At 41.7% G+C, this 288,358-nt stretch overlaps 1 protein-coding gene across 2 annotated transcripts; it reads left to right on the plus strand.

Moving 5' to 3' along the window:
- The first annotated feature begins 14,027 nt into the window (after window positions 1-14,027).
- efna5b (ephrin-A5b) lies at window positions 14,028-127,951 on the plus strand. Of its 2 annotated transcripts, XM_033619855.2 has the most exons (5): window positions 14,028-15,218; window positions 99,458-99,750; window positions 119,821-119,886; window positions 120,289-120,369; window positions 123,392-127,951. In XM_033619855.2, exons 1-5 carry the CDS (start codon window positions 15,094-15,096, stop codon window positions 123,517-123,519), a joined length of 693 nt encoding a protein of 230 aa, XP_033475746.1. In that variant the 5' UTR covers window positions 14,028-15,093; the 3' UTR covers window positions 123,520-127,951. The 2 variants fall into 2 exon arrangements, with proteins under 2 accessions (XP_033475746.1, XP_033475747.1); XM_033619856.2 differs by lacking the exon at window positions 120,289-120,369.
- The last annotated feature ends 160,407 nt before the right edge of the window (window positions 127,952-288,358 follow it).

The following is a 288,358-nucleotide window of genomic DNA, read 5'->3' on the forward strand; positions in this document are numbered from 1 at the left end:
TGGTTAAAAGTTTAGTGTGTAGGATTTAGGGGGATATATTGGCATAAATATAAAATAATAAGTGTGTTTCTGAAGTGTATAATAACCTGAAAATAAGAATCGTTGTGTTTTCGTTTACCTTAGAATAAGCCATTTATATCTACATTGAGAGCTGGTCCTCATCCATGGAGTTTGCCATGTGGCACTGCCATGTTTCTACAGTAGCCCAGAATGGACAAACCAAACACTGGCTCTAAATAGGGCCATTTGCCTTTATGTTGGCCACCATAGTTAGCGGCCCTTTCACGATAAGACTGAACAGCATCGGAAAAACACTGATTTTTAATGTGTAACTTCTTAATTTGGTGTTTTTACCAGTTTTAATCACCAGGTCCATTTGTTTTGGAGAGGAGGAGACCTCTGTGGATGATTCGGCTCCCACTGAAAACCTCCTTGAACATCTGGATCTTACATTAGCAGAGAAAAAAGGTGAGCACACATTAGCAGATGCTGAGCTAGCAGCCTGTCCATACTGGGCTGAGCAGTGTTTTTTTGTTTACTGGTTTAAATAAGCTGCTTCGTTTGTGTTAGAGAGGAGGAGACCTCTGTGGATAATTTGGTAAAAACCTCCTGAAGGAAGACTGAACACTGAAGGAATTCTAACTGGGAGTTGATGCTTGGCACATCGGAGATGTTTCAAGTGGTTGCAATCTGCAATCCTCACCATTAGATACCATAAATCCTACATAGTGCTCCTTTAGTGTTTGGCTTGGGTATGGTGACAAATGCTGTTTTTTGATTGGGGTGGGGATAACTGTGCAGAGCTGAGCCGCAGGCAACTGCAACCACTCAAGCTATGCTGGCATGCTGCAAACGTTTCTCCACAGGGCAGCACAGAAATGTAAAAGACATTCTCTTTTAGTCCAATGACCAGATAGCTCCAAATATGTCCACTCCTTGTTGTGTAAGTAAAGGTTTTATTGGCGTTTAACAAAGTTCCGCTAAGGCTTCACAATAAAAGCCTCAAAGTGGAAGCCTTTTCATTTCTCTGGAGGGGACGCTCTCTTTAATACAAAAGCATCATTTACACTGTAAATGACAAAAAAATTTATCTTTGTAATAGCAGCAGTTGATGTCCATGGGTATGTGACCCAGCTGAAGTCAATTACAACCCCATTACTTTATCATATATGTTGCTCTAAATTATCAATTACTGAGCAGCATGTACCCCTGCCATATGCTAAAAAGTCACCGTGTGATTTGGATAATTAATTGGCTCGTTCCCAGGGTTCGCAGTGGAACAGCTTCTCTAACCTCTTTTCTCTTGCTCTGCCGCTCCCTCTCTCTCCCTCTCCCCTTCACCACAGGGCCTCGAGGCCTGCAGTAGTGTACAAATCCATAGGAGAGCTGTCATTGCTGCCTTGTGTTCCTGCCTCACCACTGGCAGGTGGTCCCATGTCCCGCCTGAGGGCAAGGAAGTGAGAGACAGAGGGAGAAAGAAAGAAAGGCCAGCGAGACATTGCTACAGGTGAGAAAGTGAACATACTTCATGGGTGGCGGACAGCGAGCAAATCAGGACACGCTCGCGCTCATTTTATCTTTGAAAAATGCCTCATCCGTCCCCTTTCATCACCACATCTCCTTCAGATGTGAGAATGATTGACATGAGGGGGGATCTGTTTTATTTTACTGTCATGACACATGCCAGACAAACGGCTGATGTGAGGCTCCTTTACTTAACATATATTTAGTGTAATGCATGTTACAGTTCTGCCTCGAGGCAAACACAATGGGATACAAAAATGTTCACTATTTGGTCGTGCATGAACTTGTAAACTACATGAGAAACTTGGGTGAGGAAATGAATCATCTGGACTGTGACAATGTTATGTTTCATGGTATTAAAAATGATTACTGTCATTTTTCTTCTGGATCACAAGAGACAAGAGTAATACAAGTAATTTAATGAGCGTACGTCCCTGTCCAAGACATTACCTTGTCATCTGGATTCTTTGATGGAAATTTTAAATATCCCGTGGCCCCCTGACCTCAGAAAAAGTTTCTGATGGACACCAGATGTGATTTTATGGACGCATGTTAGCTGTCATATGCATGCAGTATTCAGCAGTGCAAACTGTACCATACAGCACATGGAGACGTCCACATTTCCTTTAGCAGCCTGTGCCTTTCTTCTGCTCTCATCCTTCCCTCCCTGGTGTTTCTGGTGGTGTGAATGGGTCCCATGCAGAGAAACACAGGGCTAACAATACCAACACGCTCATCAGTGCATTATCAGTCAGACACCACTGAGCTTCCTCTTACACACTGCTCTCATACTGGTCCACCCATGGAGATGGTACTGTTTGACGAGGCAGGGGAGAAAGGTAAAGATTCATAACAGAGAAGGGCGTTATTATCGCTGTTCCCCTGGGGGCTGATAATAAGCATGCACCACAACTGTTGATAACTGTCGCTGGAGTTGCCAGCTGCAGCAGCACTTGAATAAACTCTTTTATGTACTGTTAAAGGAGTCAGAAGGGCAAAAAGGGGGAAAAGGACTCATATTGTTTTTAATGGATTTAAATGAATTAGACAATCAGCAGTTATTTTTAAATAAAACTTTGGGAAGCAGAACTTTCAGGGGCTTTTAAGTAGGCTTTTGGACCCTGTAATCATAACATGAATGTCTGATTTGAATCATTTTTGTTACAAACTCTTTAAACTTTTTTTCATTCCTGTGTTTAACTGAACAACAAATTAATTCACAGCACATCATGAGAGACTGTTTATGATGCAAATGATTTGGTTGGAAAGTTGCTGATTGGCACAATGGCCCCTTAGGCAACAGCATCCATTTGAGAGGCGGGTGAAAGACCTCTCTCTATCTGATAGATCTCTCTCTCTCTTTCTCTATGCTAAAACATCTCAGTGGAGGCCAGGCCTGCTTGGCCTCTCTGTCAGCAAATGTCACTGCTAATTATGACAGGCTCCTTGTTCCCTAACAAGTCAGCGTTGGCGCTGTTAGGTCTGTTTGACTGGGTCCTACAGATGAATTGGGCTCCAACGACCCCTGTGCTCCTAGGGGGTGCTGCATGAAGGTAATTGCTCCAATATCCTGAGCTGCAGGGATACATAGTGCTGACAAGTTGGTATTAGTCAAACATGTCGGTTCAGAGGGCGGCTCTGTGTTCCACTGGCCCGCTGGTCAGCAGGTGTGAGAGTCGGGTGGGTGGATGTGTAATACTGATACTTATCACACAGGGATGGCTGGGTTTTGTAATGTGAACACTGTTTTATGTGCTTTACTCCCCTTTGGGAGAGAATCTTGTCCAAAATTCTGAATCGGTCAGTGATCCCAAATCAAGAGTACTCCTAAAAGGCTCGCCAAAAACCATATTATCTGACTTACCTCCGGTATCTAACCATGCAGACACGTATGGTTTTATTTCCCCAGGTTTTATGTCATATACAGTCAAACCTGTCTCCCAGAAATTATGTTTGTATGTTACTAAACTGCTCTCGTAATTAAGTTGTTGTGACAATGTAATCACTGCCTGGATTATGTTTAGAGACAATGTTTCTTTAAGGAATAGAAACACTATATTCATGTACTGCCTAGGCTTCAGAAGGAGGTGGCTGCAGAGGATGGTGGCTGTACAAAGTGCAGAACCTTGACACCGGACCTTCAGGTTAAGGTTATGCAATGAAAGCAATTTGGTTAAGGTTGGGGAGAGATCGTGAGCCAGCCAAAAATTGTATGTGGGGCCCATATGGGTAGTAAACAAGCTGAAAAATGGGCCCTATATGGGATTTTTCATGGGTTCCATTTTGGCCCCATTCCAACAGCCCACGTGTGAGTTTACCTAGGTGGGCCCCAGGTGAGATGCCCATTTTGGGCCCATACCCACTTGGTACCCAGGCAGCCCTAGCATAACCATGTGGGGCCCACTTGGGTACAGCCATCAATGTGGGCAATTAAAATGGGGCCAATATGGAACCCAATGACAATCCACTATAGGGTCCATTTTTCAACCCATTTAATACCCACATGGGCCCCACATACAGATGACGTCTGGGGATTTCAGTTAAATGTTAATATTAAGGTAATAAAAAAATCTGTAGTCACTATGGGGGGATATATATTGGAAGATTGCCTATTTTGGCAACTTTTTTGCAACTTGCCAGGTATGTTAATTAGCAGTATTTCCTCATTATCTTAACAGAAAACACAATTTGCTTCGCATTACGCTTTCCTCAAAATGTAATTGCTGTTTCAAATAATTCGTATTTAAAAGCACTTTCTAGGAGACAAGGCTGATACAGTATATGGCACTGAGAGTTCTGCTGCCAACCAAATACAGCGGAGGTGAATACAAATTTGTTTGTGGTGATAACATTTAAAAAATTCAACAGCAGCATCTCTGCAGAGACAATGTCCTTGATGCTGTAATCCGCAGAGTTCACTGACACTTTTCTATAGGCACTGTTTCCTCGACAAAAAAGTGTTTTCAAAGGACTCATTTTTTCAGTACTATAGACACACACAAAAAAAGAATCCATTCATTTCTATTTTATTTGTATTGTATAACAAAAGCTGGAGCTAAGTGAAACACGTTTTTTTTTTTTTTTTGCAGTCTGGTCGATGACCCTGAAGAGTGTCACATTTTGAACAGATGTTTTCAGTGAATGTGTGAGATGCTCTGTTCGAGCACAACAAATACTGTGCGTACGTTGCCCTGGTACTAATCATAGTAATTAAAATGTCAAACTGCGGCAGTTTAAGGCCAACGCCATATTAAATCAAAACAGCAGAGACATTATTTTCCTGATCCATGTGTTTAGGAGGTGCTGATCCACTCTGAGCGCAGCCCTGCCTTGGGCTGCACTCTGATATTTCTGGAAGTCGTTGTGATTGATGTTACATTTGGGGAAAGTGGAGTGACCTCACATTTCCCTGGATCCTATCATCGGACGGGGCGCTGAATGATGACATCATATTTCATAAAGAGCTGAGAAAGAAAATGGATGACATTACAGCACAGGTGCAATGGGCATCGCTCCTGAAACAGAAAGTCATAAGTCACAGCAACGCTTTGTGTATATAGTATAAAGCTGAATGGAGCTGAATTGAGTCATATTTGCTCGTAACGCTGTATCTTCATTATTCTGAACCATTTGCCAACACCAAATAATGTGGTTTCTCACTTTCCTTTCAGTTGTGATTACACTAAACATTTTCTCTGAGGAAAAACACATCCTGAAGGTTTCCACCCCATAATTTCCAGAGGCTGTATTTTCATGTCTCTGTGCCTATGATTATGCATGTGAGAATGTGAGCCCCTCTTCTTCTTCTACACGTGTTTCGGTGTGCACAAGCAGTCAAACATGAATCTGCGCTGCATGTCGTCATAATGACTTTGCGTGTGCTTGTGTGGAAATCAGATTCGAGTTTACCCTGAGCTCTTGCGTGTCCTTCATTCCCTCCACTAAAAAAGACAAATTAAGAACACGAGAGGGAAATGGTCTATCTCTGTGACTGAGTGATATCTGGAGAGGGAGGATTACTGTGGCGTCGGGGGGATATGAAACATTCTCACATTCATACAGTCAGGAATGCATGACTGACACAATGAGGCCAAGATTCATTAATAAATACACATAAAGTGACGTTATTTTGTTGAAGTTTGATGTTTGTAATAACACCTCTGGAAAGAAAAAGGCACTGTATATGAAAATGGATGGCCCCGCCGCTGGAAACAGTCCTGCATATGCAATGTGCATAACAAATACCTACTCATAAATACCGCAGGGCAAATCTCTTTGTCAATAGCCTGTCAGCGATACTCTCTGTGGCAATTGTATTTCTCATTATCAGGTATTCCTGTTGGGAGAAAATGATCTTAATTTGATCAGCGTCATAAGCCCTCTTGCAAGCTCCGATCTCAGCTTATCCTTTTATGTACGGAATTACAAATGGCCCGATTAGAAAACTTTCCATAATGGCAGCGAGAATTAGCAGGCTAAGCATACACTAATGCTATTGTACCCTCATCAATGATGTATAGCTGAGCTCGTCAATGGTGGCCTTTTCCACAGAGCAACACCCACCAGAGGATGAGAGCGAAGCAAAGACAGAAGAAGAGAAAGTACAGTTTGAAAAAAGAATCAACTGGTATTAATAAGAGATTAATGTTTTTGGCTTGAACTGACACACTGCACTATTATTCTGCTCCTTTGCTTTGAACAAGTCTGGCTATTAGCTTTGTCCTGGGCCTATGAATCTATATTTCCTTTCGACGGAAGAGTCATAAAGGGACAGTGGAACATCAATTTCTTCCTGGGACTTCAAAGAGAGACGTGAGGCCCCGTAGAACCGAATGACTGCTGCGTTGCACACTGTAGCCAGGGATATCAAAGGCTTTTTTACATTCATTGCTATAATGAAAGAGCAGCGAGAGTACAAAAGAGGACTCAATAGTTGCCCACCCTCTCTCCTCCCAGCTTTTTGGTCGTGATTGTATGTAAGTATTACTCAGAGTTGAGGATAGCCTCTCCAAATTGAGACCCTTATTGCAGAAGCCTGCTGAAGCACCGTTCACATTAGGGAAGGGACAATGTGCTCATAATATCTATATCAGCGGTGTCCTGTCTTAATTCACTTTTATTACATCCATTCATAATGCTCTCATAATGATGAGATGGATCCCAGCCAAGGGATTTTCACAGTGTCACCTTTATTATCGCATACTGTGATTTGTCATTTGCTCCTCTACAGGTCCCTATAATGAGGATAAGTTAGACTTCTCTGAATTAGATCTAAGGATAAAATGCCACCATGCACTGTACTCTTTATCATTAACCCTGCATTTACCCACTGGAAGTAATACACTTAAGGGTAATAAATGGAAAGTGTTTGCTTTAAAACAACAACAGGAAAAAAAGGTAACTCAATACAGTTGTAGGTAATATAACCCTTAAATCTTAAGCACACACGCAGACACATAGTGTGTGTGCTCCACGCATGTGCACACGCACAGAGTGATATAGTTTGCTTCTCATTGAAGTTGGGAACACACACAGCACACAGCTGGAGCTGATGTTGTTAGTGCGCGGTGTGATAAAATATCACACAACACAATGCATCAAACATAAACATTAAGAAACAAACGCTTTGTTGCAGGCCAAATAAACATTTATACTACTGGGGCATAGGGCTGTGTGTGGTTTGTGTCCACGTGTGTGTGTGTGTATGTGTGGGAGAGTGAGCCTTCGTTCATTTAACCGTGGACGAAATGGGAGGAGAAAAAGCAGACAGCCTTACTGTGAAGCTGCTGAAAAACTGGGTGTGGGTCAGGACATAAAACAACTGTTTTCACACCAGCGTCGGCTGATAACGTCCAGCTGAAGGATGAAGAATGTTCTTATTAATTCTTTATCGGCTGATGGTATGTCCTGAACCCCTGGAGAAACAAGCCTGTGTGGACATTCTCATTCATCCAAGAAAGTAAAACTGCTTTTCGGAATATTTGCTTTGTGATGTAAGATAAGGCTCAAGACTTTAAAAGCAAAACTCTCTCTGAGACACATATGATTGATCTTAACTACACAGATATGTGGTATGTACGTACGTAGAGGCTCCCACATACATCACACACATGCACTCTTGTTCCCTATAATTGTGAGGACCTGTGAGCGACCTTTCTTTAGTGAGGGCAAACAAACTGAGGGAGGGAATTCATCACAGGAATAGTTAGACATTTTGGGAAATACTATTCTTACATTTCAGCAGAGAGTTAGCCAGATATATACTTGCTTTTAACTACATGTTTGCATGCACATGATGGCTGCCTCATATCCTGTGTCTGTTTGGAGCCCTGATAGTGCACATCCTCAGAAATCAACACTATGCTTTCGCAAGATGCAGGAATGTACAGGCAGTGTGATGATGTGACAGGGTCAGGGGTCAGTAAGCAGCAACACCAAAAGTTTTGCAGACAAGCTAACAAACCAAGTCTGCAGCTTCCTATATCTGTACGTGCGTCACTGCTGCTGCAAAGTGACAAATACGCTTGTCAAAATTGCAGGTGACCATGTACGATGGAGCTGCTGTCACTTTTTCTGCCGTCATCTCAGAGTTAACAACCTCCTTGAGAGTCACCATTGTTGCCTGTTTATTGTTTACTGGCTTTGAGGCTTATGTAACCACTGTGAAAGGATGTTTTGCTGCCTTTCGCAGCAGCTGTAGTCTGAGAAAAAAATAACTTAATTCACTGGGCCGACTGCCGGCAACTTTTAAGGTGGAACCTTTACTTGTAATGTTATTCAATGCATAAGCTGACGAGATGATTCCATCAGCACACCTTAAATTTCAATGTGACAACTTTGACCATTACTTTATTTTTTTTAATTGTCTCTCTTGGATGACATACACTTTTAGTAATGAGTGGATCTTCAAGTGTTTAAAAATACATATTAATTTTGACCAGATTATGTGAACTGCATATATCCCAGTCCTCACTTGGAGAAAAAAAAGCATTGCGGAGCGTCGTTCGTGGGCTCCAGCAACACTAAACCCCTGGGCTTGCCTTAGAAGGACCAAATGCACAAACCCACTATTTCTAAATATCCCATGGAGAGACTCTCACTGCAGCCTGTTTTATTTTGTTCTGAAAATGTCGACGTGCAGCCTCGTTCTGTGGATGATCAATGAGGTGCAGACTGATAAAGGAGGAAATACAGTGATTGACAACAACCCTGCCCATATGAGAGAGTACTGTTTGCAGTGGAAACCCTGAGTGGACCTGGGGTCTAGGTACCATGTCTGAAGGGTTACTTAAGTGTTTGGTGGAAACGGGGCGAATGTGAGCGATTCCATTCAAGATGCTGCTGGTTGTCTACACGAACATGTAGTTAAAAAGCAAGTACATCTCCAGCTTTAGATGATAAGATCAATACAACTCTTATGTCTGTACTGTTAATATCCCAGCAGCTGGTTAGCTTAGCGTAGCACAAGACTGGACACAGGTAGAAAGAGCTAGCCTGGCTCTGTCACAGCCCTTCCAGTCAAGAAATAGTGCATCAAATAATCCTCTGCAAAATCACAATGCATTGCTTTTACACTCTGGCTTTTGTAGGAAGCAAAGGGTTTACAGTCTTTGTGCTATGTTGAGCGAACCAGCTGCTGGCAATAACCTCATATCTACTGACTGATCTTCTCATCTAACTCTTGGCAAGAATGGCAACAAGCATATCTTCTAAATTTCAAACTTTTCCTTTAACGTTTAGGCCCTTATTGTAATCCTCACCCCTGCATACCTAACTCTGACAGTAAGAAGAATTCATACTTTGTCCATACTGAGATTATCCTAAACAGAAAAAGGGCAGCGTTGATTGTTTGTTGTCTGTCTGGCTTTGACACTTGTGACCGCAGTTTGCATCCTGTCTCCTACAAGTCAGTGTTAATTTCTTTAAAACATGACCGCAGTCTTTCCCATGCTTTATCCAAGTGGTTGTTGTTGCCTAAATGTAACCAAAACTTAATCCAAGAGAGGGTGGATCGGAAAACGCTCAAGTGAATCATTGTCTTTCCAGTCGCATGGGTTTGGATCTGTTTTTTTGTTTAGTCTAAATCCTTTTATAGTCTTCTTAGGATTGCCGATATCGTCTTCATCTTTCTATCCTTGCGAGGACACGGGGTCCTCACAAGTATAACCACAGGAGAACAAACGCACACACACAAACTCTGTCTTCATCGCTTACTTTCTCTTTTTCTCTTGCGCCTGTACAAACACAGGCAAGCCATCACCACTGTAGGCTCCTGCTTTCCCTCTATGAATAAAAGGACCTTGGCTGTCCCTATTGAAAACCTGATTCCTCACTGAATAGGAAGCCCTTGTCCTTACATCGCTCTGTCTACTGCACTGATGGTGTACTAATGGCAACATCAGTCCCCATCTGGTGTCCATCATTTGGATTCAGGGCAGGGCCCGTCCCAGCAGATACATCCGATTAGTCCCTCTCATCGATTTGTGCTGGCTCGTCATGACTTAGTCAACCCAAGGTGTCTCTTCTATGACATGCTGTCTCCCTGTGATTTAGTTTGCCAACGCTCTAAGTGCATTGAGTGTGACAATAAAATCTTTAATCTAATATGCATCCTAAAGAGGGAGGTGGTGGAGAATTAAGAGCGAGTGAGGGAGCGAGACAGAGACGGGGAGGTAATGTTCTCGATGAGCTCAGATGTAATGAGAAAGGTTTGTGTCAAGTTTATGAATATATACAGGATACAGACACTACAGAATGGTACGCTGGCTTTTTGATCCTGACTGATGCATATGTGATTTCAGGCGTACGATATGGAATTAAATGGATTGTCAAACTTCTCTTCAGATTATGAACATACGCTGGTACCAAGTGCTTATTTTTAACTCCTTGTGGAGCCCATCTCTTCTTGCATAAAGGAGGAATATGATTATTATCCTCTCAAATGGCCATGAAAATATCACATCTGTGCTCTGAAGAGGCGAAATCCTATTTTCTCCTCATACGTAACCCAGCCTAATCTGCACTCGCAGTTTGAAGCATGTGATAGTGTGAATGGGGTTACAGGGCACAATGCATGCACAGTGCTCTCAGTAATTCTAACTGACAACTATCCCATTGCCTGGGCTTGTGAGAGAGCATCATATTTATGGATGTGTGAGCTGTGTATCAATGAGATTCAGCGCTACACTGTCTGAATAGATCATTACATAGATCTCAAGTACACTGCTCGATTGGCTGTATCCCAACGCTGCCTTGTGTCTCGGTAAACAGACATAACATTAGGGAAATGCTATACCACACAATGCATACAGTAGTAATGTACTGTAAAACCGTAGGGATACTTTATAGAAATTTGATGATGAGGGAGGATGATTTTAAAGGTGTCTTGAGAGCAGATCTAATGTTTCCTTTTTATGGTTTAAGGTATTAAAAGCAAGCCATTATACCTGTAAGGTGCCACTTTGTCTGTATCCACACAGTCATTTAGTTTTATATCTCTTTTGATGTGAAGGCATCTCGTTGACTGATTAGCAAAACCCACATCTAATGAATTCAATAAATCTCAATTCGGAAAAAGGTGATTAGATTAGTTTTAATTAATGCTTTGCCAAATGGGATGACATGTTTTTGCCGCTGTCACACACCCCTAATTGACAGATATTTTCAAGAGAACTCGTTCAAAGGATCCTTTTTGCTTTTCATGTCCGTAATTGCCTGTTGGCATGCCTGACCTGCCGTGTTGACACCAGACATACCGAGCCACATTTTTCACATCTTTTTAATGAGCCTGTGTTATGATGCGGTCTCTAATTCTGCTGCTGGCAAAAGAACAATAACATTAAAAAAAAATTTAAAAAAGAAGGTACGAACCACCCAGCCAGTCAGCCAGTCAGCCCTCCTACCTCACCCTGCTGTGACCCTGGCTGTGTGAGCGTACAGATTACTGTGTGCAAGAGGAGGAAAATCTCGGGCTTGAAGCCAGACACTTGTCATTTTGGCCAGAATGACTTCTATATATCAAATTGAAGCTCTTGATGAAACCAGTTATCCTGTATCAAAAAGGCATTACCAGAATCACGACTAAAATTGAATTGGACAATAAAAACCTCAAAGTTAAATAGTTTTTTGGATGGAAAGACGAGGCTCTGCGGTAAAATTAAAAGGCACTTTGTGTGCACAAGATGTGTGTACAATTTATGAAAGAGACTAACAAAAGGGAGTGGAAAGAGATGTACGAGAAAACGAGAGGAGAAATGAGTGTGTGTGCATGTCAAATTATCATCCCTTAAAAAAAAAAAACCCATGCACATCACCTCATCGCTGATAGCCCATGTTAGTGTTGTTTTCCTCCTCACTAATCAATCAAATAGAAAAATACACCCAGCTTTTTGGAAATAGAGTTCGAGTCATCTTTCCACCGCTCTGCTGGAACATGTGGACGGGGGCGAGGGGAGAAAATAGGCCCGCATGAGAAGTAATCAACGCAGCCCACTATGATAGTGACAGCGGGTTAAGAGAAGGGGATGGGGAGGGAAAGCTCTGTTTCTTTGCCAGAGAAAATGAAAGCAGCTGGGGGTATGCGCTGTGCGCTTGAGTCAGTCATATATGCTTGTTATCAAGTGTGTTTTTGTATGTGTGTGTGTGTGTGTGTGTGTGTGTGTGTGTGTGTGAGGGAGAGAGGGAGAGAGACGGGACGCAGCAGGAGAGGAATGCAGTCATGGCTGTAAAGTGGGTGTGAAAACAGCCATGTTCACTGACCTCCAAGCTGACCTCCCCACCCCTCCTCCCCTGGTGGTTGATAGTGGTCTGCGTGTGTGCGTGCGCGCAAAGTAATGCTTGAGAAAATCCGTGAATACGTGACAACACTTGCCAGAGTTTGTGTAGCGGTCTGAGTTTACAAAAGTCAGGGAACAGGTCGAGAGGATTATCTTAAAATATTAGCTGCCCTCAGTTTCCCTCCTTCTGTCCTCCTTCTGCTTTTTCTCTCTTCCTGTATCCTTGATGGCAAACAGCACCTGTTGCACACACACACTCACACACACACATGCAGTATGCATGTAGGACTAACTGCATCAGATTTTCTCACCTTTACAAGGATAAAATATTGATGTAAAATTCGAGGACTTTCTTACTGTTCCATTTTTTATCTTTTATATTTTACTTATGCGCTAACAGACACATACAGATGTAAGGGGAAATTAAGAGGAACGTACCAAAAAAAATAATTCACTTACCTCTTGTTAATCATCACTTTTGAGATTCTTATGCTTATAATTTGTATTGCCTTTATAACTTTATATTACATTTAATTTTTGATTTATATTTCGTCTCCCACTGCTTTGTGCTTGCATGCTCGTACACTTTGCTGCAGCACCCTCAAACTTTTTCCCTCTACTTCTACTCAGACTGTATGTTGCTCTACATGACATATGGACAGAAGGGGAAATTCATAATTAAGTTCACGTGTCTTTTCAAAATTGTATTTCTCATACACACACAACTAAAAAAAAAAAGTCTATAGAAATATTTTTTTATACATGCCACAAGGCCAGATCACTATAAATTCGCCTGCACATTGTATCCGTATGAATTCATGTTACAGTTATTTTCGTTTGGGATTTCCCACCTGAATTTAGGCCTGCTGCTCATTTTCTAAAGTTTCATAAATCCTCCTCGTGAGCACTTGTCTGATTTAAGGCGACGACAGACGCGGTTCCCCTGGCGCACTCGAACTTGGATTTGTCCCTCGGCTGAGTCAGCTATCCCGTCTGCTCGCCACTGCGGGGCGTCTGGGCGCTGGAGCGGCGCCCTGAACCCCTCTCCAGTCTGCTCCCCGCAATAGGCTGCCCTGTCACATCTACCCCGGAGCCCTGCATGGCCATCATCTCTCAGCATCACGCCATCACAAGGAGCAACCTCCGCCTGTCTGTTTGTGTAAAGCTATGGGATATATGTGACCTTTTTTTGGAATTACAGATTAAATATGAACGAAAAAAATCGTTTTGAATTAGAAATAGTGGGGGGAAATTAATGCACAGTATGGTTGAGTGAGTGGAGCAGCCCAATTGCAACATTTTCAGTGTTTCCATATAATATAGACTAATATAATTTATGTATAATTAATTAGGCTATTTTAACGTCCAGGTTATGTTACCTAAACTCAGGCCTATTTCCAGTTATTAATTTAAAAAAGCACATTTGAGTTGCGTTGAACTGAGAGAGTAACAGGAGTCCATGGTCCTCTTTGCTCCGCTGCGTCCGTTCGCATGTAATTAAATAGCACCGCGCGCACTTATCGGTCGGATCTGACAGTAGAGTTTCTAAAAGCGGTCCCTGTCCTGCGCACCTCTTCCCCCAGTCCCCTTCCAGCTCTACCTCTCGGTAATTGAATTAGCTCGGTTTTAGGCGGGGGAGGGGCTTGGCTTTGTTCGAGCGACGCCCATTCAAATAATTTCAAACCAATGGGACTATCCCCCGCTCCGCCGTAACCAAACCCACTCTCTCAGTCGGCGTCTGGAGCTGCCTGCCTTTGCCCTCACCTCCCTGCGTGTCCCGGCGTCTTAAAACCCAAACACAAGCAAGAGGAAGCCTGCACGGCGCGCACATGGGAGAACGCAAGATTTTTTCTCAACCTGCACGTCGCACGATGGCTCATATATGAGGAGGACACTTTGGGATGCGGACATAAACACGCGTCTCCACGGAGAGAAGCGCATGAGAAAACACAACGCTGTCCGTCCTCTCTCCGACACCGAGAAGGACTCCTCCCCACCTCGGCTGTGACACCTCCGGTAAATCGCCCGAGAAAGGATAACAGTCTTTTTTCTTTACGCCGGAGACAAAAGACCGAGTCTAACATTACCATTCATCTGCCAGTGATTGCCTGGCTGTATGGCTTTAAAAAGTTGCCTGGAGAACATGGACATCTGACGTGCGCCACACGGCGTCATTGGACACATTGAGCCTCTCTCTCTTTCCCCCCCATCACATCTTGGACTGACTAATCCCCTGCGCTTTGGGTTTGGAGTAAGAAGAAGTGTTCAGCAGTTGTCATTTGCCCTGACACAGGCTACATCCAGTAGCTCCCTGCATAAAGGGGGACGTTACCACACCGTAGAAGACACTGCCTGTTGTGCTGCGCATTTGTGCTGCTGCTGCTGCTGCTGCTGATCTCACTGTTTGTGCATTAGTGGGAGAAATATTTTGTCAGCCCACCACGGATTTGTCAGAGCTTACATCCTGCATAACATAAAGCCTGTGATTCATCCGGACCCTCGACCTGCAGCAGAGAGGCAACACAGTGACGCGTCGGTTTTGTAACTTCAAATTCCCGTCAACCTGAACAAGTGTCATCTCAAGTGTCCCCCACGAATGGTCACATTCTCGCTGCTCCCCTACGCGTTTTCTATGTTGTGCGCATTTCTGTTTGTTTGGCATTCACAAACTGCGCCAGCAACACGCGGCCACATGTGAATGAGACTCATCACCTGTCCCGGTTGAAGCGCCCGTTACAACTCGACTGACTGACCGACACTGAAGAGGAATACGTGCCGAAGTTTCGCTGTAGTGATGCTGCAAATGGAAATGGTCCTCTTCGTCTGCCTGGTGCTGTTGATGTGTGTATTTAGCCAGGAGCCCAGTTCCAAAGTGGTGGCCGACCGCTACGCCGTCTTCTGGAACCGGACCAACGCCAAGTAAGTGGCCTCGCACCGGGCAGCTTTTGCCGCGGAGAGTCGGCGATGTTCCGTCTCCTCGCATCTGCATGAACCACGGGGTTCGCAGGTTTGCTGGACCACATCCGTGTTTATTGTCCGCAGTGAGGGCAGTGAGCCAGTAGCTGTAGGTGCAGGCTATAGCTGAGCATGGGAACAGGAATGTAAAAAAGCCTACTGTGTCTTATTTTCAATACGTGACTGCTCATTGTCAGCGCGTCTCTCTAGGAAACTATAGATTAAAAGCGTGCGTAATAAGGCCCGAGCGTTGCATTCATCGTCTGCTGTTGCACCCGCTGTCAATATTGTCCAGATAAGGAAATTCACCGTTTCATTGTGAGTTATTGTAGCTGTAGGCACAGGTTCAGAGCTGGAACAGGCTGTAAAACCTGGAGCATTATCTTGTGTTGTTTCCCTGTCCGGCTGGACCCCAGTGGACCCATTAACACCAGTATCTATCTAGTCTCAACCAGGCTGAACACCTAACAACCAGCACAAATCCACAAAGTCCATTAAATGTTGCTCTTCATTTACTCACTTCACACTGCGTAGGTTCGCTTCCCTGTTTCAGAAAGTTGTCTCAGACCTGTGTAGTGAGAATTAAAGGCAGCTTTTCTATATGGTTCTATGTTAAAGGCATTTACTGTGTGGCTTCTTCATTAACTGCCGACACTAAATGTAGGCAGTGAGAACATAAAGTATCAGTCACTATTAACAGCTCCTTTTTACAAAATTCAGTGCAGTTACCATAATGTAATTTATGGGCATACAAGCGTCTAAGCACATAAAGCAGCGCTCCAGGAATATTATAAAGGCACCGTGGCAGACAAATGTCTCACAAACTCGTCTTAAAGTAGCAAAGACACCCAGTCGGCTGGAGCCCCAGTGGAATATTGTGCCATTTTTCTTCTATTCATCTTTAAAATAGTTCTCAAATAACTTTTTTCTTTGAAGAAATGTTCCCTTGAGCAAAATAGTATTAATTTTAGTTCAGTTCAGAAGCAACAATATGGTTTTGTGCCGCATTACAATGTTGGATCATTGAAATTTCGAGCACACTACTGTAAAAAAAAAAAAAAAAAATCCAAGGAAAGTTGGTGAGGACGATTTTTGAAGATTTTTAGGGATCAAATAATAGATTTGCTAAAATTAAACCCTAAATAATGAGAATAAATTCAGGATCATAAAACCTAGTGTAGCGTAACTGTGATAACCAGGAACTGTCCCATTCAAAACTTTTGAAAACTCTGTGCAACAGTGTGCTGCCTACGCTTCTAAAATAGACACAACTAAAAAATACATTGATTTTTTTTCTAGTTTTTGCGTCTTGATGAACATGAATGGGTGCTCATTCATAAGTCCAGAGGCACACGTCATATCCTGATGTGTCTCAAAGTAAAAATACTTAAACAATTAATTTAAATATCGACAAACGGTTTAGGAATGAAACATGTACGCCTTTCACTTTCCATTTATATCAATAAAAGGACAAGTGTGCGTTAAACATTAGACTCAGCTCTGTTCATAGTGAAGTGGGGATTTTATGTGCTAAGATGGGCCACAGGAGAGAACATCAGCAAAGTTAAAATAAAAGTTCCTCAGATGTGCTTCAATCCTGGAGTCAAACGGCTCTCCACTCGGACAGGCTCCAGTCAACTTCAGTGTTCAGTGTACATGTTTGTCGAGACAGCGTTTCCCACTAAAAGTCCCTCATGGAGTCAGACTGTACAGCCTTGTCCCCGGCTTATTAAGTCTAAACACTGCTGGTGGAGTTTACAGAGATCTTTCACTCAACTGCCAAGGGCACTTAGTATTTGTTGAATAAAATCCTCAGCTTAGCCTCCAAGTGCACACAAAGCCATTAATAGCACATGCTGAATTTGTTGCACAACTATTTATATTCAGTTTGAAGTTTCGGAAAACATGATTTATTGCTTGAAGCAATTAGTGGTCAGGGGTACAAACGGAGGGCTGACTGTAAGCCCTCTCCTGAAGTCGGGGCAAGTCTAGCGGGGTGCGTAGATTCTCGGCCTGATATACCGTAGACCATGACTGTTGTGGTCTAAGGTCTTTACTCCGACTTGCCCAGGCTGTTTATTTATGGAGCGCTTTCCTCAACAGAGGCAAACACAATTTTGAGTCGAAGCTAGATTTCTGCTGTTGATAGACGTACTTTCATTAGAAAGCGCAATTTTTTTTTCAACAAAAAAAAGTTTTGACTTGACTGGCCGCTCAGTTAACTTGATATCTTCCAGATGTGCTGACAAGTTTTCTCACTTTCAGTGAAGGAAAAAAGTGTTGTTAGAAAAAAAAAGAAGGGAAATTTAAGTAAATCTGTTAATCTCAGATCTGACACACTAACGCTGGAACAGAGAGGGGAGAAAACAAGCACTCTGTGATCCCCTTGGCTGCATGCATGTTGTGTCTTCTACTCTCTTTGCATCCAAAGTCAAATCAGAGAAACAGATAGCTTCCTGAGCCTGATCCGTTTCTGAGGCCTTGACTCGCCCGAGGAAAGGAAACAGGTTTTCACAGAGGCTGTAATGCTGCTAACACCAGTCACTCCGTTCTACTTACTCTAAATAGAGTTTGTTTGACTCTCACCCCTGCAGGCCTGAGGCAGGAAGCCAGAAAGGTAACGCAACAGCAGGGAGGAGACGGAGAGAGGGAGAGATAGAAAACTCGTCTTATTGATGACTCAGTTAATAAATATTGAGTCCCTTTCTTTATGCATTACTGTACAAAGCTGGTGTGGCACTGCAATGTAACTTGTAACACGTCTGCCTTTGTTCTGAGGCTTCACAGTCATACTGAAACTTATGCTGCCCCAAGGATTTACTGTGAACGCCCCACGCAATCAAACAGGCACATATGTTACTTTATGATCGCAATCAATTCAAATTAACACTGTAATTTGTCACAAATAGTATTAGCAGCTGACTTAAATTTCTTGAAGTTTGACTTTCTTTGTATTCTTCCTCGTTGTTGCCTGATCACAGTCTTCCAGGGCTCGTTTTACTACTCTCAGAAAAACCCATTTGTTGCCATTCATTTTTGCACCGTGCGAAACTGCTGCAGCTTCCACAGCCAGATAATCCATCACACTAAAGCTGTAGTTTGAGTTTGGTTTTGTCACTAAATCTGTTTTGCCTTGAAATCATTGTGCTCAAGTTGAGTGTTCCACAATGAGCGTGTGCGTTACGTTCTGCTCTGCTTACTTAATCACCTGAAATGGAAATGCCAGCTATTAAAAAAAAATGGTTTTACTTACAAAATTTGTCACACTTGTTTCCTACAATAAATTTGACGCTTAAAACTAAAAAATTGTATTTAAAAAGTGACCAGAACAGAGTAGATTATTAAACTGTCTCGTTACGTGTGGCTTGTACTGCAAAGTGATTGGACAAAGGGTAGATGTAGACAGAAAATAAGCAAAGGGGTTAAAGACTCAAATAGTCACTTCTGCTGTTGACTGAGTCAGTGGTAGACAAAACACAGACGTGTAGACACGTTTACAGCTTCACATGTCAGGAGTTTTTAATGGGGAATCTCAAATTAGGAATTTTAGTGTTTGAAATGGGACATTTTGTCAAAAAAAGAAGGTATTCGCTGTTTGACTTTCCAGCGAGAATTATAAGCAATTGGTAGATTAGTGTGGAATTTTATGTTGGTTTAGTGTATTGTAATTTTCGTTAGTGGTGCCACGGTTTCTTCTGCTGGGTGTTTGTGTTGTTGGTGTTTGGGGTTCGGGGCTGAGGGGATTTCCATGGTGTGCTGTTGGCGTCAGTCCACCGTTGTGTTTCACAGCTCCAGCATGAGACCAGAAACTTGCTAGCTGTTAAATATTTCTTCATCTCCTATTTGTTCACCTATCTCTTGCTGTCACACAACCATGTTTCCTTTTTAGTGGTGATTTTTTTCCAGCATTTTGCCCGTCGAAAAGTTATTTTGAGAGACCGAGTAGTGAAGTGCTGAAGTTCTCTCAGTCCTCGGAGAGTTTCTCCAGCTTAAAGTAAGTTTAAAATATAGGGACATTTCACTCTCTGGGTTCTGCCCTCTGCTTTCTCGCTGACTGTCTTTGCTTGTGAGTATTTATTCTAATGAGGGGACAGCCAGTGGCTCTAATGATGTCTCAGCTGTAATGCCGAAGAGACAGCCCTTCCCTTCCTTTCTCCCCCTCTGCCCTTTCTTCTTCCCCATATCCCTCCTCGCCTTTCTCCCGTGTTGCCTCTCAGCGCTCTGCCTCTCCCCGTCTCTTTCTCTCTGCCTCCCTCCCTTCCTCTCCCTCTCTCTCCCTCTGTCTGTGTCTCCTTGCCGGGCACAGAAAATGAATGAATACAATTAGATATTTCGGGAGTCCCTCCACGGTTGATGGTGAAGAAAGACGCGCAGAGGTCAGGCACACTCTGAGAGGAGCTCAGGGAGAGGTCACACACATACGGCGAGGAATAACGAAGCAGAAAGTTGGCCTGTGAATGACAAACTAGTAACCAGAACTATCCTTGAAGTGTGCGGCGTTATTAACATGAACAGTTTGATGCGGTTGTGGTCATGCAAATTGCTCAAGGTGATTTGTATTTTGCTGCATAATTTGTAGCTCAACAAACAGCCTGGAAAGCAGTTTTGTAACGTGCTGTAACTGGAGGCCGTGCGTACAGTAGCTGTGTCGCTGGTTACAAAGACAACTTTCCTTTGTTGCAGTCGTGCCTGGCTCGTCTTTGTCTGTGCGTGTGCATGTTTTTGTGTTCTAGTGTGCTTGCAACGTAGCAAATGAGCCACGAGGTCATATAGGGCTTGTTTCCTCTCCCTCAGACTCATAGATACCAGAATAATTACATCTCTCTCCCTTGGACTTCTCATTACCTGTCACAGACCAGTGGGACATGAATAAGCGTCTTGTCAATCTGTGCTTGTATGTGTGTGTGCGTGTGTGCAAATGCTGACTGTACACTAACAAAGGCGAGCACACATGGAGGCTGAAAGTTAACCCATACACCCATCTGTGTCTAACAGATGTGAAAGTGATACATTGCGATGTTAACTTTTTTTTATAATAAAAAATCTGAAAACCTGTGATTTTTAAAATCAACTTTATATTTCCTTTGATTGCTCAAGTGGGTCGTTTTTGACCCCATGCTAGTCTTTCTTGGCCCCCTTATCATTTTTACACTTACTCGCTTTGAGCTGTGTTTCACTCTCTCCTCTCCTGTGCTCTGGCTCTCGTTCTCTCCCTCCGTCTTTCTGTCTGAGGGCTGATTAGTTCTCGTTAATGACCCCTTGCTTTGTCATTCTTTTATGCCTGTGGCAAGCACAGGCACCGGCCGAGCTGTGGGGACAAGCGAGTGTAGGGGACACAAAGAGAGCGAGGACGAGGATGAAGAAAAATAAACACAGGACCTGACGGAAAACTAGCAAAGTGAAATAATGGCGTTGTGCGATGTTATACTTCTATTAGGTCTAAATGGCACTCTGTGTTTTCTCACCAGACCTGTAAATGCACTTTCCATTTAAATTAGATTTTTTTCTATTAACTAGAAAATGAGCCCAGCAGGCAGTAGTCAATGCTTAGTCAATGTGCTTGGCAGAGCAGCTGTTCTTCAGCGCGCGGTGGAAGAGGGGGAGGACTCTTGGCCGTGACCCTTGTGGAGGTGCTATGCGGCGGACAGAAGCAGCCCTGTCGCCGGGGGTGCCTGGTGGTCAGGCTGTAGTCTTGGATATGCTAATCCTAGTGAAGCAAAGGCAGCCTGCAACTGAACAGAAAGACATTCCCAACATTTAGTATTTTTATTGTGTATTTGAAAAGATATTTTACATTGGATTATTGTTGATTTAATTATATTTATACGAATTATTGATATAAAAATAATTTTGTTCTTTAAAGGTGGTGGGTTGTTAGTTTAACAGTAAAACATTTTATGTTTTTAAACTACGTCTTGCGCTTACTTTTAAACAATTTACACTCTTTTCTGACCTTCATTTTGTTGATTTATCACTCCAAACACAGCGCCAGAAAACCTGTGTTTGCTCATGATAAAATAAATATTACTCATACTCCTACCAAGGCTGATAGTGTTGAATTCATACTAAGAGCCTTAAAAATACCATCGTCAAGTTAAATGTTTGGTTATCCAGCAAAGAGCAGACAGGATCTGTGATTACACCGACAGAAATGGACAATATTGAATGGCAGCTTTACTTCAGTTGCACATGTTTCCCTCCCTTGCCTGGGGAACCAGATTTTTAATGTCCAGGTTTTTGTTTTCAGAGTAATCACTCCAAGGTCAGATGGAGTGCTGAAACGCTGCTATCAGCTGGGCGATCTGTCTTTTAGCCCTCATTCAACCCGTGGCTTTCAGGGGAACGCTCCATAAAGCCCTACTTGGAAACAATAAAGTATTAACCAGCTTATGCAACGCCCACATGTGCAAAGCAAAATGCAAAACTTAGATTCTGCCAATGATAAGAATACTGCTTCCATGTTTTGCTCGTTGGTTGCTACTAGATGCATGTGCTTGTTTATTCAGCGGCTAATTTTCTTTCTCTATCCCTGCTCCCACTGTATCAGTTTCCCTTGAAATTTCGAAGTTGTGGAAAGTTTTTTTTCTCCAACTGTTTCTTTATTTCTCCTAAAGTTACTCTGTGCAGCTGTGGGAACAGATCAGGCAGTCCAAAGTTGTATTTTACTGTGAACACCTGAGTAGATTTGTAGTTGAAAGACAAACAAAAAAAATCTATTTGGCTGACTAGTTTTATTGGCTCCCATATCAGAAAATATTATGTTTCATTTTAAGAGCAGGAAGGCGTGATTAACAGGAATACAGGACCGCTGCAGGTCCAATAAGCGTCGCAGCGCCACTCCTGGTATCTCGCTATCGTGTATTACAAGTCCTCGTTCGTGGCTGAAAATGGCGCTACCATATCCTTCACCTCCTCTGCTCTCCTCTGTAAGATGGAGGCTCAGAAGCAGCTGTTACTGTAGTAACGCTTGGCTGATCTATCATCCCTGACCAGAAAGGGGCGCTACTGAGAGAGGTCTGATACCCTCTTGTGCCCTCTGCTCACAGCCCAAAGCATATCATGAGTACAGTTGGAGTGAAAGCTACATACATTTGCTTGATTTAAACCAGCTCTTTCTGCTTTGCTTGATTTGACCTCGTTAAACTCATTTACTGTCAAAGTCATATTATATTTACAGGAACTACACCAGCATGTAAAGGCCAAAACGACTGATGGGTTTCAAAAACAATTTTTTTTTCTCCAACTGTCACTGTTCACTATTCAACTGGAAAATGTGACGGGAACGATTGAGACTGTTCGCTTTTTGCCAGACACATTTTCCACAGATAATTCCTTTCATGGTAGGCTGGCTTCGGACCTTACACTGCCGTTTTCCTTATTTAACTTGGGGGGCTGCGGGGGAGTGACTGGATGTTTTTCTAGCTGGGCAGCAGTGTGGAGAATAGATCCCAGAAGAGAACACATCTCCAGCTTGTGAATAAAGACCTAATTGACGGGTTGTAGCCAGTTGTAAATGACTCATGAGGTAATTCGTCTTCACAGACAGACTGAGAAACACACAGGGGGACTGTACGATTGTATGCTCTGCTTTCCCTTTAGAATTGAGATCTATTTGGTTTATTTCCAAACTTTTACATCCACAAATAGAATTTTTACAAGTTATGAAGTGCTGCATTTTAGCCAGAGATGGTGTTATCACCTCCTAACCTGTATAAAGTGAGCATCCATGGATCGCTTATACAGCTTTTCGTGTTTGGCGTTTCTTTGTTTGTGTTGGCAAAATCATGGAAAGGTGAAAGGACTAATTGATTCCCTGGCCTTCTTTTCAAAATGAACACCTCTTTGTAAAGTTCTCACTGCTGCTGCAATTTTCCACTGACATAAATGTAAATAAACAAACAATGTTGCTTTCACTTTGTTCAGTCTACCGTTGTGGCGGGGCGTGCCAATAATAAGCTATCTGCATTAGCCTGTTTGAATTGACAGTAGAGAAAAACACTAGCAGCCAATGCCCCCCCCCAATGCTGGGCCGTGAGACTGAAAGGCGGCCATTGTTCTGCTCCCTCTGTCCACTCCACATAGCCACGGCTGAAAGTAATGCATGCGCTTTAAACGGAGCGGGGAGGAAAAAAAAAAAAGGGAGGGCAAAGGAGAGGAGTGAGGGAGAATGGTGTGAATGGCTCGGGGAGTGCACAGCTGAAGTTGTAGTACGCTTTCGGACAGAAAAAGGGAGGAGAGGAGGAGTATAATACGAGCGCCAGACACGAGGGGAGAGGCATGTAGTAGCCAGGAGTGACAGCGAGTGTGGAAAAGAAGAGGTGGCAGTTTCCCTCATTTCCAACTAGCTTTATCCATCCTCTGTCATCTGCCTCCCTCCACACCATCCAGCTCCCCAGCCCCACCTCCGCGCCTTGTCTTATCCTTGCCAGGGTTTAAAGATGCATGCGGCTTGCTGGCTCTCTGTCTGTCTCCCTGGTGGTGACCGTGGTTGGTTAGCCGGTGGTGGTTCTCCAGGGGACAGACACTGGGTCGTCACCCCGAGGAGGTGTCGTCTTTGCGGTCCGGGTTTAGTGACACTGGGGCTATTTTCTACAGAGACAGGATTAAAGCCGCTCAGGTTTAGACCCCTGCTTTGTTTCCTCTGACACTGAAGACTCCCACACACAGGGCTGTGTTTACTTGGGGGCTGGTGCTGTGGCACTAAGTTGCATCTCGGTCTTAACTACTGTGACACATTGCACACTGTGCCCTTGAAAGTGCATTTTCCACTGAAATGCATGTATCACAGTCGGAACGCCAGGGTGTGTGCAATGTAGCGGCTTAATGGAGGGGTTCATTCCAAAATGCTATATATCTACTGCAGAGACAAATTGGTGCAATAAGAATGAGCTGTTTTTGTCCTCAGCAGCAGATCTACTTTGCAAGCGAAGGTCATAAAATGATGTGTTCCTTTCATTGTGATGAATAATGTGTATAATTATGCATGATTGTAATTCAAACGGTGGATATCTCATTTTGTAACAAATCTCTTCGTATTTGTGTTGGACTCAGCTCGTCTTTCTCGCTGCATCAGTTTGAAAGCCTGGAGTTTATTAGGGCTAAGTGATTTTGACCAAAAATAAAATGCAAAATTAATTTTTTTTAGATCTGCTACACTGTATATATAAAAAAAACCTCCTGTCAACATGTAAAATCAGCTAAACCGAACTTCAATGACTTCTCCTTTGGCATGAAAAGCTCTTTTTCAGATCTACTTTCCTCGATCCAAGTCTTTTATTAGGCAACAGATGCTCGTCTGATCTGAGCTCTAAGAAGAGTCTGGAATCAAGCAGATAATGAATCATGTTTAAAAATGTATAACACAGAGCTGAATCTGACGTCTTCAGATGAATCTGGGTTTGATGTTAAAAACGAGTGTTTTGTGTTTGTGGGTTTCTGTGTTTGCCTGCGTGTCCGCGCATTTGCCTGCAACTGGTGTGCATGCACACGTGTGTAGTCACTCGTGCGCATGCGTAAGTGTGTGCGTGCGTGCGTGCATGCGTGGTTATCCTGAGCCGACCTCTGCATCGAGGCCCGCTTTAATGAAGCAGCAGAAACACACACCCGTTACTATAGCAGAGCGCAGCACTATTCTTGACCCAATTCTCTGAGCCTGCTCCTCTGAGAGCTGCTTGATAGTTTTCCCATTTTGTGAAGTTGCATTGTGTGTGTGTGTGCGTGCGTGTGCATGTCGGTCTTTGTTTACGTGTAGTGGTTGGTATTCCTGTGTGAAACTGTGCTGTGTATTTTTTTTCCCCTGAAGGGAAAACGATTGATCCCCGGAATGTGTGATAAATCCCATCTTCACCCTCTCCTCTCATCTGAGCCCAGCTCTGACTGGTCTGGCTTACTCCAAACATTATCCCACATAACCAAATATGACACCCTAAAGTACATAGACGGACGGACACACTTATGCACACAAACACACACATACACACACGCACTCTCTGGTTTAGAAGGGTAGTTCATTATTTCTTTAGTGAGGTTCAAGTTGCAGGAGATGTGGTATTTATTCTGCTTGTTTATTTTCTTCTTCTAAATCAGCGAGCAGCGGGCCTCGGAGTGCAGCAGCCTTTGAACCGCAGCCTATCCCATGACTGCAGCCCTGGGTATTAACCCAGAGCCACTGAGAGGCTTAAAAAGCCATCAGCTCATTGTCCGGAGACACAAAAACCCCCTTCCTCTAAAATCCCCCCCATCCTTCTCTTCTCTTTTCCTCCTTCCCTCCTTTCTTAAGAATGCCTTGAGCTGGCCTCTGCTGGCATTCATATTAATCAGTTTTAAGGGTCTAATGAGATAAGTGAGACTTAAGGGGAGTCCCCAAAGTGGCCTAAGCCCTCCGGATAAACAGAGGTGGTGAGCGCTGCCTATGGCCACATCCTCAGTGGTGTTTTTTTTCCCGCATAGTCATGCATACAAAAGTTTTTAATGTCCCTAATCTCACTGTTGAGCTTTGAAACCAAAACATCACTAAAATAGACTTATTGAAGAGACGATCATCACCTGGCCTCATAAATGTCAAGGTTTCATGCTTTTGGTTTGGCTCAGGGGTTGTGTGTCTGTGAATTTGACCAGCATCAGGTCTTTTCCTCCATAACACCCTCCTTTGTCCTAATCCCCCCACCCAGTCAGCTCATGCCCTCTGTTCCTCACCCCGCCAAGTAACCCTGGAATATAGGCCAGGCGGCGTCCTCCCGCTCTTTTGCTCTTTGTGCCATATTGTCCTCTCCTTTTTTTTGCCGTCCTCCCTCCCTTCCTCTCTCCTGTCTCTGGGATTACCAGATCCCTAACTGTACCGACCATGTCCTTGGCTCTGGGGGTCCTGCTGAGGTGACCCAGCATGCCCACTGTCAGCATTAGGGTCAGTGTTGTGGCTGCAGCACTTAGCTGACACTCTTTCTCATTACCCCTGTCTTCTGTCTGTTTTAATCCTTTTTTTAAAAACATGCACAACCCACTTCCCTCCTAATTTCAACTCAAGATCTAAAAAGACAGAGAGACAAGAGCTACAGTGTGTGTGTGAGTGTGTGTGTGTGTCATGAAACATGGTGGCCAAACCGAGAAGACTAAAACTGTGGCACCAGTCTCACACAAAGAGGTAAATATGGCGGCAATGTTTGACTCAGTTTTTGATTTGAACTGTTCCACGTTTGAAAATTGGATTAATTAGGCAACAGTGATTAAAGCTATTTAGCGAGGATAACCTTCATAGGCAAATTAAATCATCTATAATCTGCAATAATCTGCCCGTTATTCAAAAGGTCAGGGGTCAGTTAGGAGACAAGGAATGAAGACAGACAATTAGGAATACAAATTTGTTTAAAAATTAAAGTTAATGTAATTGATTAGAATTTTTTTTTTAAATAGTTTGATTTTGCATTATTGCATTAGAGAAAACTTTCCCGCACATTTGCAACAGGGGCTCTGGTTTAACTATATCAGTGGAACTACTTGAGTAGCTGTGAGGCGGGACAAGTCCTTGGAGAGTTCAGTTTCACCTGCTGTTCTGTTCCTCAGGGCCGCAGGACTCCATGACCGGAGACATTCCAGCCAGGATTAGAGCGTGCATGGCAAACGGAAGCACAAATAAGAGGCAGTCAAGGGGCGTTTTTTTTTTTTTTTTTCCTTCATAAAAGACACACTGTTTGGCCTGGCTGTTTTAGGGTTAATATTACTTTTGACATTTTTACATGCAGTGCAATTTCATGTGAAATTCAATCTCAGAATTTGTGGTTTTTCCAAGAATTTTTCCATCGAATACACAATTTTTAAAGTTAATTGGTAAACACATTTAAGATTAAAAAAAAAAAAAATCGTAACATTAATCTACAATAAAAAAAAATGCTAAATTAAGATTTTGAAAATTAAAAATGACACATTTATTCAAGAAGTAGGAACTGCTTTTATAGAATAATTATAAGTATAATTGAAAACTGAAAATTCTCAATTGTGTTCCTTTTTTTCGTTCACGCACAATATTTAAATTTTCAATTTTATATTCTGACAATTTTCTGGTTAATAAAATAACATCGTACACAAAAATGCAATCCTATACAAAAGCACACTGATGAATTAAATACATTTTTACATTTTACCTTATCGTAATTTTTTTTGGGGGGGCCATTGTTTTCACATTGAAAACTTGCTCCCTAATTTCTGCTCTTTTTTTTTTTTTTTTTTTTACATTTTTTTTATTTTTTATTAGACAGATAATTGTAAATAATTATTTTACCCAGTCTGTTCTGATGGATTTGAAAGTTTCTACATTTTTAATTTTGGCTCAGTTTTATAAAATGCTAATTTGCCTTCTGTTCGTTACACCTTTTCTGGAAAAGCCTGACAATTTGCAGATGTTTCAGTGGTATTTTTTTTTCACAAGGTACAGAGTTGAAGTAGATTATTAGCCTGTGGGAAAAGAGATGCATCATATTTCTCGCATTGGATTAGAGTGCGCGCTTGGCTTTGGGTGGAGTGATGAAATATTCATTACTGTTTGTAATGTCTAAGAAGAGTAGCACTTGCAAACCTTTGCACGCAATTCATGAAAAATGAAGTCAAGGTAGACATGTTGTGAGCATGAATGTGATGGAAGGTTGTCTGGCTGTCTGGTTGATATGACCTTAACTCAAAGCATTCGTCAGGGCTGCTTTGCCTGTGCACATTTCCTTTTATAGGAGTTTGTTCCTTGTCTGTTCTCAGGATTTATGTATTTATTAATTTAACTTTATAACATAAATATAATGCTGAATTTGCTCAAGGATTTGCCTTGGATTCCCACTCTTCTTGTTAACAGATTGACGGGTGTCAGTCGCCAGGTCTGTGACAGTGTCAGACTTGTCAACCTGAGTGACATCAGGCTCACGGCTGCTTTAATAATGCAGGCGCAGCCACACTTTTTATGTCCTCTCCGGCTCTCCATCCTCTCCTTTCTCTGGGAGTGTAGAGAGTTGTCCTTACATTAAGACCAGGTCAGATTGCGTCTGCCGTCGTACATTAGCAGCAAAGCCTTCCTGCCTGTATCACTGCTAAGAGGAACATGGCACGAAGATGGCTGAATTATTCACACTCATAATCGGCCTTTATGTCCTGCTGCCAAGCCTGGCCCCACTGTTATTCTAGTGCATAATTGATAGTGCTCAGAAGTGGAAAAGTTAGAATAGCAGAAGTAATGCAAAGCGAAAGTGTAGTCAGGCAGCACAAGAAGGGAAGAGGGGGATTGGTGGGGTAGTGAGGGGGTTAGCGGGACAGAGGTGGGCCCCTATAGGAGTTTTTACACTGAGCTTGTGTTAGCCTTTACGGGGCTTAGGTCCAGCTAGCGTGAGGATCGCGTGTGTAGGCCAGCCAGACTCGTTTAGGGGGGAGCGGAGAGGGGGATAAGAGGGGGATAAGAGGGGGATGAAAGGAGGTGGGAGGGAGAGGAGATGGGGATACAGAGTAACAAGGCCTGACGCTGAGCTGGCCCAGAATGTGGTCTGTTTCTCCCCCAAAGTTACTCTGAGGCTCTGCTATGTGCAAATATATGTCTGAAATCGAATTGAACTTGATTTTGGAATGAGAGCGTTTGTTTCTGTCTTTTAAATTATCGAGGAGGACTGCTCTGTTATCTGCACAGTAGATTTGTACTCGCGGGTTTGGTTTTCGTTTGGACACAATCCAGCAAGTTTTTTCATTACCTGCTTGCTCAGGCAGGTAAGAGAGGCATTGACATCACATTACAACCATACGATACAATGATCAATAAACAGCAACCTCCAGAGAAGAGCAGCGATTGGCTCAGTTCCAGTCGTAAAGAGAGGCCATCTATTGGGAAATTGAGTGAGACAACCTTTTGAAAATGTTTCAAGACAATACTCCACGCTTGGAAACAGGAAAAAAATGCAGTTTGTTCTATATTTTATTTAAAGTAACCTGCCATTTCATATCTTCATCTCTTCTCAACTCCTCAAAGGATTTATTCCTGCTTTATTTTCCACGGTTAGATATTTATACGGCTTGATATTTCTGTCAGAAATTATTTTTTTCCCACCTCCTCACACCTCCATCCAGTTATTTCTGTGCGCTCCCTCAATTGAACGGAACACCCTGCCATGTAAGTTTGAATGTCTCAGGTGAAGGTGTTAACACAGCCCCAGGTGTAGTCTATTTAACACCTCTCTGACCCTTAACAAAGCCTTACTAACTGCTGCCTAGCTCTGCCTTTTGTGTTCCATAACAAAGCCCTTTAGCTTCTAATAACACCACAGCACTGCCAGTGTCAAGAGAAACCTGAGATAAGGTCCACATCAGAGAGTTGGTGGGAACTGTTTAATCCGCTTCTCGAAACCAAACCAACACACAACAGGCAGGGATCATGTTTGGCAAAGTGGCCCGCTTTGATGGAGGGATCGGATGGTGTGAGTAGGAGGAATGGGGATGACGGAAAAATAGAAAGGCGGCTGAATGCCGGTAGTCTTTTTACGGAGCTGTGAAAGAGAACATCTGGGGAATAATGCAGGGAGTTGTACGCAGTGTGCGCTAATGCTCACACACACACACACAAACACACACACACACACACACACACACTCACACGTAGACTCTGATAGTGTCATGCATGCTGTTCTTTTTATGATCATGTCTTGATTTTGCTGATTAATTCAGCAATTTCCCCTCTAATCACAACAAAAGTAAATTATTGGCTCAATTACTTCAGTTTCTACACGTATGCAAATATACTGACCTCACCCGGTCTTAGATAAATGAATACATACAGGCCTATTAATTCTCACTAAATTTAAAAGAGACACTTCTTCCCCGCTCTTCACCATTTTCTTTTATTCAGTGCCAAACACGCTGTTATCATTTAAACGAAAGCCCCACATCCGAGCTATATATATTTTTTGTCAACATCACTTTTGCAATATATTAGAAAGTATCTTTCACCAGAGTCGCTACAATGTGGCCATAAAACCGTCGAGTGGAAACATTAGCAGCGATATGTCTCAGAAACTCATAAAACCAATTTACGAGTGCACTTAAGGCCCATACACCTACTGGAGCCATTCTATAAAGATGCAGACAGAGATTGCACCAAACTCTCCCAATTACCCACATTTAAAAGTAATAAATGTGGATCGATAAGTGATAGAGGGCCTGTTAATCGTGGACTTCCCCAGTTATTTCCAATCGAGGCTCTCCTTTTCAAACTAAAATTGCAGCATTTACAAGCTTACTATCGATTTGTTTTATTGTTTTCTTCCTACAGGCTAAATGCTGCATTGAGCTGTTTTTGCAGTAGTCGTCTGGAATGAATGTTTTTATCTTTTGTAGTGTTTAAATTCTTAAGAGACTCGCCTTTATCTTATTAAAAGAAAAATTGCACGGACCAGAATGCTTTTTATTGCAATTATTCTTTTTATATGCCACTAATTCGTTTTTAGATATCCCAAATGAGAAACGAATTTTAATTAAAGGAAACAATAATCAACACTTCAGTATTAAGTAAACAACGCTGCTGCTCTGGTGCGTGGAAACAATAGTGACGCTCCCCTGTGAAATACATTCTCGGTCGTCCAGCAGTAGGACATGTGAATAGGCCAGCACGCCTAGTTGAGCTTATATTCTTATTTATTTACTGCTTGGCTCAGTGTGCCAGCGCTGGAACGCCATTGGCACTAGCAGGTATGGATTAGACCCCTTTCTGTCTCACTGTGAAGTTAATTGAGGGAATCCTCCTCCCACAGTGGACTGGGAATGTCTCAGATCTGCCTGCAGACTCAGCTTACAAAGCACTACAGTATTGCTTTTAATTTCGCTTGACTATTTCTGACGCCAATCTGATGAGACTGCATCCGATAAATCATTTCTCCGTGACCTTTTACACGCTCCGTCTGAAACGAGCCCTCCTCATCAAACCCCCCAGCCCCCCAGTCGCCATTAATGTAATGCTATTAATATGATATAATGGCTTATTACGGTGTCACTAATTAGACTGTACAGCAGTTAGATGTGTCATCATCCTATTCTGCCATTAATTGCTCCACTAATAGTTTGCATATTTACATGTAGCTGTGCACTTAGAAATTTATTTCTCCCCTTGCAATACTGTGGACAATTTTCTAGACCTAATTAGCGTATTATCAAGAAAAAGTCTCATCAGGAAATGCCACTGCTAATGCCCACGGATGGCATTTAGTTGAAATACCCACATGGCTGATTGGAGGATGAGCCACTGTCTTTTTTGATACATTTGTCTGAACATGTGTTATTTATGTGCAATTTCTTATGTAAACAGCCAATTAATTAAATGTCACGGCGAAGCTCAGATTAGCCATATGTTTATTTGCTCACAGAGCAAATTGAGATGTATGAGAGTTTGAGAAGAAAGGCAATAGATCCATGATTGATGTGGTATTATTTGCTTGTCATTGCTTATCATATGGATTTATGCATAAACACTTCCATTATTAGAATATGAGCTGTTTATATCTTAGCCGTAATTTAATTCTTTCCATCCCTGCCCTTGAAACCCGCAGAGAAAACATTACTTCTGCACACGCTGACCTCCCCAGTGGAGTTGTACGTTATTGTGTCTGTTGTGCAAATGTTTTACTTCCACATATCTGGACACGGAATAATTCCTCACCTCCTGGCTTTGTTTCTTTTTGTGTGTCTCCACTGGTCTTTTAATTGTGAATTTTTCCAGTGTTTTACAGCCTAGTAATGATTTTATAGCAGGCTGTTTTATACCGGTGTCCAAACCTGCAGCCTGGGGGAGATTTAGTGTGTTGCCGCTGTTGGGTAGTGAGCTCTAATTGGAAGGTCAGGGGGACGTGTTTCAGAGTAGCAGGAGATCACCCGCATACTGCAGATTTAAAGGTTATCCAAACCCACCCGCAGACATAAAGACATAATTTTCCTGTTATTATATTAGCCATCTGGATGGAGAATATTGCATGACGAACTGATTTAAAAATTGAATTTAAAAATCGGGCTGAAACTTGCTTTAAAGCGTCATTTAGATTACAGCATGTAAAATATTTGTCCTTTCAAAAAAGATAAGAGACGCAAATATGCTGATTTCATTACATGATCTGTATCACAGAAGATTACACTGCACAAAGGGTATTTCAGTTTGATAGGTACATACTGTGCTATTTTGAAAATTTTAGACTCGAGTAGAATAGTCCTCTCGGTTTCTTTGACACCAGGAAGATTTTTTCCATCCAGCCATGGCGTCTCTGTTAAGAACAGCTGCCTCTGGTCCTGCATGGCATGCCAGAAGTTAACCACACTGGAGGCTTGGCTGGAAGGCTGAGACGTCTGTGTGCTCGACTCTATGTGTGTCTGAGGGGCTCCGTTTCTGCATTTCGTGCCACATTTCGTGTCTATCGCCAGCCCTTCTCTCACGCTTGCCTGGTCCTGTGTCGTTGATGGGGTTTGGGTGGAGGGTGGAGGGCGTGGGGAGAGGGAGGAGGAGGAGGTGGCGGCCAGTAGATAAGTGGTCGATGTCTGGCTTACGCTGTCGATGTAGGCTGGGGTAGGCTGGGTCACGTGGTGGGCCCACATAAACATCTCCCTGGGTGATTCTTGGCACGCAATGTTTTCAACTGTATACACACACACACACCTTGTAGACGGGCCCCTACTGTACATTCACACACAGACACATACACACACTTTTGACATTTGGTGACACAGAAAACCAGTATTCAACCGGCTTCTGACCTAAATGAGGCGGGCATCTGTGAGCTGTGTGCATTTTGTGCGCCTGTCTGTATCCATGTCTATTGGTGTGTGTTCTCCACCTGTGTGTGTGTGTGTGTGTGTGTGTGTGTATGCGTGTGCATCCAAGTGTGGCTCGGTGCCTTTCCACCCACCCTTGGTTGCAATACAGTTATTGACAACAGAAGGAAAGTTGAAGGTTCTGCAGACAAAGAGGCAGAATGTGCTGACCAGGGCATCCAGCGACAAAAGGAGCGAGGAGTGTGGGCTGAGGCGAGGGGTGCACAGAAAGTAGATATACCATAAACAGCCTGGCTCAAATGAACTGGCGTGGCTTGCTGACCAACACTCCTCTATTTTATTTCTTCCCTTCCTTCACCTCCTTTTTCTCTCCTCTTTTTCCATCTGCCATTAAAGCAGGGAGAATTGATTTTCTCATCCTTTCTTTCCCCCCCTTTCTTTTATTTAATACCCCTCTGCCATTGCCTACCCCTCACAGCCCAGATCAATACAATATCTGCATGTACACTTGGATAAAATACAAGCACACACTATAACAGTGTCACAGCGGGGGGTCGGCTATTCTTAAGCCAGCCTCCTCTTGTTCTTCATCCTTTTTTACCTGTTTTCTCTGCCTGTTGTGAGCTGTGTTTGTCCCGGTCTCTTTCCTCAGCCTCCTCTTCCTCCACTCTCTACACCCACCGTCTTGATTATTTCATTTGGTTTACGTGCCTCCTCTCCTTCCTCGCTCCCTCCTTCTCATTGAAGCTAAGATGTAATGCAGAAAGGTGAGAAAGTTAAGAGACAGAAAATGCATTTACAGTGCCCCTCTCCTCCTCCTCCTCCTCCTCCTCCTCCTCCACCACCTCCACCTCCTCCTCCCTGGGATGGCTTGTAATGACAGTCTGAATGCGTGCATGTGGGTGTGTTGTGTGTGCAAGTAATGAGAGTGATATCGGTTCTTACGGGGTCAGTGAGAGCGAGAATGCACAACAGAGCAAGACACTCACCATTATAACCCCATACCCTGCGTGGATATTGTACATGAGTGCATGTGCATTTTAGTGTGTGTGTAGGTTACACTATATATGCAGAGCTGACTCTGTCTGCAGTCCTCTCCGCGTTAACCTTCCCTTTGTCCCCAGTAAAGCTACGTCCGGAGAGAAAACACAAACAGGGGAGCACATGTAGGCCCAAAGATACACACACACACACGGACCCTTCACAGCAAAGCAGTCATGGAGGACTGACACACAGTCGGAAACACACTGACACCACTTCTCCATCCCTGTCTCTCTTTCTCTCTGACTGCTCCTTGACTACTTGACTGTATTCAGCGATTCTGTGGAGCAGCATTGAGAGCTGTCAGGCCCAGTGTGGAGCTCCCATGCTGGGCTTGCTGTTTCCTCGAGCTCCCCTCTCTGATGACAAATGACCTGTGTCTCTAGATCAGACACTGGGAGCTGCTGTGGGGGCGGGGTGAGGGAGGGTTTAATAGTGTAAAGTGCCCGGTTATATGGACTGAATTTAAAAAAGGCACTGGTGGAAGGTGGTAAAGAAAGAGGGGGAGAAAAAAAACGAGACACGGAGAGGTTGAATGACCCATATCTGCGAGAAATGAACCCTTCTGAAGCAACGAGGACCTCATTCACCTTTCTGTTCGAGTCACCTTTACTTTGTATTACAATATGCGATGTGTGTATTTGTACCGTGAACCATGTAGCTAAAACATCAGCAGTAATGTCAGGCGAACAGGCATTTAGCTCTGCAAATATTTGTCACAGCAAGATACACCCTGTCTCCATGTACAGCTCAAATAAATGAAATAGACACACCCATTGGACACATTGAAGCTCATCACAGCACAGCGCTTAGAGAAAAATCCTAGTAGATTTAGAGCATTTCTGCAGTTTCTACAGACTCCTTTGGCTAGACAAGGAATACAAAAGGCTCCGGTTAGACGTTTGGCTCAAAGAAAAATAACTTCAAAATTGACAGGGTGGTATTGCTGAGTAATTTAGGCCTATTAGAATAGCAGCTGATTGGAGACGCTATTATTTCTGTGTATTACCGAGTAAATGGCCTCTGATTCACTGCTTGTCACAGGACGGGGCAGCCCAAGGGGGGCCGGTGTGACTAACAGTTCCTCTTTGTTCACACCAAGGTTTTCATCAGGCCTTCAAGACCTCCATTTTTGAAACAGAAATGCCTTAATTCATCCCACATGGTTCCCTCTCTCTCATTTTCCTCCCTTCTTTCATTCATTTTCACATTCATACACACACACGTCACAGATTATACCTGCGCACACACACACACACACAGACAGACAGAGCAGCCGCATACATGCAAACACAGACAAAGACACATTTACATGAGTACACGAGCCCACACCTTCACCCTGGGCTCCTGCTTGGCTGTACCTTCCCCAGTCAGTCAGTCAGTCAATGCTGGATCTTGCTGATTCAGACAGCTGTCACAGCAGCATCAGCAGTGGGGGCTACGCCAGGCAGACACCATGCAAAGCCACGTAGACACATTATGCTGTGTGTGTGTGTGTGGGGGGGGGGGGGGGGGGGGGGGGGGGGGGGGGTGGCTGTGCGCATATGTGTCTGAGCATGCATCAGTGGTCGAGGTTAATTCACTTTTTCCTGTATTCAACTAAAATGCATGCTGTATTTTCTGTATTATTTCACAATGGCAGACAGGGTGGCCTTGCGCTTAGACAGACAGTGCCATAAACGAGAAGTCACAGGTTTGACAGCCAGTGTTTAGCGCTGAGTGCTCTTGATGCCGTATACCCTCACCTGCTCATTCATCGTAATTCGGCCCAGATAAAAGTGTCGTCTAAACCGCCTAATTGTGTGACAGATTGGATGTGACAGCCGTTTGATGACAGAATGTTTTTTAGTGATTTGATTCTGAAGGAAATTCACCTCCGGAATTAACTCCGTGGGAAAATGAATTAACCTCAAACTAAAAAGGGTCAGTTCACCCAAATTACAGGAAATAAAACCTCACTTGCATCTAGTTGTACAGTATCTAGTCACACATGCAGAAAGTTTTCATTTTAGTTGTTTTGAGATACCCTTTCCTGAGAGTTCTGCCTTCACCTTCTCCCACTGCCTCCCACCTATTCAGCATCACTGTTGCTCTGGAATAATCTATAAACCCTAAAACAGTTTTCATATACATTATTTAGTAAAAAAAAGTAGTTGTTAAAAGTATTCCCAATGACAAAATTTAATTGAATCTGTGGAGTAATGTTGAATTTTTTACGTGGAGGCAGAAAAAATAAATAAATAAATGAATAAAAATACCAAAAGTATGTGCATGACTACATACCAATAGAGCTAAATGAGTTTTTGAGTGAACTGACCCCTTGATTGGTGTGTCGACACAATCATACTGTATACTGATGAGTGTTTAAAGGTTGAGTGTGTAAGACTGAGGGGGATTTAGCGGCCTCTAGCTGTGAGGATTGCAAACTGCAACTAGCTGAATTCCTTCAGTGTGCATTGGAGGTTTTTACCATGAGCCAAATTATCTGCAGAGGTCTCTTCCTCTTTAAACCAGTAAAAACACCAATTAAAGTAGTTTCATGTAAAAAAAAAGTCAGTGTTTTTCCGACATTCTCGTCTCGGAGGGGCTGTGAACTACGGTGGATGTTGCAAAAACGCAAATGGCCCCATCTAGAGCCAGTTTTTGGTTTGTTTGTTCTGGGCTATCATTGAAACATGGCGGTGCAACATGGCCATCTCCTTGGACAAGGACCCGCGACCTATGTATACATAAAGAGCTCATTCTAAGGTATTGAAAACAAAACTATTCTTATTTTCAGGTGATTATAAACTAAAGAAAACATACTTATTATATCACATACCATTTCTGACAATATATGACCTACATTCTATACACTGGACCTTTAAGTATCGAGTGCATATGAATCTATTACCACGTTTGCATGCTTGTGTTGCTCTTTTTAGAGAGCAAGTCTAATGGTGGTTGATGACTGTGTGAGCACCACTTGGGGTCCTTAGCTCCCGCTGTGCCCTGAGGGGGGGTGCCCTCCATAGATTAGACACCATCTGTTGGCTGGCACTTGACAAACGCATTCCCTTCTTCTGCCCACACACACAAACACTTGGACAGCCTTGCACACATCTGACACATCTGTTGCACTGTTCACCTTTTTCCACGTTATTTACTCATTTTCTTTCTCCCACCTTCAACTTTGTGTTTTTTTTGTTGTTTCGTCTTTCATGACTTTGTTTCGAATCTTTCACTTAATCTTGTTTTTCTTCCTCCCTCCGTTTGTTTCTGCCGTCCCTCTCCTGCTTTTCCCATACTGTACTCTCATTTGCCCTCCCCTCTCTTTGTGCTCCCCCACTTCATCATGTCCTCCCTCTCTCTATGTGTCCTTTATCCTCAACTCTTGCTTTCCTCCCTCCTTAAATATCTCCCTCGTTCCCTCCCTCCTGTCTGGTGGGAGTGTTTGGGTGTGAAAGACTGTCATTAAAGAGATGCCCCCTCTCCTGCTGGGAGTAATCATCTATGAAAGAGGACACATTAATGTTACCAAAGCTAACACTGTTCACTCTGTGCACGTGTGTGTGTGTGTGTCGCCGTCTGAGTGGCCCATGATGCCAACATGGCCCACTTTGTTTCCCCCTAGCACCCCCTCCTCACACACTCACCAAATCCCTCCTCAAGGTCACAGTCACTCAGACCAGACGCTATATGTGTGTGTGTGTGTGTGTAGATCTCAGTCTCTTGCTGATCCAATGACTCTTGCTTTCTTGTACCTTTATGAATAGGGCTCATTCTCTGCTGAATCACAGGCATATTTTTCAAATCCTATTTTTGAAATTGGCATATAATCCGCAGGGCAATTTCACAGGAATTGATGCCGAACTTAAATAAATGCGTGCATACTTGTGTGTGAGGGAGTGTGCTTGTGTCAGCGGTATGTCTGTGTTTGGAGTTGTTGCACAAGCTCTATTTTTGTGTCAGCATTGTTTGTGTTTTACCCGTGTGTGTGTGTGTGTGTGTGTGTGTGTGTGTGTTTGTAGGTATGTTTGTGGCATCTCTGTGTTTTATCCTGCCCCCTGGGGTTCAATGCTCTCTGGCTATTCTGAAGGTCAGAGATGACACCATGGGAGAGGGGTCAGCCATCACTGCCACCCCTCCATCTCCTCCTCTCTCCATCTCTCCATCTCTCCTTTCATGTATTCTCATCTCTCTCTTGTGTGGCTCTTGGTATGTGGACTTTATTAAATTTTCCTCCGGGTGGGTGACGGAGAAGACAGGAGGGGATCGGGGGAGTCATCCCCTCTTTGCTGCTTTCATCTGTCTCTCCTCTTTCATTCCCGCGAGGGGACTGTGGTCGTAGGGTCCACGTGGTGAAAAGGTAGCCCAGGAACCTCTGCCCTCTTTGGGCACTGTGCTTCACGACAGCTCCCTGATTCCATCTGGAGGTCAGCGAGTGGAAAAGAGATAAAAAGACATCTCTCTGTCTACATTCACATATTACACGCTGCACTCTCTTTAAGGCCTCCAGCCTGACAGAAAGGTAGAAACTTTGTTCTGCAGTTCTGCTCTTCTCGTCAATCTTCCTCAATCAATAGAAATTAAGAAATGTGCTTTGCTGCAGCAAAATAAGCTCCAGCCTGCGATTGCTTTGCAAATTCAGTTAGTTGAATGGTGAGCTCTTCTTTTAATGAAAGGGTCAACAGATCTTGCTCTGCAAATGCACACACATTCTTTAACACAATGAGGCGTGCAGGTTGGAGACGAGAGCACGTGGGCATGGGAACGTGTGTGTGTGTGTGTGCACATGCATGAGTGTATATGTGTGTGTCTTTTTGTTTCAGGGTTTGGTTATAAAGTAATTGCAGCACTACAGCAGTTTATAAGCTAATAAAGGTATTTTATTCACTCCTTATCTTGTGTGATAAAGTATTCTTTCCCTTGTGGTCAGAACATCAGGTTTCTGTTTTTGTGAGTATAGTGTGGGTGTGTGTGTGTGTGTGTGTGTGTGTGTGTGTGTGAGCACACTTGAGAGACTGAGAGAGCAAGAGGCTGTGGGAATTAAATAGGGAAGGCAGTATAATTGAGACTGTATTTGAATATTATGTATATAAAACTGAAATGGAGGCCTGTGAAGCTTGATGAATCTGAATATGAAGATTCAATATGGTGAAATCTAGTTTCTGCACAGTCTTGTATACATTTAATTTATTCACACTGGTGTATGATTGCAATGAATCCAAGACACAGGAAGGTCTATATTGCCCTTTTCATTGCATTTTGTTTCGCACAGTTCTTCAGTAGCAGCTCAGTCGTGGTAATACTGTGTTGTGGTTATATTTTGTACTGTTATGAATCATATTGTGGTCTGCCCTGGGGCCTCCTCGCTCACACTGTCTCTGTTACAGCCAGGGAATCAAATGAGGTAATTGATTGCTTAAAATGATCCTTTTCCCCTTTTGTTCACTGCTTACACCGTCTGTGCTCTGTAACTAAAGCTTGTTTATTGGCAGAGATTATTTATCTATATTCCTCATGGGGAAAATGACTAGATAATTAATTTAAGGCAATATCACAGGCTCTGTTTTGCCATCAAATAGGCAAAAATGTATCAAATAAGTCAAGACGATGTGCTGTTTTACATGTCACTGCAGTTTTGAAAATACACAGAGGCACAGTGGGGTGTGTGCAGAGGCAGAAACAGTGAGTTTTTTTATTGTTCCCGTAAACAAACAAGTTCAATCTAGGTTGCTCTGCTTCCATCCTGCTAACTTTAACGATGGTCTGCACAGCAGTTCATTTGAAAGGAAAAGAAGATGGTTAGCCAAACACGCAGAGGACAATTCTTCATGTGCAGAGTTTCGTCTGCTGTTTTGTATAATGTGTCCTTTATGCAACTGATTGCCATTAAGACCTGACTGTGTTTTTGCTTAATGTGATCATGTAGAGGTCACGGTCAAAATATCAATCCCAGCAGTGTGGAGAAACTGTGCCAGAACATACATTGTGATTGCACCCAGTGGGCAATTTGTTAAAAAACAAAAAAAAATCCCAAAGGGGATTGTGACAGGTAAATTATAGCTTTCCCTCTTGTTTTACTGTAAACTCTGCAGCCAACAGAGCGGGATTAATAATTTGTGTTAACAAGAGGGATGCCAGCCTCCTTTTCATCCATCCTCAAATTGTGCCCCTCTCTGCTTCCACCCCTGTCACCCTGCTGATTATACCTGACAGTTCCTCCTTCTCATCGTCAGAGATGACAAAGTGTTTCTACCGTGCTCCCAGAGTCTCATCCCTCACCCACGGATGGCCCAGATCACAGTAGGAGCAGATATGAGACCAGGGAGGAGATCCGTCACGACTCCCCTTTCTACCTGGAAGTCATTTTTCAGCTCCTGGATAGGCGAGTGTGTGGCATCTCTTAGTGGTAAATGTGATTTATCCACTAAGCTGTTGCTTGCTGGTGGCCAACGTGGCTATAGGAGCGGCCAGACTCACAATTAACACTGATTTATCTGCTAGCTCAACTCTGAATCAGCAGTGATGATGACGGAGACGCTTCTGGCCAAACGCGGGTGGAGGTTTTAGTGTTAGAATCGATCGAGAGGTCCATTTCTGCTTATTTGTGTGTGCAGAAAAGAAAGACATGAAGTCAGTTCTGATTCGCTTTTGTCCAAAATTCTCATATAAAAAAATTGAAATATGTAATATGAAATCGTCACATGAAGAATTCATAGAGCGTTTTTAGAATGTTTGCTTTGACTAAAATACTCACGAAAAATGGAAAAATTCAAATACCAACTTGCCACTGTTGCTCACCAGGACACCTTATGACCATGATGGCATAATAGCATTAAATATAATCATGTTCTATTTGTATCCGCACCGCTGCATTCCTTTTCTCTCCGACCATAATAGGAGGAAAAGCTCAGCCACATAATTTAACACAACACTAGGCTAATATAAGACATTGTAGGCAGCAAAGACAGACATTTAGCAGTACAGTATTAGACAGGATTAGGATGATTCAGTGTAGAAAGGAGGCGCCGCAGATGACAGCTTTAGCCACACATTTCACTAGGTGTCATTTAATACAGCTCCACTGCTGAGCTGAAATTAATTCACTCATGATGACTTCTGCTCTTTTCATTCTCTTTATTTATATATTTACCCTCGTTGCATTTGTTCCCCTGTCTCTCCCTTATTTTTTTTTTGCATTCCTTGCAGTTTTAATGGATTTATTTAATTCCAGTCTTTTTTTTCAATGTGGCAGCAATCAGAATACCACTAATTTGCAAGAAAATTAGTCTATTTCATCTCTGTAATTATTGACATGAGGGGAGGGTGGGGTGTGTGTTTGAAACACTCACACATGCCCATTACTGGTTTCTTTGAAGCCTGCAGAAGCTTGCTCTGTCAACAGGTTTGCCAAGAAACCATGATTTACTATCATCTAGACAGTTTACTTCATGTCGGGTAGTTTACATGCGCATGCAGTGAAATGGTGACCACATTTCCTAACTGGTCAGAATCATGAATCAAAACAGTTTTGCGTCATCTCTCTTCAAAATGTTGCAGCGTGCCATAATTCATGATGGCATTTTTCCTCACTCTGCACTTCTCTCTGTTGGAGTTTGGTGGGGAAAAAGTTGTTGTCGGGGGATTGGGGGAGTGGTGGGATGGGAGCACTGAGAGGGGTGAAGGGGTTTAGGTCTTAGCCTAATCTACCTCCAATCTGGCGTCGTGTGAAGAAATGCTGAGATCGGGGCCATGGCTGGAGGTTATGTCAAGTCCCCCGTGTAAACCTACAACATTCTTCCAGCTCTAATGGTGTGTTGCATTGGTGCCGTCTGCACTCTGTGCGTGTGCATGTGTGTCAGTCTGCATTTTCACACTTCTACGATATCAACTTATATTTCCACCGTGTGGCGTACCATGGGGAGCAAGGGGTCCCTGAGGGCGCGGGGTTTATGCTGGGACCATTATAAAGGGTCGTGATTGTGGACGATTGTGTGAGAATGTGTTTATGTATGTCTGCATGGGGCGCCGCAAGGGCCCTCTCTCTCTCGGGGTGGGTTTTAATTCCAAATGGACGTGTGAGGACGGGTGGAGTAGAAAGTGTGTATGCATGGGGGTGTTGGGGGTCCATAGATGCAGTGTGTAAAATGGTTATTGTAGCGTTAATCAGTGTGGTGACCTGAGCCAGAGTTAATATTGAGGAGGTTGACCTTTTCTGTTGGCGGGAGATGAGGAGTGCCCTGCATCCCTTGTGGCTTTATGCTAGCATTCTTTCAACACCATGGTGCTTCACAGACACGCTCACACACACAAATACACACATATACATGCATGTACTCAAGGCATACTCAGCGTTCTCTCAAATGCCAGATAAATGGCAGAATCAGTAATCCACCCACACACATATTTTAACGGACAACACTCAGAGGTGTCAGCCCTGCACCTGTTTTAATCCATTTATGCTACAAATAGATAAAAAGGCTGATTTGTTTAGTTAAAATATCTGATAATGAAATGTCTTCTGCTGTAGCTGAAACTAGAAACAGGCTGGGTGGCTCTATAAAACGCAGAAACTTGTTGGGTGTTCGAAGCAAACCATTGTTCTTTCAAAGAAAGACACCTCATTCACTCGCTCTCGTCTGTTGTTTAATTTGCATTTGGGAAACCTGCCCAGTCATACCTACCCATGCCCAGGGGGAAACAGTGGCGTACTTTGATCACAAACAAGACTGGTTTGCTAGCAACGGCTTCACTTATCCTTTTCTCATCCTTGCCTTTCTCCACTATTCTGACTCAGTTATTCTCTGACTTCATCTGCTTTCATAACCTCCCGCGCTCTCCCCCTTACTCTCACCTCTTAAATCCTCCCAGTAGTATTAAATTTGTGTTTATCCCTCCAGCCTGCCTCCCCCATGTCTCTGGCTCCCAAAGGAAACATCCAAAGCACAGAGCCCCAGGTAGGGAGCCCTAGGCTGGGCTTGTAGCTGCCGTGGGAGCCCTCACAGGGATTTGCAAGCTCTAGAGACCTGGTAGTAGCTGCACAAGGTCTTGTGTTGCACCAGAGGGAAAGGCAGAAGGCGAGTGGGCAGAAATAGAGTGCAAGAGAGACAGAGGGGACAGAAGTCAGAACAGAAAATCAGGGAGTAAGTGGTTTTCTGCACATTTAGGATTATAAACATTTGTGTTCGGTTGTAAATCTACACTGCTGGAATGGAAATATAAAGGCCGCTGGCATGTATGCCACGAACCCCTCCCACATATGAACCCCTGCCTCCCATTTGTCTGACAGAGAGAGAACAATTGGTCGCAGTAGTTTCGGAGGCCCCGTCTCAGCTTCTGCTTTGTACAGGGATAAGATGATGTCCCATGCTAAGAACAAAGCTGGATAATTGACCCCCTTCAGTTTTGCTTGCGCGGCTCATGTGGCCTGTTGGACACTGGCGGCTTCCTGTGCACACATATGTGTCCACATGAATGCACCGACAAGCATAATCATGCTCACACACACAGGCATTCAAACAGGCAGAAATGCAAACAAAATGTCTCACACTGGTTCCACGCTGGTTTCACTTTGATTGAACTAAAACAGTGTGAACGTAAGCTGTGTGTCATGTCTGTCTCTTTTGCCTTCATGGTGCGTTTTTACTGATCTGCTGAGTGCCTTTCAGTAGCCAAACATATACACCCTGTAATCTTTTTTGCTTTGTTATGCAGCCTAGGTGTAAACTTTCAGCTTTGATAGACAACTTTACAATAGGCAGGCTTTCGTGTGTGAATGGAGCATTCTTAGTGCTTAATGACAGACTGCACTTAACTGTGAGAGAACAATAAGAAACAGGGTTGAAATATGCCTCGTTCTTAATCTTTTCATCTTTGTCTCTTAAGTCCTTTAGCTGATTCTGTCTCTGTATGTACAATATACAGCAAGTGCATAATGAATTGTGGAAGATTTTTCACTCCAGTCAACCTAAACAGAGAGGGCGGAAGAACAGATATTACCGTTCTGGCACACTGAGGCAAAAAACACTCTTATTTAGAAAACAAAACGGTGTTAAAATCACTCATGAGCGCTTTCAACCCTTCACCTCACAAATTAAATTGATTTGTTTGAGAGAGAAATAACAGAAGGCAAAAAAAGTTTCCAACATAATGTGCTGTAATCTGAAGCATGAAGCGACGCTCTCTTCCTCTCTCTCAGTGTTTGTGCGCCTCTCTCACACTGTGTTATTGAGCTTGTGCTTAGTGTGGGTCAGTCACATCAGTCATTCTCAGATGGCCAGAGTAGCAATATAGTGTATGCTAATTGTTTGCTGCTTAATATGCTACATCAATCAGGACTAATTATGACATTGTTCCGGCACTCAGTGTTGTTTCAGCAAATGAGAGTGGGTGAGCGAGGGAGAGAAACAAAGAAACAGAGATGCTTTATAAGCAGAGTAGAACACGAATGCAAATGCAAAGGGAAGATGTGCAGTGTGTAAAAAAAAAAAAAAAAAATTTGTATATCTATGCTCTGTGTAGTTCTTCAAGCCTCGGGGGAATTCCTGTATTATGATCTCTCCACTGTTATTTAAACTGAACCTTCTGTTTTAATGTGAATTTACTTCCTAGCACGTTCTCTCTAGGATGAATTTAGCATTAAATGCACTGCTTTCGAGAGCAGAGATGCTGATCTCTGACTGAGCAGGAGGTCCAGTAACGTGCAAGCAAACAGAATGCACAGCACACATATTTAAAATGTAGCTTAACAAGGGCTTTCTATGATTTTCCTCCGCATTAATCGCCTTTCATGATTGATTACCTCAGGAATTTCTGTTAATGAGCTTCCATCATGCAGTCGAAGCACCTCTTGTTCCGCTAAATTATTGTCAGATATTGTGACGTGCCAGGCTATCTAAATATTATTTCTCCAGTGAAAGACACTTTAAAGTACGCACACATGCACGCCCTACCGTGCACAGCCTCTCTCTCACATACATACGCACCTTTAAAACTTCTTGACTGCAGTGTGTGACCTCCTGGTCGTTGCCAAGTGCCTGGGATGGGGGCCCTCTGGCTTGTGAGGCTTTTTAATGGACTCCTAGACAGTCCATTTCTATTGTGCGTGGAGAACAACCCTGGTGAATGCAGCAAATTAATCACATTTGGACCTAGATTGGCTGCCACTTTTCACAGTGAGCCCCCTTGCTAAGGTGCAACTGGAAGGACTAGAGGGGTCAGACAAGCACAAAATGGAGGGCTGAGGGAAGAACAGGGGGAACTCTTTAGTTTAACCCTCAGCTCAAAGAGGAACAAGGCTGTCATTTTGTATTCTACCATGGCCTCTTTCGTGCCCCTGCTGGCATTCCTGCTGCATTTGTAGTAGTAGGTCCACGTGTCTTTGTGTGTTTGCGTGAGTGTGTGTTTGCGTGCGCGGAGGCAGAGACGGAGAGCGTTCTAGCTGTTTTGTTGTGGCAAAGGTCAGCTTGTAGTGCCAGCTGGAGAGAGGCCTGTGAGGCCCACTGGATAGGCAGACTTGGGGAAAAAAAAAAAAAAGAAGGCGAGAAAGAATGAATGAAAGGTGGGGGCGGTGGTGGTGGAGTGGAGTGGGTTGCAGGAAATGATGCGGAGGTGACATAGGTTTACTATCTGATCGTGCAATTTTTATTTCATCACATAACACATAAAAACGCAGGCGATGCTTTTAGATAAGAAAAACAACATTGGTTAGTTTGCTGCAGATTGTAACAGGCGGAGGCAGAATGAGGGTATCGTGGGAAGGAGGAGGGACGGGTGGCGGAGATGGAGGGTGGAGGGTTTAATGGGCAAGGGGAGGCAAGAGCATGGAGAAGAGGAGAGAATGGGCTAAGCAGCAAGAGGAACCCCTTGGCTCGCTGTGGCCCCTGTTCAGTATGCATCCCCACTGTTGGGATGATAGTGGGGGCAGAAGAAGGCCATTGTTCCACCCGGATCGTCCTCTGCATTGAAAAGAGAGATGGATGGAAGAGAGGAAGGGAAGAAGGCAGGAGACAGAAAGAGGGTTAGGGTGTGGGGCTGACCCGTGACCCACCCTGACCCGCAGACGCCCGCCACAACCGGGGCTTTTGTGTGGGGATCAGGCTCTCCGCGACCTCCTCCATGTAAAATCGAACCCTTAGAACCCCCCCCCTTCCCCCTTGGACCCACTCGAATGTGACAAGGTCAGGGTTCAAACACTGTAAGGGGCCCGGGGCAGTCAAATAGAACTAGGAAGCGGCATAGTGCATATGTTTTTGTGTGTGCGTGTGTGTGTGTGTGTGTGTGAGCCTGGATATGTGTTTATATGCTGGTGTGAGCAGTTGTTAAAAATCTGTGGTCATGTAATGTAATAAGGGGGTGGGTTTAAAAGAACGGCTCTCCCAGGGTTTTAGGGTGGTTAAACTAATGCCGGCTTTATGTTCGTTTCAACACCCTTTCAGTCCTTGTCTACCTGTGTGTATGTGTGTGTTTGCGTGGTTACTTGGGTTCCACATCGCTGCAGGGACTCATTATCATTTGTCCGGTATCAGTGTATGGAAACAGCCAAACTAGCTTAAATGTGTTTATCATTCATGAGGAAGAAAAACGTAGAATTGAAGTCCTGAATAGAGCCGGACGGAGCTCTGTATTTTCTTGACCCCGGTGTTTAGTGACATCAACTGTTACTGTGTCCAAGATAATCAGACACATGCACATTCACACAACGTGTCTCTGTCTTTATGTCTTTATCCCCTCCATACCCCACTCTATTCTCCGTTTAGTCTTTCATCATTGGTATATCATAGTTTATATTCATTGGAGAGCCCATATACTACTGTGAAATCACAGGAGCCTGACTGTTTCCATGTGTTGGGTTTTATTGCTGGTTTCCTGCCTCGCTAATGTGGATTTTATCAACTCAGCATGTGGATATTGATGTTTGAGCGAAAAAGTAACATTTCCCCTTTTTGAAAATTTCCAACCAAACCCTCCATGACACAGTCGGTGCTCGAGATTCAGGAATATGTTCTTGGACACACTTAAGTCCAGTACAATATAAACACACAAACACTGGTTCTCTTGCTCTCTCTTTCAGACACACACACACACACACACACACACACTCTCATCACATTCACACTTCAGAATAATATGCGTTTGGGATAAAATAAATCACCACAAGATCACACGAACCCGCCGTCAACTCCTTGGCACAGCATCCACCAATATAAATGAATTTCATAGACCTGGCCAGCAACTAAAAAACATATATTAACATTTTCCTCTATATTTCAAGCTTGTCAAATGAAGGGGGGGAGGTAGGCGGGACATACAGCTGGTAAAACTTTTTGACTGATGCTTGCAGACTGGAGTGGAGCATTTAAAGCTACAGCAAGTGGGAGGGAGAACGGGAAAGAGAGAGTGAGAAGAGCTAAATGTGGAAAACATGAGGATGCTGGCAGAAAAGCAGGCAGTCGAGCGGTGGGAGATCAACAAAGGGATGGTTTGACATGGCTCTGTCAAACCAGTGTAATTACTAAACACCCCAAATTACATACCCTCATTTAGTTGTACCCTATCATTTACCACTATCCACATAGCGCTCTTTTTACTCCTACTCTGTCCTGCTCATTCGTGCGCTCTCTTTCCTCCCTTTTTTCCCCAGCCGGTCTCTGCTTTCTTACTCATTTTTTCTCAATTATGCCTCTCTGTTTCTCCACCTGTGGTTCTCCCAATGTCTCCAGTGTTATGTTGTATCCTTGTAAGGGTCCCGGGTGTGATAAAAATTTCATTTCCAAGTATGCTACAGTGTTTTTCTTCTCGGGAAAGGTAACACATCCACACATCTGAAGAAAGTATACCTAAAAAGACACGCTGGTGTTTATTTTACTGCGTTGAAAAGATGTATGACCTTGACCTTTGGCACTAATGACAGCGTGGAGTCGGTGTTACTAAGGAAAATGGTAAACAGCGATCGGGGCGGAGGCCTTGAATAGCAACCAGCATCATTTGTCTGTCCAGGATACATGGAGAAGGGATGCTTTCCCCACATGTTAAATTCAAACTCCCTGTGGGTGTGAGGCCTTGTTGTGAGAACATTTATTTACATTAGTCTCCTGACAGTGAGTGAAACATCATTTCCATAAGCTCAGCCTCTCGCATTTCCACAGGCAAAGTGGATACAACCATATGTTTAGAAATCAGGAGGGTTAGAGTGCCCACTGTGTACATCTGTGGGCTCCTTTGCACATACGCCCAAGTGTGCACGCTTGTGTATGCATGTGCATATTTTTAAGTGTCTTAATGTGCATATGTGATGATGGGTGTATGCTCGTATTAATCCCCTGTGATTGTCCTGTTCTGATTACAACCTTGCTGGTTTGCTTGAATTGGCACCAGAAGTGGCACAGGCAGACACCAGACAAGTAGCGAAACTCCTGCCACAGACTAAATACCAGGCTAAAATGCCTATATCCAGTGTCCCTCTGTCTCACCCACAACACACTCGTAGGTTTCCTGTTTGGCTTTCACTGTGTACCTTTTTGATTGAGTTCAAACCGCTCTCCATGCTGCCTTGCTATCCGAAGCATCTCGTTCTGTTTGGGAAAGAATGAAGCACTTAAGGAACAAGTTGTGTTCCAACATTTTGTGACTGTTTGCACGACTTGAGACCTTGTGGATAGATCAGACTGTCAGGGGCTCCGGTGCCATATCTCTGCTATGGCAGCACACTGATGATGTCATAAACCTGCTCCAGCCCCTCTAGATCATGGCTGACATTTTCACGGTTGACGGGACTTCGAATGGGCCGGGCACCTCGCATCAAGGCAGGGATTCCATTACTGCTCTCGTAACTCATAACTCTCTGTCACACACACACACACACACACACACACACACACACACATTGTCTACCACTTATTCCCAAAAGGTTGACTTGAGCTAGAGGACACCCGCCCACTGGACAAGCATTGTGCATGTCTGAGGAGGTGTGTATCATTCCCAGTGAGGACATTCTGGGTTTTCAGGGTCGAGGAGTGTGTGCTCAGTTGGTCTCCGTGGTGATAATCGCTAGGCGCGGCCCCTGATTTATTGTCCCATCAACGGCCACGGAAACCATCAGCGGAGCGATGCAGATGAGCGGAGAGGTAACGAGATGAAAAACGACAAGAGCAACGGAGAAGTGAAAGAGAAGGGGCCGTGATCAATAAGAGAGAGTGGTGTCCATTTGGGTAATGGACAGAAGATCATAAGTGGACAGGGTCAGAAGCAGTTTCATTATCCACTCCATCCTGATCGCTGTCTTGTGGCCGTGTGCATCTGTCTGGGCGCTTGCAGGTGTATGCATGAGTGAGTGTGCATCCTCCAACGAATGTGCATGCCAGTGTGTGTGTGTGTGTGTGTGTGTGGGAGGGCCTCATGTACACACTGGTCTATAGACAGGTTGCGAGTCAGCTCCATTATCTCGCCCATCAGCTCTTTTTTTTCATCTCAGCCATGTTAAGTGAATTAGAACTGAAAGAGAAGAGGCTGATTAGACAGTCGGAGTGAGAAGCTGACACGACTTTAAAGAGAGCATTAAGGTGGTGTTTATCAAACGTCCACAAAATAATAACAATAACGCCCTCGATCCTCGCGTCGGATTCGATTACCTCACTTGAACCTTCACGACTTCATCATACACAACAGTATGCGCACACTTTTACTTGCTCTCCTCCTGGAGTTTCTTCCTAGAACTCCCTTCCTTTTATTCTGTGTACGCTTGCGCAGGTGCACAGGAGCGTTTGCATGCGTTTTCAAGATGCAGGTTAAGTTTCCAAGTCACCTCCAAGAACCCCATTCTCTCTGCAGCACTCACTATCTGATCCCACCTTTTGCAGCGATGCTTTGAAGTGTATTTGCATTGTGACTGGCTGCCAGGTGCTCTTACTCCTCTTCATTCTCCTTCTCCTTTGTTCCCTTTTGCATTTTTTTTCTCGAAATCTTTCCCCATGTAGACCTCTGTGACTCTCCTTACCTTTTCTCTGGCTCCCTATTTGTCTTCCTGCCCTTTTCTTCATTTTTCTTCTATTCACTCCCTTCTTTCTTCCCTTTTCCCCCTTTTCTGAGCCGAAAATGGACTTAAATGGATGAGGTCATGGAGAGCTGTCAACACTGTGATCATATGGCCGCTACCGGCTCTGCTAACAGCTGAGGATGCGCTTTCAATGGCAACTCTGTGTTTTGTAATCTCAGGAGAATCAGAGGCTCAGGAGAACATTGAGGGATTACTTTTCTGGAGAGAAGGACGAACTGATATGAGCTGTTCTGTATCGGGAATATGAATATTAGAATATAAACAGACTAAAAATTTGAGGTCTTAAAGAAATAAACAGATCTCAGGAAGACACGCCTTTTAGCCTGCTCTCAGATAACTGGTGCATCTGGTTTTGTGTGTGGTCACAGGTTGTCTGACTGGGGTGGCACCTTTTCAACACATGCTGAGACATCAGAGAGAGAGCCTGTGAGAAGGTGTTGATTTGATCCCACACCCCTAATACACACAAACGCACACACAGACATACACACTCTTTATCTGCTGAGGGATTTCCCTTCCAGTCCAGGAGGAATGTAGTTAATGATTTTCAGACACAGATAGGATCTCACTTGCCCCACATACACCATGCAGGTAGGATGTTAATACAGAGCTCCTTTTCTCTGTGTTTGTATTTGTGTTAAATTTGAAATTAACAAATGGTGAAAATTGTTGCACGTATTTAGTGCCAACATAATATGTAAACAAATCACAGACATTCACAAAGCTGAGGTCACTGTATATTGGAGGGGTTCCAAAGCCCCAAAGGTGTCTCGTTTCTTCCACAAACATCTTCTCCTGAAATGAACTCCAACAGCGAGTTCACCTTCAGCCAAAGAAACATTGTTTACATTTAGACACTCAAGTCATGCAGACTCATCAGCTGACAGTCAAAAAAAGCAACCACGCACGGCACTTTAACTCAGGCGTCCCACTGGATCTCGCAGCTCTTCATTCATCCCTGTGGTTCTTACTTGACATACACTGCTGTTGTTGCTGATATGCCGAATACCGCCTCCGCCACCCGAGCTTCCTCCAGTCCATTTCCTAATGAAACACTATACTTGTCGTGGCAGGGCTTGTCTCTGGAAGTTATGTAATCCATATGTCAATAATAAGTGTTTGCTGTGTTGTCTTCTCTTACCCCTGGGGGGGGGGTGAGTTAAATCTTTAGCATGCTGCTGGATTAATGCAGCCAGCGCTCCAGACAGCAGAGCCTGTGTCGGCAAGTGCAGCCATATAAACAGTCCTCTTGCCTAAACAGTGGATTTGAATGGCAACTGGAATACAGAGAGAGCATAAGTGGGAGCTGTTTCACACCTCTTGCTTTATTAGTCACAGGTCAACAATTACTTTCACAACCAGTAGCGAAAAATCTGACAGTTTGGTGCCAAGTTGTTGGTTTGTTTGCACCTCTGTGTGAGCTGCATGTGGAGAAAGAACGAGAGCTAGAGCCAGATTGTGAATTGCAAGAAAAAACAGCCCGCAGGTATTTAAACAAACTAGCCTTTGCTAATGATGGTTTTCACATAACGTGGCTATAGAAGGAATCCTGGTAAGATGCTTAAACTCTTTGTGTCACCTCCAGGTTCATGTAGAGCCGCCCCGGGCTAGTGTTGTTTAAACAGGAACAGCGTCGGCTAATGGCTAACAGCATGTGTGTGTTGCGGATGAGGTGCATCTGCTTTTTAATGTCCCCCTGTCTTCTAAACACTCCACACACACCCAGTCTCTCTGTCTAGATGGTTATAAATGGCTGGGTGTGTTGTGCCTGCAAGCTGTCATTAGGAAGCCATTAGGAGCATGCAGGGGAAGGACAAAACAAAATGGAACAGAGCAGAGGAGGAACCATGCAACTGATGAGATGATGCAGATCATCTTGGATCAGCCACACCACATCCTCCTCCTCTTCCCTTTTTACCTCCTTCGTCCTCCCACCCCGCAGCAGACTAAAGGTGCTTGGCTAATGGCTACCACACCTCCCTCCTACTGCCCCAGGCCCCCGGCGCTGCTGTCAGACAGAAAAATATACAGGGAGGAGGGGCGGTGTGTGACTGGAGGGGAGGGGAGTGGAGATAGATGAGGATAGAAATCTGGCAGAGAAAAGGGATACTGAAATTGGGAAGTGGAGAGAAAGGAAAAAACAGGTAGGAAGAACAAGAAAAAAGGGTGGAAGGGTAGGGAATAAGCAAGAAAAAGGAGAAATTGTACAGGGCCGTTTGATTTCACAACTGCCCCCTTGTGTGACACAAAGCAGGAGATGGGAGGAGAAGGGAGAAAAATCAATAGTCTGACTTTCTTTCCCTCCTCTTTAAGTTTCCCTTCATTTTTTCTGCAACATACAGGGAGAAACCCTCTCACAGCCATCTCTCCCTCTTACCAGTGCTTGTTCCATCTGAGTTTATCTGCCCCTCTGTCCTCTCTCGTTCTCTTAGTTTGCCAGATAGTGAGAGATGAAGTAATAGGACAATAAACAGATACAGTGAATCAGAGTGAAACAGAAAGAGGAAGAAATGGAGGGAGGGATGGAGGGAGAGAAGAGAGGGAGAGAGAGAGGAGTAAATAAAAGCTTGTGAATAGCTGCTTGAAGCGTGGACACAGGGTCTCCTAGCAACCGGGACCAGCTATGCATTTCTTCTCTCTTTGTTTGATTTCCTTTAAAAGACTGAAAGGGGAAAATACACTTTGATTAGGAAAAGGGTACTGTGGTTTGGTTCTCTATGGACCAGCAAAGGGACAACAACAGGGATTTAGTACACTCCTTAGAAGGCCGGGCTATAGGGGAGATGGGATGAGGGGAAGAGATGAAGAGGACTGGAAGTGGATAGTATAAAGAGAGGAGACTAATAGGGAGGAAAAAAAAGGGAAAGTGATGAAAAGGGTTGGCCCGAAACCAGGACATGAGGACACACCCTGTTATGAGAGAGGAGTTTGACTCTGTCTTGGGATGATGTGAGGGTTGAGGCAGAGCAAAGGAATGTAGGCCAGACGGTAAACCAGAACAGACATTTTGGAACAAAGTGGCGATGAGAAAAGGGTGGAGGTGAGGGTGGAATGAGAGCGAGAAATGTCAGCTGATGATCTTTGTGCGATCCAGTCGAGCTTGAGGCTCCCAAGGCGATGTCAGGCCACGGGTAGCGGAGGAAGGGGTCGGATTGGAATGAAGTTGCAAAGAGGTAGAGTGGGAAATGACGGCAGGGAGGATGGAGGTTAGACAGGGTGAGGGATGAGAGTAAGGCAGGTAGGAAAGGGAGGGTATACGAGGAAAGGAGGCAAGAACAGGGACCAAATTCAGAAATGATAGAAGAACGCACGACTGCCCTGATCTCTCTAGTATTCCCCTGACTTGCACCAGCTTCCTGTCTGTGCCCTTTCTCATATGCACCACACCACTGCTCCAAAACAACCATGATCAATCAGGAAAAAAAAAGTTTTGTTTGTCTTCCTATTGATTTGCCATGTTGACAAAACCACTGTGTCCAGCAAGGAAAATGAGGATAAATGGCTGTGCGTGCATGTGCATATGTTCGCAGTTTAGCTGCATTGTTTGCACTATATGCAATATGTACATGCAGACGTGTTCGGTTTTGGCTTTTGTTACAATAGCAGTTTTCGTAATACACACTGTGAGTGAGGGAACTCATCTGGGACACCACGAGCTCAGAGATCAGAGGAAAACCATCTGTATATATGAGTAAGCTTACGTGTAATCGCTTTGTGTGTTTAAGTATTCATCTCATCTAGCATGAGGGAATAGCGCAGATAAGAGGAGGACTGTTTCCTGAAAGAACAATAGATAATAGGATCAGAAATATACAGTAAACAGCAGTTATTAAATACAGAGGGTGGTTTTCGGAAGAATTACAGTGAGTCAAAAATTGCACGGCAAACACAGCCCACTATAAATAACACTTTATATCAATGACACCCCGAGTCATTGCTTAACAACAGTATGTCATGTGTTTATGAAGTTGGTGAGCACGCTTGGCTTTGAGCAGAGGTAGACAGGAAGAGACGGAAAGGGATCAAAGGAGAAGAGATTAGATCATATCTCAAAATCGTCTTGGTGGTGCCACCCCTGACTTTAGATAATTAACATCCCTACCTACAAACAGATAGAGAGGAAAAAATTGGCAGATGGATGTGAGGGAGCCAAATGAAAGACAGCGTGTGTGTGTGTGTGTGTGTGTGTGTGTGTGTGTGTGTGCATGTGCATGTGAACATACACCTATATATACGTGTTTGTGAGTTTGTGTGATATTGAGAGCCACTCGTCAAAGAAGAAGAGATAATGATTACAAATGACGGCGGCACCACCTGTTTGTCAGCTGTAGGAAAAGACAAGATGTGTCAGTAGGATATTTATTAATAACAGTCACACACAGCATGCCTGGTATATTTTTTATGAAAATATAGATACCTTGCGGGAACACACATGCAGGGAAATTCTCTGTTTACATGCACACTGATATTTCAAGTAATATTCTAATCCAAACACGTTGGATATGTGGATAATGTTTCGGTTTTATGGACATTTATGCAGCACATTCAGAAAATATGTTGCTTTTGGGGGTTTTAGCCACATCTTGCAACACATTCACGTTCACATTCAGTACCTGGATGATTGGCACTGCCTCATAGAGCAGGCACACTAGAGACTTCCGCTGACCGAGCCGGCTACTTTGGGCTTAGTGTGCTGCTAACTTGAATAGGGATAAAATGCTCAGATCGTGTGGCTCTTCTAGACTTTTCAAATGTTACCACACTGAATGGATCAAACTCTGATAGTGATACCAGTTATTTGTCAGGGAATATGATGCTCAAAAATGTATCCATCTCCTATTTTACAGATGTCTCTTTCGCCATGTAAGTCAAAGGGAAAACGTGTTTTTGGGCCTCAGGCTATCGCTTGGTTATTTGCAAACTAACTAGCCTACAGTTTGCAAGGCAGGGGTGGAGATGCAGGTCCAAAAGGAAAGCCCACATTTCTGGTCAGAAGACAAATGAAACCTACTTTAAAACATTATGAAAGACTTGGATATCAACATATTTTTGGATATGCACAAAATGGCAACGTCAGCCTTTCCGAGATGGTATTTAATGGAAGGAGAGACTAGAGAGGCTGCTCCACCTGTTCTACTTTTTCACTTTCACTTTTTTCATTTTGACATGATAAATGACATGTTAAGGCATGTTAATCGGAGTATGCACGGCTGCATAGAAACGAGAATGTTAACGGAAAATGTATTTTTATTAGCCATGTAAACAGCCTAGACGGAATATTGTCTTTTTTGGAACAAGGGCTAAATTTGTGCATTTAAATGTAGCCACTGTATTCAAACATTTTTATCATAGATAGCCAAAGACAGATAGTTATTCTGCCAACTCTCCTCTCGTCTCCTAATTAAATGCACACTGTATACTCAACATGCTGCCACACACACACTGTTGTGGTCAGCCTTGTCATGTGTAGGCACCACATAGATAATTCACACATATGTCAGAGCGACAATATCCTACTGTGTTGGTGTTTCAGATGTGGCTGGAGGCAGCCAAAGATGAAGAAAAATGTAAAAACAAAGAATGAAGATGAGAGCAGGGTGCATTCCTGCGTAATAGCCAGCCAGGCTGCCAGTCCTGGTTCTTGTTTACTGTAAACACCCTGATGCCAATCACTCTATCTCTCTTTCCCTCTCAGTGGTGTGACTCCAAGCCAGCATGTTGCCCCGGGCAAGTTTCAGACTTTGCGTCGAAGCCTGCACTCACATGCAGGAGTGTTTGTACACTCGCGCAGGCGGGTTTCAGTTGCATTTTCACAAACAACACAAAGTGTACATGCAAACCCACATAGACATTTTTCTTCCTCCCAGGCAAATGTCCAATTTCTTGTATTTGCGTCACCATGGGATGTTTTTTAGCTTTAACAGGAACAAGGGAGGGCCTGTGATTGGAAGTTACATGATACTGATACATCATACATGCCGCAATCCTTGCCAGCAGTAAGTCACCTAATCATCGGCCCCGGGGACATAACCGTCTACCTGTCCTGCCATGTACCAAAGTATCAACCTGTCTTCCAGCCAGCCTACCAGTTACATTGTGTGTATTTGGATATATTTAAGGTGTTGGTGTGCTTGTCTTGGAAGTGTGAGACAGTTTCGTGACAGGCAAACGGAACAAGCTGGAGGGCATGGCGAAGAAGGGATACATTGTTTGACCAGGTGTGTGTAGAGGTGTGTGTGAAGGAGAAAAGCAGTGAGACAGGAAGAGAGTGAGAGTAAGACAGGAGTGTGACAGATTTCTCTGTGAGGCACGCGGCTCTTCTCTTCAGGCATCAGGATAGTGGTTGATCCAGCATGATGATGAACCATGATGGATCAACACAGGGCCCAGTAGCCGCTTGGGGCTGCTCTCACTAGAGCTGAGTGAAGGGAGGGGAAACAGCCCTCCGGCTGCGAGTCGACACAGAGCCAAGATGGAGAGAGGACACTTGGGGCATTTGTTTATTTATTTCCTCCCATATGCTGTATCCTCTGCAATGCTACAGTGAGTCAGCTCAATGAGGCATAAGGTGAATGCTCCATCAACTCTCTGAGGATGGGCGGGCATTTCTGCCTCAAGAGCAGCTTACTCAAACTTCCAGCATAGAAAGTGGTCCTTTGGAAGGTTTTGGATGGGAACAAAGCTTTTTTGGCATTTCACTTCAGGCCAGTGGGCTTGTGTTGCTTTTTACCCGCTGTCCAGAGCTCTCTCCACAGTGCAGAGCCAAGATTAAGTAGGAAAAAAATCCCAAACAAATAAAAAGCAGAAGCCACAGTGTGCCACATTGATTGTATTTGACACAATTCCAACATAACAGGTAATTAATCTGGCAGCGGACACGAACCAGAGCTACATTGTGGCGGGCAGCACTGCAAACTTCTGTGTGCATGTTTTCTTTGAGGCTGCCTCGGTGACAATTTGTCTCTCACCCCGACACGTTCACACATTAGTTATATTCTCTTGTGTTAGGATGTGTGTGGCCCTGAAAGAAAGAGAGTCCACTTATGCCCACAACTTGAGGAAACTGTAACAATGCCATCTCATTACCAAATGTCCTTCTTTGTGTTTGTTTACACCATATGGAGAGTTTGGAGCCAGAAGGGTAAAAGAAGGCTTTGACTCAAATACTTTTGACCTTCTATTGAAATTTAATTTCAAATCTTACCTCTTATTAGTGCTGGTAGGTTCACCGGTTCACATTAGTATGTACGGCAAGGGCCAGGGGAGAGCTGCAAAGGGAGAAAGGATCGGACACATACATATATACTCACACCTGGAAGCTTCCCATTATGGGTATTTACTTAAGCATCCTGTTCAAGGACACGGGGCAAGCGCCTCTCAGTCCATCTGTGTGCAGGTTTCCATAGTTAAATAATTTGCATTCATTTGTTTATTTACTTAAATGTCCTAAACTGTCCGTGACTTTAAATGGTTGTACCTGTTATTTTGCATGTTATAGACAATTACAGAAATCATGCAGAGTTCACGTCACTGCCAAAGATTTTTAGACGCATACTATGTGTTTTAAGACAGATTTATAGGGTGCAAAATATCTGGATGGGGCAGTTAGAAGCAGGGACTGTTTTGACAACTTTCTCAGTTGGCAACTGGCATCAAAACTTAATATTCCACCACTAAACAGCAATCTTTCCTCCGTGAGAAACGACTAAATTCTCATTATCCTTTTAACATCATCCATGTATGTTTTTTCTTAAATCCAGAATTGATTTTCTGACAGCGTAGCTTGTAAAGGTAATGCTTTTTGGCAGCTGACTCTTGAATCTTGGATGCTGAAGCTTGCTTCAAGCGAGGGAACGCACTAAATTCATCCAATAACCAATGTGCGTTGCTTATTTTATGAGCTATAATTTGATAAAAAAAAAACTTGGATGCTTCAACACAAAGTTTGTGCCTTTTGAAGATTTTGTTAAATTTCATCCTCCCCTCGAAAAGGAGCTGACTATCACCGCCGCTGCTTTAAACACAGGCGTAGAGTTTAGTATAATCCTTTAAGACTACACACATCATTTCAAATCCAGTCAGGATTAACAATTTAACTATCAACTTTGACAGCTATGTTTCGTATGTCGCTTCCTGCACTATATTATCCACACCACCTTCATCCCATCCATCATCCTCTCCCGAATTAAAGACAATAATGCTCATCTTCTTTTCCTCAAAAAGATGTGTCATTCCCTTTAGAGATGGATTTAGGCAAGCCCCGCAAGTGACAACAAAAACCTCACACACAGTAGGTATCGTGGTGGCGAGACAACTCTGAGTTCCTGAAGCAGCCAACTGCATGCAGCCTCTTTTGAGGCACATCTAGGAGTTGTGGAAAAATGGATTCCCAATGTCTAAATCAAATTAGCCTGTGTCCAATCACAATCTGACACGGAAATACACGACAATTTAAAGAGAATACCATATGGAAAAAGGAAATGGACATTGACGGAGGAAACATCTTGTCACTGTTACATGGCAGAGGCAGAAGTGTAACCGCTTTGTCATGGGAAACAGTTACATGTTTACATAGCCCTCTGCCACTTTCATCTCTGCATATACTGTGTGCATGTGTGTGTGTGCGTGCAACTGAGAGAGAGAATGCTTATGAGCATTTACATATGTGTATCTAATGAACAGTAATTTCATTTAGCAAGCAGTTAGATGGGCGGTGCAATCAGGCATCCCATTTCAAAACTCTATTCCCCCCAGGTCACTCACACACACACACCTACACGCACACACACACACAGAGTGACTCCAAACGCATACAGAATAAATGTCTCCTGGCTGCTATCTAGCTATCTAATTATTCCTTTTTTCATTAAATGGGTAAATCAGATTCTAATTAGCTAGGCTGTCATTCAGTGGCCGGGGAGCTAGAGCTGGTGAACACGTATTGGACAGTATTACTTGGGAGTGTGTGTGTAGGGGGATGTGGGTGTGTGTGTGTTTGATAGCATATGCTCTCCTCTCTGTCCCTAGGGCGAGGTAGAGGTCTCTGGTAATTACTTTTGTTGCACCAGGAAAGAATGCCGGTAGAGTGCAGGAAGGAAGCCAGCGAGAACCAATCAGGCGTCAGACCTCTGATTAAAGCTTCATCAGACGTGTCAATATGCACATTTTGGAAGGTAGACATCAATACCTTTAGAATACATGTTAAGCAGTTTAAGCATCTTTATTCAGAGAGACAATGCACATTTGCATGACATCCACAAAACAATATCTGAATCCCAGTGTTAAGAATTGCTGCACGTTTCAACGTGTATGAAATGCTTAGATTTCTGAATGACTGTCTTCACCAGTTTGCTCTGCTTTGTTGTACCATGTTTTAATAGTGGGTAAAGGAGCCATCAAAGGAAATAAAGCAGAGAAGAGGGTTGTGTAACTTTAACCATGGCTCCTCTGACTAATTGGCCCTCGAGAGACTCACTGCTGAAGGAGGACACTTTCTTCTCATTCCTGTCCTGCAGCAGGGCCGCTGTTACCGCTCTCACTCTGCATCCCACCCGGAGCGGGAACGCGGTTTACGAGGCTTTGGCCGTTAAGGGCATGTGTTTGTGTGCATGTGAGTGCGTTTGCGATGCTGCTCGGAGGTTTTTATGTGTGGCAGCATTCCCTGTTTGATTGGATGCGGCACTGCTGTTTGTCCAAACCCCATTTGAATTAGTTGAATTGATGTAAAACACTTCAGAAATGACGATCTCTCCCAGATAAGATAAACATCAACTCATCAGGAATTCCAGCCTGGCACGACTGAACAAGCCTGCCAAAGTTTCCCATCACCAGACCTCGTGTAGAATGTCAATGTCCTTTACTACTGATTCTGATTCTAATCCTAACCCAGGGCCCCTCTCTCTGGGGACCTACTAAAGATTTGTTTGGGAGGCTTTTGAAATTTGCAGGACCTTTGCATTTGGCTCCTTGTTTTGTGCCTGCCTGGTGTTCTAAGTTTTAATTGCAACGGGGAAAGAAAGAGAGAGAACCTGTGCTGTTTCAAATGTGTGCGTTTACGTGCGTCCCATGTGTTCAAACGTGGGTGTGTGTGTGTGTGACAGTGTTTGTAAGTGCCGGTGGGAATTTGGATTTGGTTAAAATGAGAACAAAAACATTCCTGCATAATGTTCAGTTCTGAGCATCACCACTCAACGCACCCGCTTACACACATACACACACACTTCAGGCAGCAAATGGGGCAGGAGGTGGGAGAAAGTTTTAGGGTTCAAGGCCTGTCCTCACAGGGCTGTTGCCTTTTGAGTTTAGACAACATGCAACTTAGAGCATATTTTTAGAACAATGACGGTTCACTCCCAGAAGCAATGACATATGTGGTGTGATATTGTTACAGCTCCCTAAAAAGTTATAGGGACATGGGTGGAGTAGTTGGTTGGGTGCGAAGAATGTTAGATTGTCACAAATACTCAGGCGTTATCCACACTAATACATTTTTGACTGAAAACACATGACTCCTGCTATGTTTATGCCTAGCATCCACACGACTCCGGAATTTTTAACCCTTTAAACATAGAATTTTGATAATGCTGCTCACCCTGGTTTGTTTGAAAACTAGGAGAGAGCTTTAGACATTCACGAGGACACTGGAAAGATACCAATACAGTGCCCCCGCCTACTAGGTCTGCTGTACAGTTTGGAAGATGGTTTAGAAAGGGAGCCCACACTTATTTAAAACTCTCTTATTCCCCTTTAAGACTGAGCCTCAGTGCTACATTGGCAAAACTTTAACATTTTCTCCACACCTCTGGTTAACAGTTGGAGGTCTGGGCTTAATCCATTGAAATAATAAGCATCTTCTTGCTATTAAGACCTCACCTTGTCAGTCCAAGCAAAGGGATCCCTGGTCTTACTTTCTGCCATTGCTGTTCTTCCTCTGCAGTATTTTGCTAGTATGGCCATAGATGATTTCTGATCATTTAGGTCTTTTTAGAAGGCCTTTTAGCTTTGATATCGGCATCATTCTTTCATTTCACACAGGTGTAAGAAATGACACCTTGCACCGTACTCCCCTCACATCTTCAGCTAGTGTCAGCGTACGTGTGATACTGCGTTTGTACTGAACAGAATCTGTCGCTGACCCGCACAGATTGTGTCCAGATAGCAACACCTACACCCTGCACACCACTGTATAAACTGTTGCTGCACGGCTTTGGCTAGAGAAGGCTGTATCTGTGCAGTGCAGCGGCTGACCACAATCCAGCACAGAGTCTGGTTATGATTCAAAGCCTCCAGGGAAGAGAGAAGAATTAACAAGAAGTACAAGAGTGTTGCAGAAGACCGCAGTGGTGATTTTTAAAAAGTGCTCTTTAGAAAACAAGGAATGAGTCATTATGTAAATAGTTAAAGGCTTATATTTAAAGATATTTGCTCACTTCTTCAATCTGCTTCAAAGCAGAAGCCTTTAGCGTATTTAGTGATGTTTTTTTCTTCATAAACAGTGATTGAGAACTATCCAGATGAATCGTTGCCAACAAAGAAAAACCTGAAACTTTTTCTGCAGTGCTTGTTGCTCGCTTCTCGCACAGATGACATCAGCACCCAGAAGGTTGTATTTTATGCATGTAAAAGGTGTGGGTGGGGTACATGCGAAGTTGTAGCTTGTTTAATGGAGAATAAGATTTTATTGCAAGACGGGAGAGACGAGGTAGATGTAGCTTTATCTTTTCTTTTCCGTCTCTCTGTATTCATTTTCAGTGATTACTTTCTGAGAACCAGCTTCTGACAGAGAAGTAGAAAATTCTCTCTCTCTCTTTCCTCCCCTGTTTATTTCTCTCTCAGTTCTGTGTGGGTGTTCTCACCACATCTGGGCGCTGTTTGAAAGTACACTGTTATTTCGGCAATTAGGCTTAAAAACAAATAGAATACCTTCAGTTTACGCTTGCCAGTTTCCATACATAAATACCAACGCGCACACGTGCACAAACCCTCCGTCTCGTCACTCCAGTCACACGTACACACATAATGACAGCCGCTGTTTATGTTTGTCTTCCATTTTTCATGGCCAATTAGGTGAAATAGAGAGCATGTCTCACTGAAACCTCAGTTATGGCAGGAAATCTCCGGCTTTAGAGGATGCACACAGAGGCGGTACATCAAAGTGCACATGCCATTATAATGTATGTATGATTCTGTGCGCCCCCCGCTGTTTGCGTTTTATTTATATATATATATATATATATATATATATATATATATATATATATATATATATATATATATATATATATATATGTATACCAGCAGATGTATGTGTCTGTGTGTGATGGTACGTAGACCTTTGCAATGTACAGTAAAGTTTCATCAGTTTGGGACTTGCACATCAATCACCGCAGATTAGCTGACACCTCTCCTACCCACACTGCTCTGCTCCCTGCCTGCAGGCCCTGACTGATAGGTGGGTGCTAGGAAAACAACACACACTCTCGCCCGATAGCAAACAGAAATACAAGAGTTGTCTCTCTCGCACACAAACACAGAGACTCACATATCCCTCCTCCTCCCTTGCTTATTTTCTTTTTTCACTGTCTTTGTTTTTCTCTCACAAACTCAATATTGTTTCAGCCCACTCACTGGATCAGTCTATTTTCATGTATACCATTTCTTGTGGCTTGTGTGTGTGTGTTTATGTGCGCAAATCCGTACTTATGCGCCCTGGTCTTGTTGTGTATATATTTCACTGATTGTCGTGTCTCTCCGTGGTGGCTCATTGCCCACTGGGCTCGCTATCAGGCTGATCAAATGCTCAGCGCTCTGTCTGCCTGATCACACAGGCAGACGAGCGGATCCCCGATGATAGGAGCTCCAGATTACAGTCTGCCCTGGACCACCGACCAATTCAGCCCCGAGGCTCTTTTCAGCTGGGACTGACAGACTGATGGATAGATGGACAGGTAGCAGATAGTTAAGGATGTGGGTGGCATAATTGGCTTGAAAAATACTCCAGTAGAAATTGGCACTATGATATGGATGTTTAGCCTTGTTCACTTGACCTTCTAACAGAGATGGTGTCCCAGTAGTGATTGTTAAAGGATTAGTCATCATCAGTCTGTGCTACAGAATCATGTTGCACTGGTTTTGTTGTTTTTTCAAAGGCATGTAGGAGGACAAATGGAAACTGAGCATTCTGCAAACGATGAGTCAGTATCAGTGATCATAGCAGATGTATAGCAGTTTTTTCCTTACCTGAAAAACCACATTGATTGGGCTTTATTAACATAAGAACATTTCTGCTTCTAAAAATCCACATAGAATGGAAAGCCAGCACCACAGCTTGCTTTGTTCATGTGAATTTTGACCGCTGTAGCGCACAGTGTACAGTGAGCGCAGACCAAGCCAATGGTTGGCTGTTGTGCCATCGGTGAGCATCTGTCACCCAGCCCCGTTGACACTAGTCGACCCTTGCTTTTTTAAAGCCGATTCAGCATGGTGAATCGGCATCAGAGACAGTGGAGCCCATTGGTAAATTAGATCACTCTGATTGGCAGTTCAGCTCAGTCCACAAGGAGAGAAATGGAAATGAAAAAAGCAAAGATGACTTAAGTCAAGAGGGTGTGAGTTTGAAAGAAGATATTATACAAAGGATTTTCTTTTAAGCAGAAACAGTTTTTTGTTGCATCCTTTGTTCTTTCAACCTTAGGTTATTAGGTATTGCTAAACAGATCTTGAATCCATCCTCTCAGTTCTCCGGTTTCCCTTTTGAATGATAAATACGGACTACCAACGCCTGCTGGTGTGGTGAGTTGTTTCCTCTCACGCAGGCGCAGAACATAAGGCTAGTTGGCCGTTGGTTGTAGTCTTTGCGGTGTGTTCAAGTGCAACTTTTGGCCGAGACACTGGCTACAAAAGGTGACACAATAGTTGACCGTCGTTAGTTGATCTCAAAACTTACCACACAATCCAGTCCTTTCTGTCGTTTTCATCTAGATTCCTGTCTTTTCCCCCTCTGTGTGTTCATGAAATTCTGTCATAAAGCCTTGACATAAGTGCCGTAAGTGTTTTCACCTAATTCACACCTCCAAAATTAGCTTTGTTGTTCGGCTTATACTTAAGGCTAATGAAAGTCTTTCAGAGCCCATTGGACTCGTCAGAGAGCATTACCACAGAGGTAAAATCATGACCACTTTTCTCTGTTGCTGAAAAGTCCACATTTTTGAAATCCATCATCTCTCTAGACAGCAGCTGGCACACGCACATGCTTGAGCAATTGCAGTATTTGAGCTGTAAAAGGAAGAGTGAGGAGTGATATGGATGACAGGTACTATGAGGGAACTGTCACTGCGAACACGACTGGTCCCCTCTGCAGCAGTCATGTGGCCGGCGCTATGTTTATCGGATGTTTATAGCACATGATCAAAAGTCAAATTTCTTCATTAAAGGCTGAAGTGCGAGCTGACTAATCATCTCAGCAGGAAACAAGATGAAAAGGGAATCACAGAAATGCTGAGAGATATCAAATATTACAATAATGAGAACCACCTGCTAAGGCCCTGCGGTGGAGACAAGGCCAATCATATTGTAATATCCATGCACGGTATGTCGTCTTCAGTAGCTTGAATCATACACTTTTAAAAATATATGGGCCTACACACACATACACACACACACACTTACCCATGTACACACCTGTAGACTGTGCATGCTATTGTGTCTGACGTGGTTCAGTAGAGCAGTAACATCAGCCCATGGGACCAGCCAAAATTGGCAGACCACACAGGGTGAGGATATGTGTCAGCACTGTATTTTCTGTGTGTGTGTGTGTGTTTGTGCATTTTTGTGCGACTAGACCCTGCCTTTTCTTGATTAATGGAGTGTGAAGGGATTATGCTGATTCAGTTCATAACTGGGGCACGGTGACACAGTCATTACACAGGTGAGTGTGAGTGTGTGTGTGTCCTTGCATGGCTGTTTTCCACACACACACACACACACACACACACACACACACACACACACAGGCAGGTGAATGGAGATGGCGGAGCAGTGAAAATGTCCCAGTCCTTTTGTCCTCTGTGCCAAAGGCAAACATGGCAGAGAGCTCTCACTAATCCCCTCCTCTAGCCTTATCTAAACTACACCTGAGAGCAAAGGAGAGTGGAGAAGAAAGGGAGGTGAGGACAGGGGAGAGCGAGGTGCGAACAGAGAGAGAAAGGGGAGTAATGCAAAACGGAAAATGGATAGATGAAGAATGTGTACAGAAAAGTTGGAGGGTAGAGCAGAGAATGACATGCTGATAGGCAAGGATAGGAGATACAAGAGGTGTGAAGATGAGGAAGAGATAAAAGAAGAGAGGGTTGGCGAGTAAAGAAACCGTGACTGAAATAACAGAAGAATACATGGTGTTGGGAGAATAATTGAAAGCTTAGTAAATGTTACACTGAATGTTATCAGGTATGAGAATCTGTGATTAATCTAGCACCAAGATGTTTCAAAGGGACATTCTGACTAGATCATATTTATTGACATGTGCACATAAGTATGAGAAATGTGAAAAGTCTTTGGCGTTAAGACCCCATCGTGATGTCATCTATCCCAGGAGGGTGGTAAAGACGTAGTAGATTAGGGAACCCCCCCCCCCCCCCCCCCCCATGGAGTTTAGGCAGTGGTAGTGGCAATGGGGGTGATGAGCTGAAGAGGGAGCTGAGGATCTGGATGTGAAGTGGAATGGGCTTTTGATGAGCTTGTCCTGGGCTCTGCAGCTGACAGGAGCAGAGAGGAGAACAGATTTAAAGTTTGGCAGCAGCAACATGAATGGCTGAAGGAGATCGTGGCAAAGTTTGATTGGCTAAACAGGAGAGGAAACACCCATAGTCAGCTGATTGGTGGAAGTGGGATAGAGAGAGAATTGTGAATGGATTTAGCATAAAGTCAGCTTTTCTTCCTGAGCTCCTCAACAACTTCACATTTGTGACAGTGCACAAAAACAACTCACATTTAACACTGAGCACAAGCATAAAGAAAGTCTTCCTGATTGAACAAAAAAAATGCTATGGCTACCAATGGGAACACAATTCCAAAAACTACTTGTCTGCAATTTTGTCATGTAAATCATGCAAATATGGGAAACTTCTCTATATTAAAGAAGACTGTACATCTTCTATAGAAAGAGCAATGCAGTATCTAACTCATATGTTAATTGTTCAAGTAGTCAGCCAAAGGGCATGCCACAGGAGCTGGCTCTCAGGGCCCTGACACACCAAGCCCATGGCTGGTTGTTGGTCAATTTTGGGCTGTGGATGATCGTCTATCACCCTAGTTTTTACACCATGTGCAACGCTGGCACTAGTTGGCCCTTGTCAGCCCTTGTAGGCTTTTTTTTTTTTTTTTTTTTGCCGATTCAACATGTTGAATTGGCGTCGGAGCTGGTGGAGCCCTTAGGTGAATGAAATCACTCTGACTGGCAGTTCAACTGTGTGCATGAGATGCGAAACAGAAGTGAGGAAAGCAAACACATTGTTAAAGTCAAGATGGTGTGAGATTGAGAGAAACTTGTTATATGAAGTAAGATTATATTATTAGCCACTGACCTCTTCGGCAGAAGAGTTTGCAATTGTTTGTGTCGCCTAGCGCAACATTGGGTTGTGTTGTTAATGTGTTAACTGGCTAATAAGTGTCTAGAATCTATCCTGTCAGTCTTCCAGTTATCCTTCTTTGATCAGGAATTCAGACTAACGCTGCTTGGTATAGAGGTCTTCCTCTCACTTAGGTGTAGAACATATGCTAGTTGGCCGTTGGCTGCAGTTTTTGCAGTATTTTCAAATGCAACTTTTTGCCCTAAACACAGGAGATGTGAGGCTGCGCAACAGTTGGCCTTTGTCACCACTAGTTCTTTGTCAGTTCTTTCTTCTTTGTGAGTTTGGTGCGTCTGAGCCTTCACTGTCACGAATTTAAATTAGCATGTACTGATAGAAATCCATTGTCATCCAACCAATGTGGCACAAATGATCCCAGTACACCTGTGTGACATATCTTGAGCTGGTTTTGGACAGTTAAATATGTTTTGGCAATGTACAGTTGAGAATGACTTCATTTCAAATATTAAATATTTCTCTATTTCATGAAATATTCATTATCGCATTGATTTTTGTCCAACACAAAAATGTATTTCATCGACAGCACCACCATCCTTATACATTTCCACTGCTCTACAGTCAAATCAGACAGAGTTCTTGCTCTTACTTGCCCAAAACTGGCACCTAGAAATGCTTGCCAGCACTGCTGCCAAGCATAAGAATGGTAACACAGAACAGAACAGGTTTTACTCTTGTGAATCAACAGAATACAAAAATGTGAGTCACTATTTAGAACGAGATGAGCAAAGAAGGCTGGGAAAACATTGCTGGATTTCTTGCCAATTTCTTGAACCAGTTAAGTGCAACATTTCCTTTTGTTTGAGAGATGCTATGATGTGGGATTTTCTCAGCTGCTGTGATAAGGCTTCAGTCAAATGCAAAAGCAGTCATGTTGGCTTAAACAGAGGGTACAGTGTGGAAAGCTGCGACAACATTATTGATGTTTTCAGCCTGATCTAAATGAGTATGTAGAGCTTTACTGGAGTTTCGGCTTGTATTGTATTTTGTGTTCAATGTGCTAACCTGCTCCATCCTGTCACAGACACAACAAGCTAATAGATTATCACATTGTGTTCCTGGAGGCTGCTGAAAGCTAAAGAGGAGCAGAGGATGGATAGAACGGCAGAAAAGGCAAAAGATTAGATGGATGATGCAGTTGGTTGTGTTGGAAGAACACAAAGGATATTTGTCTCCCTCCCTCAGTCTTCCTTCTGTCGCTCTCATGTTCTTCCACTCATCCCTGTGTGTGTGTGTGTGCGTGTGTGTGTTCACTCATTTAGAGCTGAATGCCAGTTGCAAGTGTGGAAAACAGGAGCTGCGTCATGGGCATTTTACACAGATCAACACCTGCACACACCCCACAAACCAGGCATGTGGAAGACAGACAGACAGACACCCGCTCTCACAAACACTTTGGAGTGTTTATGTGGAATCCAATAAAGATAGTCCCAGCTGTCTGTCTGTCCTTTCTCCAGGTCCCCACACCAATAATCACACAACTATTTTTTTTTTTGCTTCCACAGAGTCTTAAAATCTGTGGTAAAATGCTCGCATGAGTGATGTGTGTGACTGTGTGTTATAAAAAAAATTTTTCCATGGGCTTTAAGACTCATGTGACGATATTCCTTGAGGATTTGGTTCTGTTTTTTAAAAAGAATATTCCCATCCGTAGCTTAAACTTCGAATGGGGAAAGGCTTGATTTATGTGCTTGGTGAGGGAAGGAGCCTCAACCAAAAAAATCAACGAGCATGTGAACTGACAAACTACATGTTTTTATTTGCCAGCATGTGTCTTTAACTAATCTTCTAGTATGCCTACGGTTCTGGTGTCAAAGTGTAAGCAAACAGGACTTGGCTTCAAAACGAAACATGTCACAGTAGGTGTTCAGCCAAAGGCATATCTTGATAACTCTTCATCTGCATGTTTATGTGTGTGTGTGCATGCATTTAGTGTATTTCTTTGTATTTTTCATTGTGTGTGCATGCACGCTCGTGTGTGTGTGTGTGTGTGTGTGTGTGTGTGTGTGTGTGTGTGCGTGCGTGCATGATGAAGTGCCAGGCAATGAGTTGATTGGCCATATGTCTGCACAAATGAGCTCTTTATTTAATAAGGCTGGTGAACTAAATTGTCATTACTGTCAACATTTAACTGTGGTCCTCCCTGCCAGATGGTATTTGGTAATATATCACAGTGATGAGCTCTCTCAGATTACTCTTTACCCATTACATGATGAATCCATCCCAGATTACAAAATGCTCCAGCTTGCTTTCAGTTGGATTACCTTGTTGGAAGTAATCTTCAGATTTCTCTTCAGTTCACACTTTGCTTTCCCCTTAAATGACCTTCTTGAATGTGATTTTGCAGTTTCTCCAATCATAGTTTAAAGTCATAGAGAAATTTAAAGGAATACTTCACCTGCAAAATGACCATTTGTATAACAATTAGTCATAATGTGTTACCTTAAAGCTGGTTCAGACCAATGATTTCTGATGATTTAGAACGATGCAGTGAAAGGTTGCAGTGAACTGGTTGCTGAGCTCAACTCAGGCTTGCTGATGCTGTTACCTGCAACTCCGCTGGTCAAATCACTGATGGCACCTGTGTCACCTGTTTCTACAGCCAACTGGCTTGTAGTGAAGTCCGCCGACCAAGTCAAAATGACCGCAGACGGCGTGTTCACTTGCAGCTGCAGGTGTCCATCCCCAACAAGCCCTCTGTTTCCGTCCTCATGGTGTGCCGATGTCAGCCGGTGGGTCGCTGCTGCTCGCTGTGTGTGCTTATGCCCTCTGACACACACACATTCTCATTGACTAACTAATTGGTGCTGTTTTTTATATTATTGTGGCGTATTTATTATGAATACAGTCCATCTGATGCTTTTTTGTTCTTGTTTTTCACCATTTCATCGCTACTACCAATGCAACTGTAGCCAGTATCTCACTATCACTATCCTCATTCATATTTTAAGGATCTACAAATTATATTCAGCCACAAAATACGCCTGAAAAGCTGGACATCAGAAAGGAAGTACAGAGAGTTGTTGCACAGAGATGATACACCGTCTCATCTAGTTGCATTGGTCTGAACCGGCAATTGCAGAACAGCACATTACATGTTTCAACTCATCTCATTGCAAATTTTTGGCCTAAACTGGGATTAAAATTCATGATGAAAACTTTGTTTTACAAGTTATGAAATGCTCATTATGTGGGTGATGTATTCTTGTAAATGTCACTTTACCTGTATGAACTGATGTGTTTTTTTCTTCACTGTCACATTAATTACTCTGGCTCAAATATAGCACAGCGATTTGTCCTCTTGAAGTAAGTATACAAAATACCTAATGACAATGATACCTAATGACCTAATGAGATTAGCTGTAGTTACATGTAATTAACGTACACTTCAGGTTAAAATGGCTCTGGCCTCTGAAGGTGGTGAAGTGACATAAGGTGTGCCAATGTCTTAATCCAGGCATTCACTGTGTTGTTTCACTGGGGGACATCTGACATCACATCACCCAGAATAATTTCCGTCTTGATACTGGCTGAGTGGTAATGCAGCTCACTCTACCATTGGAAATACAAGACCACTGATGAAAATGTCAGACATGTTTGTTAATGACTCGGACGTCCCAGACGAGGTCAGCAGCAGGAGAAGGCATTAAAACAGGAGCACGTCTGTCCAATCACAGCTGTGTCTAGCAGGCTCTTAAACAAGAGGACAGAAACTTAGTGGACGCTGAGACTAAATAAACATTCTCAGTGCTTTTGAGCTACAATTATGAGTAATAATACTTAACATAGTTTCTTCCGATATTGCCCTCTGTTGCAGTATTGCCCACTTTCTCCCTCAAGTATCTTAGAAACCGCAGCTAAGAGGGCTTTCCACTGCGTGTGTCTGAGTGTCTGTATGCATACGCATTTGCATTATGAGAGTTGTAGGAGGATGGATAAGTGTGATATAATGACAGGAGGAAAGTGCGATAAAGTGGCAAGGTGGAGCGCTAAGTGGAGATACACATTCAGACCGATTTGTGCAGGCAGAGGGAATGGATGGACAGATGTGCCGAGAGTTGTTTCAAGGCCGGCGAGGAAGACAGTTTGTGAGGAGGAGAGAGGAACAGAGCAGGAAGAATATGTGTGTGAATGTATCCTTGGGTGTGTGTGTGCTTGTCACAAACACTGGTACACTGTGTTACAGTGTCTGTCTTTATTTTGTTGTCTCTTTTTCAAACGTCCTGACTTCATACCTTACACTCACAGTCTGTTTATTGTTTCTTTTTCTTGTGTACAGCTTTATCCTGTCTACACTGGGATGCTTTTTGGCTATACTTTTAATCAGTGGTCATTAGGGCTGTTATGGTTTGTGTATTTGTACTGAACCGTCATGGTCAGGTGCACACAGCCGCACACGAAATACACAGTATGTAGATTGATGAATATAATGTAGAACCAAAGTTCACAAGTGCAAGTCCTGCTTGAGACACTTTTGGCTGTATGCTGTTAGCAACATGTGCTGAGGTTAGCACGACAAGATGGAAATGTCGGAGCTGGAAGACCCATCTGCGGGTTCCCGATGTGCTACAACAGCACCGGGGAGACAGTTGTGTTTAAGATGAGGACAGTGTGTCTGCATTGCTCCAATGTTGTCGGGCAGTGGTTCCCAACTGGTGGGTCACGGTCCAAAAGTGGGTCATGGGCCCATTCTGAATGGACCGCAAGTGACTCGCAAATTGGTCAAGTTTGACAGACCCAACGCAGACTGCAAGAGCTATGATTGGTCCTTCAAAATACATCATTTCCGGCATTTCGCAAGGTTTCACTTCCTGCTGCAGTACCACAACACCGCCTTGAGCCATTCAACGGGCGCACAGACCATCGGCGCAGTCGCCTCTCTCTTCGTTGTCGTCGTAACATTTGTAGTAAGAGCATTTGTTGTTCAGTGTTGATCATTTATTTTATTATCATGCTATATATTTTGGTGTTTTCAGTTTTATAGCACAGGAGATGCTTTCTAGTTTTGTAGCCTATTGTGACTTGTTGCCTTCTGGGAAAGATATTTTTCAGTGCACAGTGTAATACAGACATTTTTGATATGTTTCTTCTCTCCAGCAAGAGGATGTCATCTTTTTTTGACACGTGCAACACTGTCTGTTCGAAATGAAACCTATCCTTATTTTTTGGGTTATTTTTCTGAACTCACACCAAACCGTGGCTCCCAAACTGTGACTTTTGTGTGCCGTTACACCCGTAGTGGTCATGCCACGAAAGCTTCACTCGATGGGACAGAAGTGAGTGCGAGAAAACAAAAGGAAAGACTAAAACTCTGCTTCCTTTCCTGCTGTCAGGGCGATACTTCAGCTGTTTATCACCCTGCCAGAGAAATTTATTCTCAGATTTTTGGCTTGGATCGATGTGAGGATTTAAAAAAAAAGAAAGAAAATCTCATAAAAAAAGTAACAAATCCTCTCACTGAAAGAGGAAAGTAAAAGGAAGACGTCTAACAAACCACGTCAGAGTCATAACACATTCAACCACAGAGTAGAAATCAGTTTTGTCTGAAGTGGAGACGTCCTGTGGGCTTGGCAGTTTGGCGTAGTGTGCTTTTAATACAGCGTGTTGAGAAACACACTCAAGAGACAAGACAAAAGTGCTCGCTCGCTGTGGATGTAGTTTGTGCAATTTTGCTGTTCAATTCCTCAGATATCGTCTTTTCATTCGATGGTCAGTGTCTGCTCTTCTTTAATGGGCTCACATGTGTTAAGTTTCCATTTATTCTGTGCTGTCTGAGGAAAGTGGGAACTTTTTGCCTTTTCTCAGATTTTTGACTGTCTTCCTCTCTCTCTGCCTCCGTCTCTGTCTGTCTCTCCCTGATGGGGGTTAAGTGTTCAGGTTAATTGCAGCCCTAAGTGGAGCCCCCACTGCAGCTAAAGAGGGAATTTTCACACCATCCTTAATGTCCTTTATTCTGTCTCTCACACCGTCATCTGTCCTCTATTGTTTCAAAGCAACCCTGTGGGAAATACAGTGGGCCACTTCACATCTCTGTCGACTCCTGTCTCACTGCCTCTCTCTGTCTCTTGCACAAGGTTATTGGCACATTTGCTGTGATATATTTATCAGTTTTCTGAGGCTGGTGAAAATTTGGGGAATATATCAAAATTGCACACAGGGCTGTTTCATTACTGTTGTTTACAGGACTTTGAATGTGAGCGCGGGAGTAAAATCTTCATAGTTTGCTGTAAGACGTCTGAGGTGCAACACCGTACAACAGCCCATTCTTTCTCTCCTTGATGTCTCCGTCTCTTGTTTCTTCCCTCTCATCTGTCATCCCTCCTGTGCTGCCAAAAGACAGCCAGGAGGCAGGGAATAGGAGCGGGGTAATAACAGGGAGGAAAGGAAGGAAGGAAGGATGGAGAGGGAGATAGAGGGAGGAAAGGGGAAGCAGTGTGTAATAATTGTGCAATAGAGGGGAGTTGAGAAAAGTACAGAGCAATGGTTTTCACCTGCTGTGCTGTGCCCATTCAGGGAGCTGCAGGTGTAGCTTTAGATGTTCCTAAATTTTGAATTATGGTGGAAAAAAACAATATCATTTATAATAAATATCTGATTTTTTTTTTTCAACTTTGGGTTGATATGGTCTGATGCAGTTTTACAGAGCAACCCTTTTGGTAATTGTAACGTTAACCATAGTGTAATTGTACTGTTAACCATAGACTGTTTAAAAATAATGGCCGTAGCCACCGTGACATCACCTATTGGTTTGTGGACTCCCGTTTTGAAGCCTCAAGTTTACAATTTTGGCCATCACCATCTTGGACACCATCTCTGACTCATAGACTGCGGTGATGCCTGGCAGACAGCCCATCCCTCAAAGCAACCTTGCGTTAAATTATGCGTAACTTTACGCTTCAATACAATGTTAACGGGTAAGACATGTATGCTGAATTAGATATAAAGACCAAAACCATTTTTTGTGCCAGGCTGTAAACATGTTTATATACGCTTCTTTAACATGGGGGTCTATAAGGATTGACTCGCTTTTGGAGCCAGCCTCAAGTGGCCATTAGAGGAACTGCATTTTTTGGCACTTTGGCATTGGCTTTATGTTTCAACCCTGGAGGTTACCGCTTGCTATTAACACATCCATACATGTGATATACAAACTTACATTAATGCAACCATGTAAATGTTGTCAGGACGGCAGACTGAAAACTCGACTTTTGGTTTTTGGAGAATCTTATATGAGTTATGAATTTATGGTCGCGAGGTAAAATATATCATTTTCACTCAGAAAAGAAGAGTTTCATTATTCTTAAAGTTTTTTCTAGTGGTATTTTAGTTGTTTGGTTGGTAGTAGGATCTCTAGCCATGTTTTACCCTGTTATTATTTGATTTGGTCAGGCCTTGTTGTTGGTGGTATGTAGTTGTCTTGGTCATGCTGCTCATTGGGAACCAACACCTATGTAGAATTTCTAGCTTTGATACAATACCTTGACAAATATTGATGTTTGATACCATTTTCGATACCAAGAGGAAAAACTGACACTGAGGACATCTTTTTAAAAACATTTTTATGAAAGGATAAATACAATAAGGCTATAACATGACAACACCTTCTTCTTCCTCTTCTTTTCTTGGTTAGTAGCAGAGAACAGCAGAATGACTGTGGTAAACATTAACAATAAGACAGGGTTAAAAAAGTGCAGCTGGTAGCGGTGTTTCGATGCTGCAGGAAATAAAACCATTTCAAATACTCAGAATTTGATATGCAATGATAAACAGATATTTTTGACAACACTCCAGTGACATATTGCGTTCTTGTGTTCTTGTTTGATCCATTCTAAAGTTTTAGTCTCTGTTTTCTCCTAGAGATTCATAAAACTCTCGCCCAGGAAATGTGTTTATATAAAATGGTTTATTATCAGGATTATTCCTACCCATACTTATATGATCAGACATGGATGGGTTTGTGCGGTAGTTCCAACCAAATACCTGGCTGTGCCTTTAGCGTTTTGGTTTGAGTCTCTTTGTTTTGTTCATATAACTGTAGTGTGCCGCTGTGCTTCTGAGAAGATTTACTGTAGATTTATTGGTAGGCTGCACACAGCATCCCCCTCTCCTCTCTCTGTGTTTCTCTGTCACTTTGCGCTTACTGTCATTCTACTTCACTTTCTGTTGGTCTTTATTTGCCTTTGTTTTTTACTCCATCTCCGCACTGACTTCCTCTTCCTCTTTCTCCTCTCTAATTCTATTCATGAGAGGTGCACACTCCATCATTCTGTCTCCCTATATCTCTGTCTGCCCTTCATTTTCTCTACACCTTTCTGCACCGGAGCGAGGTGGAGGAAGGGAGGGAGAAAGAAACAGAGAGAGAGAGGGGAGAGAGGGGGAGATGGACAGATTAGGTGACAGTGATAAGCGATCGATCTCAAGGCCAAACAGCCCAGGGAGGACCCCCCTCCCTTCCCCCCCCTCACCCCCACTCTATTCTTCTGTTTTCCACTCTCCACTCCTCTGCTCCTCTTCCCTCCTTTCTTCCTCTCTAACCTTTGTTCCCTTCAAACTGACAAGGGTTCATTAAGGATCCACTTTGTGTGTATAAGTGCATGTAAGTGTGTGTGTGTGTATGTGTATGCACACTTTTGCCTGTCTGCCTAGTTGATAAGTCATGAAGTATAGCTCCCTAAGGTGCCCCTAAAGAGCTTTTAGTGGCTTTCGATCACACGCACACACACACACATGTGTACACACAAACACACACGCGGGCCTCATTAGAGTTTTTCAGGAGCACAGAGCACTTGGTTAGTGATTGTTGGACACTCTTTCATGCATGTTGGTTCACGTCTGTGTATTAATTTTGCACGCTGTTCCTTTTCTGCTCAAACCCATGTGCACTGAGGAACACCACAGAGACCGTCTTCCATCGACCCCCTCCCCTGTCACGCCCACCTCCCAGCATCCCCTTGTGCCTCAGAATGTGCCCGCCACAGCATATTGCCCTAACGAGGATGTCTATTGATCAAGTGATGCTCTTTGTTCTGGACGCCTAAATGGACCTTCAGCCACTCTCACCAGGCCTTTATGGGAGCTGTTATGGCTTTGGCCTGATTACAATAGAAGCACTTAAAATGCTCAACGCCTGATGTTTTATGCAAGAGCACGCTCAGCTTCAGACGCGTACGTCTGCTATATTACAGCGTTCCCTAAGTGTATGCATTTCAGCGTGTTTACCTCACAATGCCCGTCGGTGGTTGGCCATCAGTTTGTTTTTAATGTGAGAGAGTATTTATTTAGTGTAGACGCTGATGATGGAAATCTGAGTGGCTCAGTCGGATGTAGGTATATAAACACATATTCTGTTGATTCACTCAGTCCATCGCTGGGCTGCACATGTTTTAAAAGTCTTGTTTGTACAGTGTATGCATGTTATTTTGGTTCTTGTGTGTGTTTGTGTACATGCATGCATGCTCCAATGTGTCGCCGTGCCCTCCTGTGTGCCGGGGTTTAATTTAAGGCCAACCAACTGTGACCGTGGAAATATTACCCACAATCCCTTTCAGTAAATCCCAAGTTTCCCTCCTTCCACTGCCCCCCCCCCCATCTCCTCACTACCCTTGTCGCATCCTCCCGATAAATAAGCTTTTCCAGCCAATCATTTCCTCCGCTGTTTATTCATGATGCATCCACTTCAAATATTTCACCATTCATCGGGAAATATATTGAGCCGAGGCTGATGAATAATGAAAGTGTCTGTGACATTACGCCTGTGTGTGTAAGTGTGTGTGTATGTATGTGTGTCTCAAAGCCCATCTGTAACATCAGCCAGTGAGTTTAACGGCAGCCTTGACTTTGGGAGTATTTTGTGAAACACCGATTTTTTCTTTTGTTACTTTGATCCATTGTCATCTGTCAAACTTTCTTAAGTGAGACGTGCAAATACTTTCTGCAGTTTAACACATCCTCCTTCTCTGCTAGGGGTGCATGATATGGATATTTTTTTAGCCAATAACTGATAATTTCCTGCTTCTAACGGCCGATATAATAACATAACAGATATTTTCACATTTTTGTATTTTAAAAAGCAGCTCAGAACCTGTCGTTTATGCACACCTTGGGGTAAGAAAGGCTAAGATGGATGATTTGATATTCCAAATCTAACTGACATCACTGTTGTTAACGAAACAAAAACAAAGAAGAGTTATGGCTCTACAAGACGTCATTTATTTTTTCTAGTACATCATAAAACTTCACAAACATTCTTTTGCTTTTATGGAGCATTTACTTACATTGGTATTGATCAGACTGTGAATGTGTGCGGCGACCACATCATACAGGGCAGGTAGTGAGGGATGAGTCTGCAAAGTAGTGGCAGCTTGGGAGAGTGCACTGGTTTCCAAATGTGCCATCAGCTGGGGAAATCCTTGGTCTTCTCTCACAATAAAGGCTGACCATCAAGTGCCATAGATACAAAGTTTTTGTCATTAGTTGCTTTAGCCTTTGGTCTGTCCCTTGTAAACTTCCTGCAGTTTTCAAATGCTGCTGAAGAGGCACTACCACACTCACTTTTGAAGAAAGAAGACATGAACTTACAAACAAGCAGGCCGACAGAAAGACAGTAGTATTTGCAAATAACGAAAAGCATTAGGAAAAGCAATCTGTGTATAGTTACTTAGATTTACACATCCGAAAAGGAGTGGGAGGAAGTATAAACTTACTAAATCTCACCCTTTCTCCATAAGTCATTGAGCAAAATGAAACAGACGGCTTCCTTATGTGGATAAACCCATACTTAAGACTTTTCTTTATATACCATTGTTATTCCATTTTAACTTTGTGCCAATGCTAGCTGCTGCAACTGTGTATACATTTAATACATCTTTGTTGTGATGGAAACTGTTGTTGTGTTAAAAGTTGTGGACTTTTTCCCTCCTCTCAGAATTCTTGCAGAACATGTATTGCAAATTACAAACTAGGGCTGCAACGATTAGTCGACTAATCGATGACTAATCGACTATTAAAATCATATGTGACTATTGTAGTAGTCGACTAATCGGTTTGAGTCATTTTTCATAGAAAAGTACTATAGAAGTACCCCAAAATACTCTTATTGCAGCTTCTTATGTTCAGATATTGGCAGCTTTACACACTCTCCCATGATGGTGAACTAAAACCCTTTGGCGTGAGTACGAAACAAGACATTAGATGACATAGCTTTGGGGTTTGGGAGAGACAGACTGACATTTTTTAACATTTTAACACATTTTTCGATAAAATGATTAGTCGACTAATCGAAGAAATAATCGACAGATTAGTCGACAATGAAAATAATTGTTAGTTGCAGCCCTATTACAAACATGTTGTTTTACTCTGGAACTATGAAAATGTCCACGCCGGCAACAACATGTTTGGCTCTCTAGCCAGCATGCTGCACTTGGTCTTTCTACTTCTTCTCTTGGTTTATTGGTGGATCACAACCCAACTTTATTGCCACCTACCGTATCAGAGTGTGTTGATGCTGTGCTTAAGACGATGGAAGCAGATTGGCTTAGTATTTTTGTCCCCATTTATCAGTTAGAATTTTGATATCGGAATAATCCAAAACAAAAAAAAAACAAATCCTAATTCCCTCCGTCTCTCTTTCACAAACCTATTTCATTCAAACAGCATGAAACCAGAGTCTAATATTAACGCAACCTTTGCATATTCCTCATACTCCATGCTGATGTTCTGAACTTGAGAGATGGCCATTTCGATAGCAACATATGATTTTCATTCCCCCACTTTGATAATCTCCTTCCCCTTTATTTCTTTTGTCGGTTACCTTATGACATTCTTTCATAATCACATTTCTTCTGCTCACACCCTTGATATTCTTTGAAATACTAAGTTTTTTGTTCATGACAGAAATAGTCTTTAAAGTTTGTCTTGGATCATGTCATCTTGTTCTTCTTTTCCTTATCTTGATCTGTCTTTTGCTCACTCCCCAAATATCTGCCTGATGTTTTCTTTTTCCTGTAACAGAAACAAAAGGTCAGCAGTATTTATGGGAATTCATGATTTTTTTTTTTTTTTATCTCATTGCTTGACTTTCTCAGTTGACAACAAGGAGGAGATATCTGTTAACAGCTGTGTAATGTCAGTAACTGTAAAATAGGCAGGTGAGGGCGCGAGTGGGGATTAGTGTGCAAAATGATTTGTGTTTGAATTGATCCTTAGCACCTGTGGGTGGTTTCAGCCAACCCTACTAAGCCTATGCTGCTGACTTGATTTGGACCATCTCCTTGCACATATACACACGCACACTTGACTAATGCCTCAAATGGGACATCTCACCCAGGCATCTGTGTGTCTGCGTGTGTGTCCGTGATGAAGGGGCCCCTGCTGTGCCCTGATGGGGACATCAATACCAGGCGGTTTAGGCTTTCGACACACTAGCATCAGAGTGTGGAGAGGGAGCAGCAGGTGGAGTGAGACAGGCACAAAATGGAGGACAGGCAGAAGGGATAATGTGCGACAGACTGATTATTTTGTTGTAAATATAATATGAGCAACTCTGCTGCAGTAAACTAGTGAAAAGGTTGAAAAATACATTTGAAATCGATGCAACTCCAAACTGTTAAAGATTATTGTAATAACACGCCATATTTACCATATGCTGTACAACATATGGTCCCAGTTTTAGTCGTTAAGTAATAGTTTGACCCTCTTTTATAATTCTGATTGATAGTAATTTCATTTTATGAGGTCTTACAGTACCCAGCCGTGGTATGTGGTGCTGTGTTGAAGCAAGAGGCCCTGACAGCTCGCTCAGGTCAGAGGATGAGATGAAGGAGACAGCTGGGGAGGAGTGTATGTTCAGGGATGGATGGACGCAGGGACGGAAGGCATTCTCCAACTCTAACTTTAGACCACACATGTCGGTAAACCTCCCGAAACCTGTCCACAGCGTGTCACCACTTGCTTCCATAAAACCCCCTATGTGAGTGTGAATGTGTGTGCGCGTCAATTGGGGCGCATTTCTCTGTTTGCCCAAACCGACAAGAGTGCATAAATAAACAGCACAAAGGGGCCAAATCATTTGCTAGTATAACAAATCCTGTTTCTGTGTTGAAATTTCATTTTCTTTCCAGAAGCTTATTGTTTCAATTTCCTGCTCTGCTTTGCGAGTTCAAAAGTTCACACACTCACAGTTGGAAGTGTGAACAGAATGTAGCTTGTGCCCACCAAGACATGACCTACAGACCTTGTTTCAGTGCCAAAAAGCCTCTGTGTCTCTACACACGGGGAAACTCAACTAGGCCAATTAGTTTCAATGCAGAACTAGTTTTGGTTCAGCAAGAATCAATCAGATTTCTATTATCAGAGGGATGTGATTGGGGAAGGGATTTGTGTGTGTGGGTGTGTGCATATATTTGGATAAGTGAAAAGATGAGGATTCGGGCTGAGTGCGCACGGAGGTAACACAAGATGTTCAACTTTAGACCTTTTCACACAGATTCTGCAGCAGGGCCGCTACTAAGTTCCTTCAGTATGCTGCTTTATGCTGTTTTATACAGAACCAAGCAACCCGGGCATTATGCCACCAGAGTGTGTGATTTTCAGATAGCATAGTGGCGTGACGGGTGTGACATGTAACACCACAGCGTTGGCCTCTAGTGTGATATTTAACATACACATTGGCAGGGCTTTACAAGCAACAACAATGACATATTATGGCAATAACAATCATGTTATATCAGAGGGTAAGCAGCTCCCAGATGTCAATGTTTCCCTAATTTGTGGACAATTTCGGCTGCTGTTGTATTTAGAGTTGGCTTCTTAATGCTGCTAGCTGCTTTATAGAGCTCACAGCAGTTGGTCACACACATAATATGCCGTCAAAATGTCGCACTGGTCCTGTCCTATCCATTGTCTGGTCGTGATGGTAGTCCTTTTTACACAGACGTCAATTTGGCACTAATACTACCTCCACTGCTGTCTACAAGGCGAGACAACTCTGTCCCCCTATTCCACCATCTAACCTTTTTATACACAACAGCATAGTGGAATCATGGCACGAAATTCCTGCCTTTAAAATGCAGTTTAAAAGGATTTTTCCCTGTTGTGAAGGAAGTAAAGACACTCAAAGATATCCACACAAATGCACACACACATTATGCATATACAGTAAGGTCACCTCTCACACACACGGCATGTTTGTACAACTAATCGCCCGCGGCCCGCTCTCCAGGACAGCAGAACAAAGGCCCGCCGAGCATCTTTTAGCTTGTTCGACGTGACACAAAGCTCCGTTAAACTGACAGAGTTCCTGCTCCGTCAAACCGGGCCTTTTAAAACAGGGCTGAGTTGAAATCAAAGGCAAGGACAGCACTGACTGCTCCCACTTTGCACGGTTTGATCCTGTTTGCTGCTCTTTGCAAAGAGAAACACACTTAGTCTCTTCAGAGGGAAACCGAAAAGGGAAAGAAAGTTCCGCCATTCATGCAAAGTATGCATAAACAGATGCCCTCACAACCGACGAGGAAAGAAACCTTGTCAATTGTTAACGTTTTCACTTGGAGGTCACTCATGCTGGTGGGGTTTTCATAATGCTGCGATGCAGTGATTAAGATGTTTTAAAATATGATACATGAAGCTGCTACAAGAATATATAAAACAGGACTTGAATAGGAATTCAAACATACAATGAGACTGCAACACACTTTGATCATTACAGCAACCCTAATTAACCACGCAAGGTTCTTAATAGAGCACTTGTTTGTGTTCTTGTAAACCTCTTTGCTTTTTCTTTTAAATCATTTTCTATTGAACTGAGTTTTCTGCCAGATACACAAAATATACAGGCTCTCTGTATATTAACACCAAACAAGGTCTGCCTGCAATAAATACAAAAAAATGTAGCCAGACCAAGGCCTCAGTAATGTAAGCCATTTATAATGAGAGCAACACAAGGATAACTGCAAAGCGGCCCTGAACTATACCGTTTAACTTCTAGGGATTTATGTGTGCAGATGCATGACATGTGCATGTATACATTCAGATCTGTGTGCGTGTGGGTGTGCGATTGTGTGGGTGCTTACGTCTGTATTACATATTGACCTTTGCTGCCCTGTATAACGCAGACATTGCCCACATAAGACACACAGCACCAGTACCCGACACACCGCTTAACCCCCTGCCTGGGACCTTGACAGCTTCTCCATAGGAGGCTGACCCTGAAGGTCCTGGAAAATGCTTTGTTCATACCAAACACACACACATATACACACAAACCTGATGCATTAATACTGACTTACACTCTGCACATGCTTGCACACACGTGCACGTACAGAGTAGGAGCTAAAGGACCATATAGCTTTTAAACAAGCTTGAAGAATTAGCAGAGAGGCCCATGTGTCAGCCCCCCACTGACAAAAACACTGTTGATCCCTCTGGAGTTACAGCTACTGCTCTGTCCTCTTGACCGCTTCTATATATCTCCCTCTGACACACACACACATTGAAAACACAAATATGTAAAACTGCATTACTTTTATCAAGCAATAATTCCAAAATATCACTCATTCCAGTGTCTTAAATATAAATATTTGTTGCATTTCTGCTTTTTTATTAATGCAAATTGAATATTTTAAAGTTTTGGAGTGTTTTTCCAAACAAAACAAGCACTGTGGAGACATCACCTTGGGCTCTGGAAAAATGTGGTGTGCATTTTTCACTTTCCCCACCACATTTAGTTGACTAAATGATTAACTAATTTGTTAAAAAACATTAACAGATGATGAAAATAGTTGAAAGCTCAAGGCATTTGCAGCCCTACAAACATGAAGACCGTGCTTGACTATCTGCGCGTGCATTCATACATGCTTGTTTTACAGCTGCACAAATGATTAAAAAACATCTTTCTCGTGTCTGGAAACAGCACTCCCTTGTTGGAAAAACATTTCTGCTGTTGCCTTGTGCCTCGGCTTGTTATGAAGGAATTCCATCATCTCTCCATAACCATCTGCTCTTAAAACACTCTGCCTTTTACAATCAGCAGATGCTCTGGAAATTACCTCCTCTTCCCCTCCACTGCCACATCAACCACATCGCTTGTCTGCCAGATCTGCAGTTCAATAACAGAGTCATAACACTGAGGACGTTGGTGAATTTCGATTGTTCTTAAAAGTTATGATTGAACTTGAAAGTTGTTATCTGACTGGAGGGAAGGCAGGGCCAGGCAGCCCCTGTAATCTGATTGTTATCACTGTGATAGATTTTCACGGTTAAGATGAAAGCATGTATTAGCCCTTTGTAAACTCTAGTTCCAAAACCTAAAAACTTGATTTGGATAGCTCCCAGGATGATAGCTATCAGGGAATATTGCTGTTTTTCTGTTATCTTATGGATGTGTCAACACTGTCTCTTAGGGCTGTATTGTGTAGACTACGCTATGACTAAGACAGGTGTACACTGTCTAGACTGATTCAGATAATAGAAGAGGCAAAACATGACATGATGTGATAAAACATGTCATCACATAACTGTTGGCCCAAGTATCTATTCAATTAATCCTTCACTACACTGAAACAACACACTTTTATTACGAGTGTCCGTGGGAATACAATAAACTAAAAGCACTGGCAAAGTTCAAGCGTTCCTCTGTCTGTTGAGCAACACGGAGCGAGTGAATCACACTATTTAGACATTAGCTGGGGTGAGTTTAGAGCATGGGCTGGTTTCCTCTAATGTAAGATGCCAGTGTTGTACTACATTTCACTTCACAGCCGACTTGTATTGCTTTAGGACAGTAATTAGTGTAAAAATGAATGGTTGACGCATCATCTCGTTATGTGAACAAGCTAAATCCATTAAATTAAATACTTTGTAACTTTTACGAGGGGTGCGAGCGTGGGAGAACTAGAGGAGGAAAGATATAAATTAGATGGGAAACCTTGAGAAAATCAACTTAGAGCAAACATTTGTGATGAGAATCCCAACAAGCTTTGTCATAAAGTTTTAACTCAGCGGGATGGGAGCTTGATGCCTAACAAAACATTTCCAAACGTCTGGTTTAGATAAAATCGGTCTCATGCAATATGAAATTATCCAGGAGCAATCAAAACTGAAATCTCGGAGTGACCCTGGAAATATGAGAGTTAAGCCGGGCAAGGCAGACAGAGTATAAACCAATGGAGAGACCTCTAACAAGACTGTTTACATCCGCAAGACTCCCAGCTGCACTTGCTCATCTCTTAATAAGTTGCTATACAATTTAATGTACAGTAGATCGATAATTTTCATTAAATGGCTGCATGCCAGGATGAGCTCACGTACATATACAACTCCAAATGAGGTGTATTGTAATCTTTGTAATAATGTAACATCAAATTACAGTACATTTGTACTGTAGTGGAGCTTCCAGCTTTGCACACAAAATTTAAAATATACATATATGCAAAAGAATCCTGTGAATCACTTCTCAATCACTTCTCAAACTCTAATTTAAAAGCTTTCCTTATACTCCTGATTGACAACTGCTAATTCGATCTGTCCTGATCCAAGACTATCGTTTTTAATGGACTTTAAACCAGGTACACTGAGGTGGACCAAACAACCCTAGCCTCAGCAGACGGCTTCGTTCATCTATAAAGTGGTGCACTAATGCTAACTTTAGGTGCAACGTAGTCATTAGACCAAGAAGTGCTAACAAAACCTAAACAAACCAGTAGTCCACCGTATTGTTTTTGACTCATGTTCATTACACAAAGCAACAATCAGGCCAACACATTCTCACTCCGACCTCGTCATATAGCAACGTTTGGTCATGATACATCCAGATACATGAAAGGTACCCTGGGTGTGTTGGATGCTGATGTTCTACGATGCAGTCCCTAGTTTCGCCTGTTACATGCGTTGTCCTTTTTCAAAATACACATCCGTTTTCACAGGAAATTTATCGTTTACATACAGTCTCTTTCAGAATAAACGCACTACATTGGTACAACACCGCGAATTGATGTTTTTTTTCCTTCAACAACAAACACACGTGGTTAGATTTCGGACAAAAGAACAGGGTTTGGCGTTATGATCTTATGGAATGCGAACACCATACTCCCAGGTGGAAATCGGTGTTTGTTGGACCCATCCACCACCCCTCCCGCCCGCCTTAACTTTGGCTTTTGTCTTCTAGTTTTCCCCTAGCACCATTAAACTGTAATGGCGACCGGCCCTGTATCATGCAGACGTTAAAGAATGCCTTTTTTTTGTGGGTGTCTGACACCGCAAGACATTGCCCAAGTGCTGGATTTGGATGACTTCAGAGTGAGACCGGGTTGATCAGAAGTGCAAGAAGTTACAAGATGACATCATCGTTTCCCATCGTTCCATTTATATGTCCAAACAGATACAAATTAACCGGAGTTTCAAAAAAAAAAAAAAAAAAATCTCTTCCTTAGAAGGGGTTCTAAAAAAAATCTTTGTTTTGGTGACCTAAAACTGTGTGTGCATGTTGACGAGAGACCTACACCTATCTCAAAAATATCTGTACTCGTGTGGACAGGGCCTCAGTCTCAGTTTAGTAAAATCTGAGTCTAGATCTCTGAGCAAAGATGATATAAATCAGCCTTTTCGGTAGATTGATTACAATGCCTTTTTAATGCTATCTGAGGGAACTGGATAAGATAAGATAATCCTAAAACAAGATAATCCTTTATTCATCTCACAACAGGGAAATTAGCAAGGCTTCTATTAGCTGTTGAGGTTTCCCTCGAGGAAGGAAGGATCCCTCAAGGAGGGAGGGAATCTACACATGACAACAGTGATGTATACACAGGCACAACTATAGCTACAGTCTGTCAGTAAAGCAATTACATCCCACGGAGAAATGCATCACAGTTACCATTTGGCTTCCCATGGTTCCCTCTGTAAATGTTACAAACCTAACTCCTGACAAACTCTGCTGCAATCACAGAAAGCCTGACACACGCACACTGCATGCATGCATGCACTCAGTAACACATACAGTGCAGCAGTATACAGTCAGTGGTTTGTGAACTGTGAAAGGGGCGAGGGTTTTATGAAAGTGGTGACATTATAACATCCTGACACAGCTCCATGGCAACCTACCTTGAAGGTCAGTGCGTGTTTGCCCATGTGCATTTACTGTAAGGATATATATATATGGGGGTGTCAGCTTGGGTCAGTATGCGCATGTGTGTGTTCATGGCTGTGATGCCAGACTTAATGACCAGTGCAATGGGGGGAAAACACAGGTTCGCTGACATGAAACAAACAAGACACACACACGTTTGTGTGTCTTCTTTTCATCCTTGCAGCTATGTTTTCTTCTACCCACATGTTTACCTTTTCCCTTAATGTTCCCCACCAGCTTTCAAACCTTCATACATGCCAGTTTCTTCTTTATACCTCCTCCCACACTGGATCTCCTCTGCCTCTCCCACATGGTATGCCTCCCTTTTTTTTAAGTCTATCTGCCCTTTTTGCCAGTTTTCCTACTCATTTCACTCCTCCATCCATCTGCTGATCATTTGTCCTAAGAGACAGAAGGAGACAGGGAGTGAGAGGGGCTCACATAGCAACAACAGAGAAAAAGTGGGCTGACATTCTTCTGTGAGGTGCCATATACAGGTGGGCAACAGGAGGCGGATGAAGTAAAAAGAAGGGAGAGAGGAATGTGCATAATGGTCATTTCACACAGGAGATAATGACGTACGTCGACTGAACACATGCTGTCTTTGTTAGACAAATCAGTAGCTAGGTTAGAGAATGATACAGAATAAAAATTTGTTCATGAATAGAAATGCCACGTTGCTAAGCAAATCAGAGTGGCGTCCAGTCTGTGTTCAAACCAGGTCCGGAAGCAACGTCACAAAGCAACATTAAAAGACATGTCAGCCTATTCAGATCCACTGTTAGTGTCAGTCTGTGAGGAGGTCATCTTGCCTGATTAGAGTGTTTCCAAAATGTGCTACTATGATTATCTACAAATGATTTAAGGAGTATATTGTTTAAAACCCATTTATTGAGCTGTTCTGCAAGTTTGCCCAGATGATGGTCCCATTTTAATTAAATTCTTGGATTGGAAGTGTGCAGAGGCTTCTATTCTCCAAAGTGGAGTTTTTGGCCTTCTTGCAGATAAGCATTGTTTCCTGAGTGCAGTGATCTTCTTAAAAGTATCTCAAAAGTATGAGAGAAAGTTTTATTTTAATGTAGGAAAGCTTTTTCTTAATCCAGCCATGGCTTCACCCCCTTTTGAAGAGAATCTTTTAGTTCCATTTAAGGTCTACACCCGGGACATTATGTAACGGACCTAAGCATTGTACTGTGCGTAGTACAATGATCTTGTGAATATTATGAGAAGAAATTAAAGTGATGGAAAATGCTGTGCATTTTAATTGCAACATTTTTTCCCCAATTTTGTGACTGGCTTGGCTGCTGAGACCCTTTTAGGTTTATTTAAGGTTTGCATCAGTTGCCCATTTAAGCAGAGATTCTCCAATAACGTCGCAAAGAAGATCTACCATTATGCTGGCTTTGCTTTTTTTTTTTTTTACACTGAACCAAAAGAGCACCGGCACAGTGCCGCCCCAGTCTGTGATTCTAGATAACATGCTGGTGTTCTGAAAGCCAAAGAGGAGTAAGGTGTAACACAACAGCGTCAGTGTCTAGTGTCATTTTGCACAGATTTCAATCCTGCTACGTCCGCCAAAATTAAATCAGCTTTTTTTTAAAAATTCCTTGTGGAGCTTAAAATTATTTAATTTACAACTACTTTATGATACTGAGGTCTTATGCTAAATTCAGCATCATGTTTCACACAGTAGAACTAATCTAATTTATTAAATCAGCAGTTATAAAATGTGTTTTAAACTGTTTTGTTTAGGCGGACGAGTGGAGCTTTATCTGGGAAACACAACATTCACTCACTTTACAGTACATGGAGCTTCAGTTAATATCAAATTATGTTAAATGTTCGCAGATTGAGTCTCTGTTTATAAGTCGTAAGAAATCATAAATCATCTTTCAGAAGGAGTAGATGTTTACCGCATGTTAGCTCAGCTCTGTTAAATTAACAGAGAAAGGCAAGGTTACAGCTAATGCAACTGGTTAGAAAGAAAAATACCTGCTAAGTGCTATGAGATAGCTGTCACACTGTAAAAATATTCAACGTGAAATCACAGTAAATTACTGGCCAAATATTGCATGACTTTCACAGTAAGCTTCACAGTAATTTACTGCTAAATATCTTCACAGTAACTTATTGTAACTTCACATTTTTTGTAAACTTACAACCGTATACTGTACCTTCACAGCTGCAATGACCAAGGAATTCCAATGATATTACAGTATGTAATTGTGGAATTACAGCATCTAGTTGTTCATGATTACAACAATAGCCTGTACTTTTACATTTTTACTGTGAAAGTAATGCAATATTTTGGGCCTGTGAATTAACTGTGAATTTACACTAATGTTAACTGTGCAGAGATGGCAGAGGTACGATTGCGTTATTCGGTTTGAGATGTAACAGGTGGTGTGTTCTGCGTGCTTTGTTTCCCAGTGGTTCTAGGACAGAGGATTAGTTTGCCGTTACCTTTTGAAAACAGCGGTTCTACCTCAGTAACAGGACGTGCCGGAAGTCGCACCCACAATTCACGCAAGGTATCATGGGAGCCTGGAATAAGGTGGATAAAAGGGGCTAATGAAACCTACTGTTTCAAACATGCAATGTGTGCTTGTATCTGTGTTTGCACGTCATGTTACCTCACCTTTCAAAGTGTTACATTGTGTCACTAATACCTATGTAAGTGTTAATTGCTGCAGACACATGGCAGCTTTTCGCATCCATGTGGGTTATTTGAGTTTATCCAAAATCCTGGAATATAGTTGCAGCTAGCTGGCTTTTCAGAGCTGAGTGCAGGTAATGGAGTAGACAACAGACCGAGGCTTCAGCTCCGTCCCCATCTGTATAGGATGTCCTTCTCTCTCTCACATTAGGAAGACATGTTACACGGCTCAGAGACGTTTCATTGCTGCTGTTCTGTCTCAGCTGCCAAATACCCTGTCACTATAAAACAATGACTTATGATTAATGGCAAACACGTCTCCCACTCAATGATGTATAGCTATTAATTGACACTAACTGCCCATGTGTGACCGCGCATAAACTCAAATGCATCTACGGGCATGCACACACCCACTCCGGTCCTGGTAAACATGTCAGAGCGTACAGTATTTACAAAGGGATTGAAGTGGGTTTGGGGCAGCAATGATTCAGGAGAATGGCCCCAGGGTCTGACAGGATGTTGGGGGATGTGTCATTTTTCCCTGACTCCCTTGGTGACGAGCAGAGACATAAAGAAATCCTTTTACACACAGAGAGATATACACAGACCCACATACACACACTCAGCCATTCACTCACATATATAGCCTACACACATCAGTGTTATACACCCATAAAAATGGTTATTTGGCAGAGTAGTGAGTAGATGAGCTCAGAGGAAGTATCTGTCTGTCTTTTTTTTCTTCTTCTCTGTTTTGGACTTGAGCTGCAGCATGCTAATGCAGACTACATCAAACACTCAGTGGAGCCCTACATCTTGCTGTTTCACTCAGCACCAAGAGCAGAACAAGAACTTGTCTGTCACTGCTCTTAATTCATTGTCTCCCTGGGGCAAAATGAGTGCTGACAGACATAAATGGCAGAAATGAATATCGTAAGATCACAGTCAAGGGTGGCGGTGGGAGAAAGATGGGTGAGAAGAGTTGGAATCAGAGGGGGGCGAGGGATGGAGAGATGAAGAAGAGGGACACAAAGTGTGGGACAAACGGTCGAGATGGGAGGTTGAATGAATCTACATATGAGAAAGGGAGATGAAGGAATGCATGGGTACGTCCCTGTGTCCCTCACTGCTGACAGTCAGTATATTATACTGGGCTGACCACCTGCTCTGAGCCTGCAGTACACCCTCCATAAAGCCACAGCAGATGGACACAGTAAAATGCACCATGACCAGCAGCTATGCATTCATGTGTGTGTGTGTATGAGTGTGTGTGTGCTGTCCATTACAGCACATATCCTGTATAAATATATTAAAATATGCCTACATTCACACACAGCCCTGCTCTCCTTCATGTCCCGGAGGCAAACCCAGTAATATGTGATACTCTATAGGTCTGATGTCTCCGTGTCTTCTCCCCATCCCCTCCCAGTGCTGTAAGCCTATCGGCCAGTTAGCCAGCAAGGAATGTGGCTGTCAACTCGTATAACATCGCCACTCTCACATGTTCTTCCTCTCACTTTATTGCTCTCTCCTTAGCCGTCTCTCTACCTCATTACGAGCATTGTGGGGGTTGCATTTCTTCCCCTCACAGTATTACTATGTTCTATCTCAAAAGATGATGCGACCAAATCAGAGTAGAGCAAGAACTTCAAACAAGATCTTAGGTTTTAATGGATAACCCTGGTTCATTTGCAGTTTTGGCCATCATTCCTATCTGTGAGCCACGAACTGTGTATTGGACTCACCAAGTTAATTGGATCTAGGAACATGGCAACTTTACTACAACCAAGTCAGACAGGGCAAGAGACACAAGCAAGAACTCCTTGTTAAGCTTTTTTGGAGGAAAACAAGCCCAGACAATAAAGGTTGGGTACCAAACTCTGTACTTTTAAGGGTACCAACCGAGTTAAGTCAGTATTAAGAGTACCAATTCATGTTAAATCCATAGGTGCCAAATGCTGGTACAGCTGAGAACGCCGGGTTAAGACAAGAGGTAGAATTGCCACAAACCATCCCAAAGCCTGGAAGCCAGCCATGAAGCTCCTCAGCCGTGCCATCAGCTTTACAACGAGCCGAAACTATCTCTGCAGTGCTGATCTGCCGCGATAGTTTCGCCGTCTGGTCTTTTTCCTGCTCTATATTATTTTAGCAACAGCCTAGTATCACTGTTCGACGAGCAGACACACACACACACAGAGGAGGAGACAGACAGAGACAGAACATTAGCCATATGCGCGATTAGAAAAGAGCAAAGGGCCAGAATTGCTTTTTAATCTACTACGTCACCCCTGCATCTTGTTAAATAACTAAATGTTTGTTATTGTGGAGAAATTAAAGTGCTGAGTAAACCATATGGTACCAGGACCATTTCAGGTACTGGTACCAGTTCAAATGTGAACGGTACCCAACCCTAGTACAGACCTACTTCCAGTTCAACTATAACGTACCCTGTGTGCATACACACATTGTTTTACTGTCCAATGAGGGATTTGTTTCCAACTTTTCAGACAGTTTAGATAATCTTCCTAAACCTTTGGCTTGTTTACAACCCGTCTGAACACTCGTGTTTCTTGATCCCATCAGATTTTGTTGTACATTCCATTTCCCATTGTTCCTTTGTTATTTGTATATCATTATAAGCCAAAATGATCCTTTAAAAGACACCTCGCCCCTTTTGTGACACTGTATCTTTCTGAGCAGCGTTGGAGCCCAGTTACAGCTGAGGTTGTTACTGCCTGGTTCGCATGATTGTTAGACTGGTAGAGAAATAGTCTGTTGTGTATTATGAGCTGTAATATGAGTGTCTCAGAGGGTGGTATTGTCATTTCTTTCCAGTTCCTCAGACAAAGAGAAAAATGTTTTCCATCTCCAGGTCCCAAAGAAAAGAGAGCTGCTGAAATAGTGGTCTGGTGAGGAATTTAATTTTACAGTCAAGATGATTGCGGAGTGGAAGTATTGGATGCAGTTATCTGTGCCTCTTGCCTCTCCTAGCTCTTCCATTACACTCCTTTGCCATCAGTAATAAGAGGTGAAAACCTCTCTGGACAGAGGGCAGAGTCCTTTTCTGACCGCTGTTAAGAACTGGCACGATCAGTCTCTGCCTTCTCCCCCTCTGCCTCCCTCTGTCTTTCAATTCTCTCTTTCATCCTCTGACCCCGAACCAATCATCTGCAATTAGACAACTGCACAAACTAAATCGAGAAGTGTTTGCGATGTGCGTTTGTGGCCTGTGTGTTGAAAGGTCCTGAATAGGCCTTAACATGTGTACTTTAGTCGCGGTTCAGTCAGAGTTCACCTCCTCCTGGCCAAACATATTTTCCCTTCGGACCAAAATCAACAAATGATCTTTCACTCCAGGAACATGCACACATACACATACACACACACCTCCGCGTAAGCATACACACACGCAACAGGATATCACAAGTTTGCCTTTTAAGGTCCCAGTGCATTTCTAGTTTCTAGGTTACTGTGATTTGATTTATCAAGCAACGGAACATTGCCTGAGGATAGTGAATTGAAAATATATCAGATGTATGAATTTCAACAGGGAGAGGTGAAATAATGTAAATAGATCTGATTTGGGGTCATGAGCGCGACTGGGCCGAGCGAGAAACTCAGGCAGGCGGAGAGAATCAGGAAAGAGAAGGGGTGGGAGCGAGGAAATACAGAGGGAACAGAGTGGAAAAGAGGTAGAAACAAACAAAGATGATCTTTTCTACTCAGGTAGAGGGGGCTTTGACTTTGTAATGCACGCAGCTGTCAGCGGTGTGTAAGCGCCACGGTCTTGACAGTTCCTGTCAAAGTCTTCGGCTTTTGTTTCAGGCATTTCTTTTTTACATAAAAGCTTCAGTCTGTGCATTCATCAATTGTCCATCCTTAAAGTCAAAAAGTTGTCTTTACAGTTCTGCAGTGACAACAATGACGATCTCTCTCACGGTGCGTGCTGCTTTATCCACAGATGCCCTAAGGTTTAGCCTTGAGAACTGCATATTGGCTTGCATGGTGCTGCTATCATTTCAGACTGTGTTGCCCTTTGTGTCGTAACAACACAGAAGACAGAAGGCAAGCACTGAAGAGTCAGCATTTTGTAGCATCTTTCCAATACTAAATAAGAAAAACATTTCATACAGGATCTTTATAAATCTCTGTGTGAGTAATCACTCCCTGGCTCTCCCGGGTCACACCTTTGAGCAGTGGTATTTAGAGGAGGGCGCTGCTTTGGCGGCACATTGAAAAGTTCCTCTTTCTATTGAATTTCACTTATTCAACTGGTTAGATGACTTGGATTGCTCTCTGCCTCCATACCTGCCAGTGAGCTCTTGCTCTCCTCCTTTTCTCTGTCTTTCTCTTTCACTCAGGTTAGCTATCTCTCCCTGTCCTCCTTGCTTTCTGTCTGCAGCCACCAGTGCACAGCTCAGAGAGGTGGCTGATGGGAGTTCATTGGGTACAGTGTGTGCGTGTGCGCTGAGCCCGTGCGCGTCAGTGTGGTTGTGCGTGTGTGTTTGTCTCTCTGTGAGTGTGTGTGTGCGCACAGCGATGTCACTGGGCTGTGTAATTGAAATGGAAATGAGCCAATCAGCGACTGCAGTGGTGTGCCACCTTACCCTGCATTCACTTCACTGTTCCAGCTCTCCCAAACTCGCTCTCTCTGTTTGTGACTCTGTGTTTGCGTGTGCGAGTGTCTCTATGTATCTGTGTGAGTGAGTGTGTTTGGGTGTGTTTGTGCTGACAATACTTGGCCCTTCAGTTTCTGCCCTGAGGGCCTGAGGAGGTGGTGTGAAAATGTAATCAGTTGGTAATAAAGATTATCTCCCTCTCTTTCTCACTCACTCACTTACTCACTGACTCACACACACACACACACGCACACACACATATGCACCCACGCTCTGTGTCCAGCTGATTTCCCTGGCTTTGTGTTGTGACCCACAGCTCGCTGGGACAGCTGTGGCATAACAAAGACATGTAATTATCACCGTTTGACAATTAGCCTTCCATCCAACTTTGCTCCTTAATTACCTATTTTACTGCGAGAAGGCCTCCGCTGCCACTCTCAGCTGCTAGTCTTTACTCACAAGAATGGAAAAGATTGTCGCTCATGATGTTGCCATTAGTATGTCGTAAAATAGGGAGTGATTGTGGTGGTTGGGTGGAGCGTGTTCAAGTGTGTGGCATTGCCGGAGGAGTGAGGGCAACTCAGCGCCAACTCCATCTGGACTATTTCTTATGTGATTTGTACCAGCTTTTGGCTCGCGCTGTAGGAACATAATGGGAATAAACACGTAAGCTAGAACTTTATGGATTCTGTAGTGTGCCACCGAACTTGCTATTACATATATATTAATAAAACGTCTATTAAAGTGATACATTTTTTAAAAAAGCATTGTATATTTATCAGTTAAATTAGCACTTATTTTATTTGCTAATGTGTCTGTCTGTTTTAAAGCTTAAAGTTTTCTAATTACTTCAATTTAGATTCCATTCTCTTTAGCTTAAAGCCATAAGCAGTGTGTTACCTACAGTACAAATTAAATGGGGTCCAATGGAGCAGCAACAACACCTCTGATTGGCCAGTTGTTGTGTGTTGCACATTGCTTCGACCTTCTTTCGTACACAGTATCAGGTGGGGGAGTCGTTGTGTTAGAGCTCAACAACAACCAACAAAAGTTTAACATTTATTTTAAGTTTAAAGACATAATAGAGAAATTACATTTTTAATTGGCTCGCAGGTCTGGTGCAGTGGTTCCCAACTGGTTCAGACCCGGGGTCTAGCTTTCTCCTTCATCATTGGTTCAAGGTCCACGCAGTTTAATACATTCAGCGTCATAATAGTGGTTGGCCACATCATCAAGCTAGTTAGCTGTTTCTGTCAAGTAGCTGTTCGTTAGTACAGCAGGAAACGGCACTTCAAAATAAAAGCTCTATGCCAGAAATTCTCCATACCTAAAAATAGAATGGGTTTTTTTTTTTTTTTTTACAAACTTGACACATTTGCAAGTCACTGACCCACTTCTGGACCATGACCCACCAGTTGGGAACCACTGGTCTAGTGTGTAGGATTTAGTGGCATCTAGCAGTGAGGTCTGCAGATTGCCACCAACTATAACTCTTCCCCTGTGCCAAAATATAGGTGAGCTATATGGCCAATATGTCGGTGGAGATTCTCAGTCATCCAGATCACGGTAATTGTAAGTGCTATATCGTAGGCAACTGGACTTGCTTGCGTTTCTTGAAGACGTTCTCACCCACACAGGGTTTATAGCCTGCAACTCTGTACCAGTCATTTAGAACTGAAGAAGCTTCTTGGATGAGAGGCGAAATGTCTTCAAGAAACACAAGCAAGTCCAGTTGCCTACGATATAGTACTTACGTTTATATGGCCAATATGAAAATGGTACTGTCTAGAGCCAGCGTGTGGTTTTTCCATTCTGGGCTACCATAATCCTCATGGCCAACCCTGTGGAAGAGGTCTCGCTCCATATGTAGACATCAACTGCTCACTCTAAGTTAACGAAAATACAATAATTCTTATTTTCAGGGGATTATGCAGCTAAAAGAAAACATAGCTATGGATATTATATTCTGCCTCTGCCAATATATTCCCCAACACACTGAACTTTTAATGATATTTAATTTATTAATTGATTGTCATTAGATTACTATGCAGGATCATCCTGGAAAAACAATGTATAGACTCATACAAACGTAATCCCTCTCTGTCATCATGTATGACCCACTAGAAGTGTGCTTCAACTGTATTGCTTCTTTTACTATGTTTGGGACATTCTTGGGCTGTACAGTACTGTAACTGGCAATGACTAAACAGCATGCCTTTAAACACTGAGTAAATGTATAATTATTCTGGACACGCACTTCAGACACAATATATCGCTGACACAAACGCACAAAACAGCCAGTTTTGATGCAGCTTTAATTTACATTTTCTTTTGTGCCCACTGAATTAGTTGATCCGGCAGTATCTTTGCAATTACTCTCTCCTATTGACCCGAGTGTTACTGTACCATCTCTCCTGCTAATATTTCACTCTTTGGGATTCTCACAGAGCGCAGCCTTGATTTACATTCCATTGGTGAAACCTCTTGGTCCTCCTGTTTCCTATACAGAGACTGATGTATGTTTGAACAACACACGTCCGTTTCACGGTGAAGAACTGTTTCCTCTCTCTGCTGAAGAGTGGGGACTGTTTATAGAACAGCAGCAGCCGATTAAAGCTACCATCGCTATAAACAAGACGCCAGCCGCATCTAAAACTCCCACATTAGTCCCTTGATAACGGGGTTTTTATAAGGACAATAAACACAGCTTTCTACAAAATACAAGAAGTTTTCCGGGAGACATCTTAGCGGTGATCCTGCACCGAATAGACTCGGAGAAAAATTTACAGCTCTGGCTGCGAACACAGTCATGTCATACACATACAGTTTTAGTAGAATCTGCTTAAATGATAAATGCATGGTTGAATAACTCCCGCAAAGACTTGGATTCACTGGGAGCCTTGCAATACTATCTGCATTATTCAGTCTTGCTGCCTGTTTTTTTGTATTCCCTCACCTTCTTTTGGAACCAGGTCCCTTTCTCTCTCCCACCCTGTCTGTTTCTCACCATCGCTCTCTTTCTCACTCGGTGCCATTAGCAGCTTCTGGCTGTCTCACTGCTGTTCCTTTGCCAATGTGCCAGGGAGCTCACTGAGCTGATAACACAAACCTAATGTATCTGCGTGGGCGTGTATGTGTGCGCGTGGAGGTGTGTACTGGGCGTGTGTTTGTTGCATGTATGTGTGTGAGTGAGTGTGTTACATGTTACAAATGCCTGTTCTGTCCCTTTTATGTGCTCACTCACCCAAACATCCTCTGCTTCATTTGCAGTCAGGGCCACGAGCCACTATTCTGACTGCTGAGGCAGGGAGAGAAGGGCAGCTGAAACATCACACACACACACACACACATACAGAGACATGCACATACATACACACACACTCATTCTTTTCTCTCTCACACACAGTACACTTTAACCCACACACATACACACGCTGGGGCGAGCGGATGGGAGGATGTGACCATTAAGTCAGTGACATTTTAAAGCAGTGAGGGAGATGCATGGCTCTTCCTGGACCTCCACAGACATGTTTTAAATGAGATGTTACAGATGAGCTACTCCATGCCTTGGTTGTAAACACCCTCACAGTGGTATTTACCCTACACGGGTAAACACAGAAAAGCAACATTTCATGCTAGCGCATTCTCACATACACACTCGCACATAAATAAATAGACAGAGCAGAATCCGCAGACACACATGATCACATTAATGAGAAATGGCTGTGGTTCGATTTGTCGCTTGATTGTTACATTAATCATTCGAAATAGCAACACGAATTAAGTGACAAGAGAAGGCGCCCGAAAGCAGATTTTGCTCAAATTGCTATTTGATCTTCAAAACAAGTGGTCTGGTTTGCATTGTGATTGTAATTCAGTGTAGTTTGTCTAGACGCACCGCAGATTGAGGCAAACGCAGCCAAGCAGGATAAGCGTTTTCGTCGCATGTAAAGCAATTTGATCTCAGAAAATCCATTCTTTAGAATCAAAACTCTCAAACATCACATTGAGATAACAAGCAGCGCTGTAGTTTTGAATAGATAAAGCAAATAAGTGGGTGGGAAGACATTGAGGGGGAACAGGAGGATAAAGAAAAGTACAGACGTTTTTATGCTATTGTGCAGCATAGTATTTTCATCAGCATCTGAAGATTCCTCTGGTATTTTTAGACCAAGTGCAAGAATGCAAGAATTGTCTCTCTATTGAAGCTCACTTGCTGAATTGTTGCTTCCTGTACAAAACCTTTACGACATAATGGGCATTTTGTGCATGAGGGCTTCAGAAAAGTCAAGTCAGTTTTATTTGTATAGCCCAATATCTATAATCGGAAATCTGACCATACAGCATTTCACCCCCTCATTCATAAGACTCATTTACACTCCCTTTATACAAAGATAGAAATGTTCCTTTCAGCGCTGCCCACATACTTTTATGTCTCCTTTATGTTGGCATAGATACAGCCAATAGATGGCACAAGATTGCAGAGTCATACCTTTCTGACAACAACAAGCATGCTGATGGTGGAGAAGGTCGTAATAATGTACCTTTTAACAGAGACAGCGGTGGTCTTCGAGGCCATTAAATACATCACAACATGTGGATGGATAATTCTCTTTCCTCACTATCCGTTCTGTTCCGCAATTTTTAAAACATCTTCCTCATGCCCTATGCTTGAATCTCGCTTATTCTACACTTCCCTGTCCAGAAGATCACAAGTGCTACTGCTGCATTTTGTGCGTATCCGCAGGCTTTCACGAAACGTGCACAAATACAAATGAAATTAACACGGTGTATGGACAGAAGGCTTCATCTGTGTCTGTATGTTGCATTGAGCTATGTCAGCCCTTGGAGCTTCAATTCAGATAACGAAAAACTCCCTCATATAACCCTTAACAAGAAAAGAAATGGAGGACACTGTAGGAAGGGCAACAGAGGACGGATCCCTTTCCCTGGACGAAGAGACATACACACATGACAATAGATGTCATGTAACTAACAGTCATAATACAGTATCTGTCAAGCAATTTCCCAACGTCACCAAACAGATAGGACCTGAGCTACATGACCTCCTCTCCATCGTAGGGAAGTGGAAAAAGGACAGATTAGTACACTAACTCACAAAACTAAGTGGCGAGAGAAAGAGGTCATCATGCTGTGTGTATACTTATTCACTATGCTAATCCTGAGGCCCCAGAGACCTTGGGATAAAAATTATTTTAGCCTGTTATACGCTTTGCCCCTTGTGCATTCTGGAACGTGAGGAGCCCCTCTTATAGACAGCAGTGGCGGTTTTCAATTAAAAGTTCTGTCAGAACTCTCGTCAGGTTGTGCACTTACACCACTAAAGACTGGGTCTCAATTATAAACTCGCACCACCTGGCTTCTGGGTGAAATGAGTCAGTGACACCAGCTGTGTGTGCAACTCTGTGGCTTGCATCGCTGCCGGGAGAGCGTTTTGAGTGTGTGTGCTAAATTGAGGGCATCCCTAGCAAGTTTACAGGTGCTCAGTGTTTTCTCAATGAGACCCCCTGTGATCCCTGAGGTTAAGGTCGTAGCATCCAAGACCCGGCCAGAAACTCACAACGCAATTGCTGTCTAATTTTGGTAGCTGTGAGAAATCCACAGGTGAGGGAGCTATTTTATGGGCAGCAGAGAGGAAATTGTGTGAGTGTGTGTGTATGTGTGTAGACGGGGGCTTGTGACAGTGTGTGGCCTTTTGATGAATCTGCCTGTATGTATTGAAGCCCTCTGACCCTGTGTGGCCTGTTCTAGATCATTGCAGTTGTAAAGATGCCTCACCGCACAGCCCTCAGAGACAGCCAGGCTGTGGTATTTTTCCCTTCATGACATTTACTGTCTGGACCGTCCTGCATCCCTGCGATCATTTTGCTTGTCTGTGTGTATGTTTTTGTTTTTAACGGGAAAAAATCCTCAAGAAAATATGTCTTTTTCTCCTTAAGAGACCCAAAACTGTTTTCTTGTGAGTATATTTTCTCAGACTTGGGAGTCTTGAGTTTGCTGTCATTGGGAAGGCAGATGTGTGTATGTGTGAGTAAATATCTGCTGCAATGATAGATTTATAGATAAACCAACCCACCCAAATTTATTGAAGCCAGAAGATGAGAGCGCTGGTGCTTGTAAATTTCCACACAACATTGAAAGAGTGCCAAGACATCAAACCTGCTCAAACAGCCTTTTATCCGTGATAAGTGAAGCAACGTTGACGCGTCAACACGCAGATTTGTCTAAGTAACATACCTGCAGAAATATTTAAAAGTTAACCCTTTCCTGTCTCTCCTCTCTTCTCTTTTACAACCAGGTTCCATCGTGGAGACTACCACATCGATGTGTGCATAAACGACTACCTCGATGTCTACTGTCCTCACTATGAAGACACAGTGCCTGAGGAGCGGACGGAGCGCTATGTCCTCTACATGGTTAACTACGACGGCTACAGCACGTGCGACCACACCGCCAAGGGCTTCAAACGCTGGGAGTGCAACAGGCCGCACTCCCCGAACGGACCGCTCAAGTTTTCAGAGAAGTTCCAGCTCTTCACTCCCTTCTCCTTGGGCTTTGAGTTCAGACCGGGCAGAGAATACTACTACATCTGTGAGTCTCCATCATGAGTGCTTTCTACACAACATACATACATACATACATACAGATGGGGGACAAGTTAACGGGAAGTGTCTTAAGCCCCTTTCACACATGCATCGCATCACTGAATGCATCTAGACATTACCAGGAGGAGCTAAATGTGAGAATGCAAATGTCCAAATTAGTTGGATCGAATGTTTAACAGACTTAGGATGAAGAGGAGGAGTCATTTACACAAAGACACCAACAAAATGTCTAGCTGGTGATATGACAAGATTCAATAACTTCTGTCGGTAAAGGCCATCGTTGAATTAGAGTTGATCCAAAACCCATGCAAGTATTGGAAATGTCTCCGATACTGCCTAAAATACTGGATCGGTTATCTGGGAATATGTGAGTCTATGCACCAATCCAATATCATGTAATTTATTAATAACCTTTAAAGGGCCAGTGTGTAATATTTGGCATGGTTTATTGTCAATCTGAATCTGAATCTGAATATTCTACCCATTAATATGTTTATACAAGTGTATGATCGCTATAAAATAAAATTTGTTTGGTTTTCGTAGCCTTATAATTATGCTTTTATATATATATATATATATATATGTATAGCAAGGGCCTTGCTTTAGAGAGGTCGCCATCTTGCGCCGCCATGTATCTATGGCAGACCGAGTGGACAATCCAGCCAGCCAGAGAACGCGTTTCGCGTGTATAAATGAACCAACGAAGAAGACAGCGGAAGGAAGGAAGAAGGAGGAAGAAACAGCAGAGAGTGTTAGTAGTTCGTCGATAGAGAGTAGTGAAAAGTTTTTTTAGTTATAAAGTTTGCGAATGGACCACACTTACCACGCAACAGGAGAGAATGAACCCGAACCGTCATCTGCCAGGAAAAGGAGACGCAACTTCACTCCTTGTGATGCACTCTCTGTGGCGCTTTTCCTCCTGATGATATATCTCCCCAACGATGGTAGCAGTAGCACTGATTCCCATTCTGTGCATTCAGCCTCTCTTCTCACCCGCTCAGCATCAAACACATGGAGTTCCTCATCTGTATGCTCCGGCTCAAACAGGTATGGCTCTGGGTCTGTGTCCGCTACAAGAAACTCTTCAAAATCGCGTTCAGAGTCGTCCATTGCAGCTACTAGTCCGGAGATATCGCTAGGCTAAATAAACAGCTGAACTCTGTTTACCAGCTACGCTGTCAGTCAGTGTGCGGGCTGGAGATTGGCGGAGCAGAGAGGGGAGGGGGTCCCCACTCAGTATGGTAAACGAGTATGTGTGTAAAGTTATGAAGTGTGTCTGTTACGCTAGAAGAGTCAGAGTTTGGGACGGAGTGGAGTGTTACCGGAGTTTCTGGAATGCTCAAATAAACGGGCCTTTTTCCCGAACGCTCCTCTGGTCTCCTGCTCGTGAGGGATTCGTTACAATATCGTAACATGGCTTAGATTTCTAAATAAACATTCACCTCGTCGCTAGATAGACCTACTCCTGAAAAACTCGTGCGCAAGGCTTTTTGTCCCTACGAGGCCACCGTCATTTACCCGACGGGAGGGGTGAACGAGTGAGCCCTGCAATCTAGAATTTGACCACTGATGTCACTGTTTTCAACCCATTTTACACACTGGGCCTTTAAAGCAGCTTCACAGCAGTTTTCCCTGAAAATCAATTCTTCTTCATCACTCTAAAACAGTAGACTACACACCAATTTGTGCAATCAATGACAGCTACTGTTTGAGAGCAGCAAAGAAGAACTGATTTCTGGTAAACAGTGTAATATTAGCCTCTCGCAAAATGTCAGCAATTTGGCAATATTTCACACTGGAAAGTCCATCCAGGGTGGCACAAGTATTTTCATTTAAAATGTAAAGAAATTGTTATTAATTATTCATGTTATTGGTTTTTATTCCAGTCAAATTAAAAGAAATATCTGTGGCATTCATTCTCTGTATACTGTTCTTGTTTTACAAATCTGAGCCCTGCCACACAATGATAGCAATCATTTTACACCCATACAGGGTTAGTAGTATACAGCTGTTTTTCTTTTACTCATTCATTTATTTTCCCTAATGGCTTATCCTGTTAGTGTCATTGGGGCTGGAGCCTATCCCAGCTGATGTTGGGCGAAACGTGGGGTACACCCTGGACAGGTCGCCAGAATATCACAGGGCTGACACATACAGTATGTTTACGTGCACGCAGTAGTCAGTAATCAGTCAAGTCAAACTTCTCGTCTTGTTTAAGTATACACGCAGAAGAGAAAATCGAATTTCTGACCAAGTACGTCTGACTCCGTCTTGATAGGCGGCGCTGTGTCCTTTTTAGTATAGTGTGTACTGAACTAGTTCCGGTTCTTGTTCAGAAACTTTTTTAAATGAAAATATAATATAAAATAAGTGGATACATGCAGCAATAGTTCAGTTTTCAATTGAATTACCTAGGTGTGTTCGTCGAGCTATGGATAGTCCAATTTCAGTCGGACTAAGCTGTTTACATGTATTTAAAAGTCCGGTTTCAGTCAGACTAAGCCAATAATTTGATTTTCTCATGCTGCATGTAAATGTACTGATAGAGACAGACAACCATTCACACTCACATTCACACCTATGGGCAATTTAGAGTCACCAATTAACCTGCATGTCTTTGGACTGTGGGAGGAGAAAACCCACGCTGACACAGGGAGAACATGCAAAATCCGCACAGAGGGGCTCCCCCACTCCAGGGAAAGTCACAGCAAGAGGGTTCCTGGTTCAAACTCCCCATGTCGAACCAGGAACCTGTCGAACCTGTTGCTGTGAGGCAACAGTGCTTAACATTGCGCCACCAGGGCGCCAGGTTTTGAAACATCTCCAGTGAAAATCATGAGATAAATTCAAGGAATATCAATAAACTCGGTTGTTTATGATCAAATTATGAATCGGCTACATCAACAAAACACATACTTTTTGCGTCATGTCCTGTCTACTGCATCCCTCACCTAAACCAAATGCAGTATTTCTAGTAGGTGAGAAAGCGTCTGACACAGACGAGACTGTGTTGTGTGCTACATGTGTGAAAGGGCACCTCAGACAGTGTCTGGAGTTCATATGGCAGCACGGCTTTAGTAAGGTGTTAGGCTTTTCCTTTAATTTATCACCCATCTGCACACACAGTACAGAGCAGTAACAGTAGTTTCATATCATGGAGCTGCAGTTTTGCTGTCAAAGCTAATCTCTATGTTATTTCCATATCAATAACAGAAGCACTACGATGTTGTGTGGTATGATTTCAAAAGCTGAACAAAAACCCCACATGCATTCACAGAAAAATACCTTAACTTGACATGAATTACAAACCTCGATGGCCCTTTCCTGACCTAATGTTTTTTCTATACAACAGCCCGAGTGAGATAGAGACGCGCACACACTTCTCCTAACCCATGTTTTCACAACTTCACCACAGAGCTTTGAGAGTGGCATTACAGTGATCCTCGTAGACGCTTTCATGCTGTGCTGTCAGCCAAGCTTTTCACGCCGCTCTCATCGCTCGTGGAGAACTCTTCCCAAAAATGGCAATGGAATTCACGGGGGAGTTAAATTGAGACAGTTTGAAAGTAATACCTCACTTCCCCTGCTGCACAATATACTGTATCCCTCAAAAAGGAGTGCCCTCCTCTCTGCATTATGTTATGCTCTTATTCAGCTCGCGTTAGATGTTAAGTTGTCTGCTTCTTGGCGTAGAAACTGAGCCTAACTGAGTTCATCTGAAGTTGAAGCCCTTGGGAAATTAGGTTTTATCAAAGCAAGGTGATAGAGTGGAATTGAGTTGAGTTTGTCCTCCCACCACTGACTACACGGAGGAGTCACTGTCAGTAGGCGCAGTCGCCACACAAAACACATTTGTCACAGGGATACGCTGATATTACAAAATAGGAAGCATGGTTATGTTCTCATATTGGTGGCATTAGTGCAATATCACGCAGTGTGATGCATTATTGCTTCAGCTGTTGGAGGAAAAGTTTAAAGGCACTTTGCACTTTGTGGGACGATGTATGAGAAAAACTATATAAATTCCTTCTCAGCGAGGGGGTGTCAGTTTTGACAGTTAACACCCTCCTGCTAAACGCTGCTGGTTATACTATACTTGTTTCTGTTTATCTGTAAAATTTGGCCTGTGGTGTTAATGCAGCTCTAGGTGGCTGTCAAACCCCCGTGTCTTTGTGTTTCTCCTTCTTCTCCGAGACAGCGTTGAAAGAGTCGGGAGCGTAGCTGAGCCGAGCCCTACACGCTGAGATCTGTTTTCTAAATTGGCACCTTTATATGAAGCAGTTAACCTGACAGCCAGCCAAGACTTCTGTCCTTTATTCATTTCATGTGTTTCGCTCTGCCTCTTTGCTCTGTTACATTTAAGAGTTAAGAGACCGGAGTGTAAAAAAACAAAACAAAGAGCACCTCCCTGATGTTTGCTGTTGTTTCCGTGGTGAGTAGGTGTTTTTTTTCTCTCAAGCTTGTCCTCAAAACAAATAGGCAAAGATCCTTTCCAGAGGCCTTTCAGCAACCAGGTGTTTGGCCATTCGTCTGTTAAAAAGTAACCAGATTTTCCTTTGCTTTTATAGCCAATTTGAATTGACAGTCATACTAAATGAGCAAGGGGAAAAATGGAAGTCTCAGAAGTTGTGAGCGTAGATGGGGGTTAGTGAGGGGTTATACAATTCATCCACTCCCTCAAGTCCCTATTTCTAACATATATATTTTTTTCCATTTCTGTTGAGAGATGCTTGTCCTAAGGGCTGGATTAAATTACACTGCGACCGACAGGGCTTCCATGGAACACATCCATTCTGCTGTTGCACGCCATATTGGTTTAGTGGCCCGCGGCTTCATTGGCTATTGAATGATTCTAGCGTATAGCCTCTCTGGCTACTGTGGCGGATATTAAAGTCATCTACCATGAAGTCGTCTGACATGTGATTTCCCACTGCCATTGTGTCCGGCCTGAATGTCCGTAAGTAGCAGGGGGAGATGGCTGCTGATGGATTGGACAGTCTCTGTAGAGGACAGAATGTAGATCTGATGGAGGAGGATTGAGGGAGGGAGAGAGGTAGTTACATTACTACACCTGCCAATTTATCTCTAACATCTGTTTCTAGCACTACCATCATCATCACCATCACCAGGAGGGAGTCTTCCTCACGCCCTAGCAGTGGAAACACACGACCTTTCAGGTTGCACTGGGTTACATCATTTTTATTCTCCTTTAATCATAAGAATTCAGCGATAAATACAACTTTCTGACTGAGGGATAAGTAAACATGCTGGAAAATTCGATCACAACAGGGAATTTTTCAAAAGAGTAACCTAATTACTGTGATTTTCTCGGGGATTACGTTTTGGCTTAACATACTATTATTATAAATATTCAGAAGTTAAGATGTCAAAAATAAATTAAAAACACTGGCTTAGACTTTAATATCTCCAATCTTTTATCTCTAATCTTTTCTTAAAAGAGTAAACTGAGCACCACAGCACACCAGCAGGGCTGCAAAGCATCAACTGCAGCTTCTGGTCATTTGAGTTGGAGTAAATGTTTCAGACAGATTTTTCAAGTTCAATTTCCTGTGTGTGCTGCATGCTTACATACACAGTTCATTAACACCAAACTAGGTCCAACTGCTTGTCAGGTTTGTTTTATGGGGTTTTCTCCACGCTCACAGTAACTTCACATAATTAGATGGTTTAAAGAATTCCTTTGTGATCTTCTGTCTCTACCATTTCACAAAGTGACTGGACTGAGTGAAGAAGTGAAGCTCTTTGTTCCTCGCTTGATGTTTGCTTGTTAAAGGTGTACATCACACACAGAAAAATAATTTGTATTTCAGTCATTTATCCAATTTTGAGTTGAATGCGTGAGGAAAACCTTGATTTTCTCGCATGCCTCCCCAGTGAACGAAGAATCCAAAAGTGAAGAAAGTTTTTGATTAAGTGGGATAAAAGGGGGCCATGTTTAACAACAGCAAAACTAGAAAACATTAATTCATTCATTTTCGGTAACCGCTTATCCTGTTGGGGGTCGAGGGGGTGCTGGACCCCATCTCACCTGACATTGGGCAATAGATGGGGTATACACTGGACAGGTCACCAGACTATCGCAGGGCTGACACATAGAGACAGACAACCATTCACATTCACACCTACGGGCAATTTAGAGTCATGTCTGCATGTCTTTGGACTGTGGGAGGAAGCCAGAGAACCCGGAGAAAACCCACACTGACAAGGGGAGACATGCTAACTCTGCACCGAGGGGCTACCCCACACCGGGGTTCGAACCAGTGGCGGCTGCTGGTCTTTCAAACAGGGGAAGCTCACTTTAAGTTTACATCATAAAATTTGTCATATTGTAGCGAGGCAGTAACTTATAAAAGGATCATTTAATTGAAGCCATTTTTCAACCACACTTATGCCATAGAACCACAGCAAAACACACCTCAAAGGTTTTCAGATGAGTTTAAACACCTGAATTGTGTACAAACAGTGAAAATGAGCTATATCGCTTATGGAAATCAGGAACTCCTAACGGTACTCTGTCAGAAGACTCCACTCGCTGATGCTGGTGTGCATTTCCAAAGCACTGTCAATCACAAAGGGGTTCAGCCTTATAGACAATTCCTCCAATCATCATGCATACAGCGTCCTCTCCCGCCTACCGCTCCATTGGGTCCCAGGGAAGCTGAGCCTTCCTGGAAGTGACGATTTTGTCGCATTTATCCAATGACCGTCTCGCTTTGCTGTATGAAAAAAACCTGCTCAGCGTTGTCTCATAGGAATGCTTGGAGGCTCCGCGTCCACCGTGCTGACACAAGAATGTTTGACTGGGAGGTCGCGATTGAAAACTGGTGATAAACAGCTGATGTTTAAACGCATCCTAGCGCACATTAAATGCAGTGTAAATTCTTATTTTAATGTAAATTCAATAGTGCATATTTGACCATTTCTTCTAGGAAATTTTAGGGGAAGTCCAGCCTCCCTTTTGTCTCAGAGCAGTCGCCCCAGGTTGAAACCCCCTACCCTGGATTTGAACCTGGGGGCTCTCTTGCTGTGCGGCGACATTGCTAACATTGCCAACCACTGTACTACTGTGCCGCCCTATACCGAAACACTCATTCACAAATTCTCGTAAAACTTGTGCAGCATGATCCTAGTCTCATTTATCCAGCTGTATGCTCAATACAGCTGCATTTTCATTTAAACCTGACTATTTAAAAGTATTTAGGATTCAGTGATATCTAGCAGTGAGGTTGCAGATTGGAGCCAACTGAAACTTCTCCTGTGTCAAGTCATGTGTGAACCACGAGGGCTGAAGCAAAAATGCACATGGCCCTATCTGGAGTCTGTGTTTGGTTTGTCCATTCTGGGCAACTGTAGAAACAATTTAGCAACTAGGTAACAAGGTAAGGAAAACACGGTTCTTAGTTTAGGTGATAATAAACTAATATAAAAAAACATAGTTATGATTATTCCATGTCTTTTAATGTATCCATCCAAATCCTACACACTGTAGTAGCACACCTGGGCAAGCACGTGCGTTTGGCTCTGCTCAGTGGAGTGCACAAGTGGAGTTCAAATGCACAAGTTTGCCCAGAGGCACACTACGCACAATAAATAGTAAGGTTTTTTGCAAAAACGTGTAGGAAGTACTGAGCATACACCTGGACAAATGAAAGTTGGATTATACTGCAGGAGTTGTGTGAGACTCTGTAAACTAATGTTCTGATATAGTTTTGCTGTTGTTAAATATGGCCCCCTTCACTTGAATTCATCACGAATGTTCTGGTTTTGGGTTCTTTGTTCACCGGAGGCATGCAAGAAAAAGTTTTCTTCAAAAATCCAACATAACAGGTGGTGAGTTTTGTGGTGAAGTATTCATTTCATTTCTCTTGACTAACCTTTTAACAAAACATTTAGTGACATCACTTACATAATCCAGTACAGAAACGGAATAACATAGCCAACCCACTTGAGTCAGTTTTCAGTGTTACAGATATTGGGTTGCCATAGTTAGCGCTTACAATATTCAGACAAATCCAAGATAGGAAACAGTGAACAATAGGCCTGACAGGATCATATGCATGTTATTTCAGTGGCAAGGATGCAAAGCCTGGTGTCTGGGATGTAACATGAACAACAGAGTCATCGTAATGCTCATGTCTCCTACTTAAAATTGTCATGTCATCACCTGAGCTAAGCCTTGCACTTGTGCGGTGAGGCTTGTAGAAGTGAAGATATCACTTTATTAATTAATTGAATTGAGATATTCGATTTAATACTCTTTAGGGCTTACAAAGCGGGAGAGTCAAACGTCCTTTATGGCCTGCTCTGGTGCACAACCTGAACGTACCCATTCTTTTTCACAAGGATCATTAATTAGAAATGTGTAAGTACCCACTGCCAAATATGTAAATGATTCCAAGATCGTAATTAGTGACTGATTACTTTAACCTTAAAAGATTTAATAACTTGTAACATGGCAATTTCTTATTGATATAAAACCTGTAATAGGTCAAATTTGAAACTCAATCAGTGGCCACAACTAGCTTCAACATAGCAAAGACATTGCTGCTGTATAAGGTTCGATGGTATCTGCAGTTCAGCACAACACACAGTGGTCAGGCTTTGCCCTTGTAGCCCATTTGCCTATATTGTGTGGATGAGTAGTGTAGCGTGGCTAACAGAGAAAATCTTATGCATCATTACCAGCTGAAGCTGGCTATAGTGCACACCTGTGCTAAACAGAAATGTCAATGTGTCCCAAGGCAGAGGCCACTACCCACAAGCACAGGAGGCAGAGGTTAGCAATAGCTAATTGCAAATGGGCTCATGCACTTGAGACATACCATCCGGGGGGATTCATGAAATGCATAATATTTGTAGTTTTATGGCGCTGCTGTAGAAGCACAGACTTGAATGAAGATAGAACATCTATTCACAATCAGTATTTCACTGATTTCACTCAAGTATTCATTCAGAGTAACCAATGTTTAACTACACGCCGAACAGCAGAGACCTATGTATAAACAGTGCTCATATATACAGTAGCAGAATATTAATCTTTTCCTCATCTCTAATAACTTTCTGTAGCCAAATGACCTGAGGGAATGGGGGATGAAAAATCTGCCCTCAGTGACGTGATTGATTAGCTTACTTGTTTGTAGATGAAAATTAAGCTGTCAAATCATATTCCTGCAGAGAAAATGCCCGTTAATGGTGCTTTCGCCCTACGAGTTCGATGCGGGTCGAGGGTTGATTTGTTGCATCTCTGATAAAATTAGAGAGAGGAGACAGGGTTCTGCTGTCATCTGCTTCAACAACAGAAACAGCTTAATCAACGCGAGCAGGACGGAGGGAATTTACTCAAATGGAGGTCATAATTCTTCATTTTTGTTAGCGTCAGCCTCTTCTGTCTGTCTGAGGCAGGTAACTGAGCACGAGAGGAAAGCTGGAGTCAGTCAGGAGCCTGATTTTTGTGGAGACAACACCCAGCTGTGTTTTCTCTACTGTCCAACACAAGACAGGACACAGGGAGGAATAATTAACAGAGGAATACATTAAAGATGTGAAATTTACCAGACTCAGGGAGACACATATGCAAGCAATTCAGCAAAAAAATGCTGCATTCGCAGTGAGTGAGTTACAGCTCAGAAGTGTCTGCCTCTGTGACGGACAGACAGGGGGGATAAGCGAACAGTTGGAGCACTCCTCAGGTCAGAGTTCACAGTGCATTGGTGGTTTAAGTGAAACCCATCTCACAGAATGCTGATGCAAGCACGTTTGTCTAATATGGACACAGTCCACAATCTGGTATTTGAGTGATTTTAATCTGAAAAGGGCAGAAATCCAATATTGGTGGCAGCTCAGTGCAAGAGATGAGTGAGCCGAGTTATGGTGTTTTTAGGCGTGTAAGATGTGTGGCAAATAGGAAACCACTTGGTGTGATCATGCAGTGGCGGATTGTCGGCAGAACAGATGTCGTTTTCTTGCCGTCTGACTTGTTCACCTGCTGCAGCTGGTGCTGCTTCTCAGGGAAAACACAATCAATAACACCTTTGCGTCGCACTTGTGGATGGAGTTATTTTATAGATATTTCTGGGTCTGACACTGCGAGAGAGACGGATATTACAGTAACACAGAGACCTTGGGAGAGTCTGTTTCTGATATCAAATGAACACTTGCTAAATGGCCAACAAAACACAGAGGGTGGGCGATGATTTTACCAATGTTAGATTACAAAATGAAAAACATTTGGTGAGGCTTCAATCAGTCTGTTGATGCCCATAGGCCAATATGCAAAATGCAGCACAAGACTGAGACTGATCACACAAGAAAACCTTTTGATATTCATAAGGTTTTTTTTAACAACATCTCATAAGGTATCTTTTACTTTACCAGACTTCTACATGCACACTCAAAGCTCAAAACAGATTCTCCAAGACACGGACTCTAGCTGTTGCCTCATTGATCATAAATCCTATGATGCACCATGCGCCTTCAAGCCGCTCTCAAGAGGAGAGAGGAGTGGAGAAGGTAGAGGAGGCGGCAGAAGGAAAATGGCATTAATGGACAAATGAAATAGAGACAGGGGACAGTGCATGCAGTCTGTATTTTGTTAGAGCTTGGGGAGGTCTGCTAATAATGATAAAGAGCCGGTGCTGTTCCATTTGTGGTACAGGGAGGGAACATGCATATGGACACCATCATAACTCAGCCCTCTCATTCATTCACATGAAAAATCAACCCTGTCATCGGGATTCAGAAATGATCCAACAACATGGAGTAATGTGACAGAAAGCCACGCACACACTTGCATGGATACACATGCACTCATGTACAATATGCATACACATGCATGAACTGACATACATAAGAGCCATGCAGATGCACGCTGTCTGGAATGCATTATGATAATCCTGATAGATGGATAGACATTCCACCACCTCCGCCTCCCCTGGTTACTACATCCTCTCTTGTCTGCCCATTTTATCCCATCTCTCAATGCTACCAAACTCACCCTACCAGTGTCTCTTTTGCACCAGATAACTTTCAGCTTGCCCTGCAGATAGCACAGACATGTGCGTCCCCGACATGCGCAGACTGGTGACGAATTAAAGGATAAGACTGAATAAAGCGTAAACATTCATACAGGGCATAAGAGGGTCACTGTATGGTTCGTTGGTGTATAAAAATCATATGAAATGGCGTTAAGAGTCACAGGGTTTCAGCCCAATTGAGCGCTTATGAAATATTTTGGACTGAAGCTCCTGGAGACACAGCACTCCTAACAACCTTCATCAAATCAGCTAATGATGGAATATCATTTGCAAGTCTCCAGACTGACTTTCTCCACTGGTAGCACTGGTGCTACCCACTTTCTCATTTGGCTGCACCAGCACATGATTTGGTTGCAACCTTTTTTTGGTATTCATTTATTTATTCATTGATTTTTCTGATGATACAAATTAATTGAAAAATGTGCCACATTTGCTCTTTCTGTGTTATCATACCACCGTAGTTTCACTCAATGTCCCACCCACAGCTCTAACTTATTGGTTAAATACCCATCAGCACTGAAGGTTGCTGTGCCACAGTTGAGCCAAGAGACAGGGGCTGCTGCAGATATTACTGAAGTTGTAATAAACATCACAATTTTCTACACTAAAGTTGTGAAAACACCCATTATTTCCTCTGCGTTCTGGCGTTAGTAATCATAGTTACCAGAAGAAACTTCAGTTCTATGAGTATGAGAACTGCAAGGAGAGGAAGAGGGAGTGTGACAGCGCCTGGACGTAATTTATAAAAACACACTGACAATACAGATATATCATTCACCAGATGTATAACCGACGCACATTCAACCAGCATCTAACAGCTGTGGCTCAAGAGGTAGAGCAGGTCGTCCACCAACTGGAAGATCGGTGGTGCGATCCCCAGCTCCTCCAGTCCACATGAAGTATCCTTGAGCTTGAGTTAAAAACTGAGTAGCAGGTGGCACCTCGTATGGTAGCCTCGGCCACAACTCTATGAATGCGTGAGTGGGTGAATGTAACTTGCAGTATAAAAAGTGCTTTGAGTGGTCAGAAGACAAGAAAGGCACTATACAAGTGCAGGTCCATTTAATCCATGCTGAACCTCACGTCACTATGTCATTCAGAGTTCATACACTTCACTGTGGAGCAACATTGAGCTTCATGATGTACACACGCAATACGCACCGTGCATTGTGCACTAAGAGCAGGTGGGGGTAATGTGACCATGTAAAATTTTACCTCACCCACTCACAAAAAATGTGAGTGCAATAATTTTGGTCACAGTCTGGAGCCCTAATTTGGAAGAATGTTTCTCCAGCCCTCTAGCAGGGCTCACAAAACTTGTAGAATCAAGTTAAGCTGCGCTGAAGTTCTTCTGGAAGCATGTGGTGGCCCGACACCTTACCAGAACACTTCATTTCAAAATATCTTAAATTTATCACCAGTCTGAATATGCACATAACGAATCCACCAGTTATGTCTTCTGGCTCCAATAACACAAAAATAAAGTTAAAGGGTCTGGCAATGACAAACTCGAAGTTTCAAGAGTCCCCTTTCAAAAATAAACTGAAAACAGTCGACCAGTGAGCTAGCCCATTGGCCACACTTGGCTAATAATAGACCATGAGCTAAGTCACGGCGCACTTGTTGACAGCCCAGAGAAAGCAAGGCGAGAGAGAAAAGTCTCTAATCAAGTTACTTTGAGTTTGACCGCCAATAAAGTAGTCATCACGTTGTCTGCAGCGAAACAGAAAGGCTGTGAAGAGCCAAGAGATCAGAGGAAAAGTAGGGCAGGCGAGGGCTGTGAGTCAGAGAGGGCACAAGGTTCCTCCCAGCTTAATACGATTCACGCTTCTAACAGTCGTCTCCAGGAGCTGATTATGCTTCAATATCACAAAGACAAGGGCATTTCATCCTTGGCCATTAAAGCATTAATACATATATTATTAACCCAGTGAATTGGCCATTATGTTTAATTGGTTATTGTTCATTTATTCATTCTTCCTCTATTACACACATTTAAGTGCACATGCACAGTTTCTCTCATTTATTACATACTCAGGCCATAACAATAATATTTTGATTCTACAGGATACACTAAATGCAGTAATGAGACATTATTACATACAGTGATTATTATTCCATGGCTATGTTAAAAAGCTGAACTCCCCCTTAGATTAATAAATCACCAAGTTTATTGTAATTTGAGTGTGAAGACATGAAGGCACTGATGAATTTCAAGGGTTTTCAGACATTCAGTCGCTTTTCATTTTCAAGAAGATAGAGCAATTTGTCAGATTATCATTATGCGATCTTTCATGAAATTATGATGCTTGATGTAGACTGACATAATAGCGCAGGGGAATAATTGTATTGCCACACTTGCATTGATATACAATAGTGTGAGGAAACTGGTGCAATGTTTAATTAGGCATTATCGATTTTAACTCACTTCTCCCTCTCGACTTACTGCTCCCTCCCCCCCCCCCCCCCCCCCCCCCCCCCCTTCCCTTGTTTCTCTCACTCTTTTCCTCATTGCTTGTGACCTCGTCACCTCGGAGCACGCTGCATGAGGAATGACTTTGGTTCACTTTTGGCGGAGGTTGAAAGATGCAAGGGAAGAGCAAAAGGCCAGCTATCTCCGGGGGAGAGAGTTTATGTTCCCTCTGCTGCCTGAATCCAAGTCCTCCTCTTTCACCGCTCCCCCCCAGCTCCCTCATTCCCTCCTATTGTGTGTTCGCTGTAGTAGCATCTGGTTAATGGGCCTCTTCAGTGGATAGTCTCTTCCATCTTCTTACACAGGCACATTTTGTGTGGGCATACGAATACATATACAGATAGTTTGTACGTGCTTCTTGATTCTTTGAATTATTTTATTCCCTCTATCTAAGATTTCTTGGTAGAAAAGCATGCTTCTTTGTAACTGGTTGAATGTGGGAAGGACAGATTGTGAAGGACATTTAGTAATTTCGAGGTGTCTGTACAACTTTTATTACACATGGGTTCGCACTGTACTGTATGTGTGTGCTATTGTAGGCATTAAAGAGATTATTTTGGATGGTGTAGTGGTTGATATTACCTATTGAAAGGGTCATATAAATATCCACTCTATCCTTCTCTGTCTGAGCCTGCCTCTAGTTTCTTGAATTCAAGGTTTTCTTCCATGTGTTTGGTTCAGCATTGTCCTCTTTGACTGACTCCTCACCCTGAAACTGAAGGACAAACGTTAATGAATCCCAGCAGTGATTTCTGTACATGGAATAGAGGAAATGTATATTGGCTGCAAACTGTCTAATTAGCTAGATGGAGATGTGGGGTAGAAGATGGCACAAATGTTCGAGAAAGTAACACCGCATGTGTGTTTTTGTCAACGTGTGTCCTCCCTCTTGGACACCAGTTTATGTAAACCCAGACTCCTGGACTCCTGGACCTAAACTCCGATGGGTGCACGGTGTTAGCTTCATGAGTAATCTCAGTGAATCAAAGACAAGGCCAGCAGGCTTTTTTACAGAGAGCTGGCAGAATTAGCTCGCTAGGAATGCTCAGCGCTGGACACAACATTACAGGGCATTCTGTTTAACCCACCCCATCCTAACAAATAAGCAGGGATCAAAGGATTAGAGCGCCATTATTAAAGCCAGCTGGAGACCTGACGCCGACTGGAGGCATGCTAACATGGTGCTATTAATGTTACATGTTCACATCATGGCATACACGTCTATGCAAAGCTTGGCTTTCCAAACTTTAATTCTTCGCTAAAAGAAATGCTGTTTTATATAAAATGTTACAATTTGTTGTCAAAGTGTGTTTGGATTTTTAGACATTCGGGACAAGTAGTCTCAATAGATTGTTTGCTGATGTTGTGGTAGACGACAAGTAACTTAAACATAGTTGTCAAAAGAGGAAACCTGAAACTTTCACTCAACAAATGATTTTAAACCATTCGTGCCACATTGCTTGCTACTCTGCTTTATTGCATTAAGCCTTGTGGTTGTGGTGATACTGCCAAATGTCCACATCATGGTAATGATTCACCGACTGTGACAAGACCCCAGACAACACGTGATTTAATGTTTAAAGAAAATAACAAACAAAACCTCTTCTCGCAGTCTGATTGACTCACCCTGCAGTGTTCTTTTACAGCTGAGCCATTACGCCGCCTAAATGATGGATAAGAAATCAATATCCTACCATGATATTATCTACTGTATTTAGCCAGCTTAAACTTTGCTTTTAGTTCCCCATCAGCACAGACACATGGTTTTATGTCCTCATGTCTGGAATGGGCTGCTGAATCTTTCATTGAAAGGCAACGGAAATGTGTTTTCCAGATAACATTACAGTTGCAATAAAGCTTGGCTTGGGCTGTGATTGAAACAATACTGTGCCTAAGCCGCACTGAGCCCACCTGTTTGTTCTTCCGTAATTGGATTCTGCTTCATTCCATTTGCCTTAATGCTGATGCATAATGCAGTGTACTGAGGGGACCAGCCATTACTAGCCAGGGGACAAGGCTTGGAGGAGTAACCCGACCTCGCCTCGCCGCCCCACCCCACCACCACCACCATCACCTCCCCTCCCCCCGTCTCTGGGACATCTTTTCAGGGCCTCTGTCCTTCAAAGCAGCCACTTGCTCTGGCTGGATGGATTGATGGTTGAGGCTGCTGGCCTGATGGGAACCAGAATAGCAGGTGTTGATGTTACGGCCTACAAGAACAATAAGCTGGCCCTCAGCAGCATGTTAATCCAAAATAAACAGGCACTGGCGTGGACAATTTGGGCCCCGGGTGGAGGGATCCTCATCAAACACAAGAGTATGAAGAGCTGCTACCAAGAAAGGAATGTAGAGCCAAAGCCTAATCTTTCCTTTGTAGTCAAGAATGTTCAGCAACACACCTCAGTCATCTGGAGCATGCCAACACAATGGCCACATCTAAGCTCAGTTGAACTCATTTAGTTGGCTTTTCTCACTCTGGCATCATTAGTTGTGGACTATATTTCATCAATCTGAGTTTCCAACTGAACTGTTTACCTGGATGCTAAATAAAGAGATCTGACAAGATGTGCAAACTTTGACTTCAGTGAAGTTGTTCTGCACGCTGTAAAGCAAGAAAATTAAATTCATGCAATACATAAAGTATGGAAGAAGGAGACATGAGCTGTGTTCGAAACCGTCCACTCACTCACTCACTCACTCACTCACTCACTCACTCACTCTTCCCTATTTCGTGTTTACTACACGGGGAACGACTGAACGAGATTTCGGACACTAACTGAAATTTTTTCTTCTTCTTCTCCTCTGGCAAAAGATGACCGCATTGCATTGTGGTATACGGGAGTAAAATGTATCGTTTGTTCACTCACATTTGCTGTGCATTGTGGGTATTTTATAGTCGACTATATAGTGAATGAAATTAACCACACTACAAAATGGCGAACAGACTATATAGTGCACTATATCTGTGATAGGGAGCGATTTCGAACACAGCTATGGTTTTGCCTGTTCATGCAAGTTAGTATTAAGTAACGAAAGTGTAACCCAAGTTTTTTTCTGTAGCTACAAATTACAGATGTCCCCTGAAAACCTCACATGCAGGCCGTCAGTAGACATTACAATATTCTGATAAACGTCGACTATCAGAGCCGAGAAGTCTCTAAAGCAGCTGTCAGTCATGTCAGTCATTTCTAATGTGATCAAACTGTCAAACTAGGCAGAGCGGATCAAGGATGATTCAAGATTCTGTTAATGCATTGCCTATTTCTCACCTCAAATGGTGTCAGAAATAAATTGTAGTGTACTGTTTTGCTGTAAAATGAGAAGGTTTGTGAACCAGCTGCCATGTTGGACTCAATTAAACAGAGTACCAAACACTGCCACCTGCTGGACCAAATTTCTCATTTTACAGCTAAACAGTACACTAAATTATGTTCCTGAAAACATTTGAGGCAAGAAATAGGCAATGCAGTAACAGAATCTTGATTCATATTTGATCAGCGCTGCCTAGTTTGACTGTTAATGCTGTGACTGACATGACTGACAGCTGCGCTAGAGGTTCCTCTGCTCTGATTGGTTGTTGTTAATCGCGCCACAGTCTGATTTGAGCGAATTTCAATAGAGACAGTAGGAGGGGAGGAGGGACATGATTTGCTCACAGACTATCTGTCTCGTGTACTTCTTTTAGGATGTATTGACAGTTTCAGCAAATAAATAAAGTCACCAACTGTATCTTTAATCAGAGTACTCATATGAGAACATAGCACTAGCAGAGCGCTAAATATTTTTTGAATTTATGAACGATTCTCTCTTAAAATCAGCAGAGCGAGATGCATAGAAACAGCTGTTGTGGCATGTCATGTGTGGCGTGTGCACCAAGTAAGTTACCTAATGTTATTCCCACAAATCCAAGAGAATGATTGAATTAAGCGTTTACATGGATTATCAATCAGGCTTCATTGGTCCAGTCTCTTCAAACTTAGGTGGTTACATGAGATAAATTTATTCTGATTGGATTATTATTCTGATTATTAGTGGAATATTAGTGTACATGTAAACGCACCTATTTTCATATACTGTATTTATAAAAAAAAAACAAAAAAACAGCATAGATATAAGAGTTTTTCAGCTTTAGACTTGCTGCAAACTGCTAAAGGAAACACAGAAATAATGAATTCCATTGTAACTATGTAATCGTGATAACTGTTAACTCTTGCACCTTATGTCCATGACTCTCCTTGCGTGGGAGGTGGATAGCTTGTTATGGCCCAAATCTATAAACATCACAACAGCTTCACTAACTGTCATCATGACAGAGACGCCCACATGCTTTTCGCCGTTTTCATCGGGGCCATACTTCTCTCATGATCAGCTGCCTTTGCTAAGTGGATGGTGTCGATGGCTGTGACTCAGCTCTGCCCACAACGATGATGAAGATAAGGCATCTGGAGATGTGCATTTGTGTGTGTGTGTGTGTGTGTGTGTGTGTGTGTGCACGCGCTTGGCCATATACATTGAATATGGGCACATTAAGTAGTGATGGAAAAGAAAAGTGGAGCAATAAGAAGAGTGACATAAATTGTGTGGGTACTGGTGTGTATACATGACTGAGTGGGTGAGCGACCGTGGTCAAGGTTCATTAGCGTGTCATCGGCTGCCTCCACACCGAAATAATAAGGCCTTCTCCCTCTCTTCCACCTCTGCATCTGCTAAATATGAACTGAGCTGTGAAAAAAGGCAGTCTTAAGATCTCAAGTCACCTCTCTTGCACACTGACACATGACTAAGAAACAGATAACAGCTGATGAAGCGACAACATTAAAATGGTACCAGCGAGGTCGAGAGACGAGGGGGATGGAGAGAGAGCTTGATGAGCTGCAGAGAAGGCTTCGCAAAATGAAAGTGATTGAAAGAGTATGCGGTATGCATTTGATGAAAAGCTGGCATCTTGATCTCAGGGTAAATCGGGCAGCGAGAGTGTGCGAGAAAGGAATAGATTTCCATCTCTTCTGACCCTTTTCCATAGTTATTAGTCAATAATATTCTTAATGAACATATCCCCCAGCTACAGAGACAGCTCATTGCTTTTTCCACTGCCTCAACATGAAATAGACGCTGGGACATCGATTGCAGCGTTGTGTACAGAGACATTTTTGAATGTAAAACATTCCGCAGACGGGGAGAGATCAGAGAATTGTAAATACTGTTATTTAAGAGGACGTGGAGTAACACTTCCAGACAGATATTTGAAATGTGTATCTTGTGTATGTGCACACATTCGTTGGTGTATGTGCTGTAAAATACGGTGAAGGCGAGTCAGTTGAGCTTTGATGAATGGATACAGGCACGCTGACAGACCAGAAGAGAGGGTGACACAGCTGGGAGAGAGGGAAGGGATGGGAGGGGTTAGGTAAAGGTTCACTAGAGAGGAGCTGACAGATCTCAAATGGTAGCCTTTGGAAATGCTTGGCTTCATTGCATCAGCTGTGGAATGATCCACAGAAGACATAAAATGATGCCCAGAAGACATCTTCGCACACAATATGGTCTCTATGGAGCTGAAGGGGATGGTAGAAATGACTAGTTTACAGTAAATAGCACTGATATATCATAATAGTGACAAAAGCATAAAATACTCTCCATTTACTGTGAGGTCCTAACACAAGACAACGCCACATATTTTTTAACTACTGTACTTTCTCCTGCCATGATGGATGCAGGCATTACGCACCCGCCATGCTCCAAGTGACATGTGTTTGACCCCTATCCTCGTCTACAGGAGACAGCACCTGGTGCCTCACCGCAACACCATTAGTGGTCAACCACACACATACACACATGCACGCACACTCTCTTGCACACGCTCGCACACGCTCTCCACATGAGATATTTTTAGGGGATGTGATACAACCGCTATGGTAGCTAACGCTCAGAGATTCACACCCCATGGGCTTGACAGGAAGGGATCCATTTCCTGACAGCAACCGCAAACCATCCGCACATGCAGCACATACATCCTCGGTGTGTGAACTGCGTGTCTCTCGACAAGCGTTGAGGTTTTTAGAGAGGGAAAATACATAAATGTCTACATATGAAGTATTTGCACAACACGATATCTTCCAATTTTGAGTGTTTTTTTTTAAGGGATGCAAATTCCTTGATCCTTACTAAGCTGCTGCCAGTTGTAAAATCGAAAAATGCTACAATTAAACTGTGAGCAAAGCACTCCACTTTCCCCTGAGACATTTCCCTAGCACATCTGTAAATACTTTCTGGCTATAATTTCACAAGAACCATGACTAACCCTACAAAATCCACTTAAGAGTCGACATTAACTGTGTTTTTTTCTCAATAAACTACCTCAGTTTTAACTGTTATCTGCAGGGTGGGAAGTATATTTGTTATTAAAAATCTATTCATGCAGATGTGTTGTATTAAGAGAAAATGCAGTCTGAAACGTGTCAAGTGCACATGTGACACTACATGCAGTGTTATGTTAACACCTTCTCACCTGTCTTTTGTATCTTTGCAGCCTCCACCATAGCTGAGAACGGCAGGAAAACATGCCTGAAGCTCAAAGTTTTCGTCCGACCATCAAGTAAGTGTTTGCATGCAGCACAAGGCTTTGTAATAGAGCTTGTTGAAGTACACATTTGGATTGAAAATCAAAACAGTTTATGTCTGCTTCTCTGGTTACCTCACTTCCTCCTCAATTACCTTGTTGCTCACTGTCCAACATACCCCTTTCATTTATCACAAAACTTGTTAAGAAAGTTTTTTTTTTTTTTTTTTTTTTGAGAACATAACATGAAAAGGATGATAGATGATCACATCAAATGAAATCTAGGTCACTTCATACCTCATCTGAATGTTGCCATGAGCTTTGTTGCTTGGGATGTTTAATTTCAGGGCTGTGAGGGGGTGGGGTGGGTTCAGGTGTCACTAACCTATTTGGCATAAACGTCTAATGATCTGTCATTCTCCCTATTTTCTGTTATAGACAGCTGTGTGAAAACTATAGGCGTACATGACCGCGTTTTTGACGTAAACGACAAAGTAGACAATACATTAGAACCACGAGGTTAGTATGGCTTCCTGCTTTTTTGATTCTCTTCAGTATGACCTCCATACATCTGTACATGTGTCTCCTGTTCTGTGCGTGTTTCCTTCCCTAATGCTGTTTGACTGGAAGCAAATTTGTCCTTCTACATCTCCGCCTGATGCACCTCTTACCCTGATTCCTGTCCAGATGTTCGTCATGCTACTATTGCTTGCATGTTATACTGATGGGCTATGTTGCTGTATGTTTGTATATACGCTGCATATGTAGTGTATATAATCAATTACATATATCACATTTATGTGTCAGTGCATGTGATCATAGATGTGCATGTTTCACATTCTCACACTGTTTTCAAACCTTTTCACTAATTCAACAAGCACTCTCAAATGCATGCTGTGCTCCATATCATTAGACTCTGCACCAGTCACTCGAGTGCTCTAATTAATCTGACCAGTGTGAATAAAACATTAAGTATACATACACACATGCATTTACGAAGCAGCGATACATTTGGCAATTTTTAATTTTCTGTTTCACTCCTCACTGACTTGCTGTTTGGCTCTATAGCTCTGCAGCATTGATTATTTTCTGTGCTCACAATGCACAGCATTTTTTATGTCTTCATACATGAGTCTAACCCAGTCACTGAACTGAAACACTCCACATCACCCACATGCTGATGTCTCATTCCCAGCAACAGCTCACCCTCAGATCTGAAACAACACAAAGACCACCCCACTGGGACTATAAATATAGCAACCTGTCAAATGTAGAACATTTAAAACAGATGTTTACGGATGTTATTAATGTGAAAATGAAATCTATTTTATCCACTGTGAAGATCTGAATTTATCACAGAGTGCCATCTAAATGGAATACACACACACACACACACACACACACATACACACATACATAAGGCCAGATCCCAGCACATTTGTGATGCCCATCTGCCTCTCCTGCTACCCGATTTTCTATCCGCCGATTTGCCTGCCTTGCTAAACTGCCTGCATCTTTGATGGCTGCCTCTCACCGTGCATGCTCATAACCCGGAAATGAGTTAGCATTTTTACACTTCCTGTTCCCTTGTTCCGAAGTCAATGGGTTTTTTGTTTGCTTGAACTAAGGTCTGTGGTTAACACAAGCTTAAAGAGATTTTCACGTTTTGTTCTACAACATAAAAAACATCAGTACATATCCCACTTGGGAATTTTGAAAAAAAGGCGGTAGCTAACAAGTGGCTAAATGAGCCTCCAGAACACGATCACGCCAAACACGGCTTTACAGCCTTGTTGTCGTGGTGATGCTTACGTCATGTGACCGAGTTGTAGTTTTTTAATAGCCTAACATTAGCTTTTAACTTTCTGGCAACTTAATTTACACTTCAAAACAAACAAAACATGTAGTAGTAGGGATGTTCCTATCAAGTTTCTTTGCCACCGATCCTGATCCGAGTCATATAATCCTGAGTATCTGCCAATACCAAATCCCGATCCAAAACCTTTATTTTCCTAGCTGCACAGTGCTCACTTAAAGTGATTAAAATCAATCCAATGTATATACATGATAATTGAAAAGCTTTGCAAAATATTAAGGAAAAAAACTCCAAACTGTTCCTTGTTGTACTTTTTATTATTATTATTAATTTGTATAGAAGGTAAAAAATAAAATTACAAGCACTCAATTTAATTTTTTTTTTGCCTTTTTGCATTTTGAAGGAATTTTTCTGTTGCTTTTAAAGAGTATTCTCATGTGTTGCTTCAGTGCAGCATGTGTTACCTGAACTAACTGTATTTTATTTAGTGTTTATTTTTGTCTTCTGTGCATTTTTTGGGCTGATTACATGAACAAATTAGGCTACTCTTTTTTTTTTTTTTTTGGCTTGTGGAGCTTTTGTTGCACTTGCAGTAGTGTGGTGCGTGTGACAGATTGCTGCCTGTCTTTCCTCAGGGCAGTGCAGTAAAACACCACGCACCAGACACGACAGTAAAACACAGAGACTCTCCCACTGACCAAACATGAAGTGCTTATAACTTGGGTAAATAATATAAATGAACAGTCTTATATTGCGTTTTGCTGTCGTCTATGGCATGTGGCGTCTCATGATTGGTGGTTCGTGAAGTTTAACAAAGACAGAGAGTTGGACAGGTAAACGGCTGCAGTCTACATTGTTGTGCATGAAACCTCTGCCAGTAAAAGCACCTGCTTGACAGCTGATGCAAAACAAAGGATAGGATCGGGCTTAATATACCTTGATGTAGCCAAATACCGATTAGTTAAAAATGCCACAATTGGCCCCGATACTGATCTTTGAGATCGTATCAGGACATCCCTAGTATAAGTATCATGAATTATTGTGTGCCACAGAGCTTATTTTCTGCAGTAATCCAAAATACAATGTAAAAATCCCACTGAGATTTTGACAAGGGAACCAGGGCAATGTGAACTTCCCGGTTGGCCTTTAAAAAACATCATCCCTGCACCCATCTCTCTCCAAAGGACAGATATTAAAACATTCATCCCTCATCTACTGTTGCCATGTCCCTCCATCCCCTATCTCTCGCTCTCTCTCTCTCTCTCTCTCTCACACACACACACACACACACTTGAACAGTTATGTAACTGCCCGGTCCTCTGTTCTGTCTATCTGTCCTTTGCTGTGCATGGTTCAGCTACTTTCTCCATGGTGCAGAGGGCACATGGCTGCTCACAGATACTGATGCCACTGCCAGACACGACAGGCAGCTCACATGAGAGTTGAATTAAAAATGACTCTGACAAGAAGTGCGACACAGCAACCCAAGTTCATATGGCAACTTCGCTTTTACAACCTCATGAACTTAATGCACATGAGCCCAAACATCTCAGTAATGCACTGTTAGTGATATATATATATAGCTTTGTACACCACAATATAACTTTAACAAATAACAATCCATTAATTTCACAATGTTGTCGTTTTGTATTTGATGCACTGTTGCAAAAGAGCAGTTCGTACCACAAATAACAATTCGCCTTTTTTCTATTTCTTATCCCTCAGACGATACCAGCCATGAACCGGCTGAGCCTTCCCGAAGTGACGAAACGAATGCTGCGCCGCACCTGCAGAAAACATGTCCACTCCTGGCTTTGTTGCTGGTTTGCCTATCAGCACTCATCACTTTATAGCGCCTCCCTCTGTCCCGGAGGGCATTTTACACCTAGCGTGGCCTGAATCTGCCCGAGGCTGCAGGGAAAGGGGTGGGATTTGGGTGGAGCGTGTTTGCTTGAATTGGGCATCAGCGCAGGCTTCTCAAGGAACCCTCTATTTTTTTCAGAAATATATTTAAGTGGTCTTTCTCCGTCTGTGAGTGAAAAAAGTTGATGTTGGAAGTGGGAGAGACAGTTCCCCCTCTCAAACCTTCAACTAAGATGCCAAATCCCGTTTTTTGACACTTAGTGATTCTTATTTTCCGGTGACTTTTGACATCCCTTTACATCATGTTTATGTCATTGCAGCACTGATGTTTACACACACACAAACACACACACACACACACACACACACACACACACACACACATATACATACATACATACGCAGCACATACACACAGATACATGCTTAGAGAGTCAAATGCAATACACTACACTAACAGTCGATAGTAATAGGGTTTTAGAGTTGTATACAGTAGCGGCAGTACACAGTAGGAAAGTGAAGATTCTAGGCCTTAGAAAAAACTGTACATACACAAATAAATAGTTCTCCCGAGACCTCTCAAAAAAGCCTTTCAGGAAATACTTTGAAGTTCTGCGGGGTCATACAGCAAGAAGCAGATTTTGCACCTCCATTGAAGTACAAAGCTGAAAGATGCAGGAAGAGAGGTCAGACTGGAAAACCACAGCACTGAGATATCTGTACATGGCATGCACCTTAGCCCGCTGACCTTCAGACTGTCATAGATAGCGCCCAATTTTCTCTTGAATACAAAGTGTGTGCGTAGGTGAATAAGCAGCTTAGAGGTAGAGCTAGTGAAACCTGTGGAAACCACGAGGAGACTTTCTTTTGCCCTCCTCTGTGTAGAGCATTGCCAGCTCTGCTCAATAAAACAACACATTTGGTTTAGCGTGACTCTCAGAACGGCTAAATTGAAACTTTCTCACCAGACACTTTGTAGACTGCTATTAAGATCAAGGATCAATATCTTTTGAGAGTTGATCACACAATTTCACGGCAACAGTCACAGTCATTTTATGCAATGTTTACTGAGCAGGGCCACTATTGTTCTCCCTGTTCCATTTGAGTATTAGTCAATATTAACACTCCTATAAACATTTGCATCCACAGCTTTTTTCCCCCCTCTGATATCGACTGTTAAAGTGATTGTTTAAAAAATGATTCACAGTTACATTGGAGACTCTAATTTTTTTTACTTTGCAAATGGCGTCTTCAAACATTGTCTTCAACAGTACAGACACTGTAGACTTGGTATTTTTGTGTCGTCTGAAATCCACTTAGATAGAACAATAACAGATGTCACGGGAAAGTGTTTGAACAGACGCTTCAATTTGCAATACCGTTCCTTTTCTTGATGTCACTTAAACTGCAGCTTTCACTCATCAAATATTAGTTAGCTGGTTATCACACTCAGTTTACTGCTGCAGTTAGTGCGGCGTTTACAGGACTGATGCATCACTCCAATTAGTCGAGAACACATAGTGTGAATAAAGAAACCATCCGTTTGATTCAAGGCAATGCACAGCTCTATTTAGTCTTGCCAGGTTTATGTTAGCACTTAAATGAAAAGGAATCCACTCTGTTATAATGATATTCAGCGTCCCTCAGCTCCCACAGATGCACATGGTGAGTTAGCATAATGGAAGCTATTATGTCCTTTTCTTCAAATGGAGGGAACTTGTTTCTTTTGCTTTCAAAGAAATATGGACAGATAGAGAAATTAACTCCTTCCTTTTAGGAGCTGAGTCTTTGTATGAGAAATCGGATGCCAATTGGTTTTTGGAGAGACATCTACAAAGAGAGAAATAGAGCAAGAAAAGGAGCACAGGAGTAATTGCGTGTCCACCTTCAGCTCCTAGTGTTACAGGTTTAAGTGACTCTTTAATGAGGTTCAAAATGACAGGCATGTGGACCCCATGTTGTGGCAAGGGGAGTTATTCCCGGTATTAAAAATAGATGGTGGAAGGCTTGGGGGGTCTCGGGAGGGGGGTGTAGATTTCCACCGTGGGGGAGTTTAAAGCACCAATGACCTTGCAGTTTGAGTGAATTGGTTAGTGAAGGAGACGCAGAGAATTAAAGGGAGAGGACGCACACACAGCGAGAGATAGAAAGACATGGGAGGTAACCGAAGGTAGTGTGACTAGAGTGCCTAACTAAACAAAACAAGACTAAACAACTAACAATCCATGCAACACTACTGAAAGCAACACCTGATTCAATGACAAACCTATTGTTCAGTATCATTCTGTCTCAAAAAGGCGTGCACTGTTTTGTTTTTGCTTTCTTTTTTTTGTTTTTATGGTTGCCTTTTTTCCTGTGTTTTTTCTTTTCCCCAGAAAGACTGCCTTTGCCTTTTGCCATTTGTTCTTTTGCGCTACGGTAACAATGCTATTACAGCGGAATAGCAGCTCAGCTATGGGGGGTAATAGGAGATGAGGCCATTTAATGAGGTACTAATTTTCAGGAGAACACCACAGGGAATGAGCACTGCATAAGATTCAAAATGGATGCCTGTCAGCAGATTAACACTAGACTTTTATCAGAAACCAGCTTCAATTGTACTCTCTTATAATTACCAATACTACTATTTGTCATTATTGCTATTATTACCATGGTTTATTCTGTACACACCTTAACCTGGGAAATGAGGATCAACTTATAAACTGGATACTGTGTATCCTGAGGTAGTCAACCATAAAACAAGTAGTGTTAGGTTAGTATCTGTTTTGTACCTTTCTGGAGGACAAAAGAAAAAAATTAGATCATTGTTAAAACTGTATAATTATTATTATTGTTATGATGATGATGATTATGACTATTATTATTAGGAAAACTTCTTGATGTAAATAGTGTTTGATATTAAAGTATTAATTTGGTTCTTATGTCTTTTCTAAAAAATGAATACGGTATTATCTCTGGGTTTTGCGGAGTGTGTACTGTCCTCAAACAATGCATTGTGTGCTTTGATCCTCAATGCCTAATGAAACTTTGAGCTAATATGAAGGGGAAACCTGTGGGAGCTGTACACCAGTGTACAGAAGGCTGAACATTAGCCAAACGAGTGGCTCACCTGTTACATGTTTCAACCAGTCACCAACCTTCACATCTCTTCATAAGGATCCTGCCTTGGAAAGAAACACTTGGGACTTAACGGACGGCTTATTTGTACTTTTTTGCCTTCAGTGTTTGAAAGCATGTTGGTCAGCTCAAAGATCTGCCATGAGTGGACTGTTTGCTTTTTAATGGAAGGATCTTGCCAGTTTCATTATGTGGCATGCGCATGAACTTGATGACATGTAAAAACAAACGAAAAAAAAAAATATCGAAAAAAGTTTTAAAAAGAAAGTTTTTCTTTTGCTCTTATTTTCTTTTCCTTTAAGACGTGTTAGATTTTCAGATCACTTTCATGTTGTGTGTTTTTTGCATCCCCATTCGAGTGATGTCATTAAAGCTGTAGTGACAGATGACAAATGTACATAACACAAACCATTGTTGTGAAGTTACAGTGGGGGTCGGTCATTTTGTAGTTCAAAAGCAACTTTTTTTTTTTTCCTCCTAAGAATGACTCTTTCTGTACCCATCTACTGAATTCATCCCATGTAGTTGCAGTCTGTCTCTTCTGACTATTCATCCTCTTTCTGCTCTCCCAAGAGGAGGTGTTTTTGGGAGTGTATACATCAGTGTGTGGACGTTTTTCAGTGTGGAAAAAAAATGTGTGAGACCTTAGAGTTTGTATGTGTGCGTGTCTCATTTGCTGTTGCCGCAGTGAATGGGAAGCGGCAACCCTCTTTGGCAACGAAGAGTGTTTCCCATGCCTTAGCCCTTCAGCCTCTGCCCTGGCAGCCCTGTCTGTGTACAAGAAGCTTTCTGCCATTGTGCTTTTACACGGAACGGCTGCTGGCGTCGAAGAGACTACAACAGGGCCCTTCACTTTCTCTCCCTTTTTAACAACCCTGAATCACTTCTCCCTACGGTAGACGTTAGTCCTGGGCACAGTTCAAGGATTAGTGCACCCCCTTCCACCGAAATCCTGAACTGGATTGTTCGCGGGGTAAAGCCTATCATCGATCCAGGTTCTGTGCGTACAGGGCAAAGCCTCTCTTTTCTCCGGCTCATCTCTTGCTGATGGGCCACTTGTTCATTTTGTGCACCTGTCCTGTCCCATTCTTCTTGTGCTTGTATAACCTCCACCACACCACCTGCTGTCCTTCTTCCCTCACCTTTGAACCCCTGCTCCCACTTTGCCATCAGTGGGGAATATTTCCAACCTGCTCTTTTACAGTATATAAACAACAACAAAAAAATTTGACAAAAAATTATCTGTATTTGTATATACACGTGTCTGAGCAACTATGAGTAATACAATAAAATGGAAATACATTGCTTTGGATCATTGTGCTACTCTTTTCTCCTCTGTAACCTCTTCCACTCTGCAAGGACGCCGGCCAACATTACTGTCTTTCACAGACTGTACCGCTTTAAAACTAGAAATACTGGTATCGTATGAAATTAGAAGCCCCAAGGATCCACTGGTAACAAACATGTCATGCTAACCTGTCAGGAACGGGATAAATAATGCTCCAAAGTTAGGCAAGCTGTTGGTGAGGGAAAACTGGCATGGACATTTTCACTGGGGTCCCTTGATCTCTTACCTCAGGATATCTGATTGAAAATGGGTCTCCTCTTTGCAGACATGCTCACTTCATGCTAATCCCATGCAGTTTTGGGCAAAACCCATGCAGCTTTTCCCAAGTACAAAGGGATTATTTTCACTTATTGTATTTGAATATTTCTGCCTACTTGGGTCCCTAAACAGTCTTGGAATTGCATAAATTGGATATGACAGGAAAGCTAAGACCCTTGTGGATTTAATGAAATCTCCAAACAAATATATCATCGCATAAATCTACAAATGTCAAAAGTTACTTATACTGAATGACAGCATAAATTTTTCTATGGTGTTCCTCAAGGTCTTGATGTCTCAATGTGGTATTTTGGAGAGATTTTCTACCATTATTATCAATTTTTAAGTGGTAAAAAAGCTTAGATCTGAGACCAAATCTGTGCAACAAATGGTGTCAAACCAAAAATGCTGCGGCAGCTTGTGAGACACTGGGCATGGGAGCGGTCATTGACAACTTCCATCGTAATGTTCTAAGCACCTATACACTCTAAACAAGTCTGAATAGGCGCCTAACCAAAACATAATGATTATGGCAGATTTATAACTAGCAGATATTGACACAGAATGCTGAGCTGCATCTCAAATTAGCCCTCGGGTTTCCAGCTTTCAGATGAGGTATACCACTTCTATGTAACATATACTGTTGACCTGCTATCTCCTTCTAAAGATCCCCTGTCCCCCTCCCAGAAAAAGACAAAAATGGGTCTGTGGTAGGAAGGGGTGGAGTAGAAGAGGTTAAACCATTTCCAGAGGAATGAAAGGACAACATGTACATGACGTGTACTGTGATCATCGTGTTAGTCATGAAATCAGTAGTGCTGTTGAATTTGTCAACACATCAGGTATGGATGCTGCATTAAACATTGCCACTGTACCTAAAATAAAATACACTTCTCATTCAGACAGAATCATGTCTCATCATGTGCCAAACTGAATGCACCATCACTATACACACACACACACACACACACACGCACACACACATTTTCCCCTCTTTATGTATCTCCCGATCCGTGCCCCTGCCTGGCTGTCCACGCTGTGGAATCACACCCTCTAAAGACAGACTGAGAGGAACACCATCCATCAGGATCAGAATAAGACCTTAAACCTCCTTTCACTTCAGTCGGGCACTAATGAGGACACCTAATAACCTTCTGCTGGACCCCATCAGCGCCATTTAGCTTCACCCTCCATTATCTCTGGTAATTAGACTGAGAGCCAGCAAGCCCTGAGGACCAAAGGGGGGGGGGGCTCCTGATAAGCCAATTGTAGGGATGTTATGAAGATCAGCGGAATTTGATTTTACAGAATACAAACACTACTCGTCATGGGAGGTAGAGAGAGAATTTGATAAGTAAAATAAAGAAAAGTTGGATTCATAAAGGAAAATTATCGTGCCAGTATATCTTTGCTATGAAAGGCTTTTTCGGCAGCACTGGGTTGCAGCGAAGATTAGACAGAAATCGCTTCGTGTTGCAGCAAAAATCATGGAATCTCATCTAGGATGCAATCCTCTCCAATCTCAGCATTTTCCAAAGCTGGTCCTTTTTCTGAAGCATCCGAAGAAGAATTTCTTTATGCATGAACACACTTGACATGATGAGCCAATTAGTGTCAAGTTGTTCTTCCTGGTGTTATTACCAAAGGAAGGCTCTGGAGATGCAGGTGTGTGTGTCTATGAAGACCAATAAAGACAAATCACTGTGCCTGATCATTAAATCTGAGGTAATGATAGCTTTATGTGAAGATGTGTCCCAGATGAACTATTAAGCTATGAACATAGTCAAGGTCTGTGACCAGGAGTGAGTGAGAGGAGGGCACCGGGATGAGCTGCTGCTCAACTGAAACCCTGTCACCTTTGAGATGGCGACATGAATGCACACACATTTACCTGTGCTTTTGATTCCAGTTTTCTTTCTGCTGGTGTAGCCCTCTGACAGAAGAAGTTTTTTCCCAACACAATAACAGCGTTACTGACAGTCTTGAAGAGGCCACTTCAGTGAAAGCCTTTTGAAGGCATCATTCTCAAGTCAGCTGGCTGCCTTATTGGTGTTTCGTTTCCATGTGAACAATCAGTTTGATTGACAGCTCTGAATGATGTCTTCAGTTAATCGCTCCAGTGGTGTGAAAAGGTCATAAATCACCCAATTATGTTGCCCCGCTTTATGAATAGATATTTTTGGGGGAATATTTAAAATGCCTCCGAGGCATATCAACTTAGTCAACCCCATATTTATTGAGAGGGAGTTGGGGGGCGGCTGCTTGTGCCAGAAATAACTGATAAGCTGAATACATTTTCAGAGTCTCAGTCACACTGTGGAATGTCACAGTGTTACTGGGTTAGAAAGTTGGAACTGAATTCAAGGTCAGGATTTATGATTTATGACAGCTCTGACATGTTTCAAGAACAAGTTCAGAAAGAAAAATTGAAATAATTATAGTGAGAGGGGAAGTAAAAATAAAATAGAAAATGCTGGCTGGAGGAGGAAAAAAGATTTTTGAACAAAGCCATTAGCACATTGCTTTACTGCAGATTTATCAGCACAGAACGTATTTATTTGAAACATGTTGTCTCTGTCAAGGCAGACGCGATGTATCTTTCCACTTCCACTGTGTCTGATCAATACCCATCAAAACTGAATGTTTTAGTTACTTTCATTGTACATGCAGAATCAGAACCTCAGAGAAAACAGGAAATCACAGATCTCGCAAAATGTGTAGATGAGCTGCAGGATTACCACCAAATAATAAACTGTCTCAACCCTCAAAAGGTCTCAGGTGCTAGATACTAGAACACAACAACCTGGAAACACGAAGGTGAAACATATTTGTTGCAAAGACATTAAAGGTCCAGTGTGTAAGATTTAGGGCGACTTAAAGGCATCTAGTGGTGATAAAGCAGAATGCAACCAGCATAAACTTCTCCCGGTTAGAATTCCTTCAGCAGCATTGTTCAACAGGGAGCTGCATTATCTGCAGAGGTCTCTTTCTCTCCAAACCAAACAGACCTAGGGATTTAAACTAAGGATGCACCGATTTTGAAATTCTGGGCCAATACTGGTGCTTAAAATAACTATTTGGCCAACAGCTATATCGATATGTTTTTATATTGTTGTTTATTTTGCTTTTGTTGTTATTTATTCCCCATTTGTGCCAGGAAAAAAAAAGAAATCTACACTATAAAAAAATAACTGAACTGTTTTAAAGTAATTAAAACACTACCTTTGAATAAGCACAAATTCAATTATATAAAAATATGAAACAAACTTAAATATAACCTTTCACATGAAAAACATCCTTTTAAAAAACTGCTTCAAAAGCCTTGTGACTATTTGTAAAACATCACAATTCCTTCTCTAAAATCTATTTCATATTGCTGTGAAAACCTCGACAAAGTTTACAAGAATACATTAAACACATCGTGAAAACGTTTTGATTTACCTTCGTCCAGTACTCATTTTAGCTGAATAGAGTTTGAACACATCATAATGTAAGTATTACAGCCTCTGTGAGCTGTTGGTTGTGGTCACTGGCTGCTTAGTTAACCAGCTCTCCTGCTGATTTTAACACAGGTTTGTCATTCACAATGTAGCATTATCAGGGAAACAGCAGTGTGTCCTCTGATGTGACACTAGTGTGTTTATCCTGAAGGTGTCCCAGGGAAGATCTCTGTCCATCCCAAACACGTTTTCTATTGTCCCTCAGACGACGGGCTGCCGACTGCTACTAGCCATCTTGTAACACAACAGTTAGATCACAGAGCCCATTTGCCAAACATTCTTTGTATTCTCCTTGTACCTGCTCATTAATCTAAATTTGTGGCCTTTGTCTCAAGCTCTACTTTGAAGCATACGCAAAACTGACGTGACACAACAGAAAACATCAGGTACTACCTGTGGTGAATAGCATCTTACTTGCTGATAGGCTGATGGCAGTCAACAAGGCGAATATCGACCAATACTGATGTTGAGCCATAAATCGGTGCATCTCTAATTTAAACCGGTAAAAACGCTGAATAACGCAGTTTCACCTGTCAAATCAGTTTCTTCTCTGACACTGATTGGATCATTAGAGACAGGCCGCTAGCCCAGCACTTGCTAATGTGCGCCCACCTTTTATCTCTGATATCTTTATATGTGCCCACCTTTTTTTCTGAACGAGACGTTTGGGAGGTTCTTACCAGGAGTAAAATTATCACCAGAGGTCTCCTACTCTACAAAACAAATGGATCCGCGATTAAAACCCATAAAAACACAGAACAAAGCAGTTTGATATATCAAATCAGTATGTCTCCTACGCTGTTCAATTCGTCAGAGATGGGCCGCTAGCCTAGCACTCGCTAATGTGTGCTTACTTTTTCCTCTGATAACTTCAAATCCAGATGTTTAGGATGTTATAAACAGGAGCTGAATTATCCGCAGATACTCTGCTGTAAAAACACTGAATAAAGTAGATGCACGCAAAAAAAAAATCTGTGTTTTTCGAACACTCACACCGCAGAGGGGTTGTTAAACTACGATGGCTGATGCAAAAGCGTAATCAGCCCTATCTAGAGTCAGTGACTGGTTTGTCCATTCTGAGCTACAGTAGAAACATGGCAGTGCAACTCAGTGATGTTCCTGGACAAGGACGCGCTCCCTATGTAGATATAAGCAGCTCTTCCTAAGGTAATGAATTTATTCAGTTTCTGCTAATATATCCCACTGAATCCTACACACTGGACCTTGAAGGAAAATGTTCTGCAGTAGGTTTCAAAGCTTTTTATTTGTACAAGCATTTTTTAATCAATGATCAGCCTTAAATGACAGAGGCTCCTCTCTCTGCCTGTCTTTCTATAAATCCAGGGTAGGTCACCCTCAGCTCGGGTGGAGGTTACTGCAACGTGTTTTACGCAGGTCATTTTCTTTTACTGATGCCTCTCACATGTTGACCTTCAGGCCTGAGAGATGAGGGGCTGCAGCCAATCCAGAGGAGGATTACGGGAAGATGTGATGCCACTACAAAATATCAACTTCAAGGGAAATGAGACAGAGATTGAATGAGGAGATGGTGGAAGGTGACGCCTGAGACCGAGGATCCCGTGTCTGTATGCTTTATGACTCGAGCTTATGTGTCTGATAGTGTACAGTAGTCTCATTTTCAGATTTTCACTAAAAGCGATAAAAAAAAAAACATCCCAGTGAGATGAGAGCTACAGTAGAATGGATTGTTTTCAGTGCTGTGCGTAGGCAGTCAGATGCTATGAGGAGCTATGAAAACAGCAGGTTTTCACACAGTGTTTCACACCACGTCTGATGTGTTACAGTAAGTATTCACACATGCAGATACGAAGATTTCCTCATTTGAAGTGACAGCTAATTTCACAGGAAGATGTGACCCAAAAGTTTCACCGCAAAACCAACACAACTCTGGTTGGAGCACGAACAGTGGGTGGCTTGTTTGCTTTGTAACAAGCCAACACACTAAACTGGATGCAATAAAATTAGTCTGTCAAGTGTCACAAGGTTGCAATGAAATTTACACGGCACATTTTCCACTGTCAGGAAGGGTTGATTCTCAATAACATTTCTTTAAAGTGTTGATCAGAGAGTTGTTTTTTCTGCTGATGAAGCTGGTAATCAGTTAGTTCTGGCGTTTCAAAGCACTGTTAAATAAACTTCAAGGGTGTGGACTCATAAAAACGGCACTGAGTCCAGTTTATTTTTTACAGTAACAAAATCTAATTATCGCGGATGATTTTGCAAAGCCAAAATCAGATACCAGAGTCAGAATTGTATCCTGCACGTCTATCTGCTTCCTCCCTCACAGAGTGGATGAGTTATATTTGTGGCGCTCTGCTGTGGAGTTTGAGCACACCAGTTTGCCAGCTTTGCCAGGGGGGAGAGAGCCTTGGTCATCTTCTGAGCAGCTCGTTCCACTCAGAGTAAGTGTGCCATTGAAATGAAAGTATTTCCTGCCAGTGCCCATTGAATGAATGAGGCAAAAGCGATGACAGGGATATTACACTGACATGCCAATAGTAGATCATGGGAAAGTCTTTGCCCTGGGGTCATAAATTAGATTCTAATGATTTTGTCATCCTGTTTAAACAATAACTTTCAAACCCAGTCTTTTTTTTTTTTTTTTTTGCCTCCATAACCTTTGATTTATGCTTTTAATTTTTTGATGGCAAGAAATAGTCTGACACTCCCGCCATTACGATGTTGATGCGATGAAATATCGTCACAATTCATTTTCTTTTTCTGGCTTAATTAGTTTACTTTAAAATGTCATCCATCATTACTGGTGTGGATGAAATGTAGAGAGAGCACTGAGAGCAGGGGGACTTGGCCAGAGGACTGTGTCTTACAGTTGACTTCCTGGGAAATAAACGTCGGCTGCATTATTCATGAGGCTCGCCATAACTTTAATCTGATTCTTAATTCAAGACTTTCCTCCTCTGACAATATTTCACGTCACTCCTTCGCAATTTCTCGGAAGCCATCGTCGCTGCGAATGTGTCTTCAGGTGGATAATCACTCCTGTGCTTCATGGCATTGTATTGTATTTCAAATAAGAATGCAGAATGGCGGGATCAGATTAGCAGACAGCTCAAGTTAGTGTTCAAACTTTTCATTAATCCAGGAATAAATATTGAAGGTTCAGTCTGTAACAAGACATCAAGACAACAAAAAGAAAGCTGACACTAACACATTATAATTGCCTGTTTGGAAATACAGAATATTTTGGTCTGCAGCTGAAGCAATATTCCGACATTTTATGGCATAAAAACCTTCAAAGTCATTAAGTTTTATAACTAACGGATGACCCTCAGCCATTATAGAATCAAGCTCTTTCACTCCATTAATCTGAAGTTGGAAACCTTTATAAAAAATAACTTTTGTCATACTTTCTGAAACTGTCTCTACATTCACACTGCAGTACATGTGACAGATAATCGGTGACAAAAATAATCTTCCTCTGCCTACTCTACGTCTTGTAGAGCTTCTACTGTAATGGCATTGCCGTACATGAACAAAAACAACCAATCAGAGCCGAGAAGTCTCTCACGCAGCTGTCAATCATGTCAATCACTCAATAAACTGCAGTCAAACTGTCAAACTAGGCAGCGCTGATTAAATATAAATCAAGATTCTGTTGCTGCATTGCCTATTTTCGCCTCAAATGCTTTCAGGAACACAGTTTGTGACCTGGTCGCCATGTTGAAAACAGTTAGAGCCCAAAGAAAACACAGCTGAAAAATCTAAATTTACAGCTAAACAGTACACTAAAATGATGTTTCTAGAAACATCTGAGGAGAGAAACAGGCCCTGCATTAACAGAATCTCGATTTATATTTAATCAGCGCTGCCTAGCTTGACAGTTTGACAAGTGATTGACATGATTGGCAGCTGCGTTAGAGACTCCTCTGCTCTGATTGGTTGTTTTCAGTGTGCCGCAGTAGATTCTAGGGAGATGCTATTAGAAGCAGTAGAAAGAGGAGGAGAGACGGATCATCTGCCTCAGAATATAGTGACAGTTTGAGCAAATATGACAAAAATAATTTTCATAAAAGTAGCTTTAACTCATAAAACTTGAATAACTGGTAATTGGTAAATTAGAATAAAGAATATTTACCAGCCTTACTTACATTTTTACATGTCATGGATGAAGTGGCCCTGCTGTATTCTTTGATTTGCATCAACCATCTGGTCAAACACACAGTTTCTTACACTAAGCGTGATGCCATTCAGACTGTCACTGCAGTTTTATGCCTTCTTATGTTCTTAAGATAAAATATACATTACTGCCTTTAATTAATAGCCTATTTAAACTTTTCTATGGTGGATTCAGACAAACAATATTTCATACTAAATGTTACTTTTTATATAATTGTCTCGTAATTTATACACCATTTGCAACACTGAGAATTAAATAAGTCCCAAAGAAGGTAATGTAGGTCTGTAATAAAGAATTCAAATGAATTATGGTAATACCGTCCAAATTATGCATCTGGAATCATATTCTTAGTGGATCTTATTAAATGTCATTATCCTGAAGAGTTACTGAATAACATAAATTAAGGGGAAAAGGCAGAGCTAATTGTGAAAGTTCTGCCTTATATGGTTGCTTTAATGCACCATGGAAGTGCATTTATTAATCTCGAACTGTCAGAGTGGACACACAGTATGGAAAATAACTCAGTTTTCTGTAAGCTCAGTATTCTTAGTGAAAGCCTGAGGCGATGGCAATATTTCCAAAGATCATGCAAACGACCTTTCTAACTTCTGCCTCTCACTGTGTCTCCCTGCTGTCCTCGCTCCTGTTTTTTTACACACACACACACACACACAAACACATATATATAGTACACACACACACACACACATTAGATTGAGATAAATTCTCTTATATTAGCCTCTCACTTGTATTTAATGATTTTTTATCAGAGTGGTTGGCAAGAACTTCCATTTCACATTATACTTACATGATATCACATGAAATATACACACGCAAATTAACAAATATGCAGGTTAAGAGGGTTGTTTGTGTTATTAATCAGCATTACACAACATCATATCCTACGGTCGTAGTATAATATATAATATAATATATATTAAACTGCCTTCTTCAGCTTTGTCGGCACCCACGACTGCAAGTCTTCATTGAAGTCACATCTGTACATGTCTGCCGCCTTCCCTGACCCCTGACTTTTAAGTCTGGTTGCAGAGCGCTCCAGTGTTACCCCTGAGGGGTCAATCCTAAATGTCAGGGGCCAAAAGGTCAGCATTTAAATATGGCCGTCAGTGCCTGCATGTACATTAACTGCCAAAGGAAAATAGACCTACATGAGTTGTCCCAGTTGACAGCCAGGCTCCTCCACCCCCACCCCCAACCCCAACCTTATCATTTATATTCATTGTATTGTATTTATTATGAAACAATAAAAGAATACAGTATGTGCATATTTGATTTTTCTTTGGTGCTGCACCCTGGATGGTTTTTGCCTTTCCATTTCTCTTACTTTAATGAAAGAAAACACCTAGATGGTGCCCTAAGTGTCTGCCTATGTAGCCTAAAGCTGATGTGGTGCCACGTGATGTTACCATGCATTGGGTGTAGACATACAGTATACACAGATACAGATATATGGTATTTATGTGTGATCTCTAATCAGTATACTAAAGGAATGTCTACTGAATTATTAAACTCACTCAGCAGCAGTCAAGATACTAAGTATGAACATAATAGGGAACAGTAAATATGCAACTTTTCCATTGATTGAGTTATAGACATTGATATGCTTTTATATTAGTGAGTGAGTCCCTTTCAGTGCAGCGGATACATGTAGTATAAAACCTGAATACATACATATACATTTATTTTTATTACTGAATGCTGGATGTGTATTATCTCTCAGAGTGTTGTGCAAGATAGATCAAGGACACATGGGCTAGCGCAATATTTTAAGTCATCTAAATGTATTGCTGCCCATTTCTCATGAAGTGTAGAAAATCTCTTTCTACACTGGGAAGGTAAGGCTGATGAAACCAATGGCAAGGCTACAGTATTAACATCCTTCGGGTACAACAGAACAGAGACTTCACATAGTTGAAAGCCTTAACGTATTTCTAAAAAGGTGCTTTTGAGCAACACTTATAACTAAAATATGCAATGCACCTAATGAGGAAAAATAATGTAGCTCTGCACGCGGCATGAAATAACTAAGGGAGCAATTGCAGTGAAGACTCTTGTGAGGCAACTGTTGTTTTCACCGGGTCCTGTCCTGCTGTTGCGGGGACTTAATTATCAGCATTTTACGTCTGGACACTCTCGCAAGCCTCCACGCAGGTTGTTGAAACAGAGCAATTATCATATCACATCACACTGCATTATTTAGTTTACTGGAAGACCTACTCATGTCGAGTAGCGTGTGTGCGGGGAAAAGCAAACAGGGGGTGTGTCACAAATATTTTAATTGCCTGGATCACATTTTTTTATGATTGTATAAAAAACAGTGCGGAAGTTAGAGAGTTTTTCAGCTGCAGAGATAAAAATCAAACCAGAAATACTTATGAGAGTACGTGAGAGTGCGAGGCAGAGAGAGCGCGCACAGAAAGACAGAGGACAGATGAACAGATGTTATCTGACAGGTGCAGTAGGCCCCGCTTGGTGTGTGGGCAGCCGCTATGACAGGGGTTTTGCATACACTGTGAGAGCTAATGCTGTGCACTTCAGTACCTGTCATGACTATAACCTTATGGTCAGATACAAAAGTTTGGGATGGGGTGTAGGAGGATTAGTCATGCCGGTGTTTCACATTGTTGATGTAACATGATCACAACGACAAGGGCGCCGAATACTGAACAACTTGGACTGACCTGGTTTTCAGAGTAAAAACAATAAAAACTCAGTGAGAGGACGTGTTGTATTCTCTGTTATATTTTTACATTTAGAAACACATTCTCTGTAACTCATGGAGAGTTGATATGTTTAGATGTGTCAACAACATCACAAAACTCTCTTTCCAGCTGGAGCCGCATTTTATTCTGTTTAACCTGCAGCACTCCTCCTCCATTAGCCTGTCAACAGAGTGGCTATCTTTGCCTGTATGTGTCGATTTTGTGTAATTATTGAAAATGGAACGATGACTGGCAGATGCCCAGGTTTGAGGTGTGTGTTTTTTTAGCACTTGGTGTGAGTGTTGTTGTCTCTGTCCTGCCTAGTTATAAATATGCCAGTCAGGCAGGCCCCTTGGCAGGGGGGTGGTGACCAGCGGCAACGGGGTCAAGGACAAAGGAGACCCAAGCCACTAGATGCAGAAAATTAAATTAGGTAACCCACCTGGAATGTGGCTGTTGAGTGAAGTGTGTGTGCATGCTTGTGTGTGTATTAGATTTTGTGCACTTGAAGCCTGTGTATGTTTAAGCTTTTGAGTGAGTGGTTGAGTATGTGTTGGGATGGTTGTGGGTTTGTTGGGGTAGGTGGATGATGACAGAGCAAAGGTGTGCAGTGTAATATGCTTTAAGCAGGCAGGTGGGCACCTCTTAGGTAGGCTTAGCTACTAATTCCAGATAAAAGCACAGTGAACTGTGGTAATGTGAGGCTAAAACCACAAACCCATGCCAAGATCTGAGGGTGTAGTACAGTATGCGAAGATCAGAGACATGATATATCGAGAATAAATCCCCAAAGACTCTGGACAGAAACTTAAGACGTGACAGACAAGAATATTTCAGTGTTGTGAAAAGAAAATGATTCAATTATGGACTGCGATTTTTTTTTGTTAATGTGACATCATATCTATTTCAAGAAAAACAAAGCTGAAGATAACAGGACATGGTGGATGATCTGAGGACATGAATCTTTAGTTAGTGGCTGTGGCAACTTGAATTCAGCCAGCCCAAACCTCAGCACCAGGATCAAATCTCATACCGCACTGATTCCCCGCCTGATCAACAAACTTTCTGTTGCTGCCATTACACAGGTTAGACCCAGGTTGCTGTGACCTCCCCCCCCAGCACCGGCTAAATTTGAGTTGCCACAGCCTAAGTGAGCCGTGGACCACTCCCCTTCCACCAAAGTAGTCTCCTAGTGGCAGGAGGAGGGACCGCAGGGGTACTAGCTAGTCAACACTTATGTCATTTGTGGTGAGTCATGTGTCTAAAAGGAGTGTGAGACAAGGACAGGCTAAACAAATAGATGTGCTGCATGCAGCTACACAGAGTGAGATTTTACCTATTTTAACTTGGAAAAAAAAGAAAAATGAAAAGAAAAATCAATATGTGGCAGTCAGTGTTGATACCATGGCAGCTGCTACACATTAATTAATGTATGGGAAGCACTGCACTAGCTTGATAGCTAAATGAAGCTATGTAAGTTTCCTTGGAAAACTATCTATTTTTTTTAATTTATTTTATGGTACATGTACATTTTATTTACCAATTTTCTATTCACCATATGATGCTACTTATAAATAAAAAGTCAGAGAGAAAGACTAACGTGATGTGCATTGTTTTTAGAAATATGCCTTACGATATACAGTCTCTAGAAGTGTATGATTTGACTTTCTGCCACAGTCACAATATTGCATTGCAATACTTGTAGAATTGCAATGCTTGCGGGACATAAGCATATCGTCTCAGCTCTTTGTTTATGTATGTTAAGGACATGTATCAAAGAATTCTTCAACTATATACAGAAAAAAAACATAACAGTGAACATGTCATGAAGCTGGGTGGCACAGTGGAGCAGTGGTTATGATTGTCACCTCACACCAAGAAAGTTCTTGGTTTGAACCCAGGGGAGGGGGGAGCCCTTTATACGGAGTTTGCATGTTCTCCCCATGTCAGAATTGGTTTTCTCCAGGTACTCCGACTTCCTCCCACACTCCAAAGACATGCAGGTTAATTGGTGACTTTAAATTTCCCATAGAGGTGAATATGAGTGTGAATGGTTGTCTGTCTCTATGTGTCAACCCTGTGATAGTCTGGTGACCTGTCCAGGGTGTACCCCACCTTTCCCCCAGTGTCAGCTGGGATAGGCTGCAGCACCCCCTGTGACCCCTAACAGGTAAGTGGTTACGAAAAAAAAAATCCATAAACGAATGTTATGAACCTGAAAATGATGGACCAATAGGCATCAACAGCTTGCACAACTGTACCTGTAATTTTAATATATCTTGGGCTGACTCACATTTTCTAAGAAGAACTATGCAATTTGTTATGTAATATAGGAGAAATAGAGAAACTTTTGATACAGTTAGAATTTACTTGCTGAGCAGATGTTCATTTCCAGAGGAATAACTACTTTATTCAAGCCCATTCATCACTGGTTTGTTAGTGGTATATGCTTTCCTGTAGACAAATTTAACATTTTTACATATATTCATATTCAGCTGACCTGCTGTGCGCTGACTACAAGACTTTATAGGTTACTTTAGTAATTAACTGGAATTAATTAATTGAAAGTGTACCAATTAAACACTGTCTCCATTTTTACACACAATTAGTACCAAATTACATTATGCTTTTCAGGGAAATTCTTAGGCAGTGACAGACCAGTTAAATTGAGTGCTACAAAGCGGTAAGACGAGTTAAAAGTCAGGTGGTGGTTTCTATAATACTGTGCATGAATGAAGGACGAGGGAGTAAATTACCTCCAGAAATAGAGCTTATGCTCCGAGTGAACAACACACAAAGCGTACTCACATGTTTCCCCTCTGTCCTCTCTGCCCTACAGCATTTATTACAGAATTCATATCACTGCTTTACAGCTGTGCAGGGCAACTGTGCGTCATGAGTTTTTTTTTAAATCATACCATAACAGAAGTAGCTGTTTTTTACATCACTTTCTGGCCTACATCGAATCACATAGGAGTAATATATGAAAAGACTATTCATCAAAATCATGGCACCAATGTCAAGGCCCGTTTCACACAATAATTTATCACTCGCGTCTATCACTGAAACCAGATACCAAACAATTCAATAACCACTCTGATGCATTTCTGCCCCCTCAGATGGCAGCACTGTTGTTAACTTGAGTCAGTTTGACCCTCCATGTTCGGTAAAATTGAACAAGCTTATTGTCATTGTACAAGAGCTGCGTAATGTGGATTATGTGAAAGACTAAACATCATTGCTTGGCTGCCGTCAACTTGACCAGGCTCCATGCTGAGGTGATCTCAGTGCCTCTGAAGGCAAAAACTCAGTAATGAAATGTATTCAGCAGTGAGTAGGTGTCATGACAGTAATAATAATAATAATAATAATAGTTACATGTCAAAATGTATAAAACAAAGCAATGATTTGTAGCAAAGGGGAACACTAAATTCCATCCCGTCAGGTCCACTCCCTTATTTGCATAATGTAAACAGAAATACACTATACAAATGAACTCTGGCAGTTCACGCTACTTACTCTGCTTTTATATTACTGTGGCTGATGATTGACGTCAACAGACTCTCAATGATATCATCTGGCTTTGGTCCCCGAGGGTAGATGACTTATATCCATTTCTTCCTCTAAATAATGCTCATTCCCTGAATTATAATAGGGCTATTGATTTTTCCCTATTTCACCCCCTGCACTGGAATGCTCATTTCCCCTATTATTTATCTCGGATGCGATAAAACACACACACATATATATATATATATATATATATATATATATATATATATATATATATATTTGGTGTTGCTTTAATTGCATAACAAAGTGCTAGCTTCTTGGTACCTTTGCCTGTAAGAGAGGAGAAGCTATATACACATTTGTGATGTACTGATGCATAACAGAAAAGGCTCCATGTGCTCATTTCTAATGTGTTGTGTGTCTAAAAGTTTATTCAGTGGATAAAAATGATTTGCGATGTCTGTGATGACACAGCGTAATAACTATGAATAATACCCATATGTCGAAGGCAAAGTGCCCTTAGATGTTATTTCTCCCAAAACACCATTAAAGCTGTTTAGTTTTAGGGCTGTCTGTGATCCCACTGTCTCGACAGTATTGATCAGACTTACATCACTGCACCAGTTTTATTATATAGCTTTGATTTTTTTTTCTATTACAGACATCATGTTAATATTAAGAAATCGATGAGCATGAATATGTTGATGCAAGGAACGTGGGCAGAAGAAGACAGTAAAAAATTAAATGGAGAGAACTGTGTGTGGCCGCAAACATAACGGTGCCTTCTCTTGGTGTGCATGAGGCGAAATGTTAAGTTCTAGGACACCTGGGAAGGATTGAAATCATTGTGATGACAAAAAAACCCTCCCTGGAACTCACCACAGCGTTGTGGCACACATCACACACACCAGCATTTGAGATAAATGGACTACTGTGAATTTTTATTGGAGGACATTAAAAAAAGCCAGAATCGCAGTTCATCTTGGAAGCCGGAGCGACCATGGAAACTCTGAATGAAGTGTTTAAACACATGTTCTGGGCTGAGCCAGGCAGAGCTGACTGCGTGGGGTATAATCACAAACAGTCAAGTCTTAAAAGAGCCCTAATCCTGAAAGGATTAGAGAAATAATCAGTTTATGTGCACCATTACTAAATGCATACAGAAAGAAATAGTCACATAAAGTGTTTTTTTTCCCTGCTTTATTTTGGGCCCAACAGCCTATAAGCATTTTAATCTCTTCCTCCAGATAATGGTGTTTTCACTTCATTTATTTCTATCTTGCCCACTTAGAGCAATGTAACCCTTTAGTCTTCAAATAATGCCCATTAAGTATGCAGCATTTCCAATGAAACAAGTGGAGAGTCTCCTGATGGAGATTGATGGCCCAACTAAAGTGAGCAGATGAGAGACATCTAAAGACAAAAGGGGATGCAGTGAATTGTCTTTTAAGAATACTAAGAAATCATCCATTTTCAAACTGTATTCACCAAAGGAGGCGGTTAATCAGGTGGTGTGCACAGAAATTAATTGTTCATTCATGCATTTTCTACACCCACTTACTGAGGTTCACAGGTGGCATGGAGCAGATCCAGCATGCACTAGGCTAAAGGCTGGGAAATATCATGAACAGATTGTCAGTCCAGCACCTGGAAGAAATCCATGTGAAGACGGGGAGAACATGGAAATTGCACTCTGAGATTTGGACATGGGACGTTCTTGCTGTGAGGCGACATTGCTAACCATTTAGCCACCTTGCTGCCCCAAAGTAACATGATATTTAAATTCCATGGGAAACTCTTTACCTACAGTTATGTCACATCAGAAATCCAGTCATTTCAAACTGTATGACCCATTTTTAAATGTGGCTGCAGATGTAATACAAGTCTCCAAAATATTTTTAGTGATGCTTAGTCATAAACTGTGAGGGGAAAACAATTAAATATGGCAACATAGTTTTAACCGTCGAGCACCAAACAATGCAGGTGAGAATCAACCTCCTCCAACGCCTTCTGGCCAAAACACTGCACACAAAACTGCGTGGAAATAACAATTTGTTAAACTCAAGGTCCAACAAATCCAAAACAAGGCCGCTGACTCAGAGAGTGAGATTAAAATCTCTTCCGTCGAAGGATGCATGCCTGTAAAGTGCCTATAATAACCAATGTAGACGCAGCCAGAAAGAACTGCTCCACTATGTCACAGTAATTTTGCTCACTTGAACAAAAGTGTGGAAAATAAGCTTGAAATATCAGATTTGAAACACAAATCAGATTTCCTTCGCTTTAGATGATTACATGGTGATGTCAAAGCTACGTTTACAGCATGTTGCTTTGATAAGCCTTTTGATTTAATGAAAATAATGATATTCCTCCCTTCAGATTTAATTTCCTAAGAAGCATGCTTGCTCCACTGCAGGGAGGTTTCAGTTCAGGAGGTTGTGACTGACTTCATGGTTATGCTTACACGTACTAATTGCTGAGTTACGTGAGTAACTCAGCAATTAGTTATAATCTAGTTAAGGTGTAGTCTGAGTTAAATCTCATACACAGCTTTTAATAACCTGCCAATCTCTAATGTTATCCCAGTTGCCATGAGTAAACCATTAAAAGGAATATTCCTGTCCACAGAATGAATCATCAGCCTTGTCTCTCTGCTACAGCGACAAGATACGCAGTTTGAGCAGTATTACAATATTGTCAGGATACACTGTTATTGCGACTTTAAATATGATGTCATATGCTGAGTATTGGAATAAAATATATGAGCTTTTTTCAAGTGTAAATTATGCCCCCAGAGGAAAACTGTCAACATCTGTTTTAATATTTAAGATAAGTCTGTTCATCTTACTTCAGCCACTTTTTTGTGTATCTAGTGGACTGGGAAAGTAATTGATTACATTATTCTAGTGGGCTATCTAAAGTTTAAATTGTATTTGTAATATTAATGATTTATAATTAAAAAATCGATACTTGAGTTGGCACTGTGTGATGATACGATATTGCCACACAAAAATATTGCGATACTACGCTGTATCGATTTTTCCCACACCCCTCTTGAGCACCCTTTAGTGTCTGTAAATGATGCAAAAGGCTTCCAACCAGCTCCATTGTCACCCAATGCATGTCATTATTAGACGCTCATTGCAACAGACGTAGTATAAGGAGTATAAAAGTCTGCTTAGGGTGGCTGGACAGGAGGTTGATGGGTCAAACAAGCACAGGACTTTAACCTTGGAGACTGGTGTTCCTTTCCTGTGTTTCACTAAAAGTCAGCGTTAAGTTATTTTGTCACGTGAGTCATTGGTTCCTAACCCTAACCATGTAATTTTGCTGCTAAAACCTAAGTACTGCTACTTACATACACGAGGAAAGAATAATAATCTCAGTATTGATCCACATAATCTCATCCATCATGGCTTTGTTTTTGTTGAAATCAAAATGTTTCAATAACCCCGTGTGAATTTGAGTTTGCACCACGTACAAAACCAAAATTGAACTGATTTTTCCATGCAACAGTAACCCAGTCAGTCTTCGACTAAGCCATGGCATCTAGCTGGCCTGTGTGAACTGAATCAACTTCAAACCACCCTACTTGGATTGTTGGGTCAAGCACAGATCTTTCCCTGCACACAAATCTCCTTTGGCCGGTGACACACTGGGAAAGTACCTGTTGATCCCCAGCACAAGAGGTTATATTTGAGGTCATTCATCCAAACAGCGTTTCCCGTAGATGCAGTAAAACTCTAGATCCAACATTCCAGCGGAAGCTTTTTGAGGCCCATTTAAACCCTGTCACTAAATCTACAAAAAAGAAAGAGAAGGAAAACACCCCAAAACCAACCTCTCTTGGCAAGCAATTATTTACAGTGAGGAAACAAGCACGATTCAAATAGATTAAGACGCTCGCACACACGCATATGTCGTCGTATAAACACACCCAGAAATATACACATATACTCCGGCACATGTGTTTCCCACAGCAGAGAGCAACCGACACTTCATCATCTTAGATTAGCAGGGTGGTCAAACATGGTGGAAACTCTCTCAGTAGTATGTCTGCTTTAAAACCAGGCTCAGCGTGTGTGTGTGCGTGTGTGTCCATGCATGCATGTGTGTGAGATCTACTGTAGCTAGCCCCAATCTTCTATGTCATTCAGAAGGAAAGTGATGTGTCTATATGTGGATAATAAGCTCCTTTGGGGGAGAACTCTCTCCCACTGTAGACCACAAACTAGTCTTTTACTTCAGATGATACACTTCATCCAGGGAACGCTTTTTTCCTTCTCCTGATCTCAATTATATTCCTCTCGTATTGTTTTGTGACTTTATATTTGGTGTTTCTGTTGCCATGGCAGTAATGTGGGTCCTATTAGAACACACTCGGACGCTAGAATCTACTTTCCGTATCATCGTAAAAAGCTTTCAGAGCCTGTATCAAGCTTTACTCCAAGCATCACACAGCCCTCCCACTAACTAAAAAACCTAGGCCTGGCTATAAAAGCATACGGCCTCCTTCTGCTTAGAAATGTCTTTGATTTCCTCCAGTTCCTCCTCGCTTGAACCACTTCAACTGCTTTCAGGCTGATTCTCTTAGAGCCCTGTTAAGTACCACTAATTGAGGTGTGTGGATTTTTTTTTTCTTCATAAGGGGGGACCACTCAAGACCCTCAACGCTCTTCCAGCCCCTACTCCATACAGGCACACAAACATGCACGAATGCATCCACGTTTGAACCCCCGCTCTCGCTCTCTCCTGGACATTTCATGGCTTTATTTTCTTTTATTGTTATGATCTTGCCCTCATTCTCCTGTGGCCCTGCTATGCACAGTGCCAGCAGCTCATCTCAAGGTCACAGAGTGTTGCTTTAGTTGTGGATTCACTCCCAGTATTGTCATGCTGCCTCTTTCCCTTCACCTCGCCTCTCCTTTAAAAACAAATCCAGTGTATTCCATACTAAGACACAGTAAAAAACGCAGGAAAAGGAAGCTTTCATTTCACAAAAAAAATACCTAGATAGGTCAATATCACACATTACCCTTAATTTGCAGCGCACGATGCCAACTGATTCATCCCTCTTTCTTTAAAACCAAAAGAAAATATGTCTGGAATTCCACAGACATGAATGAAATTGTAGGTTCTCTCTTCCTTTCTCGGAAAGAGGCCACAGAATCCCCAGTTCAGAGCAAAATTGTGTTTTCTGGCTTTTCTGGGACATTCACCTGGTGGTGCGCTCAGGGCCATACAGTCACACATCAGTATTGCCGCCGTCATACTCGCTTTTTATAGGGTCTGGAGGAACGAGATGGGATTTTGCAATCACATCACTGTGCTGAATACATCACCACAAAATGAGAGCACTACCAAGCAGGGGAAAAGAGTTTCTTCTTGATCCTTTTTTCCTCACAGTAGATGTCCTAATTTATGAGTTGCAACTTCTTGTTTTTTTCTCATCTTGACTCTGTAATTTGTGTAGAGGTACAGCGCCATCATGTATAGATTTTTCTCACCCCCTCAGACTTTTTTCTTTTTGTTATTGGGATAGCGGGTCTTCACCTGATCAATGAAAATATGCCAATATAATTTATTGACAGTACATTTACTGTATGGTCCGTGCAAGATAAGGTGGGTATCGTGGTGTGTCTGCTCACTGATGTATAATCCCTGTCTTGTGGTTGGAAAATCATTAATTGTGCTGTAGGGTAATAGATAACAGCACACACATTACTCTGGGCACTAACACATTCGCCCTCACACACACACTTCAATCATGGTAAAATTGGTGTCTCACATCCTGATTTCTAATGCTCCAAATGAATCAAATGACAGAGAAGTTATCATCACTGCAGTTGCACATGATTGATCACATTTTTTTTTCCCTTTTCCTTATCAGTCTTCCTTTGACAGACTTCTCCAAATCTTAAAATTGATCATGCGCAAGCGTATTTCTCCGTTTGCCCGTGCAACAGCATTGTGAACCGCAAACCCAACGAGGTATTATACGTTCTTGTCGGCGGTACAAAGGCTGCCGACCTCGGTGTTAACTGATGTGGTTGGCTGGATTAGTTTGCATGATCACTTTTCATTATTCCTCTCCAGCTAGATCTGTAACAGATTAGAAATAAATTAACTCCATTCATCATACATCTATGAGGCGCTGCGTGAAATAAATCAGTCGCTGTATGTGGTGTATTAGCCTTGGTGTGGTAGAGTTGCACTGCTCTTACTTGGGTTGCATACATAACAATAAACACACCCAGTAAGCTGTACACAAACTTACTTTACTACTGCTTGTATGTCTAAATAAGATCATTCATCAAAGGTGTTGCTGCATTTACTGTTAAATTGAGGCTGAGAAGTGTATTTCAGAAATCATTTTGTAACATAAAACTTGAAAATTGCACATCCCTGTGTGATAATCACACAGCCACAGAAGGATTATTACAAAAGACTACAAGAAAAAAGCACTACTGTCACATATTAGGACATAGCATTAATTCTGTATCATTTTATGTCCCCACAACCCTCTTTTTTTCCCCCACCAACCTTAGCATTGGTGTTTCTGGCACAGTTTCTTACCACAGCTGCAGTGCCCTGAGCCAGGTCAGGCTAGCAGACTAACAGGGAGAGGAGCTGGTTTGCACATCATTACCTCAATGATCACTTATTGTCTATCCTGCCAAATATAACAAGAGACGCGGTGCTCTGCTAACTCTGTTCAGCTTCAACCCAGAAGAGGAAAAGTCAAACTGAGGATGTTTATATTCATTCATTGTTAAAGTCCCGGTGAAACAGACGTTAGAGTTTCTTTAGCTTCTGTATACTGTGATGCATTTCCCAGTAAAATATAATATTTGATTGGTGTACAGTTACAAGGGGGAATTAAATCAAATTCTTCATCCATAGATCATAAAATCACAATAAAAAGTTAAAAAATGACCAGACAAAAAAAATCGTAATATAAATATTAGGTGTAAAATCATCATTATAAAATTACTATCGGTGCAGGTCTCAATATGTGTGTCACCATTAAATCAGTACGAATATTCCAGCTTGAAAAGGTGTGTTTTCAGACAGGATTTGAAAGTGGAAAGGAAGTCAATATTGCGAATGTCGTGGGGGAGACAGTTCCAGAGGCGGGGGGTAGAACAGCTGAAGGCTCTAGAACCCATGGTAGTCAAGCAGGCAGATGGTGATGTGAGTTGGACTGCAGAAGATGATCTAAGAGTATGGGAGCGTGTGTAGATATGAAGGAGTTACAGCTCCAGATCGCGTGCAAGGTGTTTGGAGTTTAGCTGAGCCACAGCAGGCTACTTAGACTTCAGCTATATTGTTTTGGGAATGAAAACAAAGGTTTGATCATAGGAAAGTGGGCACGTCATAACAGCAAGGCCCTGACAGTGTAACGGTGACGGTAGTACATTAGTAAAATCCATCAGGGAGAGAAGATAAGCCACTTGATCTGGAGCTGTCACCTATACCACTTTATTCAAGTAAATAAATTCTAGTCCATGGCCCATATGCACTATATTTTGGGGAAACAAAGACATGGTGATTTAGCATGCATTTGCTGGCTAGCTTATTAGCTCTGTGTAGCTACAAGTTGCGGATTAATTGATAGGTAGATGTCATGGCTACATACTAGCCTACAGAAGCACACGTCATATTTTATTTTACAGGAAGAAAACTTTTATATAAGAATACAAAGAAACAGATTTTTTTTCTGTATATATTAAATAGGTGTACAAAATGTCCGACAATGTGATCTAAGAGGGTTAAAATGTTTTTATTTTTTATTTCATCTCTTCCTTGGATAATATGTTTATAGTTATAATGCATGTGTGCCTTTAAATTTAAACTATATTCACACACAGAGACAGAGAAACTGATCCATAGATAAACAGACACATACTAGTATAAAATACAGAAAATATAATTAGAATAAAACAAAATCTTCAATGCTTCCATGCAGTGATTTCTGAATCGAATTTTGCGAGAATGCTCATGTAGAGAATCTAATCTCCCTCACACAAATCTATCCAAATGGATTTACAGAGGAAACAGGGGGTTTTGTTGATTTGCTTATGTAAAAAGTTTCTCAAAACTGCAGTTCCCTGTGCTCTTTGGAAGAGCGCTGAGTGTTTCCTCGAACTGTATCCGGTTACAGACCTTGAAATTGTGCACTTAAAATGTCTCCTGTAACTAGCGCCCTGCTTCCATTATGGTGAACCCTGAGATGTGTGCCTGTGTGGAGCGGGGCACAGGTGAAGCCATTTTGCCTCTCCATATCATGTGTGCAGTTGAAAAGAGGGCCCATTAGGTTTAATGAATGCCATATTTTATCAATTAGACATCCCCCTATGTGTGTGTGTGTGTTTAAGAAGTAGAGAGGTAGGGGGGAAGTTGCCTCATACGCCACAGGAAGCAATCATGCTTGTGAGTGGTGGCCAGGATGTGAAATCCATTCAAAGTTGCAGAAAATCTCCCACTTTCACACAAATTGTAACAGCAGGGGGTTAAAGTTTCTTATAGTACGCGCCTTCCTGTCACCTCCTCCTTTGTTGTGCTACGTGTGAGTAAGTGCTCATTAGATAATGCGGTCCAGCGGTTCAGGGTTGGTGTAATTGGCTGTTAGGCCATCCGCCCCTCCTCTTCTAAGCATTAATTTAATCACTGGTCTAGTGTAAGCCTATACCAACCTTAATGGTTAAAGTAATTGTGTCAGTGTACTCTCCCACAGACATTATCCATCCAAAGTCTGTCCTCAAACTGAAATTCCACCTTGAGATACAGTTAGTCAAGGCCATTGAACTCAAGCAAACACTTGTGGCTAATGGGAAATTATTCGAGCAATTACCACAGAGGTCACTGGGAAAATGATAATGGGAAAGTGAGTTGGAAAAAAAAACAAAAACTTGTTAATTTCATTATTTCGCAGCTAAAAAGAAACTCATCGGATGTATATCAGACCTGACTGAGTGTGTAATGTAATTTATTGCAGTTTCAAGCAGAGGAATAAAAACATGTAGCTACGGTTCATAGTTGAAATGCAGTGTACTAGTTGAAATAAGTTGGACTGTGTGTGTGTGTGTGTGTGTGTGTGAAGCTGGAGCTTTGCAGTGCTTAGCACCATGTGTTTAACCCAGAGCCCCTCCTCTGTATGCCCTGCCGTCCTTCACAGCGTCACAGACCACTGGCAAGGAACTAAATAATAACATTTCACAGTTTCACTATGGGGCGCCATCGAAGGCCTGTAGCACTGTCACATGATATCACTCTTGCCGAGCAGAAGGCTTGTTGTGCGTCTTGTGAGTGTGTGTAAACGTGTGAGCGTGCGTCTCTGTGTGAGAGCTTGTGCATGTGAAATTGCATTCTCGTGTGTCAGAGTGTGATATTACGATGACTGAGAGGCTATAACCTTCATCAGGTCTGTAAAGGTAAAAGATGTGTTTCCAGGGGAAGCTAACGTTCCACTCAGATTTACAGAGGGAAATGACATATCCCCTTTCTGACAAGGAGTGTTAAAAAGTGAAATGGGGCTAGATGCTGAGACAAAACATACCTCTGGGGTACAACGGCTAGAATCATAAACCTGAGTCTGGAGACAGGCATCTAGAGCCATATAACACTGGACCTAGTAAAACAGAGGGAGGCTGGATTTTAAATAACATTATATAATATAGTCATATTTTCAGACCTCAAGCCAGTTCCACTTTAGAATCAAGTACACAGAAAACCAACTTCTTTTACAACAAATTAAATGCCTTAGCACTATTTGGTGTATTTCCAAGGCAAAGCTGTCTTAATTATTCCAAATGTACCCTGCACCACCATTAGCTCAGTTTATTATACAGTAAAAATGTGCAAAACACTCATTGCCACTTATTTGGCAGCGGATTTCCCAGAGCGTAATTGGTCCTTGGCTGTTGTACCATTTACTTTACTGCAGCACTACAGTACATTGTTCTTTGTCCCTAAAACAATATAGTTGCTCAGTGGCTAAACATGATAGTTATTTGGATAGAAAACATGCTGTTTAACCCTTGTCCAGTTTGTCAAGATAGACAAACATGATCCTGTTCACTTTGACTGCTCGACCCCTGAAATATTGCCCCTAATCCACGCTTACACGTCTTGAGTCGTCAGGGCATAAACATTTTTCCTGTCAAAGTATTTCCTTCCCCTAAACCAGTCAGTAGTCATTTCGCAGCGTCTGAAAGATTGAGATGCTTGTTGTATTCATTCTGGGCCAAATCACATGTCTGTCTGAAATGGCTGCTGAGTGCCACTGAAGGATGCCTTTCAACAGACAGGGGGATTTCCAGCCGCTCGAGGTGGAATAGTCCCTGGGAGGCGAAGCGGAGGGGATAGATGAGGGGAAGGAAAAGGCAGGAAGAGGGGAGCCCAGAATGGCCAGTTGCTCAACGACCATGGGGAATCGGGTCTGGGCTGTGGCTCTCAACACATCCATCTTGACCTGAGGCAGGCAAGAGATTGGTTTCCTTTAACAGCGCTCTAATGTCAAAACATCATAACCCGCGTAACAGGAACACCACCAATGACTGCCTTTGAATCCATAAACTGATATTTCACCAGACAAAATTGATTATCGCATGCTGACAGGCAGATGTGGAGATATTGATCATTGAAACTTTGCCCGTTTCATGTGGGATGCCCGAGTGTGTCCAAAAACAACTGAACAGATTCAGCCTAAGTGTTTTCTGATGACCAATAGATTTGGGGAAATATACAGAGAATGTTGGTACAACTCTAACTGTCCACCATCATGTCCAATATGTCCCACAAGAATGCAAACCACAGCAGCTTGAGCTGGAGCCAAGTTTGGCTGAAAGCTGGGAAACAGGCTGGGACGAGTTCACATTGGTTCAATCCAGCAGATTAGTAACAGCAAACATCTTTCAATGAGAACCGCTGAAATTGTATTTCCAACATATTGCTTGGATTTTGTGTGTCTGCTTGAGTGTGTGTATAAATGTGGATCTGCACATCTGCAAATCTGGCTGAGCCTACAGTCAGACATTAAAAGGCTGTTCTTAGGGCTGGGAGATGTGGAGAAAATCAATGTTTTTGACCATATGTCTTAGTATCAATATTGTGAGGATGTCGTAGGATTGACTGTTGGTGTTCTCACAAAATATTTATACAATGAGATGTTGATAAAATTATTAATAATGTGGATATTATGACTGAGTGAGTCAAGACAAATAAAAGAACATATAGAACAGTCTGGTAAGATCTGAAAATTACATAAATGAATGCAGTATTAAAAACCTGGGCCTGTATTCACAAAGATTCTCAGAGTCCTCTCAGAGAGCTCCTAACTTAGCCTAAAAGTTCCTAGCAAGGAATCTTAGCTTAAGAGTGATTCAGGAAGTTTCTGAGAGCAACTCTGAGCAAGGAGGGGACAGAAACTTTTATCTTAGTGAGGAGGTGTGGTTGACCCCGTTGCTAGGTGTGACGCAGTCTTCTAAAAGCTGTGATTGGTTGTTACAAAGGAGGGGGGGAACAAGAACAACAAATGCGCTCCTAGTAATGAATGGACAGTGAAATCAACCGATCATAGAACTTAGACTGTATTAAGAAATGTGTAATTGTGAAAATAATTTTATGTCATGATGATGAAACTCAGCAAAATTAAATTAATTGTTACACAGCTTCAAAATGTTTGAACGTTGTTCATTCACATGCCGATTATTATATTGATTTGCTTATCGTTATGTTTACTCGCCATGCTGGTAATTTTACTACTTAATCTAGGCTATTTGATATTAATGGTGGACGCAGACTCAGCTGTCAGCAATTACTGTGATTGCTGGCCTCCTTGTAAAAAGCGGTTTGATCTGGCAGAATGACCAAAACAACGAATGAAATGGAGAAAAAAAGAACAAGAAAGCCGAATTGGACAGAAGAGCAGTGCCTGCTGCTGGCACAGCTCATGGAGGAGAACAAAGGAGTTTTAAGAGGGAAATTCGGTCCCGGGATCACGGCACAAGGGAAGAGGCAGACTTGGGAGCGCATTGCCCGACAAATCAATGCGTCGTTCCCTCTCCTTTTACGCACAAGCGATGAGTGTGAGAAGCACTGGTACATGCTGCAATCCAAAGCAAGCGTTATTGCGTTACTACACTGGGTGAGAAAAGTAAGCTCATCCCTGATGAGGTCAACCACAAACATTATCCTTGCACGATCAAGCTGGTAGTGTCTTATTAAATCACTGTCATTCAATATACGGAGAATATCTCTCCTTCCTCTCTGTCTTTCCGACATCTTCTCTGTTTAAGACACTTTTAGGCTTCCTAAAAGTCCTCCCTCCTCTTAACAGTTTTTCACCTTAGGAGCTCTCTTAAGGCCTAAGATGCTTTGTGAATAACTTTTATCTTACCGAGGGAAAATTCTAAGAAAAATCTTTCTTTTTCTTAGAATGACGTCACTAAGAGCTACTTTTAGTCTTAGGATTCTTTGTGAATATGGGCCCAGGAAACCAGGAACCTGTCCTCCCTTATATGATGGGAGCAAAGTAGAAAGTTGATGTAGTATAAAGATCGACAAAGTCTGTTTATGGAGGTGGTTGGGATGGAGGACGGGTCAAACAAACACAGGACTTTGACCCAGTCAGTGTTTATGTTAAAGTCAATGTTAAGTTTTTTTTTAATTACGTACTTACAGCACATAGCATCTCATCTCTTCACTTGACCATATACTTAATTCTACTTATCTTAGACCTGTTGTCCTTGTTCATGGACACTTTTTTGTGCCATCTAGTGGTAGTAAGAGCACAATACACTAAGCCATATAAAAACAAGATGGCAGCCATCTCTACCAAGTCAATCTGCAGCCGATCCCGACAAAAAAAGAGGAAAAGGTCCAAAGCCCGATCAAATTTTAAGGTTGAAACTTGTTTATTTATGATTAATAATGTTTGTAGTTTGATATGGCAACAAATTTGACCAATTTTAGCAACAGTAACAAGATAAGACGCTGTTAATTAGGAAGTACTCATTTGACGACGTTGGAACTTTATTGTTGTCTCGTTTGAGGAGATTCGGACTTAAATAGTGTCTCGTTTGAGGACACTGGGACTTTATTATCATTGACAATGTTTAAGTTTTTATACTTATCGGGTCCTACTGATCCCAAATAGCTCAGAGAAATTAAAAATGCATACCAAACAAAATTTGGGGTCTCAGGAGGATATACTACCTGTATTTAGCCCTCTAGTACAATTCTAACATCACACAGTTCAATGCAATTTTCTTATAGTTATAATCTCTTTTGAAAATATTTTCTCTTGCTATGTTGAAGGTCCAGTGTGTAGGATTTAGCGTCATCTATTGGCAGAAATAATAAATAGTATTCATAACAATGTTTTCATTAGTTTACAAGCACCCAAATATAAGAATCATTGTGTTTTTGTTACCTTAGAATGAGCTGTTTATATCTACAAAAGAAGTGGATCCTCTTCAATGGAGTCTGCCATGTTGTTCTACAGTTGCCCAGAAAGGACAAATCTGGCTCTAGAGAGGGCAATTTGTTTTTTTGCGTCTGCCACAGTGGTTCTCCTATAAGCTTGGCACACAGGCGAAGTTTGAGTTCTGCACCCTCACCGCTAGATGCCACTAAATCCTTCACACTGGACCTTTAATTGTTCTTTTCATGACTCTCATCCATTTTTATGCATACACAGTGTGAAGATCATATTTTAAAATGGTCCCTTCCTTCTCCTTTACCTCATGATTTATTATACTAAATACTGGATGCTACTGTTTTTCTTTGTGGCACTCAAATAACATCACCCTATATGCAAGAAACGAAACTTCCCTTCCCCCCCTCCTTCCTCCTCTCATATTTTTCCATAAATTGTCAAGGAGACCTGGATGCAAACCAGCTTCAAGGCCTGGAAATGAGTGTATTTTTACTGGCTCCGACACTGTCCAGAAGATATTAGCCATGTAGGAAATGTGCTGAATATTACGGGCCCCACTACTCAGGGCCAAGAAAGACAGTTGGTGCAAACCCCAGACTGCCGTGCGGCTGTTATCTCTCAAAATGTCAAAGCTTTGGTCTCTTAGTCTGCTCTGTTCTGCCGTGGCTCCGGGTTGGACTGGGCAGGCGGGCGAACTGACTGGCTGGCTGTCCCACTCGCTGAGTCATAGTGGTAATTAAATGTGACTGGGGACTGTAGGGTCAACTCTGATACCCAGCCCAGTGTAAAGGAAAAGCCTGGGACCCAAGCTCACACTGCTGCCGCTTCCATTTGCACATTTTCAAAAAGACCTGGCTAGTTGAGACAATGTCCCAATTTCCTATTCAAATACTAAAACAATGGCTATTGTTTGAGCAGTATCAACATGATGTGTGTGTGTGTATGTGCACACATGCCTACATGTGCATCTTTTGCGGAAAAAAAAAGAAGAAGTAATTCCAGATGTGAAATAGAGCAACATTTGCCTGCCACAAACATCCAAAGGCTCCAAGACAAATGAATTCAGAGTTAAGATATTTATGATCCCATAAATGGGATTATTTTGAAGTAATCCATTTTCATGAAGTATAAAATGGAGCCAGGCGTTAATCACCAGACTTGCAAGCTCTTAGCGCCACATTCCTCACATGCTGCACAAATGAGCCCTAAAATGTGCTTGACTGGTATTCCAACGGTTACATGTAGTTTCCTGATCTGCTGTGTCATGTGGGACTACGCCTAATGATCCGCAGGGGAGAACACAATGAAAGGCAATTTGTTGCGTCTTATTATGCCCCTCATTCATTATTACAGTTCATACAATTTATACTTTGTGGTGATTTTTGCTCCATTTTCAGATAGAGATATTAAAGTCATGGTCCCATAGTTGTTGACAAGGCCCGTCTAACCACTGGCCTCAACCACAACAGCTATGAAGTGGCAGAGGGGATGAATCTCCCTGTAAGGGAGGAGAAGAAGAACATAACTCATATGAACAGCCACATTAAAATCATTCAGCTTGGTCTTGTAAGGTCATGTAAGAGAACATTATAACTCTTAAACTTGTCTCCTTGTAATCCCTGACAGAGGGGAAGAAATAACATTAAGTGCTTTTGGCTATGAGCGCTGTGCTGAAATTCTAACATCTCACATCCACGCCTCCTGTGATTGGTCTGTGAACGCTTTGAAAACTCTGGAGACTGTAGTGGGTTCAAAGTTCGGCTTCCTCTCATGCCAAAAAAAGTAAATATGAGGCCAAGAAGTGTGTGGTGAAATCCAAATCCCACACTCCAATTCTGGATTTGCTAACTTTATGAGATAGCTTTAATATGATGTGTATGATAAATGTTACGTCTTGTGTCGAATATCTTGTAACATCAGCAGCGATCATTTTGGTTTTTATCTAAATACAATGTATGATTTTCACATTAATGTATGAGTGCTGCACCATAATTATTAACTGACCCTTCACATGACTTCATATGTCTCTGAACCCAGTTTAGGGGTGATAGAAAGTGTGAGAATACAACAGGGAAAGAAAAGAGACCCAAAAAAGAGACTTATGGAAAATGACTGCTGGTTGTTCTTCTTCATTTCTGGTTTGGTATGAGATATTGTTATATCTTTCAGAGTTTATATCCGAGCTATAAATGCTAAGTGATGGTGGCCAATTCTTGGCAGGCAGCTATCATAGATTGGCCAAGTCATCCAGCAGCAGCAGCAGCAGCAGCAGCAGCAGCAGTAACTACATGTGAGTGTGTCAGTGGAGCAGATAAAACGCACACAAACACTGTTGTTAGACACTCTTTACCAGCACAGACACTCTGATTTAGCACCGTAACCTCACATTTTGCTCTTGCTTGCTAGCAGCAATAAATATGGTGTCTCTTAATCCAGTGACATTTCCAAGGCATCAGCACTGATTTCTTAGTGGGATCTGAATGTGCTTCCAACCACAGTCAAACCAGTGAAACCGTTGAGACCGGACACAGTAACACAGTGACTGATTTATGATCTGAACGCGGAGAAATGAGTGAATGAATAAAGTGCTTTTCCCCGTTGTGTAATATCCGACGTGTCACGCCAGATCCTCAGACGGAATATGGCTCAGCAAGTGCCTTTTGCTACAGACAGAACATGTTATTGGCCTCTATCTGAGAGGCAGCTCTCCTCTGAATGTTCTCTGCATGCTTCAAAAGATATGAGATTGGACAGCTGCATGTCAGACTCATTGTCCTTCGTTAACAAGTCTAATTTGTGCCTCATTCTGTCTTCAGGCTCTTCCAAGATCTCAGACAATCATTCTGGCCCCCAGTGGGGTTGGAAGAATCATCACGCTGGCATCCGTATTTGCACCATCTGTGATGGAGAGTGCTGTGTGGTTATGGATCAATCGCACGCACTCAAACACACGCACACGCCTGAATATATATACAAACTCACAAACGCTAACATATACCCAGACACTCATCTTTTTTTTCTCTGTGTCACAAGCAGATGAAAACACTCGTTCTCTGAGTCACAGCACACACACACACACACACATACATACATACACTCCTGCATCCCCATGTTGAAGCTGGTATAATCCCCATTCTCATCTAATCCCAGAATCCCTTAACTAATTTGGGCTAAAAACCACAACAAATGAGATGATAACATTTTCTGATGAGCCTAAGTGAGTGATTTGCTATACCAGCTTCGACTGCTGATTGTGAAACAGGCAGTTGATATATCATGATAACTGCAGGCTTCGAGCGTCGCACAGCTGCACAAACACCTTGCTCTAGCAGCGGTGTGGTTAACACTGACACACAGCTATCGTACAAGTACCACCTCATACATCACTCTCTGTTACACTGCTCCTAAACTCCCAGAAGGATCTTTTTGGAAAATCCAGTAACACTTTGGGACAGATCCATTAGTGGGCGGACTCCCACATTATCTTCCACTGTATTTACTGCAATAAAACCAATGGCTGTATGTTATCAGTGGAAGTCGAAGGGAGTCACTGTTGATCCCCTCCCTCGCACCGCAGTCAGGATGAGTGAAATGGCCTGTTGGTAGTTATAGTGCTGCATTAGTGGACATATTTGAATTTAAGTGTAGGTGTTCCACTAAAACAAATGGAACAGATGACCACTGTTTGGATGAATGATCCCAGTCACTGGTCATTGGTCATTTGATGCTGTCCCGCTCTGCTCCACTGTCCACTGATTTGCAGTTTGCTTGCAAAAAGAAAAGAAAAGGAAAGCCATCTAACAGTGCACATTGAGGCACAGAGATATTTTTGAAAACCGATATCTTCCTCTATGTTCTGGCATCTCGTCCACATGCAGACAGAATTTTAGGTCACTGAAAGAGATATTTTTTTCAACACCTTTTAAAAGGTGCAGATTTTTCAGATCTATGGTTACTGCTTGGGAAATTATGACATTGTCTCCTCAATTTGCGCATGCCCACTGTTGATTTTTCTTTTTTAAAAATTCACAATATTTTTATTAAGGTTTTCAAAAACACCAGGGTTAGGCAGACACACTCCACAGCACCACACAGTATACATCAGTGTGCAGAACAAACAAACGTAGACATGACCCTGAGGCGATTACTGCTCAGTTTTGTCCTTCCTATTTCTAAGGCACAATGTCTACAATTTAATATGCAGAGTAGCAACATCCATGAAGTCGGGTTTTACTTTTTATTTTATTATTTTTTAATGTCAAGGGCTGCATTGAAATGCATTGAGAGCTGATGTTGTTTGGGTGTTATGAAAAGCCCTGTTTCCACCAAACACTGTCCGTATAGTACCTTAGGAAATCGAAGTCTGCACCTTGTTTATCATTCACACAACGAGGCTGCACGCCGACATTTTCAGAGCAAAATAAAACAGGCTGCAGTGAGAGTCTCTCTCCATGGGACATTTAAAAATAGTGGGTTTGTGCATTTAGTCCTTCTAAGGCAAGCTCAGTATTGCCAGAAACCACAAGGACGATGCTCCGTAACACACTGTTTTCTCTGAGTGAGGATTAGAATATATTCTGTCACATAACCTGGCCGCAATTAATACATATTAACGGTTGAAGATCCGCTCATTACTAAAAGTGTACAGGGTTTCCTCCAGGATTTTTTGAAACTGTGGGGGAGGGCTCCGGTGATGACGGGTGGGGACGGGGGGTACTGATGTGAAATTATGACAACTTAAAACTGAATGTTTTTATAAATACACTATTTGTTCACTACACAACTATATACACAACTGTAGCCTAATCTAATGGCACAGTTTGCAGCCTGGTTGAGAGCACTTTATTTTTCTTGATTTTTTGAAAAAGAGCTTAAAGGCTCTGTTGTATGAGGTGGCCCATTGATGCTGCCTGTTCCTCAGGTCTCTCCTCACCTACACATAAAAACAATTAAAAGTGTGTTGAATACTGTTGATCTTGAATGTGCTCTTACACTGACAAGGTTTTCTGGAGGGGGGAGGGGGCGTGGTAAACAGGTAGCCGGTGTCGCAAATTAATAAATGGCCCCCCCTTGACAGTGCCACTGGCCGCGTACGTGTTTTGTTGACGGTGCAGCACAAGTGCAGCACGATGCTGTATATAACAACAAAAAGACGGGGACCTCGACACTTCAGAGGCACATGACGAAGGCTTGCCATGCAAAGAAAGACGAGAGTCAGCCTTCAATGTCCACGTTCGTATCCATAAAAAAAAAATGTCGGGTTTAAACCAGGCTCAGGTTCGTAATTACAGTTAGAGGGACGGGACGGGCCTGCCAGACTCATTTAAGCCATTTTCCATCCATATTACACAAAGTGATGAGAAGTTAAGTTTCACTGAGTTTTAAACAAAGCTAAGGAGCTATGAGAGCACGGAAAAGTTCAGTGCCGTTTGCTCAGATGATGATAGCGTGATTAAAGTGACAGGAAGAGACAGCGGGAACGTTAACATTTGGGTCATTTTCACAGGCTTGAACAAAAGATGAATCAAACTTATATTTTATATATATATATATACACACACACACACATATGTATATGTATATATATATATATATATATATATATATATATATATATATATATATATATATATATATATATATATATATATATATGTGTGTGTGTGTGTGTGTGTGTGTGTATATAGATATAGATATATAGATATATACATTTCAAGGCATGGCAGCTTTTATTTTGCCGTGGCGGTGCACCACGATCAATTACATGTAGAGGAAATCCTAAGTGTATGTCATACAAAATCTAAAGTAATGGTCAAAACTGTCATATGGAATATTTAAGTTCCACCTTAAAAGTCGCAGACAGTCAGCCCAGTGAATTAAGTTATTTTTTCTCAGACTCCAGCTGCTGCAAGAGACAGCAAAACATCCTTTCATTTTATAGTTACAGTTCACTAATAAAACTCTCCACGGTATGAACAGTGGTAACATGAGCCTCAAAACCAGCCACAGCTCAGCCCTGAGCAGAGTGACCATCTGCTATTGACCAATCAATGAACTGCAGTGTTCACAGCTCCACCTTTCAGTACCAGATCTGTGTGCTAGGTACCCCAGCAGAGGGGGGAACAAAAATGGAGACGGTATGGTACCATCCACAACTTTTCACAGGGGAAACAGAAAAAAAGTGTACCAAACTGAACTGTACCGTACTGCTCGGTGGAAACAGGGCTAAACTGAGACAAAAAGGGTCCCCAGGTCTTATAAATTTTTGCCTCTGAGCCACTGGCAGAAAAGTGCAGCATCTCTAATTTTAGGCAGGACATTACGTCTCAAAGCCACTGGCCACATGTGGGCGGGGCAGCCTCCTTTCATTTGAGCAAGATGGCACGTCTGGCCAAGAGCAGGGCAAAAGTCACCATACAGTGCTCTGCAGATGTCAGGTTGGGGTTGTTTTCATCAGCAATGCCAAAAGTGAGGGCATAGCTGGTACATATGGATCAGGGTGGCATCATTGTTTTGGCATTCGTCACAGGTAGCGGTTGTATCAGGGTAGATGCTAGACAGCTTAACCTTAGACATGTGGGCTCTGTGGACCACCTTAAATTGCAATAAGCAATGTCTTGCACAAAGGCCACTGTTGATTTGTGTAATGCTTGAAAGAACAACAACAATGGCAGACTACCAGTTTGCTGATTTTTTGTAGCCCTGTTTGGACTAATGACTATTTTACACTTTTCTGCACCACTTAACAGACGAATGGAAGCATTTGCAGCACCTAGTGTTTTTGTTCCACCTCAGCGTTGGCGGTTTAAAGTCCAGCAGAAGCGACGGCTTTATATCAAGAACAGTTGAATCAGCAGATGGTGGGACACTTTCCAGAGTGCTATTGTTGTGAGTCAGGAGTGGAAGGAAAACATTACCATGTCCAGAGCATCACTAGCATGTTTGTTTGTCATATGTTTCTCATATTGAACGGGAATCGAGTGACCTTGTAGCTACACTTCACTATTTTTGTGAGGAGGGGAGGCTGCTGAAGACAGCAAATGCCGGCGAGTGATTGGGGTCATTTTTGTGCTCCAGTGTGGATGAATTTTTTTTGTACAATGAATGATGTGTGGAAGAATTATTTTTTAAAAAGAGGATAAAAATATCCAAGTCAAAAATATCTGTACACATGTAAACAGGGCCTGAATAAAGCCATAATGCAGGAGCAGATTTAGCTGTGTTACAGCTATCCCTAGCTGGTCTCTGGAGGACAAGCTGGCATAGATCTTAGTAAGTCTACAGCTGCCTGGTTCTGTTTGTGTTCATGTGCGTGTTTCCCAGGCTGTTGGATATTAGATCTGTTCTCCTAGCAGGATGCTGACCATCGCTGCCAACCTGCGTGAGTGAATCCCACCACTTTTTTTTGTACACTGCACCGTCACAAAGCAAACAGACCTGCAGTACCTAACAATAGAACACCACCAAGAGGCAACCACCTCAAACTTACATCTAAACCCAACCTGCTCTGAGGAGAATTTGTGAACGCCTCTCAGAGAGTGTCTGTAATTTTGGCAAGCCTTCCTCTTCCTCTCTGAGCAATTAACTTCCTCCATTTTGCAGGGATTCCTTTTCCAAGTATGATGTTGTTTCTGCTGCAGTCATTTCTGCACCCCATGCTGAGCAGGCCTCTAGCAGGAGTGCTGTACAATGCTGCTCTGGGATGCTGTAACTTCCATTCTCTGCCTTCTCATACGGCTATCAGTGGAGCTCTGTCTCCGTAGATGTTTTTGAGATGTGCTCATGAAAGCTGAGACAGATATTAAAGAGGGAATTAAACAAGCTCCTCTCTGTGGTTATTCGGCTATGAATGACTTGTTTAGATTTATCTGCGTCTCAGCTGGTTGCAATGTGACAGAGACAGACTGATAACAACCGACAATGCCTTTATTTTCAGAACACACAAATTCACATCTACATGTGAGCGTGTGTCTTCTCCTGTAAGTGTATTTCTCTGTGTTGTCTATCTCCATCTGATAGACGCCCCCCCTGAGGGAAACAGTAACAGCCACCTGAATATTAGTCCAGGGACGTGGGGTGTGCGGTGGGCGATAAAGCTTCCTCCGAAACAGGGGAGCACGGGATGCAGAGGGCACCACCAAAGGCACGAAGATCGCAATCACAGAGAACAAGCAGCGGAGACGCAGAGAGAAGGGCCTCTCGAGACAGGGGTGCAGAAGAGTAGACCTGTGTTTTTATATATAGGAGTGGCGGCAGACAAACTGTGAGCCAGACCTCAACAGTGAGCGAGGAGCGCCGGGGTTGTGACTCTGCTCTAACACAGCAGTTTAGACGGGAAGATGAGAGGGGATATGAGATTGTACAGCGTAGACGAGGCAGTCGCACAAGTGGGATTTTAAACATCGCTTAACAGTACAGGTCCAAGAAGTTAACACCCAGTAAAGGCAAGCAAGGAAATGCTCCAGAAGCCTATGAGATAATAAAAGCCTCTTGAATTTTTTTTTTGTCTGATGTTTTTTGTGTAGACTTTTTTTTCTTTAGGCCTGACAAAGGAATATTATGAGACTGTACAGGCACAATGTGTCCCACTTTCTGTCTTTGATAACATTTCAGTATATTGATGTGTATTTTTTTTTCTCTGTCAATTATGTGGCAACACGATTCTTTGCTCCTTTTATCTTCTCTGCTTCTGTCTTGGGCTTTGATTTTACACGAGAGATGTCAGGGCAATTAACTGTCATCCTCAAGACGAGGGAGTGGAAACTGTCTTCAGCTAGAGATCAGAGTGTGATGTCAGGCCGTGCCGAGCTCTCCACCAATCAGGGCTGAGAAAGTGCATGGGGTCAGTACTAGGGGAAATACAGTAAATGGTGATGAATGGACAAATGAGAGAAAGACATCGTTCAGTTTTAGACACGGACAAGTTCAAAGAAGGAAGACACAAAAGTGGAGACAGAAAGGCTACGATTTATAAAAAAAAAAAAAAAATAGAGCCGGATGCATCAATTCAAAGTGTCTGCTCAGCTCTATTCACATCTTAACTGCAAGTTCAAGCGTTTTTTTCTTAAGAAAATATGATTTATGTTCCCTTTTGTGTGCTAGAATGAGCGTACATATTAGCATTCTGACCTTGCCTTCCTCTGTACTCTGTGGGAGCAATCGCAGCTCAATTAAACCCCAGCCATGCAGATACAAATTGTCCCAAATAGCCAGCGACCAATGGAGGCTGTCAGTTTAATAGGCAGCGTTTTGAAGGTGTCATGTAAGTTGCAGTATACAACCAAATGGCTTTAATGAAATATGCAAATTCCTATTATAAACCTGATGATGTTGCACTATAATTAACCCTAATATGTCAAAATGTTTGGAGGCTAACAAAGTAAGATTTCCCCTAAGTGTGTGTGTATGTGTGTGTATGTGCGTGTAAGAGAGAGAGGTATTAAGACCTTTAAGGATCATTGACTTGTTCCTGTCAGAGAACTCTTGTAAATGAAGAGCTGTTTTTACAAGGCTGTCAGTAAAGTCCCACTATGATTGAATATGCTGTGCACACTAAACAAAAATATTTTAAAAGATTAAACAAAAAGAAATAAAATATGTGTGCATACGTGAATCCTGCGGAAAGATTAAATTTCCACGGTCCATTATAGTGGAATGTTTTTGATCACTACAATTTCACAGTTGCTCAGGCCTGTAGGACCTTAGGATCCAAACAAATGGTCCATTTTATGAATGAACTCAACAATATATGAATATTAGGAGTTCTTCTCATGCATGTAGAACAATATATACTTTCCTATAAAGGTTCGGATGAATAGGTGCAGCCTTTATTTTCAAATAAGCGAAGGTCTGGCATTTAGGAATAGCTCTCCGTCTGCAAGCACAACTTTCCATTCTTTCAATTAGCAGAGCTTGGGCGGTATGTATTTTTTCATACCTTCACACCCTCTTGACATTTCACCAGACTATACAGTGTATTAAAGTACATGTGCTAAAAATATACATATATAAAACAAAAAATGTAAAAGTCGAGCTACTGGTGACAGAAGTCATCGTCGCATGTACAGTACAGGCCAAAAGTTTGGACACACCTTCTCATTCAATGCGTTTTCTTTATTTTCATGACTATTTACATTGTAGATTCTCACTGAAGGCATCAAAACTATGAATGAACACATGTGGAGTTATGTACTTAACAAAAAAAGGTGAAATAACTGAAAACATGTTTTATATTCTAGTTTCTTCAAAATAGCCACCCTTTGCTCTGATTACTGCTTTGCACACTCTTGGCATTCTCTCCATGAGCTTCAAGAGGTAGTCACCTGAAATGGTTTTCCAACAGTCTTGAAGGAGTTCCCAGAGGTGTTTAGCACTTGTTGGCCCCTTTGCCTTCACTCTGCGGTCCAGCTCACCCCAAACCATCTCGATTGGGTTCAGGTCCGGTGACTGTGGAGGCCAGGTCATCTGCCGCAGCACTCCATCACTCTCCTTCTTGGTCAAATAGCCCTTACACAGCCTGGAGGTGTGTTTGGGGTCATTGTCCTGTTGAAAAATAAATGATCGTCCAACTAAATGCAAACCGGATGGGATGGCATGTCGCTGCAGGATGCTGTGGTAGCCATGCTGGTTCAGTGTGCCTTCAATTTTGAATAAATCCCCAACAGTGTCACCAGCAAAACACCCCCACACCATCACACCTCCTCCTCCATGCTTCACAGTGGGAACCAGGCATGTGGAATCCATCCGTTCACGTTTTCTGCATCTCACAAAGACACGGCGGTTGGAACCAAAGATCTCAAATTTGGACTCATCAGACCAAAGCACAGATTTCCACTGGTCTAATGTCCATTCCTTGTGTTTCTTGGCCCAAACAAATCTCTTCTGCTTGTTGCCTCTCCTTAGCAGTGGTTTCCTAGCAGCTATTTGACCATGAAGGCCTGATTCGCGCAGTCTCCTCTTAACAGTTGTTCTAGAGATGGGTCTGCTGCTAGAACTCTGTGTGGCATTCATCTGGTCTCTGATCTGAGCTGCTGTTAACTTGCGATTTCTGAGGCTGGTGACTCGGATGAACTTATCCTCAGAAGCAGAGGTGACTCTTGGTCTTCCTTTCCTGGGTCGGTCCTCATGTGTGCCAGTTTCGTTGTAGCGCTTGATGGTTTTTGCGACTCCACTTGGGGACATATTTAAAGTTTTTGCAATTTTCCGGACTGACTGACCTTCATTTCTTAAAGTAATGATGGCCACTCGTTTTTCTTTAGTTAGCTGATTGGTTCTTGCCATAATATGAATTTTAACAGTTGTCAAATAGGCCTGTTGGCTGTGTATTAACCTGACTTCTGCACAACACAACTGATGGTCCCAACCCCATTGATAAAGCAAGAAATTCCACTAATTAACCCTGATAAGGCACACCTGTGAAGTGGAAACCATTTCAGGTGACTACCTCTTGAAGCTCATGGAGAGAATGCCAAGAGTGTGCAAAGCAGTAATCAGAGCAAAGGGTGGCTATTTTGAAGAAACTAGAATATAAAACATGTTTTCAGTTATTTCACCTTTTTTTGTTAAGTACATAACTCCACATGTGTTCATTCATAGTTTTGATGCCTTCAGTGAGAATCTACAATGTAAATAGTCATGAAAATAAAGAAAACGCATTGAATGAGAAGGTGTGTCCAAACTTTTGGCCTGTACTGTACGTCATTCTCTACAATGCTGTGTTTCAAATATGCATTTAGCCTTCTTACACAAGTCCTGCTGGGTTCAAATACTTAACAACCACAGAATAATGAACAGATTGGAAGTAAGCGCCCTTTCTGTTGGAGAAGCCAATGACACCTGTTGCTACAGTGGATACCAACACATTAGCGGGCTGAACAGATATGATGTGGCTAATTAACTGCTTCTGCAGTTGGCAGAAGTTATCTCAAGATAAAGTTATATTCTCTCAAACAGGGGCAGAGGTATTTTTCTTTTTAGCGAGTCCCATAACGTTATAATCACCTTTATCACTGTTATCGCAGTTGCCATCTTTCTCAGCTCAGCTGCCTCACATACCAGCAGAGACTTACCTCTGGTGGTGCATGTTGTGCACTACATTGCCTCAATACAGCATCTCCATATCAGTTTAACAGGAAGAAGAGCATCTGCATTTTTGACAGTACTGAAAATCATACCTTCAGGATTTCTAAATACCTCGGTATACCCTGGTACCTTGATACCACCCAAGCCTGGTGTGGACCTAAGTTACACGACTTGGACTCGAGTCAGACTCCAGTCACAAATGCAATGACTTTAGACTCACTTGACAAAATCAAAAAGGACTTGCACCTTGACTTGGCAATGGAATGGTTAATGGACCTGCACTTGTATAGCACTTTTCTAGTCTTCCAACAACTCAAAGCAAATTCATCCATTCACACACTGGTGGCTAATGCTCCCATACATGGTGCCATTTGCCACTCAGTAACCATTCGCACTCACTCACACACCAATGGAACAGCCATCAGGAGCAATTTGGGGTTCAGTTTCTTTCCCAAGAATACTTCGACAGGCGGGCTGGAGGAGCCTAGGATCAAACCGCCAATTTTCCTATTGATAGACGACCCACTCTACCTTGGACTTTGGTCCGAGCGACAGCCTTGGACTTTAACACCAATGACTCGTGACTTCTCTTGGACTTCAGCTGTTTGACTTGAAAATCCTTGATTCCACCAAGCCAGTTTGGGAGGAGAACGTTAGACAGTTTTCCAAAACGAGATGACAGGACAGAAACATACGAATTCATTCTGTTGTGGTACCAGTTATTGATGCTATTATGCCCTGAGAGTGTGTGTCAGCATTACTGTCTTTTCAGATTAAGCTCAGTCAAACATGTTTTAAGAAAAGTATATTATTACTCTGTTGTTAAAATGGAATTAAATTAGGTGAAGAGTGCATCATGACTTGTTAAGGACTCGAAACTCAAAGTTAGAGACTCTCAGTGTGACTTAAGACTTGTCAGTCTTGACCTAAGACTTGAGTGCAAAAAGTGAGACTTAATAAAAGTGAGACTTTTAATAATTAGAATTAAACAAATAAAACATAACATTTTGAAAATCTCACTAAAAGAAAAAACACATTTTCTCCTTGTACTCATTTTCTTTAAGCTTATTTTTCTACACCTACTTGCAAACTAACGTTCCTTAAAACTACTATTTCGCAACAGATTGGACAGATTAAATTTCTCTTGGAACTGGAATCCATGGACCCCTCATGTTACCCGCTGTAATACCAACTGAAATGTTACTTTCCCTTTTACTATGATTCTCTCTCCTCCTCCCTCCCTCTCCTGTGTGTGTGCCCATCTGTTGGAATTAAGTATATATGTGATCGTCTGTGTTTTAGTGCGCATCCATATGTTTGTGGTTATGACTTGTGTGTTTCCTAATGTTACTAAGACTTTGCCAGGCATTTTGGATAAAATACTGTGCTGATGTGGCAGCTTGGAGAGACAGGCTCACAGGAGGTAACCACAGCAGAGGTTCAGTCTACGACATGAAAAGAAGCTCAGAAATGATGTTGGTGTTGAATATTACTCTCACTACAGTAAATCCATGCTCTCACCAGGGTGCTTGTTGTAAAGCCTGTTCCTGATACACTAAACCAGACCAAAACACACCCTCAGCTTTAAATACACCTATATGTGTGTTTGGAAGCCACTAAAGCTTGTGGTTGCCAGTGGTTATGTGGTACAATGCTGTATTTACTAGTTACCAGACAGGAGCCAGTGGGCAAAGTCAGCACTGCGTCATCCATCCATCCCAACCTATTTCCACTTACATCCTTTATCTGACTCTTTCTCTCCCTGTGCTTCTTTCTTCTCCAGCATCTGAGCATTTCAGCTGCCATTTAGGCCACAGAAATATGACGTCTGTTGCTCTAATGATTTGCAGACCATAAGTGGAAATGCCCACCATGAATCATGAAAATGCATTTTCCCATTTCCATTATGGAGGAGACTACATGCTCACAGGGAGATTTACACCGTCATTGCTTTCTCATTCTCTGCCTCTTTCTCTTTCCCTCTCTTGCATCCTCCCTCTGTGTTATGTTGACCGCCTCATGCATCCCATTCGTTTTCCTGTTCCACTCATTTTTATTCATCATGTTTTTGTATTTCATGTTTGCCGGTAAAAGCCAACCGAAGTCCTGCCATGTGCATGTCATGGACACCTTGATGAGTCCCCTTGAGTTTTTCTGATGTTTCAATCTGATTAGTTTACAAATCCATCACAGACAGGATCCTTATTTTAACTCCCAGAGGGATACACATCTTAAATTGAATTAATGCAAGAAGACTGTGTGAGCTTAGAATGTGCGCAGCTGCATGCTTGACTGTAGTTATGCTAGACTATAGCAATTATGGCATTGCTGTTTGAAACACAAGACTTCAATCCTTGCAGCATAACACAAGGTTTTCATTTCAGAGTGTTTAGCTGCGCTGGTACCACTTGAGGGCATTTACATGCTAATCAGCATCAAAAGCATGATGGTTCTGCAACTGATTTGTATGTGCACATCCCAGGTTAAAGCACTGTGTCCTTCTGTGTGGAGAAGAAAAGCCACCATTCAGTTTGTGTTGAGTTCTGGATAGGAATTCAGTGTAAATAAATTTGTTGTTGACCTTGTGCACACAATACCTCAGCATAAACCTTGAAACACTTGCAAGCGCTCCTGCTGTCACAGCAAACACACAGAACTCTCATAAATGAATAGCGCAAATTGTAATTTAAGATCAGTGGCTGGGTTAGGTTAGGAGTTGCCATTGATTTGACAGTGCGTGCAGAATCATAATGCTGGACGTTTATCCAGGGGAGAAAACTGGCTCAGCTCCTAAGGATCGCCTGTGGCATATAAACCTGACCAGGAGCCAGACACTACACAATGCATTCCAAATCATGATGTGTCTTTATGTTATTAATCTCACATCCGTCTAATCAGGATCATTCAGGGGAATTGCACATGTAAGAATTTTAAACAAAATATTCATTACAGCGCATTGCGTCATTCATGTACTGCATGTGGATGTGAGCTCAGATTCTTATAATCCTGTTTCTTTTTTCGATTTCTTTTGTGGATCTGTCACTCACCGGCTTTCACTTTCCCTCTGCGTATCTGCTTCTTTTCAGAGGCAATTATTTGGGAAACAGAAATATCATACACATTCTGTCTGGATGTAAGTGGAAGTGCTATTTACGCAGCCAACCAGAGCTCTGATTGGTCTCAAGTAGAACTGATACAACACAAACGCAGCGACCGGTTACTTAGCAACCAATGACCAACATGACTTTTGGAGATCATTTTGTGGCTCCAGGTTGCCATAACATGACAGGATGAAGAAAACTCAATTCCAGATTCATGTCTTGCTGAACCTCTCAGACTGTAACTGTGCCTTTATACAATGTATAACTGTATAAAACATGCACATACTATTCCTGAAAGAGTGTGTCGATAAACACATTGTGAGATTGCTTGCAGTTGCATATGTTCATCTTTTTGGCACACTTGCTCAGCTTTGTAATCTTGTTTACTTATTCTTTAATTGGATATTTACTGTTTTAAATCATAACTTTAGACTGCACTTTGTTTTTGGCAAAGTTGCCTTACAGCTGCTTGTGTTTAGACAAAACGTAACATTTGAGACGTTTGCTTAATTTTGTTGAATGAAGAAAGGGTTTCATGGAAAAGCATGTTTAGATTTCTTAAGTAAGGTATCAAAGAAAGCATTGTTTTGGTATTAGTCCTAAAACTTAGGTATGAGCTAGTATTGATTGTTTAAACAATGCTAAGCCCTATTCTCATGTGATTATCAGCATAATTATCAAGCTCTGTCTCCATGAAACTACATTTATGAACCACTTTGCAATGTCAGATTAGTTTGAAGTAAAGCAGACCAGATTCAGTTTCTACTGTATCAACATAATAGGGAAATGTTATTTAACATGTATGGCAAGTTGCAAAACTGAACATGTTAATAAAATTTTAACTGACAACATATTGAATTTGTTTTACGCAAAAATAAGTAATTCACTTTCAGTGGCTGCAGTATTATCAAAATTTACAATGTTAGGGAAAGATCATGGTTGACGCCATAAATAAAAAGTCTGCAGAGGCTTGAAACATTTAACCCAACTCAGGATCTTTCCCTAACATAAAACTTGAGTGCTTTTGTTGCCTAATCGTAACCACAGACAGGAATCAGGATATGAATCTCGGTCTCTGGAGTCAAAGTCCTGTACTTTGCACACCCACCTTCCTGTGAATCCGGTGCGGCTCTAAACATAATCTAGGCAGCCATTACTTTTCTAACCACAACTATTGGGGAAACAATTTAGTGCCATATAAACATAATCCTGGGAGACAGAGTTGGATCATTGTCATGTATTCATTTTTGCTGTATTGCCTTCATGCAGATGAAGATTCCTTCTCTCTCATCTAATGCATATGCAAATGGATGGAAACCGAGGGGAGAGCTTACCATGGTATTGTAATTTCTAAAATGATGCCTCTGCAAGTTAATTAAAATAACATTCACACTGCAAAAAAATAACAACATTAATGCTGAACCAGAATCAAAAATAATACGCTAATCTTCAGTGAAGAGCTTTAATTAGGTTTCAATGGGAGGAAATGTGATGAGTAACTTCAGAGATGAACAAACAGCATAAAGATGAGATTTCTGTTTTTCAATTTGGTACATTTAAAACAAAGTTTGAATTACTGTGTTTTTAAAATACTTTAAAATATGAAGCAAAACTACATAAGCATAATCACAAGTTAAAACTAGGAAAGTGTACTCAGTGGAAAGCAGATCCATGCAGCTGTGTTCTGGCCATGACGCTGCTCCCAGAGCTGATCATGGTCACTCTAGACAATGCAAGCAGCCTATGTGCACCCATGGAATTGTCCCTCCCAGCTCCCTTACAGTCAAAATGGTGGCAAGGGTGAAAAAAACAGGGCTTCATGTTGTATCATGCCTTTGGTGGCTTTGGTGGATCCTAACATTCTGGGTTTGAAATTAATCTGCATATGTTCCAGTTCAAAATGAAACCAGCCTGCAACAGACTAGGCAGGTTCTGTTTTTCATAGCCAAGTCAATTGCCAGAAATACCTTTGCTCTATGCTTTTGCTATGTGATTTCGTTGATTACTTGTGGCCCTTAACAGCCGGGTAAGAGCAGTGGTTCCCAACTGGTCCAGCCACGGTGTCCAGATTTCTCCTTAGTCATTAGTTCAAGGTCCACAAAGTTTAATATATTTAGTGTCATACATGCGTTTGGCCATGTCATCGAGCTAGTTTGCTGTCTCTGTTAAGTAGCTGTCATTTAGTCCTTCACTCTTCAACAGGAAACGGGACTTCAAATTAAAAGCATGTGCTGGAAATTCACTGTACTTCAAAAATAAAGTATGGTTTTTACAAACTTTTCACATTTTCGAGTCACTTGTGGTCCATTCAGAATGGACGTGCGACCCACTTTTGGACCACGACCCACTTGCTGGGAACCACTGGTTTAGAGGAGTGAGGAGTAAGCATTTAATGACCCTATAAAACAATCAATACAACAGGTTTTTCAACAATTGTGAATCACCACAGCCATGAGAGGTCCTTGAGCATATAGGCATATATGTGCACAGAAAATATTAGGCTGATTGGTCCAGTAGTATGTGAGATGAGCTGTGGACTGACTGATACACATATCCGCAAACATACACGACCATGATTTTGATCAACACAGTATTTTTTTTGTTCATAAATGGATTTGATCTAAGGAAAGAACTGGTGTCAAACAAGCTGTGCACAATTTAATACCAAGCCCAGGACAGCAACATGAAGATCAAATTTTCGTGGAGGTGGGAGGGGTTAAGATGTGCTTAGTGCACATTGTGTTTGTTCATTAGAAAGTTCATGTGTTTTTCAGGGTGACGAGACAAGACATGGCAGAACAGGGCAGATGTACTGTAGACAGAAGGTGGAAGCGCAGGGAAGCACTGCCCGGTTCTTTTCCGCACCTATGTTAACTGAGTGTGCTGTTCAGACGGGACACACAGCAGCACGGAGCTCCACAGCAATAGTTCTGGCGCCAGATCTATTTTCTCCTCTAGTCTCATTTGAGGGCTACTTCACTTTCCGCTTCGTCTCATCTTTAGTGTTTATAAGCAGTTGGCCAACCAGCTTACAGGTGCATTACCACCAACTAGTGGACTGGAGCTGTTACGCTCTCATTCATGGGTTCTGTATCAATATGTTCCACTTGGGAGCGGCTGCTAAGTCAAGTGCAACACCTAGTGGTAAATTTCGGTATACCAGTCCAGTCTCTGGCTTAATATCAAACCAGTTTGAAAATGTATACACTGGTCCAACCTTATTATACATATAGATGGACTATAATCCCCTGACCTCATTGCTTAAATCTACCTAAAAGAAACTTCTCTCAGCAATGAACTTTGAATCAAGCATTCCTTCTTCCTCTTGGGTCAGAGTGAACCCTTGACTAGCTGGCCTCCTTCGGTCTCTGCCAGGAAATGACTGTAGTTCAAGTGGAAGTGCTTAACAGCTGGTAGCTGCGATCCATAAACAGAAGATGGAGGCCCTGATTGGAGCAGCACACTGTGCAACGTCAAGCTAAAGTTTCAGACTTCTGCCTCAGTGTGTAAATCACACAGTGCAGGGAAACAGAAGCCAGATGGTTATTCACCTCCCAGATTTGTGTGAGTGTGCACATGTGACTGCATGGGTGTATTTGTTCACATTTGAATGTGTGGGCTTGCTTGGCATTGTGCGTCAACATGGATGTGCGTTTATTTATATTTTTCTATGCCTATGCACAAGTGTTTGATATTGCAGAAATATATAAGAAGAAATAAAACACATTAACAGTATAGTGCATACAAGGCCAAACTGGCTATGGCACAAATAAAAAACTGATTACTTCTCAGTGCACCAAGGTTAGGACTAGTGCAGTCCTTACAATGTCTAAAACATGCAAATTAAAAACAGAAGAAGACTGAAAGCAGGATTTTTCCATTACAGAGAGAGATAGGGACGAGGGAGATAAAAATGTACAGTATGTATGTGGTCTCTTGTACGCTTATCTTTTGAACTTTTGGACCATAAGAGTGAGGACATTGTGTCAAGCAAGAACATGTTGACCAGTCCTCACTTTGTCAAATGATTTAGAAAAAAGATTGTCAAAATCATTTGATTTACAACAACACTGATCACTCTTGGGAACTGTTGCTCATGCTGTTAGTATAGCAATTTCTTCATAATTAAAGTTTAACTGTATATTTATATGGTGAAACTTTCTGAATTCTAGTATTTAAAATGTATTGACATGTATTTTACCACTTCTGTCTTCTGGGTATGGTTTTCATATGAGCCTGTACAGGTTTCTACCGCACCCTCACATGCACTTCTTTTATATTTCTGTTTTGCTTTGTTTTGTAATTACACATGTAAAACAAATATAATAAAAACTAGGTTACTAATTGAAAGCAGATGGTCCTCCAAATAAAATAACACTACAGAACATTTTATGATTGGACGCCCATATTTGCAGAACAACTTCACTCATTATTTTCATTAATTAGTGTCTTCCAAAACAGTAACAAATCACAATTACAAAAATCTAATCTGATGCTGATGAGATAAAGGTTTGTTTTGGTGTAGACTCACAAAAAATGTAAGTAGTGTTAGAGAAATATAATGAGTGTTGTTAGGAAATAGAAGTCCAAAGTTTTGCTGACCAATGAACCCCTTGACCTCCTCCCTTTGTGGGCTCTGTGGTTCTGTAACAGTGTCAGACTATTTCCTTTTTTTCCTCCCAGTGCACAGGAGTCAGAATTCCAATAAATTAAATGACAAAAGACATCGTTTCAAACTGCCAACCAGAACAGCAAACATAAGCTTTTTCTGATCTGACACCTCTTTTAGACGGATGACATTATTTGTCTGTGTCTTCCAAAAATATTATAAATCTATGTAGCAGAAATAAGTCTCTTTTGAGGACTCTATGGTTAAGGTTCATTTAGGTTTAGGTTTCGGCGCAAACACGACTTGGTTAAGGTTGGGGAAACACTGTGGTTTGGCTTAAAATTACTGCCTCGTTAAGGTTACGGACCCATTGTCATCGTCATGCAAACAAAAATAACCATTTTGATGAGATTAGGGAATATAATGGTTGGTTAATAATCGGTTGGAAAAGGAAAATAGGAAATTCCCGTGGCCGTTTGTTGACCCACCCATCCACCCGATTTTCTGCCTATGCAGACTTTGTGGCTCTATGACAACACCACCCCGACTTCCTTCTTTGCTCCCGACCAACAAAAGTCATAATTACTATGGCTAGTTGAGGGCTTTGTCACTGGTGCGTGAACAAATCTCATTTTGAGGTATTTACTGCAACGATTGATGTTTCATTTTTCTTGGGGAGGACAGGTTGAGGTTACGATAACTACTGTTAGACAGATATTTGTAAAGGCAAAGGTTAGGGTTAAAGGCTAGAAGATGCCGTATTTCAGTGATGGTCCTCACAAGTGTTTGAGTACACATCTGTGTGCGTGTGTTTGTGTGTATGAGAGTGTATGAGAGAGTTATTATATGGAGCAGCTACTCAGAGTTCAAGGATCTCACAGCGGATGAACAGCTTTCCTTTAATGCTGAGGGTCTCCTCCTGAGCCTTACAGCTTACATATTGGTTGTCAGAGGTGAAATGCAAAATGGGATAATCTGTATAATTCACACAGGTCCTTTGACTCCTATATTTATCATATCATAGTAAGAACAATCCAAGCATATAGCTGCACACAGTCTTATGCTCAATGCTGAGGTAAGAGCAGTACATAAACTTAAAGGTAGTGATTTGTGTCATTTCTTTATGTCGTAACTGTACAGCAGATACATTATTATGTACTTAATTAACAAATTACATAGAGCAAATCACAATGTTTGTTTACTTCTGGGTAGAAATCCGAGCCTCACATATATAATATGATGTGGCACTGAGCTAAAGCTGCCTGCATTGATTCGTTTTTTAGCCACCCAAGAAAAGGCCCACCTAAAAAAATCAATATCACTTCAAGTGTATACTATATTTAGCGTATTTTACCGCTTTACCTTGCTGTTAGAGAACCCTTTCTGATGGGGAACTGAAGCTGTTATCTCAAAGCCTCTAGATTCCCTTGACCAAAACAGGACTTTTAGAATAAGGGAGTGTGTTAGTGTGCAAGGCAAAGCAGTGTTCAGCTTCTGTGTTTGGAGATTTGGTTTATCAAAGACACTAACAGAGCAACAAAGTGTATAAAATAAGCACAGATAAAAACATCAGACAGGTCAGACCACCAAGTTTAACTTAATATCCTTAAACGTTACAATTATGGCTAAAAATGACAACAGAAAAAAACAGCTTTGCTGTAATTTAAATCAATTGCCAGTTGTCTACCAGGAAATGAAAAGTGATTTGGTCGGTATAATACTACATCACTGTAAAAAAAAAAAAAAAAGTATTTTTAACTATCCTCAATATTTTACAAACTCCTATACACTTGTGATATTCAAAACTTGTGTAAACCTCCAAGCAGGTGTCAATTTATAAGTAATTTTAATTTAAATATGCACAATGTTATATGTCTCAGAGACACTGTAGGCTACTTGCAGGTACATAGCCTAAATTTACACTGGCACTTGCTCATTATGAACCAAGACGCTGCTCCAAACGATATCTACAATTTGACAAATGGACTACTCTCCTCGCTCTAACAGGACTTTTAATGAACTCTAATTGGTTGAGACAGCCACTGTATTGGCCGTTCGGCTGAGGGGCCATCCTGTCCGGTATTACGGGGTGTGAAAGGAAGAGATTGAAGGGGAGAGGCAAAGATAATGCTGGTGATGGAGGTTGGCTAAAAGCTGACAGGACAACCCAATGGAGGGGAAACAGACAACTGACAAGACTCCAGCCATCTGAGCAGAGACAGCGGTATGGACCCAGAGGTCAGATCGATCAGCATTAGTCAAAAAAACGATCAATAGAAAGAATGTTAAGTGGCTGGAGATGCAAACTTCCTTTCCGAGGCCCAGACTCTGATATTCCGCCGGTTTAATCACATCCTTTTCAATTACCTGAAACAAATTAATACTGTGTGGACTTCTATTGGCTTTTGGAAAAAAAAGAGAAATTAATATGTAGAATCTAATTAAAACTTTGTGTGTGTGAGTGTGTGTGTGTGTGTGTACATCAAGACAAAATGGCTAGAATAATAAGAGCGTGTAAAGAAGTTAAGCTTATATCAGTACAATATCAATCCTCATAATTAGACATATGTTAACTGAACAGCACTAAACCTGGACGTGTCTGTTCCCTCTCACGCCTCCTTGCCAGAAATGCCTCATTTAAAGTATTTCTGCGGCAGCTGTGTGGCGGTTTCGAGGTGCTGTGTCTGTTGTCTGCTATAGCTGTGAGAAACTGCTGTCAGTTAAACTCCAGTCCACTCCAGCTATGGCTACAAATGCACTTTTTTTATACGTTTCCACCGTGCTTTGACGCTTTGTCTGGAAGCCTCGGGCTGGCGTGAATTTGCCCATGGGCGATCTCTTCGCTCTTCGCTTTGGCGCTCTTATCTGTCTCTCTTTCTGTCCCTTTGACTACATCAGCTCCTCTCCCTCTCTCTCGGTCTCATTCCCCTCCAGCTATTCACCCTCTCAGTGGAGACTGTCCAGCCAATCTGCTTCGGTGACACTTTTACAGGATGTCCAGGTTGAACTATGACCCGCGATCTGGGCTTGCCCAAAACTGTCACATGATTTAAAGCTGCAAATAAATTAGCAGCAAATTACCTGTCAAACACCTGCTGGTGAAGATGCTGAGAGTCTCCTCTTACCGAAAAAAACAGCTGGTAAAGGAGACGAGGAGGGGCATTTTTGTTTGACCAGAAATCACTTCTTAATGACCCCCTGCCTGTTTTCACCACCCGGAGAATATGTCAATATCATAACATATCATCTCTCATTGGATGTGACATGAATTGTAAGTGACACGTGAGCTGTCATAGGCACTGCTCTCTGTGGGACAAATAAGTTTAGCGTTCAGCTGAATTAATCAGTGTTGACAAGTAGAGAACTCCCTTGGCTGTTACCAGTCACGACACATTGTTTGCCTCACCTCCTAATTGCTCTTGCTTGTGTAATTAACTAATTGCAGCCCGTTATGATTTTAGAAATGATTGTTTAATTTAGTGTGATGAGAGTGGTGTCATTGGCACCTGTGGCAGAAGTTCATGAAGATGACGGGGCACACAGGGACCCATTATATGAAATAAGTAAGAGTGACAAAAATTATTTAGACACAACTGTCATGTAATCCTTTTAGGACACTATCAGCAGCCATTATCACAGATGAGATCTGCTGCTCAGAGCAGTTCAGCAGAAAAGTATAATTTATTAAAACAAAGAGTTTTAATAAGAGAACATTGAGTTTGAACTTTGAACATTTAGCTTTCATATCATATCCCTTTCCCATCTATGTTTTTCTGATACAGGTAAAGACAACACACAGTATGATATTTCACAATAAATGTACAGGCTTTAACTGTGACATTTCACAATATAATACCATATTCATAATTCTATTGTAAAATCAGTGCAGGTGTGAATATTACACAGGATTCTTTTATCAATGTTTTAGATTTGTGATGGGTTTACATTATTTTACACCATTATTTAAAGTGTAAATTTACAGTTAATTAATGGCTACAGAGTTGCATTACTTTTTTATTGTAGTGCTACAACAGCTTACCGTGACTTTACCATAATCTGAGGGGTATAGTACTGTAAAATCACAATTAAATACAGTGATACTTTGGGCTGCCCTCTAATAGACCAAAACTTAGTTGAAAGGTCATTAGTCGGCCAAGATTTCACTGGTTGCTCAGTCGCAGAAAAAAAAAAGAAAAAAGGTGAAACTCTATTAGGAGCTGCACCTTGTCAGAATAAATCAAAACCTATATGACTGGACCATGTGAGGATTTAATTTGAAAGGACAGACACAGGAAGTGGCCACGCTCAGCAGTCAGACAGGAGTCACGTTACAAACCAATCACAGCCGACAGATATCTTTCTCTTCTCCTGTAAATATTCAGTCTGATAAATACAGAAAAGTTGATCATGTTACTGCAGGGCTACCCAGAGCTTTACATCTGTCCCACAGATGATAGGCCTTATTTCAGGTACATAGCCTATACAATGCTTGTTAAGGTTGCATATCTATGACCCCTAATTTCCAGGGCTGGTACCTGTGGTTATTCCACAGGCTAGTTAATAACATGTCCGGCAGGAAATCCAAAGAGTTTTGAGAAGGTGAAGGACGAACCCAAGGTGATATGTAAACTCATCTTCATTGGTCGACTACAAACATGACGTATCATCTGACACATGGAAGTAGCTACATGCCCATTACCCACTTAGCACAATCATTACTGCTTTGCCGACAGCATCATTAACAGGCGGCTCACTCAGTGTGTGACGTGCACTTGTAGATAAAATATAGGCCTATATTAATGAAGGTTCATTAGTACAGTTTTGTATTTCTCTGTAATGTAGCATAGTGTTAACAATGTTACTGATACTATTCTTTCTCACACCTTCAACTCAAACCATTGTGTTGCCCCACCCAAAATATATCATTTAATAATTAAATTAATATCATAAAAATGCAGGTGACTAGTCGACTAACGGCCCTAAATGACAACTATTGGTCGACTAGGAAAATTCTTAGTCGGGGGCAGCCCTAGACATTACAGTAATCTGAGGGGTATAGTACTGTAAAATCACAGTTCAATACAGTAATACCACAGTGAAAGAACAGCAACTAGTAGCCAGTATTTTTTCCCTGCAAACTTCCAGTCAAACATTTTACAGTGCACCAGCCACTGTGCATTGAGATTCCACCAACTCAGATCTGCTTGGGTGGCTCTGGAGAAGCCTGCTGACTTTACATTGTTTGCAATAGATACCACCTGTTTGGAGAAAATACATTAAAGCTCAAAATGAAAGGTAATATCCAATGACCTTTTCGATGGGACCCATCTACATTATTCAAGCTGAGCACAGACCAGATTTGATGCAGAATCCGCTAAACGATGCATCCGAGTCATGTTTTATTCATCCGGCCGCTTCATGAGCTGCAACCACCCAAAGACAAATGTTGGGAGGTTTTTATAGAAACACTGAGATAAAACTACAGTTTAAAGTAAAGTAATAATAGTAGGAATTTAGAATAGATTGTCATTGTCACCACTGAATTATTTAACAGTTTTTGGACTACTTCTCCCTATAATTGTCCATTTTGACAAAGGTGAGCCCAGAAAAACCTTCCCTTAGACTAATTTGTGAGTGTATTCAAGCGACAAGGAAATATTAAAAAGATAGAAAAAAATGCTAGTAGCATCACTTGTTATGCAGACACTTGAGCACAGCCAGAGAAAGGTATGCTACCAATATATATACAGATTTTTTTTGGTCCTAACAGATGTGTAGGGGAATGCTGACTTTGCATACACAATTGAAAATTACCTTCAGAACATAATACATTATAGAGGACTGATAAGGTATTTCAAATTGGGTTCAGTAAATTGTAGTGCATATTTGAAATTCAACATTTTTTCATAATGATTTGCAAAGTGTAGGAAATATTTTTCACTTTTTATTTATTTAGTAATCTACCATCTACCAGAGTCAGACAGTCTAAGGGTTTACATGTTATACTGTACACCAGGTGTAACTTAAAACAGGAAGCATGTAAAGGTTCATACATTATAAATCATCTAAGCCATGCAACAATGAGGTAATGGCCATTGTATAAGTGGAATTAACTGGGCTAAATGTGCTCATAAATACAATCAGTTACCTTTAAAGTAAACTAATGTATTACATTCACACAACAGCTTCAGATATGTCTTACAGTACACAGTTCAGCTGACACAAAATCCACAGAGGGGCTCTCTGGACACTGTAGTATATGGGAATAAAACAAAATGTGCAAAACCAGAGGTGATCCAGTCTAACTTTATGGCTCAAAAATCCCCCCCAAAAAAGGCAGTCCAACAAACGTTTCATTCACTTCACAGTTTTGACTGCTGCTGTCAACAACATCAGCCAGCATTTCTTTATACCTGCATATAAAGCCACACAATGTTTAATAATCTTCCAGTCTAAAAGCTTCACATTGTTTTTTTCCCCACAGATGCTAATGTAATCAGTAAGTGGTTGTGCCAACATCAGTCTGACAGAGGTGAGTGTGTTGCAGCTGCAGGTGTTTGCATCTGTTGTCTAACCTGCGCCATCCGCAGAGTTCACCATATGTACTGCTGACCTCTGATCTCATCTCTCATCACTCCCCGCAGCAACACTCACTAAACTAGGGTGCTGAGTTTGCGAATGCGTGTGTTCATGTGCAGAAATCTCATAAAAGGCAAGTTCAAAAGAAAAGGCAAATTCTTTATAAACAAGAAGGGCAATCGGAGAGGGCAGACATCCGGCGAGGCCAATAGTCCAGTCTTCTATGATATGTTAATCTGTAAGCCCAACCAATATGTCTGATATATTTCTTTAATATATCTGAGTGGAGTTTATTGCAGACAATTCACATTTAGATGCGAGTAAGATTATAGTTAGTTGCTTTGTATGTGTGTATTTAAGTTTTCATAGCCACACCTTTTGCTGTGTTCACATGGAATTTAGGCAGACAGACAGCAGATGGATTTATTTATAAAATAAAATAATTTTGTGTCCATTATTTGGACCAGTAACTGTCCATGTTTTCTTATTGTGTGAAGGTGCTACATAACATCTTGTTGGAAATTCTGTCGCAGAGGTGGCAAAAAGTTCAAATATTTTAACTTTAGATGGCAGTGGATCTACAGCTAGACATCTGCTACTGTGCTGGTATTCTCTGCCAGCCTCACCTAATTTTACCGTCCTGCTCTAGTCCACTGAAATGATACCTGATTCGCCATCCACTGGCTGCTTGACTCCATGCAAATGCAGCATAACTTCGACAAAAAATATAGCGGTGTTACAGGTGCACTGGTTTTCCCATGAAACCACTGTCACTGAGTGCTCCATAATGACCGCTGTCTGTTTAAAGTTTGAGCAGTTACATGTGTAGGCTACCCCGGAAGATTATTGGTGCCTGTGGACTTGGTTTGTGACATGGAGTCATTGTATTTCTACAATACTACGTTTCGTTGTTACTGATGTCACTACCATCGACTGGATTTCAACATGTGTGGCGTTTATTTTGCCAAGGCCAAAAACCCTATCTGGCAAAGTTAAAAAAAGTGAAAACTACTTTGTGGATCTGCCCCATGATTCAGATCAGCTCTGAAATTTAATGGCTTCCTCTTTGGCGCGCATTACACCCTTCCACCAAGTGTCATGAAAATTGGACTTGTAGTTTTTTTCCATAATCCTGCTGACAAACAAATTGCACCGAAAACATAACCTCCTTGGCGGAGGTAATCATTTCTGTGTCTTCATTACAATTTTGTCACATTTTCTTTTGACCAAAGCAGACACACGGAACAGCCTTATACATACAAAAATGAACAACAAACTGCGACAGTAAATGCAATGAGACAGTTCAAAGAGAAAAATGTCGGCGTATGAAGATGTCTTTGAAGTCACAGTAGCCATACATGTTGTATCACAGTCACTTGTGCGAGTCGTTCAGTAGGAAACGCACCCGTTCATTCATTTACACTGTGTTTGAACTTGAATACATGAGCTTTGATAAAACGCTGGTGTCTAAATACGGTTTTTGTTTCCATTCATATTTGATGATTATACACGGTCATGATTAACACTGTCTCATAGAGTTAAGTCTGATGGTGACAACACATAAAAGCCTTTAATTGTCTGATTCACTCTTTTTATGCTGAAATCTAAACTGCCTAAAAATCGTAACTTTCAACCCTGCAAAGACATATTATGATACAACTTGTCCAGAGTCCATAAAAAGCCTTTTTATAGTTGCACAAAGCACTTAGTCATATACAGACACAAGCTGTTATCTCCATCAGCGGGTCAGTCAGATGAATTGATATGCATTCTTCTGTGACTCGCTGCTTATTGTTCTACGATGAAACTCCCCGCGGGGCCCACGCAGTCTCTGTCTGCTCCGCATCATCCTCGACAGTCAGTACAACATCTAATGATTTTCATCTCAGTTGCCTGGTTCTTTACATCTTTAAGCCAGTCTCCAAGGGGCTGTGCAGTGTAACCTTACCCCATATCCCTCCTGTCAGTCACTGGCTATGACCCATCCATCATCTGGTGTATAATTACTCTGTATAGCTACCTCTCCGCCTGTCACTGTAACTTTCGCAAGCTGTGTTCGGAAGAAGGGTGAGCCCCATGCATGTCTATTCTCAGACTATCTGCAGAAGTGATTAGAGCTGGAGACATGCAGGCCGACCTCATCAGTGACAGAATTAAGACCTCTGAGACACTTTGAGGTGTATCAGCGCCAAGCTGGGGGCGTTTCATTTTTTTCCCATTTGTTTCCTCTCCCGTTGCAGCTATGTTGTTGCTGTATAATCTTGTTATTTTTGCATAAGTTATTCACACCATTATATCACATGAAAAAATAATTTTCAGTGGGACAAAAAAAAAGTAAGATATCAACAGAAAGGCAGAGAGACGCAGAGGGAAGGAAGAAGGGAGCGAGGGAGGAAGGAAAAGACTGTTTTGGCTGAGCGGTTGTCTCACATGAAGAGCGGCATGCTGTGACCATATGCTAGTCCAGGTGGACTTGGTATCCAGGCAACTGTATCAAAGCAGCGGGGGCATTCACGATTGAATCCAGAGGACTTTTCAAACAGAGGAGTCAGAGAGAACAATGCAGCTATCATCTGTCGGCAGGTAAGATCACCTGGCCTTGCTGAGCCGGACTCTCCTTCTGGCAACTCCACAGGGAGTTCATTCAGACTCTGTCCTGTCTCGGAAAGACACTCGCACAAGGTGTCTGGGGGGGAACACTGGCATGTTTGTTTCATTTTGATTTTCAGCGGCGAGAGAGTGTCAGGTACATTCAAAGTACTGGCCAGGTGCTTAATACAAATGAGGAGATAGTGAAATGGACAGAAAGATGCATGCACACTGGCTCAATGTTCTCCTCTCGTAGTTTAACCAATGTTTTTATATCAGCTGCAGTACAAGGTTATCCATAAAAATAAAATATGTTGCTGATAAAAACACCAAAGAAGCATAAATCTAACCCACACGGTCTTTTTATTTTTTTTGGCATATGTTTGATAATGAACATCAGAAACAGTCTAAAAGCTCCCCAATGATTTCATTTAAATTGCTCCACAAACTTTACAAACAAGACAAAAATGCACAGACAATTCCATGTTGTATTAATGCATGCAGACTCCAAGGATGTTCCTCTACCATGCGTGCACGTGTTTGGGTCAAGCATGAGTCATCTCACAGAGGGCTCCTGTATGCTGCAGGGGTGTGCCAACAGGGAAATGAGCCCAAGGTCAGAAAGACACATGAAAACCTTCCTGTAAGTAACCAAACACCTGCCATCATCACTGTCCATACAGTGCGACTGTTAGCTACTGTGAAAAGTGCTTTGCCATTATTTCGAGTGTTTAAGGAGTTCTCTGGAGGAGTGTGATAAAGCTTATAGACTCTGTGTGTTTGTTTCTTGCAGCTGTTTGGAAAATTAATTAAACAATCTCAATAGTTTTGATCAAATACATTATGTTTTCAGTGGTTTTACATTTACTAATGCAAAATATAAATGTTTGTACCCCAGTATAGTAGAGCACTGTTTCCCCAGTTGTTTCGTAGTGACCCTCCCAGCAAAAGAAATTTATTATCAAATTGGTTTGTGCTCTGCGTATTTATTAAACCTGACTAAACAGCATACTCATACCGAGATGGAATTGGCTCTCCAAAGGAAAACGGCTGGTTAGCAGAAGATGGAAGAAATAAATGGGCCTAATTGTGCTGATGAGGGAAACAAAAATACCCAACAAGCAGCATTTTACTGGCAAATTGCTACTTTGTCAGCCAGTTGTTGCAGAGAACATATTTTCCATAAAAGACACAAAAGGCAATTTGCCTTACAGTAAGGAATATGCTGAATGCTAAACATACCTGAGTCGACCAGAATCCCATATACCGTGTATATTCAGCAGAACACTATCAGCAACCCCCATTAAATGCTTTATATAATAATCATATTAGTACGGCTCATTTTATTTAACTCAATCCATCTGACTCTGTGGCAGGCAGCGCGCTTGTTAATGTTGTGTCTAAACTAGAGAATGAGGGATCGACATTGAAAATTTTGGAGCATTTTTGGGCTTTCTGGAATGCAGCCCAGACAGCGGCGATGCCAAGTTTTTAGCATTATAGCTGTCAGACAGGGAAAGCCAAACCTGAAACCCCTGCCCTGGGGGTTCTATATGTTCGTAAAATGCAACCATTCCACAGACATTTAGTGAGCCTGTTGAAAAAATATGAAATGATAATTAAAGAGGATACTTGATCTTTGAGTTTGCTTCTTAGTTGCTTACTTTAATCAAATACTGAATTAAGACACTGCATTGTTATTAACACACAGCAGTGACTGATGAGAAGCTTTTATAATTCGTCTGTGTAAATGATCTCATTATAATGTAACTTAATATATTTCAGACAATGCGCTACACTTTTATGCGTGCACTATGCAAAACAGAAACGTCTGCATAGTTTCATTGCAAAAGCAGCACTGCAGAGGTACGAGATGTTTGTTTTAAACTGTCAGAATTTCATTACAAGCATCTGCAGCCAAGTGCAACTCTCCCATCCTTGTGAACAATGCAAAAAGAAAGAACATCAAATACCAACTTGCTGCTGTTTCATGCTTTCAATCCTTTGCTTTAACTGTAAAATAAACACTAAATCAGTACAAAATCTGCAGACTAGTGATGGTGAATGTTCCTTGTCATTTTCTCAATACAGCGCGGCCAGAGTCCCAAGCTGCAATCTGTCTCTAATCTTCCACAGTCAGGGGCCAGCTAGGGGGAGAGGAAGTCGGTGTAGGCAGCTGTGCCGGCCGCTGAGCCTAACACACTGACGCCCTGAATGCGCTGCTCTTTTTCATGGAACTTATTTCAGATGAAATGGAGAAAGATCAAAATGTGGATGGTGCATAGTGCTGGGCCCGGGTATAATGAGTTACAGGTGGGGTTTGAATTCCCCTGCGCTGTGGCCCACAGCTCCAGATGAGCCTGAGTGCTTTCGCAGGCAGCAAGCTAGAGCCCCTTTCTGATTTCAGAGTACTTTTCCATTTCAATTGAGCTGCTGCTGCTGCTGCTGCTGTTGACATTGCCATTAAACATCTCAAGATGCAAAAATATCTCTGTGCATGTTGGATAGCAGGACGCTGTAACAATGGAGGGTCTGTTGTAGGTGCAGAGAACTTAAGAGAAAAAGCCTCATGCTTTTTATTTTATCTATGCTCATTACCCCGAGGTCACATTGTTTTGAATGAATACAAATCAAGCACAGGCACAGAATACAGGAGTGGGCTCACTGCAGAGTGTGGACATGTGCGTCATGTTGGATGTGGTTAGTTGTTAATCTGTGAGATATGAGCAAGGCCGCCACCTTTAGCTTCAAAAGGTCTTAAAGGTGAATACTTCAATGGCCCTGCAGGGTCACTATATTCCTGAGAGAGCCACGAGAAACGAGCGGAGGAGGAGGAGGAGGAGGAAGAGAGGGTAGCAGACAGACATAACCAGAGCATACAAGAAGGCACTGACCACAGGCTATAGACGCTTGAACCTTGTGGTAAACTTGGGAAATGAGGTTGCCATCCCTCTCAATTTTCCCTTCAACCAAAACCACAGCTCATATGGTAAAGATTGATCGCAGATCAAAGGGAATAGCCAATTAGACACAGTCATCCATTTCATTTGTAATCTCCTTCAGATCACTAAAAAATGTTGTACAGGAAACACTTAGGTGACATCTGCAGGTGCAAATTTTAAATGTTACCTTCCACACTTTTTTTCCCTTAAACAGGTAAAGATACGGCCCGAACTGAGATTTCACTGGAGCTGCACGCCTCGTTTTAATGGATGTTATTACCATATAGTGCGTTTTCAAAGAGTCTAGACTTTGGAGGGTGTAATTTTAAAGTCATTTGAAGTAATTTAGACCAAAATAAGTCTATCCTTTCACTCTGGTTTGTCCCCTAGGACACCCAAGAACTTTGAACTCTTGTAGACCCCGGTGTGTATATGTTAGTTCATGACAGGGAAACTCTATATGGGTGTGTTTCAGTACACTGATACACTAAGAGGGTGGCCAGGTTCAGTTCACAGCGTGCTTAGGTAAAGAAGAAGTCACCATTATGGAGATAATGGACAGGGCACATTGTCAGTCCAGGGCACCTGGGAGTCAGCAGCACCACACAGACACATGCTGCACATACACACTCATGCATTCATGTGAATCAAGTAATGTTAAACATTTTAGAAATAAATTACCATGAACACATTACTGGCACAAAAAAATGTTAAAACACATACAAACGGATTAAGAAGAGTGAATAATATAAGGCTGGAAAATAGGAAAATACATACCATGAATAATATCAAATTTGTCATTACATAACATTCTGTTTATTTAGAGGTAGCGGTCTTTTTAATATTTCTGTTCATATTAGAATTTTAGAAATGCAGCAAGACAATGGGCAGGAGTACTTAATGGTAAGATTGGATTTTTTAAAATAAACATTTTCATATAATTTTTCGTATGGTAATTAAGGTAACTTAATCTGTGATGTATTTAATTTAAAAAAATAAAAACCAGACATTCCCATTTATTAATTTTACCAATTAAAAGTTTTTCAATTGATTTTGCAGAGAACCCCCCCCAACATATTATATAGATATGACAAAAAAAAAAATCACTGTTAGTATATATTATAAGATAAACAATACAATCATTTACAAAATGTAAAGAAAGACATAGCCCAATAATAAATATAAAATATTTTATATATTTACATAAATAAATACAAGTAAATAAGTAATACATATAAATTATTTTATACATTTAAATAAATAAATAAAAGTCAGAAAATAAATAAATATAAAATATTTTATATATTTAAATAAATAAATACATGTAGATAAGTAATAAATATAAATTATTTTATACATTTAAATAAAAGTAAAAAAATAAATAAAAATAAAATGTTTTATATATTTAAATAAGTAAATACAAGTAGATAAGTAATAAATATTAATTATTTTATACATTTAAATAAATAAATAAAAGTAAAAAAATAAATATAAAATATTTTATATATTTAAATAAATAAATGAAAGTTAAAAAAATAAAATATGTTATACATTTTATACAATACAAAAATAAATGTTGGTGTTCAATGTCTCATGTCAGCATGTCTTTTTCGTACTTACTTATTATACATACACATATATATATATATACACACACACACACACACACACACACACACACACACACAGTGATAGATGATTTTATCTATTTCACCAATAACCTATGTTAGTATAAATTATAAACCAGACAAACTATACAATTATTAACAAAAATGAAGTATCCTGACTCCCTTATAACAAATCATTCAAATATGTTGAACTACAGAGAAGTCACCAGCTGATAAGGTTAAATAAATAGTGCTTTAACACTGTAACATTAAATATGTTTTCTGGCTTCTTTGGTTGTACCCATGTTATGCCGTGTCTCGTCCTACACTGGAAAGTTTCTGAGTGCAGTCGTCTCACTCTTGTGTCTGGCAAACAGACCAATAAACATGGAGATTATGGGGTTGTCCCCTTAGAACATTCCATGTCACCACAAGCATAAAGCATACTTAGGATATCAAAAACTGAAATTAGAGGCGTCTTTCTCGGAGCTCCGGGGAAACTAATACAGATACAGTATATAAACCACATGACGTATGTATTCATTTAGGGTTAGACGCTGGATGAAATTACCATGCGAACACAGCAGGCTGGATCTTATTATTGCCGGAACTGAAGACTTAGAACCGTGAATCATTATATGGGACTTATATGTGAGATGAAGAATTCAGAGCAGCTCCGTACATCTTTTATGGATGCAGAGCATTCATATTTATTTTTGACAGCCATGTAAGTGCGATCATCTCACATTAACCACAGTGCGCCGCAGTGTTAAAGCAAAACATCTAATTTCTCAACCAGAGTTTGTTTTTCTTTGATTTTATCCCAGAGTACATGTTTAAACTGTGTTCTGCTGCTGCTGCTGTGCAACACTGCAGCGTTTAGGGCAAATTCCCGCTCTCATGCTAAGTGACTGGCTTGTGTCGTGCTCTTAAGACAATTTTGATATACTGCACTGCTGCTGATGGTATCCCAACAGAGGACAATGCTGTGCTGACATGCTCACTGGGCCAGAAACAAACTGACAGACTATGCCAAGTATTCAGTTTCTAACATCAGAGCACATATCTCACAATACAAGTTTCCCCTCATCCTTGTTTCGCCACTACACCCTTTACTCGTCCTCTGTTTTTTTCCTCCCTCTCTTGTCTTGAGGAAAAGGGCTCTTGTAACCCAACAGAGAGACACTGATCCCTGAGCACAGCATCTGCTGACAAGCCAGCCTCCCATTCAGCCTTGGCTGGAGGCATGGGCCGCCGAGAAACCCGATCCAGCTTGGCAGGGTCTCAACAATCGCTTCCTGCCCCATCCGGGCCCACACAGCTAAGTACTCTTAATTAAAGAGGTTAACTTGTCTAAGATGTGACCGAAGAAAAAAGAAAAACACTGAACAATCACATCACTGTTTCCTCCTTTCCAACAAAAGAGGTTTCCCTCTCTGACACGGTATGATGTGAGCTCTGATACTTAAACAATTACATTAAAGGAGAAGCGGGTAAAGGATCCTCTTTAAATGTCTCTTAATAAGAGCCGACCACCCCACTTGGTCCAGATGGATCGGGGAGAAGAAGCAAAGGAGTTGAGAGGAGCGGGGATATTCATGATGCGCACTTGGACAGCTCTTCGCTCTCCCTGGTACGCTGGGAGCCCAGAGAAACTGTAACTGGAGAGGAGCAATTTTATTATTCTTTTTGGTTGGTTGTCAGCATACATATTAATGAAGAGTTAGGTCATTGCCAGAGACATCTGTATTGGCCTGTGGGGCTGCCTGCTAAACGCCAGAGAGAAATTAGAAATGTAAATTTATACCCAGAGATACAATATGAGAGATTCTTCTCTGTTGTTTTAGGCTTCAGAGCTGTATGAGGTTCCATTCTCTGGAGGCAGCCCTGCGGAACAGGCTATTCATTGCAGATCGACCAGATTGCAAATGACAGACTGTGTACAACAGGCCTGTTGTGTCTCCGCAGCAAAACATGCAAAGCTCATTTGATTCAGCGGCTCTGCCTTCCTACTATCCATGTTACTGTCAATGTACACAATACACACCAGAAGACAAAAAATCCAGTTTTGTTGCTGTCTTGGTTTACAGTTTAAATTCTGAGACAGAAAGGAAATAATACAGACATACAGGAACTTTCTGCATGTACATGTCTTATGCTAATAGAAGGCAAGGCAATTTATTTTATAGAAAAACCTATTTTGCGCAAACCTTTTTTTATACACTGTAAATGAAAATTTATAGCATGGCTATGGTGTTTTCGCACAGCCCCACACTCACTCTGTTTCTGTGATATTCTATTTTCCTCTTCATATACTATTATTCCACTAATGTATCCTAGTGCTCATTGTTGCTCCAACAACCATCTCCCCACAGAGATGATTAAAGTTTTATCTTTTCCTATTTTATCTTGAAAGCTCCTCCATAATTGCATCAGATATCATTTGGGAACCTTTTAATCCCTTGAAGTCATGCTTGTGTATTTAAGCAATGGCACATCAAACCACAAGTACACACAATGTGATAAAGACAAACCTCCCTCCAAGTGTCTATTGAGAGCTTTCCTATAAAGTCCAAGCAGCTCCTCATCAATAAAAATGATGCTGTTTCTCATTTGTGTTAGCGTATTGATCAGCGCAGGCAGTGTATCCACTTTAATGGAGCCGCTATGGATTCAGACCCGCACTACTACTGGTCTAGCCGTCAAGTCCAACGTATCAGATTTACCTGACAAATTTTCATTAGCTCAGTCATAACACATCTGGCCGTAGAGTGGGTCCTGAGGGGGCAAGGGGCACTCTGCTTTGTTATCATTAGCTGTCAGGACACAGCCCATCTTTGGCTTCCCGCTAAGAGGCAGGAGCCAAAACTTCCAGAGCAAAAACAGCTGTGAATAATTCCCATTTCCATGCTGGGATTTACATTCATCCAACGGAATAAAAATGTTGATGTAATTCAAATTAGGGTCCACAGGAGGCTCCGCGGCTTGAGAGAACATCTCTGAAAAGACCTTGAACTTCCTGGTGTGATGCCAGGGTAGAGTGCCGTGCTGTTCTGCCGCTGCCGTTGTGGGTCGCCCTCCTCTTTCCTTCCTGTTTTTACCCTGCTGGGATCAATGTCCAGAAGAGATGGTAATCACCGCGACAACATGCGGCAGCACAGCTCATTAGTGCACATGCATAGCTCACACCAGGATTGCTGTCTGCATTTTAACGGGAGCACATTAGTCTTCGCCTCCATGCGATAAAGCCCTATCATTGATCCAGCACTTGCCCCGTAAGTTGAGGAAGGCTGGACCGGTAGCTTGAAGCAAAGGTCCTTAGCTGCACCAACTACAGGTCACCCCTCCACCCACCTTCCTCCTTCTCCCATCCGCTATCCCGCCTCGCTTTCTCTCCAGTCCTGAGCTGCAGTCACATAATAAGCTATGATTGCTGCTCAATCTTTGTCTTTTTCAGAGACAGCCCATTTGAGATGCCTAGACCCCGAATTGAGTCTGCATGTAAAAACTCATTACTGGTGGGTGATGGATGAAGCCTTTTTTCATAGTGTGCAGCTGTAATAAACAATCAATGAGGAAGCATGTGTAGCACAAATCATCCTGTACACTGCCTCACTGGCATCAATATTCTGTATGAGGGGTCTTGTTTTCCACTCTCAGGGTCAATACTAATAGACCAGTGCACAGATTGGAGATCCTCAGCGTAGGCTCGATCCATACCAAAGAGGTGTGCTGGTGTTTGCACAAGACTAGTGCATGTCCTTGAGGCTTTACATTCTTGTGTTTTAACAGTCTGGCAGTTTAATATTTTTCAATTTCAGGTTTCTATCAAGGTAAAATACAACTCTGACAGAGCAAGCATAAAGGAGTTCAAGCACTCAGCAAAACTATATGCACAGATAGGTATTTGAAAAATATGCCTCAAAAATGGTTTATAAATATGTGCATAACTCAGTTTGTGAAAAAAGCTCGTAGCATGTGGTTCATTCGAATTAAGACTGTAACTCTTTCATGATTAAAGAAATTAAACACTTTCTTGGTGATTTTAAACAAACCCATTAAGATTAAGTGTTTCTAATTGCCCAACAGACTGCGTAAGCATGGTGTTTATCAGGGGTGTGCCAGGGGAATGACTCTAGACAGCATGAGCCTTATGGTTATATTAGGATGTGATCTTGAGACCAGAAGGTTTGAATCCCCTGATAGTTTCATTTGGTGGTTTGGAAATTTGGTGGGTCAAAGTTAATGACGTGGGGTCCATTGTGTAGCTCACATGGACAAACCAGCGGGGTGGTGTGCTCTCAGCCTAGTAGGCAGAAGAAAATATTGGCATTGTACGTTCCTGGAAACCATGAATACATTACATTTGTATGTTTCACACAAATTATATTAATGTTTCTAAAGTGATGCAGCTTTGATTACATGTATATGAGCTGACTTAATCATCGTGAGGTTGAAGGGATGGTGGATGGCGTGACACCGAGACGGCTGCCAAGCTGCAGACCACTGTTCAAGACCAAGAAACAACAAAGCCAGTTGTTTCATAGTGAGACAGTGGCAGGATTCCCAGCCGTGACTGGGTCACCAAAACCAGGTGTTTTGTGGCGCAACTTCGGCAGTGGGTATTTTCGGTCAAAACATTATTTTTTCCTGATCATGACTAAATGTTTGCTGTGATAAACATAACCACATGTTAACCACAGCGTTGTTGAAATGTAAAGAAACCAGGATTGGTACCTTTCACACTTTAACCAATACCAGTGCCGGTTCTGGCACCTTGAATTCTGTACAGGTACCCAACTGTACCTTTTTTTCTGTATTTTACTGTCTCTGTAGTCACAAAAATGTCATTATTGAAAAAGCCACAGGGGTCACATATGCTCCTTTGCTTTTTCCCTAATCACTCATAGAACTAATCTTCTGTCTCCTTGTGTGTGTGTTTGTCTGCTCGTCTAGCAGTGATACTAGGCTATTACTAAAATAATATAGAGAAGAAAAATGAGCAAATGCCGAAACTTTCATGGCAGATCGGCGCTGCATCAATAGTTCTGGCTCAATTGGAAGTTGATGGAGTGGCAGGGGAGCATCATGGCCAGCTTCCTGGTTTCAGGGTGCTTCTTCCTCCTGTCTAAAGTTGAACCCAGCCGCTCTGCGGAGCTCCTTGGCCAGCTTCAAGGCCAGCTTCAAGGCTGTGGGTGCTTCACAGCACTTCTGCCTCTCGCCTGAACCTGGTGTTCTCACCCAGATGTACTCTACGGTATTGAAATTTGGCACTGATGAATTCAATGTGAATCAGTACTCGGCATTACTAACATAATAAAGTTAGTACCCTTAGAAGCACCAAGTTCAGTACCTTACCCTAAAAGAACGTAAAGTTTCAACGTATCCACTACATATTCACACATTTTATATATCCATGGTTTTTAAAAATGTACAATTCAAATTGGGTTGGTGCTCTACTGTACCAGACATCCTGTTGAACAGTAAACTGTAATCATGTATGGTATCACGAAGGCAGACTGGCTGCATATATTTTATTTCATGTATTCCATAAACGAAGAAGAGCCTCCTGATTCTTCAGAGGTCACAGTATAAAACAGTCGACGAACCAGTCACAAGCATATACTACCTGTGATCAGATAACTGTTAATAAAACTGCTACTTAGAATATTAATGGGCTGCAGCTACTGTTAATTTAATAACTGATGGATGGTGTCAGAATGTAATGGAATATCCTGCTCCTGAATTTGTAAAATAAGTAATAAAACGTGTTAATGAAATAAGTTAATGTGATGGAGTTAAATGTAATTAGGGGTAATTAATTTAAGTCTTTGCTTGTAGCTGGAGAAACCATTAAGTTACACAGAGGGTTTTGCTATATGAGGCAAGTTTGTGTGCATGTGTGTGTAGTAAGAGGAAGGGCAAGGGGCATACACACATTTACATTTAGACAATTACTTACTCTACACACTATGAGGCAAGTTATGGAAAGACTCCTGTGGATTTGAAGGACAAAGCTGATTTTGGCAGTTTGAACTCCTCGCACAGGGCAGCCTGACAGTAAGAGCCTGATCATTTTTTGTCTTTAACCTAGACTGAAGACTGCCAAGAGAGCACCGCCTGAGGGCCCAAGACAGCACTTTAAGTCAAAAGGGCTTGTGCTGGGCAAAAATGAACCAACAATGCTTTGCTACTGATTACTTTTTGAGCTCAGTACATCTGCAGTGGTGTGTTCTGCTTCCAGTAAATACAGCCTTCTACTTAGGATATGACAACAAGTCTTGCCTTCCCCTACCCACCCATAGCGTCTGTATAAACTGCAGTGCCAGAGAATGCAATGGTAGCATTATGACCTTCATTCACTGTCACAAACTTACTCTGAAAGTGGGACAAACTGAAGATGTAGCAGTGTGGGTGGTGGCCAAAAGTTAATCAGAATTGCACAAACTCAGGGCGCCAAGCTAACCTCAAAACTAGCGCTGACAAAGAGTGGCTGGTATGTAATGTCTTCTGTAAAATTTTTGCACCTTTCTTATCCAATTTGAGAGTCTGAAGATAGAAGGTACCGTATGTTGCACAGATCATAAAGCTCACCTAATATACAACTGCCGACCAGCTAAATGACCTGCATGTTCTGCGCTCAGTGGCCCTCCCATAAATGTTTTATAGGGAGGCTACATGGGGCCACTGAATATCTTGGGGTGGCAAACCAAAACCAAGAGCCATAAGTGAAGTTTAGGTATGATGCATTCTTTTAAGAGATGTGACTGGTTGTCAAACACGCCCTTTTGTGAGCCTGCACGGTGTGGACACCCAGTGGAAATTAAATAAACTGCTGACTGTGAAAGTGTTGTCATTGTTAGTGTGACCACTCTGCTGACGGAAGGTTTAGATAGACCCAAGTCATCACTGCAGCACTGTTGTATTTTTCAAGTTTTCCAAATATCTTAGTTTTGTGATCATTTTATTTCTGGTGTTACCATTTTCGCCTCTGCTTAAGAAACTCTTAAGCTTCCTAAAGTCCTCCTCCCTGCTCCTAACAGTTTTCACCTTTGGAGCTCTTTTGGGGTCTAAGATGCTCTGTGAATAACTGTTATCTTTACAAGAACCTAGTCTTAACTCCAAGGGGGAATTCTAAGCAAACGCCACTTTTCTTAGAATTTCATCACTAGGAGCAACTCTTTGTACTAGGAAGCTTTGTGAATACGGCCCCACATATCTTAAGGTGAGAGTTCAAGGAACCATTTTCAAAATGGCCATGCAAGTTGCTGCCTTGCTTAAATTTAGCCTAAATTTGGTGCGTTATTGAGCCCCCTCCCTGTCATGCTATGCTGACGTGCTTGGTACCTATAGATGCCTTGGACTGTTTAGTTTACAAGACACCACTACCTTTGCACTAGCTTTAAAATTGAGTGCACCCCAGCCTCTTAAAAACAGTAATGTCAGCCTCCAATTATTTTCACCATGGGGGGCAAAACCAACAGGTTAAAAGGTCAGCACTGATAATCCTGAGAAGCTATTAATATGGTTGGCCATGGTTGTCTACAAAGCTCACACTGTACCACACCTTCACTGATGTGTGGGCAGGAATGAGGTGAGCTGGTCACAAAGTGGATGGTGCAATTGCAATTTAAGAGGCTGCCCCCACTTTGATCAGCCTCTTAAACTATAAATAGTGTCAGCTTTGCACTCCAAAAATGACCATCTCTGCCAAAGACGTTTCATCAATTCAATGAGGAGCTTAGACAGGTACAGATGTTTCAGCCTGTGGCCGTCAGTGTACTCAAGTGCAAGCCTGTGAGAGGCAAGGACCAAAAGCAACAACAGCACAGATGGAATATTACTGTGTTGGTGAAGCATTTCGGAAATTAGGGGCATGGGTACATTGAAAATTCTACTAAGTGCAATAAAGTATAATTTATTTCCAGAGAGGAAAACTGTTTCCGAACAGATTCTGTAGCTTGGTTTCTCAGTAGCCCCATGGATGGAAAACCCTGCACGTACTGTCTGTATTTGTAGCACTCTGATGATGATATTACTCATGGTATACCAAGAATAATAATTTTAAACTAGTAGTTAAAAGCTATCAACACCTTCAAGGGGAATTACTACTGGGGAAGATCAAGCATGTGACAGACAGTGTTCAACTTACAAGACTTCTCTAGCTCGAGTTGAGACTGCCACAAGTCTTTGCTTTCCCATGTTGCACTTGGACTGATGCACCTGCGTTTTTATCCTGCGGCTACAGATTGTTAATAACCAAGACAAGGTTGTTAGGGAAATTTCAATCCGTGAAACAAGTTTATCAGCAAAAAAATGAGGTCATAATAATGATCCCATTGCATTTTAATCAAGACTACCTGTAACACAAGCCAGACTAAATAAAATCCTTTGCATATACAAACATCATGCTCTCTTGAAGCCCAAACAAGGGGTGATTCTGTTTACAGCTTATAAAATTTTATGTTTAGAAAGCAAGGAAGTGGAATAAACACAAGTTGACATATCATAAAACACATGGCAATACAGAGAACAGACAATAAGCTGTAATATGCACCACAGATCCACAGGTTATATCTGCATATTTTGTGGCCCTCTTCATCTGTTATGTCCTCTAGAACACAATAATAAACAGCTGGCTTCAAACTGCCATCATCTGGCCTCTTTTAAATAATGCTTGTAATGAAAGGGGAATTTCATTGACTAAAACACTGATTGAGATCAGTATTGCTCCACATTTCGACTTGTATGATTTCTCCTCCTTTTGTCCTTACACATTTCTTTCCCCAGCGCTGTATAGCCAGCAATGCTTGCTGAGCTTTTTTTTTTTGTCAAATTCTATTTTTCAGGTCCAGATCTGATTTGTTATCAAACAGACAGCTCGGCGTGATGCCTCGAGCACAGTCAGTGCCAGACTGTTCATATCCTCTCTCACACTCGCGCTGCCCCACTACTCTGCTACTTTTGTGGTCAATATACATTTCGGCCATCCTAAATTTTCATAAGCACCATCACAGTTGAGAAAAATCATCTTCTATGACTTCATACTTACAAGAGTGCATCTGTTAAGGAACTCAGTATGCCAAGAATAATAAAATTATTCAAAACAGACCTCAATTTATGTAAACTGGATTTTTTAAAGTGTTCTTCTGTATGCTAATATTGCTATAATATATGCTAATAGCATTGTACAACACACACACACACATACTGCAGGGACACTTTCACACACGTACACACACAAGCCGGTCAGCCAGAAACTTCCCCGACTTGCACTGGAGGTGAAGGTAAACAATGGGGTCATTGTTTTTGCTGCAGATGAGGCACTCGTGTAATGAATATGCTGAATGCTAAGAGATGCACAAGAGGCATACATTTGGCTGAGTGCAACCCATCTGTCAAACTTAACTCATGCTTATACACATTGATGTTTCCACTGATAAGTGTATAGTACGGTTCAAGAGCAGTACTTGATGCTTTTCCATTAAAAAGTCATGATTTCATGTTTAACCTCATATAAATGGACATCTGTCACAGTCATTTAAATGGGTTGTGTTTTTCTTTAGGTTCTATAATGTTTTTATGTTGCAGCTCCCAGCATTTACTCGAACTTTGACCAATACTGTAGCTCTCGGGGTCCCAAGTGCACCCGCTGTGCACTGAATACATGTACTGTGCCTTCACAGCCAACATGCTGACTAGAATCTTTCTGGGATAGTAACACTTTTACAGTTTGCAACCATGCCAGCAGCCAAGCTCAGAGGAAGCCAAGGTTGGTCTCTCTAGAGAAAACTCTTGGATGGATTGCTGTTTAAGTTGGTACACATTTTCTTGTCCTCCTCAGGATGAAGTGTAATAACTTTGGCGATCCTCTGACTTTTTATCTGGCACCATCACGGCGTGGATGATAACCACTAAAAATGCTGAATATTAGCATGTTAACACTGGATAATGAGCATGTTACTACAGCCTCACAAAGCCGCTACCATGGCTGTAGATTCTCAAGCCTTGTTTCCACCACGCAGACCGGTTTAGTTCAGTTCAGTTCGTTACACATAGAAGGCTTATTTGTGCATTTCCATTGTCAAATGTTGTAGATGGTATCAGTAGAAAAGTTCCACCCTGTCCCATTTTTCCGTTACCCCTCTGTTGAGGTAACTAGCATGATCTGATACTTAAAGGTGGCATTAGATACACTGCAGTCCATTGATTGATCAAGAGTCATCACTCTTGCTCTACGAGGACTCAATGCAGTGACCTGTAATTTTTATAAATCTCACTGATGTGTCAGAGACTCAACACTCCAGCCTGTTCTTTTTTTGTTCTGAAAATAATGATCACTGACACGCCTATTGCTATCCGGTAACAACCCTACCTACCTTAAGTGTACTCTGTATGGTGGTATCTTTAAGAGATCTAGGATTTAAGCACATGTCTGTTCGGGTTACGTACCTGTCCTAGGGGTACAGTCAAGAAAGAATTTCAATTTTGGTTGGTAATTTAGTTGTGTTGGTCCATTCCAAGTGGCAGCTTCTGGGGCTGAAATAAAAAGAGGATCACAGAAGTGCCAAGAACTGCAGTTCATTGAATGGCCACATGAGACTGGCTCCAAAACACCATGGAACCTCATGCAACTTAACAGCAGAAGTAAATATGGTTACAGCGTGGTGCAAAAAACAGTTTTGGTCTTTTTTGCTAATTTACCCCTTCATGAAATCTGTATGAAGGGGTAACATTTTATATAACTCTTATGTAATTTCATATACATTTTATTAAGACTCAAAGTTATATTTAATTAAGATCATGGCTGCTTTGACTGTCCATGGCCATCTGTGAGGTGTCACCTACCCTACCCACAGCTGCACCCTCTTAGAAATATGGTCACTTCTGGTTCCCAATATCCAAAATGGTGACAACCAACATGCAAAAGCCGAGGCTTCAAAACGAAAGAATGGGCGTCATGCATGGTGGCTATGTCCATTCCTTTTATATAGGCCATGGTCCATTCTTAAGCTTTTAGACCACACTAAAAATTCCTTTCCTTTGCTGCACCTCACAATGAACTTCTAACCTTGATCCAACCTGAGTGAGAACGTTTTAAAGTGTCTGATTTTTATGTACTTAAGTCTCCTACAGGAGGGGGTCTTTGTCTGTTCAGTCATCGTCAGTCCTGGTAAATCGCTGCATATATAAGTACACAGTTCTTCTCCTGTTTATCCAACCAAATCACTGCTTCCTTTGCCAGTAATGTAAAATGCATCACTTCCCATGTGTCTGAGGATTCTTGATTTAGAGTAGCAAAATAGACAGTTTTTTTCATAATTATTACTTGAAATCCCTCTGCATATGAGACCTGGGTCCTGTGGAAACTATTCAAGCATATGATATGACTCATTATAGGGCATAATAGTTCATCGCCTTGTTTACTTAGTTTAGAAAAAAGAGGTGAGAGCATTTTTCTCTGAAAGCTCCCAATACACCTTGCTGTTTGCCAAATCACGGCCACAAAAAATGTTCCTAAGAATAAATTTAGATCAGAATTGTGAGAACAGGATCTCAGAAGGAAGAAACCTTCCAAAAGATTAATGGTGTGAAAAGGGGAGGCAACTCCTGCCACCCAATAAAGTCAAGGCTTAAGCAAACAGCTAAAGCTCTCTCACCCCTGGCCCAGATCTATGGTCTCACAATGTAAGTGTGTGTGGTGGTGGTGTGTGTGTGTGTGCAGGGAGGTGAGGAGTGTCTGTGTGGAGTTACTATTCAAACACATACACCCACGCACAGAAACACAAACATATGCATGTACATGTGCTCTACGGTCCCACTATACCGCATAAACATGTGTATATTAAAGCATAGAGCTGGCTCTGTATCATTAATGAAAGATTCACTAGTTACATCTCCCAATAAATAAACATTAATGTCTTTTTAATGGCTTTCAAAGTGAGATATCCCCAGTGCCAGTTCCTCCTCTTAAATACTTGTTATTATTATTCAAACAACACTTTCCTCCCTGCAGCCAAGAGGCATTTTTCTTCTTTGCTCTTTATCACAGAATTAGTTGATAGGCACTGAACAAATGAAACAATCCATGAGTGAAAGTAAATTACAGGGCAAAAAGTAAAAGCTTCATAAAATCTTATGATTAACTGCGCTATATTTACTTCAAAAACTCCTCAAAATACATTCATTATTTTTTGTAGTGTTGCAAATCCATGTTGTTATCACATCTTCAATTTGTTCTGTAATACAGCGAGTCTTAAAAGTCGATGCCGAATAATGAAAAATATATGTATACACTGTAGATTGTGACAGAGAATGGTAAAATATGATTTAAAGGTTATGTTTGGGACAAAAGTTTAAGAGCACGTGGATTCTGCATATCTCTGTGGGATTCCAAACATGTCAAATCTAAGTGCATAGTCCTGGTTAAGTATTTATTAATATATGTACATATCTGCTTTTACATTTACTGATTTATATTTTGTTTCTACACAGTCTTCACTCTGATATGTCTGAATATGTTTGGACACTCAGGGACAATATGTCTGAGTGTCCTCAGAGGTTGCTGCTGAACATAAACACAAGCCTTAAAATCCATTAAAAAAAAAAAAAAAAAAAAAAACATCTCGGGCTACAAGAGTTTATGCAGTCATAAATATTTAAGGTGGAATATCTGTGAATTTCAATATCGAAACATGGGATTCTAGTGCCTGGAAAGATTTTCAAGTAGTTGCTGTATTAGAAAAACATTCACAACCACGTCAGATAGCGAGCAATATAAAAGAGAGGGGAGTGTGTCCTGCCTTAAATCCGTAACACCGTTCTTAAATTTAATGGTATTCTCCTTTAATTTGAATCAAATGGACAAGAATTTAAAACAGCGCCTAAATGAGCCCACCGAGCTCCCGTGGGCTGAACTGAATAGAGAGCTGTAAATGACCTGTCTGTGGGAAATTATGTCCACAGTAAATGTGAGAACTACTTTTACTGTTCTCTCTATAATCACTCGCAGTCTATTCAGTTTCATTCAATTATGCTTTATTGGCAAACCTGCAAAATAGGGTGTTGCCAAATTAAATGTTGCCAATTTAAGTGGAACGTAGCAAAGAAGGATGAGAAATTATATGCCCCTTCTCACGCCCTCTTTTTTTTTTTAATATCAAACTATGCACATGTGCACCTACACGCGATTATACGCTCCCAGCCTAGCATGCACACGCACACTAACAACACACGCTCTCCCACTCTTCCTTTGGGAGGGTCAAAGGTCTGAATTGGCTTGTCATTCACTCCAATGCAGAGTGGTGTGTGTGTTCGTGTGTGTGTGTGTGTGAGGGGATATGAATACTCCAGGTGCTCTCCAGAAGGAAAGATAAAAATCTGTTGCCTGCCTGTTCTCTAGTCAGGCCTCCGAATCTGCCAACAGGAGAGAGGTTGACCCCGGCAACCTGTGTCCTGGCCCGTGTTTAATGGCTGCAACTTCCTACACAGAGCGAGAGACATATGGAGACAGAAAGCCACATGTGGCGCAGAGGGTGCTGGGGTTTTTCTTATTTAAATTTACACATCATAAACCTTTGTAAACACGAGACAAGTCGAAGCTTGATATGTTCATTTAGCTCATGTCTAATCACAAGCGGCTAGATGTTAATGTAGTAAAATGCCTCACATCAATTACTGCAAATCGAAAACACATTCCCCCTTCCCCCACACACACACACACACACTTTCGACCCCCCTGCACATACAGCAGTAATTTTGAATTTATATTGTAATATATGACCTACTATACGGCCTGAAAATTACATAGACACCCCAGGCCGGTTTGTTGTAAATAATCTTGTAATGCACACGGGACGAGCTGCTCACTGTAACTGTTTTCCTGTGGGCAGCTTTTACAGAAATGTTAAAGAATGTTGCAATCACCATTTTGGCTCAGTTGGTAAAGGATAAAATCATGTTGTTCACCCAGTTCCACATACATAAATAAATGTTCCTGTGGGCAACACATTTTATTGGTCACAATGGAATACTGTTACCATTTCTGAGGCTCAAATAGACAACTGAAACCATATTAGAGGGCGTGAGAGATATGCAAGCGTGTGCGCTCTCGTTTGCATGTCTGCATGTGCGCACATACAGCACGGTGCATGTGAGAGTGTGTGTCCATGGCAGAGCTGGCTTTGATTAGAGCCTGCATGATAAAATGGGAGGCAGCTGAAGGCAGAGCTGGAGCTGGTTAGCGGCTGCCGACAAATGGAGAGAGACCAGGAAGATTTTTATCAAACACACATGAACGTTGGGGGAGATGCCATTTATGTTTCCCAGAATGGCAACTCGCGCACAGGCAGAAAAATGCAAACCAACAGAGGAGCACGTAAGCATGTTCATTTTCGAAGTAATCATACAAACAAAAGGAACCTACGGGGAAGGAAAGGGATAAACACAGCACAGGGAGTGCTGTGCTGAAGCCCAGAGAGAGCCTGTGAAATATAAACAAAAGCAAGGAATAAAACAGCAGTAAAACTCTTGCAAAACACCATCACTGACTTTTCCCATTCTGGTGTTTAGCCAGCAGTAATATGTCATAGTTTCATTGTGCCTCTAATCTGATAAGGCTTTATGGTTCCTCCCGCTATTAGCGTCATCCATTGTCATTTGAGGTGCAAGGATGGCAGCCTGTGGCACTGACCTCTCACAGATCCCGCATTCTCCCGCGGACGACGGATTGAGTTAGGAGTCACGCCTGTTTCTGACATCAGAATCTATCTAAGATGGTGGGCGGGTGCAGGGGAAGTGAATTATAGTTGAATTTTGCTGCTGCTTGCATACTGAAGGAAGGGAGGAGGTGATGAAGTTACACCACGTTTTGTCTCCCCCAAGAGGCGGGAGAATAACCTGCTCTGGTTTACACTCTCTGGACCTCCCTCTGCGCGTCTTCCTCTTCTCTGCTCCCCTCCGTTTCATTCCACATCTCGAAACCAAAACAGACACCACATGTGGTGCTGACGACCTTTCCTGTGTTTGAAGTACATCCTTTCTTGTACGAGGTTTTCAGAACATGGTCTATTTGGCTTTATAGGCCTGAGCGGTAAGGTTAATTTAATTGTACAATATATGTTTATTTCACAGCACATCCCACAGATGATTTCCAAATATGCACCAGTCATAGTTTCTTTTAAATTCAATCCATATGGTTATGATTTATGCCTTGTCTGCTTTTTCACGCTACAGTAATGCCATGAAATTTCTGAATAGACATATCTCCACAGTCAATGACTCCCCATGACCTAAGCTTTTTAGTCAATGATAAATTGAAAATAAGAGAATGGGGGATAACATCTCTTAAGCTACAGTAAGATGGCTTTTATTAAGCTGCAAAGAGATGAGTATCCTCTTCCTATACTTTCACGGTTAAATGAACACAGGGCTGAATGTTTGGTCCCGCATGTTATTCCCTCGCAGAAATTAATAAGCATTTAGATCATGTTTCTCTTCGGTATTTATGCGTGGGAACTGTGCCCCCTCCTTCCTTGTGTCCACCTTTTCCTGGTCTGAATTAACTGGAAACATGTTTCTACCACTGATAAGTATCAGAGAGGACAGGCCACAAGATTACTTTGGATCTTAGAACTGCTTCTTTTTTATTTTTCATTTTGGACAGAAGATAAGAGAGGGTTGAACAAACACGCAAAGCCCACTGCCGCCCTGCTCCTGATGGAAGGTCACATACCTCTGGTATTCCACTGAGGGGACTCCCACTAAAAGAAAAACTTTCCAAATTAATTTGATACTACTTAACTTGATCGCCTCAGAAAGCAGGTTACAGGTTTGACATCAGACATGATATGTTTGTATAAGCCACAAGGAATAACACCCAAATGGATCCTGCAGGGTCTGATTGATATCGAAGGAATGTAACTCTATACTCTGCTGATGGATGTCAAGGATGCATTATAACGATTACTGGTAAACTGGCATGTAGAGCACATTTAGTAACACTCTGAATGCTAAAAGCTTTGAACTTTTCTGCGCGGTGCGCCATAGTTAATGGTCCTTAATGAAATAATAGATGGCTGTGATTGACCACTACAGAATACTTTTAAGAGCCTGATTGAAAACAGTAAGCCAGACTGAAAACTTGGTGAGTATTGTACAAATTTGGACATAATTAAATGTGCATTTGTGTAAGTGAATGCTATTTTTAATTTCATAAAAGCCAGAGTAACTATTGTTTATTTTAATTATCAATTACTCTGTAGATTTTTTTTCAGATGGAGCAATTTATCACTTCAAATTAAAAACCTATAGACATGCAATTTACAGTTATATAAAGTGAATGTTATTTTATTTATTGTATCATCTGCTATTATAGCCATTATATAACTGTGTACATGTCATGGTTTAGCTGGTTGTCTTGTTTTATCTGTTTTCAAAAGCACTAATGAAGTGGCACCTGTAATATCATTATATTTAATATGTAATGACAATAAAGTTTTCTATTTCTATTCTATTCTGAAAAGCAGTAAATCTAGCTAGTGCAAGTGATCTTAGTTTTTTTTTTTTTTGTTTTTTTGACATTTCATTTTTGCTTGATTAAAGACTTAAAGAATTAACTGATTGTTCAAACCAGTGGTGCCTCCAAGGTGGGACCAGAGGGGGCCCATGCCCTCCCTAATACAATTGCTGGCCCCCTCCTTGCCTCCCTGGTGAAAATAATTGGAGGCAGATATTATAGTCTTCAAAAGGCTGGCTGTGGCACCCAAATTTTTTAAGCAAGACCACCTAAGGTATCTACTCAGACAAACCATGTTGGCATAGCTTGTCGGTAAGGGGGCTAAATAATGCCCCAAAGTTAGGCTAAATTTTGTCGATGTAACAACTGGCATGGCCACTTTCATAGGGAACAATCACCTCAAGATATCTGGGTGAAAATGGATTCTATGGGTATCCATTTAACTTGAGAAGGCTGGTTACCATTAAATGTTTTGTTCTTTGCAATCAATGTACTCCCTCAAATTAAAGACATATACCGTAAAACTTCAATTAATAGCCTGGGCTATAATTTGCTTAAATCGCGAAAATCAATGGGCCTATATTTGGGACAAGCGTCTATATGGGACAGACCTTTGATTCCTTTCACACAAAACTGTCACTCAGCAAAGATCTGGAAATACAATCAAATTGTTTATTCAAACCAGTATTAATATTACTTCTTTAAAAATTAGGCTTCAAATAATATATTAATTATGAATCCTTCATTTGATCTAGCTCCAACAGACATCACTCGAGGATTACAGCACCTGGCATACCGACACAACCCCACTTTATCCTGTTAAAACAATACTCACAATACGGATTCATTTTTATAAGAAGCCCTTTTGATTCTTTTGATCTGTAATCAAGGAATGGACACATAATTTGAGGTAGCCTACAACCTGGTGTCATACATCTGAAGAACTTCTGTAAAAAAAAAAAAAAAAAAAAAAAAAAAGAACTGCTTGCCAACCAGACCAGGCCTCTAATTGAGACGGGCCTTTATTTGTCAAAATTTGTAGCCACACCGAGCTAGTGAAAGGGACTGGGCTTTCAATTGAAGTTTTAGGGTATTTCACTTTTTATGGAAAAGAACAACCAGCCTTTTTGAAGGACAATGAATCACCTAACACATGTACTGACACGTAACACATTAAAACAGGACTGTTTTAACTGTACTAACCACTGATAACTGGAGTGGTTAGTACAGTTAGTGGCCCCATCTGGCAACCCCTACGAAAACCCTCTTGAAGCGTCAGTGGTTCAAACTGAAGCAGACTGACAATAATTTCAGCCCTAGTTAAGTTTACTTAAAAGTATATTTGTTACATTATTTAATGGTGTGAAATTTGCACTATGCAGTACAAAATTAACAAGGTATCACAAGTATATCTTAAGTCAAATTGTCTCAGAGCTTGAGTACTGCAATACCACTGAAGATAATCAAGAAGAGAGATCTCAAATATTTAGGCTTTATTTTTTACAAATGAATAAAAGAAAGATGTAAGTAGATTATATATTATCATCATCTTGAACATCTTGTTACCGCTAACTATGTTAATCATCTGTTAGTCATCTGCCATGTTGGTCATGCAGGTGAAGAGGTGGTGGGTCTTCAGCTGTTTTGCATTGCAGATAATGAGATGCTCCCCTGACCCCGGCAGTCGCTTCTAGTCTGCAATTGATCGATGACAGCCCCCGCCCCCTGCCCCCCCCCTTTGAACCTTATCTGGTGTTGGGCCTGCATTATGGCTCTACATCTGGAAGAGAGATCAGGGCTTTTGCATGGACTTTTGGATGAGGACGTGACCAGACTCTATTGCTTGGTGTGTTACTGCCAAGCCACCAAAGTTGCTCACTTCCTCCACAAGTTTCCATCAGGGGAAAAACAGCCTCTGATGTCTGACATGTCACGGTTTGGTGATGTATGAGCTATGAGACAGAGACTTTAAATAGAAGAATGTAGTATTTGTGTTTTTCTCTTCATCTTATATATGTCCCCAAACATTACAATGAATAATTTTTTTATTGCGGCCATTACATTGGAGAAGATAACATCAAATTTTATGTCAGTGTTGGGCAAACATCAGACATAAATTTTACCTACTTATGTCTGCCGAGGCCCTTCCTGTGTTGGAGGCCCTTCCTACATTCCCAAGATGACTCCCCGATGATTTACATCTGCTCTTTTCAACAATGTCAGTTTTTCACAGCAAGGGTTTTGGTTAAAAAAAAAAAAAAAAAAAAAAAGACTATTAGCAGGATGTTAGTGGCAGCCTTTTCTCTTAGGTCCCCTCAGTGCTGCTCTGAAATGGTCGTCTGTACCATCGAAGAGTCCCACGAGCAGGATAATGACAATCGATGCTCTTTTCATCAGCACAGCCATCATGTGCAACAGCTCTGCCAGCAGCACAGTAATGTCAAAATTAATATTTCTCTGCGACTGAAATGGTCAACAATCTTGTTTATTTCACCAGAGATATTTAACAAATGAAATATGCAGATGAAGGCAAAACTGATTGACAACAGTATGATTCAGTTTTCAGCTAAAGACAAACATATCTCAGTGTTTTTAAGGAATTAACACACTAAAAGATAACTCAAAATAAGGAGTATATATATATGTATTAATTACACATATGCTGCAGGTCCACCAGGGAGCCTCAGTGCTTCTGTCACAGCTCCCATCTTCTTCAGTGACTCTGTTAAGCCCAGTGAGTTGAGGACCATGACTATCAGTAATTAGCTTTCTTGGTTTAACAGCATGTGTGATCACCAGATCCATCCTGCGCGCAGTGCCCGCTGGCAAAACAAAGGGCTCCCTATAGGCTGAGTTTTCCAAAGTTGTCTCGGCTCGGTTTCTGTAATAAACCTAATTTGTTGTCGTGCCTTGTTAAAGTCCAAATAAAAGCCCGATTATTTTGTTCTTGGAAAAATAAAGGTGCTCGTTGCACAGTGCTCTGGATCTGGGTATGACTCATAAAACAGAGTACTGCATGTGATTAGGGATTTATATGTAAGCGGTACGCTGTTATTGCTGATTATGTGCATTGTGTGTTTTGCTGATAACACACTGTGAACGTGTTGTGCCCTCTTTGAGCACATATATAAGCACATATATCTGTATAGACATACCAGTGTGTGTGTGTGTGTGTGTGTGCCCTTGCATGTACTTGTAAAATTTATTAAGTCTATTTTTTTCAGAGTTTTTTTTCCCTTTCAAAGCAAAGGACCTCATTGAACCAACCTTCAACAACAATGCACGTTTTAAAAGCCACTGTCTAACCACTGACAGACGACATCCAGTTTCAATTAGGGCTTCATATTAAGCCCCCAGCAGGAGGCCTAATTGAAGCTGTAGTACACGAGCGTCTTGGGGGTCGAGCTGGAAACTCTGCTCAAATTTTTGTTACAGCATTACATCTATATCTAGTCTAATATCTCGTGAAATTTAAAGAGCACACTAATGGTTTTGTGTGTGTTTGCCAATTCACTGCAAATTACTCATATTTAAACACTATTGCCAACATCTGTTCAAAGCATACCTACTGTTTTAGATCACTGACATAAATATGATGTTTATAGAGATGTATTACCTTGGTAAGGGGGTTTGTAATGTGAAATTTTACGGTCAAGCACACTATGGTGCAGTTTGGAAAACCAGCAATGATATAATGTTTGCAATTTGTAAATGGGCCACAACATTTAAAACACTGAGCCCATTAAACGTTTTACAAGAAGTGCACCTCACACACCATTTTAAGAACTGCATCACGCAGTGGTTTAAATTTGTACCACATATAGTATTCATGGAAGCAAATCACTTCATTAATCTTCTGTCATCAAGTTTAAAAGAATCCATTAGAGCTAATTACAGACAATTAGAGAGAGCAAGAAATTATCTTATAAAGCATATCTAACCAGATTATGTTGCAGCATTAGCCGAATATTCATTGTAATTATTGTGACAGTAAACATAGTATTATGGTGAGGAAAAATTTACATTCTCACTGATCCAAGCAAATTAGATTTTAAAGAAAAAGGGAACGAGAACAAAGTAACCAAAAATTATTTATCTCACAGAACATTTTGCATATATTAAATGAGACCAACATGTGGTGTATGTGTTGTCTTAGCTCAAACACATCCAGCCAGTCTGCAGCTTGTTGAGGGGCTGAATGTTAAAAAAAAGGGCACCTGTGCCCCGATGGGCCCCCTACCACATAATGAAATATCCACATGTTCTGCTAATTTGCTTTTATTGCGCTACCTAAATGGGCTTGCATTTCACTGTTGCGTGAAAAATAATAAACACTGAATAGAAATAGAGGACCAGAGCAAAACCACTGCCATTACTCCCCCCCACATTCACCCTCTGTCTGCCTTGTTTCTTCAGTCCTGCCTACATAGATGCTTTTCCAATTAGGCCCATAGAGTAGAGGAGTCTAATATATATTCATAGCTGGTATGAATGACAGAGGAGTGATGATAATGATCACGATATGAGCTGAGGAAAGCAATTACAGTCACCGCTACCATAAATAGTAATTGCAAAAATCTCTATCATTACAAAGAGAAACCACAAAACACTCACCATACAGCCGGCAGTCAGCAGAGAGGAGGGGAGCTGGAGACAAGAGGAGGTACAGCACAAGCTACTTTTTTAAATGAAAGTACTGTTTGCCAACTTTTCCCAACAAGCCGTTCAATAAGCACTTCAAATGAGTGGCCATGCAGATGTGTTATTGACTCTAATCACTGATCAGTCTTTTAGTGGTTTCTCTGAAATTGACTTTCTCTCCACAGTTTTAAATGGTGTGCAAACGGTAACGGGAAACCGAGTCAATTACACCAGTTACTGTATGTTAGTAATTACTTTATTCTGAGGATGATTTGGCTGTAGTCTTCGCTCTTTCCTTGCTCTAGCACACTAAACGTGCAATCGGGGCCGAGTGTGTGTACATGTCTGAATGCAGCCGTGTTTGTGTGAGCACGCACATGCCCACCCTGTGTGCCTGCTCGTGCACTTATGGCTGCTGCAGTGTGTGTGGGAAACAGAGGGAGTGTGGAGTTTAGAGGGTATGATTTATAGTGCTCTGCTGGTTATAACTCATTTCAAACAGAATTTCCTGCCTGTGTGATTGCATCCTTCCGTAATGCCCTTGACAGAATGGAAAGCACAACCGATGTTCCATGTCTAAAGACGGACATTTTTGGGTGTGACTTTTGAATCTGCGCTTATAAATTACCCCCTTACGAGGCAAGTCGATTGTCCCGTGAAGACAATAACGAATCCCGTTCTTGCATTACAGAAAATGTCTGCAAATGATTTGGGGCTATTACTGGATATCATACCGGCAAAATTATTTATGGATCAAAAATGGGATGACTGGATGATGGTCCAATGAATCAGGGAGTGATGACGGCTTGTGGTTTTGACCTTATAACAGCCTTACAATGGATCACATTTAACTGAGGACAAATCACAACAAGCTCACTAAAACTGCAAACAATGAGGAATAAAAATGGTAATCAGGCTGCTTATGAGCCAAGTGGACTTACACATGGAAAACCATTTATTCTGAATTGTCCCGGAGGTCAACTTTTTAGCCATTCCCAGTAGCCAATGGGAGAGAAACCCTCACTACCCAGGTGATTTTATTTGTGGTAATTAAAGGCTAATTTAGTATCTATAAATAAAGCCAACCTAGTGCTTAACTGTGTTGGCAGATTTCTCCAGCCTGAGGCCTGCAGCTGTGTGTTATCAACAGCACAGAGAGAAACACTTGCCAGAGAAGAGCTTGACCAAGTCTGGGTGGTGCGGGTGTGCTTACGTACACGTGTGTATACATGTGCACATGAATGTGCATGCATTGTGCAGTCGTAAAAAAAAAAAAAATCTCTAAATCAGGAAAGCAAGAAAATGAGATGGTCTCACCAGAAACATTGTGTCCTCGCATTCTGTAGCCATTAAATTGGTTTAATGAATGCAGGTCAAAGCCTGCACTTAAATTGGATGTCTTTGATATAATAACTCTGCCTCAGCCTTCCAAGCTGCTACTCTGTGTGTGTGTGTGTGTGTGTGTGTGTGTGTGTGTGTGTGTGTGTATGCACAAATAGGGTTGATGATGCTCTGACGCAAGTTGGACTGTTTCTTCTTGCTTTACGCTTTGACGTGTGACATACACTGTACCTTATTAAGCACTGCATTTACACACAAACACAGAGACACGCACACACACATACAGAGTATGGCACTCCATGAATCAGCACTATGTCTAATTTCTCAGCACATTACAGAGAGGATGGCCTTGTAAGACTCCAAATGAAAGGCCTAATGTCCTGCTATTGATTTTCCCTCCCTTAAATTGTACTTTATTTATGGCCATGTCCACCATTTTTTCGAACAAGGAAAAAAAAAGGGGGGAAAAGTCAGAGATGGGAAGAAAGCAACAGGCAGGCAGAATGTGCACGGCGCCAGCAGGGGGGGAGACAATAAGGAAGACAAACAGCTGTGGGGGTTACAGACAAACATGGAGAAAGAAGCAATGTTTCAGTCCCGTCTTCATAATAAGATATGCTCACTTCCTCGACGCATCCCAAACAGCGAGAGCTGCCATTCCTTCTCCCTGCATTTAAAGCTTCTGGAACAAATAACCATAGGGGGAGACGCCCTCCTCCACGTCTTTATGATAAAGGTCTTACATCGTGTAGTAATAAGTCAGTGAGAATGGCCTGTTTTTCTCTGGCTTTATTAAAGAAAAAATATATTGCCTCGTCTTTATCAACATCTGTCTTCCTGTTTTCCAAAGATGGTCCTTTCGCTGATCCCGTGCAGCTCAAATCTTCCTTTATTGAAACGGTCTGCTTTTATCTGTCCAAGAAAGCCAGCTCAGCATGCTTGTTCTTTTGAAGCCTCACCTTGCTACACAGTCATGCAGTTGCACACTTTCACACTGGGCACTACCTGGCACACTAACAACCTAACAGCTAGCAGCGACAGAACATCTCTCCGCTACTGCGGTTGGAAGGTTAAATGCCTTGCTCAGGGGCTGCTGTGGAGAAAAATGACAGTGCTCGTTTTCCTCAATCAAAGAGTTCTCCCTGGTGGTTCCAAAATTTCAACCCCTGACCTCTAAAAAAACACTAGCTCAACTTTCGGTAAAAAACTAGAATTACCACCTCGTGGCTGTGTGCCTCAGCCAAACAGTCAAGTTGCTGTTACAGTTTACATTATGTCTGTCCAGACTGCTGACAATTTTCTCAAATATGGATGTTGCTGGAAGGACTATTCTTAAACATGGATGCTTAAAATCCATCTTAAACCCTGGCTGCACAGACGATCCATACAATCACCACAGTTTTAAGATGGAAACCCAAAATTGGTGTCACCACTTCAATATCTGATCAGTGTCTCCCCTTCTGTTCCTGAGTTATGGCATCAAATAATGGCCATAGTAGTGTTTTGCAGAACATTATGATGTCATAATAAAGCTGACCTTTGACCGTTTTTATATAAATTTTCATCACTTCATTATTATATCCTTTCATTGGTGTGAAATTTTGTCATAATTAGAGAATGAAATCATGAGATATGACCTAAAACATATTGTTGTTTTTTTGACGTCACAGTGACCTTGACCTTTGTCCACCAAATTCTAATCAGTTCACTGTTGAGTCCAAGTGGACGTGTGTGCCAAACAGTGTTGGGCAGTTACAGTAATAATTATACTTTTTCCAGGAACAAGTAGTGTAACTAATTACTAATAAAGTTTCAGTAATGATATTACAGTTACTCCAACATCAAAGAACTTGTTGCAATGTTACTTTTGTTATCATGTCACTACTGACTTGAAATGCAACATCGCATCAGCTGACTCATGCTAGGTTAGTCACAAAGCAGCAGGCTAGTTGGAAACACTGACCTTAGCAACTGGAAATATTCCCATCACTTCGATTTTGTTGGGACGAAAGATGACAAGAACACTGTTGCTGCAGATAGTCGGACTTAAAGTGTTTCCACTGCAAAAACACATCCTCAAACCTCTGGTCTGAAACACCTCAGCTACTACGACTGACAACACAACAACGTAAAGCTCCAGGAAATACACCCCACCAAAGGTGAGCCCTACGCGGCCGTGGAGGTCGGCTGTAGCTCTACACTGGCTAAACAACCAAAACTGTATTTTAATCATGGACAGCTGCAGCTACAAAGACATGATGAAGCTTGTGGCTGGATATGTGGTGGATGAAATATTGCTCCATGAGTGACTCTCCATCTTTTGGGCAGAGCCTTGGGAAAATACCAGTCACAGGCAACAGGAAACCCCCAGATAAAAAAGAAGCTATCCAGCCTTAGCTACACATAACGGCGATCACCCTGACATTCACACAGAGGCACACCTCAGAATTTTGGGGAGATACACAACTACCAATTCTATGGGGTATAACGGAAAAGCAACATATCGAATAGTGTAACAAATTACTGTTTGTAGGGAGTAATAAGTAAAGTGATATTAGTAGTTTTGAAAAGAGTAACTAGTAATGGGTAATATGTCACATTTTTAGAGTGAAAAGCCCAAAACTGGTGCCAAATTTGAAGAAAATCCCTCAAAGCCCTCCTGAGATATCTCAATCATGAGAATGAGAAGGACACAGGTCATAGTGACCTTTACCTTTGAACACCAAATGTTATCAGTTCATTACTGAGTTCAAGTGGACCTTCGTGCCAAATTTGAAGAAATTCCTTCAAGGTGTTCTTGATGCAGTGTTCGGGAAGTAATCGACAGACGCGTAACATGAAAACATGCAGGGTTTTTTAATGCATTAAGAAAACAGCATGTTTTCAGGCTGTATGTCCGTCTGTACACATAAAAAAGTTTGAGGTGTAGAAGGAGGACATATTATTTCTGTGTACAGTAGAATGTCTTCCACAATGTAACCAGACTTTGGTGAGCAGCAATTTGTTGGCCCAAGATGCTGTGCAATGATATCCAACACTCCTGACCTTTGCTTAAAGTAGGCAGTATATGCTATCCACACATCAGAGAGGAACAAAAATATGAAGCTGAAAACTATTTCTCTGCAGCTAAAGAGTACTGCATGTATCACAGAGATAAAATAGAGATTGGGAGAGCTTATGGGAGAGTGAGTACAATGTGTGAGCACATGTCTGTGTGTTTTCCGGCGTGTGTCCTTGTGTGTAGCATGCATGCGTCTGGCTGTATGTGGGAAATGGGTGCAAAGTCGCTTACAACAACAGTTAGCGTAAGTTCGAATGACCCCTAAAAGCTTGTGTGAGGTCATGTAATATTTGGACAGCCTAGTCCAATTTAGCCAGTCATATCTCCATCTGCTTTGCTCTGTATTTACCTCGAATGGGAATTGAAAACTGAGATAGGCCAGCTGTATGCATTTAGAAGTATGGCAGAGGAAGGCAGAGCCAGTACCCCCCACTCCCCCAGCTTTGCCCCTGTTAGCGTGCCAATTTGTCTCCTCTATCCACCATATACCGAGTCAAACAGTGCGCCTCCTGTCTCACTGAATGTCTGGCACAGTCAGGATGATTCATTACCTGATGCTCATGCTGTAAGGTTTTCATCTGTGATGGGGTGGAAAAAGTTCTAATGCAAATAAACATACACTTCACTTTTTTTTCACTTTTTTTGGCACAACACCTGGATCCTTGTTGACGTTACCTGTTGCATTTGATTAGTGACTGCGGGGCATAAAACATGGCCACGCTCATGACTGTGAAGTTGGATGAAGTGAGAGTGACTCAACCAGACTGTCACACAGAAAACAGAATCACAAGCAGACATTGCTTTAATTTCTCCAGGTTTGAGATATCTGTCTCTGAAGTATTTGCCATGGTTTCAATGTAACAAAAGGTGTAGGAAATTTCTTCAGCAGTGCTTACAGCATTGAAAATGACATTTAAAACATTAATGAGCAACATCTCTTTCCACAGACTTTACTGTTAAGAAACAGTCCCAGTGAAAAGGATGACAACATGTTCAGAGACACTGTTTCTGGAAAGACACGCTGCTCTTAAATTTTTTTTTAATTAATTCAATTCAATTCAATTTTATTTATAAAGCCCAATATCACAAATCACAATTTGCCTCACAGGGCTTTACAGCATACGACATCCCTCTGTCCTTAAGACCCTCACAGCGGATAAGGAAAAACTCCCCAAAAAAAACCCCTTTAACGGGGAAAAAAAACGGTAATTACATCTTTTAAATTCTGTGACACAATAAACAATAGTTCTTTTATTTCCACTGTTGTGTTTGGAGGCAGAAATCTCAGACAAATATATCTCAAAACCAGGGTAAATTAAACCACAACTACCAGTAACTGCATGGCTGCGAGAATATCAAATAATCAATGTCGACAATGAGGCGATATTATAGGGCTGAATATTGGTGTTTTCACAAAATATTTACATCATCAGTAATATGGATATAATGACTAAGTGGGTAAAAGCAAATAACAGAACAGCCTGAACAGTCTGATAAGTTTAGAGAATTAAATAACCTAACTTTAATACAGCCTTTAAAAACTGAGACAGACAAGACTTTTTTAGTATGATATCCAAAATCTAAGACAATGTCTACTCTTAGACCACAATATCGATATCTTAGCGATATATTGTCCAGGCCCTAGCTAAAACTAGGCTTGAGTGGTATCATGGTATCACAGTATGCCAGGGTATTTACAAATCCTGACAGTATGATTTTCAGTGCTGTCAAAAATACAGACACTCATCTCTCTATTAAGCTCATACTGCAGTCTGTAACAAGGATGTAGTGCACAGCACGCGCCACCAGAGGTCAGTCTGGCAGCCGAGCTTGCAAACATGACCAGAGCCAGTGCAGGTATCATGCCAGTAACGTTACAGGACTGTAAAGAGCCAACCTGCAGCGGCAGAGAGACACAGCAGCCAAAATTAGCACATTTTCCCACTTACATCTGTGAGTTAAGAGTTCATTTTGGCCAAACAAAAGTTGGTGATTATTGAAACAGTGGAGTAAGTAAACTAACTAGACAACTATCAAAACTAATCAAGATGGTTTTGGTGAGTATTATTTTGTTTGAATGAAGTGTGTTTTACAATAAGCTGACAAAGCAAACAAACTAGTTTACGAACTTAAATTCAGAACGTACAGTTGTATTTCTCTGTTCAATAAGATAAGTAGGTCTAAGAATATTACTTTTTTAAACATTTTTTTATGTTCAGTTTATTATTCATCAGACTGAAAAAGCAAGGAGAGGTTGCGGGATGTGGCAAAGTCATCAGTTGTGGGGGGTGGGGATGTTAGCACCACATACAAATACCATCATTTACCGTATACCCTGGTGAAATTTCAGGAAGGTAAGAAAGCATGAAAAGGTAGATACCACCCCAGCCTAGCTGGATACCAGTGGGTTAAACTGAGAGAATGTTTGTAATTTGGATGAACTGACCCTTTAAATATCCTCTAATGTCTTGCAGGAAAGGTCTTGTCTTCATCTTCATCAACACCCTCCAGCCTCTCTCAGTTTTATAATTGCTCATTAGTGATAAACAAAACAGAAAACATGTTTAAGTGATAATTATTTGCAAGAGCCATGTCATATCCGTGCTCAGTCTCTGCACACACACACACACACACACACACACACGATACATTTGTGTCAAATATTCTGGGTTTATTTTTCCGCTCCATTTGAGCACAAAAGGTCAACCACTCAAAATGATTACTGAACAACTCGGCACAGGTGTCTAAAAATCTTCTGGAAAAGTGTGTTTACTTAGTTGTGAAATGCATGACATATTTTGCCCTGCTGTGAGCACACAAGTGTCACACACAATATCGCGAGTTCATGTTCCTCACTGCACAGACATTACTGGCTAACAGCAAAGCCAAATAATGACAACACAAGGCAAACAAATCTAGCCTGCCGACGCCAAGGCTGACACCCAAGGTCTTCCATCACTGTTGCTGCGGCTGCTGCTGCTCTACAGTACATCTAAGAACTTTACCCCAAAGCCTGACACGGTGCAAATGTGTGTGTAGTTTTTTTGTGCAAGCGTATGTTTGAGTGAGAGGGAGGGAGAGAGACAGAAACACAGAGAATACGAGAAATGTGTGCGAGAGATTGCGGGTTGAAAGCGAGACAGTCTGCTGTGCCATTTTCAGGGGCAGTGTGACATTTCTGCTGAGCTGTGGTCACCCATGGCAGTCACTGGTGACGCACATGTGACAGAAATGCTGACCCCAATGGTCAATCTAACCAACACTGTGCTGACACCTCAGTTTCTGCAGGTTTCTGTGTAAAATTCAAGACCCACATCTCCAGCGCTCAAGGCACGAGTCATTAACCTCATCATGTAAGTTTTAGCCAGCATGCTGGAACAAAACACATCCAGGCTGTTATAGCAACGCTCTGAAATAAACCTCTGCTGAACCATCTAGGTTTTGGTTCTTAAAACACGTCCACCGGAATCATTTGGCTGTTTGGAGAGGGTAGTAAATCTGAGAATCTCAGAGGAAAGCTGGCTAATTCATCCAACATCACTCTGCACCCTCCACCCTGTGCTGAATATTAATCAGCGAATGTTCCCAGTATCAAGCTGGCATCCGATCCAAACAGATGATGGATGGAGCACCAACTGGGCTATCTCTCTCCTCTCTTTCCTCGCTCTCTCTGCTTCATCCAGATATGAGCAAATGATTTATATTTGGACTATTTCCTCCTATTGACTGTCATTTAACTTTCCACTTTGGCATTGTATCTATTTTCTCTCTCCCTCTCTCTCTCTTCTATAGACTGAAGCATCTTTATTGACCAATTGTTTGCCATCTTGTTTCTCTCTTTCAGCTGCACTGTCTCTCCTCCTCTCCAATTAAGTTGGCTGTCCCCTTCTGTTGCTTCTATGGGCGAAAAATCAGTTGACAAAAAGGGCCCTATCGTACACAGCGCAAAGCCAGACACAGCTCAACTGTCATTGCTCATTACAGACTGATCCAGTTGTCATCTTCACAGTCAGTGCCTATGTTGTGTAAGCAGCAAATGTAATTGCACCCACCTGTGCCACAATGGGTGTGTAGGTCTTAAAATGAGGTGTGGTCAGGCTTATTGTTGGCACATTGCTGTTTTGAGGCAGCAAAACGTGATTGTGCCACTGACTAACAAAAACCTGGTCTAAAGTCAACTGCAGAGTGTTTTCCTGCTATTTTAAGAGCGCATTATTAAGATAGTAAGATGTGCCTATAGAGTGGGGTTCACAACATACATACACATCTTGATGTTTTGGTGAGCTGCAAGCTTTTGTTTTTCCTGTCTCTTGATATCATTACATCACTTTCGCATTGTGAGACTGTTCTGGTGATGTCAGAAGATGAGGACCCGCTCACTGCTACCTCCTCCCGTGCCAGCTTCACCTCTGGGAGCTCCAATGGATTTCTGCTGCTCCCGTAGATGGTCTGCTCACGCGCTTCCACTTCACGCAAGAAGACCCATTGCCTAAGCAGAAAATGGCTCACTTCTCCAATGTGCCGAAACCACAATTTACAGCAGAGCACCAGGTCTGATTCTAATTGTTTGAATTCATGTTGTGCCCAAAACACACCTATGATTAATTGAAACTGAACACAGCAGGTACAAGCAGCCAAAATGAGTTTCCTCAGAAGGGTGGCTGGGCTCAGCCTTAGAGATAGGGTAAGGAGCTTGGACATCTGGAGGGAGCTCGGAGTAGAGCCGCTGCTCCTTCGCATTGAAAGGGGCCAGTTGAGGTGATACAGGCATCTGACCAGGATGATCATATTTGATTCTGGGCACGTCCTGTTAGAGGTGTTTCAGGCACGTTCCACTGGTAGAAGGCCCAGGGGCAGACCCAGAACACGGTGGAGGGATTACATATCTACTCTGGCCTGGGAACGCCTTGGGGTCCCCCAGGAGGAGCTGGAAAGCGTAGCTGGGGAGAGGGAAGTCTGGAATACTTTGGTCGGCCTGCTGTCCCTGCCTCCCGGCTTCGGAAAAGCGGTTGAAAAAGGAATGAATTAACTGAACACAACCCCTTAGCCCCTTGCACCTAACGTTAAACTAACAAAAGTGGAGTCGTCCTAAATGCATTTGTGCTATGCCCTTTATTCCATGAGCTATAGATCGTTTAAATAGAGCCCAATAATAGTAATGGGCCCTCCTCATTTTCTACTGAGGGATCTTCCTTTCTGTTTCATTACACACAGCATCTCATGCTGCACAGTGAACTTATTGAATTCCGCTTTGAACCTGTCCTGAAGTTTAAATCCTGTCACTGATAATTAATGATCAATAATTATGTAACTAATGAAAGAAAATTCAAATTCTCAGACTTTCTAAAGAGAGCTACAATAATCCACGTACAGATGTACAGAGGAAGTAAACATCTAATACAGTGCGTATATACAGTATGTTGATGATTTTATCTAATACAGTGCATTTGAAAATTCAAGTGAACAGCTGAGTGTTTGCAAATATAAAGAATACAGCCTACAGCATGATCAAGAAGAGATGATAATGTTGCAAGAGGAAGTGCAAAGCAAAGTAAGTTAAAAAGGTGTTATGATGAATGCAATTTCCCCCAGAGGCCTATTATAAAGACTCTGTATATGAACTCCAGCTGCAAAACGGTCTTTATTCTTTACCGCGTGCAACTAAAGCTACATTACTTCTGTACTGCTGGCATTCGATTAACATGCCATATTTAAAGAAGGCTTATCTCTTCAAGCAGGTTCAAAAATTACATCCCAGTAGAAATATAATCATGAACATTTTCTTTGAAAGATGAGATATGCAGTAATAAGGAAAAAAGAGTTTTGGTGACACTGCTCCTTTGTTTTACTTTTATCTCAGTCTGCCTGCTCACTGTCAATCCGGCGTTCTCCGCAGACTTCACGGACAGATCCTCCACGCCTCCCTGCATTCCTCCAGCAACCTGATTATTGTCTAAGCTTTGATAAGTGACTGCTGAGTTTAAAGAGGAAGAAAAAAACCACAGAATAAAGGAAAAAATGAAACCCATCAGAGTCGTTTATGGCTATGACCTTTTGCTGCTCAAGCTGCACGCTTTATTATCCCTCATTCCAACTCAGGACTCATTAGGAACAACCGTTTACCCTGACATGTGGAATTCTTCACACACATCCACATAGACACAAATGCACATTCCAGGGTGTATGGTGGTTATTAGTTTGGCATTGGGAGCGGGAATGACATCATGAGGCAGGCGGCGGTAAACACCCTTGATTGGTGGACAGCTGAGACTGCCAAGAGAGTGGGTGTCGGTGTTGGTGGTCCACGGGCCCTCGCTAGAGTCCTGCCCAACAGCGACTGAGACGAATAAGCATGGTTTCACTCTCTGCTGAGGTTGAACAAGCATGTGTTAGACTGCTGGGACTGATTAGAGCATTTGGGCTTGTTGTGTTTGTTTGAACAGAGGCAACTCACATCCCAAATCCTTTTTACACGACAACCTTGTCTCGGATATGTATCATAAATATATGGTCGAAGCGATGTTTGGTTTGCAAAATGAACCACACATTGGGGTGTGTGTCGCTGGGTTTATGTTTTTTTTCAATTTGGGTTTGTGATGTGTGTGTGCGCGCATGTTTGTGCGTGTGTCAGCACACAACATTAGCGCATTTGAAGGGATTCTTTAAGCCGGGCTTTCAGCCTTTTGCAATTCAGTAAAGAATAATTGTGTTGTCATTTTCACAAGCTTATCCTGCAGCAGCTTAGTGTGCTGGAAGAAAGCCAGGGGAGGTGTTACATACTGTACAGAGCGGTAAAGGGATGAGGCATTGTGAGACCGTGTACATACACTTGTATACAGCATACATGTACATTTACTGTATCTGTATACTGTTAAATGGATGGCTTTGCATACATATATCTAAAATATATAGCCATCAAAGGAGCTGTGTGAGTGTGGACAGCGACGGCCAATGATTCCAAAGCCTCAATAGTCCAAAAAATGTCCCACTGGACTGAAAGCCAATTCGCAGACAGCCCTTTATCCCGATAACAAACACCCATTGTTCCAAAGGGCCATCCTACTATGGTGAAGGCATAACCCACCCTACTTTGCCTCTTATTGGCTTACCCTAATATTCTCATCCTAACATTAATAAAGGCAACAAATACTAGCCAATTAGAGGTACAGTAGGGCGGGCCATGCCTTTGCCATAGTCGGAAGGTCCAATGACATCTCTCTGCATGATACAAAGACGTGTGCTTCAGTTTAGCAAAGAGGTTTTCTGAGACACGGCCCTTCAAAACAATGAGTTTGTTTTCGGGATAACAGGCTTTTGTACAAATGTGCTCTCGGTCCAATGGGAGAGTTTTTGTATTACTGGAGCTTCAGAATTATGGACCGTCAGAATAATGAGCAGTCCCCATCTTTAGGCTAGTCCAAGCAGCAACACAGGCCCAAATTAATCATTGGCTCACAATGAAACACAAAGAGCTGCAACGTATAATTCATTTCATATTCTGTTACTCTGTCAATTATTTTTTGATTCACTGAATAATCTTTAAGCCTTTTAAATATTAGAAAATTGCAGAAAAATATCAACTTTAATTACCAGAGGCCACGAAAATGCCTTTAAGTTGCTTGTTTAGTCCAACCACCTGTCCAAAGCCCAAAGATATTACATTTGCAGAACAGAGAAACAGGGCCGGCTTCTTAGCCAATGATAGTTCAAGAATAGGACATATGGGCAAAAATATTCCCTTATGTAACTTATTACCACATGTGGCTGTTAGGTCAAGAGAAAAAGGGTGCGATAAAATAAAAAAAGTGGATTTTATGGCCACTGTTTGTCAGGTTAAACAATATATTAAGCAGCTGTTGTTGATTTGATTTAATGGGATGGTTCACCTTTCTGCTTAAAGGAAAGTGGGAGACAATACATAATGGATCCCACATGTCAAGACGACAAATGAAGGTGAATCTTTTACAGAAAACAAGATTCCTAATACGGGGATGATACATGGAACTGAACAAAGCCATTGCTTATGTTCAAACAAATTATTACTGGAAGAGACAGTGCACTGTATACAGCCCGGCAGTGTGCATTCATTCTAAGGAAAACTAAATATAACCAAGGTAACATATTGTCTATTGAACTGCGCAAGGCTTAACAGGCCCAAGGTTTATTTTTCCAACCTCTACGTTGTTAAACTTAAGGAAATGTACGTTAGGAGGCATTTCCCTAAAATCTAGCCTCATTTCTGCCTTGAAAGACACTTGATACTTCTCTCAGCCTAGAAATTGGAAGCATAATCTTTCATTCATTGCCTGCAAAAATAGTCTGAGTCTGAAGTGTCCGGATAGGCTTTTCCTTTGTTCTCGGCTTCAGCTAGGTTTGGGGAGTTCAGCAGCCGTCTGCTTGTGTTGGTGTGTTATCCTTACATTTACATGGCCGTGTAATTGTTGAACTTAGCAGTGTGTTCATTCATTAGTGAGCGCTTACCTCCCTGGTCCCTCTCCTCATCTCTCTACATTAGCTCTGACAGTAATGACTTGCCAGGCCTAACCTCTTAACTGGCCTGATGCATGCTTGTGGCAAACCCACTCTAGCTGCCCGGCTAAAATGGAAACATGCTGTTTTACTGTTGTGCTTTTTTTCCTCTGGTCCCCCATCTCTCCAGTTCCTTCCCTCCGGACCATTTCTCACTGAAATTTTAGACCAAAAAGGGGCAACTGAGTGAAATTTAAGGCATTAATTCAACTTTCAAGTGGCCATGTTTGTTATCATTTGTGCATGTATTTTTTCAACATCTGCTTTTGACAAATTTGTACCACTTACATTTGAATGTGCATGTTGCAAACATAATATTATAGAAACTAAACTTTTTGGAGTTGATGTCTAAGTGCTGACTTCTCCCTCAACAGGATTATATTTTAAAAGTCACAGCTTTAATTCTTTCTTTGAGCATATTGTGCAGATTGGGTGCAGTTGGTCATAATTTTACCAGGGTTTATGCAAAGTGTTCAAAATGAAAAATACTGTACAGACAGGAAATAATGTTTCACAAAACCCTGGTGTAGACATGGCTGAACACAGTGTGGCTGCTGATGCGTAAGAAATTTCCCCCTCCTTGGATTTTCACAACGACTGTGTATTGTCTAGCGTTTACAAAGAAATGTGCTACAGACAAATAGAGTCCGGTCAGCTGCCACTTCCTAAACAGAGGTCGGGGAAAAACAACAGGATCTCTTCTCATCCACAGCATATACTCCTTTTCAACACAATAAGTCTGTGGGCATGATAATGATTTCAGTTTATTCAGATGTTCACCATATAGTCCCCAGCTCACAGTCCAGTTGAGCACCGATGGGAGAGGGTGGTAAGGGAAATAAGCAGCTATGTGAAATTACTAAGTCAGCATAGATAAAGACATCATACCTCAACAAATGCATTTATTCTGGGAATAATCAGAGCCCTATCAGGAAGGAGCTAATAAAATGATCAATGCCTCTGCTGTGCAGTTGTGATTTCAACCACTACATTGAAAATATATACAGTATGCTGATACAGTATATTTAGAGAAGTCTGCAACATATTTTGCCAGACAGAAATGTGTTATTTATTGCATGCATTTTGGGTCTGGAGTGCAGTGGATTCTCTTAATGTTATCAGACAGAGCTGCAGATTCGCGTAACATATTCATGAGGGACTTTTAGCCTTTAGGCCTCTTTTACCCTCACTCTATCCAGAGGGCGGAAAAGATACACGAGTTCAGCTATGTGATTCCTGACTGGACTGCAGAGATAAGAGAGCCCAAATAAATCTCCACCCCTCCAAATGGGTTCCAGTGACAGTGGAAATAAAGAGGTTTTGGTTGGCCAGCCAGATGACTGACATCTTGGTGCCGTTCCCACCTCAGTGACCAGCAGATAAACCCAGGATTAGAGGGAGACACTATTAGACTGCTGCACGCGCACACGCTCACACAAAAATGCATGAACCCGTGCCTAAAGGCATAGTGTGTCCTCACAAAAACACACACAAACACATTCATTCACAAAATCATACAAACACACACACACACACACACTGGTATTTAGGCGTATTCATGTCTGCGGCAAATTATACTCAATTCCAAATCAATCAAGCTTCAGAATTATGATCATTACCCAGAGGTCCTGTGCAACCACCCTGACCAATCACGAGAATCACTGGTCCAGCAACAAGGACATGATCCCTCACTGGCTTCCCACCAGCTTTGCTGGAATGCACAACCAAGCTGGAAGCACCACTACCTGGGAATGAACCCATCTCTCTGTGGTAGCCGGCGACCGTTTTGCCCCCTCGCCACCTGTGCGCCCCAGAAATTCTTATTTATCTGAAATGTAAGGCTGCAAAAGGCTTGGGTGGAGCCGGAGGAGAAGAAGAGAAGGAAAACAGAAAGGGAAAGATGAAGGGAACGCCAGAGCAGAGAGTGGAGAGATGTTATCGGGGATCAGAGATTCTGTCTGAGCAGCGGTCCTCTCTGCGTTGTGAACTCCTGGCGGCCTGACCTGAAATGATTCCAATCTGTCTCTGGCTGGAGGAAAGACGTCGAAAAGGAGATAAAGCCAGCGAACAACTTCATAATTCATACACCTGTTTCCTATGTACACTGAGAAACAGAATGCTACAGGTTAGCCCTATAGATAATGTACTGCCATATGAAACTGGATCATCTGACCTTGTGAGCAGACATTTTCCTGGACACAAAAGTGAGATCAACTTTTGGCCCCGTAATTCAGATTTATTCTAGCATCCAAAATCCAAGTAAATAGAGAGGAAAAATTATAGTCATTAGATGAACATGTAAACATCCTAGCATCAATCCAATCCACCGAACATTGGGGAAACATTATCAGTCATTTGATTAATATGTAAACAGTCTCTGTACACGTCAGACAGATATAGAAAAATGATTTATGTATATGAGGCAAAAGTTTGCTTCCATAAAGGCTTGTGTTTTATAAAAATGAGGGAAACCACTGCGGGTAAGGCCACATGAAAGATGAAACTAACATTTAAAAATCAAATCAGAGAATCAAGCAATTAATCTTGAAACACAGAGACTAAACACTGTTTTCCTTAAATAACACAATCCTGACAGAATCAGCAATCCCTAACTGTGTGAGCTGAGCTAAACCTAACTAGCCTGAACTGAAGCATGCCATTACAGCTGCAGACATAAAACACTGAAACTACCCTATTTCCTCCAATGTATGGTCTTGTTATAAGACCTATGAGGTGGCTGTGCACACAAAGCTCTACAGATGTAATGCAAACACCATGGACCCATGAGAGACGCAATCATCATTAATGTGGTTGTTCTAATTAAATCACCAGTGCATACTGCTGAGCCAGCTGCCGGTTGTACAGTATGATAGTTTTCCTGATGGCTTGTCTAGCAGGGTCTCTTTAACCATCAGTCAAGGCCCAAATGGATTGTGAGCCTGTTAAAGTTGGGTCCTCACAGAACAAGTATACTGGGACATTTTTATGGCTCTGGCTTACCTTCTCTGTAGGTGGTGCAGTTTGCTTTGTTCAGATCATCGAAGTGCACTGAACCTGTTTGCTTTACCAGAATCAAATGTGATGTGTACATATTTTCGTGATTTTGGGATAGTGTAATGCAATGCAAATAGGATGCAGCACTGTGCCTATTAATAGGGTCTACCACGACAAAAATAAAGGCCGGGCTGCAGCACAACTTGATCTTTGAAAGCATATACCAGTTTGAGGAGAGCTCTTCCTTTCACTCTGATTTGCATGGTATTGCTGTTGTGCTGGCTGATTATCCCTTGAGGATAATGCGGTGCAGTTGTGCGAATGCTGCACCCTGGAGAATGGCCCTTATCTTCAATGGCTCTGAAAAACTCCAGCTGTTTTTTAATTGGTTGCCAGGGTGGGTGAACAACAAGTACCTCCCAGCAGTGCTCTGTTCGGTGATGGAGAAGCAGTAATGCGTGGCACGTGGCCAGGAACTCAGAGGGCCGGCCTGGGTCAATAGAAGCAATACTTGCTGCTGTGGTTTTCAAACTTTTTCTCTAGGGGGGGAAAAGATTTACATATGAGTTGTTCTCATAGCCCCAAACTGATTTTGTGGGCGATTGAGTAAGATAAACCATCATCATTTATTTACTCAGATTTTGGCTATCAACCAAAGAGGCTATATCATTCAGCCTACTTTACACTGGAGGGACTTGGATTGCCTTTGCAACACAGCATGTATTCAGACAGGGAAGTACACAGTCTGTGAGCAAAAGGTGGACAGCTGTTCAATGCAAAGTGTAGCAGGTACTCAGCTACAGCACATTTAAAGTTTGGACCTCTTCCTGCCAACCTTGATTTGTAAAAACCAACAGGGCAAACTTTTACTCTTTCATAGTTTGCCAGCTTTTTCTGCTGATGCTTTCTGCCCTGCTATCCTTTAGTGCTGGCATTATTAGAGATTAACTGATTCCTTAATCACCAAAGAATATCAGCAACAAGTTTAAAAATCGATGCATCCCTTTTTAACCTACTTTTTCAATAAAAAATGCCAAACTTTTTACTCTTCTGGAATTTCCATTATGAAGATTTATTTTATTTGCCTTTTAGCCTGTTTAATTATTCAGGTAACAGAGAAAACATCAGTAGATTAATCACTAATAAAACAGAAGTTTGTCATTGTACATGATCTATAGTTATAGTCTAGCTTTGGCTGTACCTAAATTTTGGATGATGAATAGCAGGGCTGAATGAACTCTTATTTTCATTATCCATTATTTCATTACTCCAGGAGGCAGACACCGTCTCCACATTTAAGACTAGACTTAAGACTTTCATTTTTGATAACGCTTATAGTGAGGGCTGGTTCAGGCTTGCCTTGGACCAGCCCTAGTTAGACTGAGTGTGCAAAGGGACTTCCTACGATACACTGGGCCCCTTCTCTCCTTCTCTCCTTCTCAGTTAGTTCTTCTTTATTTGCTAACATTGACGTCCTAGTACTGCATGTCACTAACTCAGCTTGTCCTCCGGAGCCTTTGTGCTCCAGTGTCTCGCAGGCTCCCTCAAATTGTGGCTACGCCTGGATAGTGCATTGTGGTCCTGCCTGATGCCTCCTATTACTGCTGTTTTTATTAGTCATGCTTCCACTGTTATTATATACATATGATTATTATTGTCTCATACATATACTGATATAAGTATACTTATAGCATATATGCTACCAAAATACTCTTATTATCATTTTGATATTATTATTAAAATCAGTGTTATTGTAGCTACTGTCATTACTGTCTGCCCTGTATTATGTTGTTCTGTTCTGTACAACATCTTCAACATCTGTCTGTCCTGGAAGAGGGATCCCTCCTCAGTTGATCTTCCCATTGCAAGGTTTTTTGGGGGGAGTTTTTCCCTTATCAGCTGTGAGGGTCCAAGGACAGAGAGATGTTGTTTGCTGTAAAGCCCTCTGAGGCAAATTGTGATATGTGATACTGGGCTTTATAAATAAAACTGAAATTGAATTCATCTGTCCATCATCTTCAGTGTTAATCAACTAATCGTTTGGTTTATAAAATGTCAAAGAAATTGTGAAAAATACAATCCCAAGTTCCCGCAGCGACTTCTTCAAATTCCTGCTTTTGTCCAACCAACAGTCCACAACCCAAACACATTTTTGTGTACTGTCTTTAATGACAAAGAAAGCAGCACATTCTCACATTTAAGAAGCTGGAACCAGCAAATGTTTGACATTTGGACTGAAACGATTAATGGACATATCAAAATAGTTGGTGATTAGTCATCTATTAGTCAACTAATTGTTGCAGCCTCAATAACGATGACACATCACATTTACTTGGTCAGTACAATTAACAGCCGAGCTCCTCCAAAGGAATTTGGGGACCTACTTCCAAATGTCTTGTGACATAACTCAGGATGTACCATATGTCACAATTTAGTGCTACACTTGTCTAACAGCAACAAGGCTATGGATCACTGGTCAAACAGAATTTGAGTGATAGGCACTCAGTGTTGCCCCTAGCACTCATTCTTGAGTGGTGTTTCAACTCAGGGAGAGACATAGAGTGACTGAATGACATTTATTGTTCTCGACTGGCTGTCTGGGCAAAAACTATGTGTCCTGTTCGCATAAAATACTAACAGTATTAGTTCACTGCAGGAGCTGCAGTTGATTTATTATACTTTTTGCACATGGAGGTCTTGTAGTGGATGGAATAACCAGTCTTTCCTCTATTTTCTACCTTCCTTTGAAGGATTGTCCATCTGCCCTGGTGGGAGGCACTGATCCATCCTTGCCCTGGCACTAGGTTCAACGTCAAACCACCAGACTGAAATGTCACTTTAACTTTCCGCGAGCACTTGTCACTGCAGGACTAGCTTTGTCCCCAGGCTACAGCTGAGAGTTTCATACAGTGTGGTGTCACAAAGGCTATTCTCCCTCCATCTCCCATTCGAATCTCATTCACCTATTTCCTTTAATGTGTTATTCCTGTGGTTAGGTGGGTGAGAGGCTGTATTCACTTAAGGGATGCCAAAGACGAATCATTACACTACTGCCCCTAGTCAGTCACATGCACCCGCGTGAAAGCTCAGGCAAATGTGTGCCTCCATGGGCACGCACACTCACACACAGACACACTTCAGGAGAGAAGGTAACCAATTTTAAGAGGTTTGACACCTGCAGCCACTTTCCCCCTCTCTCACCCTCTCTCCTCCTCTATTCCCCCCCTGTCTCTCTATCGCTTGCTCTCCTCTGCTGCCTCACCTGTCAAGCCACAGAGAAAAATTCATTCACAGTGAGGAAAGGAATTTTGCAGACCATTTGCAGGTCTGGAGAGAAGATCCTGTCCTGGTTACACTTTGCCCTTGTGAGAAATGGTCAACAATTGCCTTTCAAAACTAGGAATCAGCTATGACTCAGACTGGAGCCTACACACTGAGAAGTAAATACAAGCTCTAGCTATTATCAAATTATGTTTTTACTATTAAGTGGTGAGTGATGAAAGTGTCTAAATATTGAATCTCTCTCATATGACTAACTTTTACGCTGCTCGTGAACACAACTGTTTTGTCTGTGGCAGCTTCATCTAAGCTCTTCTGAGCTCCTGAAATAAAGGTTGGGGTTAGGTTGAAGATGATATGATATGAACATATGCTCAATCCCTTTATGAATGTTTCATCTTGCCACTCTATGCCCTTAAAAACACTTGCCCCCTGCCTCAATCTGTGCGGCATATTGCAACATATGGCGAGTTTACGATGACTGTCCAGCCGCAGCCACCAGCCAATATCAGCCAGTTTAGAAGTGAGGACATGCCATCTGTCAAAAAGCTGATCACACTGATACTATATGCTTTTGTGCCATAACTGATGAAATACACAAACACTGTGTATGAACATAAAACATGGGAGGAAGACGTGGGAATCGTGCAAAGGGGAGGATGGCGGTGGGAGTGAGAAAAAGCATCTTGAACAAATCTGAAAGCTGGGAGGAAAACAAGAGAAACATACACTGTGTTAAACTTTGCCTGAGTCTTATCATTGAGAGGAATCAAATCTTCAATCAAGCCGTTGTTTGCGATGAACATGTGTTGTTTGTGAGATAACTGACGGGTCTGTTTATTGAGTCAAATCACTGTGGAGAAAACGTATTTTTGCTTCAAAGACTGTTGGGATCGAGATTTGGAAGAGGAAAATCCCACTCATAGCTTCCTCATTCCAGTTCAATGTCATCATGCAGAGATACAAGGACGTTGTTGCTTTACTGAAATTTAAAAAACATACCTATCTGAGAATTGTATGATGATGTGACAGTGTTTCAGCACACTATCATTCTAACATCTGACTAAAACAAGTTATATTCCACCAGACCGAGCCAGTGATGAAACTTCTATCTCATCGGTGGACTCAGAGCTGTGAACATCAACCATGGAACAAGACGTGGCCACAGCACTTTGGCCAGGCTGCAAAATTTCCGTGAAAGAATTACTCCCCATCTGTTCTGGTGTTTATAATTAGTGGTAAACGCTGAGGGGGGAAATTAATCTAATTTGACAAAACAGCAGTAACAAACAGAGTAAAATGGCCAGGCTTAGTGACGGGGTTTTATAAAATGAAAAGAAATATCCACAGAGTCTATGATAATTATCACACGCATAGTGAAAGACGAGCAAAAACAGAGCAGGACACTCCTGAGACAGGAGGTAAGGGGAAATACTAATCAACTTGTGGCACTGCCTGGTCGTTCTCTTGCCTATTTCTTGCACACAAACACACTCACATATACTCTGGCATCAGCTTTAATATTGGTATGGGTATAGGCACAGTGATTAAATATGGCGGCATGAATTGTAGCAACATATCTAAATTGACGTAGCTCATATTAAATGTAGATGAGCTGAGTTTCTCATCAGGAGGAGGGGCGAATGATGGATAGATGGTAGATAGTGCACTTCAGTGAGACAACTGCCAAGCATCAGACAGTGGCAGACCACTGTTGAAGACCAAACAAACAACTCATATTTTAACAACACATCAGGACATTTCCAGTCATGTTTCTTGAGACAAAACTGGGTATCTTTTACTGACACATTTCCACCGTGTTTGTAGCATCCAAACCGGGTATATAAAGAAAAAACACAAGCCCAATCAGTCTTTTTCCAGCGTTAGCAGTATAAAAACAAAATCGGGGAGTGCGGCAAAATGCCACCTACCTACTTTTGTTTATACAGAACGCGCTTTTTTCGGGGCAATGGGGGGCGTGAGCAAGTAACAAAATGTGTGGCTCAGCATGTGACATAAACAGTGACGTGGGAGGGAAGCCGCGGCTGGTCAGTCCTTTGGCGATTCTCTCATAAGTCGACCCATTCCTCACTGATCCTGTCACTTGACAGTTAATGGCCTCTTTGTTTGCGAGGGCAAGGAGGGCGCGCAATTCCTTGTCTCCCCAGTTGCTCATCTTTACAGTGTCTGTCAGGTTTGCGTTTCCCTCTTGCTACTAGCTGCTCGCTAATTTCTGCTATCAGCTGTTTCCCGTTTATCCACCGCCAGTGGCTCGCATGTGCGGCGTCATCAACAGCTCCTCCCACAAGTCATCATCAGCCTCTCCTGTTGAGGAAGGCCGCCTTGGTCTGTTTAAACTAAAAGGGTTCCGCCAATATGACTACCGTACGAGGCGGAAAATTGGGCGCCTCAGATCAACTCGCCAATCCGGCTCTGTGTGTCTAAACGCTCGCAGCTTGCCGGCAAAACTGTCCAACATTCGCAGAAAATCTGGCAGTGTAAAAGGGGCTACAGCTGACCTTCTAACAAAGTGGTACCACAGTTTAACCACAGAACTCTCACAACATAAAACTTGAAAACTGAAGTGTAGCCTCAAGTAACGTAGTTTCAACAAGTCTGCTACATATTTAGAGGTCGACCAATAGTGGTTTTTTAATGGCCGATATAATAACAATTGGAGCAGGCACCTCTGGCACTGAGCTGGTTTTCGGAGGAGCTTTAGAAGGATCAAAATGTGCGACTGAATTTAATCAGTGGATAATTACGTGGCTGGATTATTTGAGAGAGAGTAGGCTGATGCCAAATTGGTGAATAACACTGAAATTTTTTATCCTTGAATTGTGTAGGCTGAGAAAGAGCTTAAATGTGGCCTGCTCATATAAACAGGACACAGGATAAAATCATTTTCATGTGGGGCTTAATTCCCTGACTGCACTTGAACAGTGTAAGCATTAAAATTGTAAAAATCGAGCAGATAATCACAGAACAGCTTCAAGAGACTACTGTGGGGAAAACTGACTAATAACAGGTCTGTTATGACAAGAAAGCCACTCAACAGCCTTGTGGTAAAATCAGCTGTTCCCAGGACAAAGTCACATCTTCACCAGAAAAATGTTGCTTTCTGAGAAAATTATACCTGATGTACGGTGGAAAATTAGATTGAAAGTTTGTTGTGCATTCATGGCTGGAGCACACTGAGTGCCACCCCCTCCCGGTCTCAAAGTAATTGCTTATGTACTGAGTTAATAGTCATTTAGATTATCAGACCATTTGCTTGCTACTTAATTCTAGCAACGTTATACCAACCATGCCTGCTAGCCAAACAGAGAAAGCACATAATGTTATTCTATAACCAGCACCTTATTATGCCTTTGATTAAGAAGTAAAGCTGTCTTACATTAGTTAACTTTCATTTAAAATCATACAAATTATCTTAAGCACATAATTACCTTGACTTTGCATGTGAGGTACTCCGTGCAAAAGCCTTATGGCCGTACCTACGTGACCAGTGGAGGTTACAGTCATCAGCCACTATCTGAAGCCCTTTGTAGACAGGAGTTGTGTAAATTTGCAGGAAAGCCCAATCAGTCTTCTTTCAGCATTGGCAGAATAAAAGCAAAATCGGGGAGTGCGGCAAATTGCCGCCTATCTACTTTTCTTTATACAGAATGTGCCTTTTTCAGGGCAATGGGGGGCATGAGCAAGTAACAAAACGTGTAGCTCAGCATGTGATGTAAACAGTGATGTGGGAGGGAAGCTGCGGCTAGTCAGGTGGCGATTTTCTCGTAAATCGGCCCGTTCTTCACCGTCCCCTTTGCGAGGGCAAGGAGGCTACACAATGCCTTGTCTCCCCAGTTGCTCATCTTTACAGTGTCTGTCAGGTTTGTGTTTCCCTCTTGCTACTAGCTGCTCGCTAATCCCTGCTATCAGCTGTTTCCTGTTTATCCACCGCCAGTGGGTCGCACATGCGGCGTCATCAACAGCTCCTCCCACATGTCTTCAACAGCCTCTCCCGTTGCGGAAGGCCGCCTCGGTCTGTTTAAACTAAAAGAATTACGCCAATATGACTACCCTACGAGGCGGAAAGTTGAGCGCCTTGGATCAACTCACCAATCCACCTCTGTGTGTATAAACGCTCGCAGCTTGCCGGCAAAACGGCCCAACATTCGCGGAAAGTCTGGCAGTGTAAAAGGGGCTTGAGTCTCATTCTGCCATTAGCGATAGTTTATATAAAGTCCTATTAGTGCTGATTAACCAGGCAAAGCGAATCGGACAACTTCTACTACATATGACACTTACTAATATATGAAATGTGCAAATGTCACATATCTGTGGTTTGCAGAAATGTACATTGCCAACATTTACACTGGAAATTGGGTTGTTAACCAATGACAATTCTGCTGTTTGCATTGTTTTCTTTGTTTAACCTTCACAATAAAAGTTTTGCGTGTAAACATTTTTCACCTATTATTTAAATCACAGGAGATTACTTGACTATCAATCCCTTGTACTCACTTTTAATTAATGTTTCAGTTCTCAAACCAAGTTCACTGAATTTTACCTGACAAAGGTCTCAAATAAAATTCAAAGATACTGCTGTGTAAGAACTTTGCAGTAATGTAAATATATAGTTATACAATCTCCGTGTGCTCAGCGCACCCCAGACATATTCAAATATGCTAACATATGCTTTCGCTCCCTCATGCTGTAGCAGAGGTGGAGGAGATGTGCTTTATGTTTAATGAGTCATGTCTAAGGTGTAAATAAAACATTGTCTATCTCAGATGGTGGCTATGCTGCTGCACCTTCATGGCTTCATTTATTCCTTATATTCACCTCTCTTCGCTCTTATAGCCTCTTATCACGGCGGAGAGGGGATACTCCTCTCTCTCATCATCAATCTTCGGAGCCCGTGCCCTGTCACCCCGCTGGCAGAGGTGCTGTGCCGTGTGCTATTGTTTTGTTCTGTTTTGTTTGTTGTATTAGATCGGCTCTATTTTTGGTGTTGAAGGTCTTGCGGGATGGCTTTGCACTCATAACAGCTCCACAGCGATCGAGATGAATGTTTACCATGAGAGAGTCGGGAACTCTCGCAAAAACTTTCAAAGGCAAGTGGTTTACTGCTGCCCTTGAACGCCTCAAAACAGGGTCATTTAACTTCTGGTTGAGAGGGTGCACACCTATGAATGATGCACTAATATCTCAAACTGTAGCAAAGAAATCCACAATTACTGGACCACTCTAAAAAGCCTTAAATGAGTTAATAAGCAAGGCCTCGCTCCCCAAAAAATAAAAAAGTGTGATGCAGTTAATTTATGAGTATCAAAAGACAGCAGCAGACTAAAACACAGACATTAACTGACCATTAAAAATCAAAGCAATCTCCAGACTTGCAGCGCAAAATCTCTTCTTATAAAAGTTTATATAGCTTGATGAGCAGATGACCATCTGTACTGGGATATATTTTTAATGCCTTCACACAGTGGCAAACGGTAGTTCAAATGGGCCCCAGTGTACGCTATCATGACGGGCCCTAAGGCACACCAGTTACTAGTTATGCACCTAAACTAGCTGCCGTATAAACTTATGGTCACATGATCAAATAGAGACTTCACACTGGATAGCACCAACATATATACCAATGGAACTGAAATGAACTGTCTTTATTTACGCCCCTGCCTTCACTGCTTTGCTGTTTACAGGTTTACGTCCTTAAAGCCAAACATAGCTCACAAATAAAGTTAACAACCAACAAGAAACACCTCAAAGCAAACAACAACCAAGGACAAAATATCCCACACACTCTACTCAGGCATGAGTGTTTCCTCACCGGTGAATCATCAGCAGGGAAGCATGTCAGTGTACAATGCCAAACACCAAACATCAAGCACATCAACATCACAATTGAAAGCCACTCATGTACTGGGAACAGGTAGATTACAGCAGAAAGCATCAGCCAGCAGACCACCAAGACAAGCAGATTATATTCACAGGAAAGCCTTCAACACAGCCAGCAGCCACAGCCAAGCACACACACAAAACATGGTCATGACATCTCAGCATAGCAGGGACTTAGCTTGTTGAAGTGGAGCAGTCATCCTCAGCCTGTCACCCTCTGGGAGAAGCCTCCATTGCTGCCAGAGTGACATCTAAGGTGGGAAACGTCGGGGCCAGTGGTGACGTTTGATGATACAGCTGATTGTGACGGAGAGTGGAGTCCCAGCAGCAGCAGTGACGCAAAATAAGAATGTCCTCCTCAAAGTCCCAATGAAGAAAGTGTTCACAGTCTTGGAGGACCAGCTGGTTTATTAAAAGTCACGTTTACCACATTACAAGCAGCAGTGCTGGAGTAAAGTTAGAAACTGTGCGGTGCGTCAACAACAGAAACACATCAGCAGGCCGTCCACAGTCCGCCAGATTAAACAGACCGCGGTACGGCAGGTGTGCAGGGTGTGGCCTAATTACTGAGGCTATTAAGTCACGTGTGCTGAGAGGCGTCTACCTGAGCCACAGTAGGTGGCAGTGTAAACTCCATATATTTGTCATGAAATGAAGCTAAACAGTAGCACAGAAGTGTATGCAATCACTTTGGGAAAAATAAATAAATAAAAATGAAAATAAAACTTTAAATTAAAATAAAATAATAATAATAATGATAATAATAATAACAATAATAATTAATATTGATTATTATTTTTTAGCATTATTATGGTATTATTATTATTATTATTATAAAATAATAATAATAAAAATCTGCTCTTTTCTTCTAAATTAACAAGATTATTATTATCTCAGAATTCTGAGAAAAGTCTTCATGAAAAAGAAAACCTGCCCTTTTAAGAAAAAAAGAAAAAAAAAGAGATTATTTCCTTAATTCAGAAGAAACAAGAGCAGATTTTTTTCCCAATAAAACCTTTATTGAGAATTCTGAGACAATGATCTCGTTAATTTAGAAAAAACAAAAGCAGATTTTTTTTTCTCTCTCTGTATGCAACAAGTAGGCTATCCATGTATTCAGGCAGATGCATTTCCGATTTTTAAGTATAAAGTATATTTAAGTATAATTAAATATATTTATTGACTTTTCTTCTTTTTACAATCAACATGGAACAGCTCAGCACAACATTGGTCTGTATAACAATCAAAAATCCTGCTTTCTGGTGAATTCTTCTGCACAAATTTATGGTGTAAATGTCTTTAATTTTCTCAAACTATTTTTTTTAACAGCAGTACAATCCATAGGTTCAGTATCTATAGGTCAATCCAGCAAAATTTTTTACAAGTGTTGAAGCCATATATAGTTTGAGAAACAGAGGTATGAAGTCCATAATTTCTTTGTGGAGTGAAGCAAACAGGTCAGGTATTCCAGAGGAAAACACTCCATGGTTATCTTGTGCCAGTTTGCCTTAGAAGGTAGTTTCTCATCTATCCATGACAAAAAAAATATTCATCCTCACAACATATACAAGAATATCGTACAATCTGCTGGAGCAACCAACAACAGCATCTTGACACGGGTGACCCAGAAGTGAAGAGACAGGATTCATACACAAAGCACCACCAAGAAGTTTTCTCATATCCTGTGGAGTGTCTACCCAGTATGCGTGAATAAGTTCCTACTGAGATTCTACATTTTAGACACAGAGGTGAAACTTGGGGGTTCATTTTATGTGCAGTGCAGGATTTCATACTGTAACAATCTGGTACAATTACCCACTGACATCTTCCTAATATGGTTCCATATCGCATTTCGTATTTTTAATGGGCAATTTTTAAAGGCATTATTTTTTTAAATTATTTTAATTTCTTCTTAGAATCAAAACATGCTTAAAAATCCTTAGAATAAAATGTATTTTGTTTTATATTTGTTAGTTGTTATTCCTGTGTTTTTTTAATTGATTATTTCATCATTAGTTTATGCATGATTAATTTATCATTACAGCATTAATATATCAAATCAGTTCACATTTTAATGTTAATTGTTACCAGCACTCTTGTTGTCCTTGCCGTTATGCATTTTGCATATGACATTGGGAGGGACACATATGAAATGGGGGGTTCCTCTGCCAGAAACTTTTGAGCGTCAAACACTTTTTCACAATTTCCTGCGTTCTGGTGAATTTTTATGCACCAAACTGTGCATTTTCTGCATCAATTTATGGTGTGAATGTCTTTAATGTTCTCAAACAATAGTCCTGTGCTACTTTCATGTTTTCACTGGGGTGAACAAATGCACATGTTCTAAGTATTGAAGGGGAACTTGTCCCCTGCGTTCTCCCTGAAATCTCCACCTATGATTTTCCACATCATATTGTGTGTACACTGGTTTAATGAAGGAAAAGAAATGCAGAGAATAACTTTTGTTGTGTTTGCATCATATCATTTTAGCCTTTTGAACTAATAGCTAAAAAGTTATATTTTCCTGCACTTGGTGGAAATTTTCAGTCAGCCATCAAAATGTCTTTACTATAATTGTTTTAATCAACTCAAAGGACTCAGTAATTTATATAAATTAAAGTAAACACAGGCAACTACAGCTGTATGTTAACAGTTTATCATGTAATGGTTTTGGTCACAGTTTTTGCAAGAATCAAACTTATCCATTACAATCCTGGATAATACATCATAACATTGCTGGATCACTGACTGGCATTATATGAAGTAATACTTCCATATGCCAAACATAACCTTTTCATTCCTCTCAGTAGATGAGGTGATACAGTGCAATGAACATATCATCAGTTCATTTCAAGGCCGCACAAACACTCAAATTCAGAGTTTCCAGTTCACCTGAGTTACATGTTTATAGAACACAGAGGAAACCAGAGCACCTAGAGAAATACATCTGAGCAAGTTCTGCCACACTGTGCCTCACACAAACTTACCACTGACTTGAATATGCTATATTCACTTTGTCTCAGAGAATTGTTTAATGGTCCTGTGACCTGACCTAGATGAGTTGTCCTATTCTTAGAGGCTTCATGCGTACAAAACCAGAGATGATCTTATAGCTTGGATCCTTAGGGAAATCAGGTAGTGTTCTGTTCAAAAAGCCAGAACGCAGACCACGCCTGGAAGGAGTCAGAGAGGCATGAAATCCTAATGTTAGCCTTCCTGTTACAGTGAGCAGACCAGGTCCAGCGGTCATCTCTGCCTTACTAAGATTAATGGCTCGTCTCACAGGTTGGGTTCCCATTACGTAGTTTGTCCATCGCCACCTCGTTACGGACACATCTTTCACTGTCAGATAGCAGAAGAAGGCAGTCAAACGGTCATAGCCCTGCAAACCTCGCTCACATAAACCTGATATGCTCTGCACAGCACATGGCTAAGACCAGTAAATCCTCAACCATCCCTGCACTGTGCACACATATGGTCATGCACCTATGGGCATGTGCTGCACCTTTTCATGGCTGTCTTGATTCTATGATAATGTTAATATATTTGCCTCTTCAATGAGGACTGAGGAAATCTATTTCAGCTGTGTGTTTGGAGCTTTTTTAATGCGACTTGTGTAGACTTTTCTCTACTTTAATTGTATCGTTGAACCTGTACACTGTAATTTGCCGTCGTCCATCAGCATACAGCACCTCCCCATGTGCACATATACAAGTATGAATTTGTGCTTTTGCATAAAAAGGCTTGTAGGTTGGCATCATTTTTGTCACAAGATTGTAAAACAGAAGATTTCCAGGCGGGATTCGCCATCTGATAGCTGTATGAGGGACTGTAACTAATGGGCTGGTGTCAAGCCCTGGATAATGTATGGCCCCACAAACAGTTGGATAAATAGGATATGGCCAGTGTGTGTGTGAGTGTGTGCATGTGCATGGTGATGAGTGATATGCAGTGTGTGACGGTGATATACTGTTATATGTGGCATGTGCTCACATGCTTGGTTGGTCATGTGTGCGAGCAAGGATGCACCATGAAGATATTTGTCAAATATCCAAGACTTTTTTTTTTTTTTTTTACCCAGGAATGCAGGTCTCTGTGCCTCCTCTGCTATATGGCTCTGATGAGTAGCTCTGTTAATAATTTATCAGGAATTCTACATGGTAAGTTATTGTGTTTTTGTGGAGCCATTTATCTTCATAGTGACTAATTTGCCCCATGGTGTAATGGCACTGAGGGCTTTGTGGGTGTAATGGGAGTCAATGACATTTTCTGGAGATGCGATTGCCTCCGCTTTTTATTTCTCCCGCACACGCAAATACAATTGTGCGTGCACGTGGCACACACCGCACACACACTGCACAGATTTGTGAGCAGTTGGAGTTCACGTGCATGGAAAAATCTCCTAAGCTTGAGCGAGTGCAGGCGCTCCATCCCTCACATCCATCCGCCTATTTATCTAAGTAAGCTACATGTAAGCTGTTATTTATGATGAGACTCTGGAGAATTATGTGATCTAAGTAGCTTCTCTCTTATTATTGCCGTAATGCGCATTAAAGCATTAAAGCTAGCTGTGTATTCTCTCCTGGTGGGTTCGTTCATCCATATTCATGAGGACTGGAGATTCTGAGGTTTGCTAGGTTGTCAGTACATTAATCTTGGATACCTCTCTCTCTGCCTCCCTCTCTCTATCTGTCTTTCTCCTATGAGGGATTAGAGAGATCAGATGTTAGGTAATGTAATAAACAGCTGTGATGGGCTGTCATGTCTGCGTAAGCTCTCTGGAAACAATTGACCAAGACTTCGTGTGATATACAGACAACAAAAGTTGTGAGGACGACACAGAGGTCCATTCGATAAAGCCTGGGGCTCTGGAGGACGTGTGATCTGCTTCATGACAAGTATCAGGTATGTACGGTGGCCCTAGGGGTCACATTTTACAAAACACGACACTTCAGAAAATACAACAACATTTCAGAATACAAAACATTACTTAAAACAGCAACAACTCACAATACATGACAATATTTCAGATTATATAACAAAGTTTCAGGAAACACCACAACATTTTAATAAAACGCAACATTTTACAAAACACAACAGCATTTCATGGTTGTTTATTTGTTTGTTGTGGTGATTTTTGTCTTTGTTTTAACTGCTGGCTGTGACACAAATTGCCCCTTGAGGATAATAAAGATACCTTGAATCTTGAAAACACAACACTACTTAAAACAGCAACAACTCACAAAACACGACAATATTGAAGAAAAAAAAATATTGATAGGGATGCCATTTCACAGACATTTCAGAAAAAAACAACATTTCACAAAAGATGACAATCTTTCAGAAAATACAACAAAATTTCAGGAAATGTGACAACAGCTTAATAAAACGTGACATTTTACAAAATACAACAGCGTTTCATATAACACGACATTTCACAAAAACATTTCTTAAAACAGCAACAAGTCACAACGACATTTTGGAAAAAAAAACATTTCACAAAACACTGAAAACAGTGAAATGTTGTGTTTTTGACCCTCAGGGCCACCGTAGCTATGCTGATATGGGCCTCCACAGAAAGTTTTGGACGTTAAACATTCATACTTGATGATCAAAACCCTGCGGGAAGAAACTTTGAAATTGACAAACAGAAGAAAGTGAACAGAGACAAAACCAATTTGGAAAAGTTGTTTGATATACATGTGTCAACAAAAACTCTAATAGTTTACTGCAATCAGTGAAACAAGCAGTTATGAAAAACAAACAGAGCATAATTGAGGAATGGCACGTTATTACAACTTATAGCTGTAACTGCAGCCGTAGTTAGTGTTCCTGTTGGATGGGACCTACATACAGGATGAAGAGAAATAGCATCACAAAAGGGTTCGATTCAAGGGTGAGGGGTTCAAACCCCAGGGTGGAGGAGCCCTTCTGTGCAGAGTTTGCATGTTCTCCCCGTGTCTGCGTGGGTCTTCTCTGGATTTACCCGCTTCCTCCCACAGTCCAAAGACATGCAGGTTAATTGGTGACTATAAATTGCCCGTAGGTATGAATGTGATCGTGGATGGTTGTCTGTCTCTATGTGTCAGCCCTGCGATTGTCTGGCAACCAGGGTGTACCTTATCTCGCCCAATGTCAGCTGGGATAGACTCCAGCACCCCTGTGACCCCCAACAGGATAAGTGGTCACGGAAAATGAATGAATAAATAAACATAGTTTATATGGAATATGGAAATTTATATTTGGAATATTTAAATCTTATCCTTGAACTGTATTCAACTGAGTATAGGTCAAAACTAACTTTTTTGGAATTGGGGTTGTAGATGCAAGAAAGTGTCGCACACGAGTGAAGAGAGAAAGGATGAGGGAGAAAAATGGCAAGACACAGATGAGAAAGAAAGACAAAGGGAGTGGTGGAGAAAGCGATGGAGAGATCACTCACCTCTTACCTCCATCCTCCCGTCCTTCTCCTCCATCCCTTATGGTCCCTCCGTCCCGCTGACAGAAATACATTAACTGAGACACGCTTGCCTTGAAGTTCCTCCCTCAGCTGCTGCTGTCTCAAACACTTTATTGAGTTATCGAACAGAGAATATATATGACAAATGGAGTCAACAGACTGGGCTTTGGTTTACATCCCTATCCAAACACCCTGTGTTTACTCTAGGAAATCAAAGTATAAATCTGTTCCCGGCCCATGTGCAGATCAATAGCCTGCTTCAGATACCTTCAGGTGTCCGTCAACAAACACACAAGTCGTATCACTTTGAACACGGAAGCTCATCCTCTCCTCTTAGCGACTTATTGCAGAGCCAGAGCTTTGTGTAATTAACCAAGTGACCTGTTTGTCATTTGCACATGCAGAGGATGTAAGGATTTAGGGAACACATGTTCGGCTAAATAGCACACAAAGGGTGGAGACGTTCGGGATGTCAAAGAATGTGGAGTGCATGAGTGTTTTTTTTTATTCTAAATGCATGTCAGCACATATTTTATTGCATCTGTCTTTGTGCTGGAGTAAGTCTTATGAGTGGTAGAAGGGTTAACACCAAACCAATGACCGTTCAGAGGAGGCGGAAACCCTCTAGAGACACACACATCTGCCAGACTCGTTCAGAGCCTCATCTTCCCTCAGGCTGTATGGATGTCTGTCAGCACAGTCCCCCGTCCCCCCCTCCGTCCAGGGGTGAAAAGAAAGGATGAGAGGGGGAGATATGGAAGTCTGAAAACTGTTATTTTTTTCAAATATCACTCTTGACAGCTACATCTCCAGACCGTCCACAGGTCTAATTGTGTATGTACACAGTGTTTGCTGTATACAATGTGTATAAATGCAAGGAGTGCAGCTGAAAGGGCCTTAAGAACCTGCTCCCTCTGTCTCTGTGTCACTGCATGAGTCAGCATGTTGTTTACTGAAGTTGTTGTTGGAGCAACAACAGAGCCGTACCCTCTGAGTCCCAGTGTGCCTCATTAGCTGCTGCCATTTCAGCTCTTGTTCCCTTGTTAATCACCTCAGTCGATCACCTCTGTGCAATCAGTTAAATTTAGTGATTAAGTGTGGAAAGCTGAAAAATGCAGCTCGGTGTAGATTTAGGCACATGCCTGCAACCAGAGAGTGTGGGCTCAGTCAAGAGAATAGATCTAGGGCAGCAACTGGATTCAAGCCTGTGGGTGTCCCTCTCAAAATTACATACTGTTTAAGTTTTGTTACTGTTTTTTGTTACTGTTTTTACTGTTAAACCTGAAAGCTTTCTCAGAAATTGCCTGTCTTATGTGTTATGATATGCTGGTTTTATGTTTTGTGTGTAAAATCTGAATCTCTTGCATTCGTAGAGTCTTAATCCTCATACAGCTGGGACAATTGCAAACGAAAAAAATACAAAATTTCCCTCTGGAATGTAGTGGAGTAGAAGGACACATGGAAATACTCACACACAGCACAAGTGCTTTGTGGCTGTACAAAAAGGTGTACTATGCAGGATTGTTGGTTATAGTTTGTTAACACACTCACCAGGAAGGTGAAAGTAAAAGCCATCCCCAGTGTCACTCTCATTTGGCGTTTCACCTCGCTATATTTGCTTTTTTTCTTTTGATGCTTAGTCTCTTGGATGCCTGTTGCTTACAGTCTGGCACCTGGTTCCCTTCTTTTTTATAAAGCCCTGATCTCACCTGAGTGCTGTGGGGGTACAAGCCCACGAAAGTCCTCAGCAAAGGTAGGTAAGAAGTAATCAGAAATACAGGCAGAGGCAGAAAAATAAACCTATAAAGTCTACACTATAGATCATGTTTAAAATGACGGACGAAGCCAAAGTAACCCATTGGTTTGTGGAATTCCATACTGAAGTCTCAAGTTCGACATTTCAGCTGTCGCCATCTTGATTTTTTGGAGCCCGAAGTGCAAATATTCGGACGAGAGGCTGGGTCAGTGGATGAGCGAGGGGTGGATCTTACTGAGAAGCCTGCCACTCAAAGCAGCCCCGCCAACACATTCTCACGCCGTCATTGTCACATATCGACATTTGGTCATGGACTTTCAATGTTGACATATCACATGCAAAGGACCCTGTGTGCCAAATACACTTCTGTTTTCACAGGAAATGTACAGTTTGCATACAGTCTCTTTCAAAAGTCTGTTCAATGTCACAAATTGACTGTTTTTTTTCCTTCAACAACAAATGCACGTGGTTACGGTTAACTAACACACGCTTGGTTGGGTTTAGGAAAAAAAGAACAGGGTTTGGCTTTACAAACTCACAGGAAGCGAACGTCAGCCTCCCGGTTGAAAGGTCAGTGGACCAATCCACCACCCCACCCAGCTGTCCCTCTTGGTGTTTTCCCCCCTAAACTTACATTGCTGTCCCACTGCATTTCGCCCTGACACCAGCAGAAACTATTACACAATATTGGTGACCAGCTGCATATCATGCCAACGTGAAAGGATGACTTTTTTCATCGCTATTTGATGCCGGAAGTCACTGCCCAAGCACTGATGTTTTGCCCTTTATTATGTGTACCTTTAAGCCTTAAAATTGTAACTGGGTGAGTTATATAAACACTTTACCCCCTGTGCAGCTGTCATGAGTGGGGAAATTAGCTGTAGACCCCTTGTACCAGGCTGTGAACATGTTCTGCTGTAAAGTTGGGGATTTTAACATGGGTGTCTATATGGATTCACTTACCTCTGGAGCCAGCCTCAAGTGGCCATTGAAAGAAATGCACTTTTTGGCAATTCTGCGTGGGCTCCATTTTTCAGCCCCGGAGGTTGTCGCTTTATCTATACATTTTAGGAAAATCATGCATATTTGTCTGTAAGTACAGTACTTGAATTGATTAGTTGCTTTCCACCGCTGTTTAAATGGTGCTATGCTGCAATTTTTTCAGTGTATGAGGACAACACTTAGAAACACCTGACGATGAAAATAGAACAATTGATTGCACTTGGACCTGCAAAAAGTACAAGAGCCTGAAGAAGCCACCTACCTACAGTAATGACAGCGCTGGTAATGAGTAACAGTCCGCCCCTGGTAGCAGTCAAGACACACTCAAGTGGTCTTTTATCAAGAAACTTGTCCGTATCTGCTCTGGAGGCCCTGACCCTGGGTGTCGTCCTCACTGAAGAACAAGGAACAAGAGCAGACTTCCACTCCACCATTTCACACATTATCCCAACACGTCCTCATGTTCATTTTGTTGTCACACTTTGCTATTTGTGTATTGTAATAAACACCTCCACAAATGCATGTATATTTGAAGGGCAATCACCTGTCACTTGAGTAATGATGTGCAGTCGATGTTCTGATTTTGTGTGTGTGCGAACACATGGGTTTATAGATAGTGGCTTTAATGAGCATCATTCAGTCTCAATCTAATATGACCTTGTTGTTTTCTACCTCGTTCCGTTTGAAAATTGCATTATTATTCAATAAAGCGCCACTCTAATATGTATGAATACACAAACATTTTTTTCAATAAGTAGGCCACTTGGGCGTAATGATAAAGGCAAACTGAAATGAGACTGAAAAAGAACTGTCTCAAAGTCATTGAAATGTTGTCAGTCTAATGTATCACCATTGGAGCCCATTACGCGTGACAAGCAAGAAACAAGACTGTCAAGAATATTTCCAAGCACCCCAAGTCTTTATTCTTTTTTTGATTAGAAATGTGCTTATATTAATTTGCTCAACACAACAACCCTTCTGCCATTACGCGTCAAAGCAATGTGACATCTCATCATTTATGTTCAGATATCTTTTTTATGTTCATTGTGTAATCCAATTAGAAATAAGTAAATATTGCTGACACTTGGTTAAAGGTGAAACAAATAAATTCATAACTTCCAATTCAGTCTGTCAACTTCCATATTATCACGAAGCCAAAAGCTCAGACAAGCTAAGAGATGGCTGTTCAACATACTGTATGGATGCAGGAAATCATAAAAATTGTAGGGTTATAAGTACTAATATATTCATTTCATCTCATAAAATAATTTTCTCAAGCCTTTTTAACCTTGCTTGCTCTTAAGATGTTTGTTTTTAAAGCTGATGGATTTGCTTTCCATATCTAAATTGAATTTGTTCAGACTCTCTCAAACATGTATGCTCTTTTATCTGTGCGAGTAAACACCTCTCTTTGTACTGCCATACTTTTTATCCTCAACAGTTATCTCTTATGTATGGCCACGTGCCGTCTCGTTCAAGGGCAGTCCGCTCACCTGCGCTTCATCCTTGAACGTAGATTCCCCCTGTTGAGCGGCGCTGACCTCAGTGCAAAATGCAGATGAGCATGTGGCCAGTGCCAACGCGAGATCATGACCTTTGCTCCCTTTGGTTCAAACATGAGGGGTTATTTTAGCACCTACAGTTGTTTTTGTTTTTTTCATAGGATGAAAATATGTTTATAAGTTTTCTGCCTCTCATCTGTCTTCTATCAGCACCCTGTCAGTCACTGAATGGATGCAGCAGTTCAGAAGTCACACTGACCTTGACAAAAAGAGCTCTCCTCTAGTAACACTCCTGCATACCAATGTCCCGATGTTGTTGCTCTGAGATTTGAATTAATATATTCAGGCAGTATTCTGAATTTTGTTGGCTTTTCTATAGAGTCTGTAAAGTTGCTATCTGGTGGCAGAAAAGACTTGAATAATGCAAACAGGATATTTATGCAATCATATTCCATAAATGACTGGTATATTGACCAATAAAACAGGTGACTCAGCTCCATGTACAAACGCTGAATAAATCAGCAAAATTTCAACAATCTTTTAGGACATATTTGTTTCTATGCAATCTCTAAACCTATCGCCCTCAGGGGGCAACAGCCGTCAACAGCCAATATTTTGGGTAGATGCCAGAATGTAGCCATCAAACAACAGTGTTACACCTAGTCCTGCCCTACTGTGCTATACCTGGCTAGTGCTAACCCTAACCATGACCTCTTTGCCCTAAACCCAGTCACGAAGTCCATCAGCTATCATGTGATGGCTATAAGACAAGGGCCAATCTTTCAGGCTGATAGCAAGCAGATATTTAGGCCAAGGCTTCCGCTTCAGTGCACCAGTCATTTCAGTTAATCTCTACAAAAAGATATTTGCATATGCATGCAGTTAAATAAATTTAAAAAAGCTAATATACAGCTAACTAGTCATCAGATGATAGTCAATGAATTCCAAGATGACATTTCAGCCAATGCGTTCCGCCTCTCTAAACCGACTGTTGAGCTGCTGTTCACAAGTGATTGGTCAGTCCTACTTAGACTACAAATGGAAACCACAACACAACATTCATTCATTCATTTTCAATAACCGTTTATCCTGTTAAGGGTTGTGGGGGGGCTGGAGCTTATCCCATTTGGCACTGGGTATGCCGGGGTGAGGACACCAGACTATCACAGGGCTGACACATAGACAACAGACAACCATTCACACTCACATTCACACCTACAGGGAATTTAGAGTCATTAATTAACCTATCGTGCATGTCTTTGGACTGTGGGAGGAAGCTGGAGAACCCGGAGAAACACGGGGAGAACATGCAAACTCCACATTCAAGGGCCAAGCCAGCTTGTGCAGTGGTTCCCAACTGGCCCAGCATCACGGTCCAGATTTCCCTTTAGTCATGATCAAGGTCCCACAGTTTAATATAAGTTCATACTTGCTTTTTTGTCAAATCAACTGTATTTAAACATGCCTGTGGATATTCTCATTTATCCAGGTCATAGTTATCTCAAGGCAATTGAATCGAACGCAACTGGACTTAGTTTTGTCTTAGAAGACGTTTCACCTCTTATCTAAGTGGCTTCATCAGTTCATGCTCGTCTGACTAGGCTGGAACTAGTCTGACAAACTGGTGGAACCAGTTCGATTCAATTGCCTTGAGACTGTATTTAAAAAGATGCTTGCGAGTCTCTTGCGGTCCATTCAGAACAGGTCCAGGACCCATTTTTGGACCATGACTCACCAGTTGAGAACCACTTCGCTTGCGGGTTCGAATCCTGAACCCTCTTGTCATAAGGCGACACCATGCCACCCAACCAAAACACTCCTATTACCCAAATCTTGTTCTATTGCCTACAAATTATGCATAAATATGCAGAATCCATTTATAGAGATTACCAGTCACAGCACAGTAGGGTGGGACTCAGCCAAACACTCTGTTCAGTGGGTAAAAGCTAGTATCTACCAGCATTTTGGAAGATCCAGCGTAACCAGCAAATATCTGGGCAAAGACTTTCTCTTTCCATGCATTGCTCATCATTTACAGTTCAATTAGCAACTTCAGACAAGTCGAAACAACATGTCAGCTAATCTCTACAAACAGATATCTGCACATGAATGCAGGTAAAAAGAAAAAAAAGAAAACAAAAACCAAATCATCATTAGACAATAGCTTGCATAGATTACATAACGGCCTATGCATCCCACCTCTTTTGCTCTCTGCATAGACTTTTCATCTGTAGGAAATCAAAGCCCAATCAAATGTGACTGGTCAATTCTACTTGGTCTACCACTGAAAACCAGATACTAAAATCTTGCAATGTTGCCAGATTCAGATCACTTTCTTTGTCACTTGTGTTACTATATTGTCATTACAGAATTAGAATTACATTGCAAGACTTTCACTACAATATTTTGGTGCTGCTACACTGATTTATCCCGTCTCACAAAGAGCTTCTCAGCAGTATCATCAGTACTAATAACAGGCCTTGTGAAAAGCAGAGGTTACGTTTATTTCCCCACTTTTTATGAGCAATTTCTTCCGCAGTACATCAGCCTTATTGTACTCAGTGGTATGAACGTCTCCCCCTAATTTTGCTCAGCACACTAACCTTTCACAGAACAATGTGATAATGGTGGGTTTAATGTCACGTCGAGGGCAGACAGTAGAATCATCTAGGAATTACACAAAAGATTAAGTGGAATAATTATCCCATGTACAATTATGAGTGACATTAGGCTGATTGGGAAGGTGGACGGCCGAGTTGACAATGCACATATCATTTAAGAGTGTCAGAGGTTCTGTTTGATTACAGGTGAGAAGTAGTGCAAAGAAAAGCCATTAATATCTGCAGTCCTTTCCCCTGCCATGTTCCCCCGCTGCTATAAAGATATGCAGACGTGTTCAGATGTCTGGGAATTTAACACAACCTTGCTTGTTAAATCAATACTATATTAGCTGATGGTAGACATCGTAAACCATCTCAGAAGATGATGTTTTCTTTGCTCCTCAGTACCAAAAAGCAGCAGTGTAAACAACTCTAATTTTAGGAAATCCTAGAACAGCTGAGCTTCTTTGCATATTCCTTCATGTTATTTCAATGTGCCTCAGGAAATCAGTGTAACCACAGTCAGCTACATGCTTCCCACTGCCACAATCTAGCTCAATACGCTGTGGGTTTCGTTTGACTGAAGCTGCCACAGAGAAAAATGGTTTGGAAAGGCAGTTAGATGTCTTCACTCGTTTTATCAAATAGCTTCCATAGGTGAGCATAATCTCATGACTAGTTTCTGAGATCTAATTTTAGAAGCCTTTAAATTCTCTGGTAGCGAGGAAGCCTGTAATATTCTTTGACATGTCTGAGGAACTGATCCATTTCAATTTATCCTTCAGTAAATTATTTTCCTTTTCTGGTTCCTTATAATCCAGAGACACGGAGTTCGGATATATTTTTCCAGCCGTCCCAATTTGTGCTTCTCAGCAGTTAACAGATAACTGTAAAGATATGTGATAAAACGGAGACAAAAAGTTCAGTAGTATGGCAGCAGTTCAGTTTTTCCTCTTGTGTGCACCTAATTTCCCTCTTCATGTAGGTTTTCTCTGGGCATTCCAGCTGAAGTCTTGCATTTCTTTCGAGTGGCAAACAGGTGAATACAAACTCTAAATTGCTCCTGAGTGTAAGTGTGTGTGTTTATGTGTGAGCCCAGCAGCAGGCTAATGAAGTGTCCAGGGTGTTTTTCGCAGCGCATGCTGATGATAAGCAAGTACAGAAAGTGGATGAATGGTTACACACAGCTACAGCATATGGATACAGTTACATGTGAGAGAAGAATTTAAAAGAGGGTGGTGGGGGAGGGGGAGTTTATGTTTTGCTTGTTTTACCCATGAGTTTGTTGACTGACATCTCAGTAAGAGAGACAGGTATAAATTGCTCTTACGACCGGGATATAGTGAAAGATAGAAAAGAGAGGTGAATAACTTAAGCCTGGACCGGTATAGAAAAGAAAGAGGAGTTGAATGAGGAGAAGACGAGTGGAAAATGTGCCTACTGAGGCGTAAAATTAGCAATTACATTGGGTGTCATCAGTAATGACTATTTCAGTCCAGATATAGGGGGTTAATGTCCAACAGTGAGACTGTAATTCAGCCGTTACACCTGTGTTCAATCAGCCGGTCAGGGGAGGCTGTGATGGAGCACAACCCGGCTCAAAAATCGCACCTATGCACCGATAAGCCAAGATGGCCGCCATCTGCTGGGAAAGCTTTCAGAAGCAATTTATTTTTTAAGACCCATATGCTGACCTTGGTTGTGAAAGAACAAATTTGTATGAAATCATATCGCAGGTTTTATCCCTGTGTGTGTATGTGTGTGTGTGTGTTTACATGTTGCTGAATTTTTCTTTTTCTTCCACAGGAACAAGTGCAACAGCTGAGTCTGGGAATTTAATTAGAGGTCAGACTTGCAGTTTAAGTTGGACATGACAGGTGGAGAAACAGATTTACTTTTACTTAGTCTGTAACACAGTGGGAACTTCAGGGATTTGTGACTACCAATCAAAATGTTTAATCAACCCTCCCACATGAATACATTTTCTGACCTCAATTTTGTGACTGTCCGAATCTTGCGCAGAAATGATCCTGCAAAGATTTCTGAAAACTGACATTTTCACTTTCACGTTTACACAACCACCTTCATGTCTGGCAAATCTGTCCACCAAAATAGTCCAGCTCATTTGGTTTGATTATTCTGCAGCTCTCATAAAAAATAACCATCTGTCCTTGGTTTCCAGAGGAAGCGCTTTTTAAAATCCCTACGCTTTCATTCATCACCATGATGTCACATCTATCACCGTGGCGACGGGAATACAAATGAGGTGGATGCGCACTCAGTGGCCCCCTGTAAATAATTTACTGTTTTGTTTTATTGGAAACAGAGACACAACATTATTTTCTGCTAGGACTCCCCTTGGCCAAGGTCTGCAGACACATTCATCCAGGATGCACCGTATAGAGAAAGTTAAATCTCATTTTTATGTGTCTTTATTATGCATTATCACTCTAACCATTAAGGAGGGCTCTCTCATGGCCTGGACACACACTGGAGTGCTGTTAGTGAGATGACTTGATACATCACAGCTTCTCAAAGCCATATGGTGAAAGCCTGGACGTATCATGATGTATTAGTTATGCTTTTAGAAGCCAGACTTGGACATGTTCTGTTCTCTCTTTTGTTGTTATGATGAATTACATGTTATCTTGTAGCCCAAGAACACTGGCACAAGAACATGCACAAAAACATATACATGGTTATGCGCAGGCACATCTAGGCAAACACCCAGCTTCCGCTCTCTCCATCACCCTTCATCACCCTGTCCCCTTCACTATAAGTCATTCCATTTCTATTCAAGCTGAATTTAAAAACATTCCTTGGCAGAGCATGCATCCAGCAACTTAAAGTGCAACTCTGAACGTTAATCCTGGTGCACCAGTTCACTGACAGTGCTGATTATAAAAGCTTTAATTGCTCGCTTTAATTACCCAAGCATCGCCGCTAGAGTGACAGTTTTAGAACTCTCCACTTTCTGCACCTTTAAACTTGCCAGCCGGTCGTAATCCTGGGAGGGTGACATAGTGGAATTGGCTGTGGCCAAGCTCAACAGTTACTTTTCAATAGTGCACAAACCATCTAATCAAACCTTATGAACTAAAGTACACCCCAATCTATGAGACTGGCATTACACCCCCTGTAGGTACCTTAATTTTGCCTTTCATAGTCTTTAAAGCTGCACTAATCAATATTTTCATATTTAAAATGCTTCGAATGAGTAAGTGTAATATGAAAGGGTACAACTCCCGGGGATGAAGACATAGCAAATTATCAATCAACCCTAGAGTTGCCCTTTTATTTTAGCATCTTTCGCCTCATCATTTTCGTTTTGTGGCCTGCATCTTTATCCTTTTCGGTAAGACTCTCAGCACTCATCAACAACTTTTCCAGCTAATAAAAACTCTGATAGACCAACAGTATTCTCCCTGCTCAGCACCAAACTTCACAAAGACAAAGTTAGCAGCTAGCTGGTAAACCTAGTGGAGCAATTAGCCACAAAAGGAGTTGGTAGAAATATTGTTCAACATATCCTCATACAACTATTTTTATGACATCATACGAATTAGCCCCCCATTTGGTTAGGTTAGGTTTAGGAAAAACAATCATGGAGGGTAGTGTCACGTTAAATACTTAACATAAAGTTGCAACATAATTATGTACCTTAAATAACTCAAAGTTGGTTTCAAACAGGACACAAACACCAGTCACCTGGTGGAAGGTCCTGTGTTTGTTTGACCCATCTACCACCTCAACCTACCTCCTTAGATGGATTTTCGCTCTTAATACTACTTCTTTCTTTACTCTCTTCTTTACTGTCATTTGTCACGTAATTACAGCCTTAACAATGACATCGGTTATATACAAATTGCTGGCTCATGATGATGTGGGTTAAAAACGGACTGTGGTGCATCACTTTTCGAAGGTATATGTACGAACAGTGCATGAGAACGTCTTGCAATGCTGCTTCATGTCTGCTGAATATGTTGATAGGTCAGTGTTTGCTAACAATTTTGATAGAGGAGGAGAAGATATAGGCACATCACCGGTAGGTGCAAGGCTATCAACAGGCGTCACAGAAAAGGAAAAAAGCCTGCACACTGCTCCAAGTCACAACTGTGGTTTATTAGGACCACTTTTCAATCCCTTCTGGATCTGTTTGACCTGACGAAGATCAAAAATCAGTCAATGCGGAAAACAGCAGATTCTTTAGAAACGTCTATCGCTATGTGCAATCTGTGTGCCATACAATTAGTGAATCCACAGCTATAGCTATCCACTCAAGCAAATATAAGACATTTAAGGTTTTAGTGCTAACTTGGAGGTTTCTCCACTGTACCAGTACCAGTGTTGTGCCTCCATTTCCTCGTTTCTTGGGCCCTATCGGCCAAGTGCTTCTGACATATCTCTCGTCCCCTCTCTTGCCCAAAGCAGCCACTATACCAGAACCATCCACCCGGAGAAAATCAATTTGTCTACCTCTGACGTGTGCTGCACATCCGTCACTTCAAGCCCTGGCTCGCTTGTTCATTTACAGAGAAGTCTTCAACTGGCCCCAAGCATGTGAAGGAAACGGACCATTGTCAGCAAGCTAAAGAGCAATTTAAGAAAAGATGACCGGAGCAAACCTCAACCTCTGACAGGCAGCACAAGGGGAAATAACAATCATACATACGTACAGTACATTTAAATTGCAGTGAGTGTTTCTGTATGCTCGGAAAAGATAACAGTCATTTTCAAAGTGGACTTCATTTTCTTCATTTTCCCATCATGCTGATCTGTGGAACTATACTTATTTTGCAGTTCAATCCAAAAGGGTCAGATGATTCAACAAGTTGAAACCACAGAGCAGTTACATACACCAGAAAGCCCTGTTATAACATTGTGACACTCCGTCTAACTGCTTGGATTTGAAGCCATTAACGCAGAAACATAATTAAACTTAATTGCAAATAGGGAGATATATTTTTCCACTCAACACTTTAGACTGGAGTAACAAATAAATGTTTCTCTGAGTCATCATCATCATAACTTTGTAATTAAATATTGAGCATAATTAAATAATTTAGAGTGTCATTAAAACATTTTACTCGGTTGTACTACTGTGCCATCAGTCACTATTCACAATTTGTGTATTGATTAAAGTTACTGTAGAGGTAAACACATTACCACTTCAAGTTAGCTTTTTATGAATGGATTGTGCAAAGTATTCTTTCAAGTCCTAATTGATGCAACAACAAATTAGTGTTTAGGCTAATCAGTGCCATTTTAAAATGCCACAACCAAGCAATCATCACAATCATCATTCCCCGAGAGTTTGTTCAGATCTGATCAATGCTGTCTGTGTATTACAGACAGGAATCCTGATCTGACCGACCACGGCTACTTCCTCTCTTCCTCCGATGACCTCACATGCACCCTGCATCTCTGCTCGAGTCTTTTACAGCTGATCCCAGCCCTGTATTAAAGAGAGCATTATGTAGTAGTGCTCATAATCCTGAGCCACGGAAGCTACATTTAAGGGGTGGATGATGATGATTATAATGTGGCTGTTTATAGGCAGCATTATTACTAACTGACATGTGGAGAATGATGAAAGCTTTAGCTTGATGTCTCTCTCTCTGAAAACCTCTTTATGACAATCTACAGCTATTGTTGTTAATGATGATGAGAAGTGTAATGGGAGAAAAGTGAATCGGAGTCAAGCAAGGATGCGATACGTGCTTGACTTAATTTGAATGTGCCCAGGCCCTGCAACAGTGATACAAAGTGACATCTTCTTGCGGGTGGGAACAGCGCACTCTTCAACTGCCTCTGTCACCAGTCGAATATTAATGATAATTGTTGGAAGTTTTTAAGGAGGGAAGCTCGATATGAGTTGTGTCGGTGGCACGTAGAAGCGGGGATCATCAAATCAGTGTTGTAGTTGCATGTGGTCTTGGATAATTTGGCGAAGGCATGCAGTATTACGGCTATAAAAAAGCAGATAAAATCCTATTTGACAAATGGAGCATGGCAAGCACAATGTGACATTGGCATCACCACAGTTAAGACATCGTCTCACAGCTTAAGCCATGCTCTAAATATGAAGTCTTAACTAAATCTCTCAGCTTATCTGATAGCAGACACTTCAGGGAAAGTGCTGTGGCTATGAGTTTTCATCCCCACTGTCACTGATTTGTTAGGGCCACCTTCTCTGCTGACACCGATACTCCTCCTCCTTCTCTCCTCTCCTCTCCTCTCCTCTCCTCTCCTCTCCTCTCCTCTCCCTCCACCCATCAGCTTCTCCTCCTTTTTCTTCTCTCCATCCATATTACCATGGTCTGCTGCTCCCCATCTCCTGTGGGGATTAGCAGGCTAAACACAGGGAGAGGCTCAGTAGCATATGGGAGACGGTTCCTCCTCGGATTGTAAATTCATCCATGATTGAGGGGAGTAACGCCAGGCCCCTACTGGGCAAGCAGGAGTTCTAAGGCACCATACCAGGCAAAATGACCTCAAACTGACATTAAAGCGACCTTGAGTGGGACTTAGTGTGTCAGCGCTCTTGCTGGAACATGATGATAAGGCTCCAGATTAACAGTTGGGACTGGGGAGGATGACACCATCTTTCGGCGATACGGGAGATTAAGAAAGAGGAGATGCACAAGTGCTCATGCACACATTCACATGCATGGAGCAGATGAAGACGTTTGGTCAGCAGCAGTCACAGCATCTACTTTAAAGTGATTTATCTGGGGGTACAGTATTTTCTATTTGTCACCAGCCGGCCATTTAGGCTAGGTGAAGAATGAGGGTAGAATTTTGAAAAAGATGGTTTAATCTGCCTAATGCAAAAACACCATTAAAGCCTTCCCTCAACATGGCACTTGAGGCCGGAAGTTTAAGTTTATATTTCTCTCATTAACAGCATGTGGAAGATCATCAAAGACAAAAGTCTTGCTCTGGTGTTATAAGAGAGGATTTTAATATTTGTCAGATATTATATGACATTATAATAAAATAAATCTTTTTAGAAGGGGTAAAACAATACAGTGTTTCCCATGGAGAAAAAGCCAAGATTAGAGAAAAATTTCCCCCTTGACCCATTTGACCCCTAATTTTTCCCTCAACTATCCAAATCATCTGTCACTGATAACCCTTTGAAATAATCAATCATTATTATTTTTTTAATTTTCATGGAAAAGCAGGTGAAAAAGTGTGTTTCATGGCCAGTCACAATTGTGATTGGTGGGATAATGTGTTGTATCAACCATTTATGGACGAAATTAACATAATACATCATGCAGTCATCAAAATTCTTTACATATCAAAAACCCTAATACATACATACATACATCACCGCTTTGTCAGTGGCCTTTTACGTTCATATATGACGTGTTAGGTATCCATTTTCATCTGCTGTTGATGTTCCAGGATGCGCTACCAATACTGGGACATCAGCAAAAGCACATGATTAGGTTTAGGCAACAAAGGCACGTGGTTAGGTTTTAAAAAAAAAACAAACATCTTGGATAGGTGTTCAGGAAGCAAACACTAGACTCCTAGGTGAAAGTCCAGGGTTTGTTGGACCCATCCACCACCCCTTCCACCCACCTTATACAGACTTCCCTGCTCCTGATATTACGTCGTTTCAAGCAGCATTTCAACCTGACCTGATAAGGTGGCTTTTGGTGTCAGGTGTCAGTTGCCAAAATCATTGACAAAGTGACGGTATTCGACGACTTTGGAATAAGGACGGGCTGGAGGGGGAAGTCAAAATCACTGATAAAGTTCTTTCTGTTATAATCTGTCTGCATAAGTTCAGCATATGTATTCAAAAGCTTGGCTGTCTACTGTCTATAACTGACCCATTGCTATCACAATCACCGAAGACGGCATCTTTTTGATTTTGAGGGACAACTGTAAGGTTGTATGCATTGTCTGGGCCATTACCTAGATCCTACATATCCAAAACTTACCTCAAAGTGAACCTAAAAAAAGAAGAGTAGAAGGTTAGGTAGAACAAGAAGTATAAGTAATGTACATTTAGTACTGTGTTATCTTGCTGGTCACTATTGTTGCTATGAACATGTTCATTAATTCTGTGACCACCAGTTGAGTAATTGCAAATGCATGAATTAATACTATACACCTTAAATATAATGTGTTCCAAAAATCTCTGTCCTATTTTTATGTTAAAATACTTTACTAACCTTTTTTTGGGAGCTTTGATGCAGTCATCCTCGACTCATGGTGCAAAGAGGAAGTTAACATGTGACATTTTACACTAAAAGTGTGACACTGCATATATTTGATTGGATTAAATGGATTTTAATGGATTAAATGGGTTAACTCCTACATTGGCTATCATCTTGCTACCACTTATAAGGATGTCCTAACCCCCAAAGTGTGAACCACTGATAGATGATGTATGATATTCACAGACTTTCACAATATATGTTTATCCTGACAACTCCAGTCAGACTAGCTTCCAGGGTGAAGTGATGCCAGACTCCCTACTGACAAAAACCTCCTACAAAGAAGCTATTTGCTCATCCCTCTTATGCTAAATTGACCCCATTTCTCTGTCTCTTTTGCTTTCTTTGTCATTCTCTGCTCAGTGGCTGTGAACCGGCTCACTATCAGTGACTCCTGAAGCTCTGATGGAGATGGACCCAGACTCATCAGACTCCTGCTCTGTCAACAGGAAAAACATATATGTTTTATGTTCTGTGTGAGAATAATACCAGCTGACTGTTAAAGGAAGCTCTGCGGCTTCATCAATAGTATAATTACGCTTACGGAAAATATTATGTCATGCGTGGCAATGATTGGACTCTGGTGTATTGTAATCAGTGAAAATGAGGCTCAGTGACTCCTCTGGTTAGGGCTGTGGAGGGGTACAGAAAATAACTATGGAATAAAGAGAGGTATATAGATGATCTCATAAAGCAGACATGATGTTTATATTTAGGCTGTGGATTAAATGAACACAGGCACACTTTACCAGTCCCACCTCAAATTTTCCATGTTTCAGCCCAAGTTTATTCCTTGATGTTTAATTTGTCTCATAGTCAGAATATTTGGCATTCAGGATCACATATCCTCTATTCTCCCTTCATCCAGTTCTGGACTCAGCAGTCTCTCTCATGTTTCCCCAATCGATTAAACTCTCTGAGATGCAGCCGTTGTCTGAATGAAGCTATTGTCTCAACACAGACCTGCTGACCACATGCTTTCAGTTTTTATTTACTTTTAATGAAGATGAAACCAGCTCCGCAATAGGTATGAAGCGCAACTGAGAGCTGTCAGCAGCACCTCTGTATCAAGTGGTAACCTCCGGGGCTAAAAGATGACGCCAATGTGGTAACACCAAAAACTGCAGTTCCTTGAATGGCCACTTGAGGCTGGCAGTGGAGGTGAATCAATCCCCATAGCGCCCCTATGTTCAAATGCCCAACTTTACAGCAGAAATAAATATGTTTACAGCGTGGTACAAAAAAGGTTTTGGTCTCTTTACTGCATGTGACCTGTGTGTGATGTCTTCCGCTCTAATGAAACACTCAGAGCTGGTAGATGGCGGTAATAGCCAGGTTTATTCACCGCATGGAAAACCCATCGTAAGTCTGGGATAAATAGCAAAGGACAATGGTGTTACGTGACCTCGTGTGGACAACTGTAGCTCTCTGAATTACTCTGCTTACATTTTTTAAGAGACAAATTGCTTAATAAAATAATAAAGTGATACAGTAATCGTAAAATGGATTTTAAATTAGTTCAAATAAAATGGCTAATGCTGCCTGTCTCTCTCAAAAATACAGCATACAAAACCAAATAGAATTGAAATGAAAGAGGGTTTTTTTTTTTTTTTTTTTGCATATTTCACTTTTAAAAGCATTCATATTATAACATTTCATTTAGAGCTCCAGAGGGAAATAGCAAAGGACAATGGTGTTAAGTGACCTCTAGTGGACAACCTGCGCATGCGCTATCTGGAAAGACAGCATCATGCTAATGTTAGCTAACAGCACACAAACAATGTTTACAGGTGGCAAAAATAATAAAAACAAATATTTAACTTAAGGCAAACTTAATTACAAACAATGAATATACAACCAGTTAAAGCCTGCTCAACTTGTACGTGCTTTTTGAGTAAGTTAACTGTATATTTGTCAACAGACATTGACAAGCTAGTTTTCTTATGGAAATCCTACATCGCTCTGAAAATTAGCCACAATCCTCAGCTATTTACAACTAAATGCCAATACTGAGTTTCGACAGCAGGTGGCACTGTTGCTCCCTGAAAGCATCTCAGCAGCATAGATATATCTTAGACATACAAAATGAGTAGAAAAGGGGCACACATAATGGCAATAATCAAATTTAGCACCTTATCATATTGCTAATTTCAACATTCATGACCACACCCTAATTTACATTTTATTAAGGCTTAGAGTTCATCCACAGCTCCACCCTCTCATCCAAATATGGTCAGACTAAGATGTATAGCCTCCTCCCACAGCACCACAGTTATCTAAGACCTAGATTGCCTCTTCTATACATGTCAGTGTCTCTCAGTATTCAAATGTGAAAAATTAGGTACTTTATTTGCATGCAGCATGGTAACACATTTTTACCCTGCTAAAAGTATCTCTGCCGTCTCATCAGAATTTGTCTGGCGTTTTCTTTGGATTAGTCGTAAGTGAAAAAGATAAGCCGTCATTTCCATGCAAGTGTGTTTGTGCGCTGCCTAGGAAGTAATTGTTACAATGGCATATGGAGCATATGGTCACAAAAACAAGATGGTGATGGTCGGAATGCCAAACTCAAGGCTTCAAACCAGTGGGTTACACCATGGTGGCTATGTCCATTATTCTGTACAATCTATGCTCTGTACACACTTTGAGAATGTGAGATCAGTCTTTAGCAGCTTGTCGTTTGCATACGTGTGAGCTGAATTATAGCATTCACTTTTCTCATGACACTTTATTTGATTTCAGTCAATAACAACTATGTGTACATGCACACCACTTTTACTATTATTGTGAATATGATATTATTATTATTATTATATAATATTCTGAATTTGATACGGGTCATGTAAACAGCATATTGCATTCAGATATTCCGAATTAGGCCTTATTTCTACTGTAGCATTTTCAGATTAAGACATGAGGGATATGCTGGGATACTGCTGTTATTATGTATACAGCTCGTTTGGAATATGAATCTCAGTTGGGGTTTTTACTGCAGTTTGCAACACACAGCCTCTTACCTTTCTCCAGTCAGCTCTGTGCATTGTTGACCCTTGCCAAACACAGCCGAGAAGGGCTCACGCACGGCTGCATTTAAACTGGAATGACGAATACTCATTTTCATTAGCCATGTAAACAGCTCAGTAATATTTTTATGATTTGTATTTTTGTGCACATGAAAATAGTATTTTTTTTTTGTACATAATAACTTAGGGGAGATAAGAGTAAAACCCAGAAAGTTTCAGTTCAGCACGGTGCTGGCATCACAAGGGTTTTGTGCAGCTTCTGAGTCAAGGTTCATCAATAAACTACAACATTCAATAAAGTGGTGCCCTGAATAGGAGCAGGAATACAAAGAGAGAAATCCTTGGGCAGATTTGAAAGAAAACATACAGCATTATGTTTTCAAAAGACACTTGTATTTTTGAAAGGTGGCACAAAAGATTATGCATTCAGATCTAGGCACATCTCTCGAACTGTGAGCTCAATTTGTTTTATTTTGACACTGCTTACAAGCGAGGCTACTGGGCAACAGTTACTGGTTCTCATTAAAGTTTGTTCCTTTTCACATTATATTTGCCTTGTGTTGCTGTAGCCAAGCTGAAAACATGCCCACTGGAGTTCTCATCACTCACATACTAGCTGTGGCAGGACTGGCAAGCGGCAGTTCCTTCAAGAGTACTCGACAACAAAACATTTTTATACCATGTTTTCCTCTGCAAATACAAAAGAGTTCCTCTTCACCTGTCAACATGATTATTCAGTCCAATGTTTCCCGCTGAATGCGGACCGGTGGTCTTACTTTCCCACATGGAGCTGTGGGAAGTCTTGAGATCTGAGACAAAAGAGGCCTACAAGCCTGCCTGGATTACCTCATGCCTTTGGTCCCTGAAGTGGCCAGTCCGTCTCTCTCTCCCCCCTCTTCAAAAACAAGCAAGGAATTGGAGTAAGTAAGGAAGGAAAGGAGAGAGCATCCGAAAAGAAAGGAAGAGCAGAGGGTTGAGTGGGTAAGAGCATAAAAGGTGCTGGTAAGGAAACAGATTGAATGTGTAAGCTAAAGAGGGAGCGAGAGCAAGAAGGGGAGAGGCAGAGAAGGAGGGGTCTAATGTTTAGTATTCATCCATGTTTGTATGATTAGGCCAAGTAGGGCAATTAGTCCAGATGGAGAATAGAGATTGGGTCTAAGCACAGGACTACTGATTCACATTAAGAGTTTCCTCGGGGATGCAGTTCACCTGGTGTGAACTTCCCATCCAGTGCCTCGGGGCAGCTGACCTCACACAGCACGCAGGATGGCAACTCAGACATATTTATGACTAGGTTCCCACCTACTACCAATACATATAGGCCCGTGGCCACTGACCCTGGCTGTTGTTTACCGCAGTGAGTCACCAATGAAAGTTCTGCAAACTGATTTTAGATTTCTTTCATCATTATGTGGTGCAGCACATCACATTATTCTAAGTGGTGGGTGGTATTTTTATTGTGTTCTCGGAGGACACTTTTTCTTTCAGATCACTTTGCTGTATTAAGCCGGCCTGTAATGGTGTATATCTTTCATTCCTGCTGGCTGTCAAGACTTGTATGTTAAAGCAGCACTTATTAGTTTTTGTTGTTGTTGTTTTTGTTTAATTCTTTGGCCATTTGGGGGCAGAGCTTCACTAAAAGCTGAATATTACATGTTTGGCATATAAAGCATGACCTAATAAAGCTGATGTGGATGTTGTGTTAGCAACTGCCTCTGAGGTCACAAGTAAGGGTGTAATCACTAGTTTCAACAGGAAGTGATATTATTTCGATTCTTTGGATAACAATACGAGTCCATACCCACTGAGTACAGTATACCATACCATGACTTAGTCATACCAAAAATTAGAAAAAAACAACAACATTGGGCCACAGCGATCGGTCGCATTTTAGCCATTTTTAAGTATTTTTCTGTTGTTATAGCGCAACCAAGTTGCCAAATAGAGTTCAATTTCTCCAGTCACCTTGAGGCGTCCTGTTCTACATATCTACCAAGTTTAGTAAAAATCAATATGGCAGTAAGGCCTAGATAAGAAATTAGCTCTCTAGTGCACACACTTTGTTTGATGGGGTCAATAATGGAGGGGTCCCCTCAGATTATGTGTGGTCATATGCCTACAAAGTTGCGTGGTGATCGGTGAAACCCTTGAGATGTTATACACCTTTATGTGATGAGCCACGCCCTCCGCAATATTCATTGCCTTATAGAAGCTCACTTTTAGTAAGTTTTCCAACTTTTGCCAAGAGGGAACTTTAGATATTGGTCCCTAGATTATGTTCACCGAGTTTCATACAGATCGGTCAAACTTCCTAGGAAGAGATCGATTTTAAGTGTTTTTCAAAAAATTCAAAATGGCGGAAAATCTATATAACCAGAAGTTATGGGTTCTTGAGGCAAATTTGTTCCTCGTGAGGAGAGGCATCTCTGTGCAAAGTTTCATGTCTCTACGACACACAGGGCATGAGATATGCCCATTCAAAGTTTGCAATTTCAATCGGTTGCTATAGCGCCCCCCTTTGGCCAATTGATAGTTCATTCGCATCCTCCCATGACCCTCTACCAAATTTCACATGGATTGACCAAGTCAGTGAGGAGAAAAACGTGGAACAGACACACCCACAGACAGAGTTTTCGTCATTATATAGTAAGATAGTAAGATAACTGTGGCTGGTTAAGTGCAGTTAAGTTTAAAATGACTCCACTAAGTTATTTGCTTGTCATTTCTATTAGCTTAAGCACTGTTACATTGTGTAAATTAGCTTACTGGCTAGTGGACTTTTCCTGTACTCATGGCTTAACAAATTATGTTTTATTTACAGTTTTTCTTACTCACTATCGGCTAAAATCACTGCATCTCCCGACAGAACAGCTTAGTTAAATTTCAACTTCCATGCACATGTTTTTCAGCCTAACATTGTTGAAACAGAGCAGCTAATTTTGCTGAAGCAGGAGCAACAAGTTAGCAGAATGAGATGCAGGGCATTGTTTGCATATAGCATGTGTTTTGTGTTACCGGCTCACCCTTTTTCCCCTATAAGGATGGTGGCTTTGTGGGTAACCTGTGAGGGTGTGACGTGTACTTCATGGTACGTGGAGGGAAGCTCTCTAGGTGTCATGGTGAAGACGCATGCAGCAAGTAGTGATGACAGTCAGCAGAGTTAAGTGTCTAGATAAGCTCAGGGCTACTGTTAGACCTCATTGTTTTGTGGTGAAGACTGCAATAAAGCCATTGTTGGTGAACGGCACCCGAACACCTCGCCATCCTTCCCTCTGCAAAGTGTTCCAAACCGCTAGAAGCTAGTTACCAGCTAATAACAAGCCAAGCTAAAATTAATGTTGATAAGTCAGCATGTTCCCAACTACGGTTTGGAGCCTGTAAGCTGTCACCAAGAGAGAGGTAATCACACTGCTGTTTTGTCTTGAGAAGGGAGTTAATATCCGTACTGTCTGTTTCATGGTTGCTTGCCATAGAGGGCCCCAGGACTGAGTCCTAAAACTCATCTCAAAGTCACTGGGTTTTTTGAATGGGCTTTTGGTTAGATGCCTGAAATAAGTCTATGCAGTCTGTGGTTAACTCCAGTTTAAGAGACTTTTACATTTTGTTCTACCACATAAAATGTGCCAGTAAATACCCCACTCATGAATTTTGAAGCTTTCATGTGTCTTAAAAAAGCGAGACAATAGAGCAGCTGAACATGGCTTCACAGTCTCATTGTGTGGGTGACATTAAGTCATGTGACTGTTGATTTGTGAAGATTATCTTGCTGAACAAAACATGCTGTACGTGTTGTAAACTTTTCTTTACCACAAAGCTTATTTTCTGCAGTAACCCAAAATCCAAGGGAACCAGGGCGATGCTAACTTCCACGTTGGACAACAGTAAAACATCATCCCTGGAGCACTCTATTGTCCGCCTGGCACTGACACTTCTCCTGTCTCCTTCTCCTGCCAAGCGTCTATAGGAGAACAAGAGTGGTCGATGTGAAAACACAAAAACACAAACAGCCCTGTTGAGAGTCAATGTCTGATTTGTCCTTTTGGGGAAAATACAATGATTCTTATTTTCAGGTGATTATAAATGAAAACATTGCTATGAATATTATAAACCATGTCTGACCAATAGATGCCCATAATCCTATGCACTGGACCTAAGTTTAAGTTTAAGTTTAAGTTTAAGTTTAAAGATGATGATTGTAACCAGACCCAACAGTAATGTCACAGGGTCCTGGAGTACACCTAAACTTCACTGCAGCAAGGTGACATGTTAAACCACTGAAAATTAGCATAACCAAGATTTACAAGAAATATTAAGTCACTCTTTAAATATGCTAAAAGTCTCCATAGAGCTGACAGACTTGGATGATAACTCTGTGAGGTCTTTATTACTGGCGACCTCCTCCATGTTCCACATAGCCACATAAAATATTTACTAAAATGCAGCTTTAAAGTTGAAACAGGATTTTTCAAACATTATGAAAGCGCACAGTTAATACTTTCCAGGTTAACCACTTTTATTAATGCAAGCGCACTGAATAAGATGCAGATTTTATTCTTCCCAAGGCACAATTTGTCTGCAGCAAGGTTTAAAAGATGGGAGATGGAAACTTTGATCAGATGGATTGCCTGATCTAGAATTACAAACTGAATGTTAAAAAATACTCTGGGCTCTCAGTAACTGTTTTCATTCAACAGATCCAGTAGTTGCAATCGAATAATCACCAGTACTTATATGTTATCTACTGCTAATTTAAATGATATAAGAAACCACTTATTTTCTATTTATCTATATACAGATACAGCCACTTAAACAGCACATCTTATTTTACTCCCAGAAAAAATTGCACAGCCTTGATTAACTGCTCCTGGAACAGGTTGATTTATGTCACAGCTGGCGCCTTCGTATACACACTTCGTCTGGATTTACTTGGTCTTAACACAGGTTTTGTACTCAAATTGAATACATAACAGTTAAAGAATAGCCCTGATTAAATTAAGATCTCACTTGGGCAAGAATCTGGACTTCAGAGGTCCCGAGTTAAAAAAACGATTGTTCAGAACGAGTGATGAAATCTATGTGGTGAAAATGCAAGCTGTGGCAACAATCACCTCGATATCTCAGAGTATCAAGCTGTCTCAGGGCATAAAGTGTTTCAAATCATAAATGAATTGGAAAAACAGCTAATATCTCACCAGACTGAGCCTCATTGATTTTACCCTCAGAGCATGAAAAAAAGAGAAAATCACTTTGCAAGCAGCATGAAGCCCGAGTCTGTGGGCTTAGTAACTTAACCTTGAGGTGTCGAATAATTTTTCCGTCATTTGATGTGATTCTTGGTGCCTTAGCCGAGGACTGAAGACCACACATAAGCCTATTTGGTGGTATCAAACAGGTGATTTAGAGAAAAGAAGCGGTAAAGTCAGACTGCTTCTGACCTGTAATAAAAATAGTAGTTCAAAAAGTAACCAAGGAATAAAAAACTGGGAGAGACAAAAAAATGCAAATAAAAATAACGGCTATGGAACATGGACTGAAATCCTCACTGTTAGCAGCTTTTTAGAAAGAACAGTGAAACAAATCCCTCTGTGGGAAAATGTGTTCTTCTGCCAGAGCTAATGAAACACAGGCAATCTTGACAAAAGGAGTGGAACTTCAGTTCTCTATAGACAGTCTGTGAGCTAATACCTATTATAGATTACAGTGGTTAAGTTGTATTTGGTGCAAAAAGGAAAGGGCAGAGCAGAGGATTCATTTTGAGAAGAGCTACTGTAGGTAAGATGCAGCAGGCTACCTCTCAAACTAGCCAGTGTACTCTACTTCTACTTCACCACAATATAAAGCAAAATATCGTACTTTTGATGATTATTTTAACTTTACAGCTTAAAATTGACATTAAAAAGCAGTATGTGGACCTATGTGACACCAGAGAAATTAAACAAGTATAACAGTGTGATCCCAGACCTGTGTATCAGATGGGGACAGGGGAAAGGGGCCACTTTTGTTTGGGAATGCGACAAAGTGAAAGAGTTCTGGCAAGAGATTAAACAAGAACATATTGGGCATACAATTAATACTGGACCCAGAGTTTTTCATTCTAGTTAACATCCTGACAAACATCTTTCATCCAAGAAAGACTCACTCTCTTGGAAAAAGACTGGTAAACCAAAGTTCATTAATTGTATTGAAGAGTTATCCTTAACTCTACCTCTGGATAAGATGACATACATTAATAAAGGGAAACAGTCAGTCTTTGGAATCATTTAACAATATATGGAGAATGGTGATTTAAGTACAGTGATGAATGTGGTGGGCGAGTTGTAAATATATATATATGATCCTCTCCATTTGCCTGACTTATTGGAACTTCGATTGATACTTGATTGTGCTTTTATGTTCCATGTGAACTATGTCTTTGAGTTTGATACAAGGTACAAACAATGAAAGCATGACATGAATATAACAATATGGGAACCCTCTTTGGAAAAGAGAGAAACCTCTTTTTTTCCACGTATAATTTCTAATAATAATAATAATTACGATTATTATTGTTGTTTACACTTTGTAATCTCTAAAATGTCTGACAAGTAAGGTGAGACTTCAGTTTGTCATTGGACAATAATCTGTGCGCTCTTGAGATTCTTCTGGACGAGAACACAGTTGCTCTCCAGTTCTTGTAAGGTATTTGAAAATTGATAAAGATATTGCTAGGAAAAAAAACAGTATGTGAGATTATACAACACGATATAAAGCAGATAAAATGGACTCTTCCTCAACAATACCTCAAAGTAACAATAACTGATCAACAATAAAACACTTAAAAGGCCAATTCTGCAAAATGACTGCTTTTACTTTTGCTACTACATTTTGAAAATGATACTTTCCTACTTCCACTTAAGTCAGTATTTTTACATTTTGGTTTTACTACTTGGTTAATACTACCTGGTTCGAACCCTTGGGTGGGGGAGCCCCCCTGTGACAGTGTGGGTGTCCTCTCCAGGTACTCCAGCTTCCTCCCACAGTCCAAAGACATGCAGGTTAGTTGGTGACTCTAAATTGCCTATAAATGTCTCTAAATTGTGAATGAGAGTGTGAATGGTTGTCTGTCTCTATGTGTCAGCCCTGCAATAGTCTGGTGACCTGTCCAGGGTGTACCCTGCCTCTTGCCCAATGTCAGCTGGGATAAGCTCCAACCCTCCCACGACCCCCATCAGGATAAGTGGTTATGAAAATGAATGAATGAATGAATTGTGTGTTTGTGCAAACCATGGATATGTAACATTTGTATGTTATTTTGTTGAAAGCTACAACAATGCAGAGGTTAAGGTGTGGTTATGTTAAGGCAGTGGCATAATGTATTTACAATGGGCCCCAGTGCACGCTATAGTGCATGTATCATCTTGTCACATGATCAAACAGCAACATGATAATCAACATCATACATTTTAGAGTGGTCATCATTTTATATCTGTAAATGACAAAAATAGCAAACAAAATAAGAAATCATTTATTTAATTTAACGATTTTAATACATTATTCATAGTTTATGGAGAATAGGCATATCATTTTTGCAAAACAAAACAAGACGGGTGATATGTCTGCCTTTTTGAAGGGCATATATAGCGAGTGGCACCATTTTTAATTTAACGAGAGTTCATCTTAAGTATCCACGCTGCTGGAGGGCCCACTCTCTCTATGGGCCCCCACACCTCATGGACCCCAGTGCAACTGCACCACCTGCCCTGTCCAAACCACAGTTATGTTTTGGCATAAAACACCCAGTTTTAGTGGCACAATCATGACTGTAGATGTTGTGATGACTCGCTAAAAAACAACCACTTTTGTTGTTTATCAGTCTTTAACAGTGGTCTGCAGCTCGGCCGTCCCATGCCATCCACCATGCCCTCCACCTCATGATGACAACGTCAGGTAATATACATGCAATCAGCACTGTGCCACATTAGAACTGCTGATATGATATGGATGGAATGCACAAATGTAACGTATACATGGTTTGCAGAAACATCCAATGCTAACATTTTGTTGTGGCAATTGGGCAGGTTCTAAAGTTTAGATCAGTGGTTCCCAACTGGTGGGTTGTGGTCCAAAAGTTGGTCGCGGGCCCATTCTGAATGGACCGCAAGTGACTCACAACTGTGTCAAGTTTGAGAAAAAACAAACAAAAAAAAACCCACTTTATTTTTATGTAAAATAAATTTCCAGCACAGAGCTTTTATTTTGAAGTGCTGTTTTCTGCTGTAGAGTGAGTGACTAATGGACAGCTGCTTGAAAGAGACAGCAAACTAGCTCAACAACATGGCCAAAGGAAAGTGTGGTGCTGAATATATTAAACTGTGGGACCTCGACCTAATGACTCAGGAAAAAACTGGGAACCACTGCATTAGACAACACCTGCCAATGTCCTTATGATGAGCTGAGACTGTTACAGAGCAACTTCAGCCTCAACTCAAACCATTACGATGCAGTCAGAGTACCACAGGCGTTTAGGGCATTACCTGAAAACTATCCTGAATTATTATATTTGCAAACTTGTACTTTGCAATGACATATCAGCGAGTATCCTGCACATATGTATTTATATATCAATGCATGCATTACCATTGAGTCAGCATGTAAATATCCGAACACATTTCTGTACATATGGCACATCCATTATTAAATACAGTATGTTCTTATAGATTATAAACCACAACTATTTGCCCTTGAAGAGTTGTCAGATTTTTTTTCTGTGCTTACAGTGTGTTAGCAATGCAGCTGAATGCATTTAATGAGATGAATATATTCATTTAATGTTATTTATTCATCTGTTTATGCATATGCAATTAATGCAGTCATACATTTATTTATCGCACAGCTCCATATTAACACATTCTGTGCTTATATTCAATATTTTGAAGAGCAGATTTTATTTACGGTTGTATTATATATGACATGAAATGCAAGTTTCATGCTGCCCATATTTTTTTTTACGTTTGCGCAGCTTCATACGTCCCAATTACTCTTATTTTCCTACCTGCATTTTGTTGTGTTATATTTTACTATATCCATATTTATTTCCACTGACACAAGTCAGCCTCCGCGGCACTCAGAAGCTCACTGAAGCTGGGTCCATCTTCGGTGACATCTGCCATCAGCAGTGCACGACTGTGGAGAAATCTGTTTAAATCTACAGGGCACTGTACTGAATAGTTCCCATTGATCTACATTTGCCTGACACTGTGACTGACAGAGCCAATCAGCCTATCATGGCCCTGGAGACGGACAGACACTCATTTACAGGTGAGATGGGGTGGGATGAGTTTGATTGATTGGCAGACTGTCACTGAGCCACTGGGGCATTACAAAAACCATCTCTGCACAGCAGGAGAGCAATATTATGTTGGTGTATGAGTGTGTATGAGCGTGTATGAGCGTGGTGATGCTTTTGCACGAGTGTGTATGTATGGATGTGTTTGCAAGTGTGGGTGGTCAGCCTTATACAGATTACCCATTGCACCTTGAGTGTGGTGACAGGTAAAGAACCAGGCTGTCAGGTTGGCCCAGCCCACATCCTCAAAGACTGGCAGAATTAAATAACCTATCAGGCAGAGCGACTCTGCCCGCAGGCTGCCAGGCCAGAATAATATACACTCTACGCATAGACATGGACCCACCAATGTGCACATATCCACACCCCCAAGATGTTTCTCTCCTGTGCCTATGTATTTATATAGTCTCTTACCAGAACCATTGCTCCCTCTGTTAAGGTCTCTTTTTCCACCTGCTCTCCCTCTCCGTCTTTTTCCCTCCCCCTCTCTATCCTGTGGTTCAGTGTGGGATTCAGCAGTGCCATTACTCAAACACAGCCTGTCAGTGCAGATAACAGTTGTTTGTTGTTTAACACTGTACAGAGAGCGGCAAGCCAGAATCTGGTAACATTTTTTTTTTTTTTTTTTTTGCATGATTTTACATTCAGCATTTTCAAGGCTGGTTCCAACTGGCTTAAAGCCGCAAACTCACTCTTTTTTTTTTTTTTTTTTAACTTCAAATGTACAGTCATATCATATCTCAGAAATCATAATTAACGGAGAGGAAATGTCTTTTATGTAAAAATGCCTGGTCAGCATATTTAGATATCCATCAAAGGGAAGAAAGGTTTCCTGAATAGCTTGATTTTTTCCCCTCAGCTATTAACTACCTGTTTCACAGCTTCAGTCTATATTTGCTATACAGTATTTCTTTGGTTTGGCACACTGGATTTGTGCTCTGGTGGGGTGTCAGTGTGACGAGGTTTTAAATTACCTTGTTATCCCTAGACATCTACTGCCCTCATGTGGCCGAGATGTGTATGTCTCAGCAGGAGCAACCCCACAGCCTCCTGAACAGTCAGACAGGACAGAGGCATTTTAGAAACAGTGAGGCTGTAGTGTCAAAGACAAGTTGCCTTAACTATGCTTTCGATACAGTGCCATGTGTTTTGCTCAGCTTGTGTAGGTAAAACAAAAAATCTAAAAACAGACTGTACACCACCTGTCCAGCACCAAACAGCAGACAGACAAAGTAAGCGACTGGCTGGTGAACATAGTGGAGTATTTAGCAGCTAAAGAGCCAGATATATCTCTCAGGAGTTGATGGAAAAAAAAGACAGACTTATGTTGCTCAGTATGTGCACTGTGTGTGAATGAGCATTTTTTAAGCCCCAGGGCCATAATCACCTATTGAGCATATTAGGGGGAGGCATTTTCAATCTATACCCCCTGCAACCCTGACCCTTTTTAATGATTATAACAGTGAAAAAAAGGCCAACCCTGCTGTACAGGAGCCAGTGAAGGGAAGCAGGGACACTTTGCTGATATTCAACCAGCTGTGTGTCATCGCAGTGTGTGCAGTGAGCATTTTCCTTGGAGATCCTGGTAGCTGCACGGGGGCAAAGCCAAACACTGTTCATCTGCACACACTGCGATGACACACAGCTGGTTCAATATCGCTGAAGTTTCCCTTTATATTCATTGTCTTGTGTGGCGATCAGCAGTGATGTGGTGGTTCACTTTTACACTGTGATCTGTAGCCTATAGTTCGGCTTGAGCTTCTAACTATCTTTGTCTTTTTTTACCTGTTGTTGCTGCTGTGTCAGTTTGACATCCTGGATATATCCTTCAAACACAGACTGTAGACCCCTCTGTCTGCTTCTCTCTGGAATCACTCTTTCATTTCTCCAAAAATATGATAATATTTCATCAGGGAGTGCAGTTAGTTACAGTGTGAGCTCCATGTTTACTGCAACAGATTGTCGGACCCTTACAAAGGGGCGGGGCTTAGCGAAAGGTCAATTCCCCTAGGAGAAACTTTTAGAAACTTTACAGCTAAACAGGCAATTTAAGAGAAATTTGAAACAAACTCTCAGATTAGGGGCTCTCAAAGTTTTAATCACTGAATGCTATTTTAGGGAGCCTCACAGGAAAAGTGCACATAGTATGACTTTTTTGTTGTTTTTTTTTGTTTTTTTTTTACATCCCCTGACACCTGAGCTTTAGTTTGGTATGCATTTTTTAATTTCCACTTAGCTATCTGGGATTAGTAGGACCTGATAAGTATAAAAAAACTATAAATTGTCTTTGAACAGTAAGTGGTCTTTGATAAAATCACGTCCTCATATGGGGACATGAGTTTATTTAAATAGTCACGTGTGTAATAAAGTATAGAACAGTTTGTTTCAATGCATGAACATGGCTGTGTAAAAACAAAATAAGGAGCATTGGAATATTTGTTCAATATTTTGTAACTCTGTGGGTTAAGGGTCACTGTTCAAGTCTTAAACTGGTCAATGTTCAATGCATGAACATGGCTGTGCAAGACAAAATTATGCAATTTATCTAAAAGTCATGTGACTTTTTCATTTTGGAACTCTTGATGAATTTTTCCTTGCTCCATACTCCAAGTTAGGAATGTCCTTTCTGTCTGTAGGAACAGTCTGTCCCACGAAATAAAGACCCAATGTCCTGAGACGAGTACTTCCGAATTACAAATGTCTGAGCTTGTTACTATTGCTAAAATTGGTCAAATTGTATGCAATATTTAACTACAAGCATCAACCTCGTCCACTTTTATGTCAGGATCAGCTGTAAACTGACTTGTTAGAAATGGCTGCCGTCTTGTTTTTACATGGATTAATGTATCATGGCCTTACTACCACTAGACGGTGCATAAAAGTGTCCACAAACGAAGACAACAGGTCTAAGCTAAGCAGAAAGAAGTATAAGGGTGGGGGATGGGGGGGGGTGCTAAGTTCACTACGTTAACTGTTCACAGCTTACTGACCCAAATGGCTAGAAAAAATAAATATTGCAGGTCTAAATAAAAGTATTCCCTCAATCATTTGAAAAGCAGTGACCTGTATTTGAGGCTACAAACTGTCATTGTGTGGTTAAGGTGCAGCATGGGTCTCCCAGCATCTCCTGCACAAATAAATCAACTCAGCTGCTATCACTAACTGTGTGGTAAGGACACTGTGACCAGACTCTGTTGATGAATAGTTGCTCAAACTGTATGAACTGGTGTTTGTTTGCAGCGTCTCTCACTGGGTGGTCCGGGTTCAGCGACAAAGTTTCGTGGGAGAGGAAGCATGCGGTATTACAGTTTCCTCTCTGTGGACCTGACAGTACGGTTTGGTGTGTGAGTGCATGTGTGTTATTGATGTGCTGTTGACATGTTTCTGTGTGGCTAGTCACGCTCCAGTGGAACCTGTTCCTGCAACACACCTGTTGCTGACACTGCCAAAAAGATAATGTCCTCTCTATATCTGAAAAAAACAGCAGGGATTACAGTGGAATAAAAGATGATAGTTTTGGTGAGTCTTTTTATTTACATACCTTTAACCCCCCCTCTCTTCCTCTGCTATGTTTCTTTTAACACTGGGAAATGCTGAGCTGAAACCAAAAGTCAACCTGGGACATAATTGAACAGTTATGAAAAGAAGGGAGCAGGCCAACAATTCAGATGATACTACACCATGTAGACCATTAGCCAGCATGTCTACTGACACATTCTGCCACCACATATATTCTCACTTTCATGTTATTACTCATGTCCAGGCGGCTGCAGACTGGTCCTTGTGCGTTTAGATTATTTTGGAGCCCAAGCTGTTTTATCAAGCACACGAGTCCCCGAATGAGCTTCCCACCTTGGGTTTGGCAAATAACATTTCCCGTGAACTCCCCGGGATAATAACTTCAGCACCAGGAGATGATTTTTAACATAATAAATGGAGAGTTAGACAGACAGAGAGAGGAAAGTATGTGGGGAAACTGCTCAGCCAGGCTAAATTCTAAACCGGCTCTTTTGACACATGTGAACTTGAAAACAGATACAGATTTCAACAATCCATTGTTTAAACTAACTGAATGATAAATGCAGTGTCAAGTTAAAACCACTAGATGGCAGTAATACAACACTAAGGCAATATGACTTGAGTGACGTGCAGCCATTTATATGTTCATAACAAATGTTAACACTTGCAGCAGAGATTACCAGACAAGTTGGAGTCTATATTCTGCATTGTTCTAACATTTCAGAGATGTATGCATTGTGATTTCTGTGTTTGAGCGGAGACAATGACTTCAGTCTCTGGGTAATTCTATTCTGTGAAGTTAATTAACGGCAAAAAGAGAGCTTTGCACACTCTCTTTGCATACTGTATCATTATCAATTAGCATATATGAGTCCAAGAGCTTTACACACGTTCTCAGAGCCATCCATGGACCAATAATAATTCCCCCTAATGCTTTTTGCCAAGTATTCTCTTCCGATTACAATCTTTGCTCCATTCCCAGTGTTAAGGGGAGGATTTCAGGGGAAAACAAAAATTCAAACAGATGATAATACATTTAAGTAAGGCTATTTCACAAGTTGTTGCTTGCTCTTATCTTTAAAGAAAACACATTACATCATTTGACTTTCTAGAGAAAACATAGAAGGGGCAGTAGGTCAAAGGGAAGCTGTGCCCATTTGCAAAATCATACAGTCTAATTAGTAAACATGGACACTTCTCTCCCCAAACCAAAAACTAGGGTGCTAAAACTCAAATTTTTGATGTTGTCAAGTATAAAGTCTGGGACTGCTCTATAGACAATGAATTTGGGAAGATCTTAGAAATGACTCAGAACATTTTCTGCCTCAGAACTGAGAAGAAGACAATAAAAAAAAAGCTCATTTGGGTATAATAAGAGAAAACAGACATTCTGCGGCTTCCACAAAATCAGGCTCCCATTCATTGACTATGAAGCAGCCCTAGACTTTGTACTTGATGACAGCACAAGTCTGAGACAAGAGAGTAGCTCATGTTCACGAATATTGATTGATCTTTTCTAGGTCATGGAAATAACACACTAATTTAGCTGGTGTTCAGCGTATGCTGTTTTGGCCGTGCTATACAGTGTTGTAGGGTTGACGTTTATTTGTAGGCCAACACGAGACTTAGCATCACTTTGGTTCCCTTGACAAAAAGTCATCTCTATTTTAGCATTGGATTTTGGATAACTGCTCAGCAAGATCATCTTCTTAAATGACTTTAATGATTTTCAAAGCGTAAATGAAATTGCCAGAAGTAAAACAAACTACACAACAGTCACATGGTTTCAACGTTACCATGACAACAAGGCTGTAAAGTTGTGTTTGGCGTGATGATGCACCGTAGTCTCATTTAGCCATGTCTCAGCAACAATATTTTTTAAAGAAACATTAAGGCTTCTATTTTTACAAGTGTAGTATTTTATATCCTAAAACAAAAATATCTAATTACAAACCCATTTAGAGGAAGAAGACATACTTTATTAATCCCCAGAGGGAAATTAATTTTTTTTTTACTCTGTTGTCATATACACACAGGCCTGAAATACACACATGTGCACAAACAGGACCTGCACATGCATTAAATGGAGAGATGTTAGAGTGAGGGGGCTGCCAATGGACAGGCACCCAGGCAGCTGGGAGTTTGGTGTGCACTTTGGCAGTGCCCAGGGGGCAATCTGGCATCTCTCCAGCTACCAGTCAATGCTACATACTTGGTCTGGACAGGAATTTGAACCAGCAGCCCAACCTAAGTCCCTATGGACTGAGCTATTGTTGTCCCAAAGTGATCTGATCGCCTGTACAGGGATCAATCCCATGACCTTGGTGTTATTAGCACCATGCTCTAATCAACTGAGCTAACCAGCCTTAATTTAAAAGAAATTTATAAAATAGATGGATTAGATAGATAGATTTATAAAAACCCATTGACTTTGAGACGATGAAGCTGGGAGTGCTAAAATGCTAACTTATTTCCAGGTTTTGGGACTCATTCCTGCACCACCACATAGTGCTAGTGCTCAAGGGATGACAATGTTGGAACTATTGGATATATTGACATGAAATTTTGTGCAGACATTCATGATTCCTATAGGATGGCTCTCCGATAATAGGCTTTCTCTTCACCTTGGAAAGACTGAGTCCATTCTCTTCGGAACTAGACTCAAATTGAGAATTTCACCCAATTTTGAGGTAAAATTTGGGCAGTCAGTAATTACGGCACAAACAAAAGTTTACTACCTTGGATGTGTTATAGATAATATTTTGTCAGTAGATGATATGGCCATGAAAGCACACAATAAGATTACCAACAACACAAAATTTCTGGCAAGAAATGCAAATATACTGGATTCGGCAACTTTAAAAACCTTGGCTGGAGCATTAGTACTATGCCATTTTGACTATGCTGCCACCTTCTGGTATAGTGGCACTGCACAGTCTCTTAAAAACAAACTGCAGACTGCTCAAAACAAGTTAATTAGAGTTGTTTTGAAGCTGCATCCCCGCACTCATTTGGATTCAGTCCATTTCAAAATGATTAATTTCTTAAATGTGGAAAAAAGGGTGGTACAGATTAAAATGGGCATTGCCCACAAAATAGCTTTTAAAAATGCACCTCCCTACCTTGCTGACCTTTTCAATCCAGTGACAGCTACACACTCTCACAATACCAGAGGCAGCCAAACAAATTTTGTTCCCTTGAAATTTTAAACTAAGTTCAGGAAAAATACCTTTTCATACACTGCAGCTTGCCTGTGGTGTGATCTTCCCGTTTCTCTCAAATTAATCTCAAATGAGAGAAATTTTAATTTCAATCTTAGGAAAGATTCTGTGCTTTCTGGTTCCATAAAAAAATCACATGTTTTTAGGGGGTTATTTGTTTTTAACTATGCCACTCTTGCCTGTCATTGACACAATTGCCAGCTTTTATTGTCATCTAGGACCACAATGGAAATAAGCCTTTGGTCTTTATTGTGTATTTTAATCCGCGACAAGGATTAATGTATATGAAACTGATCTGCAGTTACTCATGTATGTTTTTTAATTGTTGTCAAAATAAACCTACCTACCTAAACCTACTGACTTCAGCAATACACTGACTTTTCATCTAGTGATGATGTCCACATTTATGTTTGTGAGTGAAATGACTTGTGAATAAGTGGAGAGATAGCTAGACATTCCTTTCCCCCATCTGGATGATTGTTATCACTTTGGTGATCCCTTTATGCACAGTCATCAAGTCAAAATTTCAGTTACATGTCTGCAAAAATATACTGGCATCCCCACCAGTTTTAGCTGTACTTTGTATTTAGTGCAAATTAGCAAATGCTGAGCAGCTAAATCACTGAAGAAAGTAGGTGAACATGGTAAATGTTACACTTTCTTCAAATAAACATGTTAGCTTTATTATTGTGGGTATATTAGCATGATGATGTTTGTATTTAGCTGAAGTACAGTCTCACAGAGCTGAGTTGAGACATGATGAGCACTTCAGCTGTTCTCTTTGAGCTTGCAAAATAAAATAAAGAAATACATAACGATTACAAATAAGATTTACAATCCAATGGAACGTGTGAATTATTCATTAATAACTTGTAAAAGCTCGGTGTATTATGATCCAAGCATCCTCCTCCAGTGAAGGGCTGTATATGTGATCTCCAGCTGAAATGACTCAGCATCATTTGCTTATGTGCAGGGAGCCAATTCCTACAAATGTATTTCAGGGGAAATTACCACAAAGCTTTCAGTTAACTAGAAAGCATGTCATGCTCAAGTAACTTACTAAGGAAACAATGACAATTAGTAGAGCAGTCAGACAAAGAATTCCTTTGTTTGACCGTAGCCTACATTGCCTACATCATGCAGACATAACTATGTGTGAAATTCTTCCTGGCTGAATGCTTATCAGGAAAACGTCCGCTTCCTGATAAAATCTGCACCCCTTTCCAACAATGCAAAGGGGAGGAGGGAGAGCAGGAAATATCAGCCGATGCAGAGGAAGATGCTGTGCTCCACTGCAATTGGCTGCTGAAAGTCGGCAGCCTGCCATAAATCAACACTTAACGTTTAGGAGGCTGGAGGATTCTGGGAAAGCGTGTGACAACAACAGCCGGCAAAACAGCTTAAATAATCACTCCTAGGTTTTGTTGTGGATATTACAAGAAACTGCTGGCCGGACCCCATCACAGCAAGATGCATAATCATTGTTCCAGGAAGAGAGCGGAGCAAAACGACTTCTGACTGTGGTTGGATGTCATTAGACCAATTTCCACATCAAAGTAATTATTGCATTATTACAGTATATGGTTCCTGAGACCGGTGTGGGTCTAATAGGTTGTTATTTAGCTGTGAGAGGCTGAGTCCTCGAAAAGCGGACTAGAGTGCAGTAGGGCTGGTCTTTCCATCTTCCTACAAGAGGATTATTCAGCTGCTTGAAATGTAAAATATGCTGTGTTGTGGTGTTGCAGCTGAATGTTTTGGGTGTGTGTTTTTATGAACATTGGAGAACTACTCCACTTTGACCAGCAGATGTCAGCAGATACTTGTAATCACATGACTTACTTGAGCTGAACAGGTGCTTTCTGAAATGGACCAAGATTGCATTTTCACTGGGAAAGCTGCTAGCATTACCATTCCTTACATCATGTAATGAATGCTAATATTTCACCCAAGCTCTGAGCTGCAGCGGGCTATGCTAGAGTCTTCTAGAAGTTTGCAGTGGTTTTCAAGCCTGGTTTAATGGGCCGATTATAGATCAGCCTCTAATAGGTTTCCCATCTCTGCTTCTCCCATCAAGTGCTACAAAACACTCTCCTGGCTAATAACCTCTGCATGTTTCACTTTGGATGTTTATCTGACAACTGATACGGACGAATCATGCCAGGGTGATCTATTTCAGCATGTTCGAGGGGCTGCACTCATGTTACATGACTGATGGCATGTTGCGACATGTTTTGCCTTCAGTATTGTGCATCCCTTCACAGCAGCAATCACGCCCAATCTGCTTTGATCGAACTCTCTGCAGCACATGACAAGTGCAGGGGTGAAAAGTGAGACCAGAGTGCTGTCTTGTCACATGCCGTCGCCTGACTATGAAGGACGGGCGAGGGGACACAGGGTGCTGTTGTTACAGTGTGCGATCAGTAGTTGCATTAGTTAGAGCTGCCTTTTACAGGGAGTCATGTGGTGTTGGTATGCAGTGGTGGAACGTCCAGCTCTGGAGGTATGGCATGCATCGTTGTGACATCACTGGCCTGCTGACAATTTGGCTGCTGGAGAGGCTCGTCTGTGTCCGGAACTGTCGGTATTAGCTACCGAGTAAGGATGCAAAAAAAACTGCGCACCAACTATGGCAAACTGTGGATTTCTGACCGACGTGACTCATGTCTTCTCTAAACACAACATTCATCTCCGAGTAGAGATGGGGGTTTTTATTATGTAACCTGTTAGTGTTGCCAGTGATGTTCTGTACAGTATCACCTCTCCTGTCTGAAGGGCAACCTCTTGTACAGTGTGTCCTGAAAAGACTCTATTAATACTGCCCCCCTCGCCCCCTGTCCATCACCTTCAACTATCTTGTCTGCCTTGGTTTCATGCCAACAGACCAAAGTTAATTCTCATGCATCTCCTCCCTTCGAAACTGCGGTGCTCCTCTATCCGTTTAACCAAGGGCTGTCCATAGCCTGCAGGTAAAAACAATATGATACTTATAATCCCTCTTTTTGTAATGCCTCAGTAAACTGTTCAGTTCAGTAATGTTATTGTTGACTTTGCACATTTGGGAACAGCCCTCACCAGGAGGCTAAAATCCAATCTATCCTTATAAAGGTCACTGTGAAACAGCGCTTACAACCGGAGCGCCGATATCCTTAAGGTGGAGTTCAACTAATTGCCACAGCTTTTATCTATTAAACATTTACATTTAGTATTTAGTAGAGCCAGCAGTGGCTTTATAAACTGTGCAGATGTAGGTCATGAAGCCTATGCATAGGGACCCGTGCACGAGTGCGGAACACCAAGGTATACCTGTCGATATTTCCGAGCAGCACTGAGGGACAGAGTGTGAGAAGGGACGTGAGAGCTTATGGATTCTTCTCATTTCATCTGCCGTGTGCAACACAGCCAGGCACCTGTTTACAGTATGTGCATGCAAACCAGGAATGCGATGTGGAGACAAGCTGTACGCTGCAGAGAACTCAGCCTTACAGTAACAACAAATAGCTGTGTCGAATTTCAGTTCACCAAGGTAGTCGCTGTATTGTCTGACTGCGCTGTATTGTGTGTCAGGAGGAAAGCTCAGAACATTTCCCATCACTGCCTCTCCTCTCTCTCTGGATGAACGTTGAAAAATTAGCGCAGCTTCAACCTGCAAAGAGCAGCTACAGATTACAGGTGCTAAACATCTGAGATAAGGAGGGCTTTTCTGCAGATACTCTTACTTGGTATCGAGATTATAGTAATGAATGTTCTGATTTGGGCTTTTGATCATTACTCAGTCCCTAGTGACCTTTTCTTGCTGCTCCTTACAGTAAAGCATGACAGTTTTGCATGCTTTTGCCTTTGAAATGATACAAACGTCCCTTTAGGTCCTCTGAGGATAAAGCTGTGCACCCTTTCACCGCGTTGAAAAAACCCCAATTTCATGTACCAAATACTTTCACCTCCCCCACACTAAGAGTGGGATGTGTTTACTGACTCAGAGTTGAGGTGGGCTTTCATTTCTGTTTGTAGTTTACATGCATGCTTTTTAATCAGCAGAGAGTGACGATAACCATCATACTGTATGCAGATACTCACATACACGGCATTCGCAACCATGCTAAGCCCACATGCAGTACACTGTTTCCATGTGAGCCGGAGAAGGCGCAGTGGGGGCCAGTTCGAGAGTGTGAGAGAGGAGAGAGGAGAGAGGAGAGAGGAGAGCAGAGGCGGAGGGAGGAGATGAGGTAAATAAATGGAACAAAGAAAACGGCGCAGGACATTCTGACCCAGAGGGAAGAGAATGGAACACAAGGCTAGAGTAACACTGTGTGTCTGCTTTGGCCCTTGTGATGGTGCCCCATGCCAAAACTGTCAAAAGGTCGCAGGGATACAAGTGGTTGTGCACACACCTATTAATGTTTCCATGCACACACACACAGTGAAGCCAAATATGTACACGAAAACACACTTGAATAATCATGCACACACACACGCACAAAAACTCACACTGTTAATGATGTTCTCCAAAGAGAGCAGGAAAGAAGATCAATAGCTATTAGAAAGCACTGTGAGGTCGTATTTCTCTCCCTTCCCTCTAATGCGTGCTGGCCATGATTTGTTTCAGTAAAAGCGCACAGCCATTTCTTTTCATCTGGTCACTTGCTATTACGGTAACAACTAAATATTACCAGCAGCACATTTCCTATTCCTCAGTGCCCAGTAAGCTATATTTGCTTCATATCCCTAAGTGATGACAAGAAAGACTGAAGACTATATTTAACCATTTTAACAAGCAATAACCCTGGAAATCATTATTCCCATAAACATGACGACTATTTGGCCATTTATTGCAACAGCTCAGGAGAGTGTAAACAGGCGATACTATGGGTCCCAGACTCTGCGTGACTTCATTTCATAAATTGATTTACAGAAAGTGACTCTCAAAATAGCCACCCAGTGGAACAGGCTGTCTTGGTGGAGACATGTGTCTTTAACACATGTTCAAAAAAGGGACTTTATTAAGATGCCGTGCTGCTCCAACAAAATGCTTGGCAAATGGGATTTGGGGTCAGAGAACATTGTGATATTGCCTACTCTCATGATGGGCAGTTTTTTCGATAACACCACCTGCAGCTGGCTTCCCCTATTTGGTCAGTCTGTTATTTAGGCTGTGGAACAGAGGCCTATTTAAAGGGTTGCAAGATGGAGCACAGCTGATTGGAGTATAATTGTAAGCGTGCTTGTGGGCGTGCCTCAGGAGCAGGAGGATGTTCTGTACATACAGCTACACTGAAGTTATGATTTACATATGCAGTGGCAGCCCAGTCACCATAAGAACACGGTGCCATTGTACGTTTTTGAAAACAACAAATGTGTTCAGTATGATGTCAGCATTCTGAAGTGGCATAATGTGAGCTGACTTTATCATCAGGAGGTGGAGGTGATGGCGGATGCGAACACGTTCTCATCCTAACTCATCATATCGCCACCTGGTCAGTGGACTTTCACGTCTACATATGACGTGCTGGGTCTCCTGCTGCATCTGTTGTTGATGTTCCAGGCCGTATCAATTTATGCTTGTTACATGCATTGTGTCTTTTCCAAAAAAAAAAGACTTACTCTAACTTACTACTACTCCTATCTCCTTGTGCAAAAAAGCACATGGTTAGGTACAGAAAAAAAACATTATGGTAACATTTATCTGGGTGAAAGTCTGGGGTTTGTTGAACCAACACATTCTGACTCCAGCCTCATCACATATTGACGTTTCCTCAAGGACTTTCAACGTCGACACATGACGCAAGGTACCCTGGGTGTGTTGGTTGTTGACGTTGGGACACTGTGTCAACTTCAGTCTACTACATGCATTGTCTGTTTTCAAATGCACTTTTGTTTTCACAGGAAACGTACAGTCTGCATACAGTCTCTTTCAAAATAAATGCACTCTGTTGGTACAGTGCAACGAAAAGAAAAGAACAGGGTTTTGTTTTGCAATCATGCAGGAAGCAAACACCGGCCTCCCAGGTGAGAGTCAATGGTTGTTGGACCCATCCACCACCTATCCCACCTATCCCAACTCTCGTCCCGTTAACTTATGTTCTTGTCCCCCTGTGGTCCCCCTGACGCCACAGGCCAGATATCATGCTGACTTGAAAGGATGGCGTTTTTTTGTCTGTGTGTGATGCTGGAAGTCACTGCCCAAGCGCTGGCATTTAAACTTCAGAATGAGACTGAGTTGGGTACTCCTGCTTCCTCCCACAGTCCAAAGACATGCAGGTTAGTTGGTGCCTCTAAACTGTCCGTAGGTGTGAATGTGAGCATGAATGGTTATCTGTTTCCATGTGTCAGCCCTGTGATAGTCTGGTGACCTGTCCAGGGTGTACCCCGCCTCTTGACCAGTGTCAGCTGGGATAGGCTCCAGCCCCCCCCATGACCCCCAACAGGATAAGCGGTAATAGAAAACAAATGAATGAATGAATGCCGAGTGGTGCTTTAAACTCACGCCCCACAGGGGCATATTAAACTGCTATAAAAGGTGTCTTTTTGCGTCAGCGTCTGATGCCGATATCACTGACAAAGCAGCAGTATTTGAAAATTTGGGGATGAGAACAGGCTGCAGATGCCATGTCACCTATGTGAGACACCTGCTAAGCTACAGACAGCTGCAAACAACTACACGAGATGAACGAACAACAGAAACTGTTGTGATTTCTGTTTCCAGCATCTTTTTCGGCACCAAATGTGGGTGTTTTGTAGCGACCCGTTGCTTTTCCATTTACTTATCAGGCACAAAAAGTGGTTGTTTTTTACAAGACATCTTTGCCCAACATTTGCTGCATGTTAACAACATAAAAAAACTTGTTAAGACAGTAAGACTTGCAGACTGAGCATAGTTTGCAGCTCTATTAGGAGAAAGTGAGCAGTGCTGCAAAAATGAGAAATACTAACAGTGAAAACGCCTAAAGGCAGAGTTTTTAAAATGCATACCAAGCATCCAGTCGTAGGTGTAAATACTCATTTCCATGCACAGTCATGCCTGAGTCATTTATATTTCACAACATTATAGTAAAGGAATGTAGTCAATATTTAGTGTCAGGCAACAGCTTCTAAATGCTGCAATCCTGCTCCGTTTGCTCTGAGTTAGTTTCCCTAACCATGATGCCATGTGTGCCTTTATCTCGCTATGTAGACATACCCAACCTGTTTTCATAAACCTGGGGATGAACTTCACACACTCTTTCCAGCTCATCCCACATACATGGCAAAACCTCCCATCAAATAGCCAGAGTCTGTTTGCTACAGCGGCAAACCAGAGCTACGGGGGAAAGGTGGTTTGTGCTTGCACGTCACAGAGTCTGACACTCTCCGCATGTTAGTGTGGGTTTATCTGTTGTGTGCTGTTTCCTCCCACATTCAGAGGTAAAGCTAATCAGTTGAACTAGAAGAAAAAAATGTTTGAAATCAGCCAATGTAATAGCAATTTGAAATGTTGCTACTACATTGGCATCAAAAATGCTTCTCAGTCTACTTTTTTGTGTAGTAAAGTAACAGAATAAAACACCATGTTCCTAAAAATGTCAAAAAAGATCACTAAAATAACTCAAGAGACTCTTGTCAAATCGTGCAATGCATAACAGAAATAGAGGAGCAAATCGTGGGTGGCAAAAAAAGTGAAAAATAGCAGAATGTGATAGCTCTCGAAGCTGCTCAGACAAGAATGAGAAATGAAAATGCAGTTTTACCAGCTTTTTATGACTTCTTCTCTTCAAAATAAAAATCTATACGACAGTCTTTGCTGCATTCCCCACTGGGACAAAACTGTGGTATCAGTATATGTTAGGAGTAGGTCAGCTTCCTCCTAACTGTTCCCACTATGAAAAAGCCACGCGCTGGACCGTCAATGGGAGGTGAAAGGTCAATCAGTAGCAGGCTGAGGGTCATCGGGTCAGAGGTAGGTCTCTGTGTTGTAATTGTGCCGTCCCCTGGGCTGTGTAAGAGGGGCTAGACAGCTGTCCTGTCCCATAAAGATACATTAACCCTGCCCTGGCTAAGTGCAAACTGGACCTCTTCTCTGTGAATGGCTTTTTAATGGCTGGAGCAGGAGTGGGATGATGGTCAGATAAAACACACACAACAAAAAGATCAGGCAGCTGTAATGGTGAAACATTTAGTTTACATAAATATAAAGTTGCACTGTAACACACCACTTCTTCGTCTTGTGGCCCTTTTACGCTCCTATGAAGCGTCATAAACAAGAGTCCTGTGCATTGTGCATCAATTACAGGGTGGTGCTGTGTATCTGGTGCAGCTGTTGTATCTCCCCAAAGGCAAGAGGATGAGAAAGGGACACAGGAGAGGGTCTCTGCCCTGTACTCTCTGCATCGTGCTGCTGCTGCTGCTGCTCTTCTCTGTCTCTGCCCACAGCTCAGGTTTCTCAGCCCACACGCCTGAATCACACAGTCACCCATGAAATACACATGTGTGCGCACTTGCACGCACACACACACACACACACACTTTTTCATAACCCCAGGAATGATTCATCATTACCCCCTCATTTCCCCAGGGTGCAGTGACTCAGGGTGAGAGGAGAAGAAAAAACACAGAAGAAAAGGACAGAACATAATACGGTGAAGAGAACAGAGAGCAGAGTCGAGTGGTGTAATGATGAGCAGTTTGGCCTTCAGTGCTTTGAGGAGGCAGCAGGCGCTCTGTGCAATAGAACTTCTGCTGAGCATGAGCTTCATGATGCACAATGACGGTCTTAGTCACCACGGCAACTGTTCTATTGAGCTCCATGGAGGGACATTCTCTGCAAGTGACATTTACCATTGTTTTAGACAGAACATGCTTCAGTCCCTTTGTGTCTTATGTTGTCAATTTCTGGAATTTACATCAAGATAAAAAAACAAACAATCCAAAAAAAAAAAAAAAAGCTTCCCAAAAGTTACAATGAATTTTTGGACGTCAACATGCAGCCTTTTTTCTTTCTTTCAATAGCTGTCTAGTATATATCAAACAAAAGTACATTTTGTTTTTGCAAGAGACTGCTTTATGCATTTCCATTTCTTATTAATAACCTGTACAAATCAAAAGCAGCATTTAAACCTGCAATGTTAAATCTATGTTGAGGCCTGGGGCTTAAAAAGCCTTACAACAGTACTGAGAAGGGTCTAGCTCAGGCCTACCTCCTCCATTGGACCCTTGAGTCCTCAGCTTAAAGAAGGAAACAAGGGGATGATACGATACGATCACAACACGATAGCATGCCTCATAGTTCATTAGTCTGAATGAGTCACACGACCTCCACCAGTTACACTAAAATAAAAAATACAAGCTAAATATTTTGATATTTAACTGTAACTTATAAGTTAGGTAATTATCATGGAACGTAGCTAACATTAGTATTGCAGCATAGCATACATACATGATGATATGTGCTGCTTAACATTATGTTATCTAACTAACCCTAAGACACAGTTGAGGTTAAGGGTGTTACTGGTGGAAGTCGTGTGGCTTACATTATAATAGGCCTACTCATGCAGCAGTGCGGATGTGAGGCAGTGTTCTAACATTACAAAAATGAAGTATGAGTTCTGACTAAGGATAACAGTGCCTGGCTACCCCATGATTAAACTGACATAATGTTAGCTACAGCAGCTGTATGGGTAATCGCTTATTGTTAGTTAGCAAGTTAAGCGCAACCTGCTGTCCCTCCGCCTCTCCATGCTGCTAGGACAGAGGTTCCCAAAAGTAGATTCCAGGTCCATTCTGAATGGGCCGCGAGTGACTTGCAAATGTGTCAAGTTTTAAAAAAGCACACTTTACTTTTGAAGTACAGTGAATTTCTGGCACAAGCTTTTATTTTGAAGTGCTGTTTCCTGTTGTAGAGAGAGTGAATAACAGATAGCTAAACACAGACAGCAAACTCGCTCTACGACATGGCCAAATGCAAGTATAAAGCTGAATATATTAAACTTTTTGGACATTGAATTAATCACAAAGGGGAAATCATGACCCGTGGCTGGACCAATTGGGAACTGCTGTGCAAGAACACTTAGCCAGAAGACAGCTGACTGCAGGTTTGGAGATGGACAGCTGGCTAGCTTGCTAATTCCGCCATACTGTCATGCTAATTTGGTTACAGAAAATGAACCAAACAAACCAAACAACTATAGAAAACTCTGCAGTTATTTCATCAGAATGAAATGACACAAAGTGAATAAACATTAGAGAATGTGTCGTGAATAGGACTTTAATACATTTACTCTTCCATGAACATTACTACTGCATGGGTCACAACAGATTCTCATTGTTGGCAGTAAAGACTATAACTCCCATGCCTCCACGTGACAAAGTCCAGTGTGTGTTGTTTGACTGACAGAAAGACCCCTAGTGGTGATCTCCACCATGGCTTCCAGCGCCTGAGCCTGGAGCTCTGCAGCAGAAAGCTATTGATAGCACCCACAAAAGTACCCTTTCATCAAAGGACTGAAAAGTTCAGCAGCCTTTTGATATAAAAAACACTGCAATCATTTTGCAATACCATTGTTTTGCTTGAATTATGAAAGGTCAACATAGTGATGGTATTTTGTGGATTGATAGGTCGTCACATGTACATTATAATCATGCAACAGTTCTGAAAGGTCATCATCGATGAATCAGGATCATAAGACAGGAAAAAGTTGTTCAGATTTGCCCTTTTGTCATGTTCAACAGCCAACAGAAATGTTTGCTAAAAAAACACAGGGAATTTCTTTCATGCATGTACGTGCAGAACAGATGGCACATTGTGGTTAGATTAGTATCAGCGGAACAGAAGCTGCAGCGGAGTAATAATCACAATATCTACTTGCTGAGCAACTATGTGAGAACATGAAGGTCACACAAGTGAATAAAATGTTGCCCACAAATGGTACGGTGTTACTGTATTATCACACTGAAAGATAAGTGAAAGGTATCAGAACAAGTGTGTGTGGAAAATACCCAGCCATCCTGATTCAAACCCAAACTGAGTGACCAGTATTTCTTTGATTAAACTGAATTCTCTATGCATTGATATCCACTAACCCCCTCTTTAGAAGAATAGCAATGACCTTTCAATCCCTCCTGATCTAAGGATGGGAGATTATCTTCATAACTCTGTCTATAATTCCGTCTCTTCCAAATGTTATGTAATGACGTCAGGTCTGTCCACTTATGAGAGGAGCTACTACAGTTTCTAGCCAAGTGGTCCTAATTGCTGCAGCAACTGTATGACATGTCAGTGTGACCTTTTTCAACAGAGAAGCAGGGTGAGTCAGAGTGTGTAAAGTGCAGCATCTTAAACCATGGCCAGACCACATGGTGTGGCGTTGAGAGAGAGAGGGAGAGAACCTCAGAGCAGTTAGGCGCATGACTCATTGGTTCTTTCTCTCTGGGATGCTTTCAGCCCTTTGTAGGTGTCTATATGTGGGATTGTCGGCGTGAGTGGTAGCATGTGGTGAGCCTGTTGGTGTGCGGATCAGCAGCATATAATGTCACTTATTTTCATGCACAAACAATCTGAAAAACAAGTTGAATCTCAAATTAAATGCATATAAATGCTAAATAAATGCTAAGCCTGTTTTATTGTGTTGAATGAACATGTAGTAATTAGTTGTGGAAGTTTCCAAATTTCCAGTTTTCAACAACATGTAAGCACTCAAAACAACCTCAACGGCGGTGCCCATGATGTCTTGTTGTGAGAGAGAGTGCAGAGCAAAGTGGAGTTTCCTCAGCGGAGGAATCCCCCCTTGCTGCGACCTGGTTTCTGTATTTCTCACACATCTCGCACACACACACCCACACATACAGTACTACTTACAGTGCAGCTGTGTAGACTCCCTGACGACTGTTGTAATTTTTAATGCATGCACTGCAATATAATTTGCTTTGAATAAATAACATCTTTCTTCTCGGTTGTCAACTTCCTGCGGATATTACTAATATTACTATTGCACTTGTAAAGGTGAAATGTGTGTAACTCACTCTCTGAAGTGTTTAACCGTCAAGTTAGTTAAACATTTTCATGTTTTACAAAGTAACTGCCAAACCTAGTCTTAGCTCGTATCTGTTACACCGATCTCAATGACATATTGGTGTCTACGTAGTGGCAGAGGGTCAAAACGACACAGGTCATCATTGGCTTGACCCCTCTAATGGAGTATGATGATCCCTGACCTCTGACCCATCTGCTCACACCAGTCATGGGCCCTATTGACTCAGACCGAGAGTCAGCCAACACTGCGTCACATCAACCCTGAAGAAAAAGTGAAAACTGGTCCCGGATCAGCATCTGCGACTATGGTAGCCTCTTGCCCCTGCAGTCAGCGCGGCTGCCAGGGCGGAGGAAGCGAAT

Source organism: Epinephelus lanceolatus, chromosome 9, assembly GCF_041903045.1.
Source record: "Epinephelus lanceolatus isolate andai-2023 chromosome 9, ASM4190304v1, whole genome shotgun sequence".
In the NCBI taxonomy this organism is placed as follows: Eukaryota; Metazoa; Chordata; class Actinopteri; order Perciformes; family Serranidae; genus Epinephelus; species Epinephelus lanceolatus.

What these genes read in the sequence shown, in the direction of transcription:
- efna5b (XM_033619855.2), top strand. Translation starts at nt 15,094, where the DNA reads ATGCTGCAAATGGAAATGGTCCTCTTCGTCTGCCTGGTGCTGTTGATG. An exon ending in TGGAACCGGACCAACGCCAA is followed by an intron (nt 15,219 to 99,457) that starts GTAAGTGGCCTC and finishes TTTTACAACCAG; the next exon opens with GTTCCATCGTGGAGACTACC. An exon ending in CAGAGAATACTACTACATCT is followed by an intron (nt 99,751 to 119,820) that starts GTGAGTCTCCAT and finishes GTATCTTTGCAG; the next exon opens with CCTCCACCATAGCTGAGAAC.